The sequence below is a fragment of the Copidosoma floridanum genome, unplaced genomic scaffold, assembly GCF_036245765.1.
Source record: "Copidosoma floridanum isolate Cflo_tuat_1 unplaced genomic scaffold, Cflo_Japanese_pri ptg000012l, whole genome shotgun sequence".
NCBI lineage: Eukaryota > Metazoa > Arthropoda > Insecta > Hymenoptera > Encyrtidae > Copidosoma > Copidosoma floridanum.
The window spans coordinates 7,444,353-7,732,710 of NW_028321889.1; the positions used below are offsets into that span (position 1 = coordinate 7,444,353).

The 288,358-nt window shown below is 42.5% G+C and overlaps 14 protein-coding genes, 1 long non-coding RNA gene, 1 other non-coding gene and 1 pseudogene across 26 annotated transcripts; 8 read left to right on the forward strand and 9 right to left on the reverse strand.

The window, feature by feature from the left end:
• Nucleotides 1–11,725: 11,725 nt before the first annotated feature.
• On the reverse strand, nt 11,726–20,172 carry unpg (homeobox protein unplugged). Its single transcript, XM_089590404.1, has 4 exons — nt 19,926–20,172; nt 19,559–19,861; nt 12,200–12,489; nt 11,726–12,112 (listed from the first exon to the last, which is right to left on the reverse strand). The coding sequence occupies exons 1-4, from the start codon at nt 20,170–20,172 to the stop codon at nt 11,726–11,728; spliced, it is 1,227 nt and encodes a 408-aa protein (XP_089446530.1).
• A 13,894-nt stretch (nt 20,173–34,066) lies between these two features.
• On the reverse strand, nt 34,067–42,127 carry DCTN6-p27 (dynactin subunit 6). 2 transcript variants are annotated; one of them, XM_089590316.1, is made up of 5 exons: nt 41,998–42,127; nt 34,899–35,069; nt 34,718–34,836; nt 34,490–34,632; nt 34,067–34,395 (listed from the first exon to the last, which is right to left on the reverse strand). In XM_089590316.1, the coding sequence occupies exons 1-5, from the start codon at nt 42,000–42,002 to the stop codon at nt 34,294–34,296; spliced, it is 540 nt and encodes a 179-aa protein (XP_089446442.1). In that variant the 5' UTR covers nt 42,003–42,127; the 3' UTR covers nt 34,067–34,293. The 2 variants fall into 2 exon arrangements, with proteins under 2 accessions (XP_089446442.1, XP_014203255.2); XM_014347769.2 differs by lacking the exon at nt 41,998–42,127 and adding an exon at nt 35,232–35,321.
• A 2,873-nt stretch (nt 42,128–45,000) lies between these two features.
• Nucleotides 45,001–47,129, reverse strand: LOC106647868 (uncharacterized). The gene is made up of 9 exons (XM_014364437.2): nt 47,034–47,129; nt 46,871–46,952; nt 46,653–46,780; nt 46,422–46,581; nt 46,106–46,341; nt 45,755–45,933; nt 45,473–45,683; nt 45,099–45,400; nt 45,001–45,046 (listed from the first exon to the last, which is right to left on the reverse strand). The coding sequence occupies exons 1-9, from the start codon at nt 47,127–47,129 to the stop codon at nt 45,001–45,003; spliced, it is 1,440 nt and encodes a 479-aa protein (XP_014219923.2).
• A 1,095-nt stretch (nt 47,130–48,224) lies between these two features.
• Nucleotides 48,225–48,297, forward strand: TRNAR-CCU (transfer RNA arginine (anticodon CCU)). The gene has a single exon. It is a non-coding gene; the product is annotated as a tRNA-Arg (tRNA).
• A 132-nt stretch (nt 48,298–48,429) lies between these two features.
• On the reverse strand, nt 48,430–51,280 carry LOC106647867 (uncharacterized). Of its 5 annotated transcripts, none has more exons than XM_089590213.1 (7): nt 51,223–51,280; nt 50,603–51,055; nt 49,974–50,526; nt 49,781–49,900; nt 49,468–49,714; nt 49,257–49,395; nt 48,430–49,171 (listed from the first exon to the last, which is right to left on the reverse strand). In XM_089590213.1, exons 2-7 carry the CDS (start codon nt 51,053–51,055, stop codon nt 48,944–48,946), a joined length of 1,740 nt encoding a protein of 579 aa, XP_089446339.1. In that variant the 5' UTR covers nt 51,223–51,280; the 3' UTR covers nt 48,430–48,943. The 5 variants fall into 5 exon arrangements, with proteins under 5 accessions (XP_089446339.1, XP_089446338.1, XP_014219922.2 ...); XM_089590212.1 differs by having other exon boundaries at nt 49,468–49,735; XM_014364436.2 differs by having other exon boundaries at nt 49,468–49,900.
• Nucleotides 51,281–62,467: 11,187 nt separating this feature from the next.
• by (focal adhesion protein tensin) lies at nt 62,468–205,763 on the forward strand. Its single transcript, XM_089590500.1, has 24 exons — nt 62,468–63,690; nt 115,132–115,240; nt 115,498–115,535; nt 155,840–155,998; nt 161,636–161,794; nt 170,999–171,100; nt 174,016–174,089; nt 174,129–174,303; nt 174,914–175,074; nt 175,223–175,372; nt 175,498–175,795; nt 175,859–176,096; nt 194,948–195,252; nt 195,336–195,958; nt 198,411–198,651; nt 198,723–198,938; nt 199,542–200,177; nt 200,579–200,949; nt 201,087–201,179; nt 201,774–201,876; nt 202,392–202,575; nt 202,799–203,167; nt 203,246–203,525; nt 203,621–205,763. The coding sequence occupies exons 1-24, from the start codon at nt 63,589–63,591 to the stop codon at nt 203,778–203,780; spliced, it is 5,346 nt and encodes a 1,781-aa protein (XP_089446626.1). The 5' UTR covers nt 62,468–63,588; the 3' UTR covers nt 203,781–205,763.
• LOC106647971 (putative sodium-dependent multivitamin transporter) lies at nt 90,835–94,829 on the reverse strand. Its single transcript, XM_014364562.2, has 7 exons — nt 94,824–94,829; nt 94,127–94,246; nt 93,191–93,412; nt 92,783–93,126; nt 92,609–92,725; nt 91,861–92,532; nt 90,835–91,486 (listed from the first exon to the last, which is right to left on the reverse strand). The coding sequence occupies exons 1-7, from the start codon at nt 94,827–94,829 to the stop codon at nt 91,189–91,191; spliced, it is 1,779 nt and encodes a 592-aa protein (XP_014220048.2). The 3' UTR covers nt 90,835–91,188.
• On the reverse strand, nt 179,481–181,117 carry LOC149375131 (uncharacterized). The gene is made up of 3 exons (XR_016292917.1): nt 180,922–181,117; nt 180,629–180,841; nt 179,481–180,183 (listed from the first exon to the last, which is right to left on the reverse strand). It is a non-coding gene; the product is annotated as an uncharacterized LOC149375131 (long non-coding RNA).
• Nucleotides 205,764–207,563: 1,800 nt separating the features above from the next.
• Nucleotides 207,564–212,876, forward strand: LOC106642455 (carboxypeptidase B). Its single transcript, XM_089590501.1, has 9 exons — nt 207,564–207,730; nt 208,901–209,320; nt 209,403–209,502; nt 209,589–209,694; nt 209,775–209,936; nt 210,905–211,121; nt 211,435–211,662; nt 212,108–212,289; nt 212,692–212,876. The coding sequence occupies exons 1-9, from the start codon at nt 207,564–207,566 to the stop codon at nt 212,874–212,876; spliced, it is 1,767 nt and encodes a 588-aa protein (XP_089446627.1).
• A 4,330-nt stretch (nt 212,877–217,206) lies between these two features.
• Nucleotides 217,207–218,907, forward strand: LOC106642456 (lectizyme-like). The gene is made up of 6 exons (XM_014357233.2): nt 217,207–217,264; nt 217,344–217,490; nt 217,740–217,917; nt 217,982–218,297; nt 218,374–218,474; nt 218,797–218,907. The coding sequence occupies exons 1-6, from the start codon at nt 217,207–217,209 to the stop codon at nt 218,861–218,863; spliced, it is 867 nt and encodes a 288-aa protein (XP_014212719.2). The 3' UTR covers nt 218,864–218,907.
• Nucleotides 218,908–220,054: 1,147 nt separating this feature from the next.
• Nucleotides 220,055–222,723, reverse strand: LOC106642457 (carboxypeptidase B). The gene is made up of 9 exons (XM_023392537.2): nt 222,558–222,723; nt 222,252–222,446; nt 221,601–221,747; nt 221,273–221,406; nt 220,952–221,127; nt 220,648–220,879; nt 220,413–220,577; nt 220,267–220,328; nt 220,055–220,187 (listed from the first exon to the last, which is right to left on the reverse strand). Exons 1-9 carry the CDS (start codon nt 222,721–222,723, stop codon nt 220,055–220,057), a joined length of 1,410 nt encoding a protein of 469 aa, XP_023248305.2.
• A 1,206-nt stretch (nt 222,724–223,929) lies between these two features.
• On the forward strand, nt 223,930–226,614 carry LOC106642458 (peptidyl-prolyl cis-trans isomerase 6). Its single transcript, XM_089590253.1, has 5 exons — nt 223,930–224,081; nt 224,795–224,999; nt 225,090–225,292; nt 225,602–225,744; nt 226,336–226,614. Exons 1-5 carry the CDS (start codon nt 224,025–224,027, stop codon nt 226,430–226,432), a joined length of 705 nt encoding a protein of 234 aa, XP_089446379.1. The 5' UTR covers nt 223,930–224,024; the 3' UTR covers nt 226,433–226,614.
• A 1,519-nt stretch (nt 226,615–228,133) lies between these two features.
• Piezo (piezo type mechanosensitive ion channel component) lies at nt 228,134–253,948 on the forward strand. 5 transcript variants are annotated; one of them, XM_089590229.1, is made up of 37 exons: nt 228,134–228,511; nt 233,477–233,566; nt 235,632–235,859; nt 235,943–236,175; nt 236,261–236,437; nt 236,513–236,767; nt 238,664–238,711; nt 239,128–239,242; nt 239,358–239,467; nt 239,556–239,825; nt 239,901–240,233; nt 240,328–240,476; nt 240,574–240,717; nt 240,812–240,939; nt 241,008–241,150; nt 241,240–241,416; nt 241,491–242,001; nt 242,087–242,194; nt 242,291–242,733; nt 242,809–243,217; nt 244,644–244,709; nt 245,052–245,209; nt 246,190–246,366; nt 247,412–247,684; nt 247,763–247,833; nt 248,461–248,544; nt 249,776–250,055; nt 250,116–250,258; nt 250,356–250,670; nt 250,747–250,894; nt 250,971–251,344; nt 251,420–251,546; nt 251,636–252,057; nt 252,142–252,461; nt 252,532–252,775; nt 252,906–253,133; nt 253,208–253,948. In XM_089590229.1, the coding sequence occupies exons 2-37, from the start codon at nt 233,503–233,505 to the stop codon at nt 253,362–253,364; spliced, it is 7,632 nt and encodes a 2,543-aa protein (XP_089446355.1). In that variant the 5' UTR covers nt 228,134–228,511; nt 233,477–233,502; the 3' UTR covers nt 253,365–253,948. The 5 variants fall into 5 exon arrangements, with proteins under 5 accessions (XP_089446355.1, XP_089446356.1, XP_089446359.1 ...); XM_089590230.1 differs by lacking the exon at nt 238,664–238,711 and having other exon boundaries at nt 236,513–236,779; XM_089590233.1 differs by lacking the exon at nt 246,190–246,366.
• LOC106642499 (uncharacterized) lies at nt 253,856–255,510 on the reverse strand. 2 transcript variants are annotated; one of them, XM_014357303.2, is made up of 2 exons: nt 255,177–255,510; nt 253,856–255,092 (listed from the first exon to the last, which is right to left on the reverse strand). In XM_014357303.2, the coding sequence occupies exon 2, from the start codon at nt 255,063–255,065 to the stop codon at nt 254,130–254,132; it is 936 nt and encodes a 311-aa protein (XP_014212789.2). In that variant the 5' UTR covers nt 255,066–255,092; nt 255,177–255,510; the 3' UTR covers nt 253,856–254,129. The 2 variants fall into 2 exon arrangements, with proteins under 2 accessions (XP_014212789.2, XP_014212791.2); XM_014357305.2 differs by having other exon boundaries at nt 253,856–255,095.
• Nucleotides 255,511–256,075: 565 nt separating this feature from the next.
• Nucleotides 256,076–258,344, forward strand: LOC106642502 (venom serine carboxypeptidase). Its single transcript, XM_014357313.2, has 3 exons — nt 256,076–256,214; nt 256,290–256,672; nt 256,971–258,344. Exons 2-3 carry the CDS (start codon nt 256,367–256,369, stop codon nt 258,087–258,089), a joined length of 1,425 nt encoding a protein of 474 aa, XP_014212799.2. The 5' UTR covers nt 256,076–256,214; nt 256,290–256,366; the 3' UTR covers nt 258,090–258,344.
• On the forward strand, nt 258,312–260,478 carry LOC106642459 (venom serine carboxypeptidase pseudogene; annotated as a pseudogene).
• Nucleotides 260,275–262,736, reverse strand: Ppt2 (palmitoyl-protein thioesterase 2). Its single transcript, XM_014357315.2, has 4 exons — nt 262,404–262,736; nt 261,346–261,595; nt 261,146–261,264; nt 260,275–261,061 (listed from the first exon to the last, which is right to left on the reverse strand). Exons 1-4 carry the CDS (start codon nt 262,572–262,574, stop codon nt 260,708–260,710), a joined length of 894 nt encoding a protein of 297 aa, XP_014212801.2. The 5' UTR covers nt 262,575–262,736; the 3' UTR covers nt 260,275–260,707.
• Nucleotides 262,737–288,358: the final 25,622 nt, after the last annotated feature.

The following is a 288,358-nucleotide window of genomic DNA, read 5'->3' on the forward strand; positions in this document are numbered from 1 at the left end:
TGAATTATTACACACCACTATCTTCGAGACTTATTGGATTACAAGATGATGATTGTAGACAAAATAAATCGTGCGCGCGACGATCGTTCAAAAAATCAATTAAAATTACAAATACATTGGATTAGACGTGCTCTCGTTTTCTCTGTGAATGCATTTGAAGATCGCGGCCATCGGAAAAGAGGGCAAAACCCGAGATAGTGACCAAAACAGGAGAACGAGGCAGAGAGGGAGAAAAGACATCATCAGTAGAGAAGTACTATATATGTATATATCTCTATATCCGTCGTGGTGTGGTAATGGTGGTGGTGGTGTAATCAGCGAGCCACGCCCATCCGCGCCGCATCTCTTTCTCTCTCGCTCGGCGACCCGCCCACCGGAGAGCAATTACACCCCGACGACTTCACCCGCGTGACAACGGATATCTTGGATATATATATATATATATATATATATATATATATATATATATATATACGTGTATTTGTAGGTATGTGTTTGGGAGCACTCTCCGGAGCTGTATGTGCGGCGGGGATGATGAACATTACCCCGAATTTCCTTCCTCTCGATTGTCGCCACCGCGACGCTTTTCCAACCGAGTCCCTCTTCTTGACGCTTGCAAGGCTTTGCTCTTTCGATCTTTCTTTTTTTTCTAGCTATGTAATGTCTAGTATTTTTTTTTTCCTTTGTCGGTTCCGTTGATTTGTCTCGTTTTACTCGATGAGACCAGAGTATTATTCTTGTGTTAAATTACACCATTTGTGGGTAGATGTGATGCTGGAAACAAAACATTTTCATTCAATCTGAATTTTTACGCTTCGTTGGACACTCAGATATGACTGAATACGTGCCTATTTATATATTCTTCTTCTGTAAAAATGTTTCAGGTAATATTCAATCAAAAAATAATAAAAAAAATTTTCATCATTTCACTTTGATCGAACGACTTTGTCGTATAGTTTTTGGTATGTTTCTTTTGTCATACTATATGGTCACTGTGAAAATAGTACCTATCAAAGAAAGAAAGAGTGACATACCCCCACTATAACTTTTTTTTTCCGCCTCTACGATAAATCTTTTTTTTTCCCCACTTAATTTACCGAACAAAACTACCGGGTCACTTAGCCGCTCCGTTTTTTTACGCCTCGAATCCCCGATCTCGTCGCTTTTTTTTTTTTTTCTGTTACCCACCATCCCTTGCTCTTTTCCGTACATATACCAATCCCCCGTCCGCGTCTCCCTTTTTTTTTCAAATCTCTCATTCGCTACCCTAATTAGATGTCGTGGGTCAATGGGTACGATTATCTGCTCATTTTATGCGACACGTACACCTCGGGTGTGGCCGATATACACGAAGATTTCTTGATTTTCCGCATGTGGTTTTTGGTAACACGTAAAAAAAAAAAAAAAAAAAAAAAAAAAAAAAAAGCAGTCAATGGAAATCCTTCCGCAACGTGCAATATGCATAAACTTTTGCACTCGATTGATTGCATTATTCGAGTCGAGTCTCCCGGTCGACGAAATGTTATTGCTTTTAAAGTAAATTAAGGTTAAAAGCGCGTTACCGATGAATCGGATTTAATTTCCCGGGGGATACGATTAAATTTAATCGGGATAAAGCGTCCCATATGCATATACTACACATCCTGCAGTCGCTCACCATCCAGATTGCAACAGCAGCTCTTAAATAATGAATTTGACGAACAGCCCAATTACCAAGCCCCATAAGACACGCTTAATCTTACCAGACATTGAGTTATGTATCATAAATAATGGTCTCATGCGATAACCGACAAATTCATGATTTTTTTTTTTTTTTTAAGGCATAGACGAAACAGGGACATCTAATGGTGCAATCGGCAATTCTCTTCCTGCTCCATATAATTATATACCCTAAAACAAGTGATTATCACAATTCATACCACATACCGTTGAAAATGGTATTCCAAACGTGATTTAGGATACAAGATATACCATAATACCTCGCAAAGCTGCTTGATCAACTTGGAGTTGGCAATTATTCGAAAGTGTAACTTTTAACGTCTCTAGGGAGCACCCATATGGAGTAATCGAGGTAAAAAAAAAAAAAAAACGTACAATAAAAAAAGTGATTCGCATCAACTTTTCAATGACAGTGGACAACAGCTCCCAATCTGCAGCGCCAAGCAGCAATTGTCGTTCCGTCGAATACTTGCATTGTTCGGCTTTCAATAGCCGTCCTCCCGAAAGAACAACGAAAGAAGAAGCCCGACAGCATCAGTTGAGCAGAAAAGAGCAGTTGGCCGCGAGCGTATAGGTACATCTTTTCCTCGGCGTCCGAATTCGTCGCGCTCCTCGAGAGCTCTATTCGCGCGATTTCACGGCCACTTCGGGGGTTGAGCCATATATAGATGAGGGGTGGGCTTGGGACAAATTACGATTGGCGAGTGTGGGAAAGAGTCAGGTCTAAGTGCTCCCGGAACGACGGAAATTAAGCCGAGGGAGAGCGCCAGCCATATACCCATGTTGGTGGAAGATTCGTGCGCGCGACTCGATGTAAGGAGCGATTTTGTTTTGACTGTTGCACTTTTGGGCGTGGAACGGGACGATTAACGCGGATTTATTGCACCTCTGGGCCGCGTGCGCCGGTTTTTTCTTTTTTTTTGCTTCTCTCTCACCACGGTGACCCGTGTACCTACGTCACACCCGGACAAAGCAAATTCGTTCAACTTTTTACAATTTTTACTGCCGGATAAAAAGTCTTCTCCGAGCGATTATGTATATATCGCTATCGATAAAGGGTGTATACTTGCCCATCACCCTATATTACCCAATACAAATTGAAGACTTGCGGTGACAAATATGACCTTTGGATATCGGGCAGCTCTACCAAAAGAGCAAGCCCTCGACTCTCCTCTTGTATACACGAATACCCACGTGAGTTGAAAAGGAAGGAGAAAAAAAAAGTCATCATCGTCGCCCACAATATTTTCCAGTCTCGCGTACACGCGCATGTCTCTCATGTATATACGTGTATATACTTCTCAAGAAAAGGAGAAAAAGAAGGACACATGGGCCAACCCACTTTGTCCCCTCCGTTGTCAAACTTTGCCGAAAGGAGCACCCGAAGAGAAAGAGAGAGGAGGAAAAAAAAACAAGCACAAACAAAACGCATTTTGGGGTATCAGAAAAATTTGGAGGAACGACCGCAAATCATCGATGACAAATGAAACTTCATGCCCGGGGGCTCCTTCTTTTCTTCCTCGGCTCGCTATATACTTACAGCGGGCGAGCCATTCATTGTACCATATGCACGCGCAGTAAGACGGCGAGGCGCGCTCCGGGCCGACTTTTGTGCGACACGCGCCACAATTGTCCACCATGTTACACTTACTTATTCACTTTTGGCTCTATACGCGCGCGTGTATGGGTATACACGTACGCCCGTTAGTTGGGGCTCATCCCTCCTGAGAGCTGGCTGTGTAAGGTATATTATACTTACAGAGACAGGAAACTGCAATAGCCCTTATTCCTCTCTCTCTCTTCTTTTTATTTGCGGTCATATTGTGGTGTGTGGCTTGCACTTGCACGCGTTTCAGCCGCGATACTTTACAATTTGCAACGCCCGGCGGTCAAAAATGTGAGCTTTGAGCTTTTCCACGATCGAAATATTAACCCCAGTCGCTTACTGCAAAGATAAACACGTTATGTGCAGCATTTAAAAACTGTCTATATTTTTTTAAAAATTTTATCGATTTCTTTCCTTTCATCCTCATGCAAATCAAAACAAAATTATGTCGGATTCCGTTCAACGACATTGTGTTTCAAGTTAAACATCAAATGGTTTGTGTAGGTTACATTTGACCAACATGTCTTGTTAATAATACACAAATTTAGTGTACTTCAGCCCTATGCCAACTATCATCGTAATCTAATTTAGTGTATTTATTTATATTATTATATTAAGTAAAAATATACAACAACTTTATGTAATTTTGACAATGTACTTTCGTAATTCGGTGAATTACACAAGATTTTTAAACGTCCGGATAATTGAACTATCTCATAACGAAAGACTACGAAGCCACAGCACAACTTAGAATTCAAATGTTTTAGCTTGAAAAATAGCCGAAACTTTAAACGTCCGTATCTCCGTAAATAATGGAGATATCGCGAAATACAACGGACGACTACAAAGCCATGGGAGCACTTAAAATTCGAATTTTTCGGCTAGATAAATAGCCCAAACTTTAAATGCCCTTATTTCCGTAAATAATAGAGATATTGCAACATAAGCATAAATTTTGAATCATACCCAAACAGCCGAAACTTTAAACCTTTTTAATATGTAAATTAATATGTAACAAATTTTTACATAAGTAGATTCACTAAATTTATGTAATTTTGACACTTAATTTTTTTAAATTTATTAAACTACCCACAATTCCTGTGCATACATTGAATTTTAGTATTATATTATAGGTTGAATTAATCATATTCATAGAGTCGCCCGTTTCTTCATAAAATGCATTGATGCGCTTAAGTGACACATTTCGAAAGAAATTTTATTCATCGTCGATTAAAAAAAAAAAAAAAAATATGCACCTCTCGCAAAGTTTCTTTATAGACGGCTCGTGGGAAAGTGAACGGTTTAAGGTATTATAACACATGAGCATCACCTAATTGATCTGTTTAATGTATACCTACAACCAAACCTCGGAGGCCAGGTATAAGCCGATGATCGTTATCGATGAACGTTTTGAATCGGCGATAAATAGCTTTCTATTAAATTTCACGGAAGCCTGTATGTATACGGATATACCTGTAAGGAAATTTTCATTCGCGTCAGCTATCGATACTCGATTAAATTTCAATGAATCGGAACGGAAGCGGCAAATTGAAATTGAAACGATTTTAGCGCTCGATAAAAATTAATCGGGACCAACCGATTCCAATATAAATACCTACCCGGTCCGCTTCCCTCCTCCTCCTCCTCCTCCTGCCGACAAGTCGAAATATCAAGCGAGACATCCCCGACGGTTTTGCCGTGCGGAATAATTTATGAATTTTGCGGTGTAGGATTCGCTTTGGGGTTACAAATTGTGTATATACACGGCTGGTAACCGACACAGTCGAAAATACATATACCGCGATGCGACTATCAATTGAAAACAATTTGAAAAACGGAAAAACCATACTTATTCTATCGATTCGAATGAAAAAACGTTTTTTTGAAAAAGTAAAAATTAGGTCGCTTTGAATCAACGAGTACAGTAGTAACTCTACTTCATGAAGTAAAAATTATTAATTCACTTTTTACAATAAATTAGTCGATACTAAATGAACAAACGCTTCATTTTGTCTTTTTCACTATGGTTTTGATAAAAAAAAAAAACTATAGAATTTTTATATATTTGTAGGGTATTTACAATGGTAACGTGATGATGAGAAAATATCTGCTATGTACACATACAAACAAATCACATCGTGAAGCTTGGCTGTACAGATATAGATGACGTACGGCTCGATTCACCCTCTCAAAAGCGTGAAATCGTATTAAAATTGAATTCCAATAAATTGAGCTTTCGTCTATCACGTCCTGGTAATCAAATATTCATTAACCAAGTCCGAGCCAACGAAAGATAGAGAGCAAAGTTCCCCCCATCGTGGGATTGTACCTATACCTATATACTAACGTACATACGGGCATCTGAGGACATGTAAAAATGAAAATTAATTATACAACTCTCGAAGCTGATCAAAATAATAACGTTTTTTTTAATTTTTTTTATTCTCATCCCTTATTTGTTAAATTTTAATCTCAAACTCCATAAGGTATACGTCAATAGTTTTCATACTGGCACCATTCCAACAAAATCATCCCCACGTAAGCTCGTACAAACAGTGAATAAGTGTTTATGTGTGTATGCATTTATCAGACCCTGCGAAAAATTGAAAAAAAAGAAAAACAGTATCAACATCATTGAGCAAAATGTTAGCCATTAAGGCTGCCAGTAAGTATTGGAGCAAAGAAAAGAGCGAAGGGTCGGGGAAACAACTTTTCCCGGAGTCAGCCACCACTTAGCCACCCTTTGGGGGGGGGCAAGATTATGATTTTGCTATCCTACTCTCTCTCTCTTATTTTTTTCTTTCTGCAACAACAGCAGTCATTTCACCGTATATGTATATAAACTTTGGATCGGATAGAAAGAGCGCATTGGGTGTAGGTACAATACGAGGCGCGAGGGGGGTCTACGAGTTTGTCCGGGGGTACGGAGGGCGTGTCGGCCCGCAACGATGATTTATCTGCGTCGCAAGCGAGAGCCATCCAGCGGTAACTGTCGCGAGATCACCGGCTAAACGACGACGACCACTGCCGCCGCTCTCCTATACAATATATTATACAATATCCTATACTATACTGCGGCAGTACATGTAGAGCTCGTCTGCACGCATATATGTATACATACAGTCTATACACGTCTTCTTGTGTATCATGATCGACCGTAATGCACTTATAACCCGGCCATTGTGTCGCTGCACACTGCACATATATATTCCTGTTTATCTCTCTCTCTTTATAATGTAGAGAGAAGTTGGTGTGTGTGCGTGCGTTAATGATGATGCTCGAAAAGTGTGTGCGAACAACGCACATCAAGGGAGCGCCACCCAACCACCATCACCCCGAACCCGGCCGTTTTCACTCGATTGCTTACCGCTAGCAAATTGTTCGGCCTCGGGGCTGTTATCTGTATAATGTATATGTGTACTTGATACCATAAAACAGACACACGCGCGCAAAATGTCGAGCGCAATTATCTTCCCCTCCTCACTCTCTCCTTTTAATGTTACTTACATGCTCGATTCTACTTTTTTTTTCTTTTCTCCTAGTATCCCCTGTTAATTTGTTGAATCCGTGCCACCTAATAGACATGTATAATATACACACTTGTGAATAAACGCATTAATCGGATGTTGAAACGAGTTTGGGTGAAATTGGTTGTGTGTGGCGACGGGGCAACAGTTGTCAACCGGTTACTCCTATATCCGCACTTCGAACACATGCAAATGAGCCCATATTATATTCTCGGTCGTTAAAGTTGCTAACGCGCATAGGCATTAACTTTCATGCGCCGATCGATGGGCGATGTGCCTTCACTTACAACACACTATAAATGTACATAGGCGTATATATATGTCTGTATAGTTTCTATGGGTAACATGCAACGCCTGTTACAACGCAATAATTGTACCTACACGTTTTTTCATCTCGCGCAATCTCACGCAGAGCACATGGGTCTAATTACTGGAAATTTATTAGTTGCAGCACGGGTGACAACTTATTGTATAAGGTACGGCAGATCTGTTTGTACAATCCACTAATTACGACCAAGTGTCAACACTAGTTGTTTGATCTCGAATTACACACTGGCACGTATATAAATTATGGCTCGTGTGGCCATTTTTTAGCGCTCGTTTGTATAAGACATGGGCATTTAAAGATGAAAAATTATAGCGAAGTACTCTCGTGCATGTCCAGTTGCATCATCTCCGGGATAAAGGATCATGCTCCCAATTGAAACAATCATTTTTCAGATCTTGCGAAATAAATCGAGGACCTGCCAATCACGATTATAAGCCAAGACAATGACGTACAGACGATGCATGATGCACCTGCGTAAATTATTAAAATGTTTATAATATATTATACACAAATAGTATGGGTACACTTGGCAGGGCGGACGCGTGGCATCGAGCTCATTGCGGTTGAAACACAATTTTCGCGAAAAGGCCTGCATATACACAAAGGGAGAGGAAACGATCGTAAGTACAGGCACAACCGATTCGACCAATGTTTATTGTTGACAGTCAAAGGAGCGAAGCGCAGGAGCAGGTAGTACATGATAATAATCGCACAGTCGACTGGGCGGTCTGTACGGGGGTACCTACCACTTATACCGTGCGCCCACCGAATTACGCGACGGATGCTCCTCGCAGCTGGTCTTTTTTTTTTTTTTTTCGCGACGTCTATGGTCAATGTATAAGGTACCTGTGAATTTTCGTGTGTACACCTATATACCCACGCACAAGTGCAATTTGCGGGATGATAATACGGTCGAGAAGCGCGCGCGACGTACGAAAACGCCCTTCGGAAACAGTGCAATTCACGTTATGTATCTGCGGGGCGAATTAGCGTGCGCGTGTGTATTTTACCTATATAATTATACATCACCACGAACAGTGGGTACATTGTGCCGATATTGTAATATGCTGTGTATATATACACGTGCAGGGGACGCGTAACGTGCCTACAATGCGCGCGTCCCAATATTCGCAATTAGGTATATATATTATCGAGGGTCTCGACGGGCGTGAGCATTATTGCGTTGTCCTCGGATGTCGGCAACACTGCTGTCGTACATTATTTTTCGCTGCCAGTATATTAAAAGAGAACGTATGTCCCAAAATAAAAAAAAAATTAAAAAAAATAGTCGAAAAGTACAGGGTAGAAAATTATAAAAGTGGTACACACGATGACAATATATTATATGCGAGCAAATGGACGAGTTGTTTTGTTCGTTTTGCACATTAGCTTAATTGACTGTACGAAGCAACACCGATTCCCGTGATTTTCACGCATCAACAGCTTCCCCACGCATAGTTACCTATATATAATACATCTGATAGGCGTATCGAGGGATAGTATCATTTTAATCATTAATGGTGTGCGTATATATCGTATACCGTACAATACCTAGTACCTATACGCTCGCATATAATCACATGCATATGTAGGCACGAGCTGACGAGGAACCAAAAAGAGCAGTTAGCGCATTAGGTATAGCCGCACACGTAGCAGTGTATACCCACCCTATATACTGTTCGGATCGGCAAACTCGAACGGTGCCCATATGGGCGTCACGCCCACGAGGTACGAGGCCTTATGTCAGCGTATACATATACACCTAAAGGGCATACCTATATCTGACTTGTGCAGTGTGTGTTCCCGGTCCTTGCTCCCTTAGAAAATCGGCTCCTGCCCTGTCCGTATACGTGTAGAATAGACAAGTCAAAATCCGCATGTCGATATGCCTAATACCTCAAATCTGCATCATCGACGGCAATACAATACAATAGTGTAAGACCCGGTGGGAAGCAGCACCATCATTATAGTACTTGCTTGTTTGGGAGCTGAAAAGTCGGAGCAACGGCTATTGTGCATCATATATTATATTATACCGTGTAATAGGTACGTGTGTGCATAATATAATATATAATGTAAGAGATTGAAAAATGGAGAGGATACTCGCCTGGTTTTTTTTTTTTTTTTTTTCCTGTACATGCATTGTGCGATCGTGCGATGAGCCGACGAATATTGTCAAAATAGATCATATACCTTTTGAGGATGATGGGACACACAACGCGTTCACGCCTTTTGCCCGTCCATTTGCCGTTTGTCGTCCGTGATGTATCTTCCGTTGCTTTCATTTGTTCGAGTGAGCATAAGTTGGTGTGTAAGTAGATAATATACCTTCCTTCCTGTATGTGGAGTTGGAGTGTGTGCCGGTCCTCCCTTGCCTGTCGATTTCTTTACAACTCTCGGGGCCCCTGCAGCCTCAAACATGATGCACAGCCTACTTGGATCTCTTACCTATACCTACCAACATGTTTGTATCCCTCTGTTGTCGAGGTGCGTTGGGAGGCGTGAATTTTTCACTCCATTATTCACGAAAAATCGAGGACCCATTTGACGTGTCGGAGATTATTTTCGCTATCGATCGTTGTATGCATTTTTTTAAGGAATCTTTTTTTTTTTTTTTTTAATTTATCAAATCGTTGATATAAAATAAAATTTGGTTTGAAAAAATACATCGGTGCCGTCTAATAAAGATTCAGTGATGAATAATTATGTATTACCCAATTATCATAATAATAATAATAATGGACACGGTCATACGTAACATGTTTTATTGCATTTTCAACATACTTACACAACGATTATCGTAGTAATAATACTCGCTTTGCTTATCGATTGCTCCTTTTTTTTTCACGCATTAGCTGTACGCCCATTACGTACAACATGTTGCGTTCGACGACAATTAGCAATCGCATTTTTTTTTCTCTTTTGTGCACACCACCGGAGTCTTAATTCGATTTTTTACGCGTTACATATACTATATACATATAAATCAATGGTATACCCATGTATAGGTAAGTGTGCGATCGCCTGATCGTCTTTTTTCGTTCGATTATTATTATATTTATATACATTTGGTGTATCCATTATTTCTAAAAGTACATTATAATTACGTTATGTACATCAAAGTTATATTATCACGGTATTGTACGACTCTGTCTTTTATTTGGTATTTACGCGATTTATTTCAATATTATTGGTCGTACGAAGCTATTGCGAAAGAAAAAAAAAAATGAGAGAAATCGTCGAGTAGTATAAATCTCGTGTGACTATTAATGTGATTTGGCAAAGTAATTCATAGATGTATAATTGTTGTTTAATATTTACAACGAATTTACAAAATAGTAGGTAGGAACCTATTTATAAGTGTTTAATCGGATCACACTTTTATACTATATACATGTAGTCATTTTTCGTACATTACGCTATTTATATAGTACAGGCTGATGGTTGATTATTGGTACACGTGATGAAAAGTATACGATAGTAAATCTGGCAACAGGAAACAGCTTTGGTTATTTATTTATACAAAACGATGGAAAAAAAAAAAAAAAAAACTTAACAATTATCTGTAATGCATAATTTGGTGGAGACTGCAAGTTTGAAAAAAAGGACGTAATCTCGATTATCCACGTTTGCCTGCAATTGCGATAAAAACCTTGGATGGCAATTAAAAATAAATATGTGTAAATGAGTAAATACCTACTCTCAATTTGACGGTAGAAAAGAGCAATTTATTCTAATGAACCATCGTATTAAGAGGAAAATGATAATAATAAACGCTGTACGATTTAGAGTCGTTTGGTGCGCGGTAATGCGAAGAAATCGATGGCTATAAATACAAAAGCACCGAGACCGTTTAAATCTATACTTGGGCTGCCTCGGTAGTAAAAAAAATGAGTCGATTAAACAATTTCAACTTGAGCTGTTATAGTTGATAAAATAATTTTCCTCCGTATAAGGTACAAGGAATAATCTCGGCAACCATGGGATCACAAAGATTAAATCAAAGTACAATATAACTATAGCAGTGTGTCGTGTGCTCGTTCCTCGTGGAACGTAATATCAAACTGCAAATACAGGGCGGCTCATGCGGTTGGGGGACACTCGCACCACCAGCCATATATATAATATATACATGTATATATCTATACGCACACGATCGCACGGGCGAGAGAGGGAGACGCGGGCGACTCTTTCTCCGGCAAATATGTATTCATAATTCACCCTTTGCGTTCGTACCCCACGTCTCTCGCTCCCTCGCAACTCCCCCGAATCTCTCGAGTCTCAGCGGGATAGGTGTACAAGATTTGTCCATTAATTCATTCGAAACGCTATCAAGTACTTAACTCCGGCGATTCCGTGCGTCTGTATAATATTCACCGTGTCTGCCTAGCGAGAAAAAAAAATTATTCTCGAACGACCCCATGCATCGGCCACCGATGGGACTCAGCCCCGCGCGAGTAAATTGGCGCATACATAGTTGTAACATCACACGGTACAACGATTTACTTGGGGTTGTAGCGTCGTTGTTGCGCACTACTCGATGGACTACCTGGCCGAGCTGGTGCTGGACGGTCGGGGCACGCTGAAGGCCCTCAGCCCACCCGGTGAGCCCAACGTGAGGGAGGCGCCGGTGGGAGCGCTCGGCACCCGGGCCGTCAGGTTGAGCGCGGGCCCGCCGTTGATGGCCGGCTGCGGGCACTTCTCGAGGTGGTGGTGGTGCGAGCGCACCGCCAATCGGCTCACGTGCACGGGAATCGGCACTACTATCCTCGAGCCACCACTACCCCCCGACGACTGCTGTCCACCGCTGCCACCACCGCCGCCGCTGCTGCTTCCGTTGTGGCGCCCGGCTGGGTTGCTCGGGCCACCGCCGGTCAGCCCGGCCTTCACCCGCTTCCACTTGGCCCGCCGGTTTTGAAACCAGATTTTCACCTGGACCCCCATCACAGATGCAAACACACCGTTGGCTTGGAATACGGTCAAGCGACAGCAATGGGTGTATGTAATATAGGTACGTACCTGCACCTCGGACAGCTTGAGGGAGTGGGCTATGTGGGACCTCTCGGTGAGGCTGAGGTACTTCTTGGCGTGGAACTCCCTCTCGAGCTCGAGCAGCTGCTCGGACGTGAAGGCGGTCCTGCGCCGGCGGGCCTTGCTCCCGGCGCCTCCTTGGGCCGCGTTGCTAGGGTTGGTAGGCGCGCCCTGTCCGGCCAGTGGCGGAGTTGTCGTCCCCTCGGCGCCGGGCGTCTCGGTCGGTGGGCTCTCGTCATCGCTGTTGTCCCCGCTCTCGGCGCGGCCGCTCTCCGAGCCTAAGGGGAAAAAAGGACCGCCGGGGAGCGCGGGTCGTTTATTTTCGGCAGATCTGTGGGCTGCATTTGTAATTTCGATCGGCGCCCCGACACTACGTGTAATACATCGACCACCGTTGGGGACAAGTGTGGTTTTTTTTTTTTTTTTTTTTTTTTTTTTTTTTTTACGCAAACGCACGACGCATCCGTGCGTAAATGGCTGTGAAATGCATTGGTGATTTTTTTTTTTTTTTCACGATTTTCAAAACGTGCAATTAAGCGTACATTTATACAGAGGACACGTGTCCTGGTCTATACGGTTTTTGAATATCAAATGTCTTACGGCGCCAGTGGTGGAGGAGGATGTGCATTCCCGGAGTCGAGTGCTTTTTCCCTCAATTTTCGGCACGTCCGGGCGGGAGGAAATAAACCCAAGTACCCTCTGCCTATTGTTATGCGAAACGTATAATCACCGAATATAATAGCCACCATACGAATCGAATTTATTTGGCGCGGGATGTTGTTTTTTTTTTTTTTTTTTTCTTTCTTCAAGTGAAACAGGAAAAAACAGGACTTTTTTTCTTTTGCAGGTGGTTAAATCATCAGGTGGGCGGGAAAAAAACAATAATACCTATGGTGAAGCAGGGCAATTCGAGCGCGGTTTGCGGTCGCTACGAAGAAAGTTTGTCACCGTGAAAAACACATCTACACCAAGAAAAAATAAATAATAAAAATCATAGAAAAACTCCAGCAAAAATTACCGTTCTTTTTTTGTTTTGTTGTTTTTTGTTGTTTTTTTTGTACTAAATGGTAATTTATAATTTTTGCTGGAATTTTTCTATGATTTTTATTGTTTTTTTTTTTTGCTCTCAGTGTATCATCCACACGTCTTGCGTCGAGCGGCAACTTAAAAGCTCACCGCTTCGCGATACAAGATGGTCAGATGTATAAAAAAAAAAAAAAAAAAAAAAAAAAACCCTACTTACCACCTTTTGGATTGGATTGGGAAAATTGGTGTCGCAACCACCGCGGACGACTCGTGGAGTCGCATCCCTCGCGTCTTTACACTCGCTATGCAGCTCTAGGCCGGACTTTGCAAAGCTACCGGGGAGCTATATATAAAAGAGGGCTGAAATCGATAGCTCGGGCTGATATGAATTATTGGCCAGCCGGTGATGTGCTCCGGAGCTGCACCGCGACTCTAGATTGGTCATTGTACCGCTGGGCTTCGCGAACGCGTCATCGCTTCCTTTGTTTCCGCGCGCCCATAGCCGAGCTCGCCTCGTCGAATAAAATATACACACGGAGCAGCTATCGCCTGATTGCGTATTGATTTACGCGCTTGAGCCGCCAAGCCTTGATTTATGGTGATGAAAACGGGGAAACAAAATCAATCATTTAACGCGGGGAAAATTGCTCGCGCGCGTGCGTATGGATTAATAAGTTAAACGGGCTCTAGTGCGAAAAACAAAAAACATAATTTGGAAGCCTCAAAGGAAATTTCTTTGCTATGCACACCCGTGCAGTCTTGCAAGTTCCGAACAGTGGCATTCGATCGATGGGCACGAAAAAGTTGTACAAACTACAATGTGATCCGTATGCTACCTATGGATGGTTCGATAATTTTTTTGAGATGATCAATAACTTGTGAATTCGAAAGAAGAATACTGGGTTTTCAGGAGATCTGCCGAGACAATACAGAGCAGCATCTATTAACATTACAAATAAAATTCGACTTGGAGTTAAAAATCGTAATTGTCAGAAGTACAATGTGTACTGTATGTCTCTTCTCTGAAAACCAAGTGTTCTTTGTTTATTTTATTTTATTTTATTTTTTTTCACGCAATAATTAACTCAACGAGAAAGTTCATCTCATAAGGTAGTTGTAGTTTTCTGGAAAAGTTTGCTGCCATGATAAAGTATAACAATATAGGTACGTAAAATTTACTTGGCGTTTATTGCGACAGATAAATTTTCGAGCCAATAAAAGTGTCAGTGTATACCTAACAATGACAAATGTAGGATAGTGGTGAATACAGAGTTACCCGAGGAATGAGACTTACGGCACGGATACATATTTTAGAGACGCGCGCCACCAAGTTTTACTCGTACATACCCTACAATAAAAAGTTGCATTGGGCATAAGTGAGCGCGGGTATATAGCATTTAATTGCTTGCCGGCTATAGTCGCTGATGACAATTAATTATGCATAGAATGATATGCGATACTATAGATGTTGTATTGTATATACTGTTTTTGCAGCTGTCAACAATCAAGTAAATCGATCGGTCGTTCCGAAACTATGGGGGACACTTTTTTATTAAATCAATATCCTATAATTTTCATTTCTATTATTTCAGAACTATACACAATGCAATGAAAAATCGATTACCTACAAAACGACGGCAAATTATAAACTTTCCTCATAAACGCGGTAAAAATTATAACTTATGCGTACACCTATACGTATCGCTGTTATATTATACTACAAGTAATCGATGACCCATTTTCACGAATAGGACGTGTATATGTATTATACAGCTCGGCAGAGAGAAAGTGCAGCTTCTACGGTCTTCTATAATGCATCAGCGTCAGCTGCAGTATATAGTCCGTCGACTATAGGAACGTGAAGGTAGGTATGTATAACAACTCGATGGAGCTTTGGCGGAAGTAATTATCTCACGGCTCGCGTGCACTCGATAAGTGATTTTCGATCAACTCGCGCTCATTGTTGCTATCGATGGGTTATTTTGCGAAGCTATGGGTATTCCCACTTTCATGAATGCACAAGTAACTCTACGATTGACGCTCTCACAGGTTGGATCGTGAGCTCGATGTCTGGTATAACTACAAATTGTACTACAAAAAATAGAAGTGAAGCTTGCAAAAGTAAGTAGTACAAGTTTACAGCACACGTACGTGCAATCGAATGGACATCAACGAGACTAAAAATATCAACGAAGGGAATACCGTAAGACCCGACAATAAACTCCATACAGCTGTAGATTACCAAAAGCTCTGCCTGAGCATCTCGTAAGACCATTGTCTACTCCTAATTCCAGTTTACATGCACCCAGGAATCTCTAAATCCTGTCTTCTTCCAACCCCTTTCTGATACATTTTTTGGAAAGCGCTTTCGTTGACTCTTCACGGCCTATTGCTCGAGCTTTTGTACAATTTTTTTTTAACTCTTACTACTACAATTATCATCACTATTATTATTATAATAGCATGGGTCTTGAAAACTTTCACCAACCTTCGTTTCATGTCGTATTTGAGTTGGTTGGCTCAGCATAAACAATTTACTTCTAAAATTGGATCGACACGATTGCGTTCGCTCGATTGATGCATATGGGTGTACACGCTCGTATACATAAAGTATCGAGTCTGATATTTCTAACTTTAGCGCCACGGAGGCACACACGGGATAATTATTGCTCTCCAGATCGATCGACAACGTTTGGATGCGACATCCTTTTAATTAAAGTGCACGTACACTCGGGGAGTTGGGATTTATTTATAAACGTGTAATAACTCCCTTTGCTTATCGGAGGCCCGAAAATACGTTCGTTTTAAAAGCGACACGGTGCACGGCTCGCGTTTATAGAAGTGCATCCGTAAATAAAGCGAGAATCGACCGCCCCCACTCATTCCGAGAAGAGCAGATCGTCCGTGTAATACCTTGTACCCGTATCGTCACCTCCGCTTCATTTGTAAATGAAGATGGGGGTAGTGTTATTGGTTTTTTCCCTCTATTTTTTAATCCATCAAGGAGCTTTCGTTGCTATTGCAAAAATAAAGCACGTCCAAAGCTCGATCGGAAAAACAATGTTGCGGGTATCAAATCGAGGATCTACTTTTTTTTGTGTAAACATCAATTTCCCATTTCCACGAGTCCGAATCTTTAAAAAGTATTTTTACTACAACATTGGCACTTGAACGACATTCGACGTCTTTAGTATTCCGTTTTTTCGCCCAAAATAAGCTTTTTGCCTCTGACCGTAAGTTTTTCTGTACACCTTGTCGTTTGAAACTTTGGAAAACGACAATTACTTATTATTTCCCTTACTGTAAGGATTTAAAACAGCAAAGAATCCCAAAAATTTTGTAAAACACCTCATTGATATTTCGTTGTTGTTTTTTTTTTTCATTTGTCATTTATGTAAAAAAGAGTTTCAGGAAGCTTCTGTGCCTTCAAATATGTTGTTCACAAAGTTCATTGTTAAAATACTTTTATTAAGTGATCTTGACCCTCTTGGCGTTTCAAAAAGTACAAATGATTTAAAACGCAATTGGCAAAAAACACAAGTACGCGTGCACCAAATCAATCAGCCGTCGTTTATCACCGTTGCAACTGCATGAGCGCAATTATATTTTTATTACGCGCATGCATCAACTAAGCCGTCTAATGCCGTCAGAAGTCACAGGCTATAGTTCAGAGGCGGCATTGAGGACTCGTGGCACGTCGCCCGCGATTAACCGGAATAGGGACCGCCCCTTGTTTTATACTATGCGCGTACGTATAAATCCACATATAGGTACACGTACGCGCACGCGAGTCCGCGTCAATGAGCAATTAAAATACAGAAGCCGATCCAACCTCGAAGGGAAATATATAACTTGTCTACGCGTAGGTGTGTACATTATGATGTTGGCATACCCAACTCTTTGGATTCAGTTGTTGTTTTCCACTCACCAATTTTGTTAAAGCGTGTATACAAAAGCAGACCTTCTTTATTTCTTTTTATCAATCACATCGATGGATCCTCTCTGTACGCAACAACATATAACAAAAAAAAAACAAAAAAGAATAGTTTACCGTAGTGGGTTTAGCTACCGGTGATTCGTCTATTGCAAAATGGGCTCATTTGTAAGCGAGTGATACGTGGGTACACACACAATAGGTCCTATTCCAAACGGAGCTGAGAAAATATCGAATTAAAGACGCGATACTCACGAAAGCAAACGACACGACGCGTATCGAGTGTACCCGTGCCAAGGTACACTCGCAGCTCATTACGGATTCAGGCGTCGCGCTGGGCGTATAACGCCTCCGATGAAAATTTCAGAGCCGCGGGAATTTTATCGCCACTACTTAGCTGTGGTGTCGCTTGGCTTTATTATTTTTTTTTTGTTTGTTTTAAACGAGCCGCGTGACGGTGGCGCACTGCTTTGCATAATTGACTCGAGAGCTTTGTACACTTCGGTGGTATATACCCATATTATATGGTGGGCGGACTGCAGAGTATACGACACCGTAACTTTCCGGGACAATGACCAAGCCGTTTTTTGTTTGATTAATTATATACGCGTTTCTCCCGAGATGATTTAATCTTGAGAAATTTTTATTGATCCCGCGCGCGTTGGTCCAAGACCGAAATTAGCATGAGATCATTCACCGATGCGGAGAGAAAAAAATAAAAGCCATCGGTTGTTATATTATATATTCATGTATCAGCGTGATTTGCTATACGTGTGATAGGCGTGTAGTCGGATGATTTGGCCATCGGCCGAGCCGAGAATATCATTTTCGAGATGAGGCGAGACTAATTGTTTGAGCGCGTCTATGAAATTCTAATGTCGCGCGCTAATGGTGAAATACTGGTAGTAGTGTATGGCGTATATAAATAACGTCCTTTGTATGCTAAGTAAAAACTCTAATCGACGCTATTTCGTTGTCATTGTCTTTCCTACACGAGCGAGAAATCAATATTATCCCCGCGGATTATACCTACCTATATACTTATGAACGCACCCATATACAGGTATATATTATTGCGTCGTCTGACGCGTGTCTGCCTCGGTTGCTCAATTAAAATTAAAAAAAAAAAAAATCACATTTGAGCTGAGAAATTGCTTTATCCAACGTATCTCCCAATTATTAATACCTTATGGGTAGCTTTTGTTTCTTTGAAAATCAGGAAATTAATGTATTGTGTAAACTCAGTGGGCATACGTAAACAACACTTTCGCGCATTTCGTTATTTGTCTATGTATACCCACTATTTCGAGGTGTAACATACATGTAAATAAATCCTCTTCGGGGAATCTTATTATCGTTTCGGTAATTTGCACACGACTTTTGTTTCTCTCAAGGGTACACGTATACCTATATACTTGTACCACCGTACCGATGAAAAAGTGCTCGATTTATATTTCGCTCACACTCGCGAAACCGTGTTCGACTCGAGTCACCTGGCCGAAATTTCAATTCGATCCCCGAGACAAAAAGAGGAAAAAACAATAATCTAATGACTCACGGCGCTCCCGAGAAGATCTAACTGTCGTTCTCGGTCGTTGTACCTATACCCTCGCGTACATATATAGCTGGGAGTCGAAGAGGAGAAGTCTTTATAATTAATGCTTGGCTCTTTACGTGTCGCGTATTGTGTGGTAAAAAAAAAAAAGAACAACGGAGGACCGAAGAAACGGAATAAATTACCGAGCCATTAATGAAGTGACGCACTGCCGTATCGTGAAATCACAAGCGATCGGCCATATACTTTGCCTCAAATCCACGCACGCTCGAGGTGGGACATTTGTATTGAGGAAACTCCAATTTTCAAGGAAGAAAAATCCGTTAGGTGTATTTATATCTTACAACTCGACTAGTGTGCAATCGGACTATCGGGTTTCCTACACGGAAGTGTGTACATGTACCCATAAGTACCTCGTCATCGAGAACGGCAGCTAAAATTTACACTCCATAAAAGTATAATGTCCGGTAAAAGCTAACGAAAGATCAAGAGGAAAAAAAAAAAAAAAAAAAAGGTTGACTCGAGACTCATCAATATCAGTCCGATGTTTTAGTGAATTTCCCTGTACCGGCTACACATACATTATACACACACACGCAGTCATCAACGAAATCAGCTTCGAAGACGCACGGATTATATTAAACTTTGGAGAAATGCGGGGATTTTTCACCGGTCGGAGAAATGATATCCCCATGCGTGGGTACACGCGTCAGATCTCATGCACACTCATGGAATATAATCCAAAAGACCCACCGATGGTATCGTGGAACTAAGCCGATCGAATAACAAAAATCGAAAACATTGGACGAGTGTAGTGGCGGGTGCATCATACCGTGCTGGGACTTTGAGAGGTCGTGGACGGGCGAGAGGCTGCCCTCGTCGTCGCTCTCGTCGCTGTATCCGGAAGCCGCAGCCGCAGCCGCGAGCAACCGAGCCGCCGCTGCCGTGGTGACCCTGTGCTGGTGATGCTGTTGACCGCCCGGGTAAGCCGTGTCCTGCAGCTGGTGATGATGAGCCAGAGCAAAGTGGTGGTGTTGGTGGACGGGAGGGTAGCCGGGGAGCTGCCTCGAGCTGCCGGCGTAGACGCGCATCGGCTGGAGCCACGCGCTGTACAAGCTCAGCGGCACCGGGAAGCCTGAGACACGGTATAGCCGGTGCAGTCAAAGATAAGGAGCAGCGAGAGTTTCGACTCGGCTTACCTGGAAGGGCACCGGCCGTCGCGAGGCAGTGCTGCTGGTAAAGGAACTCCCTCTGCCGATCCAGCTCCTCGTTGTTGCAAGACAGCTGCTCCTGCTGCCGGTCCCTGGACGCGTTAGTCGCGCCGATGAGGCTCTCGATCGTAAAGGGCTTCGGGTTCGAGCGCTGGACCTTGAGGTTCATCGTTTCGGCCAGCTCGTCGGAGGCCGAGACCACGTCCAGCAGCTCGGTCGTCTCCATCTCCTTCATCCTCGTCTCGCTGTCGAATCGCGCGCGTCCCGGTGATGATGCTGCTGCTGCTGGTCGAGTCGAGGAGTCGGCGAGAGTCATCAAAGTCTTTGTTTTTCTTTTTTCTCTCGCAACCTTCCAACGCACACAACGATAACAGTTTTCCCTTTCAATTTCACTGTAACTCTACCGCATCACTGATGGTATATTTATGTATATTTATGTATGATTGACAAATGATGATGATGATTCACACGAGCACTGTCCCACTGAAACCAGGTATATCGGATCGTAGCGAGCAGCGCGTTATTTTTTTCCCGCACAAAGGCACGCTCGCAGAGGGGGTGCTTGAAAGAAAGAAAGAAAGAAAAAAAAAAAAAAAGAAAAGAAAGAAAGCATACCCCAGTTACAACTTGTACGGAGAAAGCCAAATTGATAAAAAGGTACACCCGATCGATGAGACGAGGCGCAGCGGGGCCAAGCCGTCGGCCGACTGCACCGCTCGGCTCGCGGCTCCTATACGCGGAGCCGGCATTCGTATGACGCGCGCTTCGAACCCGTCAGACAACTGCCGCCGGGGGTGGGGAGGCCTGTCTGCTCTGCCTGTATACACGTACACCGCACGCACACACTCGGCTACCCTTGCCCAAGCGCGGGGATGCAGTGTATACATATATACATTGTGAGGTCTCGAGACGTGTGTGTGCGCAGTGCTGGATGTAGCGGGGAAGGCGTGGTTTGGCACAGGATTGGTGGGCGCGACCGTGGCAGAGGCGGGCTCGCCAAATCCTCGCGACCGAACGCGAAATATCGCCATCTTGGCCGATGACGATATATATGTATACCGGCTTCTCTCTCTCTCTCTCCGACTGATGTGGGGGGGGTAACGAGAGGGGGTGGGTTGATTGTGCTCGCTCGGCCGCAATTAGGCACAATGGTGGTGGCTTCCTCTCTCTTTTCCTATATATGCGCATGTACATCCCGCGTATACCCATCTGTGTTTTTGTCTTTCTCTTGTTGCTTCGGCTTTTCGCCCTCTGACCCTTTTGGAAGAAAGTTTCTTTTTTCCTCTTTTGACTTTGAGACAACATCGTGGTTGGAGGGTTGGTCCCATCGAAACTCCCCTCGTGTGGTGTGTGGCTTGTTTTCAAACAAGTTTTTTTTTTTTTTTTTTTTTTTTTTTTTTTTTTTTTTTTTCTTGTATCTCTAATGTACTTTTTTTGCTCTTCATCATTTTGACACTAACCCAAAGAAACACGTTAAAAATTGACCATTTATTTTGGTGCACTGCTCCAATGTATATCAATTCACCATCGATTTCATGCAAATGACTCGTCGTTTTTTTTTTTTTTTTTCTTTTCGCTTCGCAAACGTGACACCAAATAAAAATATAATGTATACCCTATACGCATCGGTAACAAAGATCGGCGTTTATATGCCCGGAATATTTATACACACTGCACAAAAGCTCGTTAACGCTTGAATGAGTCTTGGGGGGTTGAAGTCTGGCATAATTAGGATTATGGAGTAATTTTCAAGCCCAACTTTTAAAACGTCGAGCTTTCCAAATTTCGTTCGAAGCGCATCAGGGAGTTTTTTTTTAAAATCACTGTAATCGGTCCTCGTCATCGACGAGCACAACATGCAAACTGAGCGTTATCGACGTGTCCAATGTATACCTTTGATAAACAAAAAACCGTTGCGTCGACAGATGCATTATACATACATTTATATGATATATTACATCAATAGTATTTTTTTTTTTTTACGAAAACGTTATACGAGAATAATTTACGTTTATTTCCTTTCGTTGATTCGTCGTGGCAATAAAATTAAATAATTCAACTGAGTACCTATTCGCCTAAAGCGATATCGACTACCGCGAAATCGTAATATATTTAACCGAATTGTTTATTAAACTGCGGATGTTCCAAAGTAGCTTCGATTTTGAATAAACCACGATCATTATACAACGGCGTGAAATATTAAGTGTATCGGAGCCTCGTGTCTCTCGCCACTTGTTTATATATACTCTACTCGAGTTTTCGTATTCATGTACCAACCAAATTGAATTGTTAAGCTTACCGGGGCGAAAAATAAATTTACCTGCGTATCACATCAAATCTTAGGAATTTTTTTGGATTTGGCATGATGAATCAATTAAGAACCGGCCCTACTCGAATCAGTTGTAGTACATATATAGCCATTCGGTGTAAATAAACAGTTATTGACAATACGCGGTAGGTATACCAGAAGGAATAATTAACGAAAGTTAACAAAGAAGCATATGTGTCGGGGATATAATATATATACCAATTGAGTATAATTGGCTCGTTCGTCTTTGGATTTCTTCTCTGCACGTTTCTTACTCCGACTCATTACTCTTTCAGCTACATTCCATACTGCATATGCATGTAAAGTTCCAAAAGTCAAAAGTATAACCCCAATGAAATGTAATTTTAATGAGCTATGTCTCTTAAAAACTCAAATATCCGTGCACCAATGTGGAGCACTTTATTTTTTAATTTCTTTTTTCTACTAAAAGGTAAGATAAATAGTTTCGCCTCAAACTCTTTGTCCGTATACTTTTGAAATTGATACACATGTGCCATCAAAGGAACTAAAAATTTCGCTAAATTACGCGTAAACGGAGACAATTAGGCCTCGTCATTCTCACGTATACATTTAAAAAAAGCGCCGCGAGGATGCGTGATTGATAAAGATAGTCTGGCACGAGCGAGCCTTTACCTAACTTTGAAAGCTCGTTAGAGGCCTTTTTAATTGGGCCCCAAATGGAGGACCCCCCGGAGGGGAGTCGACGAGTCCAAAAATATACTGAGTTTATAACTATATACACCTCCGGTACCTAATATGGGTATCGTCGCACCTCGCATAGGCAGCCTGCCAGGAATCTTCATTGAGCAATTGAGATGTCCATCGCTACTTTGGCCCGCGGAGGACAATACCAGAGCTGTCGTTGGTCCACACTCCACCTACCTTCTATAAATAAATCGTAACAATTCTGTGAAGGCAAAATCATCAAGTATAAAAATATACATATACACAAGCGTGGACCTGTAAGGGGCCAAGGAGTCAATTTCGGCCAATGATCGTGCGATCAACGACAGGAGAAAAAGGTATCATCGACCCATCTATTTTCATGTACACAAAAAACAACAAGCTCCATCACTTTGGGGCACAATTTTTATCCATCATGCGATAAAGTTGTGGTTGATCTCCTCGTTGAATGATAAACTTCAATGGCATTCAACTCGAAATAACAATTGTATTATTCATATACCTATACCTTACAACAACATTATTGAGCCTCATGCCATTCGTAAAACTATCTGTATACATATAGTATTCCTTTACATTTGAACAGTTTTTCCACTAAAACATCGATCGTATATACGAATATATGCCTACTTGAAAATAGTAGCCCCCATTAAAATTTAGCGCAGACAACGAGATGTCCAATAAATTAAAGCCGAAGCGATACATGTACCTACACACGTACGTGTTATCGAAAGGAAGTATGTATGTGACATGAAATGTTGCAATGTTTATGAGAGGGATGAATAATTACCAATACCCTGGTATAAGAGAGTGAATGGATCAAGGGGGTTACCGTAGCGGCGATCGATGAACGCGGGTGTATTACGTACTACTTATAGTCACAGCTTGTACAGACGTAACATCGATGAACTCGCATCCATCCATATATTCGTGTATATACATCTTTTATGGGGCGTACTATGTATGGACGTCGCTACATGTGGTATTTAAAACTTTTTTTTTTTTTCCAAATCAATTTCCACTCGTTTTTTCCGTTCAAGTGTACCATTAAGACTACATAGGATTTCGCATTCTGGGATATAGGTACAACGAAGGTCGATTCGACTTGTGTCATATTACGATATACAGTAGGTTCCACGCACTTATAAGCTAAAAAGCCATCAGCTGGGAAAAATTGTTGGTAAAAATATTCAACGGCAATAAGGTACCGTATACGAATGTATAGATGGAAAAAATGGCGAGCTCGAGTTTCTTAACGACGCCAGTATATAGCGATAAATATAGCTCGCAAAGTCTCGCTCTGCCGGTCTGCCGTTAACGAGGCACTTAACGAGGGCCAAGTCTCGAGAAACACTTGCCAAAGAGAGAATAAGGGCACTTCCAAGTGGAAGTATATAACCAGCATGAAGATCCTTGAAAAGCCATGAAATTCATTCGCGTGGGTTTTGGGAATAAAGATTTGTCCAAACGTCCGGAAAACGTCCTTTTTTTTTTTTTTTTTCCTAGCTACGTTTCCGATGAAAGTTTATTATCATTATTATTATTATTATTACTATCAATAAGTATATATCTATTCATAGCGGACAAAAGACAAAGGGAGAGAAAAAAAATAAGTCGCATCAATTGTGCCATCGCCTAATGACAATAGGCTGTGTGACAATACCTGTACATGAGATATATTATAATATAGGTGCAGGTAAGTATATCCCCGACGCGACAACGATATACGTTACACAAAGTAACGACAAAGGCCCGCAGTGTTTCTGGAGCACGAGCAAATCGAAAAACGTCCCCACTGTACCTCCACGTCGACACTCTCGTGCATATAACAATATACATATGTAAGTTACTACAGGTACCATATAGCTCTGTAGAGTATAGTTGCCCACTGCAATATGTATATATGTATCTGTGCCTGTGAGTATAAGAAAATAAATTGAGCTCACTTTCATATACACACTCGGCATCTAGTTATGCTGAGCGGGGTATAGGTAAAGGTTGAGCTGCAGCAGCTCGTAAGGTTTTAAACGATATGGTGATGTCCGGGAACCGCCGAGATCAGCTGTAAGCGCGGAGGCTCGACAAATTAGACTCGGGCCATTTCGCACGTGTACTTGTATACACAGAAGCACTGCCTCTCGAGTGCTTAGCCGACACGACTCGCGCACGCGGTGCCCGCCCACTTGGAGTCCAAAAGCTCTTTACCTATACACGTATACCACCTATGTATGCTATATATGCGCTGCGAGCGAGGAGCTAAAAAAGAAACAAAAGAGTCCCGGGGACCGGTGCTGCAAGAGGGGGAGGGCCGCGGATGCTCAGACGGCTCTAAATCTTGTCTCGTAAAGGGGAGAATTTAACGGAGGATCTTTGGACTTGGGGGTTTTTTTTTTTTTTTCCTTTCGTTGTTCCGTTGGGCTCGTCCACCACTGTATAGTAACAGATGAGGGTGCAAGGTTACGCACGTGTGGACGCCGCGCGGCAGGGCGCGAGAGAGGCTTCGCACCGCCCGGCGTATAAGTGTAAAACCCATACGGCTCTTCGGCTCCTCTCCCTCCGAGTTAAAGAGAGCCGCGTTCAATTGCTCGCCGCGCGCTTTATGGCCCGACGACGTAGATATGCTTGCATCATGTATGCGTCGCTGTAAATATGTTTTTTCCCCGTAATTCGCCCTATACGTGTATAATGTATATATTTTGGTTTAATCATTTTATCTCTTTTGTGTGCGGTGTTTTTTTTTTTTTTTTTTTCTTCAATTTTGCCATGTAAGGGTAAGTATATAATTTTCACCCGTAACCGGTGCGGTACGTACAGGTATATAGAATTGAAAAAAAAAAAACATACAATCAACGAGTTTGTCAGTACTTGAAGAATTGACGACCGAGAGAAAATTAGTGGGCGTTGCTCTCGAGGTACATATATGAGTACAAAAAGGTATAGTTATCATTTTGCAAGCTTGCGTTTTGTCGCAAGCACTTTTGTATGGTGTATACGTTAGCCAACCTCGTGTCGCCTAGCCACCCACGCATTTATGTATGGGTATACATAAAAATACTCTGTAACTGTAAGATTGAGTGTCATTTTGTTCCCCCCCCCCTTCGTTCCTACATGGGTAATATTATACTTTTATTATGCAACGGTGCGTCTAAGGGTATTGTACGAGTGTATACACGAGCATTACTTATGTAGCAAGTAGGCATGTATACATACACATCAGAGTGAATTTAAGTAAGTACATGTTATACCGATTCATCGACTAATTCTGTAAAGTAAAATGATCGAGAAAAACAAGGTCCCGTTAACTATTATGCTTTGTATGTAATTGTGATTAATTATAGTGTCACGCTTGATATGATTCAAATCCATGCGTGTAAGTATATACACCTATTAAATGACACAATATAATATTAATACAAACAAGTTTATAGGTATGATACACTATGATGTCTTGATGCTCTGTCGTAAAAAGCTCCCTTGTCCAAATCATGAGGGCTCCTCTTGATTACTTTATTAACGCGGCGCGCGCTTAATCGGTCACGTCCCGCGTCTCGAAAAAAAGTGTTTACCTATACCTGCAAACAGTTATTCCTTGCGTTCCTAAAAACATGTTATTGTATTATAGGCACAAGCGATGAAAGATTTTCCACGGGACTCGTTCGTGACGCGCGCATATTTCATTTCCCCTGTTCCTGCGACGCACACGCGTTTCATTCCACGGACCCATGAATAATTCATCCGTGAAAATAAATTCATCGTCGATTCCGCGAAGCTTCGACTTGTGTGTGTGTGTGTGTGTACCTCTCCGTCGGCGTATAGCCCATACGCTCGAGCCTGTAATCGAGCCGGAAATTGTGGTGCGCTGCCTATGTACTATTTTATGCCCGTTTATTGAGTATATTGTATTGGTAATAGGTTGTACCTCCCGCGCGCTTTGAGCTTCGATTTTCTGTCGATGACCGCGGTGTCTATGTGGTACATCCTAAAATCGATGCAGCCATGATCCATCGAGGAAAAAACCTTTTAAGGTGGCCATTCGAGATCGTTTTTACCTTTACCCATGTACATGTGTAAGTTCTCCGGAAGGAAAGACTAATGGCCACGGCTATAATATACTATCTTCCTCGTTTAACGAGCACCGATTAATTTTCATCGCGGATAAAAAGAGTTGAGCACTCGCGAGAGTATAGGTGCACCTTGGAAGACGTAAAAAAAAAAAAAAAGTAAGTAAGTACGTGTACGCCTTGCCGGCTCCATTTCATGGACGATTGCGGGCGAGTGGATCCCAAGATAGAAGCGTCGCGGACAGTTAACTTGATTTAGGCGCGCGACAAGTATCTCCGCTATTTAGCAGCTTGTTTCGCCCGCGGAGAGACACGCTCGAGCTGATCTTGTGTACCTATGTGCACCTCCTCCTTTTTCCGCTCGGGTTTTTTTTTTTTATTTTTTTTATTTTTCCCTTTCCGCCTGTTTCGCGAGCAAGAAAAAAAAACCCTCGAAACGGAATGGCGATGGAACGACGGCTATTTGTCTTCGGCTTATTTTTAACCTCGCAGCTAACGCTGGTTTCGGGAACTCGCGTTTTTTTTTGTTTTTTTTTTTGCAATCGTGCGTGTGTACACGACATCCACTTAGTCGTCAAAGTGCGTTGTTAATTATCCTCATATCGCGTACGTAACTGCATGGATTATCATGCAAAACCTCAATGCTAACGTATTATTTACCCGTGAGACATTTTTGAAGTATTCTCAAATACTCCATTTGGATGTTAATTAAAAAGCTAATAGCCTTTTATTTCGAATACCCTTTTACTTGATGAACAACTTCAAACGGCAGACTGTGGATGTTTGGTATGTATAGAAAAATCATTTTGTTAAACTCGCAATACTTAGTTACCACTTGATATGATTAACAGCAGTTTTTAAAAAAAATATTTGAAGCAAACAATCGAGCAAATAAAGTAAAAGCTCATGGAAGCTGTCGAAGGCAGAGAAAGAGAGAAAACGACGTACAAGATAGAGCGTCGATCGAAAAAAGCTAGCGAGCCAAAATCGATAAATGTCTCTCGGATGAAAGAGTTCGTTTGTTCGCGTCAGCATATCTAGGTATACACACCCACACGTGTACGTATAACATACTGCTACAGCTCGTTAGTACAAAAATATTTTCGGATATAGTATACGTGTAAGTTACTCCTCTTCTGTCAGTATATAATATGGACGCCTCGCTCTCGTTTTTTTACGAGGCGTAACGCGCTACCGCCGTTCCTCGTACACGTGTATACACATATACGTGTACCACCATATAATATTACGCTACACAGCCCCCGCGTTGTAAGTGCACCTCCAATCATATATATATATATATGTGTGTGTGTGTGTGGTGGTTAAGCGAGGTCGGCCGCAAATAACTTTCCTCCCCAATTTGTCGCTTCTGTCCTCCGCGGCTTTGTCGGCGCGCGGGCCCCCTCCTCCCTTTTACATCCCGGCTTCGAGGAGCCGTCGTGGAATTGATTAACATGCCGTCAGGATTTCTCTCTCTCTCTTTGCAAGGCCTTTACTTCCGAAAACGTCCCCACGACTATAGGCGTAAGTATATACATATTATATGGGTATACCCCGTAAGAGAGTTGACGGCGTGTTAAACTCGACTATTGGAAACGTTTTCAGGAAATTACGCTTTTTTTTTCTTTTCCAGTTCTGTACACTATATAATCAGCTGATCATGTACAACAGTACTATATGTGGATATTTGAGATGAAAAAAAAAAAAAAAAAGAAAAAAAAGTATAAATACGAATTGACAGACGTGTCGTCACGACGCGCGTCAACCGATGGATTAGGAGAAACGTTAAAGTATGTACAATATACTCTGAACGTCATCACCAACGCACACACATGTATATATATTTATATTTAATGGTAATTATAACGTGGGTGGACTCGTATGCGGTGTGGGTAAGAATCGCTGGAGAGTAGTCCTGCTTTGAAGTGCCCGACTATGTGTTGGGCTCTCAGAGCTTGGGATATATACCCTCCCCGTCTAGAAGGACCGAAAATTGTGTGCGCGTATACCTAATTAAAATATATGTTAAATAAATGAATCACAAGATATATATATAAACAATTTGACATTTGTACATCCGACCAACCCCCAAAAAAAAGCCCAATATGAAATTAACTGGACTAGATTTTGGTTTTCGATATCACGAATAAAAAAAAAAAAAAAAGACAAGTGCAAATGTATAAAATAAATCATCCTCGTATAGCTGCAACGACAAAAGCGTGAAAAATTAATCTCTCGCGGATTATTCGCCGTTAGCAGCTACACAATTCACCCCCTCGCGGGATCCACGCGACGTATACGTGAGTATAGAATATATACAGCCCTGGAACATACGAAATACAGCCACACACACACTGTTCCGGAGTCGGGTGAAATAATAAAACGGGAAAAAGACAGCGATGAGCCACGGGGACCGAGCGGATTCCGCATTTATGTGGCCGACGATGCGCGAGGACGCGTTCGACAGGAAATATATTATTTATCGCCGAATAGTTATTTTCCCCTTTTGTGCGCGTGCAGCCCCCAATGTATATACCCCGTTGTATTATATGCGCGCCGAGACGTTACCAAGTATATATATATATAATTTGTGCAAGACATCGGTACAAGGGGACCGTTGGCCACGCGAATTTCGTACAGGCGCGTGGGAGAGGCATGCGCATCGCCGGCGGAATCGTTAATGCGCAATCACGCGGGCCGCGCCGAAGCTTAAAGGACTTTACCGCCGCCGCTCGCCGGCAACGTGTATTTCGGTGGTCTCTATGTGGGCGGGCCATATATACCCACACACAGCTGTCGGCATTTTTCCTCGTAAGGACCTTCGGCTGGTCATCAGTCGCACGCAGCCGTGATAAAATGCACGATTACGTACCGCACGCCACGTCTTATACATACATGTACACCTACGCGCATATATCTCGTTGATATTTTGCTTATACTCTCGGTGCATACATGGGTGATCCTTTTCCCAAACCACATGGTTTCCATTGACAACACAATATAATATCCTGCGAGTGTTTGCTTGTTCGTTAAAAACTAAATATATTTATCTCTTCATTGGGGCATATTGAGGAGATTCTTTGTTTTCCTCTTGCAGGTCCAAACGTTGCTACAATATTGACACGGAGTTCTCCGTTGGGATCCGTTAACCAAGATAATCATCGCAACTTGGAAAGAGATAAAAAATTGTTTGCGTATAGGATATTATACGTTTTACGTATACGCGTAAGAACTTTGGGTTTGTTATTCGATTTCAATTTTCAAGAGCTTGTCTTACCCTTTGAGCACTATGTGAACCACACACACCAGAAAATTGATGGTGCAACAATTGATTCGATGTTAATTTCGCGTTAACTCGATTTCAAAAATGTTCCAAGCAGTTCAAACATACTGCACACAAATAACGAATATGATATAGATACTTGGGGCCGACGCGTGCAAAAAATCGGTACGCGGTGGTGGTGGGTGTTGAGAGGCAAAGGGGGCGTAAAAAATATATTCCAAAGTTAAATACGAGCCGGTGGGTAAGCAAGCGTGAACCGAGGGTGACTACACCCCCGGGGCCGCGCGACCTTTAACATTTTTGCGGAATCGTCGCGAATCGACGGCTTCTTCGTCCCAACCCCTCCTTTTTCAAAATGTGCGTGCATCGGGGTGACGCGTGATTCATCGATTTCATAGCTACCGGTATAACAGCTACAACGGTATAATTATCGAGAGGGAATCACACGGATTGTTTGGGCAAGTGTCCGTAATAAATCGGAGACGAAGCTGGGCCGCGTATACACGGAGTCAAGCAAAAGGAGATGATCATGAGATGACAAATGGCCCCGAGAGTGGGGATGGAGTCTTTTGATGTTTATTTTGATGGGTTTTTGGCGCGTGGGTCGAAGAAGCGGGTAGGCGCGTGCGGCCCCCCCCAAAAAAGCGGAAGGAAAACGCCGGCGACGTTTTGGTAATGTGGCCGCGCGTAGAAGGGAGAGGTGGTCCCGAACCCGTCAAATCGACTAAGAGCCCCCGACATCGGGTCTTTGGCGCAGATTAATTTTCGTATTAATAGCCCCCGACGTATATACATGTACATCCTTACTCTCACACGTATTATTATACATGCATGTACCATCCTCCTCCTCGTTATTTTCTTCTTGGAGGGCTTTCGGCTGATATACATATATATATGTTACGCGTATAGTGTACACCACGCTGCGCTAATGACTCTCGAGCGAAAGAGCTGTACCGGCCTCCTAAGTAGTTTTATTGTCCCGTTACCCTGCGCCGATGATGCCGTCGAGGATCTTTAATGTACACGCACATTAGGTACACATTACTTACTTGTACTGTACAAACAAAATGACAAAAAGTTACATCAATCACTTAAGTATATATATATCTTGTGTGTACGGTATACATGTACCGATACAATTGTATCGATTTATGTTTAGTTTAAAAAAACAAAGGTTCTGATTTTTCTAACGGAGGGTGACGATGTACGTATCTCGTGTCGAGAGTGGCTTCTTAACTCTGTAGCAAATCGCGGCGGAAACATCATGAATAATTGGCGTGACGAGCTTTTGACAGCTTGGAGCTCCGAAGCCTCCCCCTCGGAGTTGCTCCGTTGCCGCTCGGTCTCGTTTTCGCACTTGCCTCTCTCGCCGCTGTGCCTTATATTATGCATGCCTCTTGTGATTATATTTCATCCATACGTATATTTATCGCATGACAATCATTGGCCGTTGGTGAGAGAGCCCTCGCGCCGCTTAGTCAGCGACGATGTGTGCACGGGAGGCGAGTAGGTACCATCGAGTCGTGACAGCCGTGGCGAAATTCTATTGTTGGGCCACGAGAGCCCTTTCTCGAATCTCCGTGCGGTTCAAATGTTGCGAAAATGGACAGTGCCCCTGAGCAATTATTATTGTTACTTGTGCATCGTTCGTGCAGGGTGCAACGCGTATATATAGGTACCGATGTGTAATGTATACGACTGTATATCGATGAAGGGTCCAGAGAGCACGCGCTTATACAAATTCAACATATACATATTTCTTTGTATATCTGTAAAAGTTTGGGATTTCACTAGACCTTGACGTGGATTCTCGTATACCTAATGATTTTCATACGATCCGTGAAATCGTAGGAATTGACCCGCTTTTTTCCCACCAAGTGGAATATATATAGCTTTTCCATAATATTTGCCAACAACTCGGGACACGAACTGTTTCATGTTACTCATCAACATTTAATTATCATGATGTATACTTAATGAACCACTGCTGGCTTCGCACGTGTATACCCACTGTATTTAACGGCAGTGGTATACTCCTGGATTATTTTGGCCAATTTGTTTGACATCAATTTTAAACATAATTTTACCAAAATTAAAATGAGTTATAAAAAAAAAAAAAAAAAAAAAAAAATACTTGAAAAAGGATGAAATTCTGCTTTACCTTTTTTCATTGTACATAAAATTTTAATCCAAAGCTCAAACATAATTTAACGACTTAAAAAAATAAGATATTTAATTTAAATAAGACAAATTTCGAACAACGAAAGAGAATCAGGTGTGTACATTTTTAACATAAATATATATCTTTAACTTTGATATATTGTATCTTGGCTCTTAGAAACCATACTAAATCATAAAAAATGTATTCCTACAAAGTAATTTCAATTTTCGTCAGTACTGGTAACACAAAAAGAATGCCTTTATTCGCACCTTTGATCGCTTTTACCCGTAGAACGGGTCAACCTTTTATGATCCAAGATAAATTAGACGTAAATGTTGGAAATCATATTAAACATAAAGAAAGAAAAAAAAAAACCGCATACGTAGGTATAATGATCAGAAAATCACATTTTCAAACGACGAGTACAATAAGATCCAAAAGCGGAACAAATGATTAAGAGCCGTAGCATCCCTCTCATCTACATCGAGCTCTCTCTTTCTACTTTTTGAGTATCACAAGCACATAAAAGGGAGGGAGGGAGAGCTTGCGTTAAGAGCCGATTCAATATCAAACGAGGATACCCTCATGCTTGTACATAATATTATATTTAAGTATCGCACGGATTCAGCGAGCGAATATCCGACGATGGCCGAGAGAAGGGTGGGGGAGCTCCTGTAAACGGTGAAACCGGGTGCCGCCCCCCGATTATAATACCTCACTCTCCGTTTCTCCTCGGGGCTCGCCATGGAAAACCAGCCGTGAAATCCAAAAGGGGGAAAGAGCAGGAAGGAAGCGTCGGTGACGGCTCGCAGCTAGACGACTTTGTGACGTGATTATGCTAACGAGTCATCCCTCCTCCTCCCCTTCGTTGCGGCGCTAGTGCGTTTGCACGCCAAGTACCTATATATGAATTATGGCAAGGTCTGCGGAACCATGGAGTCCTTTGCCTGCGAGAGAAACTCAATAGGGACAAACGGTGTACCTATACCTCAGCTGCATCGGTACCTACAACCAACTCGGGCTAATTGCGTTTAATTGTATATAGGTAATTCACGCCGGTAACTCTCTCGTACTTGCATTATTGCGGCAATCATTGGCATCCTCGTTCGAGTTATCACTTTTCGTTTTAGCGCCTACAATCAGGCGCGTCGGGAGCTTTGTCAGCCACGAGACATGTATTCCCCTTTCGGTTGAATCGTTACATTATTATTATTATTATTATTATGCCGGAGCTTGAGTACCGCACGAAGAATCGTCCCGTTCTCCATCCGCTCTAGGGAACGTCAAACCAAATGACAGCTCTTTCGTCTCGTTACTTTCTCCGTCGTTTCATATACAAGGGGGATTTCAATGGGGGGGCCAAATACATAATATACCGTCGAGCAAAGAGCCATTCTCTTCGCTGACGGTTTTCCCTTCGCGAGGGCTGGTAAACTCGGTTGTTTGGTGTTATAGCTTTTTATCATAAAATATCAACTATTTGTGTCGACAGATATGTACATATATATCCACGAGTTTAAGATTTTACTAATAAAAGTGGAGGTTGTTCAAAAAAAATTTTTACCATTTTGTTGATTAATAAATAAACAGTTTTTTTTAATTATTTCTTCATTAAAATTTGATTTAGACATTGGGATGCCCATTGATATAATACTGTAACGATTTTTTAGTAAGTAAATGTCTTTTACCGAAATTATTAAATTACAGTGACATCTAGCAAGCGTCGGGGCAATTTGGGAAGCAGATTTCTTCATTGCTTGATCATGATATCAGCAGCGATTTTTGTAAAAAAACTTACAGTCATTAAGAAGGTGATCAAAGATTTTAAAAAAAGAGTTTCAAATAGATGGTTCAGTTTTATGAGGTTTCACGTTTGGTTTGTGAATGTGATGATAATTGGGTAGTATTTTCACAAGATAGTCCAGCTGACCGATTTGAGGCTAAAATAAAAGACATTTTAAGAAGATACCCTTGTCTAAAGTGCGTTAAAAGTATGAAATTATTTTTAGATAGAATATCATAACTACTACTTACAAATGGCTTGTCATTCATTTCCCTCCTTTGACAATCACTGCCATAAATAATTGTATTTTCAGGTAGAACTTCTTGGTCAGATATGGTTACACTGGTCCCAATGATGCAACCATTTGTTATTTCCACTTCTTTGCCAACAAATGCTAAATTGCACATGCAAAATATGAAAGCAAGTATTAAACACCTTAATAATAATAATAATCTTTATTATACAACTTTTGAAAGTACCTTTGCTCTCTAGTATATTATTATCACCGACTTTTGATGCTTCGCAAGTGCTATCCACTTCAAATACATTGTAATTTCCAATAATTTGAACAGGTGTGACATTTTGATCCGACGATATCCTAAATCAAGTGAATCCAATGAGTAAAAGTTAAAATATTCTCGATTGAAAGCCAAGGAGTACCTGTTAATTATAGTTGCCATCTCTTCAACTATGTTCCCTTCGCCAATAATAATTGGACCAGCTTCAGCAATAATATTTGCTCTGGGATGAACTACTGTTCTGGGACCAATTGTTATGTCTCCCTTTAGAATAGCCTCTTCGCATACCACAGAACCCATTCCAATCTTGAGACTAAAGCGAAAGAAATGACAAAAGTTTAAATAATCCGTTGTCTTCGACAAGAGACCTAACCAAATAAAATACATTTTTATTGGGACTACGTTTACGCAAGTGAAACCGTGACTTAAAAAATGCAGAGTGATCTAATCAACTTAAAATCAAAATGATCATTACTTGGCTCGTCGACTAGATGAAGACATAACAAGCAACAATTTCTTACAACCGAATTCAAATGTTTACAAGACAACAGTGTCTGAGATATATGTCAAGACAGTTGTCAACAATCACACTGCTCTAGCAGACGATACGCGTGGAAGGCGGCCATCTTTCTAGCATATATATATAACTGTGGAGACCGGGAAAATTTAAATTTAAAATAACTTTTGCTTCGTAACGAGTACAGTGATTTTGCATAACAACTGCGAGTAAAATCTCGTTAAACGTTGCTTACAATTCCAATACCCGATAAAATGTGAATATTGATTTTAAAAAATTTCGTACGTTCTGACACTTGTGCCTGTATACTATATAAAAATAAAAAAAAAGAATTCTTCAGTAAAATGAGACTTGGTAGTTCGAGCGATTAAAATTATTTCAAAAATCATGTAGATTTCATACGGAATCTGTATCAAATACATTTGAATCTTTTCTGTTTGAGGGTAAGTTATAATGCATACGTATCGTAGAGATAGTTTCTGTTTTTCCGTATTTTTGAAATTGGCAAATTTATTTTAACAACTCGTATGAATACAAACATGTTAAAGACAGTAAAAATTTTGCAAATTTTGTACGCGAATGGTATAAGGTTTTAAGAAAGAAAATTTCAATGTCTTTATCTTCGACAATTCATTTATTGTTATTTGAGAAAAAAAAAAATGATTACATCAAAAGCATAATGAATATTTTCTTGGTAATTTTTGTACCAAAGTGATGGATGAATAGAAACTCTTATCAAAAAAGCAATTATTATCTCGTATCGTGGAGGTATGATTATTATTTTTACTTTCTTCTAACAAAAATATAGTGAAATTACTTTCCACACGCTGTCGGTTACATCGTACACGTGCTATACATATAAATTTTGATGTTATCCCAAAGACCCAGCACAAAAGCGACGTGATTCAAATCACATGATTTCATCAGCTTCTGCAGTTATATTATGGTACATTCAGTGACTCGAGCAACGAGTCGTTCAAGATGAGGCATGAAAAAAAAAGAGGCAGCAAGATGTGTAACACCTCTAATCGCATTGGTGCACGAACAAAAATGTACGAGCTATGAAATTCCGAAGAATTTCAGCGCAAACAGTGACATCCCTATTAAGTAAAAGTCACGTCGATGGATGCAAGCAAAGCGAGTTGTTGGCTTCGATGCACGTTACCGGACGCGGCTGAAAAACACTGGCAAAGGCTGCGCCCAAGCCGCGGGTGGTGTGAGCAGGGGATCCATTGACGTCTTCGGGATATATTATATATCGGGCACGTGCCACTTTCTCGCTCGTTTCGCGCGACAATGGCACCGCCGTTTAACACGTCCTTATGAAACACGCGCCTTGCCTCATTTACGCCGGAATTTTCTCGGGCTTTGTCGGCCACGCCGATTGTTCCCATCATCGTAGACCAATAGGTCGGCACGGTATACAATATATATACTTATAGTCCACGCAAGTGCGAAAGACGGACTCGTTGAAAAACATCTCGCCATTGATGCGGCTTTTTTTTTTTTTCGTTTTGTTTCCTCCATATTGCAATCAACGCGTGACACAAATGCAGTACTCGGTGCGTTGGAAACAAAAATAATTTCGACTTGGAGTATAGGTGTACTAATCATGCAAACACTTGCTCGTGGGTTTTTTTACTCGTCGAAAAAAAAAAAAAAAAAAAAAAATGTGGACCAAGCAAACAGAGGATCAGCGTAAATTTCGAAAGAACAGGAAAAGCACCGTCGCGGATGATAGTTGTGCGGTAAAAAAAAAAACGAAAACAGTTTGCAACCTTTTACGCGTGTATGTTACACCTATATATTGGTACATACGTGTATCGAGGCGAGATAACAAGAAACAATTGCGATGAGATAACGGGCCGTGTGTACATATACTTTTTCCAAATTCCTCGTCGAAAAGTCGCTTTGGTGTTTGTACGCATATATATATATATACATCTTGCGCGTGTGTCGTTTCGTCAAAAAGATTCCACTCGCGCTAATAAACTTGGGTTAGTATATTGCCACTTGCGAGATAAGAAAAAAAAAAAAAAAAAAAGCTCATTGAAATTGAAAAGACATTAGGGTATACAAGCGAAATGCGAGTAATAAAAAGAACAAAGAGCGACGAGGATCAGATGGTTGGAAACGATTCGAGCGCGAAAGAGGATAATTTATCGCGCCGGTCGCGATAATTGAGGCAAATTATATTTATGACTCTTTGGCCGCGAAGCCATCTTTTTCGTGCTCATACGCGCGCGGCTTATCAACAACAACGTTAATGGTCTCCCTGTATTTGCTGTCTCGCGCACGACAAAGGCGAAAAAAAAAAACCGCCGTGATTCCTCGCGAGTGCGCGTAACTTTGGAAAATATATGTATATATTTTTAAAATTTTATTTTTGTTCTAAGGCTAAAAATACACGACGCGCTTTATCGCGTCCATAGTACCAACCGCCTTCGATTTTCGAACGTCGCATGAGCCCACACCTGTTCGATCGGACCGATACACTTATGTAAAATATTGTCTCACTCAACATTTCCAATGAATTTACATTTGCCGTGCATGCGTATAGGTTTTGCACACGCGCTCCAAGAGGCAAACAACAAACAAAACGAACAAAAAAAAAAAAAAGAAGAAAAAAAAAAATCGCCACGCAGTATGCGAGTAATATCCAACGCGCGGGAGAACGAGAAAATAAGCCCAAGAAAGCAATAGAAACAGTGAAGCAGCGAGCGTAAAACTGAAGGTAAGTGTGCTGGGGGAGCCTTTACGAGTTTTCCACGGCTTATACGTATACACGCCAGACCAAAAGCTCCAAGTGTAACTACACGCAGTGCAGTCTAATTACTCATACAACCCTTTTACTCATTTGCCAATTCTTGTATACGCACGAAAATAACCAACCACACAAGCGCAACAAAAAAAAAAAATAATAATAATAATAATAATGTCACATGACGTATTCGTAATGTACAATGGAAAAAATGTTAATCTTACAGATGAAAACTAGACTTTTCGTTCGCAACGCAAGAGCTTTCCCTTTCGTTTGTCTTTCGCTCATTGCGATAGCGGTGGCTTGTAAAAACCGCGAGATGCGGGCATTCTGTGAATAAATATAAACGTATATCATGTCGCTGCTAAGCGCAATATCGATTTGTTATGTATTTCAAACGCATTTTCTTGGCAACTGTGACGTGGACGTAGTAGTGGGTATAGCACAGCTAATGAAAAGTGAAGCGAAGGAAGGACCGTTGAGTCAAACGACGTCCACAAAGAGAGCAAGTCCATGACAGTGTTGCCAATCACCATACTGTCGATGGAAAGCTCTCTTTATAGCGTCCGCTTTTATCTTCGTTTCTCGATTTTTCTTCTCCGGTGATTCTTCATTGTTGCATACAGCTGCTGTTGTTCCATTGTCGTTGAATATTCATTGCTGCAGCTGAAACTGCACCGCGTAGACGAGGAGTACCTGTAGCTTCAAGAGAAACGGTAAGTCAGTCATTTCGTACTCGTGAAATCAATAAAACCCATCCGTATACATTTTAGCCAGTACCTACAACTTTTTTTTTTTTTTTAATCAGAAATGCAAACATCACAAGAGGAAAAAAGGATGATATTTTGAGAAAAAAAAGAAAATGATATCGATCGATTATAGGGAATTTCAGTTGGGAGGATTTGGTAAAGCGAGCAGCATCCCAGCTGGAAAAATGCAAATAGAAATATCTTTTTTCCTTGGTAGATCACGGGGCATGGATTCGCAGTGCGAAGTGCGAAAAGAAAAAAAGAAAAAAAAATGAAAAAACGAAAAAAAGAATCGGACGTACCGAGCCAGTGTGTATATGTATTATGGTAACCTGCACACACAGCACTAGTTATCGAAGCGGTGCGAGAGCATAGCGGCTCCTCTGGGCAGTTAGCGCTCGATATCGCGCGCATTAGACTCTCCTCGAGGAATCGTTAACACAATATCGTCCGGCTGCTCTCGCCAATACGTATCTATACATTATATTATGTACATCCCTGCTCCGCGAAGGGGACTCGGGAAGCGAGACCATATAAATAAGTAATGTCATTGCTCGGCGCTACACAATAGCTGAATATTTACATTATGGGAAACAAAAAGATTTTCGTAGTTTAACTGTACGCGTGAAGCGAAAAGGGTCGGGTGCGGGTGGAAAAACCAAATCGTGGATGGCACATTCGTTACGATCATCCGCGAGCAAGTGCAAGGAAAAAAAAAAAAAAAAAAATCAAGTATCCTTCGCCACGGATTTTTAAATTCGTAACTGCGCAACGTCCTATTATCGGGCGGTCCCTAAAATTTAAACAAACATGCCGCGAAGAGGACGGCGGTAGCCAAGACCCTCTCGCGTACACGCACTACTTGCTCGGATAGGTACTCATTACTTGTTTGCCCAGTTGATTTTTCCACACCTGTAGGCACACATGCGCGAAACGAGTAACCATCCGCTCGAGCGTCGACCTGTTGCGATTTTATTATTTTTTTTTTTTGCTTCCGTGGCATTCTTGTCTTCTTCTTCTTTTTTTTATTTTTTTTTTTTTGAAAAAACACGGCTGTATTTTAATATTATTAGATTTACACGGCCCATATGTATATTATGTTCGAATCGCGACCCGCATACATTGGGTGACAACGAAAGCTTCAACCATCGGCGAGTCGAGAGAATAAGTATCTGAGAAGCTACTACTTTTTACTATTTCACGAAAAAAGGATTTTCAAAGAAAATAATCATTTCGTACCTATGGGCGCAAAGTGCGCCAACTTCGTTCCACACCCTCGGTATAGAAAAAACAATTTGTTACGTCACTGAACTTTATTTCAAAATCGGTTTTTTTTCTTCGCGAGTGCTACGTGATACATTTTTTCGTCCAAGATCCCCCCTCCCCCTTGTCGAATGGCTAAAACGGATATAAGCACTAACGGGTATATTTGATAAAATGCTATCCGTGGTAGCGTGAAAGTTAAATAAAAATTTGCATCGTCTCGTACTTGAACGAGTCACGGAAAATGTGGCTGTTAAAAAAAAAGGGCAGAGCATCGTTTACGCGTATACGCGTACACTTGTGATAAATCGCTATCGTCAACTCTCACCTACATAATATGTATAAATAGTTACGTGTATATGTATGTACACACATATGGCGCAAGAAACTTGCGTGCGCTCATTCGGCTGTGTATTACATGTAATGTTGTAATGTCGAGCACGTTGAGCGCGGCTGTTCCAAAAACTCGGCTGTAATCGCAACCGTAGGTGCGTGTATGTGCCTCCGATGCGGCGACCACTTGTTTCCACAGTCACCTGATAAGTCGATTAAACATTAGAGGGAATAAAAAAAAAGAAGAATATGGGGGAGGGAAGAGCAAACAGAGAGGTGAATTAATCTCGTTGGGTAGTGAAACGGTTGTCGTACTTGAACCGACCATGACTTTTTTTTTTTTTTTTTTTTTTTTTTTTTTTAACTAATTTCACAGTCGCGATGATGAAAGAAGAAAAAAAAAAAAAAAAAAGAGAAACGCACGAGCGATTGGAGTCGCAAGCAAAGGTAAATCGGTACCGGAAAAGTCGTTAAAAAAAAAAAAAAAAAAAAAAAAACGTGAGCTCATCCCGTCGGAGGCGATAACGAATTTCGTGGCGAGTACAACGCAAAATCCATTTGTCGAATTTAACGTCGCTCGGAGGTAAAAATTAGTTTTACGATGTATTTTACTCGATAAACCGTACAAACAGTGTACGTGCGAGGGCGATACCGGCTGATACCATTGGCACACACTGCGGCGCTGATACGATTTTATCGCCCGACATTAATGAGCGAAACGGTCCCTGAAGTGCACTCGCGATGATAAGCGCACAAAAAGAAATTCTTGGGAAACTTTTTAGTTTCCCTCTTTCTCTCTCTTTTACACCATACAATACATATATGGCTCGAAAACCGTTTTACCGATAGCTCGATCGAGTAGCACTTTTCAACAAATTCGGTGTCAATGATACTACGTGCGCATCATCGGCGTCAAAGGAAAAGGAGCAAACAACGATCGAGTGCGCGTTACGCAATCATCTCCCAGTTGGTATACAGTATACACGTATATAAGAAGGAGGAATAAGATGAGCTACTTTTGCACCTGCAAATCGGCATCTCTTGGGCCACTTGTGCTCCCAAGTAGGTACGTGTCATACACCAATAGCACGTATATGTGTAGCTTATACAACGTTTGCCATACCTATATACTTTTTCCGCCAATCGACGCCTCGTCCCGATGATTACAAGCGTATTACGTGTTATTTGCACATATGTGGTAACGAAGGAAACTCGCGATTACAACGAAAAGTCGGACTTTTTACGCAGTTTCGGGACTTCCGAGCTAATGAAATTATGATTACTTTTAAGCTCCAACGTTTGGGTCACGCCTTCAACCGTACACGACAAGTTCTACTCTTTTTTTTTTTTTTTTTTTTTTTTTTTTTTCAATCAAAATCGAATTCAAAGTGTATACATACGTACACGTATACCTACAGCGCAACGGCACTCGAAGAAGAAAAGTTCCACGTAGCACCGACCACTAAGACGGTGGTAAACCGGGGGATGGTCGAAAATCGACGCATCACTCGTAAATGCGAAAAAGAGCACGTGTAGATATGCACAGAGTAAAAGCACGGCTTCTCCCCCCATGTACGAGTCGAGCTTATATTACAAGTACATATACTTGGTTACTCACCCCATGGCGATGCGAAAGTGCGGCAGCTCGCACCTCTTGGCGTGGAAGCGGAGCTCCCCTATATGCGGTCCCACCTTCGAGCTTGGAATGAGGTCCGGACCCCGCGGAGCTCCGCGGGAAAGGGCAGCCTAGAGAGAAGCGGGGGGGGGGGATCTAAGAAAAAAAAAAAAAAAAAAAAAGAGAGGAGGAAGAAAAAAACGGAAAAGGAGAGTCGTCGCAGGTAAGTACGGAGGAGTACAATAGGTATAGAGAGCAGAGTCCACGAGAAGGCGGCAGGTGGGGGCGAGGAACGGCGGAGGCGCGAGTACATAGTGACGTGGACGGGGCCTCGGTGTCGGCTCATATACCTGCGCGACACGTGACGTCACGCCCGGCGCGCTCTCATATTTTTCTTTTTTTTTTTTCCTCTCTTATCAGGAGCATAACTATACTTACGACACTATACCGCTGTGTGTTATACACCTACACACACACACACACATGGGCGGGCAGGTATACAACATCAGCGCCACGGCACGTATATAGCATGTATACCGTGCAGGTATAACCAATATTGTACTCAACTGCCACCTGTTTGATCGTACCAACTTATTGCGATCGAGAATTCGTGCAGATGACGGTGGCACCCGCAAACACCAAAGACGAAAACCCCCGAGAAGTCCATTTTCACTCCCACGATCGCACGATGTAGTTTTCGTCGGCACCGATCAACCGGGACATTATTTCTATACCGATGTTACATACGGACAGCCGACTAGTGGCGCGTTTTTTCCTGCCGCGACTCATCCTATTGCTCTTTAGCGTAGCGCAATTGCAAGTGTATACATGCACACTTGCTTGTAAATAGGAGAGTAGGTGGTGCAGATAAACTATAACCAAGCGATGTGCATGTATCCATGCTGTATCGGTTATAGTTACTATGGTATTTTTTTAAACGATAAGAATACTTACCCAAGGTACATTTTAAAGAGCGCCTTTTCTCATTGTCGCGTCTTACAGTTTCATACGTATGTATACCGTTTAGCTTGAGCGAGGATACGTAGTCTCGAGGGTATACCTTTGCATATCATGTGGCGATGAAATTAAAAATATTCCCTATAGTATACAATATGTACCCTTTTGTCCTCGTGCGTCGACCCCGTTTTTAGGCCAAAAGAATTGAATTCTTCAAAAACGCATTCGTTCAGGCATCACGGGTTATATATGTATACCTTATATTACACCACTGCACATTGTCATGTTAAATATAGCCGTATATACTTAGGGTTGAGCTGTATACATTATAGTATGTATATACCCATAGATAATGGTAATGCGATGAACCAAGTTATTGGTAATTATGTATGAAATGCGAGAGTTTCAAAAAGTGTGAACGAACTATACAGCTATATATACATGTGACTCATTGCCGAGAAACCGAACTTGAAATTGTTTTTCAATGTAATCCAATAATAATTGTCTATCCTGTTGCGCGTTACGTATGCGGCACTTTTGGCAATCAGGGGACGACAGTTATCGCCCGTCTCGTTCCGAAGATGTGGTGATGACGTGACGGTTATTCCTTGCTGTTCCGAGTCAACCGACCGCAGCTTCGTTTACTTATTAGGTAACAGGTAGTTGGGCGACGAGTGGATATTGTTGCGCATCTCTTGTTTTTTCTCTGTCGAATAATATTGTGTAAGTTATAATGTATTTTGCGCCCGGGGAGCCATGGTAAATAATATTTTGGGCCTCCTTTACTACGCACTTTTGAAAAATAGTAGCGGGAAGTAAAGGTAATGGTGGGCACTTTTTGTTGGTGTGTCAATAACTTGGTTGCCAGCTGTCTCCACTGTATACGTTCGTCGTAACTGCTATGTAAGTGCCATTGAACATGGGGATTTTCGTAACCATTGGAGCGCGAGATAACGAGATAAATGTTAAAAAAAAAAAAAAAAAAACTAAATACTAAACCAGAACTTAACTAAAAAAGATAATGGTTTCCCAATGGAATGTCATTTCGGGGAGCCGCGGGAGACGTGTATTGTTCGGCTTCTTATCTGGAGCTGTCGTTTTAACAGCACCTGTGTTACCCAATCACCCGGGCCGCGTGTACGTGCCCAGAAACACTCTCTGCTTCGCAGGGACGCACCATTTTTTTTTTTTTTTTTTTTTTTCTCGTAATCTCATCACAACCGCGAGAGGCTTGCGCTTCATACAACTGTAACAAGCAGGTGATATGTAACGTCTTTCGCAACAGCGCGAGCATAGGTGTACACACCGATAGTTTGTTGTACGCGTGTACCATGTATAGCTGGTTGGGATCTTGGAAGGATGAATTTACAGCCCCGCACTTGCGTTGAAAAAAAAAAAAAAAATGAAAGATGAGAGAGAAGGAAAGCATGTACACAAATGCTCGTGAATGTATATATGCATGATATGCGCAGGGTTAACGTGTAAGCAAGTACGTGCATACATGTATTTGTGCGCAAACGAAGGGAGCACAGAGTTACCAGAGCAAACATCAAGCGCCGCCGATCCGACCGGAGAGTTACACGTAATATGTGTATAAAGTAAAATTAGCTCGTCGCGCCCGAGATGTGGGTTGCATGCACCTTCTTATCTGTGGCACGGCGCACTTTGACTTTATACCGCGAGGAACCGTATCATCAGCTTGAAGATGCCCTGTATCAGGTGGGCCTTGTTGTAACACACATGTATACCCTATACACTTGTTGCTTCACGTATACATGCACTTCCGAGTGATGGTCTATGGTTCATTGGCGCCTCTGCCAGTCCTCCTGTGTATATGCATTGGTATACTCACCAGCTCCGAGTGCCACGCGTTTGTTTGCACTGTGCTCTGTCTCCCGCTTCTTTTACCCACGAGTTGATATTTACCGATACATACCCACCAACTTTCGTTGGGGCTTCATTAGTTCGTTTTTCGTTTATTTTCGTAAAAACTAGTACATTCGCGTGGAAATAAAATCCCCTTGGAAAAACGTATCCTGGCTCGGCTCGTCAAACGGTCACGCTGGAATGACACCCCATGGTCGGCACTTTCCTCCTGCAAGTGGCATATGTCAATCGAGGGCCGTTTGCTTTTTATCCGGTCTCACCTGTACGCATCCTTCAAGATTTTCCTCGTCTGGTCGAGCGTTTTCCGGAACACCGCGAGGTCCGAGCTCTTCTCCTTCCGCAGAGTCGCGAGCCGCGTCTTCAAAGCGAGGCACTCCTCCTCGAGCAGCTCGAGCCTCAGCCGCGCCTCCTCCGGATCGTTGGACTCGTCGATCGTAACGACTTTTGCCCTCGACCGGTAGGTGCCAGTGTTCACCCTTGGCTGGCCCACGCGCTCCAGCTCCACCTTCTGCAGCCTCGACTCGAGCTTGGCCGCCCGACCCCGCTCCCTCTTCAACGACTCCTAACGCGCGTGACCCTTTGTTTTTTTAATAACAAGTCGCGCGGAAATTTGTATATTTATAAAGGCACGTACCGTCAACTGTTCGTGGTCGTATCTCTCCTTGTCCAGTCGGCGATTCAGTACAGTTATCAGCTCCAAGAGCCGGTCCTTTTCGGCCTCGGCGGCCATCCCGATGGCGATGCACTCGTTGGCGTCCCTCACGCTGCTCCTCGGAGAGTCGTCAGGTAGAGTGCTCGGCGTGCCGGGGATGTTCAGCCGGTCCACGATGATCTCGTTCCTGCACCTTTGGAGGGACCATTTGCTCGCTCGTTCGTTCAAAGGGTTGGGAGGCGTCGTATAATGTACGCGTCAAACCTCAGCAGTTCGATTTCCCGCTCCCTCTCGTCGATTTGCCGCTTGAAGTTTTTCGCGTGCATCCCCATGGCCTCGATTTCGCTTCTCAAAAGTACCATTTCTCGCTCGAGTTTGTCGCTATGCCGTCTCATCTCCGTCTCCCTGTCCTGAGACTTCGCCTCGGTTGACTTTAGTTGTTCCTGTCCACATTGTGCACCCAATCGTGTCAATTATTTCCGATGGCCATAATATGGGAGCCTCGTGAATTTCTTTACCCTCGTTGTGTCGAGTATTTTCTTACAATTATAAAAAAATACTCCATACAAATGTGTGTGAATCGAAAGGAATGGGGTGGTGTGTGTGAGTCATTACGTTCAAGGCATCGATGATTTGTTTGTCATTGGTGGTCTTTTCGTTCAAGAGGGCGATGGTCCTTTTCGATCGGTTCGCTTCGTTTTCCAATACGGCGATCCTAGCCTTGGCAGCCTCGAGTTTCCTTTTCGTGCTTTCGAGGCTGCTTTCGGTCCTTTTCAGGTCTTGGCTCAAATTTTCCATCTGTTGCCTTCTCTCTTTGTCGAAGATTCGGGCGCTCGAAGAGCTTCTCCGATCTGACACGGGTAGAGTTGCGGTTAATTTATTTATTTATTTTTTTTTTTTTTTTTAGTATCGAGGAAAATCAAGTTGTGACCTAGGGACTTCCTTCCGAGGCTGTCGCTTTCGGAGATCTTCAGCTGGAGTTCCGATACTTTTTGCTGCAACTGATGAATCTGCTCCGCCCTGCCGCGCCATCCCTGCCGGCTCGACAACTCTGACGCTGTCACGTTTTCTCCGACTTCGCTGCACAACAACTTTTTATTTATTCGCTTGAGCGGCGTTTTTCACTCAATTACCCAACATCGGACAATCCAGTGCTATATACCTTTTGTGCTCTGTTCAACTCCTGCTTCAATGACGTGTACGCGTTCTTGGATTCGTAGAGTTTGCTCGTTACTTGCTGAAGTTTTTCGCTCAGATTTTTTATTTGCTCGTCTTTTTCCGACGCATTGTCTGGAATTAACGATTTTTTTGTTTTTTTTTTTTTGTTTCATCGATGGTTAAACATATAAAAGTAGAAGTTATGCTGTATTTTAAACTCACCACAAGAAGTTGAAGCGTCCACTTGTACAACGATCTCACTTTTTCTGCCAAAGTCGTTTTCACAGTTTTCTCTGTACAAATTCTGTTGTAAAATAGATAATATTTATTTAGTAAAACCACAAAGTCCCGAGAACAACGATATTATCATGAAATACTCATTCACCCCTATTTCTTCCAGGGGTTCGTCTTTTTTGTCGTCATCGTCATTACTGCGGTGGCGGCGCTTCTTTGACTTTTTCACCTTTCTCACTACCTCCATAGCGTTCAATGTGTGTATTTCGTGTACTCAAAATTTCTTTTTAAAATATTACTAGTCACATTGTTTTTTTTTTTTTTTTTTTCTTCTCTTTTGTTTGGTTAGAATTTTAATTGTTATCAGTAAAAAAATATCGTTTGCAAAAAATGATTGAAAAATAACTGACTTTTTTCGTTTGCATGAATAATTGGCATTTGAAGATTTGTATTATTATTTAACGAGCAACAGTTTACACCCTGTTTTTCCAATCTCTAGGTTATTAATGAAAATTGTATCCTATGGGTGTATGTACAATACTTACATATCCCGCATGTAAACATGCGTCATGCCATTTTGTTAATGAATATATGTATCTACAATATATACATAAATACGTATGCATATATATACACATCCAAAAAAAACAAGCTTAGGGGTAAACTCAGTGGTCAGTGTGTTAGCAACTTAAAAAAAAAAAAGATGGATCTTTTTTCTAGAAAATATAAACGACGCTAGCAGTTTCAGAGCATATTATTATCAGAATTTCCCGTTAATTACTATTTACTTGACATTAGGGAAAAATTATTAATAGGTGAAATCGCAAAAATATTTATTTATTTAGAAAAAAAAGAAAAAAAAAAGGGTTTAAGGAGAAGAAAACAAAGTGTAAATTTGAAAATTAAAGAAGTAAAAAAAGATGGATAAACGAGATATTAAAGAATTCACCGGAATCCAGGTTTTATATAAAAAAGTCGAATACCTAAGATTACTCGATCAATTAAGTAAAAACTAATTGTTGTTTAAAGTAAACTAAAATTTTTCTCTTACAAACAAAATAATACGAGCCAAGCAAAAGCCTGCATGATTATGTTAAAGGGTAAACTTTTAAGAAAATTCATGATTTTTGAAATTAATTTCTTGATCTGTAAAAATAGTTTTAAACTTCAATTCAAATAAATACATTAAATAACCCTTTAAAAGTTCTACTACCACATATATTACACTGCTTCTAGATACAAAGATATAACTATATACACAAGCATGTGAATATGAGACGTCAAAGTCGAAGTGAGCGCTGCTCTACACTTGTATACAATACGATGCTGCTCCTTCTCGACCGCCCCTGTGGCCTAATGGATAAGGCATCGGTCTCCTAAACCGGGGATTGTGGGTTCGAGTCCCACCAGGGGTACATCCTTTTTTTATTTTTGCTGCGCAATACTTGTTAAATGTGTCTCGTTAATTTTAAAGAATTCACCAACAAATGTTAATCAACTTTCAATTTGATGACAAGAAATGTTGGAAAATAATAACAAACACTGTATTCTAAGTAACCCTTTGAAGTTTATTTTATAATATACCTACGTACAAAATATGTTTGATTCATTCCAGGGTGGTGTACACCTAAGAGCATATTTACAATTTTTTGATTACATTAAAAAATTGTATGATGTTTGCATACAAAAATTTATGCTGTTGCACAAAAATTATCACACATTATTAAAAATGCAGATACTTTTTAATATGTTCAAACAAGATTTATCTGTTCTCAAACTATAAATGTAACATATTGCGACTCTTTTAAAAATACATTTTTATAATTAATCAGTCACTTGAAAAAATCTAGAAATCAGTATTGCCTGTGGAGATCTCAGTATCAATGAAATTTTCATTGTGCATAAAGAAATAAAAACTCACGAAAAAAGAAAAATTTTCCGTATTATAGCATCTATGGTAAACAGTAAAAAAAATGCCAGCATGTAATAAAAAACCTAGATCAAGTAAAACGGCATCAAGGTAATGTACACGATGATAAAATATGGTACGATATTTTTATATTAGTTTTGAGCAACTTTGTTCGCATTTGCACTCGACGAGTTCTGCTTTTTATAAAAAGGTTTGGGTTTCTTGCTTCCCGCCAACATTCCAGCCTTTCGCATGGCATGTAACTTTTTATTTTTATGAACAAGTTCTGGTTTCTTGCCAACCTTTTTTGACCCAGGTAATGAATACTCAACGTTTATCATTCTACCCTTGATAAAGGTTCCATGAAGTGAAAGGGCTTTCTATAATCGAAAAATACTCACATTTTTGTAAAACTGATAATAATGGTTTTCATTTTTTAACTTCATAATACGCAGTTTAATTTACCTCATAATCCATAGTATTTTCAACTTCAACGTATGCAAAGCCACGTGGCGTATTAGTGTTAGGTAGCAAAGGGATCCTGACATCTTTGACCATGTCAACTTTGGTCAGGAAATGTTTTTTTATATCAACAGTTGTAGTACTGTAATGATTACCAAATTATATTTACTTGCATACGTCAATTTAAGTCATCAATTTTATGTAACATACTCACTCGTAAGTTAAGTTTCCAACAAACAGTACATATCGTCGCTTTTTAGGAGATTCTTCATTTCTATTTTCATTCTGTTTTTTAACTTGAGGAGTAGTGTCGTCACATACATTTGTTTTGTCAACTTTTTTAAAATTGTCATCTTTTTTCTTTCCTCTAATTTCATCTACTTTGTCATTTTCATTCGGAATTTCATTTTCATCGTCGCTAATCTCACCATCTTCTTTTTCATCTTTTTCTTCATCATTTTCTATTCCATTGGCAGGAACGACTTTTTTTAATTGATTAGATTTTTTTGAAGAAATATTTATCTTACCTTGATTATTATTTTTTTTCGATTTTTTGTTTTTTGATTCAACAACTTTTACGTCTTTATCATTAGTATCATTGTTGCTGCTAATAGCAGATTCACTGAGTACTGAGTGATCTTCATTATCTAAAAATAACAAAAAATTAATAATGGAATAATTAATTTTCAGAAGATTGTGTTCAACATTTTTTAAATGTACCTTTTTCAATCTTGGTTTGTTTCTTTTTTATTGCCTTATCTTTTTTCAACTTTTTATTATTACTCTTGGGAATAGATTCCTCTAAAACATCAGACTTCCGCTTTTCAGGCTCTTTTTTATCAGCTGTGCCTTCTGCTACGCTGAGTTTTTTCTTAAGAACTCGCAATTTTCTCAAAGCTGTTTTGGATAACTTTTCACGATTTTGGAAATCGGCAATTTTTGCTTTCATTTCATCGACCGATAATTTATTATATGAACTGAACTGGCCTTGTTCTGCTCGGATCAATTTTCTTTTTTTTAGACGTTCATCTCTTTTATCATCAAATCGACTTTTTCTTTTTGTACTTATGACTTTATCTTTTTTAACTTTTGTTCCTTGGTCTGATTTTTCTAGTACTACACTTTCTTCCTCCTGTTTAGATGTCTTCTTATGTTTTCTCTTCTTAGACTTGGTGGGTGAGTCAAGTGTATCTAAATTGTTCTTCTGTCTTGGTTTCCCAGTCGACTCTTGTACATCAGATCGATCGTTTGAAGGTTCTTCAGAATCCTTAGACTACATTGAAAAAAAAAAAAAAAAAAGCTACATGAAATTTCTCATTTTACTGGGATAAAAAAAATTAAGATTATACCTTTTGAATGTTCTTATTCTTCTTTGACTTCTTTTCCACAGATATTTCCTCATTTTCAACATTTTTGAGTTGTTCCTTTTTGGATTCTGAATGACTTGCCTGATGCTTCCTTTTTCGTGATATTTCTTTGGATTCATGATTGTCAGATATTTTACTTAGCTTTTCTTTTTTCTTTAGCTTTTGTAATACTTGCAGAAGCTGTTTCCTATCCTCTAAGGTTCCAGAAAGCAAGTCTTCATTTACATTCAGCGTCTTCAATTTTTTTAACGACTTTTTTTTAGAAAGCTTTTTAACACCGTCCTTTTCATGTTTTATTTTCAAAATTGGCTTATCAGAATTAAGTTTTGACTTCTTCTTTTTAGGAGACACGTCTTCCTTTACTTTATTTTTCTTAGGAGAAACTTTCACGTGCTCATCATCATTTAATACACGTTTTACGTGTTTCTTGGCCATCTAAAAATATTGTAACTGAATAGCTGATGTTGTGAGAAAAATTAATTGATTTTACTGCTAAAGAATATTTTGATGTAAACAAATACAAATAATGTATGATTGGCTTTTAACAAGCACGAAAAGTGGGAGTTATTAATGTAAAATTGATAAAAATACCAAATTTTTACCTTAAAGCTGGATATTCACGTGTGTCCGGTAATGCGCACTATTTTTAGAGAATTTGTGGGTTAGGGTAGGGCATCACCGCATCAGCTGCATTTGTTGTTGTGTTGAAAAGTCGCAGAATGCAGCGGGTACTCTTCTTTACCAACCACCGGGACAATAACAACTGCAGCTGAACACAGACACCTTTTAATGTAACTTACCATGGGTAGTATATATAGGTGTACATTATAATTTTTGTAAACAAGTGTGACCGAACGTAGAATAATCAGTGCTCGCGTGTTTCAACGGTGGTCGAAGGTTGATTTTCGGTACCGCGGTTTTTTTTACATACTTGCCATTAATATTTAAGTGTTCATTATTATTGTGCAAAAAAAGTTGTAAGTAGGTGCCCCAACAAGAAAAATGTTTAGTACTTTGCTGAGTCGCCACAACCATCATGTGAGATCGCGTAGGTATTATTTACGTCTAGGGTGAGTACAGATTCTTAACCTTAACTTAAGTTCTGATTAAACAACAAATTAATAGTGTACCTCTGAAATGTCAAATCAAAATCAAATCTTCAGCCTCCACCTATAAAGTTCGGACATATTAGAATCCGTGTTTTTCTGAATCGATACTCGCTAGAACGAGCATGAAAAGTATCGTCTTCAGCTCGAATTCAACATCCAGTAAGAAAGCGCTTATAATATAGACACTTGTAACCTCCGACTGCCTCAACGGTGTATATGCACAAGTACACACTTAATTAATACTCGAGCTAATGTAACGCGATATAAACGCCCTGCGCGTGCCTCTCTCATTATAAACATTATACGCGAGGCAAACGCGACAGCAACATATCGTCCCGGAAAATCATTTGCAAACGTCGCGGGGTCAACAAACGGTTATAATCCTCCTCCTCTTCCGCGTCATCACCATCGTCATTATCATCCGCGTACACTTTGAAGAGGGAGACTCGAGCGATTAATCGAGTGCACGGGGTGCTACGCTAACCGTGTAATATAATAGTTCTTCCGTCAACGTCTCCTGATGAATCTCCTTAGCTCGTCTTATCGTATATGCATTGCAGCTCTCACGATTCTCTTGCAGTTCTTTCTGCCTCTGACAGGACTACCTATTATACCACAAAATAATTTTTCCATCCCAGTGAGCACGTGCGCTTTCTGTTACAATGTTAATTTTAATGGAAATTAAAGTATAAGGGAAGGAGGCTTCTATAAATACCCAATCAAGCCGCTCCGTTTTCCCGTCCAAAGTGATGCACTCCCAAATAAGTTCCCCGCGTCAACATTTTGTTTTGCATTACACCTACTATGGTACAGGCACACCCACATTATTGTAATTACCAGGTACACAACAATATTGCACGTGCATTTCAGCAGTCTCGGAAAATCGCACGAAACGGAGGATGGGATCGGCACCGTTGAGAGAGCGATTGAGAGAACGCCTGTGTACAAATAGCATCAGGGAGTAGTCGATAACTTTATGAAGTGTAGTTCGCTCGAGTAGTGCGGGGCGCGAGATGCGAAAGATAAATTGCTCGTAGTGTTCTATCGAGCGTGACGTAGAAATGGAACTTGTACTTTTTCTTTCCCTCCTCCGCCGTGCGCATTCAGGTAATAATAAACTGATGAAAAAAATGTGAAACCATAAGGGTGGAGTGGGTGGATTTTTACGCGCGTGTCCATGTAGCGATTGAGAAACAAAATGTGATAGGACGAAAGACTCGCGCGTCCACTCACATTACGCGCATATGGTGCTCGTGACAGCCGAGAATTGCAATTTTATTCGCTCGCGGGCGCAGCGCCCGTCTCGAGTTTCCTCGATACAAATTCATACATCTAACTTTTTTTTTAACAAGTAAAGGGCGGCTGTCAGGATATGATTCGGATTTTCGTGAGTTACATAGCTCTAGAGTATAGAAAAAGTGCACCGGGAGCTGCTTCCTGATGTAAATATAGTTCAGAAAAACGCACGGGCCTCATTGTCATAAAAAATTTAAACACGGAGGAAAAATGGCCTTCATGTCCTATGCTGCGCGTGTGTATTCGTTGACTCTTCCGCGCCATGTTGAATTTCTTATCCCCTCCAATGGCCCATATTACATCCCAATAGCCGAGCGTGAGCACGTATCTCACGCGTATAAATATAATTCGTAGACAATAAAATTTCCCGTGATTTCTTATCCTGACAAAAAAAAAAATTGATAAAAGCCCAGCGCGCACACGGGAGAGAGGAGTATGCACACCCATATAAATATATATACGGAGCTGATGCATTTCCGCGAGTCTCAATGGACACACCGTACCAAGGGATATTATTTATTTATACAATAGCTTGTATAAACACGCGCGTTACCCTCCACTGAATTGAGACCTCAGAGAGAGAGAGAGAGGGAAAAATGTAGGCGAGAGCGCGCTGACCTTTTTTTTTCCAACCGCGCACCGAGATTTATGATCTGATAAGGAAATGAATGGGAATAGGTTATTGAATTAACGAAGGCAGGTACGTACATACACTCTTGCTCCCCACCCCTTACTTTGTCCACGTCCACATATATATGTACGTGCAACGTGGATGCCTCCGTATCGTATAGACAAGCGCTTCTAATACCTATACATCCTACACCGATGTCTTATCGAAGCTAGGCTATTTCTCCATGTATATTATTGTTGTTATTATCATCATCACCGTCACTTTTATTATTATTATTGTTACTGACGAGAATGCGAGAACAGCTAGCTCCAACGTAATACTAATGATGTTGTTTTAAACAAACTTTTACAATCGACTCTACACTTATTCGCAAACAAACAATCGTGTACACTTTGATTCGTGTAGTATCGATATACGTATATGTATATTCGCATGTACCTACATATTTTATTGCACAAGAGAGCAGGGGGTTGCGTAACATGCGAATTAGCTCGATTAATTAGCCGAGCTTTATAGCCGCGTGTGAGAGCCAGTTTGTTGTATATTTGCTGTATGTGATATATGGTAATCGTGCCCCCGCGTGTGCAGTACAACTTTTATTTCAGCATTAAATTTAATACGTTGCCATTTGAATCTGCCCCCTTCCATCGATTCCCATCGTGTGTATACCGGATGAAAACATGTTGACGGAGCGATGCAGGTGTGATAACGCAAAAACAAGTGGGAACAAGACGAACACACTGCCAATGACGATGAAACGCAACAAATGTTGTACAGGTGTAAGTTCGTTGGTGCTGTTTTCATTTGGAAGACTATATACTTTTAGTGAATTTAATTGCTGTCGTTGTATTGTTATCCGAGACTTTTGCCACTCAGCCTCTATAGTCAAATAGTACGTAGGTACGTATAAATTAATATTCATGGCACCTGAAACTTGCCTCCTTTTAGTTGAGCTAAATACTCGTCCCGTTTTTGTGAAGATTTCTCGCAATCGCTGAAAAATTGTATACCCTGAGATACTGGGATATTATACTGAGACATAGTAATTGTTTATCGTATAAAATTCGCGTTCAATTTCAACCAACTCATAAAAACTGTACATACGCCATACGGCACATGACGAGTCAACGTATCAACACCGTCACATGCGGTAGCTGCTGTCTCGAGGGAAAAATCGCGCAGAGGAGGCCGATACTCACGAGAGGTATTAAATATTCATTATTCGAGCACGTATGTAATTATTATGTACAGCGCAAGCAAATACACGCATCAGGTATTCGTCTCATACACGGGGCATACAGCACGTTTCCGCAGGGCCGAGTCCAAAAGCTCCGTTCTTAAGTGCACCTACACCAAGGCAAAAACAGTACAATCGGGTCTCTGTCGTGGTCAGATGACACATATTACATTGAGCTACTGCCCTTATCGGTTCTCGGAGCTTGTAGCTCTTGACTTGGCGAATTTTCATCTGCTGGCACTTGTGAGTATTTTAAGTGGGCCTCAAAGTAGAGTTCTCCTGATTTTTTTTTTTTTTTTTTTTTTTTTTTTTTTATTGAATCAGAAGTATGTGGGTCAGTGCGTGAGATTCACGTTCAGGTATATAGCACAATGTGTTATTCCTTGACGAATGAAAATAAAAAATAAAAAAACGGTGCTGAGTCAGCGCATCTGATGGATTACTCTCTCGATGGTATTTTCAATTGTTGGTACTTTTCCCGGCTGCCCATTGCAGGTTAAAATTGTGTTTGCACGCCGTGCGTATTTATTTACATTTTTCTTTTTATTCGCAAACAGGCAAGATTCAAGAGAGGGAAAATTTTATAAAAATTCTTTTTTTCTTCTTTCGATAAGTAGGAATTCACGCTATGGACAAAAAAAACATTAAGCAGCTTTATGCGTACGCATTTTGGCGAATAATTCGAGTCGAAATAAAAATTATCAAAACATTGGGAAGTATACGTTGGATTTGACGCAACTCTACAAAAGAATGCGATTTTTCATTGCGAAATTTTTGTCCGTAAATTTTGAAAGATTTTTTCACCGAAAAGCTCTGAAACGCCATCTTTTTGGTCCCCGCCCCCGAGAATTTCCAAATGTGGTATTCATCATCTGGAAATTTTGATTTTCGCAAAAAAAAAAAAAACTCGGTCGATCACGTTTATCCGCCCAAAATGAAAACACAATGAGCCGCTGCGCGGAGATGAACGGCGCTTCACGCACATATACAGAGCCGCAACAACTACATCGGATCGAGCTCGGCTGTGAACTAAAAATATGCAACATTCCAAGCTCTCGAGAATTCATCGAAAACAGGTACCCTTTCGCGGAATCGCTTCTAAAAAATCATCTTAAAAATGGTCGATCGCTGCGTGAGCATACACCCATCGCAACAAGCGCCCAACAATGAAAAATTAGTCCACTGAGCGAGAGGGAACGTCGGAATAGCATCACGAGCGAGCAAAGGTGGCCCCACACGCGTGTCCGGTTTGTCAAGTGATGTCAACATTCTAGGAAGCAAAGTAGGCCGGGCCCGCTTGTGCCTATAATACAAGATCACCTGGTATATGTATATAATAAGTATACGCTCCATGTGCAGTGAAAACCAGCAACTGCAGAGGCTCACCGAACAACGAACTCGTTCATATATATAATATATACGTACAAATAGCTACAGATGTACCGTGTGCTCTCTCTCTCTCGTCCCTTTTCCGCCTACTCTCCTCGAGAAGTCCAGGTGCACCTCTCAACAATCGCCTGGTCAAAAAATGCACGCACGCGTCTATACTATATATATATATACGCGTAGAAGCAAAGAGAGATGCGCTTGTATGTTATGGCTCTCGATCATCAGCCGGTATACGTTATACATCTATAGCGGATCTTATATGTATACCTACGCGCACAGAGTACACACAAAACGGACGCGCCCCGTATAACATTATGATATTGGGAGGAGCACGCAAAAATCATGAAAGGCGATACGCGTGCGATGCGTGCAGCACACGCGATGTCAAGTATCCGCGGGGCAATTGCTCAGCGAGAGCCCAAGCAAACAGATCAGTTTGTTGCGGAGCGTATATTATACCGGGGAGAATTTAGCGAGTGCGTGTATAATATACCTTCATATAGATGTACCTACAACATTTATGTTGCGCAACGCACATTATACGCATTATATTCAAGTATAACGGGAATGAGGCTAAATGCGTCTTGTGGTATATGAGTGGCGGTGGGGATGGTGCCTATTGTATAAGTTATGTGTTATAGGTATAGGTGCGATTGATGTTAAATGTGTGTACGTCGGATTTAATTGAGAGGGATGCTGATGCAAGTGAGTATGTATGTATGTGGGTCGCGCATCGATCGATTTTTCATCTGTCGTCGATCTCTCACTTTCGCTCGCGTCTCTCGGATCGGCGCTATTGTCATTCCGAGGGGATTCGACGTATATAATATATATGCATTCGTCAGATCGAAGATTATTGCCGTTGGGTACTCAATTATGTCGTGCGGCTCGGAATCGTTTGCGAAATATCTACTTATCCGACGAACAAAACCACGCGCCGGGAAATCATTGCAGGCATCGATGGTTGTTGGTCTCGAAATTTCAACAAATTCACTTGCCCTTGTTGGTTCATCGAAAAGAGTCCTAATCACTGTATCAAAGCCAACGCGTGGCGCGGTGGGCTGTCGTAATTACAGATTGTTCGTTTCACCCGCGCATCCAATGTAAATATATAATATACCTACAGTCGAAGAAATCAGCAGCTGGTGCACGAGCTTCTTCCCCTCGAAGCATCGCGTGTCGATGAAATTGAGCCTCGCGGGTGTGTCATTCCGCGCATATACCTATTATACACATTGCACGGAGCACCTCTTCATCGAATTCAAAGTAAAATAATTATACGTACGTATACCCGTACATATACTTGAAAAAAATATCGCCTCACGTTTCTATCTCTGCTACGTGCTTTCTTGCTCGTGATTTCTTCCTTTACCGCGGGCAAGATTACAACGGATACTATATACCTACCGCACGCGTGGTGACTCTAATACTATATACCAATATTGATTAAAATATGGTGAAAGGGTCGGAAAAGCATAATGAATCATGTATATTTTATACGAGGGGCTGCGCACTCTTGAAGTCATGAAAAAAAACCTCGTAAGTCATTCTAAGTCTTTTAAAGATTTCAGAAGTCTCCAAAAGACTTCAGAGTGCGCAGCCTCTCGATTTTATAAGTTTATCCATATTATGTGCATTTTACAAGTCAAAAGGTGCGTTATCATATTACTCTCGCCCTCGACTTCCAACTATATAGTCCCTGATGATTTGTGTTTTTATACTTACTTTAATTTATATCGAAAAGCAATTTTTTTTTTCCATGTCCTATCAGGTTTCAATTTGATCGCAACGTATTTTATTCTTTCTCTGAAATTATACTTGGGTTATCATGCTTGCTGCAAGCCTGAAATTACAACTAGCAACACTTTGCAGATAATTTTGCGTGCCATACAAAACGAAGACTCCGGGTATAGAGGTACAGAGCTAATAGAACCGAAATTTAATTGCAGCTTCGTTTTCAGCGCATGAAAAGTAACTTGTGTAGATAAGCACATGCGTACATTATAGTCTAGACGCAGAGATTCAAATGAAACCCGTGTACGTGCGAGCGATGGTGAACACGAGTTACAATCCTATATTACACGTGGCAAAGCCAAGAAGCGAGAAAAAGAGAGAGCGGCGACGAGTGCCGCGGAAGATTGTCCCATCCATCCGCAGAGGGTAAAAACTCGCGTCCCGGGAGAGCAACGGCTGGTTATCCGCGCGAGGGTAAATTGGCGAGAATTCTCTTTGAAAAAAAAAAAAAAAAACTCGCACACAAATAAGCTCGTCCGCGTGCAGAGGCGCCTGTTTGAATTGCAGTAATAGGTATACGTATCGGCCAGGAGCTTAATTGTCGATATAAAAAGCCGAGCTGGTCTTATCTTCCAATTAATTTGCTATACGCCATTAGGACAGAAAATGCGGGCGGCTTTTGCGTGCGAGGCCTCGAGCAGCGGAAGGGGGGGATATGTTTATGATGCAAAGCCCTGTCTGTTTAAGGTATAGTTACATCCCTCGCTATACGTTCAATACTTTACACCAATTAACTGTTTCTCTCCTCGTCTTTTTGTATGAGTTCATTTAATATTTGTTTTGTCAATAATTTATGATTATCTTGTTTGATATAAATATGATAGCATTACATATAGAAATTCATCTTTAAGTCATCAAAACAACAAACTGCGATACTTTGCCTCCCACAGCCCACAGTCCTGTATACAAAATTAACAGATTCCCTGTAAGTAAAGTTGACTTTCCATACTTTGACGGCATTATATTATTCTCCTGAAGAGCAAAAAACCTTTTGGAAGCCATTATATATACACACAAGTTGCAACGCAACAGACAAAGGGCTCCAAGATTGATCAATTTTATGTTTTTTGACGCAAACTGCATTTTAAACGAAATTTTTGTGTCGTTTATTACGCCAAATATGTAAAAGTAACTCTTATAAAAATCCTTCAGCATCACGAGCTATTCATCATACCACCTTATACTTTCTAGGTTCAGAGCACACGCACGTCGTCCCGATAAATTCTCAGGGACGTCACTTCGATGCCGTTGATCGGTAAAAACCTCGTATCCTTTGGCACGTCAATCCCGGGGCCGACGCAAAATGTTCCACGAAGACCAAGAGAGAAGCGCATCGACCATGTGTGGTCTCGGGCCGTGGGCATATATACATACCGTGAGCGATATACCATAGCCTCGATATTATTTTCTACTTGTACTTTCTCGTTCCCTTCTATACACGTATACGACGCCGGACGGTGCTTATGCTACCCGAGAGAACGTCCGCGTGCAAATATACACACCCACGTACACGTGTATATATATATAGACGGGGCGAAATCAGCAATCGACCGGGAAAATTAATTCGCCCGCAATTTTTTTGCACCATATTGTTAAAAATGTGCTACTGCATGGGGAAGTACAGTTTGCCAGGCGGAAATGTGGTCAGAAATTGTTTAAACAAATTTTTTTTTAAACAATTTATAAAAATTAATTTTTTCGAGAAAAAAAAATTGCTCCTTATTCTTTGGCCCATTCTTAACAAAAAATCAATTGGGATGCATATACGTAAACCCGATAGATTTCGAGCAAAAAATTCCTCGAGTTTAAAAAAAAACGTTTTTTGCGATATTTGATCACGTGTTACTCAGTTATTGGTGCATTATTTGTAACTTACCAGGGCTCAAATTTTACCTTGAAACGTGCACTTTTAGATAAAGAAAGATTTATAAACGTTAGCTGCTTGGCAAGAACGGTATTGTTGATCTAAGCATAGTCGTTTTTGTACCTACCATCCATGAATGCGTATACCCGAGATTTTCCTCTCCTTCAGGTATAAGTACGCAGGTACAAAAACGACTCGGGATAGGAATTTTTTACTCGAAATCTATGGGGTTTAGGTATATGCATCCCAATTGATTTTTTGTTAGGAATGGGCCAAAGAATAAGGATCAATTTTTTTTTCTCGAAAAAATTAATTTTTGTAAATTGTTTAAAAAAAAATTTGTTTAAACAATTTCTGACCACATTTCCTCCTGGCAAACTGTACTTCCCCATACAGTAGCAAATTTTTAACAAGATGGTGCAAAAAATTGCGGGCGAATTAATTTTCCCGGTCGATTGCTGATTTCGCCCCGTCTATATATATACTTCACGTTTATATGTATATATTATGTGCGAAAGTATGAGGCAAAAGGTTTTAATGCGCGAGTGCTGTATAGGTGTAGGCCAACTCGGTGGTCGCGAGAGTAGCGCGGGGAAGAGGAAAAAGCCGGAGATTTCAGCTCGCATTTTCCACGCTACGTTTGCCACGCCGGCAGCACAGTGGCGTCTTCTCTTTTTTTTTTATTTTTTTTTTTTTTACTTTCACAGGCGCCCTTTTTACTCGCCGCCACCCTTGTCGTCCCTCTTGCGCTGCACGTGTTTGTTTGTCGGTCTCTCGTTTTGCTATACGGGCGATTCATTAATCGCGCTGCTTTTATTTCACGCGATTAGCGACCCGCCGAGCATCATAAAGTTGCAGGCTTAATTTCTTTTTTTTCCTCTTCTTCCTGTAAAAAAGAAATCCCGAGGCCTGTCGTAATGAAACCAAAATATGTGCCGCCGTCGAAAAGAGCCAACAGTGCACGATGTCACCGTATACAGAGGGTATAATAATAATAATAACGAGAGGGCCAAGGGTTGCTAACGTGGTTCATACGTGCCTGCGTCCGTGGCAAATCAAGGAAACTCGAAAGAAAGAGGGGCTCAGCCATTCATCCCGGCATAGGCGTGCGAGTATTATATACACAACAGGCGCGTGCGCTGGGCCGTGAGATGAAAATCCTAAGGAAAAACTCTCTTTTACAGGCAGAAACGGGCTTTTCTGTACATAATATAATGTGTAACGTATGGGAGGAACGCTCGCTCGCGAAATTTACGTGGACAAGTACGTGGACGTATATGTACACTAACGCGCATATAATGCACACGTGTCGTTGCGAATGCCCGCGCGCTCGTGTAACGGTATGCATTCTTTGGCCACTTACACTGCAGACACGCAAAATGCATGAAAATTCCATGGCTGCAAGTTTTCCGCAACGGGTGACAACAAAAAATAACGAACTTTTGACAGCGCGTTTTTTGTACCACAATAAATACTGCGTCATTTTACTTTTTTCGTTTGCTCTTGGGACCATTAATTTATCGTTTTACAAGTTGAAGATTATTGTCCACCTACCTACTATACGTTCATCGTCTCTCGTAACTGTAAGCTCGTTTAGCGCGAAAGGTAATTGTTTCATCTTCGCCATCAACGACGTCAATTGGAGGAAAAAAAAGAGAAAAGAAAAAAAAATCAAACGGATGAAAAGTCAACAAACACAAACTAACTGGCTTTTCTCGAGGCAGTATAGATATATACACGCGAGCAGAGCTCCCTGCCGCACTAACGTTTCAATTTCGCACCCCGTCGCTCGGGAGACAGCCATATATACAAGTATAGAGGTGACTCGGTGTTCCTCTATTTTTTTCCCCTCTTTATCTTATACTCGCATCTTTGGACGGCTGCACTAAAAATACGAGCGGACGCGAAGGCCGTCGCCGGCGTTATTTCCCCTAAATGACGCAAAAGCGAGATGTACCCAAGTGTTGGTCCACCAGCTCCGCTACCCTCTTGCACTACTATATCTTACCCGTCTGTGGTCCCAGACATGGTCGGCCGGTACACACTGCTATGGCTCTTCTCCATACGCGCCATCGGGGAAAAACGAACGCACGGAAGAGGAGGAGAAGAAGAAACAGAGGTGGCGGAGGAGAGAGAGAGGAGCGAACGCGCTTTGGTTGCCGCTTCCCCGGCCGGCACTTACTTTATTCTCTGTCAGTCGAAGCTAGACCGCGGAACGTGCCGGTCGACGGGTATCGGTGAACCTGCATTGCGACGCGCTGCCGCTGCTGCCACTGTTTCAAATATCCTCTCTCTCTCTCTTTGGACTAGAAATTATATATCCTTGTTCGATCGAGGAGGACAAACGATACGCCCGGTTCCTTACCGATCTCTCATTTTTTTTAGTCGCGGATTAAGCTCGTGCTTATGGGCACGTAGTGCAATAACCCTCGTTCAATCGACGGCTGCATTACGTAACGCCAATTACCGATGTAGCGCGCACCACAAGCAATAATTGAACGGGGGGGAAAAAAAAAAAAAGAAAAAAAATGCCCTAGAGCTAGCCGCCCGCGCGGCAATGAGCCCGGCTTTTTTAAAAGCGCGCCGCGTTCGATGGGACGTGCGCGTGCGCGCCATAGTGTGTGATTGTTGCTATCAAGAGTGTTGTATACACCGCTGCAGCCGGTGCTGGAACTTTGCTGTATAATAACATACGCGAGAGCTCGGGAGGTCAGAGTCTGCTCCGGGGCGCTACGCTGCGCGAGTAGCCGGCGCTTGTGACTTTGTGTTTTTTTGTTTGTTTGTTCGGTGATTCAGTTGGGTGATTTAAACTTTTTGTGCCTTGATTATAATATATTCACCCTATTTTTTCTTTCAAGTATTTTTTTTTTTTTTTTTTGGTGCACGAAAAACTCAAAGGTTATTCGAACTGTATAGAGATACAACGCAACCGATTGGACGCATTTCGAGTGAAATCGAAAGAGTTGGGTGTCGTGTGACAATAGACAAGATGTAAATTTCAAAGGTAAATTTAGTCGTGATGAAACGAGAGGTACAAGCATTTGGCATTTGATTGAAAGACCCCAGTCCCGGGGCATAGGCGATACACGCGCGATCGAGCACCAGAGGAGGAGGATCGGTAGGGCCGGAAGTGTAAAGGAGGAAAATCAGATCCATACCATCGGTGCTGCTGCCAACTACGATGTTACGTAGCGTCAGGAGCTGCGCCGCGACTCAGGGAAACACACTCGCGGGACGATCTAATCGCCCGATCCCGATACCCGAGCTAGCAGCGATGTAGCAACCAGCTCCTTCTCCTGCGCTTGCGAAATCGCTCGTTAAAATTCACTCGATACTACATTGGAATCTCAATTCCACCAATTACCACGGAAAGTTTTGGACTCGATGCGATCACTATTTACATTTCCCCTCGATGCAGTGCTCTGAGGATCGGCACGAATGAGTCGTCATCAAGATAAGATCGATAGACCGTAACAATAAAAAAAAACCATCCGTGGAAAGAGGTGAGTCCACTCGCGTGAGCGAATGGCAAAAAAAGGAGCAGAAAAATACACGTAACGCGGGCGTGGGCGAATAATTTGACCACGTAGCCGGGAGAGGACGGCGCATCGGAAGAAAACAGGGGAGCACAGTACATAAACCCGAGGCATGCCGTGGATACGGTGCCTGGGCGGCAAGACCAGGCGAGGAGGAGGCGGCAGCGGCGGCAAACTGCTCAGCGTCAGCCAGCCGATTCATCTGCTCGTTAAGGTGAGAGAGCAGACCCCTATATGCGTTATCTAAATATTTGTTGTTGCTGTTTTTTTTTCTCCTTTTGTTCATTCACGCTCACGCCTCTTATTTCCGTCCGCCCCCTTTTTGAGAAACCCATGTAGACACCTATACCATCCGATTTTTATTGATTTCAAGACGATGACGCTTGTGTAGTACCATTGTACCGAGGGAAACTTGTGTAGCCGAGTACTGTATACCTACGCTTTTTTTTCGAGAGTCATGACGAATTTTTTTTTTTTTGTTCCGCTGGTTCCTCCCACTCGGATGATGGAGCGGCCGACACCCGCGTCACTCAGACCCCGGAGTTTGTTTATCCAAGGGAAAAAATAATATTTTTCGTCTCCCGACTAATTGCGACACAGATGTGATTCGAACGTTTTGTAAACAGTAGAGCCTGGCCCGGAGTCGTCCTGGACGACTTTTACGTCAATCCACGCCCGAGCAATAATTTTTCTCGGCCCGTCACGTGTGCAATAACATATTGTAAGACTTTTGGTTCGACGTTCGCGTGTAAACAAAAATACACACGCCCATATTTATCGCTGATTTAAAAAAAAACATCCTAAGCTTCTTACCGATTTGCACGGTTCGATAAGCGATTGATCATTCGACTCGTGGAGTAAAAAATCGGATTCCTCTCAAACGAGGCCGCTCGCTTATCACGTTATGCACGAAAAAAAAAAAAAAAAAAAAGAAAGAACTCGTCTTCGCTCCAACACAACACGTATAATATAGTAATCTGCATAAATTGCGCAATCGAGTGGATTCTTCTCTTTGCTATGTATTATCTTCTAGGAAGGACAAAATAAAACGGCCGCCACCGTTTGAGCAATATAAAAGTCGCGAGGGATTAGCTTTCGTGTAGCCCTTGTATACGCGTCGTGCGATCTTTTATCTAAGACCTGTTGCCGCACATGGCCGATTAATTCCGCGGCTCGCGGCCATGTGATGTCTGGCGCAACAAATTAACAGGGGCGCTGCTGGGAACGTATTTCAATCCGAGAGGCTTCTCCGAATAGCATCAGGTTTCCCGGAATGATCTTTTATATAGAAATACATACGCGACCCACCTGAGATCGTAAAAAAATCGTGTCTTTGGGTTTACCTAATTTCTTTTCTTTTCTTTTTTTAGCTCCCACGGCAAATATTGTTATTCATATAGCACACTTTTACCGCTAGACCTTACCGATTTCGTACGATTTCTGAATGACGGCAAGTGTCGAGAGGAGGATTGTAGTCACCGCAACAAGTCTATAGAAAGCCTCTAAGCTTTACAGACACTTGTAGTTGAGAAAGGAACAAAAAGCAGCCCTGACGCGATTAAAATTCAAATTCGCCTTTGACAGTAACGAAATTGCGTCAAGTCGCGCAATTACCCTGGAAGTAAGGGGGGGGGGGATGAATGAAGCCGTTGGTACGAATCGTCAACTGCTGGCATCACCATCACATCCGGAGAAAGAGAAGCCGGCTCTGTTGGCCGTGAGATATGAACTAGTGATCTCATCGCCGAGAGAACAGATGTGGAGAAGAGGAGGCATTTATAACACGCGCCAGAGCCGCGAATGGACAAAAAGGGGGGACTTCTTGTGGGGAACGGGGCATAAAGACGCGCCGAGTTCGAAAATTTATATATATATATTTATATGGGTGCACGGTGTATATAATATCCCCAGAGCTGATTTATCGACCTACGGTGGGTCGTCGGAGTGGTATGGGTGCCCCGAAAAAAATTCGATGGCCTCTATCCCGCGGAGTTTGTCCCGCGCCGGGACCAATAACGAGGTCTTCATACATTTTTGATGATACACCAGCTGTGTATGCCCGTGCGATTAATTAATCCGCGCCACAAGCTGCGCGTGTGTGAATTAGGCTGACGTCGTGTACCACGGCGTTGCTCTTTGTTCGTGAAATTTATGGCGAATTTCTCTCTGGCGTTAGCTGACGAAAACAGTGTTAACCAAAGCCACATTGGGGGAAAAAAAAGAGTTGTAGCGCGCGTTTTACAAACTGGTACGATACAGCGCGCCACACGAGCATTTTATTTATTGGCTATATATGTCAGTATATGTACTCGATGTAATGTAATTGAAAGATACACATTATTCAGGTAATTTTATTTTTCAACGATTAAGCTATATACCCATGGCAAGTAAATTTTAACCAATTGTCATAGAAAGACCATTGCGCATGTTTGGGTAAATTTTTGTAAACTGTCGACTAGTGAAAAAAAAAACTTCCATAACATCGAGAGGATGCGATGCTATACCCACGAGTGTTTTTCGTGGCGCCTCAAAACAACTTGGGATGAGTTTTAAGCTGAAAAAAAGGACAGCTGCCGAGAAGTTTCGTTTGTATACAAACAGACGAACCTGTTGCGTAGAGAGTCGGGGGAAGAGAGATATGCTGATGCCCCTCGATTAGTCGGCGGCGATTGACGCTAATCACTCACGATTGCCGTATACGCCACCAATTGCCCTCCGCGATGGAAGTCACTGGCCGTCCTTGTTCCGTTTGCACAACTTTGCGAAATTTCGTTGCTGGACTTTTTGTCAAGTAAAATTAGTCGATCCTAAATTAAAGTGTAAATAAGCCCTCCTCTGACTTGCACACAGCCAATATAGTCGGGATCAATAACAATGCACGCCATCGTACACTTATTTTGCACTGAAAAATAGAGCATAGAGGAAACATTTTTATTTAATAGGACTAAACGTACGCACTTTGTTCCGAGATGTTGCGTATGAATTTGCAAGTATATTTTTTTTTTTTTATCTCGATATTCAAAGCACGCACATATTATATAAGCACGCGTGCAATAAAAAAGCACGAGATTGCCTCGAGTGTATAATATACCTGCCTACCCCGGATTAAGCTTCGTATTTACATTTTTTTTTTCCGCAGCTCCGTGCGCGTATATTTGACGAGCGACTATACTCTCCTCGAGGCGCACTTTCCTTATCGGCGTGTAACAATGAAAATTACACGTCTACAAGCTGGAGCAAAATAACGCGTATGGCTGCAGCCACGTCCAAAGTATCACATACAATACCAAAGGACACCCTCGCGTAGGTATATGCACGGCATTACGCAAAAGCTTCTCAGTTATCGCGTTTCGTACGATCTCTGTAAACGCTGGCTCTGCGCCTCTTTCCTCGGGCGAACAACTCTATTCCGCGGAAACTTTGTTACAAAGTGTATCACGTAACACACGGCGCGCCGCGATAAGGTCCAAGACAATTTCAGGTTTTTATAAATATTACGTTCGGCCTTATTGCACTTGGATTCCTCTTCGCGGGAAATACACCGCGATAAAAGAAAAACATTTTTTAATTCAAGACGGTTGTAAAAAGTTTTACACGCCAGCAGCGAGTCGATGGTGTACTTACGGGTACTCGACGCAAGTAAAAGGCCCAACGGGGTCCGCCTTACCCGGTACTCTGTCCTGACGGGCGCCAGTGCGATGTATTATACATACACCCTCGGATTTATCGGGGGCTTTATCGTCGAGCATAAATAATTAATGCCCAAAGGTCGGACCATCGGAGTCATTGATCACGTACAGCTCTCAACTGACCCTCGGAGTTGAGTGTATTTACATATATAATATTATAGGTACCTATAGGTTTTTTTCGTACCGCGACTGTCTCTTGTTCCTGCAGTCATTCGTCTTTCTTGGTGTATACTGTGGCTGCTCCTCTCTGATGCAATGACCGGCAGTTAATTTTTATGGCCTCTCTCAGCACTTACGAAGACGAACGATACCAAAGTGCGGGCGGGTGGGTGTGGAATTTTTGTCGAGGAAAAAAAAAAAATGGCACGAGATTTAAGGTCCCTCCGGGGGATGTTTTCATGGGCCGTTACTGTCCCAAGCTCGTCAAACTGACCGGAAAAGTCAAATAAATCGTTACTCACAACGGGCCGAGGGCACATTATCCAATACAAGTAATAAATGGTAAATGTTGACCAGGACAAAATGGGGCGGGGGGGACCGAAATTTCAGAAATCGGGTAAATGCAATCGTGTATAGTAAAAAAAAGGTGGGGAAAAACAAACGAACTGCGTGTGTATACATAAATAGTGTTGCGCCGTCGTCTCTTTTTTCCCTCGACGAAGAGCACAACGTCAAGCTCCACTGCAGCCGGTTTTTGTGGCTGCCGATAAAAATCAGGGACGCGGAAACCCGCGCTACACCTTGTGTGGATCCTTGGCTCTCCAGTGGGACGCCTACGTGGTTACCTCTGCGTGTGGATGGGGTGGAGATATTTTCCCGTCCGCTGGACCCTTCCGGAAGCTGGAGTGCTCAGGGGGCAAATGTCGTCCCCCCTTAGCGATTGGTGAGTTATGTTGGTTGGCACTCGAATGGGCAAACAAAGTGAAACATAAAGTCCAAAGAAACAAGACAAACAATTTGATCGATTCGAGACGCTAAAGTTACAGATGAGGTCGAAGCAAATTAATTACCTTGGCGTCATTTCGCGTTTCTCCGCACCTTTGAAATGTCTCGCTACTTCTGATTAATCGGCGGGGCTAACAATAAAATTGCCGGGCTAATTTAAAACTGATTTCTCTTTTGTATCGACTACTATACTTAATTTCTCTCTCGATGGATGTCCCGTTGAATTGATGTTTAATTAGCCCATCTAATGTATGTATGTATACGCTCGTGATTTGCTTTTTCTGATGTCATGATTGTAAACTACTTTCCTGTGGATAAAAATTAAGTGAGATTGCCTGTTCGTGGCTTAGTGGAGGTACTTGACATTCCATTAGTTGCTAATTCGATATACTTACTTTTCGAAATTTGTCTCCTCTTGACGTAGATATACTGAACCACAGTTTCGGCTCTGTGTTCTCTGGTAAGTCAGCGTATCAGCGACATTGTATACATACAGACATTGACGAGTGTCATTTGCATATATGCGGGTGAACGTCAAAGTTTCTTTTTCTTTTCTTTTTTTCACTTTCAATACCGAGTTGCTTTCTCGATCGTTGATTAATTAAATTAATTTAAGAAATTGTTGTTTTACATATTCTTTTGAGACAATAAATTTTCTCCCAGTAATTAGATGACCTGATCAATTTTTTCTACTGAGGAAAAGAAACTGTTACATGTAATTACCTTTACAAAAAAAAAGAAATGTATTGTCCAATAACTTATTGTCTTCTCCAACTACACGCATAACAAAGAAATAAATGAAAAAAGTGGTCAATTGCGAAACGTATCATATACCGATTGTAGCGACGTGACGAAGGCGACGCCGGAGCCGCATCTTTCTTCTCGGCAATCGATTCCAAAAGCTGTCCATAACGCAAAAGGGACACATATCCGATGCGCATATCAATTCACACCGCCTCGAGCGATTGGAAAGGGAAGCGACCGCGAGCACATCACGCAATAACTGTTCAGCTGTACGAATTAAAAATAATCAAGTATATACGGCGCTCCGTCCGACGACGCCTCCTCTGAATAGCAAAACCTCGCAGTCCACGTCGGCCTATACATATATGCATCATCGATTGGTTGAAAAAACGAGCTAGTAATTTACAATATTATTGATAATATGAACAACCGGAGGATATATTTTTACACCGGCGAAACGAATAAATAGAGCACGGCAACCGCAACCGATCGCGTTGGACGCGTTAATTGAGAGAGAGAGCAAATGTTCAAGGCTATATATATACTATACATATAGATGCATACCAACGGTGTGCCCGCATCTGCAGTATACGCGTGCTTTTCATTATTATTGGTATTTTTTGTTCCGCAATAATCTCGCGAATAAAAAAAAAAAAAGTACTGACGTTTAATAATTGCAGCTGGAGCGAGATAGCTCGGCTGCAGTTCCACGGAACTCGTCCTACCCTCGTCCGCGCTTATGTATGTATATATATATATACACAAAGACGCGAGCAATTACCTATTATGCGCAACACTCGTGTTACTTACCGCTGCTGATCTCTGCCTCCGATATAACATTATGAGATGAGGTGTGTGCGGGAGGAGGTGGAGGATCTTTCTAAGAAGCTGCCCGGGCAGATAAGGTCGACGCGGGGGAGCACGGGGGCCTCGGCGCCCAAGCGAAAGGAGCCACACGGGGGATTAATTCAACATTTTAGAGTGCCTCGGTCAGTTACGGTCGCTGGTATATATGTATATACCTGTATATATGCATAGACTAGGTTTTCTAATCTTCTTTTCTCTCCGTATAGAGTGCCTTTTCACGGGAGTACAAGAGATGCTGATAAATGTATGGGTTTTATGTGGAGATTAACGTTTTGGACCGCAGGTGACGGCCAACCGATCCAATTATCGTTGAAAAAATTTGATCCACGTGGAGAGTACCCAATGAAATATGCGACAGTTTCGTGCTACGTTGTTTTTACGAGCCTCGAGTTCCGATGTTGAGCGAAATAAAGCTGGTGCTCGAAGCCAAACCGGCGTCGCAATTCGCCGTTATTGGTCCCAATGCGAAACTATTACCCACTTGAAATCCCAGCAGTGTCCGGGCACTGCAGATGCCCATTCATTTACATATATACGTATATATGATCGGCGCATGTACAGCAGGATGAGCTTTAGTTGTCGCCCCACATGATGTACATATACCCCGCGTGTTCGTCACTTTTGATTTCGTGAGCGAGAGCTGCGGGCCGGCGAGAAAACGAGAAGCAAGAAGATCACAAGACGCGCGTCCGCGCACATCTGGGCTAATTAGAAGCGACCTTGGCTCGTTTATTTTGACGCGCGGATGAGGAATGTATAATGAGAGCCATCGGGGGAGCAGTGCTCGTAAACACACCCTTTTCCTGTGTCGGTCTCCTCCTTCCGTAGGTGTACACGAAAAGTGGAGAGCAAACGACTCTTGACTTTCGACGCAGGTCCGTTTATTAATTTTATTTTACCCATGCACGGCTGTTTACCGCATTTCACGCGTATCGCCTCCACCCGATGAACGACACCGTTGCTCCGGCCTCGCGTGCATGTGTGCGATACTATACGTCCCGCTGCGCGTGTATAAATATTATACATACCTCCGTGTGTATACAGGTAATTGGCCGGCCTCCGGCTTTTGGGTCCGAATCTCTCGGTGCTTGGCCGCGCGTTAATTGACGGTGTTAATGCATTTATAGCTCCTCGTGCGAAGCTGAACACATTTGAAATTAGAATAAATCGGGGGGGATACCCACCGGCTTGCGCGCGTGTATATATACATCCCGAGCTTGGTGTCTGCCTCTCTTCCCTTTTTTTTTTTTTTTTTATCTTCTTTAGATTTCTGTCCAACGTCGGCCATTGCGCACAGTCGCGCTTTAATTACGGCGTGTTATTGAAGTATTTATCTTGTACCTGATGTTGTGTGTATATGGTGTGCCGAGCAGTGTGTGTGTGTTTTTTTTATACCCCCTGGTGCATGTACGCGTAGGTATGTATATGCGCCAAGAGTTTTAGCTGCGCCTTCGTCTTTTTGGGCTCACCTGCATTCTCGAGTCTTGTTGCGGGAAATTAATTGCACGTTATATATATATGTCGATCTAGCGGGTCTGCGTTTAATTCCCCGTTTGGTTTTTCGTGTTTCGGTGGGCACGCAAAAACGAATCTTTATCCGTACAGTTGCACGCTTTTCCTATACAAGTACCTATACTTGCGTGATTTTTTAAATGATTTAATTTGTTTTGTTTACAACGATACGAGTCGATTCGGTTTATGTTTGGTGATGTGGAAAAGATTCTTTTCTCGGCATAAACAAATGTATGTACTTTCACGTGACGTTCACTCCACCTTTAGCGATCTGCAAATTTTTATGGTTCGGATTGTATATTTTATTGAGTTGGAAAAATTCTAAAGCTATATACAGTAGGTATACCATTGACCTAAAACCAAATTTGTTATTTCCTTGAAAAACAGAGCATCGATCGGGGAAAATTCGAGAGCTAGAATTTCATGGCACAATTTGGAGTACGAAAACGGCGTCGCAGAAATTCGGCCGGCCCTCTATAGCATTGAGCGATTGTAGGTACAGAGCCCAGAGAATCCGCGTGAATTGGCTCGTGGTATTTTCATCTGGCACACATACCTGTTGGAAATCAACCCAAGACCAAAGACGCGATATCCAAATTTACGCTACTCGGCTGCAGAGTTCATGAAAATCGTTCGATAAAATGGTCAAGCACAATATTTTTTCACTCGATAATTAAACCAAAACTAAGTATAATAAATAATTGTGTAAAAAAAGGTATCAGAGCAGCGAAATAATAGTAAAATAGGCTCACGCAGCAGTTATAAGCGAAGAAAAACGTAATGGAAAAAAGGAGGGAAATCCGGCTGATCCCTCCTCTCCTCCGTGGCCATAAGCCGTTTTATCTTCATTATTATTTCGCGTCAGCCCCTGGCTTTTTTTCGGCTATCATCCCCGTCTTCCGATGGTTATAACTCAATTCCGTGGCATTTTCCAAGGAACGATAACAATCGCGCAGCCCTTGGGCTATAATTCTTCCTTTCCCTTCTCTCTTCCTCCTCTCCTGCACCATGGCATTGTCACCGTGCCATTGACTTCCGGCCTTGGCCCTTCTCGTCTTATTCTTCCTCTGTATAAGCGTACGGGGCTTCGACAATCAAAGCGTCATTAGGTAAACTTTTGTGTCTTGGGCACCTACCGTTTGCCACGGCTACTGTACTCTCGTGAAGCTGATCCCTCGTGGCTTTTGTCCTCGAGACCCCTCTGCCATTGTCGTCTGCGCGCACCCAAGAGGGACTTTTTTCATTAAATTTTCCATCCACCCGTGCAACAACTCTTCGGGGGGTCACCCGGTTGATCAACATTTACCGCGAACACGCGTCGCTCGATCTTACCCACGAAAATATTTTGAACGGGAAACCGCACGGGAGTGCAGCTGCGCCGCGATGTTGCAGTATTTATAGACTAGCCTCCCTCCGTAATCCATCACCTTCGACGGGCTGGTAAATTTAAGCCCTCGGACAGCCGAAAACACTCGCAGGACTAACGAAAGCCTTTCTGCGCGTATATATATATATACCCTACAGGCAGCTCGGAACGTAAACAAAAGTGCTTGGCTCGGCCAAATCTGCGGGCATCGCGTTTAATTTTAGACCCACGTATATGCACTCGCGAATGGATATAGATAAAGGGCGTTCGCCCCTATGGAATCATTCCTCGGAGTTGCCATCTCTAGTCCGTATGGACGTTAAGTTGGATGTACTTACGCAAGAGGGTGGATCTTTCGGCTTTTTCGTTAACCCAAATTTTTTTTATCGTTGCTTGGCTTTCGTAAACTTTTTTTTTCAGACCACCATGTTTATGCACAAGTATAGGAGTGTAGGTATATTATACATGTTTTATATTCACGTGCAACCGTTTGCGCTATCGGTTTGCACGATTCCCTAAGTTAGGTATAGGTTTATGTATATGTATGTACATGTATGACATACTTTTGAGTTCAAAGTAGCACTTGTGCTTATGGCAAACTGCAACTGAGCGTATAATACAGAGGTATATGGATCATAAAGATAAACACGTGATGGTCAATGGCACCTTATATGTCGCTACCTCATGCACTATCTCTCTGTTCCGCTCCTTCCCTCTTTTTCTTTTGCTCTTACTTCTCACCTATAATAGTTCTGTACATGTGAAAACATCACGGGCACACACTAGGCTTAGCGGGGCTGGTCACTGACTCTTCTGTAGCTATCGTCAGTTGATCAAGCATTCATATATACCAATGTCGACAACTTTTACCACTGTGAACGCGGCCATACAAGTGGTCGTCGTACCCCATCCTTACGTGCTCGAGTGCGCACGTTCCTCCCGGAGGACAAGCTCCCATATAAATAATTTCAATCGACCGAGCCCATATAAAATTCCAGGCCGAACGCAACCTCGCGGTCACGAAGCTCAAAGTACCAAAGCACCCGTAGTACCGATCTCGCGAGAGGGTGAGCCAGTGCGAGCAAAATAAAAGGGGACAAGTCGAAGAAGCAGCCCCGTGTTCCCTCTCGCATGAGAGCGAACGAGCTTTCCGCGGCCATACGTCGGGTGCTCGCGTGCGTATGTACTTTATGAGAATCGCGGAGTGATTTACTGCCGATTCCGACCGTAAATTGCACAGACGCGAGAGAGAGAGGGAGCATCATACTTACTGCACGTACACCTTCCACGTTGTGTCGATGATGCTGCACGTTTTCCGGATCCATGCGCCCGTGTAAATTTGTATACATGTATACTTCGCGAGTGTCGTTTTCTCTCGCTCGCCAAGGTACATTATGCAGTGCGCAGTTTAAGGGACGGCCAACATATAATATCGTATAGGTGTAAGCGGAGGGGGTCATTCATTTATCGAATTTCCAAACAAAGTGCGCCCTTCGCGCTCCCCTATTGTTATTGCCGCGCGCGAGGAGCCTTTGATCCGGCACACTCGTAAAATATCCGCCGAGATTTCGATCTCATTCGCACCACCGGTCGGCCACACGGGAACCCCGACGCAGGGGGGGGGGGTGGCGATACTCCGCCGCGATAAAACACCATAGCGCTCCGAGAAAGGGCTACTGGTCGGAAATTCACGGGGTAACTCCAAAAGGGCCGCTCTCTCGATGCCAGGAGGAGGGAAGAGGTAACGCGTCCCAGAACAAATATTTGTCGCTGGGAATAAATTGTACGTACTATGTAATGTATACCCTCCTCCTCGCGCGTGTACGTACGCACCCATATAGCCATTGTTGTGGGTTTTCGAGACCTCCGTCAAACATACGCTGTTACGTGCATTAAGGTATACGTGGCGCTGAACATGTACAGGTATACGGTGCATGGCTTTGAAGCGAAGAAGTATATGCACGCGCCTGATATTATAATGCAGCGTTTCATCGAATGCATCAGCGCGACTCATTCATAAATATCGATTTGGAAGCGCGCACGTGTGTATGATTACATTATATACTTATACCAAATATATATATATGTATATATGCTATATTGTATAAAGGTGCTAGATGACAATGCTTCGGGGCTCCACCTTTCTTATCGAGGTGCAGCCCAAAACTTATTTTGGGAAATTTTATCTTCTCGGCTTTCGTCACTTTTGGGATTACCCACTACTCGTGTGGCATCTGGTGTTCTCGTGTGGGATCTAAACGCATCCGAGTACCTGAGAGATGTACCTTAGTGGAGGATAATAAACGCATAGATTAAGCACGTACTAATGGCTTTTGTATACATCACGTACATCAGCGGCGCTTTATGAAGTAACATATTATACTGTACGTCACAGCAATAACGCGAACACGCAGGTGGAAAAAATCGGTAAAGGTATTTTTAAGTATAGGTAGTAGTGTTGTGCTCGTGGAAAAAGAGTTTGAAGCTGTATATAGGTATCATCGTTTCGCATATCGTGCAGCCTCGAAGTGGTATTTTCGCGCAATAATTTTGTGAGCTTTTCAAGTTCGTGTGTTAACAAAAGACCCCTTTTTTCTACGTGTTTCAAACTCCGAAACGCATATCTCACACGGATAATCCCTCCGATGCGTCTCCCCATCAGCAGCATCACGGAAAAGTCATCGGCGTCGTTGACAACAGCATAAGCCAGACGTGATGGGGAAAAATCCCAATACCTACGAAAAAAAAAAAAAAAAAAAAAAAAAAAAAACAGACACGATGGTTGAACAATATTTTTGAACATAGTATAACATAGGCGTGCGCACGAGCTGTGATACACGTGTATACGAACGCACACGAAACCCGATAATGTGACGGCCCGTCGCACCGGCACGTTTTAACGATCATTAGCCCCAGCCTCTGGCTTCCGGCCCCGGTCGCAAGTATAATATATAGCCACGGGGGGAATTTCAATGCTGCTGTGCAAAGGAAAATATCCGGTGGCGGTGCACGGCTGTAGCGTCGTCGCCAGAAATATATATATACACACATATGTATACATTGTGCATTTTTTTTCCTTTCAATGTCAAAACCCTTTGATTTTACTATTCAACGCGGTTATGCCACGGGAAATAATGATTAGGGAGTGCATATAGTAGTGACGATTTCGTTGGGAATACCTATTATACATAATATGCTGACGCGACAGATTCATATATATATATATATATATATACAATACGCGACGTGAGGTGTAATATCATTTAGCGACAGATTGTCGTGGGAGCTTTCGAAGCGCACTTTTGACGCACAGCTGCGCTCAAATGACGTTTTAGCTCTGCATACAATAATTATATATTATGTGAGTATGTAATAAAAGTAATGTTTACCAATAGTATTGAAATAACAAAATATCATTGCTATTGCGCTTATCATTTACGAGTTGTTGGAGGTAAATCAAGGTACATGTTTGCTCCTCGCAATTTCACGCAAAAAGGGCACCCCCACGTACTTGCACTTGTACATTTATACATGCAGTTTGACTCGTTGCGCGTGTGCCGGGGCCGTTGAAACCACCGCGAGCGTGTTCCCTCTATAAAAAAAAGGGAAAAAATGAGTCGTGCAACTCTAGAAGCCATTCGCGTTTACACGCTTGCTTTGGGGAAGAGGCGAGTGTAAATTGAAGACACATGAGGTATACATGTATAGAGAGAGAAAGATCCGTGAGAGAGAGAAACTGGCCACCGCAGCTCGGGACCGAGGTGTTGTTGCATCTCTCGTTCGCGCACAGCGGCAGCAACACAACAGATTTCATACACCGCAGAAGCGGAGGAAGCCACCAAGTTGTAATAACGAGTCGCTCGCACGTACACCCAACATACACGCAGGTCACACATATACCGATACACTCACGCGTGTGTACATGTTACAACACCCCCAGCCCGCGACTTTACATATACCTTACAGCGCGTGTACACGTGGCCCATATCGCGTCTCGCGATCTTTCCCTCCGTCGCTCGCGCTCTCTTAATGATTAACCGTCCCATTGTGTCTGGTACTGGCCGGCCGGCCGCGATAAGAGGGCGTCGCGAATCGAAAATCGGCGGAACGCACGGAGTATGCATTGGAGAGACGATGGGGACTCGTGATGGTTACAAATTGCAAAAGCGTTTTTCCCCCGAGTGTGTACTCTCGTGTGGTTGTATCGTCTTTCGAATCGGAGGATACGTGTATTCACTGTTTTCCTGCCACGTTGTAGCTTTTGTCAGTTACATTGTGAGGCGTGATTTTGAACGATCGGGGTGTTTTTTCAAGTACGCATTTCACGTGTGGCAGTGGGTGTACGAGTGTTGTTTTATTCCGCGGAGGCGTCTCCGTGTAATTGATTTTTGATGTGCAGGGAGCCTCTGAATGAAAAGGTGTGCTCGCGTCGAGATTCATTGTTCTCGCCATCTATAGTGTGGAAAAATAATTAGTGATGAACATAATCTGATCTGGTAATTAGTATCATTAGCATTTTTCAGTCGGTCGGTCAGATTTCCATCGAGTTTTGTATATCTATATACCAGCGCAGCGTCGCGGCGAGTTGTTATGATAATATATAATAATAATTATGTACGTATAGGTATACTCAACACACGGAGGGATCCAGCTGACCGACAAATGCACTTGCTATACCAACAAAACACGTGAGGCGCCAGTTTTTGGTAAATTTTCAGTTGGAGATCAAAGATTCATTTTCTTTAACAAATAAATACGAAATATCCGCTCATTTGTCATTCAATAGCGCACGTCATACGCTTTTAATTTTATTCAGCTGCACATTAGCTTCAATGTTACTCACGTAGACGCTTTGTTTTTCTCACGCAAGGGAGCGTAGAAGATAAAACTTATCATCTAAAATGCGACGCTTTTAACATCGCGTTGGCTTTCTGTTGCCACTTTTCTTCCAGTGTGATACAATATTATAAGATGATACGTTGTAATTATTTTAAGCAAACACCCACGGCTACGTTTGCACATCATTATGTGTCAGCTGGGCCTCAATCGCGTTGCAAAAACGGTGCCCTCCAACGAGAAATTTGATAACTATGTGGGACTAGCATGATATCAGTATATCTGTATAACCGATTACAGTTAAGTTAGTCGGGCATATAGATATACTTACCGATACGCCAAGCAATTAACACATACACAAGTATCTCACTTACAGGCATTTTTTTATCTATACCAAACTAATGATTGAAATTTACTATTAAACAAGCCTGGCATTAAGAGCTCAGTAGCTGCGTGGTTAAATGCGTATAAAAGCTTTAGCTATCAGATATTGAGTTGCCAGGAGGTCCGGGTTCGAGACCAACCTTCGACGTAGTTTTTAAGCGGTGTTGGGTAGAAATTAATTAATCTATAAGCCTTAGTCAGTAAGCAAATAGATTTTAATGTAGAATTAAAAATCGTAGATTTAAGGTAGAGTAGTAAGACTAGATGTAAGGTAGAACAATAAGAGTAGATCTTAAGGTAGAATAATTAGAATAATAATTAGAATTAACGTAGAATAAAAAAATAGATGTAAGATAGAATAAGAAAAATAGAAATAAGGTAGAGTTAATCCTAGATATAAGGTAGAATCATAAGTAGCACATTGAGGGGTTGTAGGGTCAGATAGAAAGTAGGATAGGGAAACTGAGCCAGGAGCCTCCCACTAGGGTGTTAGAAGATTGTAATAACAACTACTAGGGATGACAGGTCAGCTAATACCTGGCTCAAGCGCGGTCGTGCGCACCCAAATTTTTGCAATTTTTTTTTTCAATCCATACCACGTGCTTAATAAACTTTTTGATACCATGAAAATCTATTTGGCGATGGTAAAAATATGTTTTAATCAGATAGAAGTCTTTAAATCAAGGGTAATGAAACAAAACTTTTAGTTAGCAACTGGATACATTTTTTTGACTTTAAAAAAATCTCTGAACAAAACATTTAATATTATTTAATTGTACATTTTAAAAAGGATCACCGAGATCGTTTTCAGGCATTATCAGTACACAGTGGCTTTTATTTAAAAATAAAAGTAGTTAGACGCATTACATTACTATTTGACGGGGTAAAAATAATTATTAGCATAAAAAGTCAAGTTTGTCTTGTGCTGCGTATGAAAGTGATTATATACTTGATTATTTGGTCCATAAGAAGAAAAACAGCTTTATTTGTATATTTGTACACAAGATAGTCTTTGAATTAAAATCTTTGGGCTCTGCAAGCATAAAAATATTTTATACATTGCGCTGTTACGTGTGATGATGACCTTATAATTTATTATATATGATTTTAACATTTCGGTTAAACATAAAAATTAATACTCGAGGAAGAACCATCATTTTTATGCATTCAGTTCATCTAATACATGCATGATTTGACAGACAATCATACTAGAATTATTTTATTATTTTCGTAATAATCACTGATCATTAATTAAAATATTTATATGCCACTAACGTTCTCTGATACTTCTTTTTCTAGATGAAAATTGATACTCCTGAATTGCAGGATACTTACCTTGATCGTGCTGATGAATGACTCCGAAGAGATGAAACAGTTTCTTAAAGTTAGCATTATGTTAATTTTGGTTGTTTTGTTTTGATAAAAAATGTTTGTAGTCGTGAACTTGATTAAAGAAACAAGAAGCATTTTTCAGATTTCACGATCTGAAGATAGTTTTTGCTAAGCAGTTTTTATTTATTTGTATACGTTTTTATACTACTTTTGTAATCACAGTAATTGAGTGTGCGATACGCTTTTATGAAATATCCTTGTGGTTTGTAACGGACAACATTCAATGGATGATTTTTTTGAGTGAAAAAACAAAAGCTGATGAATTTTTCTCCAACAACTACATTCCTTTCAACTGCCTATTTCTCGTAATGCAGAAAATTACGGGTATAAATGCTCGAGAGCTTAGCAAAGTTTACCAAATTGCAAGGGATCGAGAATTGATTAAAAGTCATTTTGGAACTTGGGATGAAAAGAAAGGATTAAGGGCAACTAATCTGGCTTTTGATCAGCGCAGAAATGATCTTCAAGGACAAATAATCCGAGTTGGTTGCTTCAAGGTATTTTACCATCATAAAGAGGTACAAAATAATGAAATGTATTGTTTGACGAGAAATTCTTTAGTATACAAGTTATTGTCGATATCAATAAATGTGTGTTTGACCTTGTTGTGGAATTATGCATTTTAATTTTTACACCTTTAAATATGATTAAATGTAACAGCGAGTAGTTGAAATATTAGAATAATTTAATTTGGACAATTTTCAACAGAATAGGAGTTATATTTTATATGCAAGGTTGATTAAATTGGTATAATTCATACAATTAATACTGTACTTCAACGCAAATAAATAATTAAAATATGAAAGAGTTATACAACAGTAATATAGAGATCTAGACATGCTGTTTATCTTGTTCTCCCATTTATGCGTGTTATTAGTGAATACCTGGAGATAAGCTTGTCATGAAAGAATCCTAATTGTTTTTTTTTGTCACGGATAAATTTTTCGTTGTCCGAGAGATAGAGTCCTGAGCGAGTATACAAACTATCTGTTTGACTTTGTTGCAGATTCCACACATTCTTGAAATAGATACCGATGCCACTGGCAGGATAACCGTACGGAATATCTTTTTACGAGCAGTACTGGACAATTTTCAGAAAAACACGAATTGCTCGTCAGTATTTGTCAATTGAAACTGCAGTTTGAATTTATTAAACAAAATATCTGATTATTTGTTGGAAAAATAATTTTAGTTTGACGTTCATCAAAAGAGATACCCTATCGGAGTGCGCGAATAATTAAATCAATAAAATAATTAAATCAATAAAATTAAATTGAATAATTAAATCAATAAAAGATTATTTTATTAATTAATCCAGTGAAAAACAGTTGGGTTTCTAATCGCCGATGCTCACTCGCCTCAAAAATTAATTTTTTAATTAATTGTCAAATAATTAGTTGGGTTTCTAATCGCCGATGCTTACTCGTTTAAAAGATTATTTTATAAATAAATCCAGTGAAAAACAATTGGGTTTCTAATCGCCTATGCTTACTCGTTTATAAGATTATTTTATTAATTAATCCAGTGAAAAACAGTTGGGTTTCTTATTGCCGATGCTTACTCTTTTAAAAGATTATTTTATTCATAAATTTAGTGAAAAACAGTTGGGTTTCTAATCGCCGATGCTTACTCGCCTTAAAGATTATTTTAATATTTAATTTCCAAAAAAACAGTTGGGTTTTTAATCACCGCTGCTTACTCACCAAGGCAGATATTGTTAATAAATATACTGATAAACTATTGGGTTTCTTATTGCCGATGCTTGATTGCTTAAAAGGTTATTTAATTAAATTAAATTTTTTTTTTGTGATTCAAGATTCAAATCCTAATTGAATCGTTATTATTTCTTGAATCTTTGAATCCCGTGGACAGCCCCTCGCATTGTTACGTATGTCTGTACGGTATGAATACAATAATGTTGATAGTCTGGGTCACTCGGTTGGAGCTTGAAGGAATTTGTAGGGAGCGTCAAACGACAATACTCGAAAAGTACAATAGTAGCAAAGGAGCAAGTGATTTTTTCGTGCTGAATTGCTGTGCGATTGTCGGTTTTCTTTTTTTCTTTTTTAGAAGATCAAATACCACATATAAAAGTATTCTCGTTTCTTCCAGCAAGTGGGTACTTAATCTTTTTAATCGTGAAACGCTGTATCCACTCTTTGTGACCCCACGCATGTAAGAAAATAAAAAAAGTCCGTGAGGACACGTGTGTGCCATTAAAAAACCAAGTCTATGAGGGAAGCGACACGAGGGACTTTTTGGTGGGGACACACCACAGGAGGGAAGAAGAGTACACCGTAACAATGCCTAATAGCTCTGGACACCAGAAGTATAGATACGGTCACGTGCTGCATCGTGATTACCGGATGTTTTTATTTTTCCCCCCGTCTCCATACTCCATGTGCACTGACTTGGTCTTTTTGGGCAAAGGATTTTTCGTTTTACGTAGAAACGGGTGAGGCCACCGTGCGGTCTCCTTCGAGCTTCCGAGTAAAAAAAAAAGAAAAAAAAGTAGGGCCCGGTCCTCTCCTGGGAAAGCTCGATTTTTCCTCGGTGCCCTCTCCTGCGAACGAGCCAGGCAGACAGCGACAAGACGAATGTCGCGAGACCGCGCGGGGAATAAGGCGTCGCGTCGGTGCAGTGCCCCCCCCCCCTCGATTATTTATGACGTGTATATACGTATACCAAGTCTATGGCGCGAGCCGTTTCCGTGTTGATGCGGGCGGCTCGGCGCCAGCTACGCCTCGTTCCCCTTTTGTGTATCTACGAGGCGCGACAATGCCCTCCCTGTGCGCGCTTTTATGCATGTGCCATTAGGTGCGCTCACGGGTATATAATATATACGGGAGATCGCGATCGTGCGATTTGACCCAGTTTTACATGGGCGAGACGCTGGTTGTGGCCATTTTTTTCCCCCTTTTTCGCGCTCCTTTATTTACAAAACACAGTGGGGCTTTTTGTGCAGGTATACACGTACGTCGATGATGGCGCTATTTTTATATAGACGAGAGGCTTTCACAAAACGGAAAACGCCTCTGATACGTCCATACGATGAAAATTACGCGATTGTTTGATTGCGTGGTCTGCGGAAGAGCATCCCCTGACCTACTTTTCTTCAAATTTACAAAGCGCCTATTGCTCGAAAATCAAAGTGCCTTTGATAATTCATACATAGATCCGCGTAAATGTGTTGGTCCGACAAAAAGGCGATGCGTTGATAAACAACACTTGACCGTTTGGATATACGGTACACACTATGTTTGTATATGCGTATACGTAACCTCGTAATTGCCTATTTTTCACTTGAAAGCGGATCCCAACGAGGTAGGAGTAAAAAAAAAAAAAAAAAAAAATGTTTGGGAAGGTGTTGTGTTCGTCTTTCTCAGAAGGCGGGCCTCCTCGGGAGAAAGGCAACTTGACGCCTGTAAGGCCTCCGGTCGGCCCGAAACAAAGATTTTCTCCCTATGCCATTCCGGTGACATTCGAGATTTTTCGACATCCTCTTCCTCTCTCGCTTTACACATTATACATACTTATATGTACCGCGTCAACTTGTTTTTGCATACATTGGATAAAGTCTTTTTTTCTCACTTAATAAAAAATTGATCAGTTCGATTACGCCATGTCTGAACGGCATCGCTTTGAGACTCCCACGCTGCCGGCCAAAGAGGAAAAAGTGATGCTGATTGGACTGAGAATATTATCTTCGGATTGCACAAACTATTTTCCGCAGCTCAGCTTCGAATTCCTCAATAAACCCACCGGAAAAATTAACTCTTCCAGCATCGTAAAATACCAATATCACAACATCTACCGTTTCTCTTGGCACCAGCCAACGTGTGATCGGTTCTGCTAAAAAAAAAAAAAAAAAAAAAAAAAAACAAACAAATAAATAAATACATCAACGGGGACCTCGGCGAGTCTCGTTAACGCGATACAATATCTGTATGACAGCAACGAGCCATCTCGTACGAGCAACTTATTTAACGCGCGGCAAACGCATGCTCGGGTAAGTGTGTACATGAAATTCGCCGGACCGAATTCTGAAATACCCGCGCTCGTAAATATGCAAATCTGCAGGCGGATGCAGTTGAACCCAATCCCAATGCATCCCCGGGATTTAATTAACAATAATCATAACGATAAAAAGCCGCGAGATTGCAAAACCTGTCGCTATTCGCGATACGTGTGGGTAAAAGATATACATGTGTATGTATGCTCGAGTTGGTATACGCGCCAGCGAGTACTCAAAGGTGGCATTAATCGCATATCCGATTACCCTATACTCCCCCTCACACTCTCCTTCTTGGTGGTGCACCCCACTGGCCCTCCTCTCCTTGCTTGCTTCGTGGGTACTTCTTTTTACATTATACTCCTCGCCAGCCTGTGAAAGGACGTGTGGAATCGTGTTTCGCCGGGCGCAGCCTCATCGTCGCCGAGCAGACCAAGAGCGCGATATTTCAATTGACCTTTGGACGCTAATTTCGAAATCTCGTCCGATCCGAGTTTAAGGATACGATATTTTCGTTTATCATCGACACTAATCTGGATCGAGCTGTCCTTTTCAATGTTTTTGACGTGCCTATCTCATCACGGTCATATATTTGTAGGTGTCCTGCAACCATCACCAAGTCGAACGTGAATTTTAATTTACATTTTGTTGTACACCACTGAGTGTATAGTTAAGTTCACACTTGTAGAAACTGATTTTTGAGACTGTCAAACCATGATGGTGGGGTCTGTGGGTTGTCCCAGCGTAAAGGGGCCATTGTTGGCCATTTTCTTCAGCAGCCCTGAGTGCACATTGGTCCTGCATGAAAACATCAGAGCGAGCAAGAAGATGAAGTAGATATATATATAAGCCGAGAAAATCCCGCGACCCCGACTTTCGAGGCGTATCGGCGCGTGCAACACGAGAAGCACATTGAGGAAGATTTCCGCGGGACACGTATATACGTATACGATGTACCTAACGATCGCACGGACGAGAATTCCGATGGCATACCACGTGCATATAGGTATATGGTTGCATACTGGGTATGGCCCTCTTCTTGTTTCCCGTATAACTAGGTACACAATATATTATACTCTCGTCTCCTTCGAGTCGAGGGTGATGGGACGATGCCGTTGTGACTGGCGGTGCCTTTGACTTGTGAGCGAGGGTACACACCACGAGTGGATGGGTGTACATATACCTATATATACATTGTACCCCATGCACGGACGATTCTTGTGATTACTGCGGGTCATACACCCGGAATAGCTATGCGCCGATGACGACGACGATGATAACGTATAACGATGCGACGTGGGCGCGGAGGGACGACGCGTCCCGTGGAATTTTTTTTTTCTCCCCCCGGACGAAGCGTCCGATCGGAGATGATCATTAGATTTCTCGGCCCAATAATTGTTGTCATACCAACCGCGTTTCAGCTTCATTTCTTGGAGGTATGTATATGTATTTCATTTTAAATCAACCCGCTCGTAACGAGGAAATGGTTAATAAACGCGAGATTTATTAGAAAAATCAAGGAGTGACGGGGTACCATATAAATTTATCACCCCAGATCGTGTATAGGGTACACATAGTAGCCGGGCGCTTGGGGGGGGGGCTGATAAAGAACTTTCGTATATATATATACCAGTCTCGGACGATACGAATCTGATTTTCAATAAACCGTACACGATTACGAATCATTCGGTATAAATCACGTCGGATAGGGATATCTGTCTCCCCCGACACTTTGGGCCGATTAGAAAATGACGAGTCCGCGCGGATCTCCCGCGACAAGAGCCCCATAAACCAATCCTTGGCCGGGTCGGGAAGAAAAGAAATGTCCCGCGATGCATTTCCCGACCCGCAGCGACTCGGTCTTATCTCTTCCTCTACACTGCCGGGCGGCGCGGTGGTAGAAAAGGAGCGCCACGACAATATCGTCCCTATAAATCATCTCCCCATGCAGCTGCTGCGGGGCCCTTCTCTCCCCCCCCCCGACTATCGCGAGGTGCCGGTGTGGTCCCCGAAGCTATCCCTGCATGGCGATCGATCGACTTAATTGGGGCCGCCCACTCGTGGCGCGCCGTTATATAAGCACGTTATTACCACGAGACCCGCGAATTTCGCTTCGATTGTCGAGCGTGAGCTGTATCTATCATGTTTTCGCTACTCGCTGCAGAGTTTTTGAAAAAGGGAAGACTGAGGGAGGGAAGTTTTGTATTCCTTATTTCGCAGGACTCTCATTCCTGGTGTTACATCATCATCGTCCGTTTTTTTTTTTTTACATTCGTGTGCCTACCAATGCCCTTTTTTTATTTCCCCCCGAGTGGCTCAACTGTCAGCGTTTTACACTTGGTGGGTAGGTGTGTATTTTTACTTATATATATACGACCAAGAGTCCCGCTGGGTGCATATAACAGCTATACAGCATCTCAGAGGCCTCGTAAAACTCTTCTTCGCGGCTATAAAATCTTATAGGGTTCACTTTGCCCCGACGCGCTTCCTCTCGCCCACACACCTACTTCTCTATTAATAGGTGTGTATACGGTTATGACTTTCTTCGTTATGGGCTGGCTACTGCGGCCCGATGTCGCGTCGGTGCCAAGTGGCGCGGCGAGAAAAATGAAATTTACGTTCAATTAGCGAATCACCAACAAGTGAAAATTGCTTTACGGCTCGTGCGGCGTGGCTTGCGTGGACTGCATATACTCGTGTAAACTGTTATCATCGGGACATGGGAAAGTTGACTCCTTAATTGATAATGATGACGATGATTAGCGCGATTTTTACGTTTTATGTGACATTTAAGTGTAAACCAAGTAAGTATGAGAGGTACATCATAGTAGTATACCCATACGAGAAAGAATTTACGGACGCTTTAGGCGAAGAGTACCTCATATTACGACTTTTACCATCAAAATGAGTAAGAACTTTTTTTTTTTTTTTTTAATATAAACTTTGGAAGAAGTCCCTTTCATTAAAGTCTTCTTCTTTTTTCTTTCCTCGAGCAAAACAAGATATAACCGTGAAAATGGCCAATTTTTCACAAATTGTAATCGCAGAAGGTACAATGCACGTGACGCTACTTGTTTTATGTATCGTGCACTCGTACATGATCATCGGGCAAGTACATAACACGTATGACGCAAGAGCTCGCATAGTGCAACGACGCTGCAGAGCTGTCAAGTGAAAAAGCACACGTATGCTCACCAGCTGATACACCCGAGTGAGAAAAAGAGAGAGAGAGAGCTGCGGTCGTAAGTTTGTTACTTAACGCTAATCAGGAGAAAAGGATTAGGTGGGGCACGCTCGTGTGACCGCAGCCTATAAATATATAGAGCTAAAAAGACACGTTTCGAAACGCCCCACGCCTGCAACCGTGTATATATGCGCGACGCGATTCCCTGTACACCCTCTCTCTGTTTTCCTTCGACGTTTCCTCTAGTTGACGTGCGCGCAAAAAGAGAGCACTACGATGTATACAGGTATAAAGTATATACTCGGTCTGTCGTCCAGCAGAGAGAAGACCGACACAAAGGGGGACAGGCAGCGACGCAAGCTGCTGTTTTCTTTATAATGGCAGTTGGCTCGACCGCAGAAACCGCGAGCGTCGATATAATATACACGAAGCAGATCTCCCATCGGCAAAATAAGGGGGAGGAGAGCCGCGCCAAGTGCGAATTTCCGCGGAGCTATTTTTGCGCGCTGCAGGCTTCTTCTCCCTTCCATCTGGACGCTACCGATTGCCACTGTATACTCTCTCGAGTCATGTGTGTATATACATGTATATAAGCTCTCGATCTCCTTAACGATCGGCTCAGCAAAATGATGTATAATAATAACGATGCCGGCCTCCTCCCTCGCATACTATATACTCAAGGATCGCATCTGCCGTGCGGTGTGTGTATATATAAGGTACCTATACGTATTTATATAGAGCAGAATGTAGGTATTATACTCTCAACAAGAGCATCGGTGGCCGGTCAATTTATAATTTTGTTACGCAGCTGGCTGTAAGTACATGGACCAGCATTGCTTGGCCCCTCGTTAATTTACAATATTTTTTCACCACCATCGCGCGGATGTCGTTTACGAAAGAGTCTCCGATGCCCGCGGAAAAATCACCTCAACGCACATGTCGTGTGCTTCCGCTCTCGGTGTGCGTAACTATATAATATAAGCTATAAATAACGCGCTCGTATGGGACTCGGAGAGCAGACCTTGACACAGCCGAGCGTGTCTCCTCTGCGTCGTCATCCCCGAGGTACGGTAATTTACGAGCGTGTACGACCTCGTGCTTGATTATCTTGACTGGTGGCACACGCCCGTGCAGCCCTCGCAGAAGCGAAATCAGCGGCGCAGCTCCACCATCTGACGTGCACGAGAGTAAAGGGGAGGGGGGGGGGGAAGAGAGACCATCAGTCGAGTTTTGAGAGGAAAATTCTAAAAGGCGGCGTATAAGCCCGTGCCGATGGGTCATGCCGTTGCAGCTGATGCTTCCATATGGCCGTTTCGGGCCTCTCGACTCCGATGGCGAGCCCACCCCCCCCTCCCCCTATATATATACTATTCGCCTTCTCGGCACTGCGTTTCATTATTGTTCGGCGAATTCGCGCGAAACTGTATAAGTATATACCTTTACTGCTGCCTCGGCACTTTTATGCCGCGGCAAAAGGACCGGTACCCATGCGTATATATATACATATCCATGTACTTTTTGGGGTATAATAACAGTAGCTCGTTGAATCGCACGTGTTTCATTTGATGGGTATGGAAAATAAACGTGTCTCCTGCACTTTACAGTGTCGGCTATTTCGGAACTCGTTTCTTACATACATATTTACGATTATACCGTAGATTTATAGGTCACATTTTTCACGAATTTTCGTTTTTATTTGTCCAAGTACTTGGAAAAAACATCGATGATCTTGGAAACCTTTCGAGCCCGTTGCTATACACCTATAGCATAGGGTCAATATCTTTGCACGAAGCAATATTTGATTGCAATCGGTATACAAAAGAATCTGATCTACATATACACGTGTACAGCGTATAATACCGCCTTACTCAGTTATATTATGCATTACAGTACACATAAGGAAATAGGGGGAGGGGGAGAAACATTCAATGGGTGCATATGGCAGAAGGGCGAAAGAGTGCCATATTCATGAGGATCCTCGCTACATCCTCCCTTCTTTGGGATGCGCATTGATTGCGCTTCTCCTCTTCCTTTCTCGTCACCGACGTCGTGTGGGGCTCTCGTCCCAGTGCCGATTCCGCGCAGCAAAGAGCAGCAAAAAAAAAAAAAAAAAAAAAAAAAGAAAAAAGCGAATATCGCCCGATCACGCCGTACGGAGGCACTTTATGACGTCGACATACCTGTGTATAACGTCGCGTCGCAACTCCTCCGATGCCCGAGGTATTAGCATAAATTATGCCGTCGCGGGCCTCGTGTAACAACATCTCGATGAAGATGTACGTGCCATTAACTCGGCTGACGGGTGCATCTCTCGGGCGGCAAGTAACTGCACAACGCTGACGTCGCTGCGAGCTTTTCTCGTTTTGTTATTGCGATCGGCACGTACCGCGAACTACAAAGTGTCGCGTATTATGGATTTAAGGTGACTCGCTAGATTTCGTTTCATGCACGTATTGGTAGACCTATGCACTTTGAAACGCGCAGCTGCTACTGGAAAAAGCTAATCTCCTCCGCAATCTGATTTTTAAAATCCGATCCGAGCGAGTAGCCTCTTCTTCCCCCCTTCCCGTGTGTAAGCCGCACGCCTCTATATTATACTTACGGTGTATTCCCTGCAGCTGCGATAAGTTACAATTAGATACATTATTGTACGGGTATAATGGTTATGAGCTCTCTCTCTCTCTCTGCGGCCCCATATGCTTCGAGTCATTAGAGCAATGAGTTTGCAAAATCATTGTGCCGTAGCTGTGTGTGTATTAAGTATATAGGTATATAGAGAGAGACATGTGGTTACAGGGCTTGGAGTTGGCTTTCTCGGGCGAGCAGCGATTAATTTCCTAAAATCATCGGGACTCCAATTTCCCTCTTGCCCGTAATTTCCAAGCGAGTAAGTGAGCAGAGGAGGAAGGAAAAAAAAAAATTGATATTGGCTCTTAGGAGGCGCGCGGCGGACTGTACACGCGCTCGATTAACCTGGGAGTGTGTGTGCGCGGATCGATTTTCGCTTGAATCACCGAGAGAGCCCCTATCTCTTTTTTTTTCTTCTTTTTTTTTTTTTTTTTTTTGTATCATCGGAGACAGCTACAGTTAATGTGTAACCACGTATAGCTAATACACGTTTCGGTGCGTGACGAGTCACGATTCATCAGCAAAGCTCGAACCACCTATCTATACACGACTCATTTTCGGGATGTTGTGTATATACGACCCCCACCGTCTCGGTAAAAGGGCTTTTTTTCCACGACCGCCGTGGTTGCGTTACTTAGTGGGACCGCTCGTATAGCTGCAAAGCACAAATTGAGCAGTGACGGTAATACCTATTATGGTAATGAAAATAAAAGAGACGCAATCGAGGAAGGTGCGTGCAGCGCTCGTTAAACACGACACGCGATACATCCTCTATACCTATATAATGACGTGTGCGTATGGTTATACCGTGAGATATGCAAACATGTAGAATTAAGTCGAATTAAAGGGCCATCTCACGCTCATGTGTGCACGCGCCCCTCCGTTTGTGGATATAATATAATATATAGCAGTTAGTGGGTTTGTGGTGAGGCCCGGTTATTGGTCGGAGGGTGACCCGTGGGCCACACCCATTTACGGTTTTATACCTATACCTGACCCTATGTTACATTATGGTATTAATAACCGTGTGTATTTATAATGTTATATAGCACAAGCAGTATCGCGTGTGCACACCTCGCAAATATACATGTATAGGTAATACCTGACTGTCCACGTGCCGCTTATGTAGTGCGTTCAAAATTGTGTATACATATAGATGCACGTGCGTCGAGAAAGAAAATAATTGAAAAGCTCTTAATAGTTTTCGCGTGGCAGTCGCGCTCTCTGAGAGACGTCAAATATCTTTCTGTGCTTATATGATATGCAGCATAAAGCACGAAATTAAGTAATAACGTTCTCGTGCAACTTTTTTGGGTGTAAATATACATATAGTGCTCTATTTTTTAAAAAGATACTACATCCTGTGTCCGATTCATAATCAATATACCTAATTGAGAACGAATGGCGATTTCTCTGTCTCTCCCCTATTTCCTTTGACAAGCGCTTTTTTTTATTTGTCACACAAATTTACCTGCTGAGTTATGAAGTAAATAAAATTTAGGAAAAAACGTATTTATTATCCGAAAGATATTTTTTTTCAAACTAAAATAACAAATACACATACAATGTCTTATCGCGAATTCATTAATTCATGACAAACGTATTTTTATGTTTCAGGTGAGTGTTGCCATCATTGGACTAGTCCGTAGCTACACTTATACACGCACGTTAAAAGTTCGTAAGTACAAGTATCCAATTGATAAATCTTATTGCAATGAGCCTCTAAAATCGCGGAACAACAACTCAATAGTTAAATATATTGGTGTCGCGTCTCACCTATAAAGCATCAGTACATAATATAAAACGTACAATACGAGAATCGAGAGTCTTGGGTACAGGTATACGTACATTATCCGCTAACCGATCAAAACTTACAGTAGACGCTCGGTACATCTGTTACATTGTATCGTTGTACCGTGTATAGTTCCATTGGCGTATACATGCGCAATCGTCACGTGTAAACACGCGCTGGACGCGGCAACAGATATATTATTATGCAGTTGTCGAAAGTCAAGTTACTCGCCGTCGGCGTCAAAGTCGTGTAGATCGTGCGGGGCGCACTCGTTCTGCCAGAACTCGACGATGGCCTTGCCGTCGGGCTGTCTGTTGGCCTCGTTGACACCGGGCGCGCCCTCGTCGGCGCGCTCCCGGCGTCACGGCCGCAACAAGTCACGTCTCCTCGGTTCCCTTGCCACCGACTGACGCTCCTCCAAGCCCAACACCACCTGGCCACCCGCGGTAGCGTCCTCCTTGGCACCCCTGCGCCGGCGGATCCGTCGAGCCACCCACGGTGTAAAGAGGCTGGGGTCTGGCTTGGTGGTGGCCACACCCGCGCGGGTCTCCAACTCGCGGAAGACGAGGCTCGCGCAGTAACCCACGACCACCGTGATCGCCAGGCCCATCGGGCCCAACCACATGTACGAGATGCGGTACAGGTAGAACTCGGGCGACCTGTTGGCAAACGGATGTCTCTCGAAATACATTGAAGTTGGTCAGGTTGGCCATTCCAAACAATCAACTCGATTGTCAAGAGCCGGTGCTTTTTTGTTACGTGCGGTGTAAACGTATAGAATGCGGATTTCCGGGATGCCGTGTCTGTATGTGTGTGTGTGTTTTTTTACCCACAAAACGTAGCGAATCTTATTGTGCGAATGTAAAAGCCATTGTCATACACGTTGGGGCGATGCTCCCATTGGACTATACAGTATGGACTTTTTTTCCCATCGGAAATTGTGTATAGCATGTCACCAGTCACCGAGTATTTAGTTTCGGGGGTGTTAATGAGGAAGTATGGCCGATAACGGCACTCGTGTCTCTACACTCACCCGGTGGCCAACGTGGTCGTGTTGACGGGTGGGGCCGTAAAGTTGGCGCAGCCGCTTGCGGTAACCGGTAGCATCGGGGCCTTGGTCCGGGACCTGCCAAAGTTCGCCCAGAGACAGGTCAGCAGAGCCATCGACATTCCAAAAATGGCCCCCTTCTCGTTGGCCTCCTCGATGAACATGCCCAGCGTGAAGATGCCCAGCACGGGGCCGCAAATCGAGCCCATGACCGACAAGGTCAGCTGGACCAAGCTGCCGAAACTCCCGGCCAGCAGGGCCATTCCCACGCTCACGAGGCCATTCGCTACGGCCAGCGTCTTGCCAAAGGCGGCCGTTTGCTCCACCGGGAAGGTCTTGCCGAGCCTCGCGTAGCCCCGCTTGAGGTAGTCCTCGAGGAAGACCAGGGCCAAGGAGTTCAGCATGGCCGATACGGTGCTGAGGCTGGCGCTGAAGATCCCCGCGACGAACAGCCCAACGAGCCCGGGGTAGCCGGACATCTTCGTGGCGGCAAAGTACGGCATTATCCGGTCGTGGGAGGCTATCCAGCCCGCAGCCACGGGGTCGCAGTCCCGGTAGACGGCGTAGAGCACCAGGCCGCAGAACATCGTGAACGTGCCGTAGGACACGAGGATGGGCAGGCTCAGGAACAACGCCAGTTGCGACGATCTCAGGGATCTGCACACGCGTATAAATGATGGATTTATATAATTGCGGGTGGGTCGGGAGAATACGACAAATGGACTAAACGCACTTGACCGTGAGGAGTCGCTGGACCTGGACTTGGTTGACGCCGAGCGAGCAAAAGAGACAGAAGCCACCCGCGACTAGGCACCACCAGGTGTGCCTCACGGTCGGGTCCACCTGGAAGCTAAATTTTACGATTTACAGTGACATGATGCAGCGAAATCAGTGTAAATGGACGTACTTGAGGAGCTCGACGCGTTGGCCCTTGAGGGCGGTGTCCCAGACGCTGGCCAGGCCACCCTCGATCTCACCCGAGGCGACCGTTACGATACAGACGAGCGAGACGAACATCAGCACGCCTTGGAAGACGTCGGTCACGAGGACGGCCTTTATGCCCCCGATCGCCGAGTAGAAGATGCATATTAGCCCCAGCCAGAGGATGCTGGTGGTGCTCGAGAGGCCCGTGGTTGCCTCGATCGCCAGGGACGGCGCATACAGTACTATGCCCGTGTAAAGCGTCAATTGGACAAAGTTGGCTACGCTGGTCGCCAGGCGCGCCGCCACGCCGAACCTCTTCTCGAGGTACTGTATACGTGGTGGGAAATAACAATTAACACAATACGTATGGGTTTGATTTTGGAACACTTGCCTCGTAGACGCTCACTGTGTTGAGCTCGAAGAAGACGGGCAGATAAAAGTACGCCACTACGATGGTCGCGAGCACGGCGCCGACGTAGTGGACGTAGAATTGCGTGCCGTGCGCGTAGATCTCGGCGCTTATGCCCAAGGTGGTTATGGCCGAGACGAAGGACACCATCAGGCATATGCCGAGCGGCACTACGCCCATCATCCGGTTCGCCACAAAGTACTCCTGCTCAATCAATCTGTTACTCGCGATCTACCCATTGCGTACACGTATGGGTGGAACGATGACCCGTAGTTTTTATATTATATATTGGCGTTTCGTAAGAGTCGAATTTTTATTCAGTAATCTTGTTTGTTTATGTATCAACATTACGAGGAGGGGAAAAAAAATTTATTCTCGAGAAGGAGCTTTTATGCATTATGTGTGACTCTTTAGCTGCTTACCGATCATAAAAGTGCGGATGTTAATTGATTTCAACCGAGCTCTCAGTGCTCGCATCTGCATGAAAATTGTTCGTCCATCCAGTTGTTGGAAATGAAAGGAAAAAAAAACTTAAAGTAATCCGATCGTTCGTTCGGTAATGGCGAGTGCAAGAGAGAAGCGAAGGAATACGATCCATCGGATGTGCCGGTTATGAAGAATGAGACATCGGAAAATAGGCAATCGCGTACGGAAAGAAGCTCGGTCGTTTTTTTTTTTGTTCGGGTGCATCGACAACCACAATCAAAGAGAGTAAGTACACATACGAGCTGCTGGATTATTGCGGAATCACGAGAATTATGGCTTATTCGATTAACTCGTTCCTCGCGCTGGCAGCAGCTCGGTTTTCCCTCTATATACGTCCACGGCGATACGATCGCGAGTTTTCTTTGATCAGTGGAGCTCGACTATCTTTTTTTTCTTCTTTATTTCTTTAATAACACACAACTGTACATTTACCTCTGCTGTTTTTTGCCGACCACCGGTGAAACGATAGTACACGCCAATGCCCGCCGAGATCAGCATCACGACGCCTATGACGGCGTAATCCGGCGGCTGCAGCGTCGATGGCTTTTCAGGCTAAATATAAAACATACGTCGGGCTGATTTTTTTTACTCAGCAAAGTAGCCGTGATAAGATTTTTTTTTCTCCCCCCCCCCCCTCCAAGATACATTCCCCCGGTGTATCGAGATCACGACGCGATTTGGGCCGAATACCTTACTCCGAGCTATTGTTTGATTCTCGAACGAGTAAAATAATCGTTGGTGCTTGTACCCACTGTACGTTTACCTTACTAATTAGTTACCAGCCTCCCGTGGCTGTGTCACGTGCAGATATTTGCTCGAGGCCGCTTATTGCACCACAGCTCGGATGGATACTTGTATTTTCAACAGTTTAGTACTTGACAAGATACAGGGGAAAAAAAAGATTGGCTGTCTGAATTTATTTTCGAGTATAACGCGTCGCTCATCGCGCATGCAAATTTATACGCGAGCCAAGAGTTATTCGGCATCGGGTTGCTTTTCACGCGTAACATTTATCGCGATTTCGAGCCGAGCGTCGTAACTTTTACTTTGGGCACTTTCGAGCGCGTGAGGAAAAACAAAATCATCCCATGGTAATATAATAGTGCAAGAATTTAAATGTGTCACTAACCTCCATCTTTGTTAGCGATATACGCCGATCAAGGATATTTGTCGCTTGCAGCTCGAGTCATCCATCCGCGTGATTTTTCATGCCGGATGAGAAAACGATGAACTTTTATCTCTTGGAGCCTGTGGGCAGAGTGTACGCGCGAGTTGACGTCCAGTTCGTGTCTAGCAGCTCAATTTTAGCGAGCCCGCTTGGATGCCGTGCTTTTGGATTACATAAAAGATGGCTCAGCGTTTTGAATGACAAAAAAAAAAAAAAAAACGTCCCGGGCGCGCTCGGGAGCTCCTGCCCACTTTTGCGGAACGCATGCATACCCATTATTCTTCCGCTCGTCCAAAATTATTATCCTGCCTTGGCGCTCGTTACTTGTTTATTTTAGATGCGTGCTACGTGCCTGCTTGCGAAATTTCCTCTGATTTGCGTGTGGACGCGTCATTACACGTATTATACTTTCGGCCGAAAATGGCCCTTGATCGGTATCGAGTTTACCGATTCTCGGAATCGTCCATGTTTCCTCGCGATGCATATACTATTAAGATATCCTTTGAAAAAATATCAAAGCCGTTACGCAATGCATGTAAGCATCATGTGCACGAACAGGCAAAGCGGATTATTGCAATCAACATTCCTCGTGCTCGACTGAAATTTAGATATCGCGAGCAGCGATAGTATGGCCAGTCGAGCGGAATCTATTAAGATTCGCGGACACGATCGTTTTGCCGGTCTTGATAAATTGACGCTCGCTTCTTTTTACCCGATTTGTTTTTATCGTACGCTCCTATTGGGTACGGACACACCAAGAATATTATTGCACCCCGTTGGAGGAGAAAGGGGAGAGAGAGAGAGATATGATGACGAAGAAGAAGCACTGCTGGATTGGAGCAACAGAAAGAAAAAAAGAGAGAGCCGAAGGAAGATGAAGCAGAAGGTAGTCGGTAAGTGGCGGATTCCCGTCATTAAGTCGTTAGACGGGCTGCGGCACGAGCGCCGGGATAACGTATCGGGGGACGTCCATTAAATCCGGCTGCCGCCGAGCTCGCCGATCGTTATAATTACCAGCGCGAGCCGGCTGGATGAAATTCACCTGCAATATTTTACAATTTGCAAGCAGTTGTTGACGAGTGTATGGGTGTATATATACCTACCCGCGACTGATTTCGGTCAATGATTAGCCGGAACCACCTACTGCGACATCGGAGAGTACAGCTGTTTCGTGGATTAGACGTGCGTTTTATCGGGCCGAGGGAAGGAGAGGGGGTTCGTAATCAATGGGTTGTTGGAAAAATAAAGGAAAAAAAAGATACGGCGAGTCGTCCACTATTATCCTTCGGAGAGGAGGCTCTTGATACGATCTCTCGAGATGAGCGAGTAATTGGCAAACGTAAGGGAAAGGAAGAGGGTAAATTATAGAAATCAGTAGCAAAGCCGATGGTATTATGAGCGGGGCAATCTTTTCGAGATTAACATTATCAATAACAGTTTTATTGGCTTATTGGTACCCACAAGTTATATATACATGGCTACAAAACGACTCGAGTAGCATTAGACCGCAACGCGAGTAACAAAAAACAAAAAAACAAAAATCTGTCATCGGAACTAATCAGTTACGGTCGAGTGTACGCCCGTGGCTGTTGAGCATACCTGTAGCGAACATGAAAAAGCACCACACTGCCGATGACAATACACTGGAGAGAGACGTTGACGTGAAATAAAAAAGGGAGATTTCGAGTGCCGTTTTGTTTATTTAGAAAATTTACAGGCTCGAATCTTACTCACCGAAACCGATAAAAAATGATACGTGACAAGATAGAGATGGTTGCCTAGTATGGGTACATAATGTACAACACACGTAAGACGTTCGCTCTGAAGGATACGTATATAGGCTGGCGTGGTTGTGTTGATATGACTTACGGTTACAACAGAAGTATACTAAGCTTAGACTCCACGCGTCCCACTACCTATATAATATATACCAAAAGCAAATACGTCCGAGTGTATGGATATAAACTCGTTTTTACAGATGGTAGCGTTAGATACATTTGCTTTTGCAGCATGGGTTTTCACCTTTGGAAGATCAATGTGAAATGCGCAGAGAGACAGCTAAGGAAAACTATCACGCTGATCCAAGAGATGCAGAACGGCGACAACAGCGATATTCTTTTATATTTAACGGGATTTTTATTATCATCGCCAGTTCTTGCGACATCGAAGCAATATAGTCTACGAGTGCATGTGACTGGTTACGTTGATGTACAATTTACATTTTACGTATATGTATATTGGTTTGAATACCATTTTTGCAATTGGGTATATATATACATATATCTACAATAAGTACGAGTAATCAATTGGAGTCGTCGTGATAGCGCTGTATGCGTTACGTAACAATCAGTGAATCAACAAAGTTATTTTTAAACGGTTGTATTCTCGAGTATATATCTCAGAAAAGGGGAAAATTTTTAATGTCCAATAAAAATCTTTTGGCCTGACGTATAATCTTCTAAAAATGTAGTTCTTTGTCCTTGACTCCTGAAGATTACTAGTGGCAATGGAGTTCGAGCATATGTTCGCCAGCAGCTAAAATTAAAATACCACATTGGGAAAGTTCTTAGGTATATCAATTTTCACGAGAGCTCCTTCGCCGCGCATGTGGCTCTTTTGAGAAGGGCAAAATCGATCTCGGAGTAAAAATACCGAAAATACTATGGCCTTCGCGTTTATTATTCCCTTTCCACCTTCTTGTATTTCAGTCTTGAAAAATCAAGATCCTTCCATCCCTCTTATTTGCTTTACAAATATGAGAATGTGATGCGGACAAAAATGTAAAAACAAACGCTTGACAATATTATAAAAGGATGAATTTGTCGAAAAATTGAATTGATGTAGCGTATTGTTTCCTTGTGACAAATCGAAAGATTTTACGCCGTACCATCTTCCGGGAAGGAAGGAGGAGGAAAAAGGTACGGTATCTCTCTTTAAATTAAAAAAACCTCCAGATCCATGAATTAAAAATCCCAACAATTGAAAAACCTATAAATCGAGAAAAACAATGATAGCATCGAGGAAAATGCTAGTTGAAAACAACTACATCTCCGATGAGAGTATAAACGATGAGCCGCTTGCTCGAGATACTATTTATTATTTTTTTTTTTTATTGCAAAACCGAGATAACATACTTTGTTCCTCCCGGGCGCGACGATGTATCGTATGGTGTATATACGAACAAGTACAGGCGACGATAAACTGGAAAAGAGAAAAAAAGAAGGGTGTCAAAGACAACGATACAAGACAGTCAACAACAAAATTCATTCGGCACGTGCAGGTTGCATGTAGGTATATTTTTAATGCAGCACGCATTACTCTCCATCGAGGGGAAGAGGGAAAAACAGCACTCCCTCTCTATATCCCTTTCGCGAATTAATAAACATGCCGGAGCGTCGCGAGACCTTGTTCTTGTCACACGCGCTCGCGCGTCATTCATAAAAGTGCCAGAGTCGAGTGTGCACGTGTAATCACGCCGCGGGGGTACAATGGTTCTCCTTTTTTCTCCCCCCCCGCCCTCTCTCTCCTCGGAGCTCGTGATATCGAGGTCAGCGATTAGTAATGAAACCGTTCGTGTGTACCCATATACACATATAAATGCATTGATAAACATAACAGGTACAGAACACATGCGTTACATACAAATACAAAACTCGGGGGGGGGGGCAGTCCGGCCTTTACGCCGATTAGAAAATAGAAATCGCGTCGCGGGGACGGACCGCCCCATACCGGCCTGCTGTGACAGCTTGACATTATATTCGCGCGTGTATGTGTTATATATGTCCATATGTACTCCATTGCGCTTGCACGAACCGAGGGAAAACCTGTGGTCGTTGACTTATTCGTACTTTGCCGATGGGCATGGGCTTTAACGGGAATTTTTTTGCAGAACGCTTCACGTGTGTGACTCGACTACTACTTTTTTTTTTTACTCGAACGAGTATGTATCTCACAATGAAATTTAATAATCGTGCGAGCTGCAAGTGCTTATCTACCCGAGAAAGAATATATTCGAATGCACATAGCAACGGTATAATATGACCATACCTACTACGCTGTCCGATCTGGAAAATGTCCGTCTATTAGACCAGGTATGGTATATACACACATTTCACTGTAAATACACACGTTATACATACATAATGGAGGCGAGATCGCGAGTCCGCGATATTCCAGAGCACTGTTATGTGTCACCGCCTTCCTCCTCCTCCTATACACGTGTAGGTGTATATACTTGGCTCTCTCCTTTGAATTTCATTCCTGTCCGATACGGTGGTGGTCCCGCGGAATCGCGGGCGTTTGTTTACAATGGGAATGGGAGGGCCTGAGTGACACTCGCTTGCACACACACACACACCATACGAAGTTGGTAAGTACGACGCATATAGCCTTAGATGATAAGGGGAACTGGTCGTGTGCGCGTATATATATCACAATTTATACATACGCATAACGTATACATTATTGTTGTTTGCGCCACACAGAGATTCTTGCGCTTTATACATTTTATGCGTTCGCTATATCGCTGGTAAAAATACAAGTGCTTTCTCTCTCCCTTTGATACAGGTATTTATCGTTTTTTTTTTCAATATCTTCATTTGTACGTTTATAAGTTTTCCTCGTACTTTTTTAGAACCTTAATTGCGTAGGAACCTTTTTTCATTTCAATTTAAATCAATTACACCTTTGGTTCAATTAACAACTCTTACTGATACACGTACACGCGTTTACATACTTTGGTACGGACGTTTTATAAAGTATCCCTTTTTTGATTATCGTGGTTGAAACAAAAAAAAAACTATGACGTTATGACAGATGGGTACAGTGTATATTTATCCTCTGTATCGAGAGAAACAATAAAAATGATGGTATTCGACACAAGGTGCTCCGCGAAGTGAGTGGCTCGTTGTTCACATGCGACGCTGCGAGAATGCCAATCATTAATCGTTCTTTTGTTAGACGATCAACGACCATTGATGAATGGTGTGACATTGTTCGTGACCATTTGAATAATCATAGCCTGTCTCGAAGACTATTATTTATCTTCTGGCGCAGCCTCGTAGTTCCCCCTTCGCATATATAGACCGTCACGTTTTTTTTTTTAAACGAATACAAAAAAAGGTACACTTTTGCAAAAAAAAACAATCTAACGCTATATAGCTATTCTCTATTTAGCATCAAAAAAGGAAAATGATGAGAAGCAAAGACGTAAATTCTCCATCCGATTTTTGTTTTCTCGGGTGAAATGTGATCCGAGAAGAGGAGTAGCTGCACAGCTCTGCCAATTTGATGGGCAAACAGCGCATCCCCTTTTGCTCTCTGTACATTTAGGTTGTACTTAACTACGGTGTAAACTGCAAACCCACGTCTCAAAGCTCCTGCCAAAGAGGAATGGATATGCGTACAAACAAAATTTTGAGGCGCCGCACCTCTAATGAATCTCCTTCCTTTTCAAAGGCCCGCATATATATATCTATTTGATCTACCGCTGTTTTCTTAGATGGACCACCAGATTTCTGCACCAATACCGCGTTGTGCCAGTGGATCGATACTACAGCATTGGAGCGTGTTTCGAAATAATACTTTTTTACTTCATCGAGAGAGAAAAAACCGTATCGATGAAATACACTCGAGTACTATTCGTTGAACGGGGGGTGATGAGTCCGAAAGCACTGAAATCCAATTTCTAGTGCACGGCTCGGGTCATGCACCACATAAACTTACAAAACTCCCAACGAGCGAGGCCGCTCCGCAGATCCCGAATGCGGCCACGTCAATTTACCACCACTCGTAAACTCGTTTGCGCGCACAAACAGCAAAGAAGAACCGAACGCAATTTGGCAGCCGGTCCGTATCTCTGCAGCGTTTCAGTTGGACATTATTTATCATCTCCAACATGAAAATGTGTTGCTTTACTCCCATCCGAAAAGAGTATCAAAGAGGTGTATGTATATAATATACGATGAGAAAAAATTAGTAAATTAATTTGGGAGCAGAGTTGATTGCGTTCGCACATGCGGGCCCATTAACTTATCAGTACGAAGGCTCCCCCGCCAGACAATTGGCTCAATGAGAAAATTACCAAACGGTTATAAATTACTTACCCTCGTTATACGTGCAGTGTGTACGTTATATATATATGAAAGGGAAAAAAGAAGAGATTGATGGATTATAAGGAAGGGGACGGCCCACGATGCCACGAGTTTTCCATCATCCCCGGTCGCACCGTGCGTGAGTATACATATACCTATACGTATCAACACGGACGATAAACTGTTCATTCATCGACGCACTGCTCCCATCGGGTACTTACTTTCTTTTGCTTGCGTCTCTATTTTCTCTCGCTATAATAATAGTGACAAGTTGCGTAAAGCACTCCCGTATATTGAATATAGCCAAACTGCGCTGTGCTACACGATTCGACAGTGCCATTAATCACGCGTTTGTTATTCCCCATCTCGATTTTTGCATTACTATATATAGTTTCTCCTGCTCTTATAGAATTTATCAACGTGTAGCCGATTCTGTACGCATCTCATTCGTACCGCGTGTATTTACTCTTTCGGGATGTTGAATCGCGCATTATATGGGCAGGTAATTAATATGCCATCGCCCGTCATAATGATATTCGGACGCGCGACTACTCTTAGAGTCTGATTAATAGTCTCGGCCTTATTGTGTACAAGTCCCTTCATCCCGACGGCACGTCGGATCGGAATACCAAGACACCGTTTCGAGATTTCTAATTTCCTTTACCTATACTATCGGTTGGTATTTGGTGATTAACATTTTTTTTTCAATTACCCTCATACAAGCATTAAATTCATCATGCATCAGGTATTTTATAAATTACCGAATGACCGCGGGCTCGGTGTTGTGCATCAGGCGTGCCTACATGGTTACGCCTCTTCTCGGTGCAATTATCTGTCATTATCGCCGCACAAGCCGATTTCATCGGTTTTGTAACAGCAACAGTTGCGTAGATGACACATGAGGCGAATCGGTGATTGATGCAAGTACAAAAAAAGGTCTTCTAGTTGCCGCGCGCATCGCGCAAGTGACGAGAAAATGTATAGCTTTATATACAACATATACGAGTATAGATTTTTTTTTTTTATATTATAATGCTTTACGTCATGCTCCTATAAAGGGCACTACTGAGGGCACTTAGCACTTGGGAGAAGGAAGGGAAGAGGGATGGGAGGCCTCCCATTACTGGGAGGGGGTAGGAAGAAATTAGGCAATTATGCAGCGAGCAGAGGTCATCGCCTAAACCCTCTTCGAGGAGTATTGCGTGGTGAAAAAGCACATGTGAGATATCAACAGAGGTGTACTTGCCCGACATAGTCGCACTGGCCGGGAATCGAACCACGGTCTCCCGTGTGCCAATCCACGACCTAGCCGACTGAGCCACCGCGCGCTCTACGAGTATAGATAGGTGTGCACCGGTGATTATTATAATAGCAGTATACCTATATTAATACATGTGTGTGTGGGGTCGTAGTTTCTTACCCTTTTGCCGGCTTCGGTTTCAATTAGCAGTAAATAATAGTGACGGGGAGTTCCCCGTTGACGTAATTAAACAAACGATAAATTTCAGAGATACGTGTTGCGCACCTACGCTCGATAATCGGTAATGCGCGAGGGTAGTTTGCCGAGCAAATCAGACAGAAAAAAATATAATGGAGCGAGAGCGCCGTATATTATGTATACATCCATGTGGCTCATTTACCAGCTGCAATGATGAATATCATATGCATCGGATGCATTGTACTGCGTCTCGATACGAGCGGTCGCTCAAAAATACAAATTGTGAAAGTTGGTGCAGCGCTGGAGTTGGTGAGTGCAAGTGTATACCTGTAGGTATATATATATATACATACGTTGCATGCCATTATTCGCGTATAACGCGTGGATGAAAAAAATAAATAAATAATGACGAAACGTGTACTTACAACAAAGTTTTAGATATGCATTTTAAGTGCTGATTGTGAAGCCATTGTTACAGAGTTCGATTACTGATGTTTTGTTGTGTTGGGAACGGCGGAATGGAGACCTTATGTTTGTTTATTAAATGTCTGCGCTTGCTTTTTCAGCGCGAATTTTCGTTTGATCGGATAAGACGATACTTTTGTACGCTAATGTTTTTCTAGGTCTTTTTTTGTTGTTGGTATAATAACATTTTGTTTCTAAATTACAGGCATTTAATAAAATTGACGACAAGTGTGTATTAAAATTGGTTCCCGTTTTCAAGGTATCATCAGCGGTGCCATTAGTCCAACGGACGATCGATAAATTCTTAGTTCACCCCCGCCCCTCCGATACATTGCAAGTGTTGATATTACATAAAAAGGCTCGCAAAACAGGTTGGTTTGTTCTTACGTGTTCGTATGCGTAAGACACGCGCTCCCTCCGCCTTTGAATTTATATGCACACCCATGTTCGCGCTAAACGCTCCACGCGCCCGTTCCGAATTGCAATGTCACGCGTGAGAAAGGAAAGAATAATGGGAACTGCTGCGATAAATCTGCATTTCTCTCGGTATATTTACCCATATCTTACGCGTGTTGTATGAAATTTTTTTTTTTCTCTTTTTCTTCGCTCCTTGGGGAAAAAAAAGTATGGTGAGTTTGCCGTGGTGTATCTACTAATGAGATGATGGAGCAAATTACATGAGGCGGGCGCCTTTTTCCGAACTTTTTTCGCCTTTCAGCTATACACAACATAAACTGCCACGCTGTTAACGGCTTTCGTCCTCCTTGCGTTTACGCGCGCACGACTCTTCATACGAGCAATTTTCTCACCACCTCCAGCTTCCGTGGTGCGAATTACATCCTCGGTGGGTGTACCGTATCGCATCGGCTCCAGGCGCTATCAATCGCTTTTTCCGTACCATCATGCATTATTCATGCCTATATGGGTTACATTATAATGTATATATATGCATCTACTGACAGATCGTTGCAAAACGCGGAGATATTATCGGCGCGAGTTTTTATCGATTATACTGTGTCGCGCGTCGTAATGACGGGCAATCATATGCGGGGCTTTTTTTGGTCATCTCAATAGTTGCGTGACCACTTTAATTGTAATTGATTCAAAGTATACATATACAGTTCTGCATTTACAGATCGGTAGGGTCGAGAAATTTTTACAATTTTCCGCTCATTTGATGGGTCGATGATGAACTTTTTGTTATTTTACTGTTTCATCGGACTGTTTTTACGGGAATTCGAGATTTTACGATTTTAATGAAAATTGACGCTTTTCCAGTACGCCCATGGAAATAATCACCAGAAATGACACAACAATAATATAATTTCACAATTAATAATAACGTAATAACATATCATACGTGGCTTCAGACCTCCATCCGTTAGCTGCTGTACCTACATATTCTTCTGAAAATTGCGAGTTTTTAGTTGAAAAGTACAATTATATTTATAAAGTGATCTATAGTGATAATGAGTTTTGGACTCCAATTGAAAAAAATTAAATAAAAATAACGGTACCCGTATAGATATTGCACCCATAGAACGGGCTGTCGAAGCGAAATCAGATCGTCGAGACGACCCCCACCGCAGAGACACCATACGTAGCGAGATCATCTCTAGCGCTGTGATGCGAAAACCCGCGCGCGCATCAAAATGATTCAATTAGTGATAAATCATTTGCACTCCGTATATAAGCTATACACGTACGCCCATCGGCTGATATTGCTGTTCTCCCTCGGCGAACTCGATTGACTGGCTCTGCTTTTATTGTATCGAGTGATATTGCAAGGCTCTCCGATCGATGTAAACGCGGAAGCTCGTAAATTAATGCGCACCGGCGCGGCGTGTACAGATCGAGAACCGATGAAAGTCAAATTTATCGCGCGACTCGTGTTTTTTTTTTTTTTTTTTTCCACAAGACCCGCGTGATTTATATCCACGTTTCTTTTTTTTCTCCCTTCGTCCGTCCAGCCGGTGGCATTTGTTACAAAATTTTTGCACGCACCGACACGGTCCTTTTTCTCTTGCATGACTTCTTTCATTTTCTAATCTCCGCTATTCAAACGTGCAAGACACACCATACCGCATAATAGCTCGATGGAAATTTATCGATGCACGGAGCCTTATGGTGTAACGACTGGCCGTGCACGTAGTTCGAATTTTCAACGAGTTATCGTTTATTTTTGGCTCGTATCTCGGCGGAAAATTAATTGAGGGTCCGTGTCCGAGCTAACGGGTCCTTGTATACACTACAGCAGAGTTTAGCTTCGCATGTGCGAAGGAGGAAAAATGTAAAAATCTCGATCCGACAATGGGGGACGCGCGATGCTTACCCAAACGCACCGGAATTCGCAGGGAAATACCCATGGTCGGCAATTAACGTTCAACTTCAGGTAAATGCGGCACATGATTTTCAAAAATCGCCAAATCTATCCAAACAAAAACTTTTCCCTCCTCGTACAAGCACATGGTTAAACGTAACAAATTCTTCCTGTCCCCCCGAACAAACTACCCGCTCGCGTGTGCACGTCGCGCAAAGGGTAGCCAATTAAAGTCAGCCCCTCGAGCCGCTCCTGGGCATTTCGCACGCGTCGTATAGCTTATACGTACATATATATACATAAGGCACGTGCAACAGCCAGCTCTGGTTATCTCTCGCAGCGACATGGAGTAAGTAGTGTGCTCTGGCCGCTGGAACAATGGACCACTTAGCCGGGAATCAAGAAAAAATTGCGTTTCCCCTGCAGAGCTTGATCCTCTCCCACCTCCCTATACGCGTGAACGGCTTTTATGGAACGAAAGACACGCTATATATCGAGAACATGTGGAAAAGAGTGTCCCGTTGAATCCGAGGCGTGTAGGCTCAGCGTCCCCAACTATACTTATAGGGTTACCGTTAATTTCGTGAACCATGAAAATTTGGATGATCTTTAATTTGTTCGAGAACAGTCTTAAATATGAGCTTGAACTGAAACGTTTGGAAGGAAACCCAATGGGTACACGTACAGTACGGTATTTCCCATCAAAACTGCACCGATGGTGCAAATTCATAATGCTGTGATACGCCATACATACACAGGACCGGGAATAACGAGAAGTGTCGCAGAGTTGATGAAAAAAAAAGTCGCCCTAATGGACAAACGTGCAAACGCGTCCTCGAGATAATACATATACACATAACTGCACCCCTACGCGCGCGCGACCCTATCAATCGTCGGCGCTGGCCCATACATCCTCGAAAAACCATCGCGTTTCATCAACGCCAGCCGAGCCTCGCGCGTTCATACATCTCTAATTGTGATCCTATACACGCGTACTCTTTGTTGTTGTCGTCTTGTCTTCTCCGCGGGGGGGATGCGAGGAGAGCTTGTACCGTATGCTTGAAAAACCACAACATAGCACAATCGCGCATGTACGTACACACCTTCGCGAGCGAGACCGAGAGAAAATTTATACCCCTCGAGTATATATATTGCGCGTTGCGCTATTCCCGTACATACGTATAGTCACGTTGTAACTATACATGTTTTTAACCCAATACCCAACGCGGAGTAAAGTGCCATTAGAGGAGGATTATGACGTTTCTAAGTAATGCATGGGCCCCTCAAAGATCTCGGCTCGTGTACTTGTATGTTACCAACACGTGCTCGAGAGTTTTTGCACGCGTGTCCGAGGATATACGTGCATAGTTTATGTATGGGGCATCGGCTGTTTTCGCACGCCCGACTTTTCAAGGGTTTCGGCGCCAACCCCAACGGAATTCTTTCGATCTCTCTTTTTCGAGTGCTCTTTTTTTTTTCTCTCTTCTCGAGTACCACAAAGATGTGCGTCCGCTTGATTGCCCCGATAGCTCTCGAGAGTAGCCAGTAGCATTTGGCTGCTGAATGTACTACGATGATACATTCATTTTTTTACGAGCCGCGTCTGCTTGTTTTTTTTGCGTATTGGAAAATCACTTACATAAATCTTTTTCGAAATTTATCTTTTCGGGGCTATCATAAAAAATAAAATAAATGACGAATGAGCGATGGATTGTGCGGGGGTAAGGGAATTTAGATCGCGAGGCAACGCCCGATATTCATCGTTCCTCCCCTGCATCTGTTATAATATACGCTATCACGTTTTTTTTTTTTTTTTATGTTTTTGTTTTATTTTGTTTTATTTTTTTTTTTTTTGAGAGGTCACACATAAACTTGTTACCATCCTCGGGCGTGATAAATACCATGTGCGCGGGTTCATTTGTCTCGCGAAAATTCTTTGCTCTCTGGCAGTCGCAGATCGAGAACTGTGATTACGGTATCTCTGACTCGGTAAAAATATTATACGTCCAAGGGAATCAGAGAGACCTTGTGGAGCGATTTAATAATCGAACTGTAACTGTTTTTTATTTTTTTTTTGTTTCGTTAGAGTAAAATGTACAGCTTTCAATGCAAGCCTCTTAAAGTGGCAACAATGTGTCCATTTCTTTTGTTTTATTGACATATAACCAATGTAATAGTGGTCGTAGCCGTAGGTTTAAACAACTCGATTGTGAGTCACAGCGACAAACATGAATTTATGTAGATCGCGGGATCGGTGGGTTTTTTTTTTTCCGTGGCTGCATTCATGGCTCGTTACTTGTATAACACAGTGCCGCCTTCAATTTTCTCAAAATCCATTAGCATAGATCTCCGGTTCGCCTTCGATGCAGTGACGCGCTATTGCACGCGCGTGACTTTGGACATTCGTAGAGGTACAATAAATTAGATATCGGCAAAAGATAGCACAATGACTAATACGAATTTGCACTCGCGACAAGAAAATTAATCTTTCCAACGAATGTATATACATGCACAGCGTTGCACGTAACTATACTACAATTATGCAGTCTTTTTTTTCTTATAGTATACCTATACACAAAATGGCTAACAATTTCAAACAAAATATTAGTTCGTTGCAAAGAACAAACGACATGACTGATGAAAAAAAAAAAATTATGTTAAACTAGTTGGCCACCTCGAAGCCATCACTTGTACGTCAGCTATTTTCGTTTCTTGCGCCACCGGCTGAAAAATTCCAGAATCAGCGTGTTAAAAATGCGAAACGGCAAGCACTCGAGTAAGATCGTGCCGAGGAACGATTCCACGCCGTTCGTGTCCCGTTTATCGTCTCTACTTTTTTTTTTTTTTTTCCTGTGCCCCGTCGAATCCAAGGATTTTCGGGATGGTATACGTCTTGCAAACGCCAGCGCGAAACAAATGAAATGGTAATTTATTCCAAAAGAGGCGGGAGGAGGAACAGCCCAAAACAGGCGACGCTTCGTTTCGGAGCAAAGCACAGCGGATCACTTACCGCACGCCCATTCTTACTATATTTCCCGCTACGTGACTTCACCTGGTGTAATTTAATTTTGTCCCCTCTGTGCCTCCTCCGCTCGATTATTCATAGCCGACCGGCTCTAGGTGAGGGGGGTGGGACGCAATTACATCGATGAACGCATTGGATTGTCATTTCTTGAGTTCACGTGCACAATATGACGTACACATGTGGAGGGACGGGGACGCACCTCTTCCCGTGATTTTTACAAAAACAGTATACCTGTAGCGAGTCATCACTCGGCCCGACAGCTCATCTCATGCGTATATGTAATTATAATATGCTCAAGCGCCATAGGTATATGTATATCAAGCCGAGAAGATAATATATACCTTTCCTATATGCATATCGTTCGCGTCGATGCAAATTATGAGCGGGAGAGAAAAACCTCGTTTTCACTTATGTAGGCATCACATGCTTTTCTCAACACGCAAATAAGTGAGTGCACGCACGCCAAACTGTAATTTAGCGGCGCGCGAAAATGAGGGAGAGAGATGCAAATGCATATACGGTGCAGGAGCGGTGCTCGCTCTCGAAGAAGTGAATCTTGGATTACGGCCACGGGCCGATGATTCAGCTGATGGGACATTACGGAAGCGACGGTAAGTGCCGTGCTCTTTCTCACGCACCTCCATGTGGTGGAGTTTGGCGGAACAAAAATCGTCCTTTTACCGAGATCGAAACGAAACAGGGTTGGAACACTTTTTTTTTTTTTTTTAAAGGATCCAAAACGCATTTCTCTCGAGTCCCGCGGAGAGCATTATTTGTACAAGACGATAGGTATACATACAGACGGGCCCTCGCGGCCCACACACGTCACGGGCCCCGGCTATATGTAAGCGGATTCGCCGATAGGTATACGTCGGGGATCGGTAGTGTGTTCGCCTAATGCGCATCAGAGGAGAGACACTACACATCACCTATAGATGTGTATATATATGGGTACTATAGCTGTATAAGCTAAGTAGTGTAGGACGTAATGCATGTAAGCCGAGTATAAAAGCACCGAGCGTGACGTTAAAAATCGGCCACTTATCTTCTCTCTCTTGCTCTCGTTCGACTGACTCGCTGCAACGCCGACGACGTTATATATATTATACCGTCGGCGAGCTTGACACGTTGGACCAACTTTGCGAAGGATAAGCGATTGCCCTACGGCTGTCGCGGGGGGAGAAAAAGAGGGAGAGAGCGAGAGTGGGCTACATCAGATTTTTCAGTCCGATTGTTCGACCCTGCTGCTGTCGGCGTGACCCAAAGTTAACGTGTCGCGTGCGACGATGTCGCTCGATTTCGCGTGTGTTTATCGATCGCAGCATAGCAAAGAGATCCTTTGATCGGCTCGCTCGCGAGTATACGTGTCTACGAATTACATTGTTTTCCCTCTTGAGTGGCACATTTGTATACGGTTTACCATGTTTAGGAGGAAGAATGGAGGGGAAAAGAGAGGGCCAATTTCGCAAGGCAACTCGATCTTCTCCGTATATATACACCCCGTGGTACCAGATTTTTCACGTAAGTATAGATCTCTTTGATAGAGATCCCGACAGTGAGAGGCAGACGAAGACTTGGATTTCACACGAACCTGGGTGGCACTGTGAGGCTACATATATTTATACGTATCGATGGCTTTTCATGGAACGCTCACTATTTTTCTTTCGTTTTCTTTGGCACTTTGGGGGGGCCCATATTGACTTCCTGGCCCCGTTTCTCAGTCCACACGCGTATGTTTGACACCGGCCTGGTGTAAAAATTCGATCGGAGGCTTAAATCTCGCTAGAGTGTAGTTACTTGTATATACGGACACGGAAAACGAGTCATCCACATAAATATTCATCATGTACATGATATTTGCTCGCGATGACGCAGCGTCAGCAGATATATTATACACTTGGTTACACAAAAATAATATATAGTGTGCCTGCAAATGCACAATGAACGGATTGATGCACGCATCCCCGATTTTCCAGGCGCGTTGAAATAATTACGAGAACTTGCGGGAGGAGGAGGAGGAGGAGATGAAAGCCGCTCCCTTTTCGCGGACGAGCGTCAAAGGGGCCGCCTCTCGCGCGAGCTTTCATCTCTTGGCGCCCGGAGCTTTTGCCTCGGATGCCCGTGAGAGACGTCATCAGATATTACGCTATGCGTATAGCCGACGGGGATGTACGTGCGATCGAGCCGAACTGATGTTAAAAATGACTTATTCATGGAAGTGTCGTCCCTCTCCGTTTTTACTGGTTTCCGGACAAAGGCCATCCCGATGAAGACTAGTCTACATGACGCTGACGCGTTCAATTTCCGAGGTGAAAAGTCACGCTCGCGCGCGCCCCTTCACCCGAGATCTCCAAGAAAGCTCGTCAACTCCGTTGCCCGCTCGCTGAAATTGCTCCAATAACAAAAATAAAAGTCAACGGTCTTTTCACCATCGGCGTGAAATGACGCTGTATGATTCAGGTGTTTTTTTTTTTTTTTTTTTTCCATTTGCAAATGATTCGAAAAAAACACTCGTACATCAGTCGTACGAGTAAAAACTTTATGTACGAAAGCACTCCCAAGTACCAGCTGGGAGCAAACACACATCCGACCGTTGCCGATCTGCAGGGCAAATATTGTTTTTGTCTCGCAGTATATATTATGCACGCGGACGTGGAGGATCGAAATTAGTCTTGTGCTGGGCGCAAAAATCGAACGGCGACGCCCCCGCGAAACCACTTGAGGCTCTACCCTCCCAGTGGCATCGGCAACGAAGCCTTTTGATGCCCGCGTGTGCACGTATACGAAGAGAGAAAAGAAAGAGAAGCAGACGGAGAGAGGCGCAGGGCACGAAGAAACACACTTGATTCCACTCGAAATGCTCGCGAGTGCCTTGAACCCGTCTATTTACGAGTGCCTACGCTGATGCTGCCTGGAGCCGATTACTTATACCCGTTCGTGCGTTGCACCAGTGCGTGTAACGCGATTTCCTGCTCGCGGGAGCGAGGATTGGAAAAAATCGGTCCCCACCGATCGCGACAATGACGATAAAAAATGACTCCGGCGCGCAATATCCCACATCAAGCGTGTGCACCATATACTTTTCGGGAACGAGGATTAACTTCTTGCTCAGCGAGGCGAGACGTCGGGACCTCCCCTTGGAAGCTTCATCTCGGCATACGCGTAGATTTTTTTCTTTTTCTCATTCTGTTACGGGGGTGATACTGGCATTTTTTTTTTAAACATGAGAAAAAAAGGATCGCCGAAACCTTATGTAATCACTCATTTCGCGGTTCACGTGTCGTTTGATTAAAAATTCCTTATACCCGTGACGTATTTCTGCCTCGTTGCGCGGTACATACAACGTACGTGTACATGATACAACAACCGGAGCAAGATGAATGGCGGGCGTTTAGGTCATTTAATTAGCCGATTAAATTACACGCGAATAATGGACACGCACGTACAACTAATTTATCTCGCGAGTTATCTCGATGATTTGACACGATGAAAAACGACTCCCTCTCCCATCCCCTCTTCATCCTCCTCCCGAAGCAAAGTTATGCAAAGTACGTATGTGATGTTATATATGCATGTATGTATAGCATTTATTAAGCCATGTGGTGCGACCACGTAAGGCTTCAAACATTAAGTACATGGTTAAATACATAATCAGTACATTTGCAAGTATTACTTATTGTAGCTAATAAACGAAAATTTCATAGAGATAAGCTGAATTTTGTATAACACAATTTGAAAATCAAAGGAAAAAAAGATAACAAAAATAACACATTAAAATTAAAGTAACGAAGTAAAGTAAAGTAATACAAAACCAAAGTAAACGTAAAGAAATTAATAACTGAAACTAGACACTCAAAGTCTAGGCAAAAGCCTACATTCCCTAGCCCAATCGCTTTTGTCGTGAAGAAGGAGAGTAGCAAATAAGTTGGACTTAAAGCTCGGAGTTACGGAAGAGTCAAAAATAGTTTGATGGACCATGTTTAAGAGTAAGGTAGATTCAACAAGAAATGACTGTCTTAATGTTTCGGTTCGAAAGGATGGGCATAAAAGATATTAGCAGCTAGGTAATCGACAAGAGCGCCTTAAATCAGTAAAAGATGCAGCAAGAAGATAATTAGATGCCAGATAAGTAAGATAATTATGTGAGAGTATCGAAAACGAGAGTGTTCCCAAGAAGTAATCACGTCGCCTGGACACCGACAGCTAATTTAGGGCGATGCGATAAGGTGTAATTCTGCTCCTTCGTCTAATATTGCCATAAACAAATCGCACACAGGCATTAAGAGCAGTATGCAGTTTAAGATTGGATGAACTATCGATACTGTGATATGCAACTGACATATAGTCAAAGACAGGAAAAATCAGGCTCTTGACTAGTTGTTTCCTAAGAGAAAAAGATAATGCATGTTTGCAGTAATTGAGTCTGTACAGTGCACTGTAAGTATGATTGGCAACATGCGTTGCATGCCGGCCCCAGTGTAGATTCGATGTGATCCATAGTCCAAGGTTTTTAGCCACAGTAGTATAGGGTAGACTCACACCGTCAATAGTAACAGGTGGAACACTCATCTGGCCAAGACGACCCATGGAGTATGTGCTACCGAGAATTAGCGGTAAAATCTTGGGTAGACTAAGCGAAAGCCCATTCTCGTGCCCCCAATTAACTATAATTGAAGAGTCGGAATTGACCTTATCCACACCAGAGGCAATTTCATCCAGACTACATCAGTAGAATATCTGTAAATCATCAGCATAAATAACATATTTACAGTATTTCAATCTGCTCATCAGATCATCAACATAAATAAGAAAAAGTAACGGGCCTAACACACTACCTTGCGGAACACCAGTTGCCGAATAGAGCCAATCAGACTGAGTGCTGTTGACACCCCCCACAGCTTGACTACGCTCAGCCAGGTACGAGAAAAACCATTTGAGTGTTTTGTCATCACAATTAACATTACGTAGCTTCTGGAGCAGTCTGGCATGTGAAATAGTGTCGAAAGCTTTTTTGAAATCAAATAATACCAGGAGAGTTATTTGCCCATATTTTCAATTGCCATGCGCACCTCATCAAGGATATAAAGAAGAGCCGTTTGAGTGCTGTGATTCGCGCGAAAACCAGATTGGTGAGGATTGAGTAGATTATTTCGTTCCAGATGGGTGTACAGCTGCTTATGGACCAATCGCTCGTCGACCTTTGCAATTTCGGGTAGTTTTGCTACAGGGCGAGTATCTGATGGGGTATTTGGATTTCTCGTTTTGGCTAAGGGCGTTATCAACGAACACTTCCACGATGCCGGAAAGCAAGCCTCGCGAATGGATCTATTTATTATGCAAGTAATAGGCTCAACAATAAAATCAATGGCAAACTTAAGCATGCCCGCAGAAAGCCCGTCGTTTCCACCCGTTTGTGACCTGCACTGGAGAATAGCATGCTGTACAGGCCGTGCTGAGACTGGGGCCAGACTAAATGTAGGTATATCAGTATTGAGCGGGATAGCCAGAGCATTGATTAAGTCACTATGGTTAAGTGGGGGTCCTTGATTTGTAACGTCAGCATAAAATTTATTTAAATCATTAGGTGTAAAACGAAGAAGAGGTGACGGCAAAGGATTCCCAGTAAGGCCCAGCTTACGAATCATAGCCCATTTAGTTTTAATGTCGGTTGCAAACTCAAGTCCTGAGGAGATGTATCGGTTTTTGGCAGAATCTAAAAGGTTACGCACTTCCCTCCTCAGGCGTCGAAACTCTGCCAACTGCGACAAGGAATTGGAACGAAGTGCATGTTTGTAGGCATTATTTCTCTGTTTCATAAGCTGAAGAATGTGTGCGGATACCCAGGGTTTTTTAGCAGATTTAATTTTAATAAGTCGGAGGGGAGCAAGGGAATCGAAAACTGACAAAAGAGCCGTAGAAAAATTGCATACTGAATCATCAAGGGAATGCAAATGAAAATTTGAGTCGTATATATTATATACTCACGCGCAGGTACATTAATTTATACACGTATACACCCGTACTTGGGTATAATGTATAATATACATGCACTTGCGCTTATCTCGCGAGTTTTGCGGAACGAAATTCAGCTCGCGTTACCAATAGCCTAACGGTACATTACATATGCAGGTTTAGCGTTGATATTATACAACAACCATTAACATCACAAAGGAGACAGACTTGCGGTGGCAAATCTGTCAATCTGTCCCCGTACCCTTTTACACGTACACCAAGTGCACCCGTGTATGCTCATTTGAATAAAAAAAAAAAAAAAACTCAAGCAACAAGAACATAAGCATATATTAAAATTGTGGCTATACGCAGCAATTGTCAAACGATTGGGATGGGGGATAACAAGAGTGAATTGCTCTGCAGTTGCGCTTCGGCAACTCGATCCGATTGATTTTATTGATTGGGACGAAAAAGGCTGAAGTCACGAGCGCGCAGCCACGGGCAGTCGAACACTTTCATACCGCGCGCAAGAGCGAGAACAAAAAAAAAAATCGAGGCCCTCCGAGATGTGGATGCACAGTTGGAATCCGATCGCGTGCGCGTAATCGCGGCGTTTCCTTGCGCCTCGGGCCGCCGAGCGGACGGCCCGTCAATTTCATTCAATTTTCCAAGCCGCTGCTGCTGACTTATCAAGTATACTATACACGTACCGCATAGGCACGGCGAGAGCAAGCGATCCGTGCCGATCGTCATTTTTCTCGGCTACTCTTTTATTTGCATGCGAGATTGGGTGCAAAGAGCCGACCGTGTCGATTCTGTTCTTTTATTTGCGTAAACTTGTATATAGGCTTGCCAGAGTGCCCAAGTGCTTCAAAAAAAAAAAATTGCAATTTGATTACTCTTTGTACTTTGAGAATTTACCCGTTTCGAGCCAATGTTCATACTGATCTTTTTTGTGTGTGTTTCTTGTGTTTCAGAGCGAATTCGAGCCCCAATGTCACGTGTTTCGAACGAAGCGCCTGCGGAAGCCGAGGCCGTGCCAGCTGTGCCATCAGGCGGTGATAAAGCAGGCATCCTGCTGTCGAGGTGAGCTCGATCTCTTCACTTAATAAATCAGCTGTTGATGATTGCGCGCAAGAGCGCCGGTAAAGCAGGCATCTCGCGAGACTTGCTCGGGTAAACTCAAAGCCGCGTTTCTCGATGCACGTCAATGACACATTGTTACCTATAGGGCGGGGGCATTTTTATTCGTTTTAAAACTTGATTTTTATTTATTTATTTATTTTTTTTCTAATTAAGACGATTATTTTTAAATTAACGAGATCTCGTTTTTTTCTCTTTAGTTTGCAAATACACCTGCCACAAGGCCTGTGAGGATAAGGTGAGTGGCTTTTTTCATCCCTCAATTTTCACTTAATTATTATATATATCATTGCACAGTATGACACTTAAAACTAGTGCTTGCATTGGTGGTTTGGATTAGAAAAAATTTGGTCAGACCGAAAAAAAAATGTTGGTCCCAAAAGCCCGTCAACTTATGGAAGCGCTGTTCAATGCACCAAGTCGACAATCTGTCCGCCTTTTGCTTACTCACTTTCCAGGAGACTGTGACTTTAAACATTACGTACTCCGACCTAAGCATGCAATGATATCCAAGTAGTATAAATTCTCCACGATATTTTCTTCCCACGACACTTGAGCCACTTGCGTATATTTACTTACTTACTGATTTTTTGTATAACGTTTCGAAACATCTGTTTGACATTTATAGGATTATAGGCATGATTCAAATTATAAAATTTATTTACATACGAGTACACACCATTTTAGACGTATCAGTTGCATTTCTGAAACAATTTATTTTCAACTCAACACTCAAATTTTTTAATTTAAATATCTTATAATTTATTCAATTTTTGTTTCGCGCACAATCACATGCCTGAATTTTAATTTCAAAGAAATCCAAGTAAAATAATTGTGTTATTGTCAACAAAAATACATTTTGCAAATTCATAAAAAAAAAAACTAGTTTTACATTTACGACATTTTTTTGCTTTAATAAAAACAAACCTTATACTTGATGCTCTTCTTCATGGGCAACTTGTAGAAGTTAGCGAGGCACTTACTAGTAAAGCACAAAAATCATTAATAGTATCTACATAGAAAAAAGAAATGGTTTGAGATAAATTAATGATATCGTCTTCGTCGTTTCAAGATTTCTTCTATAGACTTTCATAAAACATTTTAAAAATCACTTGAGCACATAATACGTCGTTTTTCACGGAGGAAAGCACCAACGTACAAAGTCAAACTGAACTCTAGAAAAAAAAAAAAAAAAAAAAAAACTGTCAAACAGGAGATTTTCAAGTGAAGAGCAAACAGACTACTACCTCGAAAAACTAAGATAACAAAAGAGTTATAATGCGCTCTTCTTGATGTATTATTGAGTAGTAGTAAGTACCTACTACATCAATCATTCGACAATTGTGGAAACGCGACAAGTATCCGTAGGACATTTTTTATCCCTTTTTTTGTTACTTCATCCTAATTTAGTTCGTATGCCTCTTTTGAAATGTACCCAAACACCTCATAAGTAGGTATCCACTATACTATTCGGAAACATAAAAAATGACATATTCACGCATAATAGTGCAAGACGTGGACGAAAAAAATGCCATTTACTCTAGTTGTACAGTTTCAAGAGAACACTCTCAACACTCCATTCAAAGACCAAACAAAATGAAAGAAAAAGAATTCTTAAGTTGCTTGTCCAGGAGAAAAGTGTTAAGGTGTGTGTGAAGTGCTTATTCTCCTCGGTGGCAGCCAATCAAGAGACTTGCTTACTTATATGTTCGTACCCTGAATGATCTATGCGAGTCAGGATTGCTGATCTGAATAATTGTTTATTCATACGATTTTCGGACACGGTGGGTTAAATGCGAGGACGGATCGTGCCCGAGAAGAGTAAGCGTTTGCAACGAGGTCACGTAGTGGGGAAAAAAAAAAAAAAAAAAAAAAAAAAAAACAATAATCATGCAAATTAGTTATATAGGATGAATCCTGAGGGTTTGCAAGCTTAAACTTTTTAGCAGGAAAAAATATCGAAAGTAGGTAATACACGGTTCAAGAAAGTTTTCTCAGCTGTGACCTCAATACCGAAAACTTTGGCCTCGCCATTTCTCACGCCACGTACACTCGGCATCGGGCTTCACTTGGTACTTGTACCACATTATTAGAATTACCAATTACAAGTTGTCGATTTCGTAAAATCTTGAGAAAAATTCAAATGAGACTCCATACACCGATGACGTGTACCTATACATTTACAATAATTTTAGCGGATGCGAAGAGAGAGCCACGAGTCACTTTCGGTTGGTCTTATCAAAGTTTAAAAATAATTGCAACGAAAGCGCTCACGGCACGCAAGCGTATAAATGCACGAGTGTGATATGGATGCGCTCGTGCGCTAAAGTCATTTCGACGCGTGTGCTAGAGCTCGGGTAACGTTTTGCGATTTTACCATTCCCATAGCAAGACTCTGGGTGATCAATTCCGAGTTGGTATTTTTATCCCTGACGCATAACTAGGTTGTATAGGTACTTCCAAACCTGGAGGTTACCGTTTTCATCAGATGTCATATTTTATTTCACATTCCTCCCTCAGCCAAGAAAAAGAGTAGTTACAGAGCTCTTGGCCACCTCAACTAATTTAAATGATGTTTGAGTTGTTTTTGTCAACCAATTTCGGCGACATATTTATTATGATCAAAAATACCAATATATCTTAACATTTATACCATACGCATAATTATAGTCTCTTTTTTTTCTTACACATCAGCTACATATTGTATGCGGCCAATAGAGTATTGTCACGAGACTGACATGAATCACCGATTCACAACACATTGCGTGTATTGATGGGAAACAACAGCAAAATGTAACTTAATGTAGGCAGGTCCTCTTCAGTTGGGCAAGTTTCACATTGTAGATACATATAGTATCCCGCGTAAAAAATATTTAATTTGGGAAAAGTTAGAAACCGATTTTTTAGAGCCAAGTTTTCCTCAACTTAGCCAATGAGAAAATCCCACGGTTTTCCCAACTTTTAAAAAAAGTGATCGTGGCCCTGGCACAAGTTGGGCTCAACTTGGCAATTCTTTCCCTTTTTTTTTTTTAAAGTTGTCGTGACTATGGTGCAAGTTGGGCTGATTTCGGCAAAATATAAAAATCATGGCTTTTTTCCATAAACATGACACAACTTGGGTCATACTGGACAAAAGTAATATTGAATGGGGACAAAATATTATACATGTTAAAATAAATTGAAAAATAATTGTCTCATTAAATTTTACTAATGTTATATGTCGTTATTACATAAATATTATCGTCGATATTAATATGGTAACAAATATCCAAGATGTCATTTGCACTAATTACAATTAAATTATGAGTCGTATCACATAAGTAAATAGTTGGTATATATTCATCAATTAAATCACATTGTAATACTCGCGTATGTGTACATTCTTCAACAATAACATAATTTAAACAATTATCATTACAATTTTCGCAATCAAATGTACATTCACATGCGCATACTCGCACGAACAGTTCGATGAAACCTATATTAGTCGTGTTATTTTTAAAAAATTTGATACAAGAGGAGTTTGTCTTTTTTTTTATTGAATATTGTTGTGTTTCGTAATAAATACTTTGTTTGAGAAGCCTGTAGAAAACATGACATTTAGATAAATCAAGATCTAAGTTATTGCTTTGAAAAATATCTATTAAATAAGGTGAGTTGCTGTATTTTTTATTAATTCCAATTATGAAAAAGTTTTCACCAATTATTTTCAACTTTCGTCGGTGAGTGCCAGATTTTTCCACTTTATTACAAAAGTCATATACTAAACTGTCCTCTCTAATTAATTTTTGTTTTATTTCAGAAAAACATAAAAATGTTTTAACAGCAGAACAAATTTGTAACTGTGGGTTATTTGAACCATGAACATAGTGTTTTATAATTCCATTAAAATTTTCGTACTCAGAACATGACATGACCCATAATGGACCAAATTTCTTGACGTCATCAGGTAAGTGGAGTAAAAGATGCAAGTTACAAACTCTGTATTTCTCACCATATAATACTTCGTATCTTTTTACGTACTCTACGAGTAAACGCCTCGATAACTCGATCATTTCGTCGTCAATGCTTAAAAAATTTAAGAGAGTTAACGCGTGAACTAAAAGTAGATGATGCTGGAAGTATCTTCTATTCATGATGCTTTTTAAAATTGGCAAGCTATAAACGTACAAAAAAAGTTTCAATTCGTGAGCTTTCCAATACGCATAATCTGAAACTTTTCTTGGCAATCGATCGATACATGAAGGAGGAGTTATACTTTTTAATCGGTCATTAATAATATTTACAAAAGGAAAAAGAGAAGAAGGGTGATTTCGGTGATCTGCGTCGAACCAAAAAGACATGAGTTTTTTCATGACACCGAGATGAAGGCAATGCATAGGGTCGATAGCGGTTGATTCAACGTAATTAAGTGCTATAATATTTAATGCAGACGGACCTTTTACTCCGAGAACAGGAGCATTCTTTTCAAGAGCTTGAGCAGCATAAGTTTTGGTTTTTTCTGTCGTTCTCAAAGTGAATTGTTCGGTAAAAGGGTAAATTTGACAATTATCCATTCTTTGCGTCTCTATTTCACAATTCGGGCAACCATGTTTTCCGTTATACTGCTGAAAATTCAAAAATAATGCCTTAGCTGGAAGATCACAAGTTCCAGCAATAATCATGCCTCTAATTTTCCTACAATCAGTTGGAGTTTTAAAGTCCACACCCGCATACAATGTTTCCAAGTCGCTTTCGAAAACTGATAAAAACGTATGTACATTCGGTTTCATTTCACCGAACCATAAGCCGGCTAAAATACAATTTTCTTTTTTATACCGTAATTCAGTAGAAAGTTCATTAATGACTAAATACAAAGGCCAAATGTTTAATTTAGAAGATTTAAATAAAGCTACACCATCCGAGTTCCAAGAAAAAGTAATATTGTTAGGATTTTGAGTGTAAGCTTGAGGCAAGGACTTATAAACAGAACCATCGTAAATGTCTTCATAGTTGTTTTGATTTTGTTTGATGCGTGTAAATCGATAATTTAAAGATTCAGAAAAACCGTCTCTTTTAAAGAAGGTAGCTAATTGACTTAATATTGGCATCTCTATAAAATAGCTTGAGTTTTCATCTCTATCGCATTCGTCGCAATAATTATTATTGACCTCTAAGGAGCATACAGAGCAATAAAAGTGTCGTATTAGAGGAATGTCGATTTCTGAAAAAAATTTTTTAAATTTGTACAGCGTTTTAATACAATTATTCGGATGTATGCAATGCAGTTCAATAAGCGATAAAATTTTACTCAAAAGAACTCCAGTGATCGAAAATTGAGTCGCAAGAGTAAATACAGCAATCATACTTTCACCAATTGTAATAGGAGATCCATCGTACAGGGGTTCATTGGCGTTACCGAACAAATCATCCTCCTCCTCATCTGACTCAGTAGAGTAATCATCATCTTCAACCGCTTCGCTATCACTTTCCGATGAATGTGATTCGTCGTCGCTTCGTTCATTATTTTCGGAGGAATCATTGCTACCATTGGAAAGATGTGCACGTTCTTCAAGTACTAGTATAAAATATGAATAAATAAAAAAATGTTTAAATATTTATTATTTGTCTTGTAATAATAATAATAATAATAATAATTACAATAATAATCGTGATAGTAATAACAGTAATCGTACTATACAAGCTGATTAATATTTTTTGCGTTTCAAATTATAATTTTTTTTTTACAACTAACTTCATTTAAAAATCAGTTATAAAATAAAATTTTTACCATCGATATATTCTCCGTCCAAGTGGTGATCGAGTGCATCAAAATAATCGTCATTGTCAGCATTCGGCTCATTTTCCTCAGTTGAAGTAGTGTCTATTAAATGACAAGTAAATTTTCAATATCATTGTATCATTAAAAAGTATATTTTCATCATGTATTGTGGGCTTAAGATTGTAAGTCGATACAAATGTAGCATTACCAGCGCAATGAGGTCCAGCGTCATAAGATCGCTTAAATGACTGCGACCCAAGAGCAAGAGAGTAACAGGGGGTTAGGCGATTAAGTGCGCACAATATTCAGGTAGTGCGATACAGCCCATGCGTCGTGAGGGCCGTTGATTGATCACGGCACGCGCGCGATACCCATAGGCCAGCTTGTGGTTATGGGGCCTGACTAGGCGGCGTCGATACCTCAGATGCTACAGCTCCGCATGTCAATGACCAGCATGAAGCGTCGCTGTAGCGGCCAGCCCGTCTTTGCCTCGCTCGTCAAGCCTGCGCTCCAGGACTCGGTGCCGAGCTCTCAAGCAGCGGCGTCCTCTCACCGTACCCGTCCATATACTAAGGTGATCCCCGAGAGCACCAAGCCTACGCACACCCCTAACCACTTGGACTCTGCGATATCAGTTAACATCCGCACGACACCGAGCGCACGGTTTTTTACGCGAATCCGGTGATTGCGGCCCCTGCATATAACCTCAAAGCAACTTTCGTACGATTTTTTCGCTACTCCAGATATTAATGCCTATTTCTCTCTCCTCCATTAATCACAAAATCAAACAATATAATATTCTTACCGTCATCAGTGCTTGTTCGATCATTTTCCGGGAGCGATGCGTGATTTTCATCCTCACTTGAGGAATCGGTGTTCTTAGAGCTGCTGCTACTACTACAGTCGTCACTGTCAGTGGAATCTAGTATTTTTGCTAAAATTTTATATTTATTCGATAATGAGTAGTTGGCTACAATTGATTTTCGCCAAGGCATTGTCGAAAAAGAAACGGTCGAAAAAATGATATCACGCCTTAACGCTTTTACGTACTTTTTCGTGTCACCTGGTAACACGTTACACCGTTGCGCAAATACATATAGGTAGCTGATATAGCCAACTACGTATTGCAATTGTTTCGGCTATCCCGCGCCTTCCCTCTCTTTCCCACGCATTGGGACGAGGCAGAGAGCGGCGGGCTCGGTCAGGGCCTCGCTGCATGTCCGAACGCCTCGCCTCGTGCACTTGTTGGAGGCCTCGCCAACGACGAGCGTCACTAGCCGAAATTCGACACCGCATACTCTACCACTAGACTCGGCGTGTATCATTTTACGTACTTCGCTGCAGTACTTAGTGCCAGGTCGCGAGCAAGTACTCTTGCTTCCTCAAGCACAACTTCCACAAACGGCCCACTGCCCGACGACGAGGCTGCCCACGGGGCCTAGCGCGTGCCTTTCGCCGAGAAGAGCAACAGCTCGCACGTCTTCGCCTCCTACCTGGCGACGGCACTTCAATTTTTTGGTCGAAGGTTAAGCTGTAGAAGAAAATCATCCCGAAAAATGTTCGCTCTCATTTTATGGTCAGAATCCCGAGAGATAAGCGTCGTGCCAATGAACAATGTAAAAACAAAGAAAGGATGTTTTCTAGCGAAGTCGGGAACTCGTTGGTATCCTGCTGATCTCATACAAACTAGCGGTAAAGTAAAAACTATTTATAAATCGTAAATGAATACTAAATAAGTTCGAGATATAATATTTAATGATTTTATGTAAAAATTGATAGCTCACGACAACGTAAAAAAAATCTTACCTAACATTTTGTGTCGGTGTCATTTTCTAAAGAATTACTTAAAAATTTTATATTTCTATTACAATTTTGTTATAGAGAATCAAGAATGGCTGGAATCTCTTTCCGTGTCTACTAGTGGTGAGCTAGTAACTTCTGATCGACGAGCATCTGTATCGAAGGAATTGCTGATGAAAAAAAGGGATAGCCAAGAAGAAGAAAGAGACATCAAAGCAAAAAAAAAAGAAGTTGCTTTGAAAAAAGCAAGCATCCTCATGAACAAAAAAAGCATTTTTGACAAAATGGTCTCGGGGTAAGAAAGTTTTTATGTTATATTGTATCTCTCGATGTCGACTTAATTGCCGATAAAGCAGTAACCTGAGTGATCATTCATATATTGTCTGTCAACACGCTGAGCGCCATAAACTTTTCGAGGCTCTCCGCATTCGGGAAAATTTATTCGAGGATTTTTCTTTTTCCAATCCTATTGCAGTAGCTTATTATTGTTATTATTATTAGTATTAGTATTACTATTTATTATCAATGAAGATTAAGAAAATGTGCTTTTTTATTTTTTAGAGATATTATCGAATCTAATGAAACAGCTGCGACAAAAGAGACTGTTGCTGAGACGACGACTATCCACACCGAAATGGTTTGTCAAGAAATAGAAAAAGACAAATTGGAAAAAACAGAATCTTACTTAAAAAAAGGGAGCAGCGTCGTAAATAAAATAAGTCTTTTTGAAAAATTCCACTTTAGGTAAGGCAGTTTCTCGTTAATTATTGTCAATTCTTCTTGATCTTCAGTACGATTGCCAATAAAAACATAACTTGACTTATTAATTTGTTAACGAAAAAATTATTTTCTTATAGCGATTCAATAACAATTGATGGGGCAGCTGCCACAGAGGAGATTGATGCACCGCCGGCAACAATTGACGCCGAACCAATGGTGACAGAAGTCGGTAAGGCTGAAAAATTTGACTCAATTGTTCAAAAAATAAATAAATGAATTTGTTGTACGTCGTTTATTATGGTAACAGAAACGTCTTCCAAGGATGAAGAAATTGCGAAAAAATCAACTGACAACGATGCCAGCAGTAACAAGAGCAAGTTTAGCGAATCTTATGCCAACGGAACATTAGAAGAACCTGTTAGAAACAACCCCGATTGCATTTGCTCAAAATTACCTCGATGTGAGTAATACGTTACATCAATAATTTTTTCTACGTGTAAGATATGAATATGAAATAATCGATATGAATATCAATTACAGTTTCGATTAGCGAATTAAAAAAAATGGAAGTTCTTATGCAGTTAATAAAGCAGAATTTCTATGATGCAGAAAAGGTCTGGAATAATAAACTAATTTTATAATTTTGAAAGTTGTTTATAACTGTTATGTTTTTTTAATCGTAGAACCCATCAGAACATGAGGGATTGCTACAAAGTTGTGAAGAAACAGATTTCAAGAAAAAGAAGGTAACTTTTCACAACACAATATCTTATTTATCAATAATTTGTTTTTAGTCTAGTTTATTACTCATTTACAATTTTGCAGCAAGTAGAATTAGTAAAAGGGTCCGGAGTTTTTGTCGATGGATATAAAGCCAACGTTTTAAAAGATATTCACAAAAAAAGTCCAAAAGAATTAGTGAGAAAATTAATGAAACTGATCGTGGGAGAAGACGAACTTAAAATCAGTTCTGTCTCTGGAAAAAAAGGATTTAAACCAATACCTGATAATGTCTATGAAGCCGTTGAAGGTGGAATTTTAAATTATTTTTTATTTTTTTTTAATTGAAAAGTTATGTATTTATTAATCGAAAAGCGTCAATGTAATTTTATAGATTTTGTTAACCAGAACGCTTCGAAAAATAAATATAAAGTAAGCCACAAGGAATACAGAGATGTTTTGACAAATTTATGCACCACGTTGAGATACCCGAAGAATGAAAGAAAAAATTTAGACTCTACAACAACAAAAAGTGCTAAAAGGCAAGACGATCGTATTGCGTTGCCCTTTAAAAATCGAAGAATTATTGAAAGCGACGATGATTCCAGTACATCTGTTTCAGAAAAAGAATTAGAAGGCGGTAGTGATGAAGGACGACAAATAGTAAATATACGAAAAAAGTACAAGTTGAGTAAAAGGAAGAAAGTAAGTGAAGATGATAGTAATGAAGAAAAAAACCTTAAAAGAAAAAAATAATTAATATTTATTAAATTATATTTTGAAAATTAAAATTCATTCAAGTAATAACATTTGTATTTGCTAATAAATTGTAATTATTACTTACCTTAAATATAAAAAAAAGTTCGATTTATGATTCCTTTGCGAAATTTTTTAACTTTTTCCAATGTAAATCTCTATTACGCGAAGATAAATTTTTCTTTTGCCACTTCAGCCCAATTTCTGGCATTTTCTCATTGTCAAAGTTGTGCGAAGAGAAGCCTTGAAAAATTTGCAAGTTGGGCCCAACTTGTGCCAGCGCCACGATAATTATTAGAAAAACATTTGCCAAGTTGAGCCCAACTTGTGCCAGGGTCACCATCAATTTTTTTTAAAGTTGGGAAAACTGTGGGATTTTCTCATTGGCTAAGTTGAGGAAAACTTGGCTCTAAAAAATCGGTTTCTAACTTTTCCCAAATTAAATATTTTTTACGCGGGATACGTATCGGTATGTTGCAAAAAGAGCAAAGAGCCGTGATATCATCTGGTGTATAACATTGAAAACCAAACATCCCGTTCGAGAGAGCACTCGCGTACATTTGACACGTTTGGCCTGGACGAGTAAGTTTCGTCGCGAAGATTAGCGAACGGAGGGCAAAGGAGTAGAGAGGGTGCATATAATATATAAGGACACACACATAAAGGCTGGAAAGGGGGTCGGGCGGAGGAGGATAGAAGATACGCGCAAAAAGCAGCGATTACAAGCCGTCGAGGCATTAGAATAATAGCAATCTCAGGCATGAGCTCGCGCCCGAGAGCATATGTATATATATATAGGGTATATCGCGTCAGGGCAATCTACTCGTAAGAATGCAGAGCCATGCACACCGGCGGTAAAGCTTCTCTCGCGGTATAACCGCGTACCCACGGCCAACGGACTCACGTGCGGTACGGCATTACACGGAGCATGTGTTTGCTCGTACATATATTATATACATACGCGGCTCGTGTCGTCGCGGATGCCACGAGGTACAAGCAACCACCACGAGCAAAGAGGGAGGAGGCGGGCGGTGGCGAGCCGCGAACGGTAGCGGCGTATATATGCCCGATTCCCGATAATAAAGGAGCACGAGGAAGGGAGAGAGATACTAGTTTCTCCGGCCTAAGGTGGATCGACCGTTATTACAGGGGCGCTGTCACCGGAGCCGAGAGGGACCCCCCCGCGCCGCCGCGGCGTGATCTATAGTGGAACGTGAGAGCCGGGCCCGGTGTGTATATACGTGCGCCGTATCGAGGATCCTGATGGTGGGCCCGTTGTCGCGGGAGAGCCACCGTACCATCGGACTTTTATTAAAATCAGGGTTTCGCCCACCCCCTGCACATCATCATTGGCGTTCGTATATTTTTCATTTACGTTATTTGTGTGCGTCGGGGTCCTCCGTAAAACATCATCCCTCGTTAAATTCTGTGACGAAACACATTTTATTAAAACTTGGCTTCCAACTGCAGTATATTTATGCACAAATACAATTTTTGGCCTCTTCAAAAAGTGGTGAAATAACACGTAAAGTCTTGTTTAGCGTAAATGAAATGTATCGCCAGCGTGTCCAACCCCAACTTTGGCAAGTTTGACGTCTGCGTTTGTACACACGGTATACATAGCTGGTGGTGGTGAACACCCAACGATGTGTTCGTCCCGTCCGTGGTGGCGTCATTATGCGCATAAATTTAAAGCGGTCTGTAGCAGCGAAAGGCTCGGTATATGGGGAGAGAGAACCACCCTCAAAGAGCCATCACCGAGAGGGAGAAGAGGAAGTCGTGCCTACGTACCGTGTAAAAGACGAGAGGAGAGCCCCCCTCCGGTGGCCTGGGCCTTTCGGCTTGTGCATAATATGTGTATACATTGACGGCGAAACGACGTCGCCGCGCTTTTGAAGGAGCGAAGGAGAGCGAGGCCGTGGAATGGTTTCTTGGCGTGCCATCGGTATCGAGGTATCTCTCGCTGGAGGCAGCGCGATCGGGAGCTCCGGTCGTATACAAGTTGTCCCAGGTAGGCCCGAGTTTGCCTACGTATAACACGTGTGTGTGCGTGTGTGTGTAAACGAGCGAGAGAAACTTACAGGCGTGGTGACACGTCGTTATGTTTGCGATTGTAGGTATACGTGTGTATGGTCATGCGGTTGGATATATTTATGCCGAGAGCTGAAACAGCGGCAGTACTTACCCATACTAGGGATCAAGAAGGAGGAGTCGATGGACCGACTATTATATACATACCCCTGGACTCGTAAAACAAAATCGGCCTCTATACTCTCTTTTTCTTGTATACAGGTATCCATCCAGCTGCTGATGGGCAATATAAATAGAGGTACGGGGTTGATCGAGGCATATTTAGCGATAGCCTGGGCGTAGTGCCATTTTACAGTACAACGGCTAATTTTAAACGTCACTATACGCCTACCTGCTCTTACATCTGGTTCAATAAACTCGGACGCGTGTGTCTGTGTGTGGATAAGCAATGTACACCTATACGTACGTGATAGAAGCCGTATAGGGCTCGCTCTGTTATCATCATCATCTTGCATGATAATGCGACGCCATGGTGGACCACACGCAGTCCCCCGTCATAATTGTACTATTTACGCGACGACAAGAATCTCGGTTGCTCGAGGAACACGCAATACCTTATACCTCTATAGGTACCTACTTGTTTCGCTGTCCCATTATACGGCTCCTATAGTATATGGACCACGTATATATATATAAATGAGCCCCTAGTACGCGATGTATGACTTTAGATTGGGCCTAAATGTCAACATTTTAGAGATGAGTTTTCGCACCCTCGAATCCTTCGGATCCAGTTGGGGGTATGTATATCTCATCCCATGGCCTCTGTATATATATGGACACAATAAACAAGTACAGAGCTCGTACATGGAGGAAAAAAAGGACACCGGAGGAGGAGGAGGAGGAGGAGGAGAGAGAGCGACGAGGGCGAATTCCTAGAGCCGGCCGGCCGCTAAGCTCCGTCCGTGCGAGCATTGTAGGCTTCCTCCTCGTGACCTTACGTGCGCCTCCACCTCCTCCTCCTTCTCTAGTTTCTTCAGCGGCGTCTCTCTCTCTCATTCCGCAATCGCGTATATACCCATTACACGAGTGTATGTATATAATACCTACTCGTAGAGGAGTTCTATCTACCATCTCTCTCTCTCTCTGTTTTCTTCGTTAGGTAGGTAGGTAGGTAGGTACCGCGTAAGGAAAACAGCGCGTGGGTTAATGCGTGTACCATACCAATGCGACGCACCTGGTTTCTCTCTCTCTCTCTCTCTCTTTCTCCCGGTTGTAAGTTGTAAGTACTGTTGCCGTAAAGGCGACGAGTAAGACGGCGATGTCTGGTTTCCCCGGTTCTTCCTCTTCTTCTTCTTCCCGTGTAACTATAATATCTATACGTAAAGGAGGCGAGCGAGTACATATGGGTGTAAGTACATATATGGGGGGTATATATATATATCTATACCTATCTATAAGTGCAGTATAGAGGGAACCCCCGCTATGGTAACCACGACTTTCGTACTTGGCGAGGACGAGCTCCAGCCGGTCGATGCACTATACCTTGCATTACATATATATATATATGTACTTACCCGGGTGTACCCAATGCCCACCATGTACCCACCGCACGTAGTATGTGTACTGCCGCTTTTTCGCTCTGCTCTATGCCGTGTTTGTATTACACACACACACTCGTGTGGTGACTTCCAAAGATATCATCGAGATGGGAAATTTTTGCAAAACCGGAGCCTCCACGCGTGTACTTATTGTTTCGGCCCGTAAATAATGCTGTACAGCGGTTTTTACATTTTTTTATTATATCCTCGCTGCTAATGTTGTTATGGTATATATACAGCACGCCAATATGCATTCATCCATAGCGAGCGAGGAGGAGGAGGTCATGCTATTATAATGGCCAGTTCGTTGGAGGAGGGGGGGGGGAAGAGATAGCTTTCACTTCCATACAGCTGAGAATTTCCGAAAAAAAAAATATCCGAGGGAGAGAGATCACCATTTGTCAACTCTCCGTGTGCAGTCGCAGTTCAAACAGAGGAGCGCCTCGCGGTGAAGAAAAAAAAAAAAAAAAAAAAAAATTTGTCGCAGTCCCATCTCGGAGGTCCCGCACCTAGTTTTCTCTCCGAGGTATAATACTCGTATACTTTCTTCTCTTGGCAGCGCGACCGCAAATTAGAGCCCAAGGAAAGTCCGCTTTCCGCGCGCAAACGCACGATGTGCCCGTACGAATCAGAAATGATGAAACTGTCCCTACATGCGGAGCTAACAAGTTGATGATGCCCCTTGGCTTAGCGATAATGTAAGACGGGACGAAAGGATATTTTCATCATCTCGAGTGGACGTTCTTCCACCACCCCCTCGCTTCATCCGACTGCGCTGGTGACCTCCTGATGATACCGCTGCTTCATTTAATCCCAGAAAGAGATGGGATACCCAACGCGACCGAAAGTGAGTATTACCGAGGCAATTTCACGGCGGGTATAATACACAAGTATGTATATATATGGTGTAGGTATACGTGCCAACTCTTGAGTGATGCGGTCTGTGTGAAAGTCTGGTTGTACTTGTACTGCTGTCATTTTTTGCCTCTCGAATTTTCATCCTCGTTCGAGGATGTCTTTGCTCCATTCCAATTTGCAAGGAATGCTCGCTAAGGATTCCTTTTCGTACAACCATCACGCGATGTGATCGTGTTTCCACAATAAGTACACAACGCTGCAACGCTTGGGAAATCTTTTAATTCTTCTAATTTCTGGAGGCCTTGGATATAATATTATATAGGTGCTCATTGTTGCATATAAAGTATTTTACCGATTGTCTCGCTCTTTGTGATTTACAATGTTACATACACGGTCGAAGTGATAGGTACATATAAAACTACCCACACAGGTATAGTGACAGCTGCCAAACATTCCTGGCCGGCTGCGTGGCGGAGCACAATTCTCGATACTTGAAAGGTTGCTAGGACGAGGTAATAATGTATGTGTTGTGTCAACTTTTTTGATAAGACATTGCTTATTTTAAAAGCGCGATGTAAACTTATATTTTCCGCGAGTGTCGAAAATTCGGAATGGTTTGCGTAGTAGAATGATCACGTCAAAGGGCCAAACCCTGACTGGCTGTAGTGGTAAGGGTAAGCTCGAGTCAAGGCGAAAGTAAAAACAAGCTATGTAGTTATGGCCCTCCGCGTATAGTCCACATCGCAATGACAGTTGTGCCTATCCGTGGAAAAATCGATCCTCGCGTTCTCGGTGGCACGTATAGGTAAAGCGTCGTACACAAGTAAACCCACTGCACGGGGGATATGGTAACGGGATTTTCGCGGGGTCGCCGTCAACTTTTGTGGTGAGACTCCAGAGGAGGTGGAGTAGGCAAGTACGAGAGAGGAGGCCGGGGCGGGCGAGCTGTGGCGCAAGAAATGGTCGTTCTCCGCTCGAGGAGGAGGGAAAAAGTAGGCCCGACCGGCGACGCGCCGATGACTTCCTTCTCGGTAATCCGGAGAATCGACGGGTTGCAGTGCCATTGGCCGAAGTAGTTTTGCAGGTATAGCATGTATAGGAAGAAAGAAAAAGGAAACGGTAAACCGAGGGTTGGAGGTGCGACGCGTGGCTGCGGAAGAAGGGAGGGCGGACGCGCTCGAAGAATAGGAGACGAGCACGGATGTGCGGTATTTTGTGATGGGTCCCTCTGCAACACGATCCACTGGGGGAAGGAGGTGCGATATATATAGGTGGTGGACTTTCACCGTGATTTTTAATCTTCAATTCAAAGTTTTGCCAAGTATATGTTGTTTTTTTTCGCCTTCTCGTTCGTTTCTGTTAAATTTGTTGTAACATCGATGAAAAATAATGTTTCTCGGCAATAGGTGTACATTGCAGTACATTGCATAAATATGGGAAATTCCCGAGGCTAGAGTACAGCGGCACCCTTGGTTATCAAACGAATCACGGATGCTTGAAAAAAAAAACCCGATGGCAATTATCTCGCGTAAGTAGGTATTCGTCGCTTCACCCAGCAAAGAGCACTCAGTGGCCGCATCGTAAAAACTCACCAGGGGTACGGTATATACGCAATCGCGAGCCTCGTCTTCGTTCCGCGTACGCTCAAGTACACATGAACATTCATGAGAACGAGGGTGATTATACAACGTACTCCGAACCCCCGAAATACACGAGGCAGGGAGGTAAGTGTACGCGTATTTATACTTTTTGCCCGGAGCAGCGGTAGATCCGCAAACCCACCCACCCACCTACCTACCCCAGAGCTATATCCTTCAGCGTAAATGGGGCGCACGAAAGACAACGAGAACGAACGTGGTGGCGCGGAGGGAGAGGACACCGAAGGCGTACCGTCCCTCTCTGTCGCTCTCTTGATGGCTGAGAGTTACCGATACACTCGTCGCCTCGCGGATACATATACACACCTATACCTACACGCACGTGTATGACCAGCAGGAGAGGCGCGGTACCACCAGCGTGTGTGTATATAGGGTATACACAAGCCGCAAATATATATATATGTAGCGAGACAGCGAGCGTCAAAGACGTGTGCGGGGGGGCAAGGCACGCGCACACCGACCCGAGGAGCCGTGCATGCATGCAGTCGACACTCTCCTCGAGGAGCCGGCGATTTCAGTCGGCGAGCGGCACTCCGGCACGGAGGACGTGCTTCGTCGTCATCGTCGTGTTCAATGATAACGTGGTGGTGCCGTGTCTCCTCGCTCATTGCACTTGATGGTTGTGACCTCCAAAACAGACACACCGTTTATACAGTTTATTTTATTTTATTTTTTTTCTTCCTCTCATAAAAATGACCTGCGCTGAATTCGAAGACGCTCGAGTCAAGACAAACAAAGTGCCGTTCGTCCAAGAGTGAAAAATCTGAGCTCGACCGCTAAATTTCCTTCCATTCCTCGGGTATATGAACAAGACTCGCCTGCGGGATTCTTCTCTGTTATCTCGTGCCGCCCTCGGATCCGCGTCAGCTGCAGTAGCACCGGACCGAGAGAAAGGAAAAGGGGTGGCATACACATATATACATATGGAAAAAGAGCGGCAAAGGCTTCCAGATAAGAGTGGCGAGTAAAAAATCGAGGAGCGCGCGCGCAACAGCAGAGAGGCGAACGAACCGGGGAATAAGAGGAGAGAAGAATAAGAAGTCGCTGTCGCGATCGAAGCCGGCCGATAGCTTTGATCGCGCGGGCCCCCGGAGGAAGAAAGAGGACCGCGAGGGGGGCGTTTGCGGGGGTCGTCCAGTTTTGCGTGTGTTTCGAGGCTGCCGTGCCGTGTGCAGTCACGGGGCCACGTGCATGTGTTGTATACGACCGCCTCCGAGCCCGCTGCAACTATATACATACAATATACAAGTCTGCCTCCAATAACCGATTTCGATCGGTTCTCCTCTCTCGGTCCAGTGTAATAATATACTTATCCATACCCCTGCGTGATTCGACAACATTGTGCGGTGATTTTGTTATTGTTACTTTCAATCGTACGAGCTATATTCACAGTGCCGTTTTTGTTATTGCGCCCGCAGAATCGCAATAACGATTTCGTGTGATACCTGCATGTGGAGTAAAAAAAATAAAATAAAAAGTGGTCCAGGGTAAAATTAACGTCGCTGTTTCGAAATACCGTTTGAGGAACAGTTCCAGCAGAGAAGGGGGGACGGTGAGTGCGGAGCAATACATTTCGCGGCCGATAAGCGGGGGGGGATCGGAGTATAGGTGTCGGATGCACCGCATGCCGGGCGAATGGCTGGCTTGACGTCGTCGGAGGCTGGCGAAAAGCGACCGACGGGCGACGACCTTGGCCGAGGAAGGAGGAGGGGGGGGAGTAAGTGCGGCGGCATCTGGGCCGACAGAGATTGCGGAAGAAGATCCGCGGGCGGAGGGATCGGTAATGGGTTACCGGAGGTGACGCCAAGAAGATGAACCCTCACCAACGCTTCTCCACTGAGGTACATATACACATTCGTGTGCAACATGTTATTACGTACCGATTCATTTTTTTTTTTTTTTTTCTTATACTTTCACGTGGGTAGCTTAAGGTAGATCCTTGTAGAGGATTTTTCCATTTGCTTTTGCATTTTTTGAATCGGTGAATATTTTTTTTTTCCAAAAAACGATCAAGTGCTCGAGAGAGGTGTTAGCTGTGATGGCGTTGCAAATTATAATATCTCGCCCGGGTTGTTTATGCATTCACTGCTCGGAGGCCCGAATACTTATCGGTACGTGCGGCTTCTCTGTGCTGACTTTTGGCTTTTAGTTGTTTTTTTTTCCTCATTCCTACTCGTCCGAGCCATAGTGCCCCTCGAAGCTGTTCTTCTCGTTACTCGAGTTGTAAATTTGCCGTCCCTACAAGTTACCCGTCCTCTTTTACTGGTCCGTCTCTGCTAGGCGAGAGAAAAATTTTTGCCGGCTGCAAAATTGCCAATAAAAATCTGCTCAAGCAGAACAGGAATCTTCCAACTCGGGTTTTTTGGCTATTCTCACTTTTTTTTCTTTTTCAATAATCAAGTATACTGTTGGGCCCTTTTCCAAGATTATTGCTGGGAGTAATGCGAGAGGATAATTGAAAGACGGAAAAATTGATTGATCGAAGAATTAAAGTCCCAAATAACTAAATCGCGAAAAAATTTAACTTTACGCGATTCAGTGAAAATAATACCATCCAACCAAGACCGAAACAAAGACTATTAGTATCAAGAGCATCGTTTCGACAAGGTGTTGAAAATAAATTTTTTTTTTTTTTTTTTACCAGCAAGACGATATTTTTTCCCCCAATCCCCCATCGTCTTGAAATTGCTGAGCTCTGAATGGTTCATTGGTGGATGACCCAGTTCTCCCCGACAACCCCTTGAAACGGATCGATGCTCGAGCAAAAAAGTTCGGGAGCTAATGCACTTTTGGGGCTCGGAAAAATCGCCACTGTCGACTATCCTCCACAAAGCTCGTAGCTACACGCTCCACAGCTCAGGTGTCATATACATCATGGACCTAGTTATGATAGGTGTCGGATAACGCATACCTTGCTTCCGGATCCTATCGAGCTTAGGCATATACCATAATACTACCAAGTAATGGGTTAAGAAGTTCTTTTGCTGTCCTAGCAGCTAGTAGCCACGCTTATACACGGTTATACCTACTCTGGCTCATGAAAACAGCAGCATATACACTTACCTATACCTTATACTCCTTTGAGTATATACTTATGTGCACTCGAATCGCGTGGCAGCAGTAGGGGCGCACGGAGGGCTTATCTTGATGCACGACGCGCATATTTCGCGCGTATACTAACAGTCGACTAATTCCACCTTAATCCCAGGGGGTTTTCATTTCTCTCCCCTCCACCCTCTTCTTTCTCCATACCCACATTGACGCCGTTTAAACCTTTGTACCTTTTGTACCAGCATCGCACAATATATATATATATATATTATATTATGGTCGGTGTGGTGGCATTTTCTTACACTGATAATTTTTAATGCTTACGAGCCGTATCGGCGAGTGGACCGTGAGTTATTGAAAGCCCCCTCGTCCTACCAACTGCGGAACGAGATAAACAGCTGCTATTCTCGAAGGAAAAAGCTGCAGCGCGCCCACCTGGGGCTTGATTTTTTTTTTTTTTTATTGATAATGTCTCTCTGTGATACAAAGTAAAAAAAAAAAAAAAAAAAAGGTCATAATCATATGGGAGAAATAAAACTACGAGACACTTTTTTCGCCTATCAGAGTCGACACGCGCCAGCAGCATGCTTCTCCGATAACGGTGCCACCGCGTAAATATGTATGTAACGTACACATCGCGAAAACGAGATGCCTTGGCCTACGCGAAAACTCGAAGCGAGCGGTATACGAGCCTTAAAACCCAAGTTGTGCCCAATACAAGATATGCATGTGTATGTATAGAAAAAGTGTCTTAGTGGAAAGAAAGAATCAAACGATGTTAACTGGCGCGTGGACATAAATATACCTACATCTCCGTAAGAGCTTGCAAATAGGATTCGCGTTAACGAACTTGAAAAAGGATCAGAAGCGCGACACTCCCGGCCGAACTGGGAGTTTATTGGTTTGTGCACGTGTGTACCCGTTTCCCCTCCACCTGTATTTACCTCTACCTATTTAACACATTTACGCTCCGAATGGCGCGAAGACGTACAAGACCTCTCGGTTACCTGCACATAATTATAAGCCCATGCATGTACCTAGACTCAGATCAAATGTTAACCTTGTACCTCCTGACTCGTTCGAATGTCAATTAATTAGCCGGTAATTACCCCACCGGTAATTTATAGCTACGCCGCCGCGGCGACAATATTTATGTTACACGCGTGTCGTATACGTATTTGCGTGAGTGTCTCCATATATATATGTATGTATGTATGTACACATACCCTGTGGGTATATGTGCTATGTATATCTACTTGATCGTAGATATCGGACAGTTATAGGTATATCGTACACACGGGGGCTCCGGGATAAGAGTTTCTCTCTTTCTCCGCCCCTCTCGCTCGATTTATCTATTATCGGATGTATAGCCCGCACTGCAGCAGCTCGACGATCATATCGACCTCCGTTCTCCCTTTCTCCGTTTCCATCTCACTCTCTATATGTATGTATGGACCCACTACCTATCGATAATAATCAATTGGCCATTAGAACGGAGCTGCGGGCCAAATTGGCCCTTGTAATTTCATTGCTCCGCTGATTATACTGTTTGAAAAATCACTCTCCCCCCCCCCCACAAAGTTGATTTTACGCCCCCGAAAAGTGTGTAGATCGGATCAATATGTAATTACTTATGTACCCACGTATATACCTACCTAGTTCTCGGTAGACAAAGAAAAATCTCTGATTGCAACTACTCGTATATATATACTATCAAATGATCTTCTCGGCTCCATGTGGCGTACGACTCACACTGTATATACCATAACATCATAATTATTACTCTCCCCGTCACCTATAATTACATGGTATACAAACAGGTGTACCAATAGATAGATCCACCCCCCGATAGAGTCAATCTCCATCGGAGCGCGCCTCGCGTCGGGCAATCGAATCGAAATAAAAAGTGCGCTCTCCCGAGACAATTGTTGCCTTGATTAGGTAATAGTTTCATCGTTGTGTGCATCTACAATGTACCAGCTCGTGGACAAAAAAATAGCTCGAGTGTGGCAATCGGTATAATAATTATATAACGTTTATGCATGAACGCATACTATAGGGATTAATCCGCAGGCCGTACATGTAGGGCAGTCTGTATGGTACACTTACTTATAGGTATATATGTAGCGCGGCATTAGCATGGATTCGTGAAAAAAGAAAGCCGAGAGTCTCACCGACCAGCCGCGCGTCCAATGATGCCCGGAAGTGCGAGGCTACAACTGTGTGTATATATTACAACTCGGGGGTAGCGATAGCAGCTCACGGAAGGCTAGCTATGTGTTTTTTTTTTTTTTCCCTCTTTTGAAAGAGCTGAGCTAGCTGTATTGATTCACGCGCGTCGTGTGCGTTTGCCTTAACATGTATGTATAACATCATGCACACCGGCAACCAAATCGACAGCTACGCGTTTCGCGCTGCGTCTCTCGTTCTTCGTTTTTCAAATGTTGGCGGCGCGCGCGAGAGGCAGCCGTGATAAATTTCATCGAGAAAAAACATTTCATTCGAAACTTCAACGATACACGCGCAGGCTAGCATACCTTGTCAATTTATTATTTCCTCGCGACGATTATCCGTACTTATTATTTTTCTCGAGCGCGCCGAGAGTTTGCGTCTATGGGTGCTTAGTTGCTAACCGGTCGAATTCCTGTTTTTTCAGCTCGATACAACTATACTTAAATTTTGCTCTGAAAAACCAAATATTTATAATTTATTGCTGATGGACTATCGACTCTGAGTGATTGTTATTAGGTGTCAACAGTGCTGGAATCACAATCGTATACGATTAAATTCATATATTTATTACTAGTGGTGTAAACAAACAACACACCGAAGCTTAAAATTAAAAATATGTATCTGTAACCCAGGACATGCTTGACTGATCAACAACCGAACACGAGAGCGAAGCAGCCAGTACACGTTGGCCGTCCCCATATTTGGAACATGTGTAATTTTATCATGATTGACTTGTCCGATGAATGGAAAAAAAAATGCGGTAGCACCTCGCGAGGAGTATATTCAAAGTCGATACTCGAGAGTGGCCATAAATTCGTGTTGTGGTTGCACGGTGCTGCACCAATTGTGGTTTTTCGGGTTTTTACACGTATACATGTGTGAGCGCGGCTCAAAATTTACGTGGCACTCGGTTCAGTTTCGCGTTATAGTTCTCCTCGCGTTTTCCCCTTTGCTCGTGAGCTTTTTTTGCATTTTTTTTCTCTTATTGTAACTTTCGTACTACTTCTTATGTAATCCATTATACATAATATATGCGCATGTAACTGCGGTCGCGCGTTAACAAAATGAAAACGAAATGCATTATCCACTTAGCGTGTATACTTATACTATCGAGTTTGCACTGCGTGTACCATTAGGGTATATAGCAGGGAAAACATGTATATACAACGAAAGCGCCAAGTATATTGTCCAGCTGAGTAATTTTCTTGAAATATGTTTAGAAGTATTGTGCAGTACACACCGGCAATACAATGTAAATGTATCGAGTGATTTTGTAAGATTTTATTGTATACTTATTATGTTGGGTATGTATATTGCGATAAATTGCAAATGGCTTTCTTTTTCTCGACACAGGTATAAAAGCACAGGCGCTTATTGCGATTGAAATTCATATGCTCTTCTTCCGAGCAAGGGACAGATATACTTGGAAATTGAAAAGAGAGACTCGCAAGTGACCTCAATTTAATCGATTCCCCATTTTGTGTTTCAAGGAGCTCCTATCCTTAACAATTGTATTATTCCGTAGGAATATACTGTGCAGTACCAACTAAAAGGGCACTGTAACGTCTCTTTCTCTTTCTGCCATCCGTTGCTCTTGTCCCCTTTACGTAAATCACTTGTCGAGTAAAATTGTTTAAAATCTTTACAGATGATTAATTTTCTCTCGACTTGCGAAAGGCTTTTTCGTTTAATATTTTATTACCTACGTATAGCTGTGGGCTCCTTCTCCTTGACCTCCTGCGGTCGGTGAGACTAAAACATCAGTCCTATCAGTTTGAAGGATAAAAAAAAATTATAAGAGGATTCGAACTGTAAATCGTAATCGTCGCCAGAGTATAAAAACTCGGAAGCGTTTGGTGAGTGTATCGAAACTTGAGTGTATACTTACCTGTTGGCTATAAAATGGCTATAAAATTTTCGTCAAGTCAATCACTCGGAAAGATCCCCGATGCTCGCATTAACTCATAATACACCTGAAAGCATCACTCCCCGAGCGAGGCTAGCAAATTACGCACCTACAGGCATAATATACCAACCATATTTACGCCCAAAAGCACTTTGAATGTGATTATACTGTTTTACGCACGTGTGCATGTATAAATATATTGCCGAGAGCTCATCGTCGGCTACTTTTGATTTTCATTGGATTTCTTGAAAAAAGTTAACTGCAGCTCACAAAAGAGAGAGAGAGAAAAAAAGAATGTGTATATCTTCGGAATCACATGGGCGACAGGCCGTAAAAACCACTCGGCGTTAACGAATAAGTGTGGCGGCCAATCTTCTCGCGCATTAAGCCTCCATACGCGCTACTGCTACATTATGCAGAAGCAGAGAGATGAGTTTTGCGAGAGATAAATCATCTTCGTCCGAGAGAGGCTAGCTTCTCAATTTGATTTCTCTCTCTATGCTTGTGCTCACTCTTTTGCCTTTTACGACTCTATTCGACCGAAAGCCCCGAGCTTTTCCGCGTTTCCCGCGCGTGGTGTCGGATAAAACGTCCGAGGGAGAGGAACGGCTGATGAATATTGATGCCATGCCTCCCATTTCCCACACATGAGCACGTGTACCTATATACATAAAGTAGCATGTGATGCATTTTATTTGGGGCCAGGTCATTAAACGTTTACTAGGTGCTGGCGAGAATCGTATGCATATAGTCCCCCCGATCGCTGAGGCTTTCAATTTCCGGAGTTACCGGGATTCTGGACTCTGCTTGCATTGTTTATATTTTTATTTTACTTTGTTCGTTTCTTCATGCAAAACTTGTAAAATTAATTATCAAGAGCCACATACCAATCATTGCGTTCCTTCAGTTTGGAATGTACTTTAGCTTCAATTCAAGTCGAGTCGACAGGGAATGGGACTAGAGTCTTGCGAAAGAAGATCTGCATCAGCTTTATTGGCCATATCACAGGGGCAAAAGGGGGCCATTTGCTCGAATGATTTTCCGTGTAGGTAGTGCTTCGTGCTACAAACTCTCATCGAATTTTCTCGCTCTCGTTCGAGTGAGAATTTCAGTTTCTCAATTGGGAAAAAAAAAAAAAGGTCGTGGCTGTCGTTGCCGGCGTTCGCCTCGATTCGTGACTCCATTGGGCACCCATGTGGGCCCCGCGCGGAGACAATTTGACAGCCAACGGACAGTGCCTCTCTCCTCTCGGTCTGTTTTTTCACTCCCCGACCCCTTTGCGCCGAAGAACGTGCATGTTAAATCGTCCCTCGGTCCCCGGGACGAACTTCTTTTTTCTTCTCACGCGCCGATGCGCCACTGCTTGTGTACGTGCCGTTGAAATTAATGCGCCAAAACGTGACCACTCGCATGGGAGTACTTTTGTTTCTTCTCCTCAGCCACGACGTATCGGATTGGTGCTGGATGGAAATGGGGCTCGATTGCCCTCTAATTTCGTCGGTGCCACGCGGAGGCGTCAATTTCATTTCGAGGGACGCGACCGCCAATTGGTACGAGAATCACCCGGCGATTGAAATTTCACGCTCTCAGTTATTGAAGAGCTCGATGTTCGGACTCGAGAGATTATTACTAATTTGTTCGCGGGAGATGGCTGTATAAGTACAGCGACGCGCTTTAATCGGTGGGACTAAAAAAAAAGAAAAAAAATTGGTCGGTTCAAAAGAAACAGATTGCCCAGCGCGATGTGGACTACTTCAATCCTTGCCGCCGGCTTCGATTCATCGAGCTCATTTTTCTATCAACGCCGTATCAGCCCTTTAATGATAAAGAGTACCATTTATGCTATATATAACAGCTATTTTGTGTCACGTGACGCAACCTTGTTAACTACACGGGTCTTTATCGCTTCCCCTATAGAGACATCGGGAACGCCACATTTAACCAATGTGATAAATATTGATTTTATCGAAAAATATGAAATCCGTTGAACACTCGAAGCAAAGAGAACTAAAGCCACAGTCGGCATCAGCATCAACTAAGTATTATTACCTCGAGCGAATGGAAGGGAGGAACTGAGAGAGCGCGCATCCTTCGTGCCCGTATCCAATTTATATATAGCCCACAAGTATAGAGAACGAGAGCAAGTAAAGAGAAGAGATATAACTACGCAAAAAAGAAAAAAAAAAGTCGAGTTATCGCGCCGCCTTTTATTTAGCGCCCCGGTAATGAGTAACGAGCCACGAAGGAGGAGATGTAAGAGGAGGTTTCACTCGCGCGCTTACAAATAGTAATTGGGATAAATTAACCCTGGTTATCTTCGCGGAGTAATCGTGATCGCGAAATTATTCCAAATTCCGCACGAGTATAAAATGCACGTTTGAAAAAAAAAAAAAAAAAAAGAAAGAATCCGAGGACTCTACAAGAATAAATAGCTAGCGACCAGCTTGTATACTTCAAACGCGGAAGATAAATCGAGGGGGGGGGGGTAGGTGCCTCCCTCGCGGCACGCGCGTGTTTTAATGGCAAGAGGTACGGAGGGGCGTAACCATCGCCAAGGTGAAGTTCCCCCGTCCGGGGCTGATGGTCGCCGGGGGTGATGCCGGCCGCGGAGATGCTGCACCGCCGACGTAAATCTTGGCCAAGTTTTGCCCCGAGGCTACTTACCTTTGCGTGCGCGAGTGTTATAAAAAAAATAATAAAATAAAAATAAAAGAGTATCAGTCGTCGGCTCTACAGTTTCCAGGCCTGACTCCGCAGAGGTGGATACATCTGGAATTTTCCCCTCGAGCTACCTACGCGTATAGCGCTCCCTCCCTCGTCACGCGCGGCGGATCTAGATTAATTGCCCATCATCCGTTGAGTATCATCGCCGTAATTTCGCGTCGCACACCCCAGCTCTCTTTTTGCTCGGACCCGAGGGGTGACCCAAAATGCCCCGTAAGAGGTTACTGTTTTTTTTGTAGGTCACCCATTCTCTCTCGAATGTAAGTAAAAAATAATGAAACAGGATATATACATACACATTGTTGAAACTGCTTACGTTTTTTGTCATTGGTCTTTTTGCCTTCGCTCTCTGTCTCTCTGTGCGCGTGTGCGGCTGTAAATTCATTATTTGCCCGACAGTGAAAAGGCCGGGGAACAATTAGCCTTTGCCTTGGTCCGGAGCGCAAAAAAATAATGAAAACGAATGTAAATCTCTTTGGCATCCGCACGCGCGTCATGCATATAATATATACAATCTACGGCACGCATAAGCCGAAAGCTTTGTTATCTTGTGCTGCTGCATGGAAAAAAAAAGAAAAAAAAAAAAAAAAAAGATAATGAAAGAAAGGAATGGCAATGGTTCTCTCTTCTCCGTCTGACTGGCTGTTTCTCGTAGTGTGCAAACGCTGCGCGTGAAATTTATGCGTCTCACTTTTATTGCACGCGCGCTCAGTTATATATACGTAATAATGTACGAAGAAAGGGGCATTTGAATTACGCATCTTCTCTTCTTCTACGCGCGGGCAATCGCTAACAAACTATGCGCGTTAATTGTCAGTGCATGCAAGAGCCCCTCACGGAGGGAGGAAGAAAGAATGGACGAGTAATGAACAAAAAAAAAAAATAAAAAAATACGGGATTGTAGCCAGTGTCCGCCTCGTAGAGAAAGAACCGCAAATCTCGAGTATATCCTCGTGTTTATTGTTTTTACCTTATACTTACCATTGGTTTTTACAATATTGTACGGATTACAGCTGAAGATGAGTAGGTATACCAGTGTATGAGCGTAAAAATATATATACACGGTAATGCAAGCACGCGAGAGTGCATTTGCCTGTGCGGAACCTGAATAATTTATAAACTTATTATTATTAACAATAGCTGCTGATTCAGCGTCGTCGAGTCGTAAATTTTTTTTTTTTGTTTTTTTGTTTTTCCCCTCGAATGATAAAAATGAACAATAGACAGCGCTCGTGCCAAAGAGTGGGCCGATTTGTTTTTTAGTTATTCAAATCGAGCATTGCACAATAGGCCATTTCCATCGTCATATCTTTTGTGCCGAACGTGGCAAGGACTTTTGCAAAGTTAAAGGGCACGTAGTGTACGTGTGGAGTTTCATAAAGGCCAGCAACGACGTGATATCCCACAAGTACTGCTGCATCATCTTGCCTTTCTTTGCACTTTGAGAGAGAGAGATGTGCAGATAAAGAGGGTTGAGGAAGGGGGCGGGAGATGGTAATCTCTCTACCCTAGTCCTTTTACCTACCGCATACTTTGTAGTGCTTGATCATGCAGATGCTGCCGGATCGTGCTTATTAATATTTACTCGCGGAGCTCCCACAGCATCGGCACGTACCGCACACGCGCTTTTTTTTTATTTCCCTTTCGTTTCTCGTGCTCCCCCGTTTCGCTGCGCTTTCGATTTTCACTAGCACCGGGGCAACTGTGGGACGACACTATATAAGATTTTTTTTATTTTTTTTTCAACCATTTTAAACAAAACTTGAATGATCGGGCTTCTTCTAAGAGATAGAGTCTTTATATTTATTATTTTACCCATATAGATTCGAATTGATTTCACAGTGCCGTTATTCAATGAACCAAGATGTGTTGTCAATTCTCAAATAAAAAAAAAAAAAAATAGATTTCAGATGACCAAGTTTTCAAGTAATGGTGAAATTCCACAGGTGTAGATGTGACGGACATAATCAGCTTTCGATTTTTACTCACTTATATCCCATCCTTTTTATAATCAACGCTATACTTGATATTGCTTATTATTTCCCAATTGGTGGATTCGGAAATGGTTTTGATGATACGAGATCGTTGTCCATTAGAGCATTATTTGATAGCAAGGGGTATATATAAGCTCTACTGAAAAGCTCACGCGCAGGGAGTGTCCAATATTTTATAGATGGGTCAAAAAAAGCGTGTAATTATTGAAAATGGTATCTAAACCAATGCCGCGGTGTATATATAAGGAAAGGAAGGAAGGAAGAAAAAAGACAATTGCGCGACTGTCGAGGCGGTCGAAAAGCGCCCGTCAAAGGGTACAGCGAAGCGCAGTCGTTTCAAGAGGAACAAGCCCGTTCTCTGTCTTCCTCCTCCACTTGGCTTTCGCCGCTAATCTCTTTCGCGATTCCCTTCGCGAGTATACTATCCCACGAGAGGACGAACAAAGCCCAGCAGTGAGCGAGAGTCGTCCCGGTCGTGATGCGTCCCGCGCTGATGCTTTTGAGAGACCTTTCGCCGTGTGTTTGCACGTCGAACTGCGCTCTCCATGCCCCCGTGTGTTGGCACGTATCTCCCCTGCACGAGACGTGGGACGCCTACGTATACCTACATTACACCGCGTGCAAAGTTTCTTCTTTCATCCCTTTACCTACATATTATTACCTACTTGTCCTTTGGATGATGCTCGACTAATAAATATATATACATACACCCACGCACCTACAATGTCCTATGGTCCTTTTTTTCTTTTTCCCGACTCTTCTTGATAACCGCACGGCTGCTTATAGCTGATGCCGCCTCGTTTTATAACAAGTAAGTACACCCCTGCACCCTTTTTCGTTTCGCTCGTGTGTTTGTACCTATGCATAACCATGCGGGTCACTTACCTATATAATATTATGTGGGCGCCGTCCACTGTTTTCTTATTAAGCATTGCGCCTACTTGGGCCGGCTAACTTTCTCCTTCTCATCTCCGCAGTGTATATATATATATATATGTATGTATGTAGTTGTCATTACCAACTAGTCTCTCCTCCGAAAGAGAGGGACATTACACGGAGAACCAACGCGCGTCGGCCAGTCGTTTCCGCTGCGGACGATTCTATGACGACGCCCTCGCACATCTCCAGCGAGTTGCCCCATGTGTATGTCTGCATACTATATGTATATATATACTCGATTCTTAATGGACAGGCCACTGTCGCTCATTGGGCCCGTCGTTGGACAGCCTATACACGGACGAGGGGTCTTTAACCTCCCGTTGTTGTTCCCCCGATGTGTATATATATGTATACCCACTCGTCGTCGAACTTGAACATTTTATTAGGATTCCGTTGAAACGACTTTGTGGGTGGTGTGTATACTGGTGTGGACCGTCAATGACATATCTCAAGTGTTGTGTTGCACGTGGGTTCTTAACTAAAACCTCGTTTTTTCTTTTCGGGTCTTTACTTGATTTACAGCCTGTTTTTTTTTTTTTTTTTTTTCGAGTACTGTCTTTGCTACTATGCTTACTAGTGAAAATGTATCTTGTTAACGCGGAGGAGAGATCGATCGTCGAATAGAAGAGATATTAATGTAGGACAAATGGAGTTATTTTCGATTCGGGGCACACGTCGCATACCTGTCGAATTTTTCACCAGAGCCCAGATATAGTACAATGTTGTTACCAAACGCACAGTTTATGTTTTAAAATTATTTCTTTTGATCCGAGGCTGTAAAAACACATTTCATGTTAATCAAACACGTCGCGATGGTACACAATAACGTACATTTTTTTCTTGTTAGATTTACAACTTGTTTCGATTGCACGTGGAATTATCATTTTGCAAGCTGAACGTGTAATAACTAAAAATACGTCCAGGTAAAGTGAAAAAATCGATGTTGCGCAACGAAATCCTCGTACAGAGTAAAAACTCGAACAAAGCGTATACATGCCAGGAACACGCGATAATTTTTATCGGCAGCACGAAATTAAAAATCACGTACAAAACGCCGATCGCCGCCTCGATCATCGATACAATCAGCGCGCATCCGTGGCACGTTACAACCCGCGTACTCGCGCAAATGTAGAGCTTTCAGCCATGCGAGGAAGCAGATCAGTCATCGCTGCTGCATATTTCTTTCTCTCTCTGACGCGACTCGATGATTGATGCCCCGGTGATCTGAGTACATGTATATGCATACAACGCGGTGCTTCCCATCATGTGGACATGTGCGCGTCCTCGGGCACGCGTTCGACGATGACGGAGTGGGTATGCGGACGTTGAATTTTTTTCTTTTTCGAAAAAGTGGTACAGCTGATGGGGGAAATAAAAACGAACCTCATTTGCAAGCTATATAGCTTTACACTTCCTTAATTTTCTCGGTGGAGAAAACTCCGATGGCTCTCCTCTTTCGATGAATTGCAGTTTTGCGTGCGCGTGTGCCCGCCAGCCAAGTATGTATACAATATAGTGGCTAAACTTTGCTTACATGTATATACACCTACCGCCGTGTGGTCCGATCCTCTAAACTATCTGTTTCTCGTGACCCCCTTCCCGTGCTTCCCCTCCGTTTGGTCACGAAGTACGACATTTCCTCGCCAAATGAACAAAGCTCTCTCTCTCTCTTATACGTATGCCTACGCGGGCACACCGGATTTTCGCCAACTGGCACCCATTATGTAAAATTCCAATAAAATGCTGCCGAGCTGAAAAAACAATGGGTTACTAACTACACGTACCCATCCAGGCGACGAAAATTGCCGATGTTTGAAACCAATACCTATACACGAGACACGAAAAAGGCTGGTGAAACAATGACGGGGAGACAAGAGAGAGAGAGAGAGGCAGCCTATACACAGTATACACACATACGTGTAAATATACCTATTATAGTTGGAGCAGTTAACAGCCACCCACGCGCGTGTATACGCGCTACAGTTAAATAAAGTGTAGGTACAGAGCCAACTCGATTCGATTTGTTACGCAATACCTGCTCTTCACCTCGAGTATTGGTATCGTTGTATAATATATATATATATATATATATATATATATATATATATATATATATATATCTACTACCGGTTTGGTTCTTGGATTGCCGTGGGTGACGCTTTTTATACTCGGTGTACATCTACCGCGCTTCGTATTGTAAAATTGAGCTAAAAAAAGACAGAGAGAGAGAGAGAGAGAGTGCCAAGGTCCCGGTTCTTTATCAATCGGCAGATTATCGCGTCTCATTTGTGTTTTTTCCCCATGTTCGCGCGTACTTTCCCGCATATATAGGTGCTTAAAATCGCGTTGGTGTGTGGAAGTTGCGTTGGGGGAAGGGTCGCTGCAACAGAAATTGTAGATCAGTAATGTGTGGCACATGGGTGGACTGGGGGGATGCATCAATATTTGCCATGTACATGAGGTGTACGTATACATGTACATAAGGCCTTGGGGAGAAGTAAAAAAAAATCACGATCACACTTCAAACGTAGTTTTTTTTCATCGTGCAGGCAGTTTAACATTAATGATCAAATATGTTTTTCTATGCAAAAATAATAAACAATACGCATCTATTTTCGTCGCTACTTGTATTTATACGTAAAAATGTTATGCATAAGAGTGTACACACCAACTCTGGCTGATGATGCATTTTTGGCACGATGTTGGGATAGCGGTTGCGAATAAAGATCGCATCATGCTTCACTTATGCACTATTAAATCCTTAAATAATTACTTTGGATAACGACCACTCAATGGTTTCTTTGAATAAATGTCTTGCGTCACGTTTTCATGATGATGTATGCTTTATTGAGATCACCATTACTATATGCACATATATATATATATATATATATATATATATATATATATATATATATATACGCGCGCATTATGAGCTTCCGTACTTATATATGTGCACTGCATGTGCACCCAATATCGCAATATTACAGCTCCACGGTGCTATATCGATTTTATTGGAATGATAAAAAAAGAAACGCAGCCCACAAGAACTGGTTGATAGCGATCATAAAAGTCAGTCGCTGCGAACCGGATTTAATTTTTGCTTTCGCACAATCGCACTGTGGCGTTACGAAAAAGAAAAAAAGAAAAAAAAAAGTAAAATAATGATGCTAATGAATGTACTCGTAAGAGAATTTTTTTTTTTCCCCTTCTTCTGTGCACTGCGATTGTACGTGATTGGAAATTCAATCATCCGAGAATCATACATGTATCGTCCAATTGAGGTAAAAATTATAATGCAGTTTGTCCCGTACCTGCATTTATTCATTTATTTTTTCTTAAATTTAAAGGTATACAACTACGGAGCTCTGTTTTGGAAACTTTTACGCGATCTAAACACCAACAACGACATATTTTTGATCCCTGGAAACGTACCTACACGTTATAAATACACACCAAAAACCATGCAGACCCATTTTATTTATTTGGCCGGCAGAGCCTTCCCCCGGGGTTGTTTTTCCAAGCCAGGAATTCCAAGAGAAGTGGGCATGCAAGCTCGTCAGACTATGTTGTACCGGCGGAACAGTGCACCAACTCGACACCATAACATAATATCATCGTACCCTGGCGCGTTTGTGTATATATCCCACACATACGACTGTTTATAAGCTGCTTGAAACTATAAACCTACTCCGGCCGACGTCGGAACAAGTATGTCTGCCTGTACTGTTGTACGTACAGATTTTACCACGCGGACTGTCGAAAGTATGAGATATATAGGTGTATATACCAGGGGATGGAAACTCTCATCCCACGGACTGGATGCTTGCGATTTCCCCGCCCACCTCGGACTACGACCCTCTGCATCTTTGGGAAGTCAAGTGTGCGTGCAATTCTAATGCGTCGAAGTATATGGTGCAGTATATACGCGGGACAGACAGAGATGGAGGGATTTTATCCGTCGACGTTCTTAATCTCGGCAATGCACGATAATCTGCTCCCCTCCGCCATCGGCTCTTTCGACAAGAGGGAAGCTGCGGGTACATATACAAACATCGGATGGGAGCGCGAGAGGAGGCGAGAGGAGACGGACGTGCAGCTATAGTATACATACGTATCTTCCTCCTCCGCCCCCCCCCTGCACCTCCTTCTCGCTCTCCATGCAGTACAGACTGCGTATAATAAATACACGTTATATCATACATAAAGAAGAGAACATCATCCAACCCCGAGATCTCATTCGATCCGATTGAGAGATGGGAACCTCGCGTACACGTACATGTAACGGACCCTCACCTACTCCCACACACGCACACGTATATGTACAAACTTACAAGCATCTCCGGAAGGACTAGCTGGTATGTATAGAGAGTCCAGAGGAGGATGAGGAAGAAAGTAAAAATCAGAGAGAGGGAGAGAGTATATAAACAAGCACAGGCGGATGAAAAGGAGCAAGCGAGAGAGAAGGAAGGAAGGAAGGAATAAGGCGCAGGAGAGCGAGAGAAAGAGACCCGTAAAAGCCGGCCGTATGTATACATGTGCCGAGCTGCAGAGAGTAGGTAGGTATAGGCTACAAGCCGAAGGAGCTCGGCCGGCTCGCCTCTCCTCTACAGCTAGCAGTCGCGATACGTACGTTAGCCCGCGCGGCTGGCCACCCAGCTATTGTACGATACATTATTAAGTACTCGCACCTACTCTCGATACGTGATTTTCATATCATCTCATCTGCTGAAAGCCCAAGTACTCCAGGTTTATCTTTGCAATGTAATAATATTGTAACTGATAAGTTTACAGTTTGCATCGGTATTTCACTTTTTTTGTGCGCGGTGTAATGCGTGAGAGAATAAATGGTTTGCGCGAATACGCGATAGATCTTACGAGACGCCCGAGCAGGGAACAAGTGTTTTTCTCTTTCCATCCTTACATTGTGCTACATTTACCAAAAAGTGCGCGAGAAATTATAACTACCTGTCCGGTGTTTTTTTTTTTTTTTTGTGATTGAACATATAGTTATTTGTGCAAACAAGTGGTGTGTGTTTCGTGGTGTTTTTTTTTACTTGTACCCATACCGGCGTGGGGTAGAAACTGCAGTGACAGATTCTACATATAATATACCAGGGTATCGTTGCTTTCGGCGCTGTAAAGCTGTTTTTACTCGTTTTCAGAACTCGTTATCACCTTTAATACCGCCATCGTTATTTTTACTTGTTCGAGTGCCGTTGCTCGACGAGCATTCTTCGGAACTCTGCTAAGAGAGACGCCTCGGGTTTTTTACTTTACTTCGAGTCGCCAGCCTTGGGGAAATCGATAAATCTTATCGGCGCTGGCTCGCAGTGTGTCAAAAGACGCGTTGTTCGAAAGAGCAATTATCTAGCCTTTAAAAACACCTTATCGGCATTCCTTCGATGTCAACGCGACGGCTGCGGTTGTAATTGCTCGAAATTCCCGATGAGAATGGAATGGTGTAAAATTACGCGCTCCACTGACGAGCAATTTTTCATAACTGCATGCCGGGGCGCAAAAAAAAAAAACCGGGGGCTATCGAGTTGAGGTCCCCTCTCCTTCGCCCATTGGAAATTGCCGCCTCGGGACGCGCCCGCCGACTACCAAACGCTTTTTTTTTCCATCATCTCGTGCATTACTGCTCCCTCCCCCCCCCCCGACCTAATGGGAAGGACTGATATGCTTTAATCCCGAGAAAAATCACAATGTGATACCGGAAAAATATTCCAATACTAGACGTGATGCTATCTATCTACTTTACGTGCTATAGACGGTTCATTTAATTATAATCAAGCACGATTACAGTGCTGACAATCGCGGAAAATAAAAGTGTCGCGTGATGAGGTACTTCATTGGAATAAAATTTGACAGTGCAACATCGACAAGCCGATTACTCTTCCCCTTGTCGCGATGGGACTCGATGATAATATTACCGAATCGAATACCAGAGCGTAATTGACATGTCTTGATAATATAATTGCAATAGTAACAATATACCACTCGAAACGCATATACGGTGTATCGTTTGTATGCATAGTAGAACCAAATAATAAAAATGTCAATGCCATTGCAGCGCGGCGCGGTTCCGTAAGAACGGGCGCGTAAACAAATGTATAGGTGCCCGGTACACTGTCGCGTTTATCTTAATAGCGCGCGGTGCGCGGAGCTCCGCCCTCGAGAGGAATAATACCTACACGACGAGGCTTTGAGAACACGTGTCGGTGTATATCGCTGTTCTCCTCCTCGTCGTTGGCACACGCGAAAAGTCACGCGCGCATGCCAATGTAGGTCCGTTGTGCGCGACTATTGTACGGCATATGTGTACATAGGTACTTTTTTTTTTTTTTTTTTTTTTTTTTTCATAGTAGCAATATATAGCAGCGTGCCGGCGCAACGACATACGCAAACGACGCAGCCGAACAATTACGTAAGCCCGCGAATGCGCGAGCGTCGTTATTCAGGGAACTTCACTGATAGCGCGTGTATTTTTCTGTCTTTTCTTTTCTCTCTCTACTTAAGTATGCGTTTGGTTTCTTTAGCTGCTTCTTTGTCAAAGAGCTGTCAAGTTCTTTTCGACCCGTGGAAACAACAGTGGGTCATGTCATACGCTCCTGCATACAAGTACCCCATACTTGCAGTCCTCGAAAATTGGTACGAGTTGTATTGTGAGTCGTATCAATTTCTCGAATGTTAAATAAAACTTGATGACTTTGCAAAACGTCATAAAAGGGGACCACCGAGTACACATTTTATCAAATGGTTGGCTCGGACGTATCGTTGGTAAAGGTTAATCCGGATACGTGATTTTTGGGGAATTTTTCGAAAAAACATAAAATATAAAAATTTAATCGTGATTGTTTTTCAATATTTGGCCTATCTAAGGAAGAAACTCTTGGGATTTAAAATTTTCGAGGCAACATTTTTTAGCCTATTTAGATTTTACCCCTTTCTGATTTAGGCTCGCTCTCTACCGTACGCCAAGAGAGACGAAAAAACACGGCTGTTTTGGTGCGCGATGATGAGAACCAGATGCGCATATTAATTTAAAGGCCGCGTCGTTGAACGAGGAATCACGTATATGTATGCAATATGTATAGAGGAGATGTTTCATCTCGCGCAACTTGGGGCCATATACACATCGATATACTTGTTGTTTACGTATAAGGTATTCGTTCGATATCGCTAGACCGATTTTGAAATATTGACATCACTATAACTATATCGTGGCTATATTAAATATCATTTTTTAAAAACACAATTTTTTTTCTTTCTCTTTGTGGCAAAATTATCACTTACTTTTTTCACATGTTTTTTTATGAATCCGGTAGCTTAATTTTTTTATTTTACTTTACTTTCAAATTTTTCATCATTATTATTTTTATTGTTAATATTTGCGGCAAGAGGCTTATTTTTGGAAATAATATCGAGTTAAATAATTAATCCAAAAAGCACACGAGAGAACAGGTGGTTGAGAGGAAAAATTGACTTTTATTACTTTGGAGATCTTGAAAAAAAGCGGATTAAAAATGTATTTGTGAAACTTGTAAAAAATTTATTTGCACGTGCTATCTTTTTGACTTTGCTTAGTTTGTATTTTTATCTTAACAAGAAAAAAATTAAAGTCGTTTACGACGATATCATTAAAACGTTTTTAAAGTGAAGTAACTTTCGCGTTTGTGTACAAAACAAAGCTATTGCCATCCAAAGACTCGAGGGCTTTTTTTGTCTTTTATCAAGTGGTTAAAAACATTCCAAATGAGACACCAGAGGTTAAGAAGTTAAAATCAAGCGTGGCACGATTCTGTCACTCGCTTTTATTAGCACTTCTCGTATTCTCACTAATTCCCATTTTTCGAGTGATTAGTCGTCCCAAGGTCAGGCTCCAATGTCGCATGCAACGAGTGTACAGCTACGTTATGTTCAATTTGCACGGCAACGCGATATTTTAAAAAAAAGCAACAATAAGAACGGTACACCAGTACCGAACGAGTCCGTAAATTTTACACGTCAGATTTTTCGCTTATTAAAGCGGGTAATACATATTCAAAGATATTATTTCAATTTCTCTTGGAAAGCCCCAAAAAACAAGCTTGACGATTCGATACGCCGTTTCCATAACCTGACTCGGAGAGGATAAGTTGATAAGATTTTCCCGAGGGTTTCTCTTTGTAGTAATTTTTACTTTATTTGTTTTTTTTTTCAAACGACTCCCTCCCATCGATAATCGACGCGAATTTGTTTTTATTATTCCCGATCACGACTGTCGGTAGTTTCTTTCAAGTAGGTCCGACAGATTTATGATACAGATAACTATTTCATTTCCGCCGCGAACCTATATCTTATCGCTGATTTAGCTCGAACTTGTACCGCGTATTATTATATTAAACACCAACGTTTATGTTTTTTTTTTCCATCGATAATTTTTAGATAGCCATCATCTACCAACATAAATCATTTTGCACCAATGCATCGAAAACGCGCCTTCACGGGATAATATATTCTCACGTGATCCAAACGCAAAATAAGCAGTGCACCACCGAAAATTTTAATTTTTTTACGCAAGCTCGTTAAACGCGAGATCCATTTGGTGCTGCCGCTGGGATAAAAATCGGTAACCAATGAAAAAACAGCTTTACAGAGTCTGCCCACTTTTACAGCAGCTCCCGAAGAACAACATAGTACACCTACGAACGAACAAACTGTCGTACATATACATATATGCCGTATGCGAGTGATCAAGTGCTCATCGGATGAGCTTATAGTTGTGGCACAGCGACCGGAGCGGCGTCATCGACAAAGAGTATTTACCCAGTGCTCATCTGCCTGAAAAAACAACGAACCCTAAAGCCAGTGTGTGGCAACGAGTTTCCAGAGAAAGGCAAACACAGTCCATATACAGGAAGGAAAAGAAAAAAGGAAAGGAAGGAGCCGGTGCCTCCTCCTCCCCCGTGGTCCGAAAGAACGAGGTAGTCCGCGGGCTTATGGAGGAATGTCGTCGGCATGACGGCGAACATCTCGAAGAGACAACTGGATGATCTCTTTAGCGAGGTAGGCCGCCCGACGCGGTTTCATTGTTCGATCCGTCTTTGCTACCTGTGGGTTATTCATTGACTCGAGGGGCCAATTTTTGTTGGCCCGTGACAAATAACTCGAAGGCGCTTAACGCATGTGGAAACGTACATTTATTTCCATTCGTGGAATAATCCATCAATTAGGCGCACAAAGTGGGTATAGTCTTTTTAATAAACGAGGAGCATTCATTTTCGTTCCTTCCAATTATCCACGGCAATAAAAGGGGGAAAAAAAAAATATTGTGGATCTTGACTCGGCATATTATTGGGTTTCACGTAAAAATGACTCATCAATATTTATCTCGAGTTTTTAAAAGTCATCTCTCGTCGCTCTCGCATCCACACGTCGCGTGGATATTGTGTATATAATATGTACTATATTGTATTCGTTACTGGCTCGTTTTGGTAGAGGCGCTAGGTACTCGGGTTGAGGTATTTGTTTGGGAAACTTTCTAGAAAAATTTTTTAAATTATCATAATTGTTTTCTATTTTCAAAACTCGTTACCTACAGTTTTACAGGTATTTATAGACCAATTAAAACTATATATACTTCAAAAGTGTTACAATACACGAATGAGTATCTACTTTCATCATTCTGTTTCTTGGTTTTGACAATTTTTTTTTTTTCTCCAATTGATAATTCATCGCTCATATCGAGTAATTCCAAAGTTATTCAAATCAGCATTTACCGATCAAATATTTATACCTCCAACCAATTGACGCTATAGCGCATAGTCAAGCAGAGCGAATTCGTCGACGTAGACGAGTGCTTGTGTAATTATCAGCTGATATCCAATACTCGACATAAATTGAACTTAACTGGTATAACGAACACTTTCATCGTAGTTTTTTATGTTTATCAATCATTTGGATGTTTTATCGATTTTTAGAGATAATCGCAAAAAATATGAAAAGGTGTTTTTCAATCTTAGACATCTCAGCTAACGATTCTTGTCTAACAAAAAATGTTCGTGCAAATGTATTCAGTCAGAGAATAATTTATAGGCAAAACATCGAGATAACGAAGGAAGGGACGGTGGGGGTGCTTAGGACTTGGAAGAGGGTAAATATCGGGGTTCCCTGCCAAAAAGCACGAGAGAGTGTATAGGAGCTACGGCACGCGTAAAAAGTCCCTTGCAGATGATCGAGACGAAATCTCAATTGTCAAGATAAATGAGTAAATAAAAAAAAAAAAAAAAAAAAAAATGATTGCAAACGATAAAAAATAAAAATTTACATGATTTACACGTCATAAGCTCTGCAGGTGTGTAAATTTTCTAAAATTATATTTATGTCTTGCGATAAATGAGTCACCCCTGTATAAAACATTACCTGCAATAAACCACTTAGTTTTATAGCCGTGATGAAATTCCAAGCGCATATTACGTAAATATATCTAACACTGGTAATGTATACACATGGTATACGCTCATCGTCACGATCGACAACTCCGATGTAAATACACATTGCAAGGGTTGAGTGAAATAAAGTTGTGGATGCAAACTTACTTGCGTCACGAACGTTTAAAGTAACTGCTGGAAACTTTCGTAGAACCGATTTTTCCAAATTTTGATTATAAAAACTCTGGAAAGCTCATTCGCATCGTGCCAGTAGTGGCTGCGACACCCACAGCACTTGAAAATTTTATAGACGCGTACCCCTGATTAATTGTTCTTCTCACTTTTTGTACAGGGTCCCCATCTCGCAGCCCAAGCCCTTATTATATCCAACGCGATCCCCAAAAAGACCCCTCGGTACGCCTAAGCTTAGCTAAATATCCTTAGCCAGCCGAGCAGGTTCGCAAAACAAATAGTAAGGAGAACTCTAAAAAAAATCGACAGCGGCCTCCTTTCATCTTTCACCGAGCAAAGGGTGGAAGGGGGGGAGGGAGAAAGAGCTTGGCACTTTGGTTCGCGGCAACCACGATTTAAGTACACTTAAATCACGGTGAAATTATGAAGTTCGCCGGCAGGCTACTTATCTTACTTTGAGATGCATGCGAAAAGGCTACAGGTTGCACATATATATACACATATACACGTATACGAAGGTATACCTAACTAATTGTCCCGGTGGTGGTGGTGCACGTTGGTTGCCCCTTGCGTAAGCCAGATCGCTGCCATTAGCCGCGCGCACAAATCCCCCCCTCTAATTTTTTTTTCTTTTTTTTTTTTCAAAATTAGCCAGCTAAACTCCATGCATAAGCCTAATAAACGTATACACATACCTCGTAAGTACTTCTACACACATAAACATATATTATATGGCCCTTAGCGGTGTCCGCGCGAGTGTTGGGCTGCAGCTGTAAGTATAAACCATTGGGATGCAAATTGGGCGCCCGCGGTCTGAGAAAAGCGGATCCTCGATCCCTCGAGAAAGGGACTCGAGTCCGTCATTGAGTGCGCGCGATTACCGTTTAGGGGCGAATCATGCATCATTGAATGATTGCACGCTACACGCTTTTTCTTATTTTTCCTTGCTCGATTAACGGAGCTGGCTCTGCTCGTCTGTGTACCAAGTTATATACTCATCGTCTCACGCCTACCCATACTTATCTAAATCTCTTGAGTAATTTGCAATGTATGCAAGCCTCACTGGAAGCACTTTTTTTTTACTTGGTACTATACATAATGTACAAACTGGAAAGGCTTGTTGGAAACGAAGAGAGGGTGATTTGAGGCACACCTGTAACGTTGGTTTTTTTTTGTTGTTGTTGCAGGACTCGAGGTATCGGGACACTTCGCAACAGATCTACAAACAATGGCAGGCAGATCCGGCGCGGGCCTTCCCGACGGTCGGCAATGGCAGCGTCACCAACAGCGGTGCAGGCGACGCGACGGACTCGCCGACGAAAGCCACTTCCTACAACTCTAGCGTGGTGAGTTTCCCGTTGCCCTCCTCTATTACTACAAGTATTGTGCCTCGGAATGTTATCTTTGTTCGGCTCCCCCGTTTTCAAATAGGTCCTTTCATGCCCCGCGAGATGAGATAATTTTTCAATGGACTTACAATGCACGGCAGACCGCAGCTGTATTACAGCTCGGCTCGTTACGGCGCTCCTTTTGCCGTGCACAATACATACTACCTTGTGACTTACTAGCAAAGACTCGAGATTTAGCCATCGTTTTGCCTCCTCGAGCGAATCGTTAATTTTTTTTCTCTTTTTTTCGATACCCACCAACAAAATGCAGCCAACTGTTTCTCGTACCTCAATGAAATCGGTAGGAATCTGTTTCGATCGGCATACATGTGTACGTAAATTGAAGAAAAGTAGGGCTTTTAAATGAGATGCTTTTTTTCTTCCCCATATTCCATCTTAGCCAACAATAAATAATCGTTGCGAAACATAATTTATGAAAATGATAAATAGGTATAAGTATATCGCGCGTACATGTTGTATATCCCGTGAAATGATATTTATACGACATTACGCAATAACCGCGCGCTTATTTGGTTATTCAAATGTGAAAATTGATTTGCATGTGTTTGTAGCCGGCTCGCTCGAGCAAATCGTATACATTCGAATGTAAATGCGCGATAAATAATATCGGTCGCGTTTTTATCGACCCACTTGACGATTTAGCCATTCGGTGTACTCAAAAGCGATTTGTATAACATTACAAATCCTCTGGCTTTTCGTACGTGGTAGCAGCAGCAGAACACGAGAGACAAAAAAAAAAGTTCTTAGCCAAACGATTGTACACGCGGATAATAACTTACTCGGTGAGTCAGTCGCGTCTCGCACACACCTTGCGCTCAATAAGTTTGGGATGAGTTGTATGTTTAGACAACCCGTACTTTTCTCGTGGTCCTTCATTATCCCGACGTCCACGTAGTGACGGGCAAACTCTCCCTAACGTATCGGATATCGGAGCAGGCCACGTCCTCACTACACAGACAAACAAAAAAAAAAAAAAAAAAAAGGAAAGAAAAATCTAATAAACATAGTTGTTGCATGCACGAAATTCAATAGCCATATGCACAGGCATCCCACGTGCCGTCGGTTTACGTAACGCGCGCCTGTGTTCCACTTTCCCGGGCACTCGGAGCACACACGCGAGGGCTTACCAATTGCGCGAAAAGTCGCGTCGAGGGATCGATCGCCCCCGTGCACGCGGGGAGCCTTTAATTTAACACCGGCGTCATTTTAGCGGGGGGAAAGCGTCTCCCGGTACAGTCGGGTGGTGGTGGTGGAGGGTAGTTTGCACAAGCCCTCCCTCGTATACACAGCGTGGCCTTCGCCCATTTTCATATGTGGGTCAGGGGGCCTCGTGCACTCCCCTTTAAGCTGTAGCCCTCTCGACAACGGGGCTCCTATTTGAGCTCGGGGCTGTAATGAGCCATCTCGAGATCCGATCGAGGCGCTCAGCGTTTAATTGTCAACGATCACGGTGGCTCGTCGTAAAAATCATAAAAAAAACACCGAATTTAATTGCACTGCTGCTGGCGAATTAGCTGCCTGCGCGGGAATATGTGACGAGTCTCGCCACGGTTCTCCGTAAGTATGGGTATGTATATATATATATTGGGGATGAGAGTTGGATTATATTGTGTAGATAGTGGTCACGCGAGTGTCGAAGCGATGCTTGGAAATGAAGCGAGAGAAAAACGAGCTCGTGCCGACGTCAGCAGCCACGCGTTTCCCGCGCAAACGTGCATAGGATGACCTCGCGCAGTTTTTCATCGTGTATAGGCATATAAATCGTAATTTCGATGAATCGACCGGGGTGTGCGCATGTTTAATTTTTGCACCGCTGCACACTTTGATTTTGTTGCTTCGAATTCGTCCAATATGTGACGATTCCTGTTCATAGAACAATGGCATTCAGGTTCTGACAATTTTTATGGACAAAATTCGAGAGAAACCTTTTTTTATCGCGTGGCTGTAAAAGTTACCTATACTGCATAAATAAATCGTTGAGCAACCAACCTATCAATAAATCAATATTCATCCATTACAATACGGCCATAGCAGTAACTGAATCCAATCGTCAAAAAAAAAAAAAAAAAAAAAAACAGTACATCCATGTATCAGATTCTCGGCAAGTTTCTCCAAAAATCGTAAATTTCATCAAGATGGATCGACAGCGAACTCAACTGGAGGGAGAAACAAACACACCTTATACTCTCTTTTCACAAATGACTAGCTGCGAAGAAGGAGGAGATACTCCCTTTCGCTGGTCGAGCAATTGCATTCGTGGAAATAAATATATATTATTGGAACAATAGTTTCAATTCGCAAATCGTTTCGTAACAGCAGCCCTAGCAGTGCAGTCAACAATGACGACAGCACAACCAGGCAGCTACTCCGTTACATGTACCACTAAACTCCAACCCTACGTATAGATGAGCTATATTTACTCACGTGTTCAGTCGGGCGTACCAACGTCACATAGTGGTCGCACCCGCGTGTATACACACGTCTCGAGTGCGCGCGAGTGTATTTGCTCTCGAGGGTGAGCTCATTCCAAATGGAAATCCATCGGGCATCGATCATCGCCGGCCTATTGTCGAGTCGTGGATCTCACGATAGGTACACACCAACCAAATGTCGGATTTTTTATCTGGAAAAATTCGCAAATTCACCAACAGAGTAGCGTGTGTTACACAACAAACCCGATAAATAACGTTTTCACATGAGGAAAAAGAAAAAACCATTGGAAAAAAGATTCTTTTTCTCTGTGGATTCTCGAAATTTTCAGGAATAATCCATAGGCGTAGATGCAAAAAACTTGTCTCGCCGTAGGTGCAAGCTTTTTTCAAAAACCCGCGTCTCGATCCTCGTGTGCGACTGAACACGAGGGTAAAGCCAGGGAACGCCCACCGCGTACCCACATAAAAAGCATAGGAGCGAGTTTTTTCTTACGGCACAGGAGAAAAGACGAATATCGCGCCGCTCGCGGTAACGTAATAACGAGGAGGAGAAGGGCCTCTTTTTCCTCTCCTTGTCCCCCGATCGACATTTGTCGCGAGGCCCATTTTGACGCTCCGCCGTGGCTTTCCCACGCTTTTTCTTCCCCAACGAGCGGCTGGAAATTGTTTTTCGAGAGAAATCATATTAGCGGGGCCCCGCGACGGCTGCACTCTGTACACCGCACGTATGTGTGTTTGTTGTACACCGCGGAGCTGGAGATCGGTCGGGGGATCTCCGTGGTGGGCTCTGCCGTCACGTCACCCCCGATTGTTTGCCCCCCTCTTTCGTATGAGGTGGTGTAATTTTTAAAGAAAAAAAAAAAAGTTACAACAGCGTGATAGTAAAGCTGAAAAGTCACTCTTTGTTTTATTGGGTGAAAAAATGTACGACAAAAAATTGTAGCTCGTCGTGATCGTAAAACACGCTCGAACAGAGCCTTTGGGTGTTTTTTTTTTTTTTTTTCTCTCGTTCGAGACGTCGGGGTCCCGAAACTACCGCGTTGATTTGATTAACAGCTTCAGCGTCAACAGAGCCCACTTTGCCGGAGACAAGAACCTTTTAACACGTTCTCCCGACGCCCATCAGAAATAATTATTGATCCTCGGCCATAGGTGCTCGGCAGCAGCAGTAACAATCATAAAAGTAGAGAGAAATCACGACTCCGGTATGGAAATCGTGTAAAAAGAAAGGGGCGACAGAGTTTCTTGAAATTCCTCACTCGGGGCCAAACCACACGCGACTGTGTGGTCTGCAAAGGTACCCGCTGAAACCAGATGAGCTTGAAAAGCAAAGGGCCCTCGAAAAGCCATAAAAAATATAAGGCACTTTCTTCGCAGCCGGTGTATAGGCACAACCCTCCGAAAAGGGATTTTATCGAGTTGGGAGGGGGGGGGGCACGTATAGACGCACGTGCCGGGCACGCGCGTGTTATTTTCGTCCCCCAACGGTGCACAGCGCGCACCGGCACCGGAGAGGGAAAATGAAGAAAGAAAGCGCCGGAAGAGAAGAAGGGGGTAAAAATTAAAGTGGCACCGTCTGCATTTCCATGTATATTTAGACCACCTCCCTCCCTCCCTCGGCAGACTCCGTGAGCGGCGCGTTAGATTAGCATCTCTCTCGGCGTCGGTCCTTCGGGGACCCCGGCTATATAAAACGTTTTTCCGCGCAAACAGCCTCTCGGCTAAGTGAAATTTACGCTATAGCTGCGTTTTGATAAACACCGGGACATGAAATCCAAGAGAAATCGAGCCTCATACTGCACCTACCTATATATACTTATGCGTGTTATTAGGCTCTCTCTCTCTCTCTGGGTGTACCGGATGTCGTTTAATCCGACACACGGAGGGCGGGCGAAATTAAACGCTACTCTCAGACTTTGGAGGAGTAGGTGTGTTGTTGCTATACGTTGTTTAATATCATTACGTTATTTACGACGATCGAAAAGAGACTCACAGTCTTGACGTCAGACTGCCACAGTTGCACGACTTTCGATTCGTCTCGCCTCTGTCCGGAGTAATTAAATTTCATCAAAGAAAGCATACACCTTACAGCTATCGAGCTCAGTTTCACCCTCGTCAAAACCACCGTGTATACGTACTCGGTAATCATATAAGGAATTGTCGTATGATAAATCTTGTGATCCAATGATACTTACCATTGCCTGTTGCATATACCATACCCATCTACTTGACTTGATAATTAATTTTCGCAGTATCATCAGTGTGTATAAACAACCTCGACACGTAGGGTACAACAACCTGGAAGTAACAATGAAGCTTAAGCTAGTGCTTGTAAGCTCAGTTACGAGCGCCTATACACTCGCCTTTCGAGGGACACGAGAGCTTAATTACCAGGCGACAATGAAGAATTTTGGTAGTTTGCAGCTACCGCCCACCTACCCCCTACAGAGCTCTGCATGAAACATTGATTTTTGCTATAAATTATCATTAAATTCACAGTTACGTCCCCCAAAGTGTGCTCTAAGAGCGGTTCATTGGTAAAGCTCGTAAAAAGAGCTCACGCGTATACAGCTACAACTATTCTTCCAACGTGGAAAACTTGGCTGCATCGTATCATCACCCCCCGGCAGATTAGCTGTACCTATATACGCAGCGGTGGATCATCGGTGTCAAAGCAAAGACGCCCGTCATGATGAGCGAAACAGGAGGAGGAGGAAGAAGATAAGTGTACGCGAGAGAGGAAGTGGTGGAAAAAAAAAAGGCTGTTACTTGTAGTCAAAGGGAGCAGTGGAAAGGAGAGAAGAAGATAGTGGGGGCGCATGCGTGGATCCCTACACAGCGGCTCCTCCGACCTGCGATGCGCGAGACACATCTCCGTATACACGTATATATTTATATATATTATACACACAGTAGGTACTTACAGCTTACACGTATTATATAGCGCGTCAGTTCGAAAGAGCGCGCCGAGTTCGCCGTCGCGACCCGTACTCGCAACACACCACCACCGCATCTCCCGATGCTCCCGCTATAGTTGGAGCGACCGCGGCTCTTGGTGCTCGCGTTTTCTTGCCAGTTGCTTGTGCCACGAGGATGACGGCCATCACAACCCAGTGAGCGTGTGCTTTTGCTTTCCCCTTAGTCCGCGTCGAGGGACATTTCATCGATCTCATTTATGCACGAGGCTGGCGGTGGCCGCTGGGGGTTGGCCAGGGTGAGGCCGAGGAACGATGCCTACGTCCATCCGAGCGACGCTCCACTGGCAACCGGCATCGGGGATCGCTATCTTACGGGACCCACGGTGAGTCAGGGCTATATTGGCCATCACATCGATGGGTGCAACGTTGCGAATGATTATACAAAATCTCTCGGTTTGGTTTTCATTTGCTTTGTATACATTTATATATAGGTATTACGTTCTGCACACGCAACTATCATGCGTCATGATCATCATTGAGTTATATTCGCTGTGTGTTTTAACAATAAACGACCGGTTAAACTTTTGTTTGTATGCGTATATACGTATCGAATAAAAAAAAGTCTACGCTTATTGTTACGTCGGTGCAGTGTGTACATATTATTGTTTGGTGCGGTGTTGACAATTCTTATCGGGGATATATTATATATACGAGGGCGGGGAGGAAAAATGGTGCCGCGATCTAATCTGAAAGGCGGATCGAAGAGAAGCATAAATCGGCACCGCTATAGATCAAAGGAGGAACGGGCTTAGAAAAAATCCAAGTGAGTCGGCGTACCGATAATTTTAATGTGAAAAAAAAGAGAGGGGGGGGGGGGTAATGTGTTATTGTACGCTCGCCACTGTGCTGGTGTGCATAATAATAAATATACACTCAGCGAGTACGAGTACTAATTGCGGCAGCGTGCAAAGATGTACGGCGACGTAATAACTTCTTTGCTATCGTTATCTCGTTGGGGAGGTTGCCGGCAATCGGTTGGCGGCGTAACAACGCGAGCGTGTGTATACGCGCTCCAGAATTTTCCATTCTACAGTGCAGTGGCACGAAAAGAGCTCCGTTGAGCCGAGGAAGCCTGGTTTATTAATAACACCGAACACTATGCTGCACGCCTCGATTTTCTGGGTTATGGTGGAAATAACTTGTTTGGAGTGTGTGGGTATATAGAAGGGCTCACAAAAGGTGCGCCCTCGCTGCTCGCGAATCCAAACAGCCGCGCGGCGTGTAAACATCAAACTTCTCCCCCGGCGACTCCGTGGAACACCAGCTGCCCTCCGCTCTTGCGTCACTGGCTATTCTCGTTTGCATTTTTATCGCCTCCGCGCGGAGGTTCGCGACGCCTGGGCTATACGGAGAGCCCAAATTTTTTTTCTTCTTTTCTTCGTGTTTCTACTTCGTTTGCTCGTTTGTTCCGACAAATTTTCGTAAACGCTGGGAGTCGCTTTTTTATCGGCACAGGGGGTGAGCCGCTTCCAGGAGTCGATTCTCTCTTAATTGAGATGTTTCATATTCACGGGACATTAACTTCATCGGCTTTTGCACGATGCCGAATGGCGAGTTTGCAAATTTTTCTTTTTTTTTCCTTCATCGACTGTGTCAAAGCGGTATGATTGATTTTGCGTAGACTATATTACGTGTATGGCTGTACCTTGACGGATACGGCGACTTTTTACAATAACTCTTTCATCCGCTTGAATAGTGATGAATCGAGATAGTAAGGTGGTTTTATCGTTTTAAAATTAACTCAAGGCGGAAATTTTTATACTTTTTTTTTACTAATATTATTTTAATCAGTGTTTTAAAGAGCTGAGCAGTCAAATCGTCAGACAATACTTCAACGAATTATGCTGTATGGACCATTTTTGAATGTAAATCTAAATGACTCAAAGTACTTGACTTGTTTCATAATATGTTATTTTTTCAAAATTTATTAATATGTACAAAAAATTCATCAATATCAGTCGACACAGAAAAATATCTTTACTTAAGAATGACATAAATTTTATGCTATCATCGTAGCTTCGTTTATTCAAAGATACTTTAACGAAAAAAAAGAAATATCCTTTTTTGTTACAATGGACTCAATCGACAGTCACATGGTTTACACCCCATACAGCATTATCAATCAATAGCTTGAACGAATTCTGTATTTTAGATAAATTACTCAAGTCGCAGCTATAAGTAAAGGTTAGCAAACAAGTGTACGGACTGTTGCCACTGTTGGCCATGCCCAGTGTAACAGGAATATATATCCTCACGTGTCATGATATACCTATGCTCGTGAACGGAAATGAGGGGAGACTGTAATACGGTGATGTATCAATGCATTACGATACCCACACGTATATATAACTTCACAATCGCGCATCAAGTGTCAGACGCCTCGAATTACGATTGTGTACAATACGTATTTCTTTTAAAAAACGATTTCGAGCTTTCTTCGCGTGCTCATTGATATTTTAGTTACGTAGGAGACTCACATTTTTTTTCCAAATGTATGGACACCTTTGCTGCTTGAGCTTATCCTATTGCACTACGATTACCGTTGAGAGGAGAATAACATTAGAAGTAAAAAAAAAAAAAAACCTTTATATCGCGTGGGGCTTCAGTACAGTCGGTCACCACTGTCCCTTTCAGGTATATATAAGTACACCTACTCGTTTAACATAGATAAGTATAACAGGTGGAGTAAAAAACAGGCGCAATCTCGGACTCCTACGAGCTGGCACACACCCTTATCTGCGAGTATAGGTTTATTTATTTATTAACCTATATTGTTGCGAAAATGAGCAAATTTTCAACTGAAACTGTGAAAAGATAAAAACCAGTCAATATGTATATTTATTCGTGGTAGCTGGTTTTGAGAAGATAACGCGCTCAACATCATGAACTTGCTACACGAGCAAGCGTATAACGTGTATATTATCTGCTGTGCAAAAAAAGTATTGCAGGAGCAACGGTGTCAGTTTTCCAAGTGAGGCTTTCTCGTTATTTGTCCAACCACACAATTTCCTTACCTCCTTACTCGGTGTAATGTTATCTACGTGTGAGCGGAAAAACTTTTAAAACAATAAAATGTTACCATCTGTGCCAAATAATAGTGTCAGCAATGTAGAGTAGGTTACTTTAACTGTTTATCATTTCGATCAATGAACATTACCTGCTTTGTTACCGAAGTTGCCCGGAAAAATATTTTCAAATGAAAATTCCAACACATTTTTTGCTATTCATATATGTTTTATTAACAACAACAACAAAAACTTGTCCAATACATTTTTTGAGCAGTCTTGGAGAAGCAAACACCAATTACGGCGAATAAAAGAAAAACGTTGAGAAATAACCCCTAAAGAAACAATAAAGTAAAGCCACGTGATGGCTATACCATTTAAGGATCTGCAAGACACACCTTGTGCTCTACATTCGACTTTATCTAAAGAAAAAGATAATCGTTTACTTTTTATATACACAGTCAACATAACACATCGCTTGTATATGACATGAATGATTGGACGATTTATTTATAATGAAAACGAAAGTACTCGCGAACGTGCAAATCCATGTAATTGGTTAATTTAACAAAATTATACATTGAAAAAAAAAAAAAAAAAAAAATTGTGTCCCTCATCACCCGTCTATTTTCCCTATTAGAGACTACTGTTATATCCTCCCTTTCTGACACTTTCGATCATTCATTTCGATCCGTAATATCTCGCTTCGAAGCCTCTTCCTCCGTACAACAGGCACCACCTCATCTATTCGCCCTGTCATCCGTCCTCTCCCTCTTTGTCTCGATCCCCGAGGACACCAGGAGTGAATATTCCGCGCATCGAGTGCAATCAGAGCTGCGTCGAATGTGCTTCCTGTGCGCTAGTTTTCGAGAGCGGGAGCGGCCAATACCCATTAGCTGTCATCACGTGCGCCTCGCGTGACGGGCCGCCTGGACGAATCGAAAGTCCATTGGTGATGGTATAGTCGCGCGGGTGAGAAATGAACGTGTTAACGCGACACGACTTCATGTGGGCTCCTTTCTCTATCTTTTGCTCACCTAAACGATATCTTTTGTCACGCGGTAAAATTCGCATCTGTTGAGAAAAATTACGAATTGGAATCAGTTTTTCCTTGTTTTCCATCCCATGTATATATAATATGTACCTGAGGTATAAAATTTAATGCTCTTTCCCATAGACTTGAAGCTCGAGTGTCGTAAAATCGGTCCACCTCGCGATAAAATTCCCATCCAATAAGCTACATGACAGGGAGATATAAAGAGAGCGAGAGGGACTACATCAGCACAACGTGATGTACCGTTATAATATACTCCTCGCGCATACACTCTCTCTCTCTCTTTTTTTTTTTTTTTTTCACACATTCGTGTCGCTAATACCGATATCACGAGAGAAGGGAGAAGGAAATTTGACGCGGGAATCCACCGATCCTCAACGCTTTACCTTTTCAAGGAGCACGTTCGATCTCCTCTTTATATAATATACGGTGGTATAGACAAATAACCCATACACGTACCTACTCTGTTTATCCTTTTTGCACACGTGGCGGCATGCTTTTTCTTCTGGGGGACACTTGATCTTTTCGCTTAGTATGCACACTCTGCATATATGTATGTACCCATGCGCGCGCCCTACATGTCATGCCACACGCGAGAGGAGAAAGAGGATACCGTTTGTTTCCAGTTATATACACTTACGAATTTTGCAGCGAGTACATAGTTATATTAATTAATGCTCCCGAGAGTGAAACTCGAGAGACGCGTAGCATATGCGTTTGGTCATTCAGGGCTCACTTTGGTGACTCGTGTATCACACTTTTATCGACTGCTACCGAATTTCCGACCATTACCTTGCTTTTGTCGTCACTTTATTATTTTCATCTCTCCATCTTTTTATCACTCAATGAGGATTGTCTCTTTGACTAGTACGACTTGATTACAAACTGGAATATGTATATTGCCTCGGTATATCTAAACATGTCAGGGACATATTCTGGAATTGTTTTTTTTTACCTTTTCGTCCGTCTGGTTTTTTGTACAGTAATGCATCGAAAATTGATTTATCGGCACGGACTCTCATGCAAAAAAGCAGACATAGCGAAATTTGTATCATTATCAGAGAATAGCTGTATAAAAAACCAATCTTGATGAAAAGTGACACAAAAAAACTGGCGTCTGAAAGTTTGTGCGATTTCGAAATGATTGAGCCCCGAAACGGTAAAATTTACTGCCTGTTATTTGAGATGTTGACGAAAACGTTGACAACAAACGCTAAATTGCTCATACAAACGCGGTCCAATGCTATTTTAAATGAATTGTCATGGTCTGAAATTTTTTGTGAATTAATAATAGTCATGCATGCAGAGAAACAACATTGCCACAAAAACGAAAAATACCTAATTTTCACAGTGTAATATCCTTGAGTACCTGATACTATATACAACCTGTACGCCCAGCGCCATGTATACCAAATAGCTTATCTACGCAGCCTCATTATCCGCTCCTCTGCGCTAATCGCTCAATCGATGAAGCACTTTGTTTGCGTCCCTCCGGAGAGCAAAATTACATCACAAATTAACTTACATATTTACACTTATGTACCTGCTGGCTCTATGCAACATAGCAGTATACTTCGTTTGGGTATTAACACAAATATTTTAAAAAATTCATCTCGCACCCACCGAAAAATAAGTAAAAAAAAATAACGAATGGATAAACTTACCATCGAGTCGTGGTTACTACAGTACACTTCACAAAAACAACCGTGTGAAATTTCGTACCTACTCGCGATAAATTGAGCGCCAGTCATGTATAATTATATAAGTGGCCCAACCAAGGCCGCATAATTCCTTACACACGTATATATATATATATATATATATATATATATATATATGTGTGTACCGGCATACCTGCACCTTATATTATATTATAGACTACAAGGGGGTGAGACGGTCGCTTATGCCGTGCGGGAGGTTGCATCTTGTATACTGTTAATCGTTACACCCAAGCGATCGCGTCATTTCCGTTTAATAACGATAAGATTATGCCACCGTCGTAAATTTTTTTTTTTCTTTTTTCGTCGACGCTCTTCAGAACGTCCTTGCCGCGTACAATGTAACGTAACGATGTGCCCCCACTGTAGGTGCAACAATCGTCTCTTGCTTGACGGTCTTTTTTCTCTTCTCCCTATACACGCGTGATCTGCTGTGATCATCGCGTTGAGATAATACTACATACCTGCTATAGGGCCCCTTTGAAAACAGATCGATGGAGATATTCCAGCTCTTTGTCACGTGTAAGTTGAATTTTTCAGCTATAAACAGTAAGACTTGGGGATGCTGCATGCGATCGTTAAAATTAGCCTCGTTTTTCCTATGAATACCCCTGTTCCTGTTAATCAACATAATGCAGGCACGTTACAGCTACTGTTTGCCCCCTTTTTTTTTTTCCTTTTGGCTGGATCGAGATGACCATGACTTGTTTTTATGTCCGTGTATGCACGTGCGTACGTCATTATAGCACCTGGTAGTAAAACTGAACCTTGCGAAGGATAAATAATTTTTTCTGATCAAATCGCAGTTGAAAAACTCGTTTTGATTCATCTAATCGAGCACTTGAATAATATTATACATGCGGGAACTTTTTTTTTCACCCTACAAAGATCTATTATCACCGTGTTGGTTCTGCAATTTTTTTCCTTCCGACTAAGAGTACCTATAATAATTTAATGACACGTTTTTTTTTTTTTATTGCGAATAAAAACAAAGTCAAGTGTTTTTCTCGATTCCGCGACTATTGAGCTATTATTTTCATTTCACTTGATAATTCGTGTACAAGTATATGCTTTTATCTCGATGCGAGAAGAACTACAAACCACGTATTGAAAACCAAACACTTTACCCATAAATTTTTAAACGACACGGAGCATCAATATGCACGCTCCTCCAATTGGTTTACCAAAACATCCCCGAAAAACTTTGATCTTCGGAGCTCGTGAAAAATTCAGGCCAATCGACGGCCTCACCCGGTTATCCGAAGTGCCAATAAAAGCTCTATGCCCCTCTCCACCGGAGTACTTTGTCGCCGTCCAGATAAGAGCGCATTCGCCCCCCGCAGAAATGCGTTTGGCAGCGGCCGGCACGTCGGAGGGTGAACTGCAAGAGATCGAAAAGCCAAAGTCATGTAGGTACACGTAGTCGATATGGCAATGTCACTTGGCACAAGAAGCGAGGGCTGTGGAGACGCGTATTGTACATAATATGGCACCGCGATGGTGTACGTGTGTACGTGATCGGGGGTGCGCCGCCAAGGTATAGACGTTGGCTCATCTGCGCCGTCGCCGTGCACGAATATACGCAGATGTATATATACAGTCCCCGTTGGTGGTGTACGTACGGCTCTGGACCGCCGCCGCCCCTCCGCAGTATCCGCAGCGCGCCAGGGCGGCTCCCGCAGTGTAAACGTCTCGCCCGCCGGTGCGTGAATCCTCGTGATCCCTGTCGCACGCGTGGTGCGTCATCTATGTAGTGTAGGTGTATCGTAGGGCCCCCACAGTGCATCGCTGACACGTGCGAGGAAGCACCGTTTATCGTTTCCAAGCACCAGTTGCCCTACCGAGCCTCCTTGAGTATATAACATTATCGCGCGTGTCGGGGTGGAAAACAGTTCTGATGATGTAGCCACCAGTCCATGTACCCATACGCATGTGGCTTGAAAGTTGGACCGGCTGCTGTACTTGAAAAATGTACCTGCAGATTGCTCGCTCTGTCGCTCGACGTTTTTTTTTTTCGTCTCAGGCCGCAAGTCGCGTCGGAGATTGCTGCGTGTTACGTTACGTCCGCACGATGTTGCGGCTACAGAAGCAACGTTGTGTGTATATCTATATGCACGTATAACGGCGACGACAAAGAAAGCGTGAATTGATCGGGCACGTTTGAATATGTATATACATATTATAATATACTTATTCGCGTGCACGCAATTATACGTGATGTTTCATGGTTATTATTATTATCATCATCATTGTTACACGTACAACATGGGTATATAAAGTGCGTGTTGGGTGTGTATTGTAAAAGTCTTAACGAGTCACGTGTGTAAATGTAGATGGCCGTCGAATAAATGAGCGCTAAATCAATTTCAATGGGAGTTAGTTATTTATAAGCTCAACGAGTATAGGTATATCACTGATAAACGTTTCGCTCGTGCGTATATGTATATATTAAGGGGGTATATATATATTATGTATCGTGCTTTCGTTGCTTTTGTTTTTTAAATAGCGTATAGGTACGTGCTTCCGTGCTCGCTCTACAATCTCGACGCGTGAAATTGCACGCGCGCGCGTGCTCCCCCACCCTCCTTTTGCTGGTTCGCATTTTTTTATTTACGCGTGTATGCCATATCGTTTGCCGGGCGTGATGTTTGTCGTACTTTTTTTTTTTTATTTTCACGTCCTGCGGCACCCGCGGTCCTTGCATTTTCAATCGATGTGCGTGGCACAGTAGGGGAGGAAAGAAACATTGAAAATGACAGGATATAAATGTGTACATGTCTAATGTTTTTTTTTTCCTCTTTTTTTGCTTCCCTTTAAAAATCTGCGTACCACATAACGTGTATATATGATATACAATCTCGGATTATGCAACGGTAGAGAAGTAACACGAGGGTCCTGGCTCTACGAGTGTTTCAAGTGCACGGGAGAAGAAAATAACCGGCTCCTCATCCTCTTGTCCTGATGTGCCCTTTAGCTCCTTTCTCGGTGTATTATGTCTTTGGGTCGGTGTTTTCTTTCTCGAGCACCAGCGTGACAAAGTATTGAATATTTTACGGTTCTGTTTCACTGCAAGCCAGTTTTACTCAATGGGAAGTAAAAAGAAAAAAAAACGAGAGATAAAAATAGTGACTAGTTTTTCAATAATAGCTGTGGGTACTGTTGGACGTGAAAATATCTGTCGACAATAAAAAAAAAAAATAAAAAATAATTGAAAAAACTAATACAGAGAACAATAAGTAAGGAGATGACGGACGCTTGGATTGAAAGTGCATATATTATGTATCCCGATGTGGAAAAAAAAGGTTTTTGAAATATGACAAACTCAAACACGGGTTCGTCGTCGCGTTCGTGGAGTAGAAAAAAGAGCCCTTATCGTAACGAGCGTTTGAGCAGCAGTAGCCTCGTGAACAGTGATTTTCGAAACGGAAACGTTGAAAACCCGAAAAATTTCGTCATTTCGCAAGTGGACACGGAGACTCTGCTGCACAGAATAGCATTTACCATCTGGCACGCGGCACTTCACATCGAACGCGAGGTGCGTCACTTTTGTCGGAATCAGCAGCGACGACGTTTTTTATATACTTAAAATAACAATGATCTGTTTTGTACCTACTTATACTTTGATCTGTAGCTTTGCCGACGTAATTACAGGAAAACAATTATTACTTTAATCGTCACGTACCTGTACTTTGATTGTTCTAAAAATTACCAATCGTAATAAGATGTTTTTTTTTTTTCTATGTGTTTTAGCACAATGGGGGTTACGAGACACAGCCGAGGAACGCCAGTACGCCTGTACGTAACAAACAGCAACAGCAACAACAACAACAACAACAGCAGCAACATGAGCAGGTATGATTAACAGTACCCAAAAATGTTTATCCTCCTGATTTTCGCGTAAATTTTTTTCCACCCTTTATTCAACGTACAACAATGCTAATAACTACCCCTTCAACGCGCCATGTACCAACTATACATACTATCGACGCACAGTACAGTACAAATTAAAGACTTTTACCAAAATATTGAAGCTCGAAAGCATCAGACGGTATCACTATAGGTAATTTGAATCGCGTAATTTCGAATATACACATCGAGTTCAACGAGCACTGGGTTATAGTATAGCGTCATGTATATATCTCGATGTTGAAAGCCCCAAATGCATTATTTTCAAGTAGTGTCCTCTTGTATACATATATGGCTGACCAAAAGGGCTCGACGACTTGCATCTCCGGCTCAGTTAGAAAAGAAGCGCTCATCGCGATTACTTGCCATTCGCATCAATCTATATCCCGGGTAAGCAAGCATATAAGCGCCGATAGTCGGAAAGTTGTTTCTGCCGTCGCAATCGCCGCAAGAATCTCGGCATTCGGGTGATCGGCTCGACGAAATCTAACGCCTCCGCGGAGCGTCGATCGGCGTGGGTATACGTGTTTCATACCCACCTACGCGCTTTTGAGTATATTTTTACGAAACAGGTGCGAGAACGCTGGGTTTTATCCGCGAGAGTCGGGGGGGGGGGGAGGGAGTTTATTATTAGCATTGTTCTTCGCCGCCGACTCGTTTAATTTCATTCACGCCGATCCGTTCGATCCCAGCCGAGCTTTTATTCGTTTTTCCCCGATTTGATCGGTTGCTACGCGTACCTGAATCTACGGTTAAAAAACATACACGCCCCGGGCGATTTTCATTACAGTCCGCCTCCGCGGCAGCGTGTCACACCCGAGACGGGCAGCTGCAAATTGAAAAGTTAACGATTACCTATTCGCTCGAGCGACGAAAAATCGGGCGCCCTCCTGTATTTACGACAACGGCGCTCTCTCGCTCGCCCACTCGCGTTTACGACACCAAATCGTAAATATACATGTACCTATATAATGCGTCGTGCACTTGGGTAAAATTTCGCAGATGCATCCCTTTCGTTTTTTCTTTCTTGCGTTTGTGGTTTTTGCGCGATACATTCCCGAGAAGCAAAACACCGCGAGGGAGAAAAAGAATTACGACTCGAGGAGTTTTGCGTTTGGTTTTGCCAGCGGTGGCCGTGTCGTGGAGGTATACTCGTACGCTACGCGAAAGAAGAAGTACACGGCAGACGATCGTTTCGGGGTTGAGTCGTAAAATTTTGCAAAAGTCCGGGGCACTCGTACAGTCCAAAACAAAGAAGCAGAAACTCTTTTCGCGCGTGTATAAGGATAAACCGTACAGTGTCGGGTGTATAAATCTTTTATGGTCACGAAATACACGTCAGGTGGTATTGAGCAGGTGAAAAATGTCGATGGAAAACCTCGTAGCAATTTTTTTTGACGCTATACGCGAGAGGCTCAATGAAACAGCTTCCGATTGACAACGGTATTAGCTATACAACGGACGTTATCGTCGTTGAGCCCATCGTCCGTTTGGATTACTCCACGGCGTTATAACTGCCGTATATGCGCAGGAATGTGTTTGCCGTCGCGTTCTTGATATAAAAAGCCCGCCAATAAACACCAATCAGTGAATGTCACTGGAGATGAAATAAGTCCCACTCCAAGAGTCAAGACACGCGATACGTTCAGCTCCCTCGTACCTCGAACGTTTTTATATACACTTGTGCAACTCACGGGCACGCGTATTAGTATAGTGGCAGTAAATTTCGTACGCGAGACGTTGACCCGCGCTGCTGTTGTACGATAAGCTTGTCGCGCGTGGAGTTTCACGTCAACTGCAACCGCATAACAATTGCGGAGTTCATAATCTTTCACGACGATGAGTTTTTCACGAGGGGATATTTAAACATAAACAATATTTTATTGTTCGGTTTGACCCACCAATACAACGCATCGAGTTACACGCACGAGCTCTGGTGTATACCCATCGTCTCTAATTAACATGACATATTATATAGATTATACGCACATAGCAGACAGAGCACGCGTATCACGTTGTATTATTAGAATCTCCGGCGCTAATGCACTTCTAAAACCACAAAACTCGATATACCTATCATACGATACTCGTTCGCTTGTTTGCACATTATCGTAAAGTAGGAACACCTACACATAATAACTCGAGCATATCGTTGTGTAGGTATATACATGCATCCACATTTACGCAATAGCCGCGAGTCTCTCCTGCCTGTTGAACGGTATCAGCAAAAATTCGCGTCCTTTACGTAATGAGCAAAAAAATATGGTGGTAACGTAGCAGTAACAATACCTATATGTATTTAATGGTCTCGTGCGTGCAGAGCACAAACTTGGGGATATTGTAAAGCGCAGAAACTCGCCGTCTTTACGAAATAGAGCGCCCAAGCAGTCTGGGACTCGGCGTCGCGCGTACCTATACTTGCGTCAAACAGATTTTTTATTTTTCATCATCCAAGGTTTCCGAAACAATTGATCAAGTATCCTTCGCCACGAAAGTAATTTTTATAACTCCACCTATACTGTTTGAACGCATAGATTAAATTGACGATGAGTGAAGATCCCTGTGTGCTTACTGCGGTCGCTACGGAGTGTGGTGCATAATATCGAAAAATCGTGAAAAACTGTGTAGGGCCGCGCGATATGGCGCAACAACAAACGTACACCGTGAGGATCATTTACGAGCCGACGTACACCACCGCCCCAAATACGAGCAAGGTGAAGGCGTATTTTAACGAAATTGATTTCATATTACCCAACGGAAAACCAAAACTATGAAAAAGATCTCGTAGAGTATCGTAGCAAGGACATAAGTATATACCTACATAGTGTAAAAATGGCCTTGCTCTGGTCTTTGTGTCGCAGGCACAGGTCACGCCACCGGCAAAGCCCCAGAGGACGCCGGGCGTTGGCGCGGACGCGACGGCGGTGGTTTCCTCGTTCAAGGGGGCCGTCAGCAACACCAGCAGTGGAGGTAGCAGCAGCAGCAGCAGCAACAGCAGCAACGGCTACAGCAACGGCCGCGTCAGCGAGGTGATGGAGCTGTGCTACGTCACCGAGAGGATAATAGCCCTCTGGTACAGGGAGGACGCCCGTGGGGTCTTGGAGCACGCGACGTCTCTGCTTAGGGGCAAACACGCCGACAATTACATGGTTACTACATTACACGCATACCCTACTATATATATATACTCTTGTTTCATACATCCGCGGTGCGCGTATATCGTCGTCATCAATACCTTCGTCGTCATCCTTAGTCTTACCTATATTTTCCTAATCAACTCGTGATCGTCGTTACCTAATATACCTACATGATTATTGTACTCGCTCTCACGCGTGTTTTTGCTAAAGCTTTGTTTTTCCTCCACTGACTATACCTCTGTCGACCATGATATACATTTTTTTTGTTCGAAGTTTCGCAAGGTTAAAAAAAAAAAAAGAATGTTGATATTGTCTTGTTTCCAAAATCCCAAAAGTTGAGTGAAATTTTTGTAAAATTGAAAATAATTGTCTTAAGAATGTACCAAGCGCGCAAGAGACTTAATAACGGCACATCAATCTCATGAATGAAAAAAATCACTTTATGTATATTTTTTTTCGTGATAAAGAAATATCGAGTCTACTTATTGAGTAAACCGAAAAAGGCTGTAATTTAAAGTAAAGTTCGGATGCCAAAAAAAAAAAAAAAAAAAAAAAAAAGTCGAGCGAATGGAATATCCTAGCTAGTGGCGAGTAGGTCAATGATTCCCGGCCAATCTTGTAGATCTTCAATCTGTCGTCGAGCCAAGCGAGCGAGCCAAACACGCGGGAGGTGGGATGGCCCCAGGCGCTGGCACCGAGTCTGGAGAGGCTGTGTGCCCTCTGCAAGGAGCTGGACTCCTGGCTGAATGCCGCCTCGAACCGCGTCGTCGTTCTACATGCCAGGTGCTTATTATCGACACCATTTCATTTTTTTTTTTTCCAATTTCAAAGTATTTTTATCATTTTCGAAAACCTTTCGGTAAAGAAAATAATGATCCGTTGCCGGGGTTTCATCGTAATTTTCATTATTTTTTTCATTTGTCCACTTTAGGGGCAGTAAAGAGCGACTGGGCGTAGCCGTATCGGCGTACATGAACTACAGCAGCATCTGCGGGAGCCGCGACCAAGCCCTCGACAGGTTCGCCATGAGACGATTCCTCGACGACAAAATCGGCCCGCTCGGCGTCCCCTCCCACAGAAGGTCAATAAACAACCACACCCCCTATATATACGTTATATCCGCCTCACTCTCGTAATGATGTTTACCCCAACTTGCTCTCGGGTTTCCGGATTAATAATGGCACTATTTTTCGTGTGTTTGTGCAGGTACATAGAGTACTTTAGCGGTCTGCTGGCTAGCTCCTTGTTGATAAGCCAGTCCCCCTTGTACCTCACGCACCTGACGGTCCTGGGCGTGCCGATGTTCGAGCCGACCGGCTGCCGGGCCTTCTTCAAGGTTTACGAGGGCCTCACCCCCATATACACGTCGGATCTGTACTCGGTGACCAACACCCGCGAGTTCGCGGTCAACTTGGGCGGGCTGAGGTTGAGAGGGGACATTTTGGTCAAGTGCTACCACAGGGTCTACTCGAACCAGGGCCGTGAGGTCGTGTTCTCCCTCCAGGTAAGCGCTCCCCGAGCTAGCGACTCGCAAATTGTTTAATTGTTGTTTTGCCCCGTTGTTTAGTTTCACACGGGCGTCATAACCGAGAACGTCGTCTCGTTTCCCCGCTCGGAACTCGACGTCGCCTGCGAGGACCCGAGGTGCCCGCCCGACAGTGTGGTCACCCTGTACTTCGCCAGCGACCCCAAGCGCCTGGATGGCCCGACGCCCGCGCCCACCCCGGCCGTGCCCCACGCCTCTGCCCACCACGACCCCGTTCTACACTGGGACAGCTACACGAACCTCGAGCTCAGCGACGACGGTAAGTCAACATCCCAACCTCTCTGTACCTGTACTTTTCGTTACAATACCTGGTCGGTGTGTAGAACCACTTGGGTATAAAGTCTCATTCAAATGTGCTGTGCCTGCGTTTGGGCACCGACGACAGGGTTGACGTTGTAAATTGTTGCTACAAATTTGCGGAGTACGTGAATCACGTTTACGGCACATGGATCGGATATAGTTGATGATTTATCGAGGGTTTTCTCAATAATGATGGCCGTGAATCCACGCGGATCATCGTCACTTACGAGCAATTTGTTATCGATGCGGAATTACGTGTAAAATGTGGTCTCAACGGAGCCGAACCTTTTTTTTTTTTTTTTTTTCTCCAAAGCTATCGGTCGATAGCGTTTTATGGCGATCCTACGTTGGAGATAATTGAGCACTACTTTTTCGACCTTGAGACCACTTTTGCGTTGCCGCTCGAGTTTTTTATTTGATGGATTGAAAATATTGTTACGGGCGCAACGTAAGATAGGAAGGTTTCAACGGGCTTCTCCCGAAAAGTTGTCGTGGCTTTTATCAAATTAAATCAATAAGTAACTAGAGGAGCACGAAAGTTTTTTTTTGTTTTTTTTTTTCATCCGTAACATCGCGATCGAGGACAGTGGGCGCGACCGCGAGGTGGAGTCGAGCTTCGATCTCGGTTATTGCCCAATAGGTTCTCCTGGTAAAAAAAAAGGCCTGTAATTGACTGATGCTATACAGCTAACTGTACTGTTTTTTTTGTAGCTTTGACCCTATGTAGCTGCAATTACTTTGACTCTTACCTCAATTGGATTATTTTGTTTCGTTGCTTCCTACATCCATATACACTTACTTACTCCATTAGAAGTAAAATTATCACGCACTGCGTTTTTTCTACGTTACTAAAGAATCATTGTAAGTATAGCTGCAATCTCGAAGGTCTCCGTATTTTTTGTACAAAAATTTGGGTGGGAATGCACGGAAATCGAAATGGACATGGTTAATCAAAGTCTCAATAACTTTGATCTTATTTACGATTCTTCCGGCTGACCTCGAAAAACATAAACAAAATAAGTAGGTACAACAAAAAAGGGTAATCCCGAAGAGAGTCGTATACGAGCGCGGATTTATTAGTGGCAGAGTTAAGCAAAGCCCGCTATTTGGTACTCCCCCGCGCGTATACGTGAACACACACGGCGATTTATATCTCCAGCCGCGGCGGGAATTTCAAATTGCAGGGACGCTCTTTCTCTTTTGCCTCTCCGCCCTCGTCTTGCTCGCTGCACACGTCGGGAGTGTCGGTGTACGCGAAACGACGTCACCGGGACACGTAAACACCCGAGGTATTCGGGTTACTCGAAAAGTACACCTCGATAATGCGTATACAACCCTGTACCTATTTTATGGATATATATACGCAATATTTACATATATAGGGTGTACCTGCATTTGATCTTTTAATTGACTCTTGATGGCCAATCACTTTGATATATGGGGTATAGTGACATTTTAAGATCAAACACGAAAGTTTGTAATTGGTGCGATCGGTGGAGCTTCCGCGGTGCCATTTTGTCCATTTCTCCGATGGGATTGAGGCGCGAGGGCAGCGGCTTTTACAAATTAATTATTCCCTCGGCGCTGCATCGGTGGCATGTGGTGAAAAGAGACCGCGACGTGTGTGCCACAACAAACGCGGGGGTCGCAGGAATGCCCCGAGAATCTAAAATTAAGATCGCGGCGGTGGGATTATATACGTTAACTTATATTATACACGAGCTTCTCTTTCCAATCTTTGTCGTGCGGTTTTTCCCCCTCCCGTATCCCTTGCCACGTGCACCTTTGCTTCTCCTTTACTGCGACATACATTATATTATACCTGTATACGTTTGTACTCGTAATCACGCTTTTACGGTCCTCCCCGAGTTAGTTCTCGTAAGGCAGCTTTCGTTGCTTATTAATTTTTGCATCTCGTAAATTGCCCCCGAGTGCAGACTACAGTCGTAATAAAAGTCCGAAAGCGAATACAGAGATGTATACGTATATATATACCAGTATTCCGAAAAGCGCTATATTTAAAGTCGTTTCGTTTGCGGGCCATTTACAATAAAAACCAATGACCCGATTAAATTTTTACCGGCCATTTTTCGCCAGTTATTTTCTCGTTCGCTCGAGATAAAGGGGGGAAATATCAAAAAGCTTTTAGTACGTGAACCGTAAGTACGAATGATATCCATTCGGTTGGATGTACCGTGAAAATATCAATATAGGTATATACAAGGCTTGTGTATAACACGGTACCTTTGCCCATGTTGAACAAAACACAATGAGGTTTGCAAAAAGCAATCGGATGGGCCATTTGGGCACCACTTGTATGTAAATTAATTGCAAACAAATCGAGGGATGCAAATCGACGCGTCTTGGAAAATACCTTACCCCTAAATATTTACTAACTTATGCGTGGCAGCGGAAATTTTCTATCGCGTAGGTGTTAGCGACGACGCATGGGAGTGGGGTGGCGACGTGGTCCGGGGTCCCCCTGTAAGAAGAAGAAACTCGAAATTAGGCTTGAGAGGCTCCATACAAGTAAGTGAAGTAAGTAAAGTATATAAGGTATAGAGCATGAGCGACATATCGGGTGCAGGAGAGGGGGGGGGGCGACTCGAGTTTATTCTCGTCCCTCGGAGAGTAGGCGAGCCAACCGATAGTCGAGATTCGGCCTTCGTGCGACCGAGCTGCGTGTTTTCTCGCCTCTCTATAGCTTTTTTCAAGACGAAAGTAAGAAAGAGAGAGAGACTAAGCGCGACTAGCTGCAGCCGCTGCGTCGAGGTGGGCGAGGGAGTTCAGTCTTTGCTGGGTCGCCAGCCAAACGCGCGATACGCGCACCGTCAACCACACTTTTCACGGTATATAAATCAATCGGTACATCGCGGGGTACATAATATAATAAGTGTCTCTCCCGTGTGCGGTGGATGCATCGGCCGATCGATCGATCGCAGTGCCGTATAGTTACACAGGAGGAACGGGACCGCGGCCGTGCGATCACGATCTCCAACCGAGTATACTCCATCGCGGTTGACTTTGCCTTCCGCAAGTGTCTCTCTCCGTGTGTGTGTGTGTCTAATGGCATGAGGCTCCGGTCTCTGGTGGTCCGCGAGGGAAAGAGACAAACATTCCTGGTGGTCGCCGAGAGATTCCCCCCCGCGATACTTACCTCCCTGTCCTCGGCGCTGCTGGTTTTCTCTATCCTTCCAAAGGTTTGTCCGAGGCTTTTTCTCTCATTGCTACATTCAAATGCCAACTGTTTTTCACAAACTTGGTGATTTTTCGTGGCTGCTCCGGTTAGGTATTTTGCTTATCAGCGGATGGGACAGGGGAGGAAAATAAATCCGAGGGCCGATTCACCAAAAAGGCTATCGATGTGTTTTATTTGCACCAATTGTACACTCATTGAATATAATTATCGTTTCGTACGGTTATAAATATGCATATATAATATATGTTGTGCGCTCGACGAGCCGCGAGAGTTGTATTATAAATAGGTATAGCGAGAGAGAAAGAGGAGACGTCCCGCACCGGTTCTCGGGTTACCTCAGCAATCTCGCGCGTGAGAATACATGTATGTAAGTATATGAACCGCGCTGCCTCGTGTATATATTATATGCATGTGGCGTAAATAACGACGCCTACGCGGCACGGCTTTTCCGTGCGCAATCTCGTGTTGTCCTCTCCTCTGTATACTAGTTTTTGCGGGATCGTGGACTCGATGATGATGATACGATGTAACGCGGCCGAAAGCTCAACACCGATTGGCTTAATCTCCCTTTTCTCCTCGCTGATGTGTATACGTGTTTGTGATGGCTATCGCGGCTTCGTTAAGCTCCCGAGATGGACGATGGGGCGAGGGAGGGAAAACTGATAGCCCAAAGTGCTCTCTAGCCTTGCCTCCTTCCCCCTATCGATCCCTTGAACTTGGCTGCTTTTCGTCCCCTCCTCGCTGGTGTTCCGTGGGTTAATTATCGAGTCGTGGTTGGCGCGATGACGAGCGACGACTCGAGGGACTGCACGGCTAGCTGCTCATCTTTCTCATGGAAAACGATAAACTGCAACAAGATAAGTACTGATTATCGCAATCTCCACGCATAGGATGTATATACGTATACGTTACGATGAAAGTTACTAAAAATCTTTTTCGTACGTCCCAGGCGCTTTGTTTTTTAAACGAAATTCTATACCCAATACAGCTGTTGATTAAAATGGTCAGCAACGATTCACCTGTGTATTTTTCTAACTTCCGATAAAAAGAAGAAAAAAAAGAAACAAAAAAAGTTCGTGTTCAGGGTATCGAAACACGATATGTACATGAAAGTAGCCTTGGCGAGGTCGTTGACGCAACGCATAATTATATACAGACCACATCGATTAAAGTAACGTGAGCCCAGTTGCGAGTTAAAAATATAAAAGACTTTCGTGTGTCGGAGACACACACAACAGGCAAAAGTGAAAAAACGCAGGACGCGTTGTGTACAATTATATAAATATACGAACTATCTTTGCAGGCGCTGTTGCACTCGTCCTCCGATTTGAAGTGAGCGATGCTCTTTGAATTTGTGTAGATCTTCAGGCACCTCGCCGTGCTCTCGTTGTACACCCACTTGTAGCTATTGGCACTTCTGTCCTGATTCCTCGAGACCCAACGCTTGTGGCGCGCGTTCATCCCCGACCCCGAGGAGCACTTTGGGTTGGGGTGCCGCCACTGCCCTTCAATCATTAAAAACTCGTTACAACCCCCCGTCGGAATTTTTGGATATACGTCGCGTTGTAAAATTATGTATGCTTACTTGCATCGGCGAGTACGAGCATCAGGCAGCCGACGAGGAACAGGATCCACAGCTGAACGGGCACTTTCATCTTCTCCCTTTATAGAAAAAACAGACTTAAAAAACAAAAAATAGAATCACCGAGTGCACCACTTGTATGCGGCTCCTTCGAAGTTCACTCGGCGGACGGTCAGCACGCACTGAATCTCCCGAGGCCTTCCGTCGGCTCCTCTTCCTTTTCTTCAACTCGCACTCTCCCTCTCGAGCCATATACCCACTATTGCCTATTCACCTCGACATAAATTCGTAGAAATTTTTTCCGTCACTTCAAATCCCTCCCAACCCGTGCACGTATAATGCACGAGGAATCCCAACGTTTTTATGCTTATACATGTATACTTGTATATATGCATTGTACTCGTTATTATGGGCGTCTTGGTCCTGCCTGGCTGTCCCTTGTCCGTAAAGCGTGTGTATAATACCGGGTGGGGATAATACCAAACGATAAAGCGGTATAATGTATAGTTACAGGAGTGAAGGAACCTACAACGATACCATCAACTATATTTAGTGAGAATAAATTCTGATTCTCGCTGCTAGGACTCCAGCAATTCTTTGGTCGTGACCACTCGAATGAAATATTTAGCAACTCTTGTACGTCCTTTTTTTTTTTTTTTCTCAATGGGTTCGATTGAAACTTAAGGTCTACATGTACCTTTTTGTTGTCAAAATTGCGAATAATCAATCTTGCCTTTAAAATAGTGTCCATCTAAGTTTGTACGCATGGTACAACTCATGGGTTACACAATATTTTAAGTAACGAACAAACAAAAATCAGAAAAATTTTACGCCAAAAAGGAAAAGATGTGTAGTTATTGGTTTCTGTTTTTGCTATCTGCCAGTTCATCTCTTTAAAGGACTTTTCGCACGAAATGTCTAATTGGAAAAACCCATTGGTATAAATGTGAACTCTTGGCAAGTGAGTGAGTGGCAAGTCATTGTTTCAAAAGTAGTAAAGCTTTCGTGACAAATGTCTTTGTAATTTTAGTAGTATTTGATGATGTTGCTGTGATCGTAAATGAGAAAGATACAAGATGTTCGACTCTTGAAAAGTATAGGTATTTGTAAAGTTAAAAATATACGCGTCACGTAAGCTTTTCTCATTTAAACTTCGAGCGTCTAATATGTACGACAAATAGCTTTTCTCTGTATTATTCTCCATTCAAGTTGTAAAATATTGCCACTTGGCAGTTTACAATGGCTTTTTATAGCAAGTCCCAGGACACTCGAATGACTGCGTACACGTACGTGTTTGTACAACAAAAACCGCAGGTTACATTAATTTTCACCTCGTCTTCAAATACATTTCTCAATGGAAGAAAAATCACAGGGTTCGAGCAATTGCTAAAAATCATTGTGACTGTAGCGTGGCTCATATTATACATTAAAAACCACCGCAGCATCATTATTATTATTATTTTTTTTTTCTGATGTATATAGGTATATTGTTCGCAGAAAAGATGAAAGAAGGCTTCGAGAATACAACAACCCATTCGTCGATTCCATCTTACTCGTGCAATCAATATTCCATATACCACCAGCTCTCGAGTTCCTCCTCCTTAATTTTTTTCTTTTTCCGTCTCTTGCCGACGATATTGTGCGCGTTGGGCTTGCACCAGTATATAAAAAAAAAAAAAAAAAAAAAAAAAACAGCCCTACACGTCGATTAATTATATACACGTATGAGAGTAAGAGGCCTCTCCTCCTCCGCCCGGGCCTCATCAGCGACCGGCTTTGCACAATGGAATGGAATGGAAGGGGATGGATATGCGGGGCGGAGAGTTATAGGTATATCGGTTGTGCACACAATGGCGACGTTCGGTCGGCGCTTGCCTCTTCTTTCTCCCCGGGCATGGTATATACACGCACTTATATTACTTAAATGCCAGCTAAGTATGTATACATGTATATACCTGGCGCATACATATTACATATAGGTACCTACTTACAACACCTTCACAAGCCAAACGTGTGTGGGTTCTATATTAATCCTTTTAAAAATTTCATACTGCTTGCATGTTACCCTCAAATTTGATCAAGATCTATTTGCATACCGTTAGAAATGTTTTCGAAGCTTTACGAGCTGCTATGCAATAATAATGATAATAATTACAATATGTTCCGAAATGCATGATTTTATTTAATTATAATTTTCTGTCTTACATACCGATGTTTATTCAAAGCCAACATACCTATATATACAAGCAATAATAACTTGGTCGTTTTGTCAGTTGCACTCAACTCTTGTGTTGGTGCTACCAGAGCTTGTTTACCCATATCACTTTAAACATCCATTTTCTCTCTCTCTCCTACGCAGCTCTTTTCATGTAGGTACTTACACATGAATATTATACTCTCTTCCAGACTTTACTTTTACTTATTGACACCGCTGCGATGCTTTTACATTGGACAACAGAGAGGAGCCGAAAAAGGGGTCAGTTACGCCTACGAAAGCGTACTCGCACGTGCCCCGAAACATCTCTTTCCGTCTCTCTGTATGTGCCGTTTTAGTTTTCAGCCGCGGAACTATTACGCGCCACCCACGCGCTCCATTATCTTTTGGCTGAAACTACGTACCGCTGCACTTTTTATATCTTACCTCTCTTTCACATTTACCCGGTAAATCTGCTACGTGACGCTCGAGTTGATGAGCCTTTCATCTTCGTTTTGTTGACGTTGGTCCACCAGATCTGTGATTTTCAAATTCAGTTTCTTTAAATAACTAAGCAAAAAATTTAATTGAAATATGTATAATTTTTTTCACAATAGATCAATTTTTTTTTTTATACATTTCACAGAATATCAATTCATTTCCGTAGGGAGCAAAAAAACATTTTTTTTCCTTTCGCAAAAAAAAAAATCTTCAAGTGCAAACCATCACGTTATTAACAGAGTGTATACACATAATTAGCACATGTAGTTGAGTAGGTACTTATACTTGAAGCTGTTGCCGGAAGGACAACGTATACGTTCAACCGACGCGTTGAGCATGTGGGAATACAATATATTAATATCCAAGCATTCGTCAACGTGACCGTTTTCAAAAGGTCGACATATTAATCCAAAAACGACTAAACTTTTGGAAAGGAGTAAAAATAGAAATTGGAAAAAAAGACGGATGTCTGTCGTCAAAGAAGCTGAGAACTGAGAGAGAGAGAGAGAGAGAGGCTTTCTCCAATGCATGAAAGAAACGGACAGTGTATAAGTACATGACAAAGTATCAACGAAAGCGACACCGACACGACGACGCGTCGAATCGGCAAATCGGCACTCGCGTGCAGTTGCGCCGTATATATAAACGAGGCAGCACGGGGGATGTCCTTGTCCCAGATCTTGTCGCTCCACCACCACAGCGTGTGTGCCTGCATGTAGACGATAAGTATACCCACACACGGAGCACAATCAGCCCAATACTTGAAAATTGGTTGGTTATACGCATGATACGCATATACAAAGTATCATACATATTATATAACAACCTAATTGCAAAACAACATATTTAAGGGAGTTGGACCGCTCCCGCGGGGAGGTGAAGGGGAGCACGTGAAGTCTGCTGTACTAACCTAGCCTAAAAACATCCGCCCTTTCGATTACGGAAAATGTATTTGTGTTCGACTCGCCAGTACTCGTTAACGTTTAAATGAAATACTTCAAAAAAATTACAGAATATTCTTCAAGGTATCTCGTTTCTTATGGTATTAATCAAATAACCTAAATACTTTCTCTATGAGAGATAAAAAATAAGGAGTAAACGGTATAGTCAATCTGATCTTCTTTTAATAAAAGTGTGCTATAAATTTTCGAAATTAGAGGTTTTAATGGTATATCATTAAAGTATAAAGTCTCATTAAGGCCTATACCAAGTTTGAGATGATAATTTTGAGTAGAACGGCTTCTAGAAGTGATTTTGTGAAAAGCTATCGCGCCACGTAAAAAGTCGAGCTGACAGCAAACAGTGTCCTCAATGCGTCCTTGGCCACATGAATGAAGCATACAAGCAGGAAACAAATTTGTTTACATTTGTGCAAATATCTCCATAACTGCAGACGCGATTTTATTGAAACTTTGCACGTATACGAATAAAGTTGTCATAAATAACATATCAATTTTTCAAAACATTCTCATCGCTGTGTCAAGAGTAATACGTATTTTTTTACAACTTTTTTGATAACTTATATTTGAGCCCATGTTAAAGACGACGAAAAAGGGACACTTGATGAATTTTTTTCTCGAAATCTGTAGACGCGATTGTGCTCAAATTTGGTGACTACATCCACGCAATGTTTCTTTACAACATATATTTTTTTAAAAATATTTTCATCGTTAAGTGAATTGCAACCAAACTCCCTTAACTCGATGATGACGATCGACTGCCACACTCGATCCGGGAAATCTCTTGAGCCCGTTGTGTGTTACTTGTATTGATTGCAATTGCGCGAAAGTTTGTTCGAGGCAACGTTTTACATATTATATCGCACGTCCAAAGTGAAAACACGAACCGCAATATATAATATATTTAAAAGCTCCTCCACCCGCTGTAAAATACAAATCCACGGCGCGCGTCGCTCGCGTAGAGCAATTAAATGTACAGTAAAATAAGTCGGTCTCGATATAAATCTCGGGGATCAGCCTACATCTTATCCTTCGCCAAGATAGTCGGGGGGGGGGGGGGATGTAACCACGAGCGGTGCCGCGACGGCGGAAGTGCTGACTATACACACGTACACACAATAGTATACAGCACGTGGTTGTAGAGAGAAGAGAGGCTTGGTCACGATCGGTATCAAATATCCGCGCGTGCAGAAGAGATATCGTGTCGCAATGCGCTCGATGCAGCGAACGACTCACGACGCACCGGAGATTTATCTCTCCCTCTCTGGCGTTGGGGTCCGCGTGTTTGGCACAATAAATTAATTTCAAATGTCAAATCGCTGCCATGTGCTCGTATCGGCAGATCTAGCTTGCATGACGGGAAACACACGTCTGTGCATGACGTATATTTTTCGATTCCCCGTCATCGTGGTTATCCGTACAATTTTTCTAAAGATTTTCGAGTATACCCGTAAGACGTATAATCCTGGTGTGTAACGGAGCAACCCTCGGGAATTTATGACCACCGCACGCTCGGGAGGAAAGGAAAAAAAAGAAAGGGGAGAGAAAACGAGATCGGTGCAGATCGGAGCCGTATATGGCTTGACTGGCGAGTTCTGCACCACACGCGAATGTACAGGTACTGTCTTGGAAAAAGAGGGAGAGAGACGCGCACACAGGTATGAATGAAACGCACGCATCCTCCTATTCTTCTTCTACATTCCTCTTTTTTTCTTTTTCTTTTTCTTTATAAATACCTTTATATACACACGGGACAACTATGTCGCGTGTATGGATATCTTTCGCTCGTGTGTGGGTGTCATCCGCCTGAGCTTGATTTCTTTTTTTTAAGGGCGTATATTTTTTTTCATTGCTCGAGTCACGTCACAGTGATTTACTTTTAATCTGGTGGAATATTGTGTGTGTGTGTATGCCATAGCAGTGCCAAAACGACGATGGCAATGTTTCCAGACCGCTTGTATGTATGTTATATTCTCATACTAGAGTGAAAATTCGTAAATCACGTAATTATTTATAGAAGTGTACATTTCTTTTTTTTCTAGCCACGACAGTTCTGTATCTTTTCACCAGAGCAAAAAGTAAAACCACGCGTGTATGTAGAGAACGTCTATTTTTGATGCGAAACAAATTTTCAACTCAGTCTAATGAGGGTAGTCCGAGTTGTGTAGCCGCACTAGATATATTTGTGCGTGTGGATATGTTGTATTCTGACCATCTCAAAAAGCTTACATTCGGTATGGCTCGAAATATTACGGGTAGAGCTTAGTTTTCTTACGTATAAACTAATCTGAAATGAAGTAAGTTATTTACGGAAGGAAAAAAAAAAAAAAGAATAAAGTATTTAAAATACATAGTAAAACGAAACTAAGCATACCCTTCTCTTTTTTGCTTTGACTTTTTTCAAGCCGAGAAATTGAGATTCTTCGTGACAAATTGGCCGTGAATAAAAAAATTGTTCTCACCACTTGTATTTCAGCTTTGGCAAATTTTACGTAATGCAGGAAAACATAAAGACCGAGGCGAGCAGGGAAGATCCAGAGAGAGGATAACTCGAAGAACGAGGCTCTGCATGTACATCCACGGTAACACACGTTACGTAGGCAAACACTCGCGCGCGCAGACACCCACGCCGAGTGGCATGAAATAATGGACACGTGACGGCTGGAGAGGAAAAAAGGAGGCGAGATTAAATTACTTGGGCGTGTGGTTTAATTTGAGCGGAAAAGTCCTTGGTATATATATTTATTATAATTAACCGCTGATGTGCGAGCGATTTCATCGAGAGACACGGATTTGTCGCCCGCGAGACGATTTCCAGTGCCAAGCTCTTTTTTATCCTCCCAAAATCAAATTCCCCGGAAAAAGTATATTTTATACATTCGAGGGACCATTACGAGATACATCGAGTCTTTTATAAGTGTTAAGTAGAAACACCACCGGACATATATAATTAAATCTCCGTCTTTGCATCGTTGCAGTGGATTTTCGGATACGCGGAGCATCATCGATGACGCAACCGGCCCTACTTGATTATCCAGCAAAGCGACGGTAATTACCGTATTGGTAATACCTATCGAGAGAAAGGAAAGAAAAGATACATATGTATAATACGCATGGACTCTCTGTCGCCTGCTAGCGAGAGAAAACGTGCCAACTTGTTGCGTGGGTCGCGGCAAGTGGGTATACATATGGCCTTTGCGTCTCGGCGCGCGCCAGTGGTGATCTCGGCCTCTCGACGAGCGGTGCCTTGCCTTATACACACACGCGCCATACCTGCACCCAGGTACATATTGTACCCTCTAGTTTGCTCTCCTTTTTTTTTTTTTTTTTTTTTTTTTTCACTACGCGGTCCGCGTGTGCAGCTAGTCGTAGAGCAGGTCCTCCCCCCCGTCGACGACGGCCCCTCTCATTTCTCGGCTGGGCGCGTTTTATTTGTCATCGCGCGCGAGCTTATATGGAAATGGCCGAGGAGTTGCCAAGCACCAGCAACGGAGTCTGGTCTAGCTCCCTTTCGAGCTGCTGGTGGTGATGTGGTGCGCGTTGTTACGGTCCAGTGTCCGGTGTCTCTTTTTTCCTCGTCTACGTGGATCCTTTGCTGGAGCAGCATTTGGATTCCGCGAGACGAGGAGCGCGTATTGTACCGTACCTTCGACGAAACTGCAGCAGCGAAGTGGAGCGAGCGGCTCTGATGTCCATGTAGCTGCAACGAGGACGTCCATTCGTCCACGTATAGTGGGTGTTGCGCGGGCATGGCCATTTAAATGTATAATTTTGCAGTCGGCTAATCGTGCGGGGCATCAGTGCGCGTATAACAATCGGGAATCGTTTCGTTCTCGACTCTATATTTTTATTTCTCAACTAAATGAGGCAAGATTGAGCATTGCTCGCACGGCAAACTGATGCTGGTACACCGTACACGTGGGTATAATAACGCAATATTATTGAAAAAAAAAAAAAAAAAAAAAAAAAAAAAGAATCACGTATAATTGTATTCTGGTGCATAAGTTGATTCAATGCGTGCATATATGAATATAATAAATATGTACATGAGGATTGGTGTAGCTCTTTGCGAGTTCATATAGTGCGCGGGGGCCTGAAAAGAGTCCCATAGGGAGAGTAAAGAGGCAAAGCAAAAATAATAAAAAGGAGAAGGAGGCCCGTCAAACTGGTAATTCGGAGCGCGCGCTCTACCTGCTCGCTTGCTCACCTAAACGCACCGGCTGTACACTTTTTCATCGTCGGTGCTCTCGCGCGTCTGGCCTTTTTCGGCGCTGTGGCCCCAAACCTCTCCTTCTCCCTTCCACCCTCGTATACCTCGTGGTCTGTTCTTTGAGAGGCGACGGGCAGCTCGTCCTTTTTGCTCGCGGTTTCGCTGCTGCGCAACCTGCACTGCTGATGCTTTGCGGCCTAATGAAGCGCTACGCTCGCCACCGACGAGTATGCGAAGTTATTGCGTTTGCACGAAAATGGCACTTGACTCGTTTTTGCGTCGTTATACGGTGACAGAGAGAGAGAGAGCATAGGCCATCATTTTACTCCACCCCGCCACTCAGAAAGATGAAAAATTAACAAGCAAACGTTACAGGGCTGCATAGTCAACTGAATCTATGATGCTGGAATATAAACAGTTAGTGTTTCATTAATGAAAATTATATTGATAACAACAGTAAAAGTAATTACTAAAATTACTTAAATTTGTTAGCATCGTAGATTCGATTTACGATGCTCAGCGTAATTTCTCGATAATTTTTATAATTTTTTTTTCCCTCCGTATATACACCGCTACTATCCGTGGCAATGTTTCCAGCTCTCCGTGCCCCCGGATGGTTTGACAGCGCCGCACCCTACTGCACATGGCCCACTGCCTTTCTCTCTATTTTTTCTCCCCTACCCCTCGTCCTCTTTTTCTTTACTTTTTTTCGCCCCCTTTGTCCATGTGCTTACGCGCGCGTCTCGCTCGGATTGACTTTTATTCCTTCTCTTCATTACCCAATTTAATTTCAATTTTTTTTTCTGCCTTACACATCAAATGAAATTTATTTAACCCGAAACACTTGGGGCATGGATGCCTTTGAAGGTTTTGGTATCATAATGAATCCCCGTGTTGTTGTTCTTCGCATGTTTTCGCGAAACAAGTACTAGAGCCAAATTTTCCAATATCCCCAATTGGAAATGTAAGTCAGGGAAAAGTTGGGTCCCAGCTTGCATGGATTTCTTGTTTCCAATTCCAGTCATAGCTTGGCGCCCAGCCAACCCACGACTTGGGATGCAATGTGGTGTAGCTTGTTCCTACCTTTGGCCTTTCGTTAGATATCTTATGGTACCATTTGTGCGCTTTTTATTTTAATACGATCAATATCGATACGTGAAAGCTTTTATAGCAAATTGACAAGTTTATCTGGTTCTCATTATTATAAGTACTATAATTCTCCATCGACTTTCCTTCAGTTGGTTAGGGTTAATATAGGAGATTAGATTACTTTATTTCAGTGGCTAAGGACTCAGGATCCTTGATATGAGAAAGAGAAAGAAAATAAGAAGATACAACGACGGCGATTAAGCTAAAAAAGACATTGGCAAGGAAAGGGAACGAATGACGTTTACCCTCCAGAATCCCAAACGTAAAGCAGATACGCGTTTGTGTGCTACTCTTTTTTTTGGGATAGACGTGCGGGTACCTGTGCTGTACGTGTAACTTTTTTACGCACACCCTCGTATATTCTCTATATAGATAAGAAGAGGTAGATAGAGAGAAAGTCCTGCGGACATTAAATTCGAGTCACGTAGTGTACGTATTTTTTGGAGAATAAGAGAGGGTGATTCAAGTTGTGCCTGTGTGTGAATTTCACGCGATTAGGTTATTGATTTACGTCGATTTGTCGAAATGATCATTAATACAGACGTGCAATTTGTACACGATTAATACATTATGGTTATATTGTCATTCATGTACACTATTTCTTCATAAAACAAGATAAATACGTATGGATCCGTGTCGTGAGATCTCTTGCTGGGCGCGAGTATAAAACAGCGGGAAAATAACCATTAAGCCAAGATAGGCGGCTCCACGGGGTTGCCGGTACGGCGTACACTTATGTGGACGGTGCACCTATCAAAATCATTTTTTATTGCGATGGAAAAGTGCACAAACGATATATTTCGCGCACGTTTACTTCATAAAAGTTTGTTGTGATTTTTGTTGTACTCGATCAGAGAAATGGTGACCTCACGGACTTTTTGTTTCTTTACTATCTTGATTATCATGGAGGTTGCCATGACAGATACCAACACCAAGTACATATTATAATAGTCAAAGTGACATCCAAGTGATAGAGATATGTAGGTACCAATCGAGTACCAATTCTTACGTTTTTGCACTACAATCGAGGACAATTAGACACGAAAATCTATAATTGATATAGTGCATAAAGCACTTACGATACATTTTTATAATCTCTATAGCAAATTCCTGTGGGGAGCACGTATAATAATAATAATCAATGTATGTACCTAACAGAGGATCGCGCGGGTTTATGGCCATGTATAGGTACACGTACGCGTTTCGATATACGGCCATGAAGAGTTGCATCATGCATGTATACATACACCTCCAAGATAAGATCAGGTGGGAGAGAGAGAGATTGGCCGATGGGGAGCAGAGCTTACGTGTCCCGTGCATTATATGTATGTAGACGCGTATTCAACTTGGTTCTCTGGTACCTGTATCTCTTAGTGACCTTAATTCTTTGCTTTGATACTTCATTTGGGTCCAAAATTTAAATTGAACCAATTAGCCATCACTTCAGGGATGTTACTCTTTGTTACTCAACATACACATAAAAGTAATAAAATAAGAGTTAAACAACTTAAAAAATTCAATGGGCCTGCGCGATATATTATTAATGCATAAAAACAACTCGCGACCCTTTTATTCTTTTGAACCACTATAACAAGTTCGAGCTCATCTTGTGCAAGGGATGACCAAGAAGTAAAAGAAAAGTGACAAAAATTAATACAACGCGTCCACCCGCTCGAGGGGAAGGTAAAGAAGAGCATGAAGATTTACGGCGACGCGTCGCCCATTGTTGCAAGGGCCAGGAAATTTTTTCACGAGCTGTTGGCCGCTAAATTGGCTTTTTTTTCCCCGTGCCCGGCTCATCTTGAGTTATAGCCATGGGCAGCGCGGCCCCCATTTATTATGCATCGATTTGTCGATCCTCGTCATCCGCCGTCCCGGTAATTTCGATGATTGATCTTTCCTTTACCGGATGCATCGATACCTATACATGTGTATACGGCGCATCAAAGAGCCGAACGACTTTTTACCAACCACAACAACGAACTTGCCTTGTTAACGAGGTATATAGGCATATATTATATGCACAGGAGGACACTCGTGTCATTTGCGCAACAACATTCCTGTTAAAAATCGATATTTCAGTGTTACGCGCAAAATGCATTGCCGTTCGATTTGGCGATGACAAGGTTTCCTCGAAGGATCGGGCACGAGGCGAAACTCGTACGTATAGGGTTTGTCATGCGCCAGATCGCAAATGAGATCGATGGTCCAATTGCCGAAGCATAAATTTTAATATTCCCGATCGGTGCTTTCGCCGAGCACAAACCAACCAAACCGTAACAATTTATAACCCGTACGCGTGGTTACACGTGTAAACGCATAATCAATGCACACTTGCGGGGAAAAAAAAAAAAAGAAAAAAGAGGAGCACGAAAAAGATAAATCACGATTCACTAGGTTCGAGTGTCAAAGCAGCATTTCACACCATGACATTATGTTATAGAGATGCGCGCTAAGAGGAATAATCGTGTTGGCATAAATTCCATATAAGCGAACTATGTGTGGATCACCTACGTATAACAACACGTAATAATAATACCTGCACGTATATAGCGAGTGCGCGCGTCCCGTTAGATCGAATCTTTAATTGGTCGCGAGAGAGAAGATAGATCTCACACACGTGCGTGCTGTTGTGCAGGTACGTTGCAGCCCCAGGTTGTGCACGAGCTGCACGTGGCTCGATTACCCGCGTCTAAAACCGACCGACTTGGGCTGGTCTCTGAGTGGGTGGTCTTGAGGCTGGGTTATACACGTAAAGATTAATGTATCTATTCTGGTGTGCCTACTTGCACGCGCTCTTCGTTGCGGAAGTGAACGATTCATCTGATTGAGCATTACAATATTTTTGTAATTCAAACTGTATGAATGAGACGAAAGTACATGTAAAATATATACATCATTGCAACTAAAAAGAAAAAAAAAACAAAAAAACAATGTGCTTGGACCTTCGTCGTAGGTATGTAAGTACATTTCTTTGATGTCTGCATTGATTTTTTCACAACCCTTAAAATAATGAGTGTATGGAGTAACAAAGGAGCACGGCATACGTATATTGATGCCTTGAGCCATTTGGATTGGATGTAAAGTCAGGTGCTTCAAAGACTGCACGATCATGTAAAATCGGGGCTCTCAGCCCCAATGCCTTACTTTTATTTCACAAATCATCCAACCGCATATTATACTATATAATATCTAGTTAGCAAAAGCATTATTCGTTTCATCATCTCGTTAACACAAAAGAGTGATTTATCAATGGATGATAATGAACTATGTGGTACATATATCACAGCTGCATCAAAAGCTACAAAAGCACCGTGCGAGGCCCAATCGAGTTTTTGATTTAAAAGCAGAACGTGTAGGCGCTTCCCACCTCATCTATTGGGCTCGTAATTTAAGAGTCATCTGTCTGCTATTGGGGGGAAAAAAAATAATGCAGCGCGAGCGAGTGAATTGAATTAGAATCGGAGGCGTCAATTTAGGGGCGTGTCGGGCATCATCGGGGCTAGCTGCCTCTTCCCTCTATTGCCGCGTTATGAGCACACTGGAGAATTTTGACGTTTGAAAAAATATACCTTCTCTTGCTGTTACGATTCTCAAATTTATAAATATAAGTTTTACTGAAAAGGAATGTTTGGATACATGTAGGTGTACATTTTCAATCAGTATACCTCCATTGTGGGGTACAAGACGAAAAAGCCGAGCTCGCTCGCGTGACAAACGAGCGGCAAAGGAAAATACAAATCACTGATAAATTAATTGCGCCCTACACGTATATAATACAGTATAGTCATAGCAATGTACATGTAAAGGTATGTATATGTTCAAGTTGCCCCGCACGCACGTTAAATTTATAAAGAACCAAGCACGCGAAGCACCGGGATTGCATAAGCCCGAAGGCACGAAGAAAGGGAGGGACGACGAATATATGTATGATACGAGCGCACACTCCCGAACTGGAATGGTGTGCTGGTGTGGTGGAGGAGAGAGTCGGTATACGTTACACATATACCCCACTATAGGTACTCGTAACAGGGAATACCCCATGCATACGCACTTGTTCGCGGGGTGATGCCCTTTTTTTTCTTCTCGACTGTTTTTTTAATTTGTTTGCCCTCTTAGCTGCTCTATTCCTCCACTGCCTCCACCTCACGTTTAACGTTCTCTCTATGGGACATCGCACTTTTGTTGCACGCAATTTTGTTTTTTTTTTTTTTTTCTCATCCACGCTAGTCATTTAATTTTCGGTAGGTAATAAGCAAGTTAAATCGTGAGTGTATACAATACTTGAAAAATTCCAAGTTAGAGCGGAGCTTGTAAAATTTTTTGCTCGGCAATACATTCGAGTCACTTGTTTATTAGCTCACCAGATCTGCATTAGCGCGGAGTCGTAGCAAAAAAAAAAAAAAAATGTATACTTGTATGTATGAAAGGGGCGTGGGTGTCTGCTGAACGGGTTTTTCGGAGACTTTTCAGTGGAGCTCCATCTCGTCTCTTTCTCGGTTACAACTAAAATTAACCGAGTGTATTATTACCCCGAAAATTCGGCAGGGCATATATATATTTACATATATAAGCATCCGTCCACGCATAAATACGCAACTTTTGGTTTCTCCCAGTTCTTAGGTATATACACTTATATCATCACCGCGCGAGTAAATGAATCTCACGTACGTCCACGATAAGGCTAATTGGTACCTCCTCGTTCAGACTTTCTCCTCCCCCCCTCAGCTCCTCGCGAGAGAATAGTATACCTACGACGCTCGTTTGTCCCTCGTCAGCGAGATAAAGAGTTTTCGCGACACGGCCGAAAAGGTGATGGTGCAGCTGTACAGCGTGGATGAAAACATAATCTCCACGCGACGAGCATATGTATATCCAACACCCGGTATTAATTTGCCAAGAGAAGCCCTGCAGCCGGACCTACTGTTTTTTTTTTTTTTCATTACCATCTATTTTATTTCCACAGCTTTTGTTGCCCCCCAAAACTTGATCGTTCCTCTTCTCCCATAATTTCAGAGGGCCGGGAGACGCCGTTGTCGCCGCCACCACCACCAGCTGCGTTGGGCTCCTCCGCGCAGACGTCACCGCGTGGATTGAGCTACACCCGGGGCCCGGATGGCTCGCTCTACGCGGTGGTACAGACGAGCGGCGCCCACGGGGCCGGCACCCGCGGCTCGCCGCTGACCGTGTCTATGGACAGCGGCATCAGCAGCGCCCCACCCCAGAGACCCAGCCCCCCCGAGCCGACTCACCAGGAGCCCGAGAGCCTCGCCCACACCGACCTGGACAAGCTCCTCCAGGACATGATGCTCACCGTCGAGGTCAGTCGTCCCCCTCTCCCTCATTTTTTTTCCACGAGAGGTACAACAGCAACTGCAATGTCTCTTTTGTTTACCGATTGCAGTCCATGCCCGATCCCACGAACGACGAGTACAACCGACCCATGCAAAACGGGCCCTCGAAGATGTACATCCACGAGCAGCATCCACCGACCCGCGGAGGGTCCTCGGCCTACTCGACCCTCAAGGACTCGTACCGCAGCTACAACAACAACAACTGCGTCAGCAGTAGCAGTAGCACGGTGAAAGAGTCGAGTCCGCCGTACTCGAGCAGCAGTTACAGCACCCTCAAGCAGCACAGCGGCAGCCACCGGCCGGGCTACGACTCGGTCGACTTTGCCAGGGGCTCGCCCGACCAGCGGGCCAAACACGACAACGGCTCGTTCTCGCCCCCGGGCAACATCGACTACATAGACGAGGACATACCGTACCACGCGCGCCAGACCAGCCAGCCGTTCTCTTACGGCGCCACCAACGAGATGATCAAGCACCAGAAGCTCTCCTCCCCGTCCCTCGTGAGGAAGGCCTCGCTACGGGGTGGCGCACCGGTCGCCGATCTCGACGACATCCTCGGGGAGAGTGGCAGGAGGCCCGCGAGTCCGCTCAGCCCGACGCCCGACCCGCCCCCCGAGTTCGCCAACGGGCCCGTCCTCGCCAAGCCGCAGTACCGCGACAAGGACACCGACGGGTGAGTTTTTAACTTTCATCCCTCCACGTGTAAATAAAAGCTACGTGTGTGTGTGTGTGTTTTTTTTTCCACGCGCATTTAAAAAAAAAAAAAAAAAAAAGGTTGCGTGACTTTGCAGAACGCGAGGAAAGAAAGAAAAAACACCTTCTCCGCTTCGAGTTTGGGAAAACAAACGGACCGAGCGCTCCCCTTTAGGACAAATAAACTCCGCTCTTTTGAGGCGCGCGCGGAATAACAAGTTCGCGAAATGCGCATCGCTCGTTTCGGCGAATGTTGTTTTTTGTTATCGTTCGAAAGGCGAAACTGAAAAAACGCGCACCGACTAATTTTACCGCGGAAACTTGGCTGAAGCGCAATTTTTTTTTCCCCACCTCTCTTTCTCTTGGGCTGTATCATTGTTTTTTTTTGTTGTTTTTTTTATATTTATTTCGCGTTTAAACGTAGAATTAATCACCCAACTACATGGGACAACCATCGAGTATTTGAAACAAAACGAAATTGCCTCCGGCCTCTTCCGGCGATCCTCGGGCTTGTTTATGCCGAGGCGGGTCCATAAATAATAGGTAAACGCGCCTTCGTGAGAGATACACAGTCGCAGAGAGTTTATTTCGGGCCCGCGACTCGCCCTCTGACATAGTTATACGAATATAGCGTGCCCACACAAGCGAGACGCTGTGTGCTAAATCGGCCATGGTGGTGGTGACGCTGCCTGTGCACGCGACGGTGTCGGAGTATAATATATCCCACCACATGCACTTTAGAGAAAATAAGTACAAGCTGATACTTATCAATGGGTATCTATCACATTGTACATCTCGCGTTTTGTCCAGATCCGTCAAAGGGGGACGATGGCAGTAGACCAAAATTTGATTTAATCGCGACAAATAATAAATAATTTATTCAACTTAACGAGGTGCCGCGATGATTTAGCTGTTTCAAAGTGCCGAGTGTACGGTTTGTGCTTTCGTGGAATAAATTGTTAAACTTGTCAAGTAGATCGAGGGCAGGAATATCATCCGCGGATCGCGAGAACCTCTTCATTATGATTAGATATAAGATGAATTATAGTTGTTACACATATATACAGGTATAGGTGTATAAAAATATAACTCCGATAAACCAGTCTACCACGCGACTGATCATTAATAAAGTTGCTCGAACGTATAATATATATATATATGTAAATATAATGTATACGTAATACTCCCAAGCCCGAAGATCGGGACGTCCGACAAGTTCTCGGCTCTACGTCTACATCCTCTCTCTCTCTGATCGACGATTAATTTATTTGCGGAATCACGATTTTTTTCTTTCTTTTTTTTTTTTTTTTTTTTTTCAATCGCAAAAAGATACATAATTTACACAGAGATCTGTAATCGGCATCAAATCGGCCGGAGTAGATCCCTGCGGTGAAGTCCGATAATAGCGAGCGATAACTCGATAAGCCCGAGCCTCGTATATTATACCCCTACTCGTATAACTTATTGCGTTATAGGTATATCTTCATCCGGAGTCTAATTCAATAATTGCACGCACGTGCGAGCGGCAAACAAGTTGCGCGCACTTTCCATTTGGCGCCACGTGAAAGTTACTTTACACTTTTTCTTTTTTTTTTTTTTTTTTTTTTTTTTTCAATCAACGTGACCAGTTTCTCTCTTTGCTCCTACGTACAAAGAAATATACATTTTTTCAAAAAAATCGCTTTTTAAAATCAACAATTTAGCTCGTAAAATTTAACGACACGCACCGGTGTTTACCTGAGCTTATTTCCTTGCACAGGCTGTCTATGTACACACCTTAGCAGAAATGGAGCTCTCTCTCTCTTATACTTGTGCAGATAATGCATCTAGAGATATATATATATATATATGTACCTATATCTATACGTTATAATTTGCGCGTTAATGGTCTACTCGGGCTCCAACGCAAGTAAATACCTATATATAATACTCGCCCAGCAGCAGTTTCTCAATAGTCATCATCTCGGCCGTTATACGCACGATTGGGCGTCCAAGGTAGTTACTTACCTATATACTTTTCTCCGGCGTCGCGTGCATCTACACACACCTATACGCATAAGGTAGCGCCGGTAGCTATGATCGGTAGCGAGTGAGCTTATTTTCAAGACTTTACGACGTGCTTGGACTCGACCGCTGGCGAGAAACGCGCGCGAGTAAAAAAAAACCCAATTGGCTCTTTCGTGCCGAAGTAATTCAAACCTTCTCGCGACTATTTTCAACAAACGCGTATACATACAAGATTACCGATCACCAACTCGAAAATGCCCATACCGGACTCTGATGGAGTCAACGCGAGCACGCGATAATACCCGAAGGTGTATATACATTACTACCGTCATCAACCTTCAATTTTGCCGATAAGCGTAATTTGAGCGCCACAAGTAAATCGGTAAGTATACTTGGGTATAGATCGGCTCGTGTGTGCTTTGCAGGCAGTCGTGGCTGAAGCAGCAGCAGCTGAAGTTGGCCGCGCGCCGGGACGAGCGCAGCCCGGCGAGGCTGTGGCGCCAAGAGACCGGCAACCGCATGATCGGCGAGCTGAGAAGCGTGCAAAAGTCGAGGATGCGCCACGACGGCTACGCCAGCGACTCGGCGGTCCTCGACGATCGCGACGACGACGCCGACGACGACGACGACGACGACGCCTGGGCCCTTGGCTCCCCCAACGGACAGGTATGCCCTTGCGTTGTTACTCTCCATCGAACATTACGTGTAATGTAACCGGGATTGCGTCCACGTTGCAGTCGACGATGAGGTCGACGACCACGACGACGACGACGAACATGTCAGCACCGGCGAGTCCCTTGTTGCCGCAACGCTCGTCGAGCTGGAGATTGAACGGCGGAGTCGTGGGCAGCGGGAGTTACCAGCATAGCAGGCCGAGGGCCGTGAGCGTCAACGAGCGGCCCTTCGTCGCCGCCAAACGAGCCTACGAGTACAAAAAACACACCGACAGCCACGTAAGTCGCTAGTTTTTTTTTTTCAACCTCCCCTTACCCACCCACTTGTCCCTTTTGTTTTCCGTATAGTGAGCACATGCACACTGCACGGACACGGCCGATCTTCCATGTACCGTTGACCCCTCGATGATCCAGATGAAATTTTTATCATCAATTCGAATTAACAATCGATACTAACGACCTATCGGTTCGGTTCCGATTTATTCATAACCAGTTATCCGTATGCATCTAACGATCATTGTTTTTCGTTTTATTTAACGACATGTTCATTCATTCGCCGACTTGTTCACGTATTTTCAATCGTATAGCCGTGTTGCACTAATATATATTTTTGATTATCCGCGTCCCGTACACCGCATTCAGTTTTTAATCAGTATAACAATTATATTGATACACATGTTTGAAGTAGCGAGTACGCGAGTGCCCGAGTAATTTTTAGCGTGTATGGTCGTGCGTGGCTCCGTTACCCCGAAAGATAAGATATACGTGGCCCGGAAGCGTTGCCCTTCCAAAAATAAATCTGCCCGAGCGAGTAAGTACGAGCCTCCGCGAAACGATGGTACACACTCGCCTTGGCTGAGCGTGTGAGGGCTTCGCTTGCAGAGTCCACTGCTCCAAAAGCTGAGCAACGGCCACCAGCAGCAGCAACGCCAGCCACCGCGGCCCGAGTCGCGCAGCGACAGCTACGCGCGCACCGAGTCCTTCCTGCGCGAGCACAGCCGGCTGTTGAGCAGCAGCCTGAGCAACCACAGCTCCGGCAACCACGTGGCCTTCGACCTCGACAGGGAGGGCAGCAGCGCCGTGTCCTCGCGCTACCCCTCGAGGCCCGAGTCCAGGAATCAGTCGTCGAGCTACCACCTGCCGGCTTGCAACGGCATCACCCGGAAGGAGAGCAACGGCCTGCTGACGACGGTCGACCAGCCAGCCCAGAACTCCGCGACTACCGACCCTCTCGTGAGCCTCATTGAATCGCTGGCCGAGATTAGGCCACTCTCGGAGCCTGTCGTAACGGCGCGGGCCAATGGCACCACCACCAATACTAACAACAACAACAACCACAAATGCACCAATGTTAACAATGGCCTAGCCAAACCATTACCGCACGAGTCGCACCATAAGAAGCCGGCAGTCGTACCTAACGCCACTGCCGGTCTCGTAACGGTCCCAGGAAGCGCTACTAACACCCGCACCTCTAACCAGTTGCCAAAAGCATGGCAGAATTGCACCACCGCACCAAAGGTTCGTTCGCGCACGCCGTTATCGCATCAACGCCCACGCCCATCGCACGCGACTAAAGCACCTAAATTTGCCGAAAATGCACGCACTCATTGGCTATACTTACTGCTATTTTTTAAGTTTTTTTTTTTTTTTTTCTTCTCACTTTGCTCACACACAATCAAGTTGCATGATTCATTGATGTATACACTCTCGCACTGTGGGTCAAATTAAGAGCGCTTACAACAAAAATGCAATTAAAGTCTCATATAAATGGTCTATTTCTCGCGTATACGTACAAAGTAGTGCTTGTTGTAATAATACACTAGACGCAACGTGCAAGCATGAGGCTCGATCGGGTAGTTGGAATATAGCGCCATCAGAGGGGGAATAATAAAGGTCCGATGATCGAATCCTCGTTACAGTCGCACAATGACTCGCCGTCATCGTGGACCGAGAGGAGCGTCAGCCCAGGAAGCGCGCCGGTCACGGCCTCGCGCCCCCAGACGCCGGCCTTCCCCGTGCACCCGCGCACCCCCTACGTCAACAACAACAACAACAACGCCTCGCCCAGCGTGACCTTTGCCTCGGATCGTCCCACCCACCAGCCCCAACACCACTACGCGCATCACGCCAACAACTCGCTGACAGCGAGTTACGGCAACAACAACGCCCACGGCGAGACCAACAACAACAAGAACGTGGCCAATTACGGGGCTGAGAGGACGATCTTCATCGAAGAACGCAGAGACGCCAGAGAGACGGGACTTCCGCCAAAGAGTCCGACAACGCAGCGGTAGGTGGTGTCCTCTTTCTTTTTCGTTTTACGCCGCGCTATCATTTCACTTGTGCATCGAGCAGGAAATACATCGTTTTTTCTTTCATTGTTATCAATGTCTTACGTGAAACAACGTTGAAAAATTTATCCAATAGACGCTTGAGTTTCCCGGAGAATAGTGGCTTGGCAATCGAGCCGTGCGGCAAACGGTGGCCACTAACCAAGCAGTCGGCTTCGTTTGACTTTAGGTAACAAGCGACACGTGCTTGAAAGGGACGTTTTAAACAAAAAACGTTATACCTTTTTTACTTTAATGCCTGATGTGTATATGTATGTGTACTGTACACAACATGTTTATTGTGTACCTATGTGTGTAACATGGGACTTTATAGTTATACGGTTACAATATCATTAATGTTCGTTCTCTGCACAAAGTCAGTGTTGTCACGAATGTTAGCCGCACACACTTACCCAACTAATTACATAGTATATTAGCGAAAGGAAATAATAGTACAAGTGCATAAAAGTTTGCTCGGAAGAATGTAAGTATAGCGCACGTAACAAACTAAAAAGCTCGTAAGCAGCTGCTACTAAACCAAATGTAACGTTAACTCGTAACTTTCGTTTTGTTTCGTCGAAAATTATTTTTTGTCTCACGCATTTGTACAAGTACAAACCATTGGAAGCACATTTAATGAAAGTAACTATTTAAACAAGCGAATGTTCTGTACATAATAATGTGTATGTATACGTTAGGTTTAATGTCGCACGAAGTGTATTTTGCGCATGTATACACTTATCCGAGACGATGTATTTGACGGTACTATGCGTTTTTGTTGCAGCAAGGACCGACCTGTCTCTCCGTTGGACGAGATCGTTGGTAACAATTCTTACAGCCGTGGTCCTGGCACTCCCACGCACGCTGAATATGGCCCTGGTGCAAAGGTACTTGAAACTTTTTACTCTTTCGCGTGGACAACGGCCTCGAAAGTTTCCGCAAATTATTAATCAACGTATATCACTTTTATGCCTTTTTTTTAGTTTAAAACGGTAGTTAAACTGACAGACGAAATCGCCATGGTAAAATTTGTGTGTCATTTTAAAAATGTTTGTTTTCTCCCTTAGAAATACTGTGTACAATTCATAAGAGTGTTGATAATGATCATAGTATAGTGACAATATATCCTCTTCTTGGTGACTAAAAAGTACCGTTGTAAAATGTCATAACCACCTGTGTTTAAAAATACAAAGTTGATCGTTATTAGATTCGGATAACGAGCCAAAAAAAAAAAGTCCTGTAAAACAGTATACAAGATAGCGAATCGGATGTACCTATAACGTGTATACCTTTAAGCTATTGTGCATGACTGAATTTCCCGTAGTGTAATTAAACGTGAAACAAAAAAAGGAAAATACTGTTTAACGGTGAATAATGTCGTATATATATTTTTTTCTTCCAGAGCGCGGTATCTTACACGTCGATAAACAGCGCGGGCCACTCGTCGACGCACACGCAGTATTACGGCTCCCGGCGATCGAGCGTACTCTCCAACACGGAGCCGCACGAAGTAGCGGACGCCAATGTCAAGTTTGTTCGAGATACCAGTAAAATCTGGTACAAGCCCAACATATCCCGCGAACAAGGTACGCGTCTTTTCCTTTTTTTTTTTTTTTTTTTTTTTTTTTCTACCTTACCCTGATAAGAATAATAGTAATAGTGGTGCAGATACATCGGCGTTAATTTATGCCCTCGCTGGTGTTGAAGTGGAGCAAAACAACTGCCCAATTAAAGGCTATATACATAGTTATATAAAGTAGAAGCGGCAGTATACCTACGTGTATAGCGGTGGTGGTGTTATTATTTCAGCAATAGGAATGCTTCGGGACGCACCTCCGGGAACATTCGTCGTGCGGGACAGCAATTCCTTCCCAGGCGCGTTCGGGCTTGCGCTTAAGGTGGCGACACCGCCTTCCGGGGCACCAACGAGCCCGAGGGAGCCGTCGAACGAGCTGGTCCGGCACTTCCTTATCGAGCCGACCTCGAGGGGCGTGAGGCTGAAAGGCTGCGCCAACGAGCCCGTGTTCAGCTCGTTGTCGGCCCTCGTCTACCAGCACAGCCTCATGGCCATGGCTCTGCCCTGCCAGCTCCTGCTTCCCGAGCCCGAGGCCGCCGTACGGGCCATCGAGTCGTCGAGCAACGGCAACGGTCCTCAGCAGCTCCTCGCCCAGGGCGCCGGTAAATATACCTACTCATCTGCATCTTCACCCATCCTTTTTTTTTGCTCGTATCAACTCAATTGATTGTTCCGCCCAGCCTGCAACGTGCTGTACCTGTTTACGATGGACACCGAGTCGTTGACCGGTCCCCAGGCCATCAAAAAGACCATAACTGCCCTCTTTGACCAAAAGTCCCTGCCCAGCGCGACCATTGTCCACTTCAAGGTGTCGTCCCAGGGCATCACCCTCACCGACAACGCCCGCAAGCTCTTCTTCCGCAGGCACTATCCCACGAGCAACATCAGCTACTGCGGCCTCGACACCGAGGAGCGCACCTGGGACTTTGTCAGCGATAACGGCCGCCCGCTCAGCGAACAGTAAGTATATACCTTTCTCTCTCTCTGTTATTTATATTATATATATATTCGCCAGGAATTTTTAGGGTGAACAACTTTTTTTTTATTTTCCATAGCCGTTGCTTTGGATTCGTCGCGAGGAAGCCCGCCCACAAGTCCGACAACCAGTGCCACGTGTTTGCGGAGCTCGAGCCCGAGCAGCCGGCCACGGCGATCGTCAACTTTGTCAACAAGGTCATGATGGGCAGCGCGCACGCCAAAGCCAACATTGTATGAAAGCGGCGTTAACGGCGGTTTCTCTGATTTGTGGGGCGATTGGGGATACGATTTACGGCCAAAAATGTACAAACCAAAACAAATTGTCAATGGAGGAGCAATGCGTTTTTTCGAAATTTTTTCCCTCTCTGAGGTATCATTTTTTAAGTCTTACACCGAGTCCAATATCCAAAGAAGCTCGTCAATTATACTTTTTTGATGTATTACGGAGCGCTTACTCGGGAGGTACATGCCGTAGACTTGTATTTTCAAGAGTAACCGTCAATCGCTTGCGGGAACAGAGAAATTGGTCGTTATTGTTGTTAAAACTGGTTTTTTGGTCTGTACGTACAATTACCATGTCAAGTAATGATGCAGTGAACTAAACAAGAGCTGCATTTGATTGTGCGCTGTGGTTTAAATGTGGTCGTTGTCTTGACGTTGTTTAGGCGTTATAATAATGTGGTACATGTCTAGTGTTTTGTCGAGTGTACTAATAAAAGAATTGAAGAAATGTTTATAAATGTACATAACACTATCGCCTTATGTAAGAAAGGTAGCGCCTAAGCCCGTTAACTGGATAAACGTATGAAGCGAGTGTGAAAAGTATTTAGGCAAAGAAAAACAGTGCTTGGTTACTGGGCTACCACGAGAATGGAGGAGATGTGTAAAACGATATGTTTAAAAAAACGAAACAGAGTAAGATTCAAGTTATGAGGATTATTGAAAAATTATTTTGCAATTTGATAGAAAAATACGTGGAATCGATTGCTTTTTACTTGATTTGTAAAATATTTAAGGACTAATACGATAGCGTTTAACGAGACAAAGCTGTAAAATAAACAATTTAAGTTGTGCCTTACGAATGATACATACAGATATATATATATATATATTTACATTTGTAGAACCGTAAAGTCTAAGTAATTTATACAACAACATTATTTTCAAATCAAATTTTTAGTCATAAATTAAGGGTTATTTTTTATGATTCAAAGATTTTTTTATCAATTAAACGTTTTCTCAAGATATTTTTGTTAAACGGTCTTTATTCAAACGGTGAAAGACTACATATGGCGTTGCGTCGATGAACGAAGAAGCCAGTTACAAAAAAGCTTGCAAAGCAAATACTGCAAAAGATATTATGAAATTTTTGCAAACTTGTTAAATAATAAAACAGCCGAACGCGTCTGTCGTCTACAAGGAAGCTTCACAGACGTCTCAAGATAAATACCTCTAGATTCTTGCCATTGTTAGAGCTCTACCGCTGTAGTTTTCACGTATACGTAGAACTTGAAAAAAATCTTTTTTTTTCATCCTGTAATAGTTTTGAGTCGACGATAAAGGTATGAATCTCAAAATGTATAAGCAGTCAATTAGTAGTAGAAAAACTAGGTACGACAATACTGTTTCGGTAAATTATTTTCTCAACTTTGGCGTTTGCAAGTTATTTTTTATTTTATGTATTGCCATTTTCAACAAATTCTCACAATTTCGAAACTAGCGAAAGAGATTTATTTCCAGTATCCTTTATTTGGATTCATGTACAATAAATATACACACAAATATAAACATACGATGCTATGTGCATACTAGTCAAAATTCGAGCAGTAATAACGTCAGGGTGTTTTTTATTTTACTTGTGACATATATATTAGTGTTTTAGGTGAATATACGTAACAATAAAAAATAAAAAATAAAATAAAAAATAAATTGATGGCGTAAATTGTAAAGATGATTTTAAATGGAAAAAAAGTCTTACCACCACCAACACAAACGGTATGGATGATCTATTTTAATTTTCGCTGGTTAATGTATTACTAACATAATTTTACCATATTTTTGTGTAATGTAATTTTCAGTCACTACCGTAATTGTTATTAATGTTAATTATATATAATATATGCTTTAATTGATGTACGTTTGTGCCGCGATTTTATTGTACAAGAGTATAAGTACTGCATAATTCCATGTATAACAATAAAGTATATATTCAGTGCCCAACATGGACGTTATTTGGTCTGTTCGATCCTCGCCTGATTCCTCGCAAGGCCACAGGAATAGCTGTAAAAAAAAAAAAAAAAAAAAAAAAACTCTTAAAACTTTGACAGCTCCCCGTTACCATAAAAAAATGTATCACGTATTCAGTCGACTGAAATCACAAAGAATAATACATTCCAAGTCCAAAACCGACCTTTTATCATGTTACATATCTCTATTCTTCCGAACCAACTCGCAAGAGGGAAAGGACGGAGACTAAATTCATTTCCACCTTTGCTACAGTTATAACTTTTTTTTCAAGAGAAATTAATCCTGAATTGATAACATCGGGACTTTCGATTAAGACACACTTATAATCGTTGCGCGGGAAGAAAGTTGACTCGATGCTTGGGAGCGGATAACGAAGCGGGTAAATTGCCCGGCCAATCGAGGTGGGGGGGGGGAGGGGATTAATCCCGCGGTGCCGCCTTGGATTAATCGGAGCGCGACGCCCGAAAGATCATCGACGGTGACTCCCGAAACGGCGGCCGTGGCCTCACACCGAGTGTCAAAGCCGCGACTGCCCGCGAGTCGTGGGACGGGGATACACTTTGTGTATACTTACTTTGGGACGAGGAGCGAGAGAAGCAAACTAACGGCAAATTTACTGACCTACTGGCGCGCAGACCTCGACCTGACCGCCACCGCGAGCATTGTATAGATACCTTATGTACACGTTTATATGTATATATATATACACATACCCAGTCACATGTGGTATTGGTACACGTATAGGTATTTACTTACTGGCCAACTTGCGGGATTGTGTGTCAGGCGTGCGTGCCCCGGGACTTTTTTTCTTTACAGTTGGAATTGTGTGAGATTTATTTTTCGTTGTTCTCTCTTTACCCATAACTACGTCCACTCGGAGGAGTGCCTATTTATTGTCCCCGGCGTTGGGAGGAGAACGCCTAGTGGATACACACATATATATATGTTCACTCACTTGTATATATACACGTCGATTAAGAACGAGGGTAAAAAATATGTAATTGAAAGTAGGTACGCGCGTATAATCTAAAATTGTAGGTATGCACGACGCATCCGTGCCTATACGTGTAATCGTGGACGGACGTATACATGTGTAGGGAAATTGTAAACCCGAGCTGTTATTAGAAGCAACTCGTCCAGAAAACGTAAAAAAAAAAAAAAACCTGGTCATCAATACTGTAAATCAGATTGTGTTTTATACAACTACGAATCTAACACGCCTTAAAAGTAATACTGTTTAAAACTTTTTCAGTAAATATGTATTTATAGTTAACAAAACACTTGGATCAACATCAACAAATTAGAATTTATATGTAAGCACGATAGCTAACCGATCCAATCCTCGATGAAAAAAAAAAAAAAAAAAAAAAAAAAAAACGAGTATTCGTAACGAGCTCATCGGCCGATCCCGAAAATCCCGTGAAAGCCCCGCGGGCGCACGTGGAAGGTGGATCGATGAATCGGTCCCCCCGAGCGGATCCCTCTCCTTTCTCCTCGCGGCGCGTGTTCCGTCCTTCGCGCATGGGACCGGTTCTTTCTTTCAGTCGGCGAGGAACTTTCGAGGTACGAGCGCGCGCGCCCGCTCACTTTTTTACCCAACTATACGTACTTACCCAAAGTACCTGAGTAACCGAGCGCTCCTCTGCCGATTTTTTTACAGTAATATCGGTATCGGATAAAAACGTGAAACAAGCCGGTTCGGGTACATCGTTATCCGGACGGCGCGCTCGATGTGACGATCCCGAGGTAGGCGAAAGATCGGTATCGGTAGAGATGGGCCCGCAGAGGAAGCTGATCGTCGCCCTGGTCCCACTGCTCGTGGCGCTGCTCGGAAAATGCCAGAGCTCGGACATGCTGCGGTCCCTGCCGAAAAACGTCAGCGGCTACCTCGTCAGCAGGGACGGGCAGTTTTACGTCCAGCCGGCACTCGAAAATCAGAGGTATACTTACTTTTCATCATTAGCGATTTAATCGGCTTCCCGTACGCGACTCGATTGATCGTTTTCGCTCAACAATGTTAACATGGCAAAACAGTTACGCTGCACTTACCTAAGTACACCTAAAATGTACAACACCGTATAAATTATGATAAATATCAGTTTGAGGAATTCTCGTTGCTGCGGTGCAGATACGTGTAGGTGGGGGTTCGCGAAACCACGTTTTTGGGACCATTTTTTCAGACTACTTACGTTCGTGAACGTGTAACGTTATACATTCTCCAACTATTCGAATCTGCCGATGTGATCTACACGATAAACGTGTAAATAGTGCGGAAGACCGAGTATCAAACTTTTTTAAACTTTACAATACAAACCTACTTACAATTGCGCACCTTATACTGTATATGGTTAAAATATATAATTTTATGAGGTAAGACGTATGGCACTGCAATACACACTTGTCTCATTGTTGCCCATGTAGATATATATTTTTGTGATTTCACACCGACTTCCTAATGGGCCTCTCTGCGATTTCCCGTTAATTGAATGGTAATGAAAAATTTTTTAAAAAAATTAACAAGCAGCGATTTCACTAGAGCAGCGTACAGGTAAGGAGGATGTGAAATTTCATAGTCGCAACGTGTCAACCGATCTTTAAAAGGTGCGAAAGAAAAGTGAGCGAGTTCGCGAAAAGGGAGACAACAAGAAGAAACTCATCGCTGACGACGATAATCACGACCCCCTCCTTCCAAAGCTCGAGTTCTACTTGCGCTCCCATGATGATTTATCGGCTCGCGGCACCATACATATACCTTATTTGCGCACATCAGGTGCAAGTGGCTATCTTATCACACTGCACCGTACATACTTATCATACCAGTCCAACACATATTATATACTCGGCGCACCAGATCCCGTAGATGCAATCAAGCTCGCGCCGGACTTTCTCCCGCGGGTATATCATAATATACGGTCCTTTTCTCCGTTTCAATGATAGGTGGGTATACCCCCCCCCCACCCTCTCGGTCGCACGCATTGCCCGTAAGTGTACACACCTGTGCCAATTCCGTTAAGTACACACGCGGAGCGATAAAGAAATAAAAACGAAAAAGACGAGGAGGGAGGGAGAGAGAGAGAGAGAGTAACGTTAGCATGATTTCACTCGAGCAGCAATGGAGAGCGAGGAGTCGAAAACGAGTCGCGAGCAAACGACGAGGAAAGTTGGACCGAGGGAGGAGAGGAGAGCTGGCGCTCCGATAACGAGCTGGTGGACGGAGATGATGAGGACGATGACGAGTCCTGGTCGTCGAGGAGGGGCTCGTTGTGGTGGTGGGAGCGGGGCACGAGATCGCGCGGCTTCTCGATTTTCGGGATGCTGGAGTCAGCGGTGGGGATGGTGGGCAAGTTCCTCGGGGGTATGATCTTCGAGGACGAGGAGGACATCGAGAGCAAGGACAGCGCGGCTAACTACAGGGGCCACCAGCTGCTGAGGCTCACGGCCAAGACGAAGAAGCAGGTGCGTTACCTCCAACAGTTGAGGACCGACGAGCCCGACGACGTCAAGTTTTGGACGAATCCCGTCAAGGACAAGTGAGTCGTTGCACGATTGTACTTTGATACATTGTACTTCTTTGTTTGATTGTGTATAATTGGGTGGTCGATGGGTTTTTAGGGCCACGGATGTTTTGGTGTCTTCGAGGTTGTTGAACGATGTCAAGGAGTTTTTCCGAGAAAAGGGCATCAACTACGTCATGCTGATGTCCGATCTTGAGGCGAGTGCAAATAATATACACTTCCAACATTATTATTTTTTTTTACATTTCAATCATAATGAGTTACGAGCGTTATATCTTTGCAGAAGGCCATAAAATCTCAGAACCCCCGTATGCCCAAGGAACGTCGCCAAGATTTGTTCTCGTCGCAGGGCCACGCCATGACGTGGAAACGGTACCACCGATTCAAAGGTCTGCATATATCTTTGAGAAGATTTGTTGGTAATTGTTTTTTTTTTTTTTTCATAACTGACGTTTTGCTTTTTCCACAGACGTAATGGGTTACCTGGATTACTTGGCCTCGAAGTATCCTCAAATAGTCGAAGTAGTGTCGATAGGCAAGAGTTTCGAAGGGCGGCCCTTGAAAATTGTCAAAGTGTCGACTGGCGCTAACGTTAACGGAGAACCAAAGCCTGCCATTTGGATCGACGCCGGTACGTTTTTTTACATCATATATTTAATATAGGTATTACAATTTCACGAGTTTGGAAATTTATCGCCTCGCGATACTGAAAAGTACAAAAAAGGCGTAAATTTAGAAAAAAACTCGAACGTAAATTTTTTGTGACATTTTGCTGGGCAGTGACTACTAAACGCGAGGTAAAATTTCATGTATGGTTCGGTACTTATGGTTTAACTAAATTTTTCATGACCAATAACACATTCGCTGTTTTCTAAATACAAGTTTTTTTTTTTCTTGATTTTCGACTCAAAATAAAACCACAGTTCAAGGATAAAAATGTTAAATTTTTTTTTTTTCTAATATAAATTGATGGCTTTTGTGGTCGTTACTTGGTACCGTTAAAAAGTTTATAATTCTCTCTGTCATTTCCAAAAAAAAAGGGAATTCATATATTCTGAATTTTAATAAATTTTCACTTGAAACGTATACCATCCGCATCAGGCCTAGTTTTAGTCACGTACAAAGACCATTAATTTATTACGTCCCCCCTCCCCTCCCTTCTCTAGGGCAATTTGTCATGCTCGCCTTTAATTTGCATTCCAAACCATCCTCGTCCTGAGATCTTTCTCCCTGAATTTGCATTCCGCATCTGTCCGCGTATGTGGTCGACGAAAACAGATGTCGTCCAAGAAAGTTGACGTACCGAAAAGCCGTTAAACTGTCGCGTGTGCGCTCGTGACCTTTTTCTCAAAAGGTAAAAACTAAATAGCCTCACGTGGACAATTAGGCGCGGGGCTCGAGTGCGAGGCGCTTGTAAAAATTTATTACGTCAAGAATAGAGTGTACTTAAAATGTCACCGTAATAGGTGCCGTACCGCGTGTGCGTACAAAAACAACAACAGCATATAAATATGTCCACCATAAAAGCATATGTAACTGTTATTCGTATGGGTTATTTTTTTTCTTTTTTATTCTACTTTTCTCCTCTAAAACCCATAGGAATGCACGCCCGAGAATGGATAAGCGTGGCGGTGACGACCTACATATTAAACCAGCTGGTCGAGAAGAACGAGAACTACACGCGGCTGCTGGACATCACCGACTGGGTAATAATGCCCGTGGCCAATCCCGATGGGTACGAGTATACCCACACGGACGACCGTCTGTGGCGGAAGACCCGCAGCACCCACGACGCTGAGCCCCAGGATGATACGAGGTATACGTGAGATTTGTACATCAATACATTGGGTGACAAAAAAAAATCCATTTAAAGCCATTTGTTGCACTTTACGAGCCAATCAATGGGCCGCTTCCTCTTCTTACGGTACACTCCATGAAAACACATTTAGAATCTAAGTTTATGAAAGTAATATAATGATCAGGATGATGATGATGATGATAAGAGTGCTTCTTGGGCGCCGATCAGGGACTAATTTGAATTATTCATTCGAATGAAGTGGATGCCTACGTATAATATACCTATACATATTAGGCTCCTGTGTGTATAATATGTATGAATAATTGAGCAGGCAAGCTCCCGGTTTCCTGCACGTGGTCTCCCAGTACACAAAGTGGCTGTTCGGCGGGAGTTGCGAGGGTGTGGACCCGAACCGTAATTTTCACATCCACTGGGGTGACGATAAAATTGGCGCCAGCACTGACCCCTGCGCTGACACGTACCAGGGCCCGAGCCCGTTCTCGGAGCCGGAGACCAGGGCCATCTCCAACTACATCATGAAGAACAAGAAGTTTATCAAGTAAGCCCGATTACTTTCGGCTCGATCATCCAGTATATTTTACTCCACGAGCATTCATGAGTGTCATGGTATTTTATGTTATTTCGACTGATTTTTGCGACTAGTCTCATCTCGTGTATTTCGTGATAACAATTGATGATTTAATTGATTTTATTTGCGAGTAATCTAAACGATGATATGTTTTGAGAAACAGAACTTTTAAGAAAACTGATACATGAGACATTAAAAAAAAAAAAAAAAAAAAAAAAAAAAAAAAAAAAAGGAAAAAAATAAAACCAGAATAAACGTACATGATTAGAATAAACGCGCAGGGGGCCACAGAGATATTATCTCGGTTGGCTCGACGCGAAGAATTGCATACGCGTATAATCTAGTTTTCGTATACCAACTGCACTCAATATTGCCTATCTCCTGTTATAAGTTTTTATGTGTCTTTGTCTTGCAGGAGCTACTTGACTATGCATTCCTATTCCCAAATGATCCTGTGTTGCGGTCTCACGCGCACGAGGCCGGCCGATTTCGACGACCTGATGAACATTGCGAATAAAGCGAAAAAGGCCATTGCCAAGGTCAACGGCATCGAGTACAGGGTGGGCTCCGCGGCCGAGCTCCTTTACCCGACGACAGGTCAGAACACAGCATACATTTTTCCGAAAAGTGCATTATTTTTTCTAAACAATTTTTTTTTTTTCAACACTATTTACAAGCACAGTACAATGAATTTTTCTATTTTTTTTTCTTTCTTTTTTTTTTTTTTTTTTTTTTTAGATAAACGCAATTCACATCAGATATGAAAGTTTTGTATTATAAAGTAATTGATATGAAATGTCAAATTAATTTTTCTTTTTTTTGTCTAAAATTGTGTTTTTTTTCTTTCAAATTATAACGTGAAATGGAAAAAATTTATGCCAAGTAACATATGATATGTGTTACGAGAAGTGGTTGAAGCAATTTTTTTAGCATAAATAAAAAATATCCGTGTCAATGTATGTATAAAATAATGATCGTTATTGTTTTGATCGGTAACAGGTTCGTCGGACGACTGGGCCAAGGAGATAGCGGGTATAAAGAACTCGTTCACGATAGAGCTGCGCGATCGAGGAAACTACGGCTTCCTCCTGCCGGCCTCGCAGATCATCCCGACCGCCCGCGAGACGTGGGCAGGCGTGCGGGTGATTGCGCGTATGTCCGCGGCGCAGGGCAACAACACCTGACCTCGCAAGTGATGACGCGCGTATACATAGATATGCTCTCTGTGTCTACAGGGTCGATCGCCAAAGTAGAGTAGATAAATACCTTTTGTGCGACGGAAATTAAAGAGTTCGAAGAAAACTTTACCTGTACGCATGTGTGCTCTCGGGATGTTCAACAGTGGGTGCCGAGAGTGCCAATACTAAGTATCGATAAGGACAATAAGTGTTTAACGAATGTGTGTGCGAGAGAGAGAGAGAAAAATCGGCACAATGGCTGGTTAGTGTGCCGATTTTGGGAATCCTTGGTTGGAAGCAAAGAATAAATATAAAGGACAATTATGTATTGTTTATACCGAAGCTTATTTTATTCGAAATGGGATGATGAAATGGGTACGGACGTGTGGTTATCGCCAAGGTGTCATGCTTTTTCTCCGATTGATGCTTCTTTCGGTACCGTCACGTTACTTATACCTCATGTTTATTTATATTTTAATGACAAATAATCTTGACAGCGTACGTTTACCTGCCCATTGTTGGCTTTGTGCGTTCGTTAATTTATTTGTTTGCGTGTATGAGTAATAAAATCTTGTACTTGTTAATTCTCTGTTTATTTATATAATTGTTTTTTTTTTTTTTTTTTTTTTTTTTTTTTTTTCTATTAACAATAAGAGAAATTAAAAATTTTAATCAGACAACTTTTAGTTTTTAATCGATCCCACGTTATTTTTTTTCGTTTTTTATAATGCATTTTATTATGATGATTGATATTAAATAAATATTTCTCTCTACAAGCTGTGAGTACATAGCACAAAAAAAAAATTTACTTGATAAAGGTATTATTATATTTATGTGTGTAGAATGACTTAGTAGTAGTTAGTATCTTACGAAAGACAGTGAAAGCGGTTAAATAAAATTAGCAACAATAATTGAAGGACTTGATTCAGGTTCACTTGTATTAATATTAAAGTGAGAAATAATAATTATATAAACATATTAAATTAATTAGAATGTATTGAATTTCACGTAGAATTACTCATTTTTAACATGTTTGTTACTTATTTCCACGAAGTATGTTTCAATTCAAAATCAAAGCTATTGGAATAATACTCAAAAAAACGGTTGCAACTCCCATCAAAAGGACTGAAGTGAAAGAAAAAAAAAAAAAATTACTACTGTTTTAATTTACGTTTTGAACTATTATTTCTAAAAAATTTATAGTTTTAGTAAAACTCATTGCAGTGCAATTCGAATCAGTGCTCTATTATTTTTATACGAGAAAAGTATGACTGGATTATTCATGACTCTAGATTACCAGAACTGATCGTTCTTTGAATCAAAACAATAATACTGAAACATAAGAAAAAAAAAAAAAAAAAAAATAGAAATGTTAAAATTCATTGAAAAGTACGAGAAAAGTGGTTTTTACAAGTTTTGTTTCACTAGGCAGATCAGGTGCGCTTTGCGCACTAATGAAAAATATTTTCTAATGATGCTTATTTTGATTAGTACTTATTTAATTTAAAAATGGTATTGACTGTTTGATCATTTAATTTTTCTATTTTACCGAAAAAATATGTTGTACCGTACATAACCGATGTACTATAATGTTATTACCGTCTTCTACATTTTACATTTTACTTTTTTTTCCAAACCCAAAATGGACCAATGAAATTATAATTTTAATTACGATTTGTAAATACAAAGAATGATTTTAAACATGTTCCGCTCCCTTGTTGTACATATTTTAAATGAGCAGAATTTTCTTGAAACCTATCTTATTTGCGAATGAGATGCATTCTATGTTATATTGGTGGTGCATGCATAGTTTAACTAGTAAAGATGCCCCATGGGTCACCGGATTGGTTGGCGGCGTGGTCCCAGTTTAAAGCTCGCAAATCGTCACTGCTTATGTTATTTTGGTTCAAGTCTTAATAGATATGATTTTTTAAATCATTTGTTAATTTTCTATCGGGCAATCCACTTTTTTCTTTGATTAGTTTATCTAAGCAGAATCTATGGTGCGTCAATTTACTCAAGTCTACTCCACACTTTTCCATTAAACCTTGCTTGGTAAAATATGGTTGTAGAATGTATATGTTGTTTTATTGGACGAGGACTATGAAATATATGATGTTAATTGGATGATTCATCGATGGCCGCGTTCCTCTGATTGGTGCAGGGAATAGGGATCATCGACGCGACATATGAAGATTTGCAGTTACGATGACTTATATCTACGAACAATTAACTTTCAATTGATATTGGCAAAGTTTAATTAATATACTATAATTATTTCTCTTCACGTGACAATAAAATTTGTGCCTGTTAAGTTGTAATTTTGTTGACAACTTTCATTATACTGCAGTTGAAGCCGCAATATTGCCAAAGGAGTTTTTTTTTTTTTTTTTTTTTTTTTTTACGTGACTTTTGTATTAAGAATTTGTAAGAATTGTAACCATTATCTGTTGATTTTCATTCACGAGAAACGCATGACTGGATTATCCTAGACCACAAGCGCTGATGGTTTTCCGAATGAAAATAATTTTAAACACCAAGAAAATAATCTAATCGTCGAAACTCGGCGGGGAATTCGGGAAAAGCTGCGATGCAAATACATATGATTCTCATGGGGTGATCTCGTGCGGCGCATCTCCCTGCGCCGAGGGCCCGACGGTTTACGCGAGAGTGAGCGCGTTTATCGGCTGGATCGATGTTGTAGTTGTTAACAATCGTTAGATCACTCGGAGAACAAAAATATTTATCATTTGTTTGGTACTTTTTTCCCTTTGCTGATGGATTTATCGTCAAAAATGTTGACTGTCCGTACAGATTAAGCCATAACACGATTGTACTCTTATCTCATTTCCCGAGTATAACAGATCACTGAAGTGTACAAAAAAAAAAAAAATTGTTTCAAGTAACCATCTATATACTGAGAAAGTCAATAGTTTCTCAATAGATGCATTGCAAGACCCATCGATATACATATATGTATATAGATTACATAAAATTAAAGCAAACAAAAAAGGCAAAAGGAATTCTTTTGCAAGTAGATAAATTTGTTGTTACAAGCCTGTTACGAAACGCCTGTAGTCGGTTTGAGCCGAAGAATTAGCGTAAGACCAGCGGTTGCTTACAACGGACGAGTGCGTTTTACCTTTTCCCATCGGAACAGTCAGGGAAAAAAAAAAAAAAAAAAAAAAAAAAAAAAGTTTTACAGTGCAATAAATCGAACGAATAGTGCAATACATACCTGCTACTTTGTTATTTAACGATACATTTTTTTTAAACGTGGAGACACATGCCAGATACATATGTTAATGTCTAATAATTTTCTCCACAAAGTACTAATAAAGTGAATGTTACTAAAAACAATATTTCTTTTCTACCTACATATTATACAAACACACGGATATTGATTTTTTGTTTCCATATTTTATCGTAATAAGCATCCAATTTAGTGGAAAAACTAAATTTCTAATAAAATTCGGTGTGCCATTGTAACGTTGTCTTCCCTCTAATTCGAGTACGTACAATAAAAGTGTTTGTCGAGTAAAGTGAGAAAATAACTAGTGAAATAAACGCCATGAAACATACGAGTGGTACACATGTGCCGTAGATGAGATATGTTTACATTATTTTATTTATTTTAAACTATGACCCAAACTGATGGAAAATTTTTTGTTGTACTTTTAAAGCGATAGATTACACATATACTTAGTTATGAATTTGCCATTTTCTATTACTAAGTTGTTCGGTTTTTTAATGGTCCTAATGGGTCACAAAAGTACAAGTGGACATAAATCTCTCAATTTTCAACGGATAAGACCCATAGATATAGACATAACTAAAAAGTCGAGGAAACAACAAAGAAAAGAAGAAATCATTTCGCAAAACTGTGTCAGCGAAACGCGCGACGAACGGTGACTTTCCGATTAGTCATGTGTCGAAACGCCGATACAAGAGCCTTAACATCATATATATACACTATTGAAGAATTAGCGTAAGACAAGCGCCCGCTCGTGTATACAGGAAGAAAAGGCACCCAGCCTTTGACATCGAAGCGGTGTACACATAAGAGAGGAAAAAGCCGTTTTCAATCAATGGCCATTTACGGCAAAGCACTTCCGCCGTTCCGCGTAAAATGATCGAGCCAACGGCGCGCCTGCAGCTTGCCCAATGATTCGCCGCTCTCTCTCTTTCTCCCAAAGTCCCAACTCTTCTCTGCTCGTTATACCCGCATCGACAGATTCGTAGGTACCGAGTGCGGAGCTCGCGCCAGCGCTGCAGATACACATCGATAACCACACCGTGATCACAACTTTTGAGTCGCGTCCGGAATCAACGTAGGATGAAAAGGCTGTTGCTGCTCGTTTTGCTCCTCGTCGACCAGACCCGACGCGGCGAGGGTGAGTGTACACACCTGTACTCCGAGTATAATAAATGGTAAAAAATAATTTTCTCGTTGTTCGGTTACCCGTGTTGTAGGGACGGAAACGTCGGAGCTTGCTCTGCTGGCGGAGCGGCCGACGCGCATCGTCGGGGGCAAGGACTCGGAGAAGGGCCGCCACCCGTGGCAGGTCTCCCTACACTGGTTCAACAAGAAGCGCGGCATCCGGCCGCGGCACGTGTGCGGTTGGTCCTCGAATGTTTTTACTCTTTTTTTTTTTTTTTTTTTCAACACCACTCTTTAAGCTATATACTTTGTTCAAAACGTGGGCCATTGTAACTGTGGTGGTGCGCAAAAACAAGCCCCGAAATTTCGGAAAAGGCCGTGCCATTTTTCTTACGTACTCGTGATTCTGACGATGACGGCACGTGCGAATGAAAGAAAAAAAAAAAAAAAATTAGCATTAATGTTCGTGCCCGACAAATGTGAAACAGGTGGGACGCTCCTGGCCTCGGGCTGGGTCCTGACTGCCGGGCACTGCCAGACGTTGAGTCCGAAGCGTCCGGGGGGCCAATACATGGTACTGGCGGGTAAGCACGAGCTCGGCACTCCGGAGGACACGGAGCAGACGCGCCTCGTCGAGGAGACCTTTGTCCATCCCGAGTACTCGGGGTAAGTGGGACGCGTGCAATGCGCCCGAACGACAATACATGTATACATTACACGTGCGCTACAGCTCGGTGGGGCCGAACGACATAGCGCTGATGAAACTGGAGAGGCCCTTCGAGCTGAACGAGTACGTGTCGACGGTGTCGCTGCCCTACGCGGACCAGATGCACAGCGGCGACGCGATACTCACGGGTTGGGGCAGTGTCTCCCGCACCAGGAAACCCGAGTCCCCGCGGGTGCTGCAGGTGGCAACTCTACCGCTGCTGGATTACGAGGAGTGCAAGGAGGTTCTGGACGAGCGCCTCAGGAGGGAGGACGAGAACCCCATTGATCCCACCAACGTTTGCACGGGACCGCTCGACGGCTCCCAGTCGGCGTGCAAGGTATTATAAGTGCATTACAATTTTATACAAGTATATAGTATATGTACAATAAACAAGACATTTTTTATATTTGCAGGGAGACTCGGGTGGTCCGCTGGTCGTGATAAACTCCCTCGACATGGTTGAAATCATCGGTGTGGTCAGTTGGGGCATATATCCGTGCGCGAAACGCAACAGGTGAGAATTACGTTTACCAAGTATATATTATACATTGGGCATAATATGCCATTGTTGCATATTCGATTGCTTTTTCGGTCATTGGGGGTAAAAGATAATAATTAGTATACGAGTAAAATATTGCATTTTAGAAGTAATAATCAAAAACATTTTGTTTGAAAATTAAAAAAATCTTTACTTTATTCAAAATGAAATATTTGCTACTGTGCTTTTTATTTGGTATTTTGTTTCAATTGCAATAATAAAAACTAAAGGAGCATTTAATTGCGATAAAATCAAACGGAGCATGTTACTTAAACGTAATGTCGTATCTCTTTGACAGTCCGTCGGTGTACACGAGAGTCTCGGCCTTTGTTCCCTGGATTCATCAAATAATGCGGGACAACTGAGATAAAGAACAAAAGAACATAAAGTTGACGTGTATTATTGATACCCCATCCTGTGCTTGAAACAACATAATATAAAAAAGCCTCGTGAATCGAAATTTTGTGATACTCAAAAAGTAGGAAAAAAATGTATAGATTGTAAATAACCAAATAAACGAAGAATTTTACTCGTTACTCTCGAGACTCGACAAAACTTTTCATTATTTTCCTTATCCGAACATACACAAAAAAACAGCTCTGCATCTGCCAAATTGCAGCTCAACAATTATCGCGAATCTTTGGTCGACGAGCGTTCGTTTGCTGCTCATACAAAGACTGTATTCGTGAAGAAAGTAAGTATATGTGTATACGTGTGTACAAGTAACGGATTGGTTATAAGTAGTTGACCTCGGGAGAGATAAACCGTTTTCCCCGTTGAATTTCGTGGTACTCCCACTCTCGCTGCTGGTGGCATCGTCACCATCATTATTATTGTTATTATCATACTATTACATTATGTAGGTGTATACAAGCCAAAGTGACTTGAAACCAGTTTTTGCCCGAGCACGTCATTTTGCGGAAGTTGTTATGCGCGAGTGATTCGGCAAACGAATAAAGCAAGTCTTTTTTCTTGGCAAGTTTTTTTTTTTTTTTTTTTTTTTTCATCTCTCGTCGTTATTTCTCAACTCAAAGAGACCGGGAGAATGAAAAAGGCTCGAAGGAGGAGAAAGGATTTCATGAACCCGATACCAATACATATATAAATATATATATACTTTTGCAAAACGTCGATTATTATTATTATTATGATTATTTACAAGGACTACAAATTATCGTACATGAATAAATAAACAAACAATTATATATAGGTACGAGTACAAAAATATCACTATACCGAAGGAGAGAAAACATCACAACTCTTTCGTATGCTTATGCAGACGCGCATGAAATTGGAAGCGCGAAAGCATGCACAGTATATTCTTAATGATAACGATTCACTACACGAATAATAAAAATAGTTATAAAATTATGATTGGACGCGATTTATGTATGTACATGATATTGCAATGTGTGCGAGATACAAACGCAGGCGGATGCTGGAACGGGCATTGATATACATTGTAAGCTCCTACATATATATATATAGTTGAGTATGAGATGAATGACAAAGCGAGCAATTTTCGTATCATATAAGTGGTGCAGCACACGTATGGATCAATTCGCGAGAACAGCTCGAGAGACGACCTGGACGGCAGCAAGGGCCTCGAGGGCCGTAGGCTTGATGTACATCGCCGGAAGGATGAAACCGTATTTTCCCTTGTCACGCAGTTCGATGGTGTAGGCGTACCTAAAAGCGATTGAACCACGTGTTAGGACACAAATCAACACGCGCATTGTACTGCATATTATGATAAGAAAACCCGTACTTTATATCAGCCAAGCCCTTGGCCCAATCGTCCGATCCACCAGCCGCTGGGTACAATGTCGTCTACAAAGGAACAAAAAAAAAAAAAAAACAAATAATTATTCGAACTAAGAAATTACGATTTGAGTTTGGATGTGATTCACGCACAGCGCTGTTGCCGACGGTGTACTCGGTGTTGGAGCCGGCGGCGCGCATAGCCGCAGCCATGCTCCTGCCCACGTTGTCCAGGTCCTTGTAATCTGGGGGGACAACTCGGTCGTAGCCCCAGCAGTAGAGTATGAACTGGCCGTAGCTGTGGAAGGACAGGTACGCCTGTGGACCCGCAAAAGTAATGATTGGTATTGATTATACTCGACCAAAAATCGTTATGATCGGGTCGGACCTTGAAATTGGCGGCACTTATGGCAAAGAAGTTCCGGATGGCGTTGGTCTCGGGCTCGGAGAAGGGACCGGTGCCGGCGTAAGTCTCCCGGCAAGGCTGCTTGCTGGTGCCCAAGCCGCCCCACCGGTACCCAAAGTTGCGATTCAAATCGACACCGATGCAGGAGCCACCTTTCTCTGGGCTGGCGCGGTTCTTCCGCCAGAGCCTATCACCCCGGAAGGTGTACTCGTACCTGACCATTCATGTCGTTATACGGTTGTTCATTGAAAGTCATGAAAATGTGTATAATAAGCGAATGTCTTACCCGTCGGGGTTGACGACGGGCAAAATGTAGTAATCGACCTCGAGCTGCTCGCTGTGCTCGACGAGGTAGTCGATAACGTAAGTGACGGCAGCCGGTGAAATCCACTCTCGGGCGTGAATGCCCCCGTCTATCCAGATGGCCGTCGCGTTCTCTATTCCCTTGCTTATGCGCAGCACCTGTACAACATACACGCATTTATATATATGTATACACGCTCGAGAGCCTCGGCGGTTTTAGCCACTGTCGTTTTCTCTCTCAACTCTTATGCAGCCGATCGCCACTATGAATAAATAAATAAATGTATATGTACACATGTCGTACCTTGAGGGGGCGACCCTCGACCGATTTGCCGATCGTCATGACGGAGCAAATGTGAGGGTACGTGTTGGCCAGGTAATCGAGGTAGCCGTGGATGTCCTCGAGTCTGTGGTAACTCGTCCACTCCATTCTGTGACCTGTACAAGGGTTCTTTTTTTGCTTGAAAGGAGGGACGCAAAAATGCATTATAGGTATAGGAGGACAGATACGCAAATGATGCGCGATCGGATTGAACCAAGGTACAAAAGCCGAAAATCACAATAGATACAAAAAAAAAAAAAAAAAGGAAACAGAAAGAAACAAGAACAAAGGGTCGCTAAAAAAGCCTCACCCTTCCATTGCCAGGGTCGATCACCTCCACCACCACCAGCGTCTAACGAATTAGCTACGGGATATCGAGGAGGACAGTAACTACAGTAGGTATATTTTTTTCGCATCCCCGTGAATTGCAGGGTAGTCTTCCACCAAGCGTAGCGTGCTAAAACACCACTTCAGGCGTCAGTGTTATTAATTAGCTCATCTTCCACTCTCTTATTCTTTTAAGTTCCAAAATGTCCCTGGACAAATATTAAAATCCCGCAGAATACATGTTGTGCGCCATGGTGACGAATAAATAGAAAATGGGTTATCGGAGTAGGCACCGACGGACGGATCATCGAGTTTGAATACAAAGTAACTTTCTCGGGAGCCTATTGTTTTCACGGCCACGCACTCGCCGTCAATGCACCAATCATCCGCCAAAGTGTATCCGCGATATTTTACTCTACCCAACAAACAAACCTAACGAGGGCAAAAACCATCATCCCTCGAGAATACAAGTACTCGCAATGCGTGAGACGCGAATATTAAAATTTGCAAGCAAAAATGACAACTGGTACTTGGCAGCAGCAAAAGCAGCGAGGCGGAGGAGGGTGGGGGGACAAGGACCGAAAAGCACCGGCTATATGGGGAGACGAAAAGAAAAAAAAGAGCAAGAGATCACCATTGCGGCCCTCGAGCTGTTCGAAAAATTCCTCCGATTGGACCGGATTCTCGTGGTCGATCGCCTGCTGCAGATCCCCAATGACGACGTCGTAGTCGATGTGCCGCTGGTGCAGGAAGCGAGAGACGCGCGGTATAACGTCAGGAAGTACTAAAACGTCCATCGAGGTGTCGTTGCCCGACCATAGAGACAAGTCTGCGCGTGTGTGAGAGACGATTACCCAGAAATGCCATGTACTGTTTTGTATAGAAATATTGTTGGAAAAAAAAAAAAAAAAACAAGGGTAACACAATACGAGGCACGAACCCCCTCTCTCCTGGAGGTAATCGATGTAGTCGTTTTTGTCACCGGCCTGGAGATCGATCCTCCAGAGTTGGGCGCCGTCGTAGGTGAGCCTGTCCTCGGCGATGTCCACCGCGGCCACTGCAAGGCAGCACACGGCGCAACGGATAAGCAGCCCGGGGATATCCATGGGGGACGTGCGATTGACCTCGCGACCGCGCTCACCACCGCCTTTTATAATATTCGGAGTAACGGGACAACCACCGTCGACGCTACTCGGGACTTTTTTGTGCCTCCGTACAATATACATATATGTGTGTGTATACACGCTCGACCGAACGTATACGCTTACGCGCGGGCGTGAGAAAGGAAACAAGGAAGAGGTATCAGGACCGAGGTGCGATTCCCTGTATAACATACAACCATCAAGAGGAGCGGGTATATACGTATTCCTCCTGCAGTTGGCGTTTTTTCTTTCTTTCTTTTTATTTTTCGTCGGCCTCCTCTTCGCGCTCGGGCTCCCCGGCACAAAAAACCCACTGCACTTACCACGCGGTGCACGAGTGTGAAACCGTGGTATATATACACACGCAACATTATAATGTACTTACGCGCGCTGCAGAGAATCAATAATTTTTATTGGCTCAAAGATGCCTCAGGGATGATGATTCATAGCGCGACGTAGCTCTGCTTTTTGTTGCTGCTGATACATATTTTACATTATATCTTTTTTTTTTTTTTTTGTATATATGTAGACCTCGATACTGGTGGTCCTTATCAATCGTACGCTTTAGTAAAAAAAAGTCGATAAATCCACGATTTCCATTATTATTTTCCAACTTTGCTTGACCATTAGATCCGTGATCGGTATCATAATGGAGAGCCGCGCAATAAATAGTTTAGTCCCTGGACCGCAATGTATATCCTATTATATATGCCAGAGGGCGTCAACAGTTTCATCAAGATTTCAAATGTACCTATACACAGCTATACGTAGCTGAGGTAACGGCGCACATTTGTGTACACGTTATGACACGGATTCGCGTCCATATATGTATATATAAACATGTGTGACATCGGTAAAGACACGTGCGACTAACAGAGGGTGCCTATCAAACGTCTCCGAGGCAGTGGGAGGATACCGGCTGTGTCCAGTGGGTGTCCAGCCCCGCGCCGCCTCGCAAGTATAAAGCCCGCGAGAGACCGCCGCCAAGCTTGCACTGTCACCGGCGCAGTGGGACAGGAGGGAAAAAAAAAACAAGCCTCGCCGACCGCGCAAGCTCGTCTCCGGCGCAGTTTGGCCACGCGTATACTTACAGTTCGCCTATTCGCAGCCGCGCCTTCTTATCGCGTGCGAGGGCTCGTTTTTTCGTTTCTCGTCGTCCCTCCCGCTGTGGGTGCACGCGATTTTCTCCAGTAAACATACACAGAGCAAACAGAGTCCCGTGGATATAATCGGGGAAAAGCGACGCACGTGCACGCGCCAATATCATGAGGCTACTGCTCGCTACAGCCGCGCTTCTAATTGCGACGGCCGGTCACGCGCAGGTACGCACCATCACCAGTTTTTATTTCACCCTCGTAACGAAGCTTTTTTTCATCTCATCGCTGTTTATTTTGTTTTTTTGCCTCTTGTGCCTCCTGCCGTTGCGGAGGTGAGGCGCGAGAGATCGACGGCTCGAGTTATTGCAATGCTCTCACTGCCGATTTAATTGGAATCGGACGAGCGACGGATCTCGTTTCACTGCTTCGACGGCTTTTTCTCTCCTGTCCATTTACAACGCGTGTATTATATCATGTACGCCGATCGGTTAGGTGTTGTACGTCCAACGCTTGTTTTTTTTTTTTTTTTTTTTTTTTTTTCATCAAAAAGAAAAATTAATTACTGCAATAACAGTGGTTGGAGCGGTAGTTGAAAGAAAAAAGAAAAAGATTTATAGAATTGGTTTCAATGGCGCAGTAGCGTCGGGCAAACGAAGCCGAGTTGGCTACATTTATATACGTCGACGAGTAAGGCTTCGGCTTTGACTCGCTGATCCGCGCGTACGAAACAAAAAAAAAAAAACTCGCGATATATATGTATACATTTTGCACTTGACTGGTATAATATTAAAATCTCTTTTGAGACGCATTGGCACATGTATCACCATTGGTTGTTTTTTTTTTTTATGAAAATACAATTAAAATATTTATATTCATGGCGATGAAACTCGGGGCATGTATGGCGAGAGCAATTGATAATCCTCCCCAGTCGCTTGTAGGGCACGAGGTACACGGTCACTCGTCAGGTGTACTTCGACGTAATGATCGGCGACAACCCAGCCGGTCGGATAGTTCTGGGCCTCTTCGGCAACGACGCCCCGAAAACGGTGAACAATTTCTTCACGATAGCCACCACGGGCATCGGTGGTAAGAGCTACGCCGGCTCCAAGTTCCACCGCGTGATAAAAAAATTCATGATTCAAGGTACACGTTATAGCTACACAATTTATCCAAACGGAGTTGGTATGTAATATGCGATGGCGCGCGTGATGATACGTATCGCCCCTCTTTCAGGTGGTGACATCGTGAACGGCAACGGGACGGGCTCGACGAGCATATACGGCCAGTACTTTGACGACGAGAACTTCAAGATCAACCACGTCGGGCCCGGCTTCCTCAGCATGGCCAACGCCGGCAAGAACACCAACGGCTGTCAATTCTTCATCACGACTATCGCTACTCCGTGGCTCGACGGGCAACACACCGTCTTCGGCATGGTGAGTGCCTCACACGTATAATGATAATTTAAAAAAATGCCTTATTTTCCAACCGGTCCGTCTCGCCTATCTTACTTTGGGCCGAAATATACGAAAATCGGTCTTACGTGATCTCGACATTTCCGCACGCGAGAGTGAGACCTTAGAAAAGTAGGCCATAGATCGAAGCGCTATCGCGCCTCTGTGCATTAGATAACGCACACGCGCATCCTCGCCTTTCTGTTTAACACGGACGCGTGTGTAAAGTGGACGGGAGGTGGTGGGTGTGTATGTATTGTACCGATATAATTTTCTTTGTGCCCGTATCAGGTGGTGGACGGTCTGGACGTGGTGTTCAAGATCGAGCGGTCAAAGACGGACGTGGACGACATCCCGGTCCAGCCGATCTACATAATCGAGAGCGGCGAGGTCCCCACTACGGCGCCCTTCACCGTGTCCGACGATCCCTACGAGTACAATTAATCATTATCTCTCTCTCTTTCGACCCAATTTTCCATCCCTCCAACTTGCGTTATGTCTCTCCCGTATACCTTTTCTTGCTTGTGTTGTTTGATCGCCTCGTCGCGCGCACCCACCGGCTGAGTGTTTGTTGTGTAGCCGCATTGAGTCGATCGTCCCATTTTTTCTTCATATGCCATATAGAGGTCATTGTTTAAAAAAAAAGAAAATCTCATCAAAAATGTCCTCGCTTCGATCGAGTAAGCTATTTCCTGCGTTGCTGTATAGTTCTCGTTTTAATTTTTTTTTTTTTTTTTGTTCCATCATTAATTTTAATTAATTTCTTTTTAGTATTTACGATAGAAAGACTGATGCTGTTTTCTGACAACTTAATCTATGCGTACATGTGTATTTTTGTAAACTGTAGTTCAGCTAAGATTGTATAGTTGTAGCTATACGGTTATATGTATACTTGCTTCGTTCCTGTGGTGTATTGAGTAGTGCGAGTCATACGATTCAAAACCTTGTATTGCAATGGAGTTTTGAAAATATCAGCTGTTGTAACTAAGGAAAAAAAAAAACAAACTCATGTGTTATTTTCACAGTATATGGGCATGGGCAAAGGCTACTGCGATCCCTTTGGGTTTTAGCTTCTCGGTTCTTGGATTTTTCCATTGGATGCTGAAGCAATTGGACGTCTGAGTGGCATAATCTCGTGGTATTTTTTTTTTTTTTTTTTTTTTTTAAGGCATTGTAAGACGTAAGTTTTGTTTTTACTGTGTACCAAATACAATTTACACTATGATGTATAATAATGATACGTTTGAATACTGAGCATGTATATTATGGATATACGTTGGAACGAATAAATTTCTTATAAAACTATAAAATTATTTTTTTATTACATCAATACAAATATGCTAATCATTCGCGTAAGTAAAAAAATCTTTTTTTTGATAAAACAGTAATTCACGGATTCTTTAGTTTTTGTCGGATAGGATAGATGTCACTCTCGCCAAAATATCGAGTGTTGCTAAGATTGCAATCATGTATATCAATTTAAAAAAATAATCGATGGCATTTTATGATAAACTTAAGGGCGAATAAAAAAAATTTACGTTTACTTTTAAAATATGATTTCAAAAATTCATAAAACATTGATGAAAAAGAAAACAATTACGAGCAAGTAGGAGAGTTATTCTGATTCGCCGCTTATCAGTAGTGAGAAGCAAAAAATATTACGTTAGTTCCCACTTGTAACTTGTAACCGGTTTTCGGTAGATGCCCGTGGTATAATATTTTACGAGCTGTTTCGCCTTGCAAACAACACAACCAATCTATTGTCTTTGTTGCAAATGCGCGTGGCTTTACGTATACCTATGATATTCTCAAGAACACAAACTATCTCCCTTTTACGAATAGACGTATTTGAACATAAAAAAACTTGATGTTTTTCCATCCTAATAAAATTATAAATAAATATTATAAAATAAAAAGTAAAACGGAATATTGAGGAACATTTTACTATCTATATTAAAAAATTTTTTTTTCATTTATTCAAGTAGCAGTATCCTATCCACCTATGTATAATTTTGCTAATATTAAAACTTTATGAAAATTTTTAAAAATGGGAAAAATATAATAGTTGGGCACATGCCTATAGAAGCACATATTAAAACTATAGATTATGAGCGACGGCACATGCCATAGTCATCATCACAAACGGCACTCCCAAGAGGAGGGAAGTAGGGGAGTCATAATTAGTTGTAACGCATACATTCACTCATTGTTATTTTGTAATAGGTATAGATTGGGATGTGTACAAAGAATACCTACATGCAAGAGGAGCGGATGGAAACAGCGTCGTTGCACATTTTAATTTATTGCTAATTTACAATAACTCATTTATACAAATAAACAATTGAAGTCAATGATCCCAAGTTATACCAAGTCACCCAAGTACTGTGGGTTGCTCAGTTTATTAAGTTATGTAGTTGAATAGCTTGGGATTAATGTCAATTATTTGTTCATATTAACAACCAAATGGATAATCGAGTGATTCGAGTAGTAGTAAATTTTCTATTCAGTAACGAGAAAAATCATACAAACGATGTGTTTTAATTTTCTTAAACAATTTGTTAATTTATTACAAAAGTCGCTCTGGATTGTGAAGCTAAACATAAATTACAAGATCACGAGGTTACATTGCTCGAGATACTCGCGAACATCCGGTGGTATTGCTTTGAATTTTTGAATTTTCCCGCCCGGCGAGTCTCTGGCACGTGCGAAAGAAAGAAAGAGACAAAAGAGCCATTCTATAGCAGCCGGCTTTTCACGCGTTGGTTGCGCGCGTCCGCACATACTCCGAACTTTCCGTTGTCTGCTTCAGTGCCATCAAGCACAGCGATCGAAAAGGATGTGATTGCGAAGTGACGCTCGCCGAGACCGTTTGTTTTGTATTGTATTCTATCGCTACACTTGTGTATTGATAGATAACCCACGCGTTTCACCTACACGTCGATAAATCATTGGGAAAAACCGAAGGATAATAAACTCCGAAACACCAGCAGGTAGCAGAGGTTAAACGTGACAGTTGATTTGTGAGAGATACGGGAGTGGAGAAAAATTGCAATACCTAAGTATATACAGTGTTCGCGTATGATCATCCCGAGGAGCCCATGAGGGACAAAGGAAATGTTCCTGGCTCTTGCAGTATAGGATGCTGTGAGGCAACAACAACGGACTTCAAATCGTTGGACCGCTGCACTGGGAAAAGTTCAGGTGAGCCGGTTGTGTTGTGACCGCTGTCTTTTTGTTATCGTTTCGGGTAATGAGATTTCATCGGTTTATTCATATACTTAGGAGGCAATTTTTTTTCGCAACATTTTCGGTTTTTCACACCCGCAGTTGAATGGTTAGGTTGCGTTGTGCTCCTGTTTTTGTTTATGTTTGCATTGAAACAGACAATACCTATATTTATGTTGGTTGTGTTATCACTCATTCACTCTGTTATCAGTTGGCATATATATGACGCGTGTGCATATAAATAGAACACGTTGCACCCACATGTATACGTTGTATACACACTGTTCTACTGCTCTATTGTCGTAATCAGCTGATTAAACGGATTATACCGGCATCCAAAAGTGATACGCACTTTAGCCATCTTGCATACCCTTAGCTGATTATTTACTGCCAATTATTTATTCATTATTCGGCTATTATAAAATGGGAGTGTTATGACGGACACGCTTACTTATAACTAATAATCGAGACGTTTGAAATACAATTCTCACCTTGCGCTTCCTTTTCAATCTTACCGGTGTTTGTATACGACTGTTCGATGCACGTATTATTTATTTTTATATCTTGCCAAACAAAGATTAATTAATATAAGAAACTTAACCAGGTAGGTAATGTATTGATGTCACGTTTTATAAATAAAAAAGTCGTTTGTATATTTCGCGCGTATTAGTAATAATGTTAATGTCGAATGGTATATCTGTTAGCTTTGAAAAAAAAACAACCAGGTTTGAGCGTGAAAGTGTCGGTGTTTCAGATATTTTTAAATTTACGACCAAACACCTGGCTGTGCGCCTTGTATTCTATTGATTTTCACGCTAATTTTCTAGTCGGTGCATCGCTGCAGTACACACGTGTACAGTTTTTTTATTAACGATGATTTTGCGCAAGTATACTTGAAACATTTTTCAACATTTCAAATGTGCTGTATGGAAAATTAGCTGATTCTTTGTTTCCTGTACTCTAAAAATAGCTTAAACATTTATATATCTAACACAAGTACGTATGTCCATACACACATATACAATAGTTTCGCGATGACGGTAACTTTCCTCGAAGTTCTAATTCACAAGCGATAACAACACCGTCGCAAAACACTTGAAAAATTGAAGCGAGGATTCATGTATCATTCTATTGGCACGCGCCAAAATGTCAATAGTATTCTTGATGTGTACACATATTAGATAAAGTAGTTAAAATACGAGATGCGTAGCAAAGCTGCACATGTATCATGTATTCAACACCTACAACTACGCTCGCTTTTCAGGTTTAAAGTGCGTCGGCACGACGCTTTATATACGAGGTAATAAAGTGATACTAGCATTTAGCACTTGAAAGGATGAAAAAAAAAAAAATTATGCTTGCAAGTTCAATATGATTTACTCGTAACATAATTTAGAGGACACGAGTGGCCTTGGACGCCCGATAGAGTTTCACACGCTCTACACTGCGTACCATATGCTCGAATAGTTATTAATAGGTAGATAGATATCTACGAAACGTTGGCAATTGAATTAAGTACGTATACTCACTTGAAACAATCGTGGTCTATGAGTATACTATGGTATGAGTAGCACGTGCTTCGAGTTTTTCCACCATCACTTTTGAATCCTATCAGCGCCGTTTTGTTTTAACGAGCGAGAGATTTTGTATGTTTGTATGGGTGTACGTCTACGCGCGTTTAATTGTCATTAAGGAGACTGTGATTGAGTGAAATAGATTATTCGTCGATGACTAGTCGATTTGACTGAGTAAAAGTAGTTTAGTGGAGAAAATTGTTTCATCACGACTGCGTCATGCATTTTTTTTCCAAAATGATTATCGCTTATCAACGTGTCTGAAAAAAAAGTTCTAACATTACGAAATTGTTTGAAATAATCAATTAGGCCAGCTACTGTTTGAGTCGACCAAATCATGTGTAAAATTTGACTGACTTCACACAGCAATTAACAGAAAAAAAGACGAATAATTGGTAATTTTATACTTTAACATCTAGCTAAGACGGATCAAAAAGTGGTAGTACAGTTTTATCGACGCAGCCTGTACGCGTGGATGCCGAGAAAAAACTTTATCGCTCCGGTAATCGTCCGGAACGGCAGAAGCAGATATAAACAATTTCTAAATTTACCCTTAACGTCGGGGCCCGCTTTGAGGAGTGATCTGTTCTAAAAGGTCAGTAGCTCCGCCGAGGGGTGTTGGAGATCGGTTGAAATTTTTCAGTTCTGGATAAAAAAAAGTAATGATCTGGTTGTGCGTGCGATTTGAGGGATAATATATTATATACTACGCGTGTTAAAAGTAATGAAGAAAAATTGAATGATAAATGAACGTGGAAATAAAATGTATTCCTCTCGCGTGAAGATAACGATTTCGATGAAGATTTTCATCCATCACTTCCGCGCAATCGACCGCTCAATAACAAAAATCCTCGACTACATCGTCACGCGATCGTGTGAAGTGTTACGAGAACCCTGAGGAGTAAGGGTGGAGCTGTCATGGACGTGGAACTAGACATGGCCTAAATATTATAGCGGTTAACCTTCACTATTTTATTTAATCTTTGAGGGTAGCTGCGTCACATCAAATGGAGAAGGGATACAAAGTTGGAAAGTATTTTTATACGCACATCCAATTTACGCGTGGGGTATACCGTAATGAATTCGATGCCGCCGAGGGGTGTGGTGCGTGTGAGCCTGTGGGAGCGCGAGTCTCCTGTTGCTTCGTCATATGAGGCTACGATTTATGATCAATGGTATACATATATATATATTTAGTGAGATTAGATTTTCGGGCTTTTACGAGATAAGAGTGCGTAAGCGCCCGATGAAAGAAAATAAAGCTGATGTCGAGTGCAAACAGTTTCACGTGTCTTTCCATATCGGCGTATAGTGATTGACTCAGCTCGCCCTTGTTTTCGGAAACTCAATTTCTTCGGTATCTTACTTTTTTTTTTTTTTTTACGTTTTCTTGCTTTACTACCATCACCCACATTTTATTGTCATTATCATCATCAGAACCATTAATGTCCTAAAAATACCTGTGGTATAGGTACGCTAAACTAGCTACTCGGATGGTGTGAAAAACGTTGTAACTTTGCTCGCTGATAATTATATATGAGCTTAATCGTAAATAATTAATACAATGCGTTTTCAAAACCTCACATACCAGCTATTTTTTGCGAGCCATTAATTTGAAAACTTGATTAATACGCATTATAATCGTTACTCTGTTTATCAAAATGAAGAATTTAAAGAACGGAAAATATTTTTCAAGTATTAACATAAACGTCCAATTAAATGGTGATTCGTCGAGTAATTTAAAAGCTATTAACTGTACTAGTAAAAAAAACAACTGGAAAGTGAATAATTGATATTAAAAAAATTGAGTACCGGGAATAAATTTTCTGTGTCAAGTTAAATTGTTCGCGGTTGCAGGCCGTAGTGTGCAGCGAAATGTTAAATCCTAAAACAGTATGTGACGTGTAGTCTTTGAGTTAAAAAATTTCAAGTACTACTGCTCGTTTTCAAATTTGAAATAAATAATATATTTCTTCTACTTCTGTGATTGTCACCCTCGCATTAAATGGGGTCCTAGTCCTAGGCTTTTAATTTACTTTGCGTAATTGGTACACAATGTACTGTAAAAGAATATGTACACAACATAGACTTGATTGCAACAAAATTTTTGACAGTGCATCATCTTTTTTTTAGCAAAGCCCCCGCAGGGGTTTTAGATAATAACACCTAGTCGTGTTGCTTTTTAATAAGCCAAAGTGCTTTTTGTTCCTCGTCAATTCATACGTGGAAAAAAGAGAAAAGTTAATCACGTTAGCAGGTTCGAGGACACAAAAAAATTTATCAGCATGCCAATCTCTGTATTCGTCGTATTCTCCTGTAAAAAAAAAAAACTGACACCACTTATGTGGCTCTAATTACGTAACAATCACCCGGATTATATGTATGCATGCATTGGCTTTCCCTCGCCTTCTTTTCCGTCTACTTAATTAAGAGCGATGCCTCGCGAGTTTCGAAATCCAACTCTGCACGAAAGGAGATAGCTCGCGTGTGGGTGCCAATGGGTGCATGTGGCCGAGGGGTGGATTAATACACCCGGTGACGCTAATTTTTCAAATGAAAGTGTAAGACGCGTATATATATATATATATATATATATATATATATATATATATATATATATATATATATATAATAGCTCCGAATTTTTTTTAATAATCACGTGTTGTAAACCCAACACGTGACGTTGGGTATTTTAATAGCTTTTTAAATAATTGTGTTGAAGATAACACGTAAACATTTTTTTGTTGTAGCTTGAGGTTATTTTAATCATTTTAAGATATAAAATAAAAATTTTTGTTCTATTTTTAAAAACAAACGTAAAGTGTAACAACTCGAGAAAAAACTTCCGGATAACAATAACGTATGTTGCTTTTGAGGAATAATCACTTTGGCTTGCCTTCCAATTGGGAGACTATTTCCACGTGGGCGGCGTTAAAATACTCATTACTACCTCGGGCGTTTTTAAGGGTCGGGTGTGCCCTCGGCAGGAAAACACAAGTGCCATCATTCATCCGAGGCTACCTTACGGAGGGTGCTTCGCAGGACCCTCGGGCCGCAAAATAGCCCCGGAGGTGATGGCACTTTTATGCCGAAAACTACCATTTCTAACTAGCAGTAAACCCAATTTTCATCCAAAAGAATGTGTCAGTGTAATTCAGATGCGTGAAATGCCGAAAATTTCTTTTATCCCTTTTATGCAATAGTTGTGCGAAGTAGTAACAGGAATTTCAATCGTTCGATTATATCAGAGGCTATCGGTACATGTACTCAAAATTTGAGGATTGACAAAAAATTTAATTATAATCAAAAAAATTTGTAATGAAAGTCTTATCGTATTGTTCTAATAAATTATTATTTTACTTTACAGGATAAGCAAACCAACAGTCCTAAAACATGACAAAATTTTGGGTTAACTTGGTACTAGTTAGAGTACTGTTTCCATCACTTCTGGTATTGGGTAAGTTTATCGATAAAAAAATTATAATTCAAAATAAAAGTAACTTTTTTTAAGTTGGATCGCACCTACGGTCATTTGATAAATACAATTGTAAACTCTAAATTATTTTTTGTACTTGACGAACATAATCTACTGGAAAGATACGATGAGGTAGGGGTATAGTTTGGTTAATTTTAGATCTGCGGCACGTTGCGGACGGAGAGCTAATCCGAGATGCCTTTCTACTTCGAGTGGAATCTCATAACCACTTAAATACTTGACATACGATTTTTTACTCCCATCAAACGCCGATGACAAGTTCAATGAGAAAAATTCGTTTGATTTTTTTATCAAAAGATCGGCGCTACATTTTAAAAGTTACTGGTATCGTAATTTTATAAAAATTTGTGAATAACTGTTTTTCTTTCATTTCCATTACTATGAAAAGCTAAAATTCAATTATTGCATTAATATTTCTGTAACTGTTATTTTTAATATATTCCTCTCGACACGTACGCTCCTATTTAGATTATCTAAAAAAGTAAAAAACCTTACAAATTTTTATTTGCCAGAAAGTATTTGTTAAAAAAGTAGTAGTTTTCAGTAAATTTGAATCACAACTCGGTGGTAGAAAAGCCGAATGGTGTCAGATCACACAAATGAAGTGAAAGAAAAAAAAATGTGTCGGGGCAAGTTGAAACTCGATATTAAATGGACTCCGTTAAAGTATCCCCAGAGAAATGCCGGCTCGTGCGCCAACACTGAGCACACATATATACAGACACCTAATAGATTATTTGTTCGAGGCTGTAGCTTGGAGGTGCTCAAAGGCCTAAATGTTTATATACATTTCCATACAGAGCCATATTGTTTAAGAGGCCTCGGAGGTCCCCTCCGAGCTAAAGCCTCGAACAAATCCAATGCTGATGGTAAAATGGTGACGAGATGTCAAATTTTTCAATGGGTATAATATAAAAATGTAGATATGATTGTACTCGGAAAAGATCAATTACTTTTTTTTTCCAACAAAAATAATAATTTTCATTACCTCTCAGTGGACAAGTTAATATCCTTTGGATTTTCGAAAGTGAAAAGAAAAACCATGCCTAGGTATTCGAATAATGTAAAATTGTTTTCGTACACCCTATCCGTACAAATGAGAGCTCAGTGCACACATAGGAAGCAAAGAAATCGCGATCCCTATAGGCACCGGGCTTGGGTATCGCCCAATATATAATACAATATACGACGGTATATGTACACGTGCGTGCGATCCGTCCATTCGATCGGTCTTTCCGTTTCACAGCCTAAAAGCGTTGCCATCGTCGGAGATACACGAGAAGAAGGGCTCGCTCGACCTTTTGTACTTCTTTTCCAGTCAGTCAAGAAATAATGAGAGTTTGTGTGTGTGTGTACACGCGGGGCGAAAGTAGGCTACAGCCGCGTCCTATTGCTTCTTTGCGGGGGAAATTTACAACGCCCCAAGCCTGTCGCCAACGATATCGTTCGTTCCACTTCCTCTTACATATTAATTTCACCTAAAGCTCCTCGTGCATGTATACGTGTATATACATTTCCATTACATTGCAATACGCCGTATTATATAGACAGTTTCATAAAGCGCCGACAAAAGGTGGAGGCGTATTATCGTTACTGTTGTCACCCGCGTGGAAAGTGACGGGGAGAGCCGGTGAAAAATGACTTTTGAAATCTTCCAAACTTTTCCAAGTTGTTTGCAAATTATAAAGATTTATGGATGACTTTAAATTGACTTCTTCGTGCCAAGTAAAAAATAATTCATCAACGAGCGGGGCTTCCGACGACTCTGAGCCATTAAATCTGATTTTTTTAAATCAAAATTCGGAACTTCTGACTTAACTCAAACTCGATGGAAGTTTTTAAGAAATAAACCTTAAAAAAAAAACTAAAATCTCACACTTTGTCGTCAGTCCCCGACTTATAGAGGGGTGGCACTTGATATTCGACCCCCAAGTAGAGATGTACCACGTCCGTACAATGATATTCATGTTGAGCTTGGTGACTCGCCAATCGTCACTTAAATATATACGATTGATTGCACGTATAGGCGTAATATGGAGGCCCGTGGGACTGTCGCTGGTGTACCTGCTGCTGGCGCTCGTCGCCCCGTTCGTGCCCGTGCCCACGCACTACTCCACGAGCGGGCCAACGACCAAACCTGGCCAGCGCTTCCTGGTCGCTGGTATAAGCCTCAGCTGCCTGGTCATCCTGGCCCAGCTGACCTTCCAGATACTGATGTTGTCCCTACCATCCAAAGCTGAGCTTTTGATCAATTGTAAGCACCCGAAAAATCCAAACTATACGTGATTGGTTAATCTTTTTTTGGTATGGACCATTATGCTTGATCTCCCTTGCCAGGCCAATTTCTCGAAAAGCTATTGCGACACGTGGGCCTGGTCAAGCTAAAGGGCGCTACTCTCCAGGAATTCGCCATTTGGCTGGCTCCGGAAATCGTGATATTTCCATCGAGTATGGCCATGTACTGTATTTCGCGGCGATTGACCGGGACCTCACCAGCGAGCGAGGATGACGAGTCCTCCCTCCAGTCCCTGCAAAAGTTCGAAAAAAAGTCCAAGGATCGATCGTCGAAGGTTCGTGTACACTATTGCTTAGGCAACGAGGCTGTAGTATATTAATTATTAACAAAAAACAAAAAAATTACGCTTTCGTGGACAGCTGGTCAACGCCTTTGGTGGTCTTGGCACTTACATCGTCCTGGCGATGTTGTGCTTCACCGCATCCCTGAACCCCTCGGCCGAGGGTGGCTTCTACTTTCTCGTGTTCGTACTGTCGGCCACGTGGTGGGCCACCCACCGGGAATTGCACCGCGGCTTTGCCGTAGTCTGTCGACTGGTAATCATAATGCCGTACAATCAATACAACGTGTGTAAATTATAAGCGATTGACGTGTAAAACGGTCCGATGCAGGTGATGCTCGTGGTTGGGTTGCACGTCGTCGCGCTGCTCTCCTACCAGAACCAGTGGCCGCGGGAGTATGTGCCGACCAACGGCACTTGGGCCAGGTACTTTGCCTTCAATGCCACCTCCGAGACCAACTGCACGGATCCGAGGGACCGGCAGTACATAGAGGACAACATTGTGCCCGTCTACTCGTACCAGCTGAGGCTATTTTTGCTGTACTTCGTCCTGGGCCTGCAGTCCAGCTTTCTCTTCGCGAAACCGGCAAGTGACGAGGTTTTTATTCTTTCACTACACCATACTTTATATGTATATAATTATTTAAATAATTTTTCATGTATACCTATTAACATTGTTCCAATGGTTATATACGATTAAATTCATCGTACCGCGGATATAACACTACTATAATTTTAATAATAATCTTAGGTGGTTGTTGGCTCGTAAAAGTCTCATTTTCATTCTTGGCTACGAGTATACATGTTTCCGTTGCCCATGGACTTGTATAAACGTCAAGTGTGTAGCAAACTGCCGCTGAAATACGTTGCAAAGTTAAAACTTTACGAGAAAACAGCTAGTATTTTGGTTTGGTTTACTAATATGTATGAAATAATCGATACGCGGCTTTTTTGCTTTTAACTCCTGTGGGACATTTAACAAACAAAAAAATCACTTCTTGATCTTCTCATCTCATCATCGCTCCTGTGTTTTTTCGGGAATCACTCCAGACAGAGATGCTACTTTTTATTGATGATTACCCAAGACCCCTCAATGCGTATATACTATACATATATGATAACGGGATGCTTACATTAATATTCATGAAAAAAAAAGAAGAATTTAAAAGAGTTGCGCAATGCTTTATTTCCTGAAACTATAATAATAAAAACCAAAAGCGATATAACTTATGTACCTGTATGTGTATGTGCTTTGATTAACGAGGGGTTGCAGACTAAGCAAAGAACACGCCTGAGCGGCAGAATGGAAACCTTGGACACGCCGCTCTCGAGGCACGTGTCCATGCGTAAACGGACGCCGTCGCAGCGCTGGCAATCAGCGCGACGAAAGGCTCGAGTAAGGATCTCTTGTGCATGTACAGAGGCATCACATTAATTCACGAATTCGTATATATATATTGAAGGAAATCGATGTTCTTTTATTTTATGTTGTCGCTCTGTTGTCTGTTGTTGCAAGGAATATTTCGTATATTTTCTTCCCCGGCTTGTTTATTATTTCGTTACCAATCAACGATTGCTACCGGGGCACGACTGTTCTCCAAAAGGGTCTTATGTTTTTGCCATTGCAAAAAAATGTTACAAAACTTTTTTACTTTTGGTAGGCAGCTTCATCTTCATATGGCTTCATTCGGGGGATAAATTATCGTAACTCAATGAAAAAAAATGCAGTTTTTTTTACCTTAAAACTGCCGTTGCTTCGAGTATACGGATGAAAAGAGCTCTTTGAGTAACACTGTTTTCTAGTGGTTTTTGCCATCAAGAAATAATTTTTATTAATTTCACTCTACAACGAAATGAGGTAAAAAAAACCATAGTAGTAAAAAAATATTCAGGTATTCAAAAGCTGTGACAAATTTTTTAAATGTTTTACAAGTTACAGTTACGATTTTTGCTCTGATGAAAACTGTAACAGTCGTGCCTTACGCGTAAAAGTTTATTTTATTTTGCATGAATTCAACCACTTGCTGCTTTATTTACACGTTGTTTGCTTTTAACCACTACATGGACGGCACATTTATGCGTTTGGGCATCTTTACTCTATTATAAGGTATAATTTAATTGTAAGGGCCATTATTTCGTACATTGGGCGAGATTTCCAATGCATGCGCCTGTTTCGATGGTTGACGCATCGCCATCATTTTCTATATAGTACTTATGTATTACACAAAGAGTAACTTGCACTACAAAAAATGTATATACTTTTATTTCACGTTTGAGTGAATTTCAGCTGAAGCTACTCCAGAGGGACGACAAATCTTTAATACTCCCGAATAACGTCTTTCACTCGTGAATTGTGCTTTCATCTATCTATCTATGTATACTTGCATTTAAAATATTTAGCTAACACGTGTATAAATAATTACACGCCTTTGGTATTATTTTGCCTTGTTTATTTACTGTGGATTAGTTTGGCGTATTTTAGAAGCCGGCTATCGTGCCTCAGTCGCCACAACCCAACGAGAGGACTCCTGTACGTATTACACATACATTTGCGGTATTGCTGCTTTCCACACACACACACACCTACTCTCGACGACACCGATGCAAACAATTAACACACTTTTATCACGTAGTTCAAGTATTTCCCTTGAAATTAAATTAGATATTTTGTGTCTTATTATTCCTTTCGGCCCTTTTTTTTTTCTTTCTTTTTGTTTAAACAGCACAAGTGTTGCACACGTAGATTTTATCGTTCAAGTATTCAGTACATCAGTACCCGTATATCTAGTGGTGGAGGTATCGATATACTTACAACACGCTCTTTTCACTTTTATTTAATTTTTTTCCTACTCTTAGCTGCTTATAAGTAAATAATTAATGTCAAGCGAAAATGGTCCCATGGGGTGTCAATAAAAATAAATAGGTGAATTTTTTGTTGTTGCTCAGCTGCTGAGATTCGGATCAGGGCGCTCCGGAGGCCTACTGCAAGACTCGACTGGGAGTGTCATAGTACAGGATGGCCAGCAAGACGATGCCATCCAGATGCAGTCGCTCAGTGAAGGTCCGTATGTGCAAATGGCTAATATGCATATGGTTAATTAGTCACTGCTTGCGCATAGTGCGAGTATCTGCACACTCATAAGCATAAAAATGCCTTAAACAAACGATGCCTGCAGGTGCTCCAGAAGAACAGCCGGGGATCGTGGAAAACGTCATCATGGCACTCTTTTCTATTTACCAACTGATATCTCACTCATCCTATCTGGGCACCAACATTATCATGATGGCAAGTGCTAATCTGTTACGTAATTACCAGCGAAAATGCATCGATTAATGCGAGGATGTACTCTACAATGATGATTTAACATTCGCAGACTTGGAGTATCATGTACCACAGCTGGTCGACCTTTGTATTGCTACTGTGGGCATTGATTTTGTGGATGGTACCGAACAAGAGGTCGTCCATGATGAAGTGCTCAAAGTTCATTGTGCTCTACACGACGATTTTGATCCTCATTCAGTACGTGTACAGTTTGAACCTGACCGAAAAGGAGCTGCCTAACGTCATATTTGGCATCAATATGACGGAAGTCGGCTTCAACGAGCCTCCGTCGCAATCGAGCCATTGGCATCTCGTCACCAAAGTATGGAAGCTTCTTTTTTCCTTTGAAAATACGGCTTTTTGGTAGGCCAGCGTCAGTAAAGAGACAAACTTTCAGTGCTGCTTCCTAACGATGTTCTGGATCACGATGCGGCAGTACTCGTCCGAGATGTCGCGGCAACGCAGGTCCTCGACGTTGCGAGACATGGTGGCGCCGCTTCATGTGTCAGTGTCGACCGCCATGAACAACAATAGCCACAACCAAGCCGAGCCCGAGATCAAGAGCAAGTACGTCCAAGAAGTCGGGCGCTTGGTCAAAAAGTTCCTCGTTAAATTCTGGATAGCCGCGGTGGCTCTCATGCTTTTTATCAGTGGCTTTGTCGGCGAGCGCATGACCGTCTTCCGTATCATTTACATGACGCTGTTTCTGCTCTTCATTATCACTTTCCAGGTAATATCTTGAATCGATTGAATCAACTCCAATCATGCGATGGCGAGGATGTTTGTATTTTATAAATAAAATATTTTCCCCTTCTATTTTACAGATATCGTGGGTAGCATGGAAGAAGATGCTGTATGGGTTCTTGGTAACGGTCATTGGCTACTCGGTCATAATGCTCATTTTGGTATATACATACCAATTTCCCCAATTCCCGGAGTACTGGCATCAATACTTGAAAATTTCGGTCGATTTGTGAGTCACTGCTTGTTTTTTTTTTTTATTTTTTAAAATAATAAAAAAGGCTATCATCAAAGCAGAAAATTACATTCATTCTACATGTTATTTCTAGGCAACGTGATATTGGTCTGATAACTTACGACACCAAGGATTTGTTTGTAAAATTAATCACGCCCACATCGTTTGTCATCATATCGGTAATACAAATTCACTATTTTCATGACGACTTTCTTGAGACTACGAATCTCAACAAAGTGTAAGTACAAAGTAAAAAGGCGTTTGGTATTTTATCGGCACACCAAGTGTTCGATCTATTGAATAATTTTTTTATAATTATTTAAAAATTGTAGGTCCGATGTTTCGAGGAAAGATAGCCTTGGTCACTCTCCAAACGCAATTCCAATCGTCTCATCCGATGAAGTTTTTGTATCTCAAAATGACGATTTGTCTCGTGTATTTACTCTCAAAGAGCTAAAAGGTGGTGACAACGAGATAATTTTATTTTTATAATTTTTTATTGGCTACAACGACAAAATTTCGTTTCAGAAATGTCCAAGCTAGAAATGACAGTACTTGGGAAAAAAATCAGTGGCCATTTTTGGAACTTTTACAATTATACTTGGCTGTTCATCGAGTTACACATTCAGAAGATTATTTTTATTGCTTTTGTAATATTTTGCATCAACGACGTAAGGCACAAAATTTACACAAAACATACCAACTATTGCGCTCTGCTTTGATTATTTTTCACACAGTGTAATTGTGATTTGTTTTTCAGATATGTGCCATCAACGTCTTTTTTATTGTAACTGTAGCTATTACTATAAGATATAGAAGAAGGGCCCAAATAATGGTTATAAACACAATGGCCTCTGTTATCGCAATCTTGGTGGTCGTTAAAATGCTTTACCAAATTGATTATATTAAACACGAAAACTGGAATCGGGATTGTCCTGTAAGAGACCAGTTTGTAAAATAATAGTATCAACAATTACGAAAATTCACAAATTAAATTTTTAATTGTCATAGAGTCATAATACTGGAGTAAATGCAAGCAACATAACGACTTACAACATGGCAGAGTGGATAGGTCTGAAAAAGATTGACAAGGATAATACGCTATCGTATCTCCTCAAGGGCTCCATACTGCTTCTTGCCCTAACAACTTTCCGGGCCATGATCATGGTTCGGCAGCTGTTTTACCGCCAGCAGAAGGGAGAGCCCCTGGAAACTCCGATGTTCATGTTTCCAGAAATCAAACGTGCAGACGCAGACAAGGGACTCGTAACGTGCTTCAAATTTCTGTGCAACTACGGCTTTTATAAATTTGGATTGGAATTCTGCCTGATCGGTATGGTTGGGCTGATTGGTATCAGACTGGATTTCTACTCAGTTGTGTATAGTATTTGGCTCATGATATTATTCTGGATGAATCGGAAAACTACTATGAGGATATGGCCCTTTTTAAAACTATTTGCCGTCGTACTGTTACCGTTGCAGTATATCATGATTGTTGCACCTCCGCCCTGGCTGTGTATAGGTACGTATATCTTTCAATTATTTTTTCACGTGAAGCTTATTGTCAAGCATAAAAGAGAAGCAAATTGAATCTTTTAATTTCCCAGATTATCCTTGGCAAAACCCAGATAAAGTTTGGTTGAGAAGCTTGCAGAAATTTATGTTTCTACCAGATCCAGATTTAGATAATCGTCCAAACCCAAAGAAGCTCATGTGTAAGAAACCATTAAGATTTATTTTTATAATTTCAAAAACAACAACGGATTGAGAAAAAAACAAATTGACCTCTAATTTCTGAAAATACTTCACAGGTGATTTCATTCTTTTGATGATGATAGTTCGCCAGAGCTTAGTATTCCGAATAGAAGAGCGTAGCGTAGCAAATGGACAGGAATTCGTGGCTGGTCACAACTATTCGGTCTTTAAAGAAATGGAAAAGCCGAATTCGGTGAATCCGGTGAAAGACTACGTTTCTCACATACACAATTGGCTTGATGTATTGAAACGCGGCTGCTTTATGAGCCTGATGTGGATCACACTGGCCTTTATGTTTCTGGCTGGCACCAAGAGGACAAATTTATTCTCTCTGGGCTACCTGATTGGCGCCTTTGTGTTTCTCTGGCAAGGCAGTGACTTTTACCTACGACCTGTAAATACGATTTTAAAGTGGTGGAACATCCTTATCGGGTACAATATACTTGTCATCTTTGGCAAATCTATATTCCAAGGCATCGGCTGCGTGTACCTGCAGAATGTAAGTATAGCGCGAAGAAATCAAGTCCTATTTGTCTGGGTACAGAAATCATTGAAAATTTGAAAAATGTTTTAGCTTGAGTCCTGCGAGAATTCCTGTTGGTTGATCCAGCTGCTGGGCATATCGTGCCTGGACAAGTTTGTCAAGTTCGAGGACCAGATCAAATTCACGTGCGATTGCAAAGTGAATCGCGAAGACATCGGGATGCTCTGGGACGGGCTGTGCTTCGCTTTCTTGATCATGCAGAAGCGTCTCTTCCGTAGCTACTACTTCTTCTACATCGTGGACGAGACGAAGGCCATGAGTATATTGGCCTCGCGAGGCGCGGAGCTGCTGGAGGAGCTACACCAGAAGCGGATCATGGAGCAGGAGAACCTCGAGAGGACTATGCTCGAGAAGATCAAGTTCAAGATGGACAAGATCAAGGAGAACCAGCAAAAGTTGCACGGTCCCAGTTACCGGGAGCCCAAAACTCACAAGATCGGTAAGATTGAGAAACATTCGCATTTTACTCTCTTTCTTTCTTTCTTTCTATCAATCTTGAAAAAAAACATGTGGTTGTACGAGGAATCACGAGTATCGTGAAAGCAAGTGTAGGGCCTTATGTATTTCACACTCGAAGCGAGTTGGAAAAGAGACAAACAACGATAATGTCACGCAATGTATAACGCTAAAACCCTTCAAAGAGGAGGGAGAAGGCGGCAGTCGTGAGGCGCCCCTGGCGCGCACCTCGAGCATGTCGTCGTGCATTTCGTCGAACCGGACACCACCTCAGGGCTACCAGACGCCCATAGACGAGGACGACGAGCCTGCACCGCTGACACCTCGGGCGGGCTCCCTGCTGCTGCAGGCGCCCTCGCCCAATTCGGCCATCATGACGGTAAGCCTAGAGGGTTACCTGGAACCCGGGCGCATATCGTTTGGCTCGCCACCCAGCAGCGAGCTCAACCCACGTGGGCCCTCGCCCGACGAGACTTTCCCCGTGTTCTCGCCCCTGCCCGGCGCTAGCAGGGAGCATCGGTCCCTAGGACACGAGGGCACTTTGGTTCGAAGACACAGGAGGCCCTCCAGCTGCGCTGGGAGCTCGTCATGGACGAACGCCCCGAGAACGCCCAGGAGGTCCATAGTTTCGACGGTCTCGCGCTCTCCCCGATCTCACCATACTTGTAAAATTTCATTTTTTTTTTTTTTCTATTTTTTTTCTTTGTTGTTTCGTCGTCGTCGTCTTCATCATTTTCGTCTCTGTAGCTGCGATCTGCGATAAAGTCTATGTTCTTCTTACATTGTATAATATGAGTAGTATGAGCTTTCTGTACATGTAAATAATTAGTTGGCTTTGGCAAGAGGAAGGAAATTGTTTTTTGTTACGGTGGAGGATTCGCCGAGTATGTGTTTTCATCGAGAATTGCACGCTGGCTCTGGAGGATGAAGGAATCTTTATTAATTTGTGTACCACAATCGGCCGATAATGGCACTTTTTCTTTTCCCCACCTCGTACATAAAGGTTGCTGGAGCCTCCTCAAGACAACTTTTTTCAAATCACACTGTCTCTATTATTTTTAATCATTTTGAAAATAAGTATGATTTTTTATTAGCGATTACCATTGACTGTAGTAGTTTAAGAAAAAAAAAAAATCATCAAAACGATAACGAAAGCTTGAGCTTACGTAAAATATAGATATATGGCTGCACTTGAATCACAATCGTGTAAATAATGCACCTGAAAAGCTATAAATTAAAGCTTTCGATGACAATTGTACCTAATGTATAAAAATTATCTTGCGTACATCTGCATACCTATATACTTAGTCGTGATCAAATTATTTATTTTCAGCCACAACGAAGATACTGATAATACTTTGATTTTTCGTTTCTTTTACTTTTCCTTTATTTTGTTTTTTTCTCCACAGATAGCTTGTACAAACCATTCGAGCGGCCGATGTACATGCGTCGAGAACCAAAAACTCATGTAGAGGGTAAACACGGAAAATCATTTTTTACAGCCCTGCCGAACCTTGTATCCCGTTCCCGCAAAACCACAAAATAACACCCACATATAATTAACAATTACGTTTTACCCTTTTCATACACCTATAGATTCATCATGTGAATAAATTGTAAATTTTGTAAATTACCTATATGTTTGTCGTGTAACATGCTGTGGAAGTCCAAATTGTGTAATTTTCGTAGTGATCATTATCTCCTCATTCGTTGCATGCCACGATTCTGTTGCTTATACGTGTCTTTTTATTATTCAACTGTACTTAGCTCGGACGATCGTACAATATTTAAAATAAAATTTGTTTATTACTTCTTAGCTGTGCGATCGGGAGACTACTACATGTTCGATGATATGGATGACGACGATTTGACTGATTTCTTCTCCGAGGACAAAAACATTCTGGAAGAAGAGGAAGAAGAAGAGAATCGACGTCGTAAGGCGGATAAACGTGGTCGTAGGATGACCATTTCGGAGGTATGATTTTTTGCATGGGTATACCTTATAACTTCCCTCGATAGATTTCTAGAGTGTAAATTCTAGTTGAAAAGTTATTTAGCCACACTTTACTCCAAATACTTTGAAAACACTCCACTCGTACTATCCACTACAACTATTTTTACCGTTACAAAAATTGACCATCTACCGACTACAAGGAAAAAGTTTTCTAAATCACTCAACTACTACGAGAGACACAAAATTCATAACTATCCACTGGATAAAAAGTATCGGCCTCGTACGAAATAACAAATCATCAGTATTGTTCCTAAAAAAAACATCTACATAATTCTAACAATTTATTCAACAATACGATAAGATTAAAATAACAAGCATGCCATAATAATTGAGCAAAAAAGTGTCATATCTTACAAATGCATATCTCACATGGGAAACAGATTTTTTTTTTTTTGATAACTAACTGGGTCATAAAAACTCAAATTCATCACTTGCCTACCATTAAGATAAATATAGTAGCTTTGGATATTGGCGCAGTAACTTCACCAGGACCCGATGGATCTGTTTGGAAACAGAGCCCAAGGGTACTCGGTAATTATTGAATGTATTCGTGAACTGCTCGAGTCAGTCCATGATAATAAATGTAAAATTTATCATCCAACTGTCGAACAGACCAATATTACCCTGGATGCGCATCAGTTATTGTTATTTTTACAGTCTTTTCTAGTGCTTTAATTTGTCCATGAGTATTTATGTTTTTTTTTTTTTTTTTTTCTGTTTTGCATTCAGTAAAATTTATGTAGCGCCAAGCTTGTGTTGAAAACTTGTCTTGTGAACTTGTTAAAGAAAAAGTAATAGTATATTCAACGCATAATCAATAATGTAATGATTGAGTATATAACCACGAGTAATGGTTGTAAAAAAAGTGGAGTTGCAAGAAAAAGGCAAAGCAAAGCGAAGAGATGACGACAAACAAACTGACGCGTTCTACTGAATTACAGCTGATGAACACCTTGATAAAAACTGACATTGAAATAGCGACTCACGTCGCGTTGTACGGAGGAACGGAAAAGGACGCTATGAAAATCCGGCGCCGCAGCGAGCCACTGACCCGAAAGAAGTCATCCATGTCTTATCTGAGCGCACGTTCCGATACCGACACTGCCGCGGCTACCGATGTGAGAACCGATCTGCTCAGTTAATCAATGTCAAACAAACTCCTCTTCTCTCACTCTCTCTTTTTCTCCCTTTCTTTCAGTGTCCTGTTGTCGTTGTGTAGTTTTTCTTCTTTTTATTTCTGTAGCAACCATCTATTTTTTTTTTTTTTTTTTTTTTTTTTTACAAGTTGTACAATTTTAGATGTGTAGTCATACCTAAATATTTTTTCGACACTTCCACTGTCCTGTCCAATTTTGTCTTACTTTTTTCTTGTCTCTCTGTTGTGAGTAACTGTTTTTAGGGATGTACGATGAGGTCGTGCTTCAGTGCTTTTAATACTATGACAAAACTAAAATATATTCACGTGACACACATATTTGGCGTTGTTTGCGAGCACAGGTGCAATAATCGTAAGCGTGTCAACAAGTATAAAGTTTTAAGGATTCTCAACTAAAAAATTAGCTTGATAACTAACTAAAAAAAAAAAATGCTTAAAGTGTCTTTTAATTTACTTGCACAGCCGTCGATTTTTTTTTCCCACTGCCTTAGATCACCAGTATGCTTTATTTAACAATCGCTACCGAGGCAATGCTTTTTTTTTTTAATTTCTCATTCGGCACTAATCACTTTCAATCAAATCGGTTCGAAACACCGACGAAAACCTCCGCTTAGCACCAAAAAAACACTTGTTCCGCAGTATTTTTCATGTTTTTGAATAGATCAGGGTTCTCTGGTATATCCCGTTGGCAAGGATCCTTTCGTCAGTAGAATAATCGATAAACAAGCTTAACTTAAAGCAAAGTAGCAAATTTAATCTCGATGGAAAATTTTTGCACATACGAGGATTGAACTTGCCTCCACGAGCTTAAATATAATAAAAATAAGTAATCACAATAATAACTAATGATAATGACAATAATAATAATAAATAAATAATAATATGCAAAATTGTATAAAAACAACTTTCAATGTGCACAGTAACTTGTCGTAGAATCTTGTAGAGCACGAGCGGTATCTTGATTAAGCTGTAAATTAAAAGTCTTGTCACTCGTTGTACGTGTGTAGTTACCTGAACAAGAGACGCGCACGACCGATTCTACGGGTGATGATGCGACGGACCAGGAGCTCGACGATTTCGATAAGATGTCGGAGGAAAGCGGAAAAGATAAGAAAAAGGGCGATGAGGAGGGTGAAAAGGTGTCTTTTTTGACCTACTTTAAATTCTTGTGGGCCTTCCTCAATAGCAGCATGGTATCCATGACCAAACATCTGAACAGCTATTCGAATGATTACAGATACATAAGAAAGGTTTTGGCTAAAGAGAAAAAATTATTAAAGGTGAACATTTGAAAAAAAAAAACCGGGCAAAGTGAACAATTGAAAAAATTTTTTGATTGTTTTTCAAATACTTTACAGGAAAAACCAGATTTTCGGATGGGCACCCGCTTGGGTATCAATCAAATATGGCAACCAATCGTGAAGCCGGGGTACGTCAAATATATCATTTTGGAAACTATAATCAACAGCACTGCTTACAATAATACGGTCTACTGACTTGGGGTACCTTTTCAATTTAAACAAAACTTTGAGATATGCTTCCTTTTATCGAAACACGAAACAAAAGCCACAATCTTAGACTTTTAAATTTTATTTATAGTATATGAATTTGGAGTGTTTTAACTGTTTGCCGTAGCTTTGGAACAAAAGAGTATTAGAATCTATAAACTACTATACATGGAGACTTTCCAGTTTTGAAACAAGGAAGCATCCCCAAAAATTCTTACAGAGAAAAAAAAGAAATGGAAAAATTTTTTTTTATCCGATATTGGGGTCACAAAAAAATTTGTTGCGCATTTTTTAGGTGTCATTTTTTTTAGCACATAGTACTTAGCTGATATTTAGATTTCATTTTTTTTGTTTTTTTTTTCTTTCTTTTGTTACAATTGGTTAAAATTGCAATTAGATACGTATTTTTTAGTTTCGACACCTTAGTTATCCACATTAATTTCATATCGATATTTCATACGTTGGATGAACTTAGATAAAACTCGTATCATAAACTGTAAATTATTACCATACTTAGTTAGTAGTGGCATAAACACTTGCTTCTGTAGATCATCGAGACCAGAAAATCCTGATGAAATTGTTGAGGACGCGGGCCAAGGATCAAGCAGCAAGGAAAACCTCGACGACAAAAGGTAGGGTTTCACATTGGCGAGTCTTGATTTTAGATATATACATATAACGATTAAATTACGCGCAAAAATATGGTTCCGGAGTTTTTGAATGAAAATAATTCTGTCGTCACTTATTTTCACAATTGAAAGACAGTTTGAGGCGCGTGATGATGATAAAATCATGTGAATAAATTTTTACTGGTAGAAAAAGTAGTATTATCTGCGTTAGGAGGACGGAGAGCTCGCTGTCAGTGCCACACATCCGAATTTTAGCACCGAGTCTGGAGCGAGGATTGGACATATCCTCCTCTAGGTATAATTGATAAATACAGAACTGCATGCGGTTTAAGTCGATGTCGTCAATATTATATGTGACATTATTATTCTGAAAATTCATATACATTCATGGAAGAACATACTGTCAAACAAGCATGAGACTTTTCATGAAATCAGCGAGTTCTTATGTACATAATATGTTAATGTATAATATCTGTACAGATTACTAGACGAACAAACAGCTTTACGTGTGTGATTTTTTTTTCCTCGGCTTAATTATTACCCGTGAGTGATCACAAAAAAAAAAAAAAAAAAAGTTTTCGAAAATCATCACAAATTTATCAGTTTTTCCGAATAAATGTATCAAATTGATGTTGCAACAGCTGTAAAAAGAAGCTCCTTTCTAACAATATGTACCATATCCGTAATGTGAAATATTAGACCAGTCCAAGGAGATGTAAGAGCCCTTGTTTTGAAACAAAAAGTGCGGAAGCTATTGGGTGTCTAAAAATATGACAAATAGTATTCAATTTTAAATTTTACTGCCCTTTCAGTTACCTGATTAAGCTACGAATAATACGTTTCCGTATTACGATTTAGAAAAAAACTATAAAAATATCTATAAAGTAAGCTCATTCGGTGAACAGTCGAATAGTTAGTTGATTTACAAATCGTACACTACTTATAATACTTAGTTTATACTTAGACTTAAAACTATTTGTTTTCTAAATCATGATTGCAGTTATAAAAGATATATTATTGTTGTTTTTTTTTAAACTCTCCTTTGACTGGTCCACGTAAGTTACCCCTTTGCAACAAATATTCATCTTCAAAAACACTTTACAAACCTAAATGTGATTCATCAATGATTATTTGCTGCAAAGGATCGAGATGTGCTAGCCACGTATCACCCCGCGTACGCCTGTCAATGAAATTACGCTACTTGGTATCTGATATTTCCACTTCCCTTTGTTAGCTCGCTAATCGCGCGAGGCGTTCACACCCAAGCCGAGGACGAGGAGGACAACGTGCTCTCCGAGGTGGACCAGCTGCCAGTCATCCAACTGGCAGCGTCCATCTGGTTCGGTGTTCTGTCTCACTCGACCTTCCTCTGCTATTTCATGGTATTCATGCACCAAATTCGGAACGCCTCGCTTTTGTCGACTCCCTTGCCTCTGATGGTCTTTCTCTGGGGCTCGCTAAGCATACCCAGGCCGTCCAAGACTTTTTGGATCACACTTATCGCCTACGTTGAGGTAATCTGGTGCTTTATGATAATGTTGTTGATAACGACTTTACATATTAAAATGTTCCAGGTGATAGTCATAATAAAATTGATCTGCCAGCCTTCTTTTAATACATGGAACGACAATAAACACTTCAAATTTCTGGGGGTTGAGCGCCAAATAAATTACGCCTTGTGGGAATTGATGCTTCTTTTGGTAGTATTTTTCCACAGGTGAGACAAATATCCTTTGGAACGGTACCTACTTAAAAATTCTCATGTTAATTTTATTGAAATAATTTTTTTTTTCTTCTTTTTTCTTCATATAAAGGTACATGTTGAAATCCTTGGGACAGTGGACCATGCCGTCGATCAGATCACGAAAAGTGATACCTTCGGGCCTGACGATCGCCACCGTCAGGCGGTCGCGTCCAGATGGTGATACCAACAACGGAATTGATGAAAATGGTGTGGCCAACAAACTAGAAATTACTCCAAAAGGTCGAATTTTGAGTCTGCACTTGGATGGCGAGGGAGACAGATTGACCGATCCGCTTCCCACTGGCGACAACGAGAGACTTGTCATTATTCAGGCGACGGAAACCGACGTTATTCAAGAGGATTTCCAAAAAGCAGTCAAATTAACGTCAGTTTTTATCATTTATTTATTTTTAAATTTTTATAGCATTTACGGCTAATCGATATTGGCAACTGTTCCTCAGGACACTCAAATATTGGGAGCCTATAAGAAAATTTTTCGAAGACATTCGTGACCCGAACGGCAAAGAAAAAACAAACGTTTACGTTTACATGTTCCTATGCGACTTTTTCAACTTTCTTCTTCTTATTTTTGGTTTCTCGGCATTTGGCGTAAGTTTTCGAATGATTAAAATTTTTTACGAAATAATAAAAGTTACTTATGATAAGAAAAATGGTTGATTTACAGACGCGACAGGGTGACGGAGGTGTCGCAGCGTATTTCTTGGAGAATCGTATCCCAATACCGTTCTTGGTGATGCTGCTGCTGCAATTTGCGCTGATAGTCGTCGATAGGGCATTTTATTTGAAAAAGTCGGTAACCAACCGATTGATACTCCATTACCCGTTCGTCGTCGCTATTCACATTTGGATGTTCTTCGTACTGCCACTGTTAACCAGCCGACCTTTCAACGAGAACAAAGTCCTTCAAGTCTGGTACATGATCAAGTGTTTCTATCTGTTACTCGCAGCCTATCAATTGCGACTTGGTTACCCGACGCGTGTCTTGGGAAACATTTTGTGCAAAAAATTCACGTTTCTCCGTTACGTAATGTTCAAAGTGTAAATATCACAGTTTTGTTTCCTGAAAACCATCATTTATCGACACTTGTTCAAAACTATATAATTTTTCTGCAGATTCATGAGCGTTCCACTTCTGTTTGAAATGCGAGCCGTCATGGATTGGATTTGGACAGATACTTCAATGACTGTGATGGATTGGTTTAAAATGGAAGATATTTTTGCAAACATTTTTCAAATCAAGGTACGTGATGAAAAAAAAAAAAAAATTAAAATACGACTCATGCGTTGGCATCCAGTAACGGTAATTAATAAACGTTTGTGCTCCATCAGTGCTCGCGCGTGATGGAAGACGAGTATCCACAAGAGCGTGGCCAGAAGAAAAAACAAATAAGCAAATATCTCGTCGGTGGTGGAGCTCTCATTTTAATGATCGGCATAATCTGGTTTCCTCTGATGATATTTGCCCTAGGCAACACAGTTGGCAGGTCAAATTTGCCAAAAGAGGTAACCCTGAACATGAGGATCAGCTCGTACGAACCAATCTACACTATCATGACCGAGAGCGGCTCTATCTTGAAGTACAGCGAAGAGAACTTTATCGAGTTGAAGAACTTGTACAGGCCTAGCGGATTATTTGAGGATCCTACCGCTTTCACTTTTTTGATGGATTACGAGCATACGGACGTCGTCGCGGTAAAGCTCAGCTCTGCGTCCGGCAAACTGTGGAGCATCTCGCCACCGGACAGAAATCGGTTCGTTCTATAATACAATTGGCTAATTTAAGGTGTTGCTGCACGGACTCGTTAAGTACAATTTTCGGATGATGACTTTTTCAGGTTGAAAGAGGAACTACTCTCCAACAACAGTATGACGATATACGTCGAGTGGTCGGTGACAAGAGATCCAATCTCGAAGGAGGTATCGGGAACCACATCCCAAGTACGAAACATCGATCTACCTCCTTATCTGAGCGACGGGAGTATAAACCCTGTAAGACAAGGTCTGCTGGACGCGTTGAATGAGCTATCCGACAACAATCGGACGGTCGAAAGTAAGAGTGTGCTACTCGAAAATGCTCTGCCTATGTTCCTGAAGGTCACTAGCAGGGGGATTTCTGAAGTAATGCAGCTAATGAATCCATTCTTCCAATCGAAAGGTAAGGAAATGATCATCCATCCCAATGAGGCTACTCAGTGAGAATTTCCCTCCAATTTGTATTATTGCAGTTAAGACGAGTGACGATAAAATAGAGGCTGAAGAGACGAAGGAGAACCTATATCGAAATGTGAGACTAGTCATTACGAACAATACGCTAAACCAACAGTGGTTTTCCGTCCACGAGACGTGCAACGATTCCTCGTTCAACGCTTCCGAGATAAAGATTCCACTAAACGACTGCTCTTACATTATGATGTTTATGTTTAATGACAAAAGTTTTCCAGAAGGTCTCAGTTTTCTTAGTGGCATGGGGTAAGTTTTTCAAAGCTTTTTATCTCTTGTGCCCAAATATCGCTGCTGCTTATCACTATAATTATTTTTATAACTATTAAATACGCTGATTACACATTTTCCTGAAATATCAATTTTATTTGATTTTTAGGATCATTGGAGTGTACACGACATTTGTGATTTTTATCAGTAGTCTCATCAAAAGAATGGTGAGCGATATAGCTCCGAAAATAATGTTTGAAGATTTGCCTTACGTAGATCGAATATTGAGACTTTGCCTCGATATTTACCTCGTTCGAGAAAGTGGAGATCTGTGCTTGGAGGAAGATCTATTTGCGAAACTTGTTTTCCTTTATAGATCGCCCGAGACGTTGATTAGGTAAAAATCGACTATTGAAAAATTAATTTCAAGTTAAAGAACATTATTACCAAAACTTGATTATTTCTTGACAGATGGACAAGGCCTCCGGAATCAAGTGAGCAAAGAGGTGAGAACGAAGATGATGAAAATTACAATGAAATTGACAATTATGGTAACGATGTAGATAACGGCGATGATGAAAACGAGGAAGAGGAAAGGTTACAACTCAGAAGAAGACGCCGCGATTAGGTTTTTAATAAAGTGAAAAAACTGTAACGTGAAGCATTTTTTAATTTTTCTGTACTCATGAACACTGTACTAGTGAGAATTGTTTGATCTGGTTTTTTAAATACTTATTTATTTATGACTGTTGAAGATTTTAATCAAATGAGAATTTATAAAAGAAAAGTTAAGTTACTGTGTGTCAAAGATGTAAAAATGTCAATTTAACAGATGGTTAGCTCAACAAAAAGCTTGTTCATTTCATTTACAAGAACATAAGTGAAAAGTAAATGAATAATAGATATTAAACTGTTAGTATGAGAATAGATTTTTTCTACTGAAATTTTATACACTAGAGAGATTAATTTTTATAGGCTTTGAGCACAAAACTATCTCTCTAAGGCTAATAAGTCTTTTCTATTTTTTTACAAACAATGTCAGTATATGTTACATCCATAAAACTACTCATTATAAGCCTACTGTTTTTTTTTTGTCATTTAGATTAGTACATTAATTCTAAAAATTCAACGAAAATTTATCATACATACTGTAAATAGGCAATTCATAAACTGATTCTGTAATGAATAAAAAATAAATATTCTTTATGTGTAAAATAACGTACTTTACTTTATTAAGGACACTTCAAGTATCAACTAGTTGAAACAGTAACTGCATTTTCATATAAATTTGAAAAACCTTATACTAAGACACAAAATATAATGAAAAAAGTAACAACTTAAATAATGAAAATATTCTTTACTTGGAATTGTAGCACAGGAGACTTGATGAAAATTACTGCTCCAAATCTTTTAATTTTAATTTCAGTGACATATTCTCGTCCTTTAGTAGTATCATTTCGTTAACTTTTGTCTGTAAAATTTCGTTTCGAGCCCGCAGAATGAAAATTTCCTCTCGCATTCTCTCATTTTCCTTAATTAAAGCACTAATGCTTCCAGAATTCTTATTGATACTCAATTCACTAACTATTTCACTTGTTTGGGACATCAAAAGTTTAATTAAATTTGATTGAGAATTGACGTACAAATTTTGCGTTGCTCTCAAGATCTTGACAGCCTCCTGTTCAGTGTAATGGCTGACTAAATCTTTAATAGCACTTAGCAGCTGTACAGGATCTGATTTTTCTAAAATATCAGACTTTTTTCTTACGTCAGATGTACACCGAACAGTAGTGTTTTTTAAATCAAGCTGAGAGCAACTATCTCTTGATGATGACGTATTGGATGCCTGTCTGGTGTTTTCTTTTGTTGATGCATCAAAATTTTTACTAACATTACCAGCTGAGCTATTAGATGTACGCTTTTTACCTTTCAAAGAGTTGCAGTCTTGCACTTTGTTTGGTAAATTTATACTATTAGACTTTCTTGTGGTTTCGTCTATTTTGATTCGATTTTCCACTGGTTTGGTGTTTTCATCCACTTGATTTTTTCTCTCCGATTTTGGAGTAGAACTCAATGGCTTGGTTTCTGGACTTGACAACTTATACGGCTCCAGACATCCACTGTATCGTTTGGCTTTTGTCAAACTTGCGGACGACGATGAGATTATTCTGTCATGTTTGGATTCCAAGATTTCACTCTTAGAACAATTATTCACTGGGGTAGATGCACCCTTTCTTGTAGTAATGTATTTACCGCTTAGCTGTGAGCTTCTTCGGGAGTTTTTGTCCTTAGGAACTAAATCCAAATCTGCTAGGAATGAATCATTCATAATGCTTGTTTTGATGCACAAGTACAGCTGCTGGAAGTATGAAATGTAAACAAATATATTATCCATATATAAAAACTCACGTGATTAAATCAACAAGTGAGCCATACAAACCTGAAGTAAAAACTAGATGTCATCCATTAATGAACAAATCATGCATCGGCAAGTAAAAATCTAGTAGGTATATCTAAAACTTTATATGCAGGTTTAAATAAATTTTTCCGTTGCACTTAACCGCACTGAGGGTTGATAGTCGGATTTAATACATGCGATGCGCTTTATTAACTTACACCTTAACCCCTTCGAGTATTATCAATATTATCAACAAGTCCAACTTTACACAATTCTTAACCTAAATGTTTAATGCAAGTAAAACGTCTTTATTTTGAATTTCACGATAACGGTATCTGACTTTAATCTTTTAAAGTTGACTGCGCAGGTGATAGCAGCAGTGATAGCAGTAGGCAACTGTCACTTTTTTAAAGCACAAAATATATCAAAATCCGCTTTTTGGAAATCGATTCATATCGATCGAAGTCGTGACACTCGTAACTCGCAAGTCGACAGTTGTGAGTCTCGACCTCTCGACTGTAAGGCCATCTCTCCAAGTATTATCACTATATTATCTCATCTATAATCAAAATCAAAATTTTTAAGATTTTTAAGAACTAATAAAAGCGTGTTAAAAAAGATTGAGAATACGATTGAGAAACGAATCATATTCTCAATTGTAAGGTCATTTCTCTAGGTTAATCTTGTACTATCTTATCGATACAATCTACCATGTTCTTCTTCTCTGAATAAATTATATTTGTTTATTATTGTAGATAAGATAATACATGATCTACAGTAGATAATGTATAATCGCGATTGAGAAAAGATCTATGGAAATGATTGGGATACGAAAATTTTTATTCAGAATTAAAAGTTTAGGTACGAAAAATCTCGGTGATTCCAAAGTTTTCATTATCAAACGAGTGTTTTAGATTGTCTTGATGCATAGGTATCTTGTACTCAAAACGGTAAAATCTCAATTCGATATTATCGTGCGTGGTGTAGGTAAGTGAGTGATGTTTGTTGACGTTGAGTCATCAGCTGATCTGGAATCGTATTAAGTGGAACGGTGAATTGCGAGAAGAGCTGCATGTGAGAGTAAGGAATGAAGAGATAACCGTATCGGACAAAGACGAAAAGTACTCTTCTGATAGGTACTTATTTTTTCAACAGTTCAAGCGAAATTCTCCGCAGTTGAGCTTAAGCTGGCTCAAGCCTCGGGCCTCGGGTATTAACTGTATTATTCCGGAATGTCGGCCGTCAAGAGCAGCAACATACCGCTTTGCATGTTATTGGTGTTGTGCCTGTTGTGCAATGCTGCTAATGGCTTCATCAACCTGTACCCCAAACTCAAGACCTACCCTCTGCCTGAGGGTGCGGACGTTGGGAATCCGTTGTTTCTTACACCCATCATCGAGAGCGGCGATATCAACAAGGCGAGAGAGCTGGCCAGCGTACAGCACAAGGCGATGAAAGACGTCAGCAGCTACGCCGGCTACTTTACCGTCAACAAAGAGTACAATTCCAATCTCTTCTTTTGGTTCTTTCCTGCACAGGTAATTGTTACAATCGAAACGTTTCCACGATACTTGTTATTTTCATTTTTCTTTGCATGTTTACAATTTTTCATCAATCATCCCCCCAGTCACATTGAATGAAAATATTTTCCACGACGGTTATTGTCAATCATATTTTTCCTTTTTTCCCCCCACATTATCATGCCAACACGTTTCCACGACTTTAAACGTTGGGACTTTCATGACTTGAGTACTTATTGTTTCAAGTATGTCATCCCGACCCGCACCCGTTGAAGTGGCCCCATGAGTAACTTAAGCCTGCTACTTATTTACACAGAAAAATCCAAAAACCGCACCAGTAGTAGCGTGGTTCCAGGGTGGCCCAGGAGCTAGCTCGTTGTTTGGTCTGTTTGTCGAAAACGGGCCCTTCCGCGTGACCAAAAATCTGACGTTGCAAGCGAGAAAGTACTCCTGGAACGCCAACCACAACGTACTCTACATCGACAACCCAGTTGGTACGGGCTTTAGTTTTACGGATAACGACTTGGGCTATGCCAGAAACGAGACTTGCGTCGGTAGAGACGTTCACACGGCGTTGGTGCAATTTTTCAACCTATTCCCTGAACTCCAGCAGAATGAGTTTTACGTAACCGGAGAATCGTACGCTGGGAAATACGTTCCTGCCATCAGCCACGCCATCAAAGACTACAACATAAAGGCCAAAGTTAAAATCAACTTGAAAGGTTTGGCCATTGGAAACGGGTTCACGGATCCTCTGAATCAGCTGATCTACAGTGATTACCTGTACCAAGTTGGCCTTCTTGATGCCAACGGCAGAGACGAGTTTAGGAAATATGAAAATAAAGGTCGGGAATTTATTAGGCAGGGAAAGTACATGGAAGCATTTACCGTGTTTGATAGAATGATAGACGGCGATATGTCTGGCGAGCCGTCGCTTTTCAAAAATCTCACTGGCTTTGATTTTTACTTCAATTACCTGCACACCAAAGACTCCAACAGTTCAAATTGGTTCGCCGAGTTTGTCCAGAAGCCGGAAATTCGCAAGGCTATACACGTCGGTAATTGTTCCTACGGGCTTGAGTCAAAGAAGGTGATGGAGTACCTCAGAGAGGACATCCCACGGTCGGCGGCGTTCTTCGTTTCCGACCTCCTTCAGCATTACAAGATATTGATCTACAACGGCCAACTGGACATCATCGTGGCTTACCCGCTCACCGAAAATTACCTGCAAAATCTTGAGTGGCCAGGTGCTCAGGAGTACAAAAAGGCACCGAGAAAGCAGTGGTGGGTGGAAGATCAGTTGGCCGGGTATTCCAAGACCGTTGGTAATTTGACCGAGGTCTTGGTGAGAGCGGCCGGGCATATGGCCCCCTCGGACCAGCCCAAGTGGGTCTTTGACATGATAACACGTCTAACTCACCACAAACCTTTTTAGAGTTGAAGCATTTTGCTCCGATTGTATTTTTGTTTTTGTTTTTTTCCTATAAATCTGCGACGATGATAAAGAACGTACGAGACGAAATACCACAATTTAATATGTACAAATCGAACAAAGCTCTTTTTTTCGGCCATTGATATACTAAACAAAAAACTTTTTTAATCTCCATTTTATAATATTCATATTATTGTATTGTGTACTCTTACTACGTACTAAGAAATGTTAATAAATACTTGTATATTTTTTGAAAAATCTAATTTACTACTTTGTACTCCCAAAAAGTACTATATACTTGAGCAAAAATATCCACAGTTAAAATGTTGAATCATGAAAAACACTGACGCAATAACCAGTCAATTGCATTGCATGCAGCTATTTTCCGTCTTATTATCAAGTCTTTTATATTATTAATCGACTCAGTTCACTACGAGAGTCACGCTATCAAAGAGCAAATTATCCGCTGAAAAAAAAATTAAGTAAAAAAAATTATCCGCTGAAATTTCAACACTTCTCCTCTTGCGAAACACGATTGCTGCCTACAAAGGTTGGAAAATATTTTTCTTCGACAAAGACTTTTTTTTTTCTGCTCGCTGTAAAAAAGCAAATGAGAAAGCACAAGCATCTTGTATTCCAATTTTTTTTTTTTTACCATTCGAAATTTCTTACAATTTGCCTCCAGACATATTTCATTTTTCGCTGCTGAAACATGAATACTTTATTACGCAGATAAATCCAAAAGAGGCCCCTGTAATAATTTGGTTGCAAGGAGGTTAGTAAAATCCAGATATTTTTTTATTGCACACCAAACTGATCGCTACTCACGCGGAACACGAGAACGTAGTTTTTTTTTTTTTTTTTTCAAATTTATTTTATTGCTTGCAATTACCGCTCGAGCAATCAATTTCTCTCAAAGCCGCATGATGTTGGAACAATATCCTCATTTGTACGCGTCCACGTCGAATTCGAGATAGAGTAAGCTTTGTTCGACGAGAGCAACAGTGAACAGCTATAATTAACAGGTCCCGGGGACACGTCGCTGTTCGGGCTCTTCCTGGAGAACGGGCCGTTCGGCGTAGCCGCGAAGGGCCGACTGGAGCCGCGCAAGTACTCCTGGAGCGCGAACCACAACGTGATCTACATCGACAACCCGGTGGGCAGCGGCTGGAGTTTCACCGAGCACGCCGAGGGCAACGCCAGGAACGAGAGCGCCGTCGCCGGCAACCTGAAAGAGGCGGTCCGCCAGTTTTTCGCTCTTTTCCCGGAAATCCGAGGAAACGAGCTTTACGTCTGCGGCGAGTCGTACGCCGGGAAGTACGTGCCGGCGTTGTCGCGCGCCATCGCGGATGGAAACTCGCGCGGCGACTGGCCCAAGATCGGACTGGCGGGAGTCGCGATCGGCAACGGCTGGATCGACCCCGTCCATCAGCTCGACTACGGCGATTACCTGTACCAACTGGGTCTGCTGGATCCCAACGGTAGAGTGGAGATACAAGCTCTAGAGAGGGAGGCCAAGGACCTGATGTGCAGAGACGAGTACGCCCTGGCTGGCCTGGCCTTGGCGCGGATGGCCACCAAGTTCAAACAGCTGACCGGTCTTGAAGCGTACTTTGACTACCTGGAAGGGACGAAGGTGGTTGACGATGGCCCATCGTTTGCCTCGTGGATACAGGGGGAGGGCGCCCGTAGGGCCATTCACGTCGGCAATTCGACCTTTCACACGGACAAGGCCAAGGTCGCGGGGTACCTCGCGGCGGACGTGACGCAATCGGCTGCGCCCGTGGTGGCGGACCTGTTGGAGCGGGGCTACAGAGTTTTGCTCTACAGTGGACAGCTGGACATCGTGTGCGCGTACCCGATGTTGGAAGGTTTCTTGAGGAATCTCAATTGGACGGGCGCCGCGGTGTACGAGAAGGCACCGAGGCGCCAGTGGTGGGTGGCTCAGAACCAGTTGGCCGGCTACTCGAAGAGCGCCGCTAACTTGACCGAGGTTTTGGTGAGGAACGCCGGACACGCTGCCCCGATAGACCAGGGCTTCTGGGTGTGGGAGATGATCACTCGCTTCACTCGGCACCAGTCCTTTTAGCTGACCACCGAAACTACAATGACATTGTGATTTCCATACAGTAAGTATATCAAAGTTGTTGCCAATGGTGGTTTGGAGAGTCAAAAAAAAAGATAAAACTAAGTCTTTGGAAGTGTTTTTTTGTTTCAAAGGTAAACAACGTATGTACAGAACAGCAAGACTTGCGATTTTTACTACTTACATAAATAATATCATGTTACTGTCAATAAAAATTCACTTTGTAAATATTACACAAAATAAGCGAGATTCGCGTTTACGATGATTTGTGCGCCTATACTTGTTCGTTACGCATATATGAGTCGTTTAATAAATACATCACTGTTTTATAAAATGGGCTATGATTATTTTACAGTTAATTACGAGTGTCGTACGGTATAAGGCTCTGACACACGATAATCGTAACGTATATGAATATGGCAGAATAGTCTTTAATGTAAATATCACATGATGCATCCGATGGATTTCACTCGCGAAACTGATGATAACAATTGGCAAAATATTTGTGCAACGGTTATATGCCAAATGATTATGATTAATCAAGATGCGGTAGGATGTAGTTGTCTATGACCGTCAAGTTGCTGTGCCAATCAAAGTGCGACATTCCCAGCACAGTGTGCGTCACCAGTTTTTTTCGCTCGTCGAGTGTTTTCAGACCAATCAAATCTCTCTTGTACTCGTCTCTGTCGCGCAGCTCGACCACACTGCCGTTACTGTTGAAGTAGCCGAATTGACTGCTCTGCCAGGGTGTAATGACCCCGTCGTCCGGACCACCGATGAGCACCATTTTTTCAAGCCTCGTCAGCCCCTTCTTGTACAACGTCGTGTTGGTCGTCAACTTCTCATTGTTGATGAACGGCAAAAATCTGCTGTACTGGTAATACAAATCCTAAAGATAAACGACAATGTTTGTCATTAGCTTTGCGCACGTACATCCGTACAAACATGTTGTATAATCGTGACTTGCGCTCACCCGGTGGTAGGGGTCGTTCCAGTAATTGCCAACGCTCGTGTGCTGCCCGACCCTCGAGTAAAACAGCTCGTAAGCCGTATCGCACACCAAGTCCGGAAATATCAGATGCAAAAAGCGAGCTGCGTACAAATGAAAAAAAAGAAAAGAGTTACTCTTTTGATATAGATCCGTTGGGCGTAAAAAATAAGTGGGTCCCTTACTTCCGTACTGTCCGGCTTGAGGTGCGCTCAGGGAAACAAAGGTTTTCACGTTGTGTTGAGGAAACCGTTGCAGTATGGCCCTGGCCAGGAGTCCTCCCTGGCTGTATCCGACGAGGTGAATGCCCTCGGGGTAAGCCGCGCCGATCGCCAAAATGTCATTTCCTATTTCTTCCACCTGGTTCCACATGGGCTCGAGGCTGCTCCAGCCGGCGTACCTCTCGGTGTTGTAGACCTGAGTTCCAGGGTGCAACTGCGAACAATACAATTTTGTCGATAAACTAAGTGTTTTGGAATTGGTAGGAATAATGAATAATAGAAAATAATGCGGTTCGGTGAAAACACGTTTCGTTGGGAGATGATTCAGCTGAAAACGAAATTCTTGCGCTTTCGCGCGTTTGTATGTATTTTCAATTCAAAATAGCCGTATACACGATTCAAGATCGTATCGATCGATTCTTACCCAAAATTCAAAATTTTTTAATCCATCGACCAAGTTTTTTTTTTTTTTTTATTAAAAATTTTCGTTTATTTAAAAAAATTCTATTACTTTCAGTTAGGATCTACTCGCAAGTTTTAAAACTTGCTTGAAAAATTCCGCTAGCCAAACATTGTATATAGATCTGATGTACGTTTATTAGATAAGATTATTACAACGGTGAGTAAACGCGACAGAAACACGTAAAATTATTCTAAATAGTAAAGTTGAATGTGCGGGAAAAGGAAAAACACAAAACAACTTCTATCCTTGACTTTTACTTCGTAAAAGTTTGGGTCAAGTAAGTATGATCGGTTGATAAAAATTGAAGGAGCGCGTATATCCTGGTGTCCGAGTCAGTGGGATATAGTATACGATTATCGTAAAACAATTCAATGTCAATGGCAGTGACTCGAACAAAGAAAGTTGTCCTGTGAAGTTGAAACTGCGCTAGTTAGCGACGAACAAAGAAAGCGTTTTGTAAATCATGGTACTTATACATATATTATATAGGCTACCGAGGATTCAAACGTTTACTTATTAGCAGGTACTCGAGTAACGCAAGTATGAAATATAAATATACCTCTTGGATACGCCTAGAGATGATCTCCATGCTGTCCTTGCCAGTGAGGACGCCGTGGATGATAGCGACGGCTCGATACGACTCGGCCCCATTTTTTGACAGCAACAGTATCGTCACCAGTAAGACGAACAACGAATAACCGAGACCGTTGCTTTTTTTCGTCATACCCATATTATTGCACGGGTAGATATAAACAACAACAGCTGCAGCCAAGTTTGGCGTCTCACTTCCATGCGCGCTACACTTGTACTCCACTCTGTTGATCTACCCCCGCAGCATATATGTCTGCTCTCAGCTGATGTATTTAACGCACACAACTTGATACCATAATGTAAATAAGTGATTATAAAGCACCACTCTGCAGTCGAGCATCCGACGATTTCACGAGATACTACCAATAAATGTTCAGAGTAAAAGTGATGATCCGCTGTGGATACTCGGCGTTGCTCGGTACACAGCGTTATATCGACTGTTGGACACTTGACTCTAGCTGTTCAGCTAGAAATTCGTACGATCCGCTGCGAGTAATACTTGCACGCGTATAAAATTAATTAATTTTTATTTTATTTTACATTGAAAAAAAAAAGAATCGGGTCCATTTTACGCCGTTTTCGGTTACAATTTTTTAATTTCTTTTGAGGATGTAATGTTGTTCCAAAGGCATTTGAAAACAATTAATCCGTTACAACTAATAAACGCGAAATACATCAGTAACAAAGTTGTGAAAAAAAAAAAAAAACCCCACCACGAAAGCTTTGTGAAAATCGAAAAAATCCAAGTCATCATCGCCATCAAGATGTCCGGGGACAAAAGCTAGCACCGCAGCCCTTACATAATATATGAATCGTGTCGTTCTTCAAAGGAGAGAAGGACACACATAATAAATATGTACAAAACAAGTGAGAAAGGGTCCTATAGAGAGCACACGCGTATACACACGTACGAGTGTTGGTAGGTGCGTGGCATTTTCTCGTGGCGCGCCATACATCACACACCATCAGGGACGATTCGCAGCCTCTCCCTCCATTGTTTCGACCATTTCTTCAGTCGGTAGCACGATTACCCATTGCTCTCTCGCGGCAAGGATGACCATGCTCATCCCCACCTCATCCAACTTTGCACCCCCGTACGAGCGTATATACGATATTAGCTCCGCTAATCGCTCCTAGAAATCCTGGCCCCCTTTGTTTCGGAAGGATATTTATAGGTGGATCGATCACGGGAGAAACTTGTAAATATAAATATACTGCATTTCCACGGAGAAATTGTGAATGTGTAACTCACTGGGCGATTGTTTCCAACTCCCTTTATCTATGATGATGCGTTGTTATACCTATAAGCGAAATGAAATTTCACGAGTCTCGGAATTTGTCGATAAACCAACTGTTCCGTCAATACGCGTAGAGGAGCCATTTTCCGCTTTGATGAAGTGCGTGGCCGTTTGGGTATTTTTCTTTTTCTTGCGACGGGGCGAAGCGAGTGAAAAAAGGGCCATTCGAGCCGCCTTTTTTTGCGTTTAATCAAAGATAGTCGCGGTTGGCTGGACTATAGATATACACGCACAATATTGGCCGGCACCGCCGTATTTTACGCGCTGTCCGAGTGAGATATATATATATATACGGTTGAGTGCGACTTCCACTCCAAAACACACACGGGTACGTACCTATAATATATATATACTTCGGCTAGCCGGCCGGTCTTCTTTTTCCAACTCATCTCTGTAATGGCTCTTTGCGACGTTATATAACACATATACCCGACCTTTTGGCTGTCGTACAACTTTTTTCGGCATGGCTATATATGTACATCGGTGCACTTTTTCCCTTTCCCGATTGGCCGGATCAATCAAGTCCCTGTTCAACTCGGTCCTCGAGGGTAAGTTTACACGCTTGCCACGAGTGATGATGGATATTAACACCCTGCGACGGAGATCAGCGTTAATTATACACGCGGAGGAGGGGGCCGTATACTCGGTGTGTTCGAGGTATTTGTCACTCGGCGCCCGCGAGACCTAAATATTAATAACGAGCCACGGCGAGCTGCCACCCCGTAATACAGGCCGATGAATAGCCGCGAACAGACCCGTTCATTACTTACTTACCTTCACTGCTTGATTTCGTCATCCCCGACGGCCCAGACATCTATACAATATTCATGTAGTAGGACCACCGCGAGGATTACTTATCCAGCGGGTAATTAATCGACTCGCCCTGTCGGGCCCTCGTCTCGCAATGACGAGGACCTACCGTATCATATACATATACTCACATTGAGATTTTTATTTTATTTTATTTTATTTTTTTGTTTTTTTAGTTGCACGACCCCCTGTTTTTACGACCAACAATTAGACACGTTGGTCGTATATTGTACAAAACTGTATATTATGTGCGTATAGTTGATGCACGTGAATGCCACGTGAGACCGGAGGAATACGATGGATAACGCAATACATCACTGGCTAGGGCCAATATATCATAACCGTGTGTATACATGTAAAAACAAAATATGACGATGCCGTACGTGTGCGATTCGAGGCCGTAAAAGCAGGGGCGCGCGTATAGGTGTGTATAAAACAGAGAAAGAAGGAAAGAGAGGCCGAGCGCGGAGACGCGGTATATATAATGGGGTTCAGTTACCTAATCCCGCGTCAGCCGCAGTGTGTATATAGTTGCGCCATAAAAGAAAAATAAATTTGGTATTCCGAGATATACGCGGCGTTACCCCCCCCGCGTGCCACTTACAGAAAGAGAACCCAAAGTATAGCTCACCGCCGATAAGTAGTCGTCTTGCCAATGTTATGTAGATGTAAAGGAGGGGGGGGGGGTATGGTCCAATATCCGGTTCCCTCTGCTCTCTATCGGGTATTCAAAGTCGCCGATAGTTTATTCATGGGCGCGCAGCGGGTCCCCGGGCTTGCTTATACGCCAAGATATTGGAAGTGGTGCGCGGCCTCCTCCAACCGACCAATATCGCGGTAAAGTGTCCCCCAGAGAGGGGCAGAGGGAAAGAGAGTAGTCTCGGGAGGGGGAGTCGCCGTGTCCTGGAAGAGGTACCCTTGACGGTGCTCCCGTCGACCCTCGTTCGGGTGGGAGAAAAAAAAAAAAGGGGGAGACCTTTCCCCCGTGGGTGACAGAGCCAGTGAGCGGCTCGCCAATAAAATTCAAATACACTCCGCTCCGCATGCTAAATTATCACATCCTCCATTTGCCCCCTCCTCTCTCTATCCCATCTTCCTCCTATTTACACGTGTATATATGTATACGCGTGCGGAGCTCTACGTGCGCGCGTTTGCAGATGCGGAGGCGAGTGCGCCATTTTTTCCCGGCGACAAAGTTGCTTTCTTTCTTTTTCACGATCTTTTGAATGCGCGGGAGGAGCCGCGCTTATATATATATATATACGTGTAAGCGACGGTACGACGCCGCAGGGGTGGATTTTCCAACTTTGGCAGCTGGACGTTTCGCTTTCTTTTTCTTTTCTTTCCAACTCGCCCGACCCTTTCTCTCTTCGGCCGGAATTTGTCTTTCCATTCGAAATAAAACTCTTGATTTTCTTACATCACCGTAAAGTGTGCTAACTCAATTCATCTTTGTCGTGGTTGTGTTTTAACAATTTCTCCATTGTAATTCGGAAAAAATGATATTTTATTGGGTACAGTGTAGTTGAATTGTATATTAAACGGTTATTTTCATTCCATCGCATAATGAAGTATGAATAATTTCGGTGTTTCGTTGCTTGGAGTTTTTATAATTAATGTGTCACAAATTTATTGTCTTGAGAGTCATATACAGGTAAAACATTTAAAAACATTTTTTTAACAAATTTAGCCAAAAAAAAACAATCAAAAACTTTCCACCCAAAAATTCGAACAAAATAAAAATTCTGATTGTAGCGCTAAACATATTAAACACCCGATGTTATATTCATGTTTACAAATGTTTCCATGTTATTGTTAAAATGCGTAAGGCGTGTCGCGAAATATTAAATAGCGCCAACATGGCGATTCTTAGACGCAAAGTAGGAAGTATATATATATAAAGTAAATATTATTAATTTGCCGGAGTCACCCCAAATCTATCCATCACATCGATGGTGCACGTATAACTTTACACGGCTCGAATCGAGCACACAGGCATACACAAATACAAATATGAGCACATATTTTTATTATCGCAGTATATTGACGTGCCCACGCGCGCGTCTACCTATACGTACGCATACACTACTTGAAATAATTAACTCTCCGGTATACATGTATGTCACACCTATATATGTATAAGGGAGAGTGAGCGCAAGGAGGACACGCGGGGGCGACCACATCATCATGACAGTACGACGCCATCAGCTGCCGACGAGGGGGTAAGGTGGGGTTCTCAGATTTCGACATTACTCAAAGTGGATCAACCTGCCAAGCGCCGCGAATTACCATCGATGCGTGTGCTTGGGGGAGGGTGGTGTATTCAGGAAGCACGTATACACCGAGAGAGAGGAAGTTGGTCGTTTTCCCTTTTTCCTCCGCAGCCACCGAGTCGAACGAAACAAATGACGGCACCTATACGGAGGAATCATTGTTCCGTACAACTATCGCCGTTACCATTATTATGCTATTTTCCACCCCCTCGCCTATAGAGTCACACAATACCCACACACGTATCCATTCGTACCGGAACGAATTTCGATCTTTACCCAGTACTTATGCGCGAAAAGGCCAACGTATGCATCGCTTTTACTGCAGTATATGTACACGCAGTTGGGCTCGACAGCGCTACTTGTACGTACAAAACGCAAGCACGTGCGCATAGTTGGGCTTGACAATGATATATGTATATGTACACACGGGGTGGACCACATACCCTATATCGTTGAAAAGAAAAATCAGTTTTCTAACACGAGCACCGCCGCTAAAAACACCATTGAGAGCATACAATATCCTGCTCACCGATGCTGCACGCACAATCGATACTACAGTGTAGGTGTTACTATAGCCGTCTCGCCGATAATTGTACACCTATGTATATACGTGACGCCCGTATAGGTACACATGTATTTTCGATACGCTCGAGGCACAAGTGTAACAATAGGTATACAGCGTGTATTATATGCGAGTATCGCCCCGCGACTAATTGATTTTTCCGCTCGCCCCTCGCTCGTGCTCTCCTTCCGTCCCTATACGTATACCATATACATATATATATATACATACAAATGAAGCGAGCAAGCGATTTCGCACTTGCTCGTACCTATAACACATAATACACGTAGGCGCGCCTCCTTCACTGTATATATGTATACCTTGTGCACACATCTCCATCATCACGGTGGATGCGCGTATAATATACCCATTGCGAGGGGTGTATACGTATATATTTGATGTTGCCCCTGCAAGAGCCCATTGTCGTATGGGTGCCCTTTTTTATTTACGAGTAATAAATTATATACCGTCGAGCCCCCAAAGGGATGACTTTCCACCTCGAGCCCTCGGGAAAATATGGCGCGGTTAATTGTTATCGATGCCGTATCAGCAGCAACGCGCTGCGGATGTAGGATTTGGGGAAAAAAAAGGGGTGAAAGATCGAGCGAGAGTTAATTTTCCTACGACCCATTTTAGGGTCCGCCACGTCACGAGTGTGTGCATGGCTGGATTACAATGCCGCGAAAGAAAAAAAAAAAAAACAAGCGGAAACCCCTACAATGATATACGTGTATCATGTAAAAATATACGGTGGTAGCGATACTTATAGAGATGTGAGCTTACAGTGTTCAAGTATACCGTGGAGCGTTGCACTACGACACCCAAACCGAAGCGAATGAATTTCTATGGGCTTATATCGATCACTCGCGACGATTAATTTCTCAGGAACTGTAGGATTATTGTATATTGTATATAGGGTACGCGATTCGACAGTTTGGAGTTTGAAGAGCTGCGCGGCTCGATAAATCGGCGCTGGTGCGCTTTTCGAGAGAAAAGGTCAAAGCAATGAGCGATCCGAGGAAAAATCTCGCGCTGCACGCGGGGCCACACGAGCACCCATACACATCGTGTAATCTCAAGCCTCCGATGATGATTACCCTGAATTGACTAAGTGATGCTCGGGCCAGCGCACGCACGCGCGAGCGGCTTTTTCACGGAACGGCCCATACTACAATATTTATATTATATACACCTACGGGACGACGCGGCGTTTCTTTTGAAATTGGCCGAGTAATCCGCGTCACGTGCCCCCGATTTTTCGGGCCGATGGAAAAGATGCGGTGCATGTATATATATACATGTGCACGTGAGACACACGACGGCAAGAGGAGGGCCCAAAGGGATAATACATAAGGAGCAACGGGGGGGGAGCACTTGCGAGAGGCGTTCATTAGCCGGCAATTTGTCGAGCCGCCGAGATTAGCATGTCGTGCCCCTCGACTTGAAAGCGATGCTAATTCGGCTACGCCCCCGTGATCTACTCCCTTCTCTTTTTATACGCCGATGTCGTGTCTAGCGGGGATTTGTTCGTATTTTTTTTTTTTTTCTTCCTTTTGTACGTATAGCCGCTCTCTGCTTAGCACACACATGTACGACAGCTCGGCCGATCGCCCGTCACAGGGACCGATGGGGTTATCGTTCGATCGAATCTTACCGGTGGGAGGAATCTTAATCGGCCTGGCCACAATCTTTGTTGCCCCCCTCCACGCTGTATAGACTCGGACATGAAAGTTTGCATCTGTCAACGCGCAAAAACGCAATACCACAATTGATTATTGCCAATGTTGAATATCCCCAACGATAAATAGTACAGCAACAATGACAACGCCGCACACCAATGTAGTTTTAAATTTGTCCCCGCGTGGATGAAAATAAGATTGTGTAAAATCACCCTCGTGACGAGAACACGACAAATCACACGCCCGATGACAAGTGTATAAGTATAGGTGTAGGTGTGTTTTTGCCGTCACCCCGTATACAGTAAACTCCCGAATCCGTCAAGTCACGATCGCGATGAGAGAGCGGGAGAGAGGGAGTCGCGCTAAAATAAACAAGCAAGGAGAAAAAGAAGAATCATGAGCGGGGCAAGGCACTGCTTCATCGGGGCAAAAGCTGCAAGTGAGCGAGTGCAGGCTATAGGTATATACATATATATATATAAGTTCGGCAAAAAGGCTAATGCGCGCGTGTGCGGGGGTCTACCCCACCCCCCTTGGATCCTGCACATATGGCCGGCGAAATTGCCGGCGGGCCCGGGAAGCAACAATATTTACAGAAGCCCGCCACTGTCGTCGACCCCCTCCAGTATATACCCAAGTAAGCTCCAGTAAAGCTACCGCCATCCGGCAGGCCACAGCCGTCACACACCAATATATATGTATGTACTATAGGTACCACTGACTGCTGCTACTGTTTTGTTAAGACCGTGCATTCAGCCACCGAGAGTCGGTGTCACTTTACCCCCTGCGATATGCTCTCTCTCTCTCTCGTAATTCCTCGTACTTAATGCTCTTTCGAGGATCGAGGCGCCAGAGCTGATGCCGTATAGTCTTGCGCATACACAATAACTACCACCATAATATGTTCCCTTGTTCTTTACGCGCTTACACTTACATGTACATGTATATATATATTTTTTTCTGCGTGTATATATATATATGACGGTACGGCTAAGTTGGCTCCGGGTGAGAGATTATATTTGCATTTTTATTGCGGTGGCGTACTTTACACTCCATAGGTTGCAGTATACGCACTTATATATACATATATAGAGAAGGAGCAAATTGAATACATGTACAAAACTCGGTGGGAATGCAATTTTTTTCCATTTTCGCTCAATGTTACGGACACGATGTATAACATTATTACATTCACTCCGAGGGATGATAATTCGCGCGATTCATTTCCTTCTACATCCTATATATATGTGTGTGTAATGTACGTGTAGGTGTGATGGCGATTCGCAGCTCGAACCCACGTATAATTATATACACGTACAAATTAAACCAAGTGGGTGCAACTCAAATTTTTCACGCTCTCGATTCGTAAATTCAACTTGAAATGATCGATGACTCAATGCATATACAATAAAAACTCTCGAAACAAAAAGTATGGTGGTTTTCCAAAGACAAAATAATCCTCCACGGAGCGTTCCTACTTGGTGCGCACGAACAAACGATCATATATACAACCCTATATTATACTCTGACCGATGTATGGTATTACACAATGAGTAGGTATATCCATAGGTGGATCAAAAATCTCTACCCATGCACGGGGTACAAGTATATTTGTGCGCCTCAAAAAATTTCTTCACCCGACACGCGTGCAGTCTGTTCTTGACGCGTAAGTATATACAATATTATAACATTGTATATACCTATACATTTGCACAGCGAGCACATTATGTACATACATGTTTTTGTATTCTTATACATTATATATATAGAGGCTTACACAGTTGCTACGAATTGTACCAACTAGCTGTTGGGTATAGCTGGCGGGCAATCACGTCACGGGGTGGTCCTGCAGAGAGCTCGGATTAGCGAGATCATAATCAGGCAATCGGGCGCCGGAGCAGCTACCCCCGGGACTTTGGGAGGAGAAGACGTCCGTGGTGTCAAATGTCAATTCCCCGACCGGGTTGGAGGGTCGTGACTACATGTATGCGTGTACGCTATGATTGCCGCTGTCCCGTATACGCGTGCAACTTCTTACGTTGAATTTACGGAGCGAAAGGCAAGTGGTGTGGAAACCCGTGTGGATCAGTTCGCGCGCTTATTCGCGCAAAACGGTGATACTTACTGGCTGTGTATTATGCATGGAACGACTACTCTCGGGGAATGACATCGATCGATTCGAGGTACCGTGACGATGTTGCTGATTAAATCATGCACCGTCCCATCGTGGCTTTTGCTCTTAAACGCGTCTTCATAATTATCCATAGTGGAACCTATTTGTATTTAAATAGATTGGAGCGATGTCATTTTTTTTTTTTTGGGGGGGGGGGGCACGATTGCCACTGTTTTTATAGCTGATAAAAAAAATGGCACCATTCATACCGCCACTTGGCGCGAGTTTAATATAATAGCCGAAAGGCCTGCAATAATCGACAACAGCCCATCAGATTTATTTTCGGACGGTGACTCAATTTTGGGCCACTTGATAAATATTATTTATACTCGGAATCGGTCTCCCGTTCCTTTTTTTCTCTCAAAACTCAAATTAAACTCGCTTGGCGAGTCGGTTGAGGGGCAAAGAAAAAAAGAGTAAAATAAAAATAAAAGCCAAGCCAAGCTTGTGTTTCGTTGACAAAACGGGCATGCACATATAGACGTTGTACCAGCCATGAATGAAAGAATCAATAAGGGAGACATATGTATATATAAGATCGTCGTCATCGTTGTCTGCAACGATGTATGGTATATACGTGTGTATACGTATTATTTTCGCTTTGCATGGGAGAAAGACGAGATGGTATATCGTAGGGAGCGTCGCGTCAAGATTTGCGAGACGCGTGAATGAACGCGGGAACGTGGCTTGCTTTCTGCTCGTCCGAATACATGGCAAAGTGGACATTCTGCTCTGCACACATGTATTATATAGGTACGTATAAATTGCCATATGTGTGTTGGCGAGGAGAGAAAGACCGGCTCGCTGGTAATTGATGTAATTGTTGCCGAGTGATTCACACATCAGCGGATCCGTGTGCGTTTGTGTGTATACGTTTCTTCGCAAATGTACACATAATTATCACAGGGATGGGAATCGGAGGCTCCGATCACTCCGACCTCGTGTAGCGTTGGCTTGTGCGACTTTTCATTTTTTGCGAGCAAAAAGGCACACCGTGTGTCTGGGAGAAAAATAACGTGTACGTCATCATCTATACAACACCAAAGGCAATAGTAATAGTATATATACCTACATGGCTTTCTTCTTTCAGTCCTCGTTTGTCCGCTTGTTTCACACTTGGAGCCGATAGTCGGTCAATGAGCGCTAACTTTTTTCAATTGATTCAACGAAAAGGGACAATGATGTTTTTATATAGAATCCAAGCCTTACGTGTGCCGTTTGATAAATAAAGTTGCTCGATACGAAATCCAAGTGATTTATTCAACATCATTGTCGTGCATCATTTTTTACGTGGACGGTAAACAACAACAACTCAAAACGATTCAATATCAAAATCAAAGTGAAAAAATTTTATCGGTGCGTTCGAAGCCAATCGTGCCAATCAATATTTTTTTTTTTTTTTCTTTCCTTCCAATAAGATGATTTTAGCAAGAGCAAAACTACAGCAACAATAGTAGGTTACGCAACAACTATAAGGCGGTTGGAGCGTCCGCCTTGGAAATCTTGGCATTAAGACGACGATAGTTTGATTAAGCTGCCTGTCCTCAAATGATTCACAGCTCATCGTGATTTATTCATGACGAGAGAGAGAGAGAGCAGCAACAGTGATGGCAATAGACGCTAGATCTTCTGTGCGATTTAACGATAGGTATATATAGGTATACGTGAGGGGACATGCAAATCAATCGAGAGCGAGCATATACATTTATATATATAGAGCCCGAAGGCAACAGTGATAGATGCGTCATCAAATTCATCAGCGATAAACTTAGTTTTTCATCACTTTGAACTAATCTCAACAAGCTTATATATACGCGTAATGTGTATAACAGGAGTATAGAAGAGTCGGTTGTTTGGTGTATAGCCTTGAAAAGCGATGATAATTCAGTTAAAAGCTGACCAAGGACGCGCACACTGCTGCGGTATTTTATAGGTACAAGGTATACATGTACACCTAATAGGTACACCTAATACTGGCTATTATATACATATACACATATTCACATTTATGTGGATATGCTGGGTATATAAATATAAGTATTGTCTGTGCCATAGTGAACGAACGACGAGAGAATCGCGCGCATCAGACACAATACAACATGTGGTGTGGGGCTGCGAGGGGTGGGGTATAATATAGCGCGTAACGCGGGATTTCGGAAACAATTGCCGACAATTCACGCCACTTGGTGCAAATGTCTCTCTCTCTCTCTCTCTGTAACATATATAATATGTGTATATATATATATAGGTGGTATGTACTTGCATGGAGTGCACGAGCGCGATTGACGTGAGAAATCGCTCGGCTCGAGAGAGAAGAGGGAGCCCTGCATCACACCACGCGCGCATGAGGTCATCTTCATTAAATCGTAACTTCTTCTTCGCTTAATGACTGATCTAATTTCACTCGCGCGGAACGGGAGAACCGCAAACGGCAGCAACTCTCACTCTCGGTCTGCGCTCGACTCGACACCTACTCTCTCTCTCTCGTTTGCGACACTGCCTACACCCAAGGGAGGACGGCTCTTTTCCTTGTTCTCAACGACGCAGCACTGTCGCGTGTGACAACTATCCCACGACTTCCCTCTCGACTTGTCCAACACGTTGGTATATACATTTATAATATTACAAGTACATCCACGAGTACTCGCAACAAATAAGAGATCGGTGTCACAAACTAGCACTGCGTAACGATTGTACGATTAATGCGGTTGGAAGGTCTCCTTGGTAAAAGGACAAAAAGCTCTTTGACGAATCATGGTCGATTAGAAAAGTATTTCGCAGCCAGAGAGAGAGAGAGAGAAATTCCAGGGGAAAGGGGTGTAAAATTGGAAATGGAGCCGAGAGTGAGGGAAGATGAGATAGAACGGGGTATATATATATACATATTAACGTGTGCCCGACTGCTGAGGGCGTTGATAAGCTATCGCGCATCCTATGCATTTAGCATACATTTGAATAAGCTGGCTAGTAGCTCTCGGTAATCCCTTAAACGGACGCCCGGGGAGCCGGTGCCGCTGTTACGGCTGAGCCCTCATTCCCGTAACTAGGTATCCTTTCATCTGCCATCCCTCCCCACTTCTCTCGTTCCGCAGCCAGCGTAGTTCGGCTCAACTGCGAAAGCTCCTCCCTCCTGCTGCCGCCCTCCCTTCCCCGTTTAAAGATATTTCGTTAAAATAACCCTCTTGCGCGCTTACCCGAGCTTGATCTCCCCCCCCCTCCCCTCTCCGTGCCTCCTACCATATCCTCGCTCTTACGTGCACGCTGCTGCGAAGAGAGAGAGAGAGCGCGTGCGGCGAAGTATAAAGGGGGTGGAATTTGCAATGCAGAGGTTAAATGGTTACGTGCGCACACGTCTCTCTCGCTCCATCCTACTTTCCTCCTCCCGCTCCAATTCTTTTTCTTCCCTATACGCTGCTACGCTATGCTCTTTTACTATACACGTATATAGGTATATGTGCCCCCCACCCCATGCACGGTCTCTCACTGCGCCTTTTTCGCCAGGATTCTCTTTTACCTCGCTTTACTCTCTCTTATTTGACTCCACTGTACCTATATGACGCAGCTCTCTTCCACTGAGCTCGGGATTGGATTGTGCGCTCGCCTATATATGCATGCGTTCCCCCTCTCTTTTTTATATTCATTTTTTTCCGAGTTCCACGGTACACTCGTTCGCTCGTCTCTGGCTAATGATTAGTCGCTCTCGCGCTATTTAAAACCTCGTCGGGTCATGGCAAAACCTTTTTCAATTTAATCTATAATTCAGTCATCAACAGCAAAATACTTACAGCTAATCAACGTTTGCACGAATTGTCCCAACACACTGCATAATATAATAGATTGTACGTACAGGGGGGGGGGGGTAGAACAATAAATTGCCCACCTGATACAGCGTACATTGTTTTTTTTTCTTCTTGCCCTCTGTACCAGCCCCGTCGCTTCTGTTTTTAATCTGCCTGGCCTCCACACCCTCCTCACTCTGATTCGCTCACCGCTGGAGAATTGCTTTTTCACTCGGCTCTTCTCGCCCCTCGAGGGGGGGGGACCCGTATTACATATATATACCCCTTGGAAGCGGTGTGTATACCTTTCCCCTCCTCTTCCCAATTCGCCGCTCGCTCCACCTCATTTCTCCGCGTATATGTATTCGTGCACCTATGATGTGTATATGGCCCGCGTTCTATACATGTATACACACCGCGATCTCATTCGGAGCCGCGAAGTAGCGGGAGAAAATGGCACTCGGGGATATAACGTTCCGCAAAACGCCCGAGACGCGACTACGAGCTAAAATTGACGACGAGCACGGAGGGGGAGGAACACGGCCGGGCGAGATTAAACATTCATTTGAGCGTCGCCCTCCCTCCCTCGGTGATTCGACCTCTGGACCCACTCTCGATGTACACCTATACTGTACCATATAGGATGGATATTATATACCTGTGGGGGGTGTGTGCAAAGTGCGGAGTGATCATGTGGTCACCGTACACCTTGTACCACGCGAATCGAACACTCGTTTCTACTTTTCTGCACCTGTACTTACCTCTTTGTATCAATTGTTCTTAGCTGTTACGTCAAGTATCGCATTCGTTCAATGATGAATTAATCATGGTACGATTATCCCATGCACTTGCCTTTTTTTTTTTTCCACTCGCAACGTGCACCACGTATACATAAAATATGCGTGGCCGTGGTATCATTGAAGTTTCATTTCGGGTGCAGCCAAAGGCGCCTCGAGGCACTCCCCGTGGCTCGTTGCGTGTAATAAAAGGATAAATCAAAGGCTGTACCTCGAAATTCTCGGGAGATGGCGGAGGCCGTGCATCAGGGCCGAGGAGATCGGGGGAGCGAGAGGATTTATCGAGACAAACGTGGGGGGTGCAGTAAGACTGCGGTACTTACTTACGCGGCGCGAGTCTAATGGGATTTATAATATCGAGATCCGTCAAATTTTTCATTACATTTGTGATTTTTGTAGATACAATGCCACACGCGCGCACATTTATTTCTCAATCAAGTAAGTGACGGAGCATATTATAATCAGCAGCAAACTAAAGGTAACTAATATAATTCGAGCGTACAACAGCCGGCGTAAAAATTTAATCATGAAACAGTATCTTTTTTTTTTTTTTTTTTGCCTTTTATCATTATATACATATATACATAACACACCAACTCGAGTATGTTGATGTCTAATTAAAATAACACGGGTATAATCACACGCGGGACACTTTTTATCACGTGAAACAACACACGTATTTATACAAGCTCGGCTCTTATCAAAGTAATGAAATATACGGGGCTTATTAGAATAAGTGATGATGCCCACCCTGTACACTTTATTATAACACAACATATACAGTGTGTCGTCGAGGTAAATTGGCTCTGTCGCAATTTCAATGAAACATCGGGGGAAAAAAAAAAAAAAAAAAAAAAAAAAACATGCCCGAGGATGTTATTTAAAATCAGCCCGGAAGGAGGCTCTCTTGAAAGGGAAGGAGGAGGTAAATTACCTTTGACGAGCAGCTCTCGCGATGGAGCGAGAAACAAGGGGAAAAGGAAGAGAAAAAAAAACGCAGCCATCCGAAAACGTATCGCACTCGAGGGAGGAAAAGCAGTGAGCCAGCCGCCCGTGTATATATATATATACGGGTAGAACTGGAAAAGGGACGGGAGGAACGGAATCGAGTTTGACCGAGTCTGCGATATAAGGCGTATAGGTATGCGGGTATGCGTTATACACAGGGGCATCAGCGTAGCTGGCGTGTCGGCAGGCAGTTCGCCCGAGGATATTTTTACGCGGACGAGGCCTCTTCGCCGGGGGAAAGAGAGAGCCCTGGAGTATAGGGACGGCCGTCTTTCCGTGTCCGACGCTGTAGGTAAGCCGTGGATGGACGAGCTGCGTGAAAAGTCACGCTTTGCCCCTGGGAGTAGCAGCCGCCAGGAGAACGCGGGGCGCGTCGGTCCCCCGAGGTGGAAACACGCCCACAGATGTACATATATATATACATATACCCTCGAAATCTGACCGGCCCCTGCACACACACAGGCGGCACGAAAGGACTCTCATTAGTCAGCGGACCTAATTGACGGGAACCCGTGTGATTTACATTCGTAGATAAACAGGCCACCGATGCACACCTTGTACATTTAATATCATACATGCACGTGCATCAGCTAATAGAGATATTTCTGATTTGTTTTTTTTTTTTGTTTTTTTTCATTGGAAAAACTTATTTTTGGTACATCAAAACAATTGGCAGTCGCAGCTGTACGATCAAATATAGCCGAGGAGGGAAGGGCTGGGGGTTGAATTTAATTCTTGGAAATAATAGTAATAATAATAATTATGAAGGATGTGTAGCTCCGATAATTGAATCGTGCCGATAATATGCGCCTGGGACCAGTGCGGGGTTATAACAAGTGCAGACGAGAGCTGGAGTGGATGTATGTATATGTAATCCATGCGTTCCGGTATACTTTCATCCCTGGGTATCATAACCGCGCTCTCCTCGCACCCTTTCCCCTAGTCCTGCGTGGCACATCACACCTATATACACGCTTTGCCTCTTGGTCCCCGGTGTCTCGTTTGCCTCGGCGTATACGGCCGGATGAGCGGCTAGCTTTAATAACCAGCGCGGTCGCGCCGCATTAGGAAAACAGCGCGTTTACATGTTCGCGCCTCGACTGACCGCCACTTCCTATACGCTCAGTGGCGGACCTGCGGCGCATCCGGCTAATTGAGCCTATACGTATATGTACGGGCTACATAGCCGGTCGTTGGGTTTTCGTGTCCGATGATGCTGGCCCCCCTTTTTCGACCACGCACTCCTTTGTCCTGTGGACCCTCCTCCTGTATTTTATTGTTCGACCTAGACATAAAGATGTGTGTACTTATTTTTTCATCGAGTGATTTTGAGCAATCGTGTGGTGGATGCAGTTGTCCCATCTACAAGAATTTTTTCCAAACAAGTGGTCTGTGTCGAGGAAATAAGGAAAGGTAACCATACCTATTTGGCACGTATTTCATTGGGTGAAAAACACCGCTTTGAGTCAGGATTTTTTTTTTTTTACATAAAATGGCCCAAGTCAGAATTAAAACAATAACAAAATATACCTACTTTGATGGTGCTTTAAACAATTTATCTAAAACGTCAAAGTTTTTTCTCCTGACCGTATTAATGCTCGAATTACGTCTCACGAGTAACCTTTGTCCGAATCATCAAGTTTTATGGTTGTACGCATAAATAAAATCAGTTTATCATTAGAGGTCAAACTAATTCTTATTGTCAAAGTATTGTTTTTTTTTTTTTTTTTTTTTTTTTTTTTTTCTAACCGGGTTCATCCGATAAATAGGTACTACAACCTTCACGCTGCTGGACATATATAACAGGTATACAGTTTCAGGTTTCACGCAAATTTGCGTCCAAGTCGGCACAGCCCCACAGTTTTTACTCGGTCATTAAGCGTTTCACACGTGTATCCCTTTTCGCTCGCCCACACTAAATCACATTAAGTATTCCTCTCGCTTTCGTATATATACGTGGGTAAGCAACCGTATTATCCTCGCAGTGTCAGTTACCAAAATTCATCTCGCGCTAAAGTACGTTTTCATACTGTTTGACGTCGTGCCCTGTTCCTTCTCAACCTCGATCATATTATTCTGATTGACATATTATGAGGTATACGCGTAGAGGTAAAAGTCTATCCGTAAATGAAACGGAGGTACGAATGGAGCTTGTATTTATTCTTCTTAATTTCCAAAGAGACCCCATTCGGGGAGTGTAAGCGCAGGTACAAGGAAATAATTGCAGGGAAGGAGATTTCCCTAGACTCGTTGTCACGGCTTGTAATCAGAGCTACAGCTCCACTTTTTAATTGCACATTCGAGGTCCGGAGACTCGGCGGTGTATAGGGAAGCGGAGAGAAAAGACGGAGGAGCAGGCGATAAAGAGCGAACGAGTAGGCCCTTTCTTCGCGCGAAACCGGCGAATTACCGGGCTTATTATTATCCCGGCTCCTCGGACCGAGCGAGACTCGGTAAGTATACACCCCCGCACTTGGTTGGCTCGTGGGGGTGATTTTCTACTCGAGGAAACTCAGCCGCCCCCTACTTACACTGCGAAACGGTTCATCTTGTCCCGAGTTATGGAAATTGGAGCACTCGCCGCCTGGGCAATTCCCATTTACACCCTCCGGATGGAAAAAAAAATGGCACTCGAGTATATAGGTACTTGGCTCTCGAGAAAACAAAAAATTACCAGCCTCACCGCAAGTGGTCGCACCCCCACGTATACCTATATTTTTCTTGGCGATTATTGCGATTTGTAGATGTTGTATTGGCGAGTGGCGTGTAAATTAATTCCTCGAAGGGAACGGCTGCAGCCCGCTCTCTTTACCCTCGCAAGCATTAATCGTCGTGATTATAACAATATACACGAGTCTCGTTGCCACACACGCACACAGGACAGCAACGGTGGTGGTTGAGTATAGTCCAATCCATGTATGTATACATGTGGGAGTACAACATGAGTCACCGGCCAAAGCAAATACCGCCACACGCATACATATATATATGTAGTCTTGGAGTCGGCTAAAGCGTTTCCACGCCGTCTTAATTGCTCGTAATCTAATAAAAGAAAAAAAAAGGGGAGAGGGCACCGAATCCTGCGACGCCCGCCTTTACTCCTGGGAAAAGTCTCGGATGGCCAATAACAAGTACGTTCGCACTTGCTCCGCTAGCGTCGTATATCTCTATTCTCCGGACAGCGGGACGCTCGGTCTTTCTTCCCGGTGTAATTCATGTAAATTTCGCCTGAAATATTTGGCTAATGCATTAACGCCTCGCCGCGTCTTTTTTTTGTTCCCGTCCGAGCTTTCCTCCCGAGGGACCGCAGAGACACCCGTCGTAATTATACTTTATGCCCTTCGTGCAGCCGCTGAAGATGGATTGCCGTGTCTTTATTTATTTATTTTTTTTTTTTTTGCAATCGAGTAATGTAATGTAGCGGCAATCGGATGCTTTTGGACCTTCAGTCCAACTATAATACCAAAGCTCGTTTATGTTTGCAATTAGTTGACAACTTTGTTGTATAGATTAATATATTACCATACGTGGGTGAGTCTGCCCTTCCAGAGCCCATGTGAGTTCGCGTATACCCTCTCCCAAATCTTTGTAGCCAAAGTATCTTGACGCTAAAATGAGATTCTATCGATGCAAGAAAGAAAAAAAAAAATTGTTCCATTTGGTTCTACCAATCAAAATGTACAACGGATTAGTTTAAAATTAAACAACGGATTTTCGGCAAATATTCCAAAGCCTCGTCTTTTTTTATCGACAAGATATCCTTTGCCACAAGCAATGAATCTACACCTGTTGTCAATACACGTATTTTATATCATCACAAATGTAATCGTAGAAAAAAAAAAACTTTTGTTTTTTTATAACCAGCCTTTTATTCAAATTCAATGTTGAAGTTGATCCGAGCCACTTATGTATGCGCGTATGGAAAATCAAAACTCTGATTAAAAACAAGGAGGAAAGCTATTTATGTACTTATAATACATTGTGTCACCGAAGAGACTCAAGAGAGAGAAAGAGAGCGAGTAGCGCACGGTACAAGTAGAAGCCAAGGACTGTGAGAATCGTCCGACTGATCGTGCGCACACATTATATATAAATACGTATAAAAGCAGAGTTGATTAGATAAACTAATTAGTAGCTCGGGCGCGAGTTGGTGCAAATATATATACATATATGTGTATGTATACGAGGCGTACGTATAAGTCAACCGCGCCCTTGTTTGCCACTCACTACCCCTGATTAGCTGTACTTCCTGTCCACGAGAAGCGAACTCGCTCGGCCACCTCGGCGCTCACGCGGGAGAGCTTGCAAGACACGGTAGCAGTGGCAGGGGGAGGAGAGGGAACGGTTGGAGGTTAATGATTCTGCTTGATTGCTCGATAAATATGGGCGGGCCTCGTGGCCTCCCCGATACAAGGCTCGGCTATCATTGTGTGTCTATATATATATACATATGTATATGTGTGTATACATGCAGGGAAGGTATAATATAATATACGAGTGCGTCTCGCCCGACGCTTTCCTTCCCGTATCATATATTATATGTATCTAATACATTTTGGCCCAATCGTACGTGTGATTTATTTGTTTATTTATCAACACGAGGATGTTGTACGATCCTACGTGTAACTATTAATAGTATAAGCTTGATGATGTAATGATAAATCGTGGATGCGTAAAATTATTTTATCTTTAATATTCAATAATAACAGTGACTAGTTTACGATATTTTTGATAAGCCCAAACGTTGCGAGCATCACGGTATTTGCGTAAAGTTATGTAAAACTAGAGGGTGACTTTTTTAAACGGGATAACTGAAGCCAAGTGGTAAAAGTAAAGAAAAAAGCGAGGGGGTACGATATCTTGTACCATTCGATGATGACTTGTCTCGCTGTACCGATTGACAAGCGCATACAAAAAGGGGACTCGCCACTTACATCAAGGGGGAACATAAAAAATTGTTGTTTCTATACAATTCCCCCGCCACTAGCACTTTTTTTTGTATCGCAATGGAGTTGGAATAAATGTCTTTCCTCGGCAACGTGAGATTCCCACCTGTGCTTTATCTCTTATTTATAATATTTCTACACGTAATTACGTAGCATTACACGAGCCCGTGCACAGACTGCACATTCCTAGGTGAGCGTATAATTATACATGTGTACCCATACATATATGTATGCGTACGCCCGAAAGTGCCTGCACTGCAGTGGCGGGTCGAAGCTTTTAGCGGCGCAGGTGCGCCGCTGCCGTTATGCACCCTCAAGTTTCGCTCTGCGTTGCCCGGAGAATGGCCAAGGCATTATGTATACACACGGAGCTTGGTCCGTGATTGTTAAGGTAAAAGATACGAAAAGCTGCACCAACAGTCGTATAAAACTACTATTTATATTGGGTTTCATACATCTGCCAACATTTTCCAACTGATGACATAAATTGTTAAACATCATATCTATATACTGTTCGCTCACTTGCCCAACATGATTTTGTACAAACGAGCTTTGGTGTGGATATATATATATATTTTCACTTGTAATTTTCAGGAAGAGCTGCAGATATCGTGGTTCAGACAAACCCCGGTACTTGCACTCGGTATACCATGAAACTTTTACGAATCGACAAAACCCCCTCGGTCGAGATGAAGGCAATTAAAAGTAGTTCCTCGATTATATTCTCGTGAAAAAAAAAAAAAAAAAAAAAAAAAAAAAAAGTTGGAAACAGTCCGAAGAAATATACCTTCACCTATACCCGTGCAAAACGTGGAGCGCTCGATCGAATATACATATAGACACCAGGAGAGGTTACCCATAGTCGAAGGTTGGCGCCCAGGGCGGGTGTACTATATACACGGGCAAGCGCCCAAGCTTAGTCGACGGGAGGGAGGGAACGAAAGCGCAGCAGATCAAACGCAGTTTTGCGAGCGGCCGAGCATCGTCTATATCTCTTTAGATTCTCAGCTCATTTGAATTGATAATTTTCCCCTTCAGCATATCAAAGGTCCGCCGGTAAATGCGTACACGCGAGAGAGAGAGAGATCCTCCTCATCTGCATCCACTGGCTCCGCTCGGATAAATTTCCGGAGCCGAGCGGATTCAAATGTTATGTGTCGTCAAAGGTAAAGCGTATAATATAGGGTATAGGCGCACCGGGTACTTTTATCATATAGCCAAACTCGGTAGTAACTCTATGGATGAGGTTGGCCTCTCCACGCGCGCATCAGCAGCCCTTCAACGTTAACGTTTTCTTTAAAAAAGCACAGCGCCCGGGACAAACGTACACTAGCCCGAGGCTGTGTACCTTCACCTATACTTAATTCACTGTGGATAAATCTATATACGTATATGTATACGCAAAAGCCCACGTGCATGTATTATTTACCCTCTGTAAGATCAGCTTTGTTTGTTTCTAGCTTTATCGACATTTTTCAATATAATTTTATTACCGTATTGAAAAAAAAAAAAAACAAAAAAAAACCACAGCATCAGCATAAAACCATTATTAGGTATTACGTATACTTTTTTCATTACAACTTTTCATCCCTGGGAGAATATACCACATGATCAATGGAAGGAAAAAAAATTATATACATATACTTTTAATCGATGCAGGTAAGATCTTGGACACGCCGATGATGATACCGATCCCCCACAGTGTGCCCGGTGTCCCCCCCGAATATAATATCATACGGGCGACGCTCCACTAACTCCATCAACAAAATAAAAGCACGAGCTCGTATCATCGACGCGCAATCGTTATCTAATTCTTGCCTCCAACTATAACTTAAGTATACGTTTATATACGATAGTGGCGTGAAACACACGCTCGTCAGCCAATCAAGATCATATAGTTGTATACGTACAGCAGCGAGCTCGTATATATGTTCGCAATAATAGATCCGACATCGCGAGTCGATGCGGGCGTCCGACCATCACGCGGCATGATCATCCAACTGTGATCCGCGATACAGGCTTTATTATCTCATCTGACCGCGCCGTGTGTATATATATATATAAGGAACCCCCGTCCCGAAAATCCAGAGGCGGTACTTTATACATGGTGTGGTTGTGGCGGCGGCGGTAACGCTTGGCGCCAAGTCAATCAGTAAGAGAGAGCAGCCCTAACCGGATGTGCCTCGTGTGTGTATAATAGGCCACGCGCGCCCGTGACGTAATCCTACTCAAGCCAAATTTATGTGTATCTTACATGACCCTATATACGTAGTTAGGATAATCTGCAATGCACTGCCGAACAACAAGTGGATATTAATTACACACCTATACTGGTACATTTATGAAAAAATCAACCAATGCAAGTCGGTTAACGAGCTGTGGATCTATCTTTCGTATACATCAGGTAACATGAGGCTTGAGCACCATCGGACATAACAATGCGGCAACAATAATGGTAATGTTGTCTCTGCAGCAGCTCGTTTTCTTCCGATGGATACCTACTCCAGTGAGCCCCGAAAGGAGCTATAGATTTGTATCCACCAAAAAGTACACCCGTCAAGTTGTGTGTTGTAATTGAGCTAGAACGAGACCATATTACCTTATACTGGCTCGGCAGATGGCTCAGCCGCGGCGAATCGAATTAACTTTATTTGTAAATCGTTGTTTTCAAGGAAATCAACCAATTGTAGAGCAATTTGGAAATGGAGGCTTTTTTCGGTGCGTTTGCGTGAACTTTTTTTTTTCTTTCTTTTTTAGAGATATTTCCCCCCCTATATACATGGGTATTTGGTGAGTCAGTGTTGTGGACGACTATACACCGACAACCCATTTTACTTGGTGCCACTTGTAATGTATTACAAACGATGTACATTCCATATCGACAACATATTATTATACCTAATAATTAAGTATATAATACGCAGATGAGGGTATACAGATTTGATTGTTCATCGGAACCAATGTATACGGAATCGGAAGTTGGGGAGGTGGAAAAAAAAAAAAAAAAAAAAATCTAGGGTACACACGGCATAGCCGCAAGCCGTGTCGATTCCAGCGAGTATAAGCACAGCCTCCAGCTCCCATATATCGCTTCTTGTGTGGAGTTGGTCCATTACTTACTCCCCTCGAAACGTACACCTCCTCTTACGCACATGCGTGGACCCGTCGGGGCAGGGCGTGAAACTGCTAATGAATATCGGCCCTAAACGCCCGGAGGAGGGGAGAGAAACATCATCAGCCGTACAAGAAGCGACGAACGAGGGTTAAGGGTTATTGGACGTAGGTATAGCTCCACTTCTATTATCCGCACACGTACTAGCCCAAGCATGCACATGGGTGTACGAGGCCAGTGTGTGGGGGATTACGCGTATACCTACACAAACGTGGGTGAATCTCCCCCTGTATATAATAATATAAGGTATTTTGTTGCGTGCGCCACTGTATAAGAGAGCAAAGTATCGTTGTATGGGTGGCGAGAAAAATCTAACGCGCCGAAGGGAGATGCGTGTATAAGCTTAGGTGTACGCGTTACAACACCCATAGGTCACGCTCGTTTGTCTCGCGTTAGCGTGCTCTCCTTTTATCCCACCTCCACCTTTTTCCTTCTGTTCCTCGGTACATATATCGAGGACGAAACGCTTCATCGAGTCCCGTTCCGCATACAATGTGCTATACACCCATTGTACTGCAACCCCTTTTCGGAAACTCCCTGCACCTATTACGACTACGTACACGTTTTACTGACTTTCGCTTTTTCTTCCATTGACCCACACGTGCAAGGTACGGGGTGTCCTACACACCAGGATCTCTCGAGACCCTTACACACACACACACAAGTCTTTATCCATGGGTTTATGTATAAAACTGAAAAATGAAAATTTGGTAACAATTTAATTTGCATAGCGTATGGATTGCGCGATAAAACTTTTGAGCGGTATAAAAGCATATTTTCAACCCAATACACCCGTATACCTAAATATTGATGCGAGCGTGCCGCTCCCCATCATGAAAATTTTATACGAGGCAAAAAGTCCGTCGACGCGTCGCGGACGAGTGGTGGCTTCACATAGGCATATAATAGCCGGGGCGTAAACGGACCATCAATATTTCAAAACATGTAATACATCTTTCCTCTCTACGTGGTAGGTGTATGTATACGCGTACTCGTAACAGTGTGTGTGCTTCGTGCACTCATGCCCCCAATCGATGCAAATAGAGCAGTAAATTCGAAATGTTAAAATGCACCCCCGAAAAGAATTGTAGCCGGCGTGGCCCTACCCTGTGTTTTTATATATATATATGTACGTGCCTACTCCACCGGGAGCCCGTACCAACCATATGCCCCCCAGAACTGCCGTATACATACACTCCATATATATATATATATATATATACGGACACTGTACACCCATATGTATATTTATAGCGCAGGGGGAGGCTTGAGCTAATAGTTGGCATGCGGGATCAAAGCTGAATAATTCACTTTTGCTCGCTTGATTATTTATTAATTGTTATCGTTTTCGATTTGCTGGGCGTGCTCCTGTATTATATATATATATATACCTACGATTTGTCCGTCCACTAATCAAATGACGAAAAACAGATTACTTATTTTTTATATTTTTTTAAAAAAGGTATGGTAAAAATTAATGAAAAAAAAAAAAAAAAACACGTGCATGGGCTAAAGTAGTAGAAAATCCGCTTGCCCTGGATCGAAAGTTACGTTAACCCCGAGGAGGGAAAGCGATTTTTTCCACTGTCGCGAGAGATCGGCCTTGTAGGAGGCCAGTGACAGGTTGTACTATACGCTCGATCGATCTTTGACCGAGATCCACTTTTGTCCGCCATGATTTTGCGCGAGATCCACCAGTGCCGATTAGATAAGCAATCGGTCGTTCGTTGCTGCGCGTCATCACTTGCATACTTACTATTTTTTTTTTTTTTTCCTCTTTTTTTCCACGCAAAGGTTTATTGGCACGATCGTGTTTCGGGCCCCGTTGGAAAAAAAAAAAAACCACGCGAGCCGCGTTTCAAGTGGGATTTTTCTCGCTTTGATGTCCGGCCGTGCTTCGCGGAATCGTTGGGAAACCCTATACGGCGAGATTTAAGGAATTCGCGAAAAAAAGCTGTTTCGATCAATAAATCAATTTTCCTTATCTGCTGCTTGAAACGATAAAAAAAAAGTAACAAAATACTCTTCTTCCTGCAAGTGCTAAGCCGTGTTCCGGATACGCGAAAGGCTTCCCGGTAAACGTGTCTTCGATAAACCCATCATTAACGAAACTTTGATTAAAAACAAAAATAACAATAAGTAAGAAAACAAAAAAGGGTTTCCTACCCACATCCAATTGAACGTCCAATCCAACTGTAATTGAGTGAAATGGTCACTCCCGCCGCTGGACAACGCGTGAGTATTTTACCCCGGAGGGCGGCGGACATCATACGCACAGTGCAAGGCACATTAGATGAAAAGCACATCGTGTACATTATATGCTGGCACGCATATATGTATACGTGTGAGGAGGAGAAAGTGCATATGATGGCCCGCATGGCGGCATCTGATGCTCGGCTTCACCCCTGATTTTCCGAGTGGCGCTCGATGCTCGCTAATCATCTCGAGGTCCGTGTCGCCACGCGCGCTCGAGGATGTATTAATGTAAATGCTACCTTCATTATGTCGGGGCCCCAAGTGCGTGGCGTGCGTCCCGACGTCATCGCGATCGTGGCCCACATACACGCAACCGTCGGTCCAATTGCCGAAAAAAAAAAAAAAAAAAAAAAAAAGACATACGGTGCGATCACACTGCAACGTATATCGGACAGCTCGACCCAGCGCGGCGAGCCGCTCCCCAATTGAGCATGTACTTATTTATCCACGTATATACGCTTCATGCGAGCAGCTCTCGCGAGTCGGGCGCGTGTTTGCCCCGCTCCTATTTTCCTCTTTCTCTTTGTGGCTCTGTTGGCTGGGGCAATTTATTGTATTAACCGGAGATGTATAGAGGAAAGAGTCTGCGATGCGACAAACGAGTTGGGTCGGAATCGTGGTGGGCACCAATTCCCGAGCCAATCTCCTTCTTCTCCTTCATTCGATGATGAGCCGTCGCGGTAAGAGACTTTTTCCCCAATACTGTTTTTTTTTTTTTTTTCATCATTGCACAGAGTGGGTGTAATAGCGTTGATGATCACGTCGATTCCAACAGTTTTTTGTTTCCCCGGGTCTTCTTCGAACAATCAATTATCCGTTCAGAGATTCAATTGAGATGAGTTGCTTTTAGGGAACTACATCATGTATATAATATATACCGTATGGGTCATTTCGGGAGAAAGTTTATAATCATTTTTTATTATTAGGAGTACTCGTTAGGTTTGGGCCACATATATTGGTGAGTAAATAAACAGGGCGTGCATTGGCAATGGAAAAATCGAGGTAAAAAATGACGTCACCCTGTCGTGCTCGTCTTGTCCGTGCAAATTGTTTTAACAATCATCTTGTGATTTTTGGACATTATCGTGCAATCACCGGGGCATTGGCTGTTTAAGCCCATCCCGGGGCAGAGTTTCGAGATTGACTCGCACGTCTGCGTAAGCCGATAAT

Excerpts from the sequence above, each read along its gene's own strand:
- LOC106642499 (XM_014357303.2), bottom strand. The coding sequence starts at position 255,065 with ATGAATGATTCATTCCTAGCAGATTTGGATTTAGTTCCTAAGGACAAA.
- DCTN6-p27 (XM_014347769.2), bottom strand. The coding sequence starts at position 35,257 with ATGTCTTCATCTAGTCGACGAGCCAA. Across the intron at positions 35,070-35,231 it reads TCATCTAGTCGACGAGCCAA|TCTCAAGATTGGAATGGGTT; the intron begins GTAATGATCATT and ends CTTTCGCTTTAG. Across the intron at positions 34,396-34,489 it reads AAATGAATGACAAGCCATTT|CCTCAAATCGGTCAGCTGGA; the intron begins GTAAGTAGTAGT and ends CTTTTATTTTAG.
- unpg (XM_089590404.1), bottom strand. The coding sequence starts at position 20,172 with ATGAAGGAGATGGAGACGACCGAGCTGCTGGACGTGGTCTCGGCCTCC. Across the intron at positions 19,862-19,925 it reads GACGGCCGGTGCCCTTCCAG|GCTTCCCGGTGCCGCTGAGC; the intron begins GTAAGCCGAGTC and ends ACCGTGTCTCAG. Across the intron at positions 12,113-12,199 it reads TCAAGCTGTCCGAGGTGCAG|GTGAAAATCTGGTTTCAAAA; the intron begins GTACGTACCTAT and ends ATGGGGGTCCAG.
- LOC106647868 (XM_014364437.2), bottom strand. The coding sequence starts at position 47,129 with ATGGAGGTAGTGAGAAAGGTGAAAAAGTCAAAGAAGCGCCGCCACCGC. Across the intron at positions 46,582-46,652 it reads AGTTGAACAGAGCACAAAAG|TTGTTGTGCAGCGAAGTCGG; the intron begins GTATATAGCACT and ends ATAAATAAAAAG. Across the intron at positions 45,047-45,098 it reads ATCTTGAAGGATGCGTACAG|GAGGAAAGTGCCGACCATGG; the intron begins GTGAGACCGGAT and ends TGCCACTTGCAG.
- Piezo (XM_089590229.1), top strand. The coding sequence starts at position 233,503 with ATGACAAAATTTTGGGTTAACTTGGTACTAGTTAGAGTACTGTTTCCA. Across the intron at positions 240,477-240,573 it reads TTGAAAATTTCGGTCGATTT|GCAACGTGATATTGGTCTGA; the intron begins GTGAGTCACTGC and ends TGTTATTTCTAG. Across the intron at positions 251,345-251,419 it reads CGTTACGTAATGTTCAAAGT|ATTCATGAGCGTTCCACTTC; the intron begins GTAAATATCACA and ends ATTTTTCTGCAG.
- LOC106642502 (XM_014357313.2), top strand. The coding sequence starts at position 256,367 with ATGTCGGCCGTCAAGAGCAGCAACATACCGCTTTGCATGTTATTGGTG. Across the intron at positions 256,673-256,970 it reads TTTGGTTCTTTCCTGCACAG|AAAAATCCAAAAACCGCACC; the intron begins GTAATTGTTACA and ends TTATTTACACAG.
- LOC106642458 (XM_089590253.1), top strand. The coding sequence starts at position 224,025 with ATGAGGCTACTGCTCGCTACAGCCGCGCTTCTAATTGCGACGGCCGGT. Across the intron at positions 224,082-224,794 it reads CGACGGCCGGTCACGCGCAG|GGCACGAGGTACACGGTCAC; the intron begins GTACGCACCATC and ends AGTCGCTTGTAG. Across the intron at positions 225,293-225,601 it reads AACACACCGTCTTCGGCATG|GTGGTGGACGGTCTGGACGT; the intron begins GTGAGTGCCTCA and ends TGCCCGTATCAG.
- Ppt2 (XM_014357315.2), bottom strand. The coding sequence starts at position 262,574 with ATGGGTATGACGAAAAAAAGCAACGGTCTCGGTTATTCGTTGTTCGTC. Across the intron at positions 261,596-262,403 it reads TCTCTAGGCGTATCCAAGAG|TTGCACCCTGGAACTCAGGT; the intron begins GTATATTTATAT and ends TATTGTTCGCAG. Across the intron at positions 261,265-261,345 it reads TCAAGCCGGACAGTACGGAA|CTCGCTTTTTGCATCTGATA; the intron begins GTAAGGGACCCA and ends ATTTGTACGCAG.
- LOC106647867 (XM_014364436.2), bottom strand. The coding sequence starts at position 51,055 with ATGGCCAAGAAACACGTAAAACGTGTATTAAATGATGATGAGCACGTG. Across the intron at positions 50,527-50,602 it reads AGAATAAGAACATTCAAAAG|TCTAAGGATTCTGAAGAACC; the intron begins GTATAATCTTAA and ends TTTTCAATGTAG. Across the intron at positions 49,396-49,467 it reads GTTGGAAACTTAACTTACGA|TACTACAACTGTTGATATAA; the intron begins GTGAGTATGTTA and ends TAATCATTACAG.
- LOC106642455 (XM_089590501.1), top strand. The coding sequence starts at position 207,564 with ATGGGCCCGCAGAGGAAGCTGATCGTCGCCCTGGTCCCACTGCTCGTG. Across the intron at positions 209,503-209,588 it reads TGCTGATGTCCGATCTTGAG|AAGGCCATAAAATCTCAGAA; the intron begins GCGAGTGCAAAT and ends ATATCTTTGCAG. Across the intron at positions 211,122-211,434 it reads GAGCCCCAGGATGATACGAG|GCAAGCTCCCGGTTTCCTGC; the intron begins GTATACGTGAGA and ends ATAATTGAGCAG.
- LOC106642457 (XM_023392537.2), bottom strand. The coding sequence starts at position 222,723 with ATGGATATCCCCGGGCTGCTTATCCGTTGCGCCGTGTGCTGCCTTGCA. Across the intron at positions 221,407-221,600 it reads TCGACCCTGGCAATGGAAGG|GTCACAGAATGGAGTGGACG; the intron begins GTGAGGCTTTTT and ends ACCCTTGTACAG. Across the intron at positions 220,329-220,412 it reads ACACCGTCGGCAACAGCGCT|ACGACATTGTACCCAGCGGC; the intron begins GTGCGTGAATCA and ends GTTCCTTTGTAG.
- LOC106647971 (XM_014364562.2), bottom strand. Across the intron at positions 92,726-92,782 it reads CAACGCGTCGAGCTCCTCAA|CTTCCAGGTGGACCCGACCG; the intron begins GTACGTCCATTT and ends CGTAAAATTTAG. Across the intron at positions 92,533-92,608 it reads CAGCGACTCCTCACGGTCAA|ATCCCTGAGATCGTCGCAAC; the intron begins GTGCGTTTAGTC and ends ACGCGTGTGCAG.
- LOC106642456 (XM_014357233.2), top strand. The coding sequence starts at position 217,207 with ATGAAAAGGCTGTTGCTGCTCGTTTTGCTCCTCGTCGACCAGACCCGA. Across the intron at positions 217,265-217,343 it reads CCAGACCCGACGCGGCGAGG|GGACGGAAACGTCGGAGCTT; the intron begins GTGAGTGTACAC and ends CCCGTGTTGTAG. Across the intron at positions 217,918-217,981 it reads GTCCATCCCGAGTACTCGGG|CTCGGTGGGGCCGAACGACA; the intron begins GTAAGTGGGACG and ends CGTGCGCTACAG.
- by (XM_089590500.1), top strand. The coding sequence starts at position 63,589 with ATGCCGTGGATACGGTGCCTGGGCGGCAAGACCAGGCGAGGAGGAGGC. Across the intron at positions 174,304-174,913 it reads AACACGCCGACAATTACATG|ATCTTCAATCTGTCGTCGAG; the intron begins GTTACTACATTA and ends CCAATCTTGTAG. Across the intron at positions 202,576-202,798 it reads CAACATATCCCGCGAACAAG|CAATAGGAATGCTTCGGGAC; the intron begins GTACGCGTCTTT and ends TTATTATTTCAG.